The sequence below is a fragment of the Erpetoichthys calabaricus genome, chromosome 8 (assembly GCF_900747795.2).
Source record: "Erpetoichthys calabaricus chromosome 8, fErpCal1.3, whole genome shotgun sequence".
Taxonomy (NCBI): Eukaryota; Metazoa; Chordata; class Cladistia; order Polypteriformes; family Polypteridae; genus Erpetoichthys; species Erpetoichthys calabaricus.
Window position 1 is genome coordinate 57,343,346 of NC_041401.2, and position 239,079 is coordinate 57,582,424.

The following is a 239,079-nucleotide window of genomic DNA, read 5'->3' on the forward strand; positions in this document are numbered from 1 at the left end:
TATAAAAGATGGTTTTACCCTTACCTAGAAAGTGAGCAGGTGGCACAGGAGTTCACTGTTCTCTGCAACCTTGTCAGTATACCATTAGTGTCAAGTCCAACAAGAACCTCACTCTCATAAAAGGCCTCCTGTGTAACAGAGGTCTCCAGTCTGATCTTCACAAGCTTCAGTGTAGAGAAGCTTTGCTCATAGGCCACTTGTGTCGCAGACAAGGTCAGCAGGGACTTGTAGCCATAGCCCATAACATGGTAAGCAATCAACAGGTGGTAGCAATGCAGGAAGACATGACAGCACGTGGCACAGTTTTTGCAGGATGAACAATTTCTGCTCATCGTCTCCAGGGTTTAATCAGAATCTTGAGGGTAAATCACCTGATCCCAAGAGTTCCTTCACTCTTCTCACAGAATAAAAGTTTGTTTTTCTTTCCTTTTTTAATCTCACAAATGTCTATACATGCCAAAAACCATATTGTCACATGGATAGTCATGTTTAAACTTTAGTAATTAAAAAAATAGTAATAATAATAATTTTATTTAAATAATACATTTCAAGCACAAGCACTAAGTGCTCTAGAGATCATAAATGATTACAATAAAATCAGACCTCCATACAATCCCATGAATTTTAAAGGAATGAACCCAAAATAAATCTGATAAAGTGCAAACATATAGCAGCAATGTGCCCCCATACACAAAACAGATGAAAGTGATGTTTTAATGCAAAAGCTGTAAACATTGTTAGGGGTAGGCCATCTTCTAAAAGTGAGTTTTGGGGAGGCAATGAAAAGCTGCAGTGAGTGCGCCATTCGATATGGTCGCAACATTTAAGCTTGGCCTACTACTGCTTATGAAAATGTGTCTTCTTATAGACTTTGGTTTCTGAGCATCCATCTTGTAAATATTCACAGACATTCAGAATACACGGTGCTAAAACAGATTTAGTTGTATAATAATGCTTATTATAAAGAAAAAAAAAGACTTACTAGCAAGTGAAACTGTGTTTAAGGTATGCAAGAGTATAACTTGGAAATGGGATGTCTAGGTTGCAGCTAACAACTATGAAGAACTGAAAGTAGATGGGCAGGGCACCATCAGATCCATTTCCAGGTATATCATTAAATAAATAATTGCTGCATTACTACTCCAATTAACACTGTTTATTTCAAACTTTATAGCATGTTTAGGTGACTAACAGATCCTCAGATACCTCAAAATCCGAGCAGTATGTGTCGATGAATTTGTGGATTTTGTAAGACAGCAAATTCCTTAAGAGTTTCCAGTGCGAGATGACCCCTGAATTCTGTCTTTATCTGAATGGGCAGGTTGTGCTCTGCAACAAAAGGCACCAACTCCACCTCTGCTCTGGTCACTTTTTCTTTCTGGCTTTCTTGTTGCTGTGTTGTTAAAAAACATGAGCCTTCCCTGTGCTTTTCCTCCCTACATGATGTGCTCCCTGAAGAAATACAAAATAATTATGCATTTCACAAAATTGTACAGCAGTTTTTATTTATAATACAGTAGTGGATTAAAACTGATAAATAGCATATCACAGTTGTTGTCTTTTTCAGTTTCTATTAGTAATTACTTTAGCAAGAAAGAGAAATTAATTTCACTCATCTGAGAAATACATCTACAATTTTCTTATTCACACTCATGTATTTTATATAACTACTTACTTATATAATTCTAAAACCACACTCACCTCAACACATGCTTTGTAATTGCTTAAACCACTGCTTGTTTTCGAAAAATCACTGTTACAAACAATGCAACAAGCTAATGCAACATTATTTTTAACAGGTTTAAGGCAAAGGCTTTTGTGTACTCCAACGAAACATTAGTTGTATTTTTTCTTTTTAAGGGTGGTCTTTCATTTCATCATGATGTGTAAACACATACTGAAAAAGTCAAGAGCCACACTTCAGATGCGTGCATTGTGTAATGACAGAATTATCCATAAAGGGATTCACTCCTGGAATGTCCAGGAAGACTTGGGATCTCTGAATGCCTACACTTGACACCACCACAGACTGAAATAAGTCTCTAATTTTGCTACAATTTGCAGCTTTGATATGCAGGACTTTCCTCTTTTTTTCACTCTCGCAGCTCCTCCTGGCTGTTTTCTTTCCATCGCTATCAATTCATTAGTGTACTCTCCTTCTCTCTATGGTAATGTTCTGCGTTGTTTTCAGGTTGGGGAAATAAAAACACCGTGCAGGGCACAGACAGGCCAGGCCATCGGGAGAAAACTGCCTAAACCCATTGGCCAGGGTATGAGATCATTGGTGATCATGGGGAAAAATCCAGGCTTGGATCATCTCATGCAGCTAGGGAAAATGAAACACAGTAACTCCAACTGTGTGGTTTAAGACAACCCGGCAGTGTGACTGTGGAAGAGGAAAGATCATTGGAAGATGCATGGAAGTGACATAATTAGTTCAACAAAGATCATTGGTCTGGGATTTCAATTAATTTTAGGATAGCTGCTCCTTATTTGGAAGGTCCAACTCTTGGTGAGCCAGTATGGTGTACAGCCTACACAAAGAAGACAAAAGAACACTGCAGGTATCTCCATGGAAAGGTGATTGGAAAACTCAAGAGGATGAAGACAAGAAGATATCCAAAACACTGACTATCCCTTGGAGTCTAGTTTAATCAAGCATTAAGAGATGGAAAAAGCATGGCATGGCTGTAAATCTGTCTTGATCAAGCTGTCCACAAAAAGTGAGTGATCATACAAGAAGACAATTAGTGAGGGAGGCCACCAAGAGACCCATGAGAACTCTGAAGGAGTTACAACTATGGTGACTCACATTCAAGCTTCAACTATGAATACTACGGCTATACGAAGACTATGGACAATTTGTTATTAACATCGTGAAACTAAGGACTACTTGCCTGACCTACCAATATTTTAAAAAAGTCTTTGCGCTCAATAATATAAAAAAACCCTGAGGTTGTGGGTTTAAATCCTGCCACTGACACTGTGTAACCCTGAGCAAGTCACTTGTCCTGTGTATGCTCCAATTGGAAAACCAACTGTTTCATAAATGTTGTAAGCCAACTTAGATGAAGACGTCCATCAAATAAGTAAATGTAAAAAAAAAAAAAAAAAAAAAAAAAAAAAAAAAAAAAAAAAAAAATTTAGAAGTGGGAGTTAGGCATTTGTGTACCTGCAGTACTTACTAATGTGAACAAAAATGTCTTTGATAAATAGCCCAACTGTCTAATTTGATTCTGCATAGTAAAATGTGAATATTTCCATGGGAGAGAATGCTTTTTATAGGTGCAGCCTATACTGTAAAGGTGGTCACAGCTGCAGATCATTAACTAATCAATTTACTTGATTGGTGACACCTGTCTGTAACTGCCCTTTTCAACTGATATGGATATGGTAAGGCCTTACTTACTTTTCCAAAAGTCTTCTGCATGTTGGTTTATTTTTTTCTAGGATAAGAGATATCAAAGTAGAATCAGATATGTGTTAAGATTCCTTAGGTCCACCTTATTTTAGGTTTTAGGATTAGTTACTTTTTTTAATAGCAGAAGAGTCCTAGGGTGAGCCTATTCCCAGCTTCAGACTTATTATTACATAGACCTGAACTGAGTGTCCCAAATCCCAAGTCTAGCCCTTGTACTTTTACACTCACCAACACATCACAAAGACACAGCTGCAATCTGTAGCTCCACTTGTCACCTTTCTTAAATATCTATGACCCCAGGCAACAAGATACAGTACCAAAACAAGTAAGACAGAAGGTTTACACTTTTATTCATACATTACATAATAACGTAATGTTCGTAAATGTGGCCAAAACAGAAGAAGAGTAAAGAGTGTGACAAATCATATCAAATACATCCTGGATGCAGGAGTCAAACCATTCAAGAATGCCCAGATAACCAGGTAGCTCTTCATTGTAGTATGTAGACTGGTCTCAGATCTGGCATGACCTCTGGATGGACTGAATGACAGAGACACTGCACCTTTCGATAGGCTCTAAACTTAAGCTAACCTTGTATTTCCTCGATGTACCTCTTGAACCAATGGAACGATGTAGTATAGGGCCAACTCCATTAGTTCAGGCCTTCCGCCCTTTGACCAGTACAATTTAGACAAAACTTGTGTTCTCAAAAATGTCTACCAACCCACCACTCCAGGTGACATCAAACTTGGTTTTCGTCCTTGCATATCTGTAACATGCATGTAGAGGTTAGTTTACACTGGTTCTAATCTGGTATTCTTGGAGAACAACAACGTTTATCTATCTGACCTGCTATGTGGTCAGTAGAGAAAGGTACTCCAATTCCAATTACTTTTAAAACTGTCTGCTTATTCTAATCTAAGATTATATACTTAGTTAACAACAAAAGAAAGTATACAGGCTGTTACAAAGATACCTAAGCAACCAATTTAAACTTGTCCTTTAACGACATTTTATATTCAATTATCAAAAATGCTAGATATTACAAACACAAAACAAACATTTTGTGCAGTTTTAACTCACTTCATTTCCTTTTATTCTCGGGTACTTTTTAATCCCTATTATACATGCAAGCTATAGACGTGACAATGGGTGAAGTTACATTTTCATATTATTCTGTATATGTCAATATTTCTTTATAGATATTGTAGAGTGTTTTTTTTGTTTCATTCTTTTACGTTCAAATCATTTTGTATTACCTTTCTCAAAATACTCCATATGTACTTAAGTCCTATTCAAAACAGATACAAAATCTGGCAAATGCAATGTCCTGTGATTACAGCATAAGAGTTCTAAATTTAAATCACAGAACGGCATCCCAGAGATTATGTGAGTTTACCTAACACATCCCCAACAGCTACAGGCTAAGTAGACTGGTGCCTCTAAACTGTTTCCGCGTGGGTACTGACATATATAAGACCTATAATGAGCTGGTGCCCGGTCCAAAATGTGTTCTATCCTTGCCACTAATACTGCTGAGACAAGCTGTGGCTCCCATAACCTAGAAATGGATTAAGTGGGTCTTAGAATGCATGGATAAACAATAAAATGGTTTTCTAGTGAATAAAAACACTATTCACTACAAAATCGAACAAAATACTATATTTATTGTACAGCACATCTGCTTTCTCAAAACGTCACTAAAGGTAAGAAAATCTTCAGATATAATAAAGATGAATATTCATACAATCTTAAACCTTTTAATACCTGGGCAGATATATATTATTTTTTACATCAGTTACACAGAAATTTCATGTGTTTATACACAGATGTGGTGGGAATTGACAAGAAAATAATAGTATCTTCATACTGGGGTTACTATAGTTTCAAGGTAAGGTTGTTATGCTAACATGTTGCATGTTGATTATTATTTAATATTTTTGTACTTATGATTTGATTAGGATTTTCTGATGCCTTTATTGGAGGCAACAGCTGAGATACAATTGGATACAACTGAAGCGCAAGCAGGTTGTGTAAATCACTTTGGATAAAAGTGTCTGCACTGCAAATACTTGTAAATGTACATGTAGGCAGGTAACTTCCTCATGGTCACACATTGTCAATAGCAGGATTTGAACCCACAGCCTCAGGGTTGGAATTCCAAAGTCTGTTCACTACTCCAAACTGCCTGCATACAATATTAGCATATATAAGTAAGATTTCACTGTATTCTGTACATGTGACAATGATGTCCCCATAAACATAACATAAATTTGTCAAACCATCTTAATCCAATTCCAAGTCGAGAAGGGCCCTAGCGTATCCTGGCAAAACATAGTACAAGGAAGGAACCAGTCTAGTAGAAGGCACCAATTCATCGGAGGTCTCTTTCAGACACAAATCCACGCTCACACAGAGGCAGTAGCACTGACCACTCTGTCACCATTTTAATTTAAAAATACCTCTTCCTAATTTAAATGTAAAGATATAAAACATTTAAAAAAGAGAAGAATTGATTTTTGTTACTAAATGACAACAAAGAATCTTCAACTGACAGCACCATGCACATTTCCCAAATTTGACAGCACATTTCATAACAGCAGTGTTCATAAAGTGACTCTCTTGATTTTGGGTCTGTATTTACAAAAGAAAAAAGTTTTAAATTAGTTTATAGGACCTCTGCATTTACGACTAAGAGGAGATAGGATGTTATTTCAAGATTTGTAAATGTTATTAGCCTTACCTTTTGTTCTATGCTGTGTACATGCTTTTATATGACATCCCAGTCTTTGGCAGTTTTTATTCTGCTTAAGAAGTCATTAACCAGTTTTACTGCATTAACCCAAGGACTCTCACAAGATGGAGAAACAACAAGGTTTCCTCAATTTAATATTCACTCAGTGAAAAACCTAATAACATAGACAGGTTCATGACTTATTCAAAACTGTATTTCCTGGAAATATGTATAAATCTTAGCCTAACCTAATGTGTTGAATTGCTCAATAGGTTATGTAAGAAATTATAAAGGTGGCTGCACATTCCAGTTTCACTACATATAAATGGATAGATAGATAGATAGATAGATACTTTATTAATCCCAATGGGAAATTCACAAAGTTGTTCCGGTCTTTGACAAATGCTTATTATATATATTTAACAACCTGAAAATGCTGTCTACCGCCAATCATAAAAGCCACATTGGCAAAAAGTTATTTTTCTGTAACCTGAGGCCCTTGTCCAATTTCTACTTTTGAAGTTTTATATGGTCTTTAATTTTTCTTTTGGCAATGTCCTATTTTCCCCCTTTTTTCTGCTTTACTTCTTCTTTGTGGTAAGTACTTATACATCTATATTCCAACCTATGCTATACTTGAAATCAACACTAGGCAGGTGTCTAGACCTATTGTTCGGCAACACAGGAATAAGTTACTTCTCGGAGATGGCTAAGAAATAGAATGATGCAGACCCTCTCTTTTATTGTAGATCAGAATTAGTGGGAAAATTAAAATAATTATTCAATACTCCGTGGTAACCCCCCCCCTCCAAACTTTGATGTGTTACACTTTTGTGGTCACTGTCCATGTCACAGCACTGTTTCTCAATTTCAAGGCTCCTTGCCCCTTTGCTCTCCTCTGCAATTTTTTTTCTGACTCTGTCATGATCACAAGGTCATCAGCACATAAGAGATCCCAGAATTCATAACTTCTGATAACCCTATTATTATGGGCATGTAGGCTTATTTTGCTCAACTGGCAGAATTCTAACTCACCTCTTTTTAGTTAGTGGGTAACTGATGTTATATATTATCTAAAATTGGAAAAAAAAAATCAAATTCTCACTTAGAGGATCTGTACAAAACCTTTTAAAAACCTGGCAGGATCTGATCAATAAAATTTTAGAACAAGCATTTAAAATAGGGGTGTCCAACATCATTCCTGGTGGGCCGCAGGTTTTCATTCTAACCGTCTTCTTAATTAGTGAGAAGTTTTTGCTGCTGATTAACTTGTTTTGCCTTTGTTTTAATTGATGTGACTCAGGCCTCTTAGTTGTTTCTTTTTTCTTAATGAGCAGCCAAACAATAATGTGACACAAAACAAGCCGCCAAACGACCAGCTAACCTGAAAATAAAGAAAGGTGAAGGTCTCGGGCATGTTGGTCTACTCAGGTCACCAAAACATCTTGACAGAGGTCTTAGAAAAAACAGAAAATCTACAGTCTGCTGTGGCAGAATGAGAGCAGCAACAAGTCCTGATATTCAATAACAGCTTTAAGTAACAGCAAGAATTGGCTTCTCATTAAGAAACTGGTTGGAGTGAAATTGGCAGGAGTTTGACGTTACAACTTAGCTGGTCATTTGTTGGCTCGTTTCACATCTCATTTCTGTTTGGCTGCCATTTAATGAAGAAGCAAATCAACTCGGAGGACTGAATCCTTAAAAACAGAAGTATTAAAATGAAGGGCAAAGAGAGTTAATTAGCAGTGAAAACTGGTCACTGATTAGGAAAAGAGTTAGAATGAAAACCTGCAGCCACTGCGGCCCACCAGGACTGGAGTTGGACACCCCGATTTAAAACATTGAGGAAGCGGATTCTCTCCCCTCTTTTTTTAAAAAAATTCTATTTATTTTTATTAATTTATTTATCTACATATTTTTACTATTATTAAAGTTTTACTCTGCTGACCTAGCTCTCTTTCTCATGGGTGGGGGTTGATTTGTTTCTAACCTAGTTTTGTTAAACTTGACTTGCTTGTATGGAATGTTATTTGACTTTAATAAAATTAATAAAATGTCAAATGTTAATAAAATGTGACCTTATTAAGCAAAATTACCACAAAGATGAAGAAACAGCAAAGAGCTACATCATGATAAAGACCTGCTTGCACATTAAATATTTCTATGTCTCCATAAGCAGTTATCATTAATATCAATCCCTCATAGAGTACATAATTTCTACCACTCTTACCAGCATTCTGGAAAAGAAAAGAAAAATCTAATATGTCACTTCAGTTTAAGATAACAGCCTCCCAACTATTGACAAATGCTACAATAATTTTCTTTCCACTTGGAATACTTGGCTTGGTGTCCCATGAATTCACTCTTACAATCAAAAATTTAATGTAAAAAGCTAGGTGAATTTAATGAGCTAGAAACGCAGGTGTAACTTATTTTTAACCTAGACAGTAGGTTATTGCTTATCTAAAAAATGACAACAAAGCAAATTAACTGGCTTCAACATATGAGCTAGAATGTTTTTTTCTGGCATCACAGTATAACTATCATATAGGTCCAATAAAGATTTATTAAATGTCTATTTATTTGCACAATTTCTGAACCCACTTTTTCCAACACAGGGTCATAAGAAACAAAACCCTATCATGGCAGGAATCAACTCAGAACAGGACACTGGTCAACTGCAAGGATGATTTTTTAAATTAAACTACATGTGCAATGCTAAAAACTTATTTAACTTTTTATATTAAATCCAAAACTTATGGTACTCAGCCTTTCAATTTGAAAGGAATATTGTATAACTGATACAGGCATATTTTTGTACTGCTTGTATCACTTCAGGCATAGACCACTACTTTGAAAATATCTTTCAGACATTAAACACTACTAAAACGCAGGCCTGAAAAATTATGAACATTTACAAATAGATCAAAGATCAAAACTTCTGACCATGCTGTGTAAAAAAAAAAAAAGACTGGGTATTTATAAACACTTACTGAAATTATAAACACAAACTGAAACTAAAATTTGCTTTCATCAGCAAACAGTATACAACCCTGCTGAATCCTTACGTTAGGGGGAAGATAAAATAAATTATGATTCATTAATTTAAATGTAGACTGTAGAGTGTTTTTGTGACTCTTTCTGCTTAGATACATAAATTAATCTGTAAATGTGTTTTTGAAGATCTTCAATAGAATATGAAATCTGTAGAAAGGGGGATACAGACTGCTTAGTATATATTATATTATATATTGTATAATTTTCTGGTTTTCATTACACTTACTTTTACTGATATACGTGTGAATACTTACAAGACTATGATTTTGTTGTTACTGTTTAATACAATTATCTACATTCAAGTAACATTTGCCAAACATGTATTTTATACTTGACAGGAAGAACAGTATTTCGTTCAAATTAACTTCCATTTCTTTGTTTGTTTATTTATTGTTTGTTGTGGGTGAAAAACACAATGTAATGCTATTGGAAAAAAATGCTGCTGTACAAAGGAGCTTTGGATCTGATATAAGATTTCAAATATTATAAAAAGAAAACCAAAAAGAATGCTGCCCTTAGATATGCTCCAGTATGTCACAAAATAAAAATTAAGGGATAATGTTTTTAGCTGTTGTTTGAACAAACTGCTAGATCGCTTGCTAGAAATACAACATTAGGAACACATTCCCAAAATCTTTACAACTCAAATGAAAACCCATAATAAGCCAAATGGTGTGTTGTATTGGAGGGAACAAATGTAACTGGCAGAAACCAAGGCTACAAAGTCCAATTCTGTAGTGGCTGCTACTGAGAGCTTGCCCTTTCCAAATTATGAAATTCATAGTGTCTCTTGCTGGTTCTGAGCTTAAATTTGTTTAAGGAATTGTTCTGTTTCATCAATGCATTCTGAGCAGCCAGTTTTGATGGGAACAGAGCTAGTATTGTGTACGTGGAAGCCATGTCATTGGATGATTTTGAATGGTCAATGTTTGCATTATTGTCTCCACTTCCACAAAGATGTCGTTGAGGCTGATGATCTGGTATCCACTTCATCATTGCTCCGACTTTACAGAGTTCACTAAACAGCTTTTCTGCTTCTGTACGACTTATTCCTTCTGGCAAGTCAGTAACTTCTAATACTCTCCCAACTGCTAAAAAGAAGAGACAGAGAGAGAGAGAACATCATAATTTGAGAAAACAATATCTTCCAGACTTTGAAATGGTCTTTCTTTGGTCATCATACAAGGAGCTAAACTCAAAAAATTTATTTTGACTAAAAATATCAGCTGGGATGACATCACTAGTTTGCACAATATATTGTGTGAGAATAATTGCTTTGTTACAATTCCATGTTTCACTTGTACATACAAACAAACAAACCAAAAAAAAAAATATCAGTATATTTTGCAACGCAAAACATAAACACAAGCTTTTATTGTTAACACTTTTATCCCATTACAGAGTCAGTTCAAAAATTGCTTCATGCATGCTTTGTGTGCACTATGACGTGACTGATCAGGTGAGTAGTCAACTTGTAGTGTCACAATATTGTAAGAGGAGACAAAATGATGACATAATGAATTGCTTTTTAATAGTGTCCTATACAGACCCTAGAAAGGAACGGGTGCTTTGCATTCATTCACTGATTACACGGAATACATCCACGGGTGTGCTTTTAAGCATCCATCCATTTTCTAACTTGTTCTATATGTTGCATTGATCAAGGTGAGTAGTGGCTCTGTGGCTAAAGGACCTGGGCTGGTAACTTGAAGGTTGCCAATTTGAATCTGATCAGTCGTGTAAGATACTTTGAGAATACCTAAGCGAAGGGTGTTTTACAGGAGTTGTAAAGCTAAGAAGATTGATTTCAATGACAAAATTAAAGTTTGGACAATGTATAAATAAATAAATAAATAAACAGGAGGGACAGATTTGGAAAATTAAAGTTCCAGGATTTTTTGATATTTGAGAATTGAATCAATTTGACTCATCCATTGCTCTTTAGTTTGCTTTTAACCAGCTAATGATGCAAATATAAATCTTACAATAACAAATCTTAAAAACCTAACAGTGTGTTTCTCTGACAAATAGGGCTTTAAAAGCACATGCTTAAAAAAGCAGTTTTAAAGAATATGTTTAGAATATAATGAATTATCCATGTCTGGATTTGTATGTTAAGTAAACAATATTGTTCAGCTTCTGGAGAGAAAATGTCAAGAGAATAATACACATGAACACATGGCAAGATAAATTAGGTAGTGCATGTTGATATAATCCTTTATATAAACCCTATGTTGAAATCTCCCCAAGATTATCAAATTTCTCCCATCTGTTGATAAACTGGGGAATCCCCATGTCTATCGCACATTCAAATTCAAGCCCTGCATTTTATTTTGATATTTATAACTGCCAATACTAGCTTAATTAAATGGCAGATGGGTATACCAGTATTTTAAAGCTGCTGTTACTATTGTGGCAGTATGGTGTACTTTTTGGCAGACAGTGTGTTCTAGTGGTTAAGGCTTTGGACATCAATCCCTGAGCTTGTGGGTTCAAATCCTGCTAATGACACTTTGTGACCACAAGCGTGTCGCTTCACCTGCTTGAGCTTCAACTACAAAAAGAAAAGAAATGGAACCAGTTGTATCTTAAATGTTATATGACACCTTGGACAAAGGTGTCAGACTAATAAGTAATGCATTAGAATTTATACATTTTATAAAATATTACAGAAGGCGGCACAATATTGTTCACTTTAATAGTGGACATAGCTTTAATAAAAAGCTGTTGAATGGGATTACTGTTTCTGCCATGGTATTGAAAGATAACAAGTACAGTGGAACCTCAGTTCACGAACGTCTCGGTACACATACAAATCGGTTTACGACCAAAAAGTTCACCAAATTTTTGCCTCGGTTCACGACCACACACTCGGTATACGAACAAGCCAGTTTCCCTTTTGGTTTGTGCGCGCCGATGATTTCTGCACGTGTTGCATTGTTCTCAGTCAGACGTGCGTGCTTTACCTGTGAACTCTTTGTGCTCTACAGTATTTTGTGTGCTTTTGCAGTTAACCATGGCTTCTAAGCAAGTGAAGAGTGGTGAGAAGAAAGTTTTGCAGAAAATTGAAATCGAAGTAAAGAAAGAAATTATTGAAAAGTATGAGCGTGGCGTTCGTGTTACTGATCTTGCCGCTGAGTACAAGAAGTCAAAATCTACGATTTCGACTATTCTAAAGCAGAAAGAATCTATTAAACCAGCTGATGTTGCAAAAGGAGTTATAGCGTTAACCAGGCAGAGGCCTCAAGTGCTGGAAGAGGTGGAAAATATGTTGCTAGTGTGGCTGAACGAGAAGCAACTTGCAGGGGATAGCGTAAGCAAGGCGATGTTATGCGAGAAAGCCAGCAAGATTCATGGCGATTTGCTGCAAAACTATCCTTCTACGAGTGGCGAAAGTGAGGAATTTAAAGCAAGTATAGGATGGTTTGAAAAGTTCGCAAGAGAAGTGGCATTCATAGTGTGGTAAGGCATGGAGAGGCTGCTAGTTCCAACGCTGAAGCTGTGAAAGAATTCGTGAAAAATTTCACAAAATTAGTGGAGGATGAAGGCTACATCCCGCAACAAGTCTTCAACTGCAATGAGACCGGATTATTCTCTACCCAGTTCCTCCTCACTTCATGCCAGAACTCGACTCATGCAAGGTTAGTTTTTTTGGTGGTTTATGGTTAGTTTTTGTATTACGGATTTTTCAAATGTTCATTTTTCGGTTCGTAGCGTGAATTGTTGCAATGTTACTTTCCTCTTTTTTCAAATGTTCATTTTTTTCCCTGTGTTTAAAAAAGTTTACACAGCAATCGGGTTGTAATGCTATTAGCGTGAACTCCTGCAATGTTAATTTCTTGGTTGCTTATGGTTGGCTTTTAACACTAGAATTACCAGAGCCTACGAAAAAACTCGTAGATCTGGCCCACCTTAAATCGCTTCTTAAATCCGTTCACACCTCTCCGCCAGCGTCTTTTGTCCTCTAAATGTGCTGATAAAGACAAGCTGCCAGCAGCCGGCTATTCCATCCCCCCACCGACTTGGAACGTGCACGAACTTCTCCCAGCTCATGCCTTGATTGATTATGTGGGAGTGACTGAACTGGAGTTTTAGAGTGGAAATAATAGATCGTTATTTGGAACACACGCATTTCATGTGTGTTTTGTTTCTACAGTAATCTGTGTAAACACATTGTTAAAACAGAAACTTTTTCATATTTTAGTAATAAATGTTACAAAATGTAGGCATAAAGTATAGAATGTATAAAGCCTGAGTTCCAAAGATCAAAGAAACACTTTCACAAAAGGTTCAAAGATGATACAACAGTTTCTGTGGCGTAGTGCGCTAAGATTTGCTTCTCAGATCGCAGCAGCTTTGCTGTGTCTCACAGACCCGAGTTCGATTCCCCACTGGGGATAAAGTGTTACTTTTTTTTCCCTTTCTTAACCTCAAACGGACATAAAATTTATAAATTGGTATGCCCCTGATCTGACTCTAAGTAACAGCACAAGTACAGACGCAAACCAAGTGTAATCAAGAGTCCCCGGTGGGGGGATGGAATAGCTGGCTGCTGGCAGCATGTCTTTATCAGAACATTTAGAGGACAAAAGACGTTGGCGGAGAGGTGTGAACGGATTTAAGAAGCGATTTAAGGTGGGCCGGATCTACGAGTTTTTTCGTAGGCTCTGGTAATTCTAGTGTTAAATAAAGTTCGGATTTGTTCAAATGTTCCTTTTTTTTCCTTGTGCTTAATACTCAAAAAAAAAAAAAAAAAAAAAAAAACGTTTACAGTGATTGGGACATAAGGCTACAGTATAGCGCGAACTCTTGCAATGTTAGTTTTCTCTGTTGTTCAAGGTTTTCTCAGTGTTATTCAATGTTTTTACATTTAGTTTACTATTACGCTGTGCATTCTATGATTTAATTAACTATATTTGTGCTTAAAAACTAAAAAAAAAAAAAAAAAAATATATATATATACAGTGGAACCTCGGTTTACGACCATAATTCGTTCCACAACTCTGGTCGTAAACCGAGTTGGTCGTGAACCGAAGCAATTTCTTCCATAGGATTGTATGTAAATACAATTAATCCGTTCCAGACCGTAGAAACTGTATGTAAATATATACATTTTTTCAGTTTTTAAGCACAAATATAGTTAATTATACCATAGAATGCACAGCGTAATGGTAAACTAAATGTAAAAACATTGAATAACACTGAGAAAACCTTTAACAACAGAGAAAACTAACACTGCAATAGTTCGCGCTATAGTGCTAGGAACCGCTCTCGCTAAAAACACTTTTTTTAATGAGTTTTAAGCACAGGGGAAAAAAGGAACATTTGAAAAATCCGCAATTTAATAAACCACCAAGAAAAGTAACACTGCAACAATGCAGGCTACGAACCGATCACCGGAAACATAACTGAAAACAAAAACAAGCCTTCTCTAACTTATGCGTCCCTCAATCGCTCTGTGTGTGTGTGCGTGCGTCTCTCTTTTGCGAGCCTGGAGCGCTCCTGTGTGTGTGCGCGTCTCTCTCCTACCCCCCCCCCCCAGCCTGTGTGTGTGTGTGTGCGTGCGTCTCTCTTTTGCGAGCCTGGAGCACCTGTGTGTGTCTCTCTAGCAGCGCCTCTCTCTCTCCCCCGCCTGTGTGTGCGTGCGTCTCTCTTTTGCGAGCCTGGAGCGCCTGTGTGTATTGTCACGCTTGGGTCACAGATTTGCACAGGGACACAGGAGGTTGTAGAAAAAAAGGAACTTTATTCAAAGCACTGCAAACAAACATTTGTCTCTTTTCAACAATTTAAACGTGCTCCATGACAAGTCAGAGATGACAGCTCCGCCAGGAGCACAGATTGTCTGAGAGAGAAAGAAGGAGAAGCAAGCAACCAATTTAACAAACTGAAAGAAGCCCGTGCAGGCTTTTTAAGAAGGCGGAGCACCGCACGAGAGGCATATTACGCGACAGAGCCGGCAAGAAGGGAAAGGAGGAATGTGAAGGTAGTCTGTCCATGTTTCTTAGGGGTTTTCCCAGGGGCGTCTGTATTCTCTGGGGGTGCGATCAGCTTTGCAGCTCACAGTGTGTCTGTCTAGAGCGCTCCTGTGTGTGTGCGCACACGCCTCTCTCGCGCGTGTTCCTGTGTGTGTGTGTGTGTGTGTGTACAGCCCTCTGTCTCTTGCGCTGCCTCTCTGTGTGTGTGTGTGTGTGTGTGTGTGTGTGTGTGTGTGTGTGTGCGTGTGCTCTCTCTCGCTCGCTGCACAGGAAATGCACAGGGAGAGAATGAACATCAACAAACCGAAAGGGAACCTGGCTTGTTCGTAAACCGAGTGTTTGGTCGTGAACCGAGGCAAAAGTTTGGCGAACTTTTTGGTCGTAAACCGAGTTGTACGTATACCGAGACGTTCGTAAACCGAGGTTCCACTGTATATATATATATATATATATATATATACACACATACAGTTTGTATAGTCTGGAACAGATTAATTGTATTTACATACAATCCTATGGGGGGAAATTGCTTCGGTTCACGACCAAATCGGTTTACGACCAGAGTTTTGGAACGAATTACGGTCGTGAAGCGAGGTTCCACTGTATCATGAAATTGAACTGTTATTGGTATCAAATACTAAAATTCTGGAATCATATCCTAGATAATAAGTAATTATAAGGAAACTAAATCAATTGTGTTTTTTAACAATCATACATATTTTTGTTATGTCCTTGTACATTTTCATGGTAATTCCACTTATGTGCATGAGCCTACATCAGCAATAATGGCACCATTATAAAATTAGAAATACAAAGAAAAAAACCCACCTACACTTTAAAAAAAAAAATAAAAAAACACAACATCACAACATAGATTGAAGTATACATACTGTATAAAACACTAGTCATAATTCCGCTGCTAATGTTGTTAAGTAGCAAAAAAAAAAAAAAAAAAAAAAAACCTAAATGTTTCATACTGGATATTAGAAGACATCGACCATATTTAATGTCTTCTTTAGATATTACTGATTTACACCAATAATATATTATTAATTTAACTATAATTCTGAAATTAAGAGCTGTATGAATACTTTATAATCATGCCAATTATAATATAATTGTAAGACAAAAAAATAAAACTACATATGTGCTGGCTCATGACTGATAAACGCTGATATGTCTTTTTTATGCTACAATTGAGTGACTTTTATTACTTATACAGCATGAACCAGGTAATAACTCAATATTATTGGTATAATATCTGAAGTTAAAAAAAATATCTAAATGTCTTATATAGCTTACAAGAAACCAATCATGCACGCAAAGGATATGGCAAAGCTTTACCCTAGAAATCTTTACCTGCGTCACCCACACCAAGATCGGTAGATAGTGCTTTACGGGTTGGTTTCTTTCCTCTGCTTCCATGTCGGATTCCTGATTGACTCTTTAAAGATAAAAACAAAGTATTTTTAAAATAATTATTCATACCTTAAAAAGGGAGATGTGATCAGAGTTTATAAATATTGAATTCTTCTGAATTAAATATAATAAATGTAAAACTTATTCATCTATGAACATGAAATATCCCTTTGATAACTTGAAATTAAAGTAAAAAAATTCTGTCATAAAACCATGTCACAAAGAATAAAAGAGACAGACACAATGCATGTCTCACAACTTAAACTTTATTTATCTACAGTGGTGTGAAAAACTATTTGCCCCCTTCCTGATTTCTTATTCTTTTGCATGTTTGTCACACAAAATGTTTCTGATCATCAAACACATTTAACCATTAGTCAAATATAACACAAGTAAACACAAAATCCAGTTTGTAAATGGTGGTTTTTATTATTTAGGGAGAAAAAAAAATCCAAACCTACATGGCCCTGTGTGAAAAAGTAATTGCCCCCTGAACCTAATAACTGGTTGGGCCACCCTTAGCAGCAATAACTGCAATCAAGCGTGTGTGATAACTTGCAATGAGTCTGTTACAGCGCTCTGGAGGAATTTTGGCCCACTCATCTTTGCAAAATTGTTTTAATTCAGCTTTATTTATTTTCTAGCATGAACCGCCTTTTTAAGGTCATGCCATAGCATCTCAATTGGATTCAGGTCAGGACTTTGACTAGGCCACTCCAAAGTCTTCATTTTGTTTTTCTTCAGCCATTCAGAGGTGGATTTGCTGGTGTGTTTTGGGTCATTGTCCTGTTGCAGCACCCAAGATCCCTTCAGCTTGAGTTGACGAACAGATGGCCGGACATTCTCCTTCAGGATTTTTTGGTAGACAGTAGAATTCATGGTTCCATCTATCACAGCAAGCCTTCCAGGTCCTGAAGCAGCAAAACAACCCCAGACCATCACACTACCACCACCATATTTTACTGTTGGTATGATGTTCTTTTTCTGAAATGCTGTGTTCCTTTTACGCCAGATGTAACGGGACATTTGCCTTCCAAAAAGTTCAACTTTTGACTCATCAGTCCACAAGGTATTTTCCCAAAAGTCTTGGCAATCATTGAGATGTTTCTTAGCAAAATTGAGACGAGCCCTAATGTTCTTTTTGCTTAACAGTGGTTTGCGTCTTGGAAATCTGCCATGCAGGCCGTTTTTGCCCAGTCTCTTTCTTATGGTGGAGTCGTGAACACTGACCTTAATTGAGGCAAGTGAGGCCTGCAGTTCTTTAGACGTTGTCCTGGGGTCTTTTGTGACCTCTCGGATGAGTCGTCTCTGCGCTCTTGGGGTAATTTTGGTCGGCCGGCCACTCCTGGGAAGGTTCACCACTGTTCCATGTTTTTGCCATTTGTGGATAATGGCTCTCACTGTGGTTCGCTGGAGTCCCAAAGCTTTAGAAATGGCTTTATAACCTTTACCAGACTGATAGATCTCAGTTACTTCTGTTCTCATTTGTTCCTGAATTTCTTTGGATCTTGGCATGATGTCTAGCTTTTGAGGTGCTTTTGGTCTACTTCTCTGTGTCAGACAGCTCCTATTTAAGTGATTTCTTGATTGAAACAGGTGTGGCAGTAATCAGGCCTGGGGGGTGGCTACGGAAATTGAACTCAGGTGTGATACACCACAGTTAGGTTATTTTTTAACAAGGGGGCAATTACTTTTTCACACAGGGCCATGTAGGTTTGGATTTTTTTTCTCCCTAAATAATAAACACCATCATTTAAAAACTGCATTTTGTGTTTACTTGTGTTATATTTGACTAATGGTTAAATGTGTTTGATGATCAGAAACATTTTGTGTGACAAACATGCAAAAGAATAAGAAATCAGGAAGGGGGCAAATAGTTTTTCACACCACTGTATATTTAATAACTTATTGTACAAAGTATCTGTAAGAACCTAACCCATTATTTTTCATCACTTAAAATGTTAAATTGCCAACTTGTCACATTGTTTTTAAATGGTTTTCAAACCCTAGTATGCTCCTTTAAACATTTAATTGAAGCTAAAACCTCTTACAAGGCTGTAAATAGTAATAATTAGTAATAAATAGTATCAATTATGTGTTTTACACATCATTTTCTTTCCTTTAAATTTTATAAAAGCATTTTAACAATATTATAAAATTCTATAAATCCTTCCATCCATCATCCAACCCGCTATATCCTAACTATAGGGCCAAAGAGGTCTGCTGGAGCCAATCCCAGCCAACACAGGGTGCAAGGCAGTAAACTAACCCCGGGCAGGACGCCAGCCCACTGCACACACAAACACACACACCCACCCACCCACCAAGCACACACTAGGAACAATTTAGGATTGGCAATGCACCTAACCTGCATGTCTTTGGACAGTGGGAGGTAACTGGAGCACCCGGTGGAAACCTACGCAGACACGAGGAGAACATGCAAACTCCATGCAGGGAGGACCCGGGAAGCGAACCCAGGTCTCCTAACTGCGAGGAAGCAGCGCTACCACTGCGCCACCCACGAAATTATATAAATTATAAATAAATTGAAATAGAAATTATATTAAAACTCACAAATAAGCTTTCCAACAAACACCGATCTTAGTACTGAAAAATGTACTAATATTAAGGCTAATATTTCTTAACTTTCATATACTATATTTTTTTTCAACCATTGAATGCAAACAAAACAACAACACATATTAAAGATAGTAAGTACAGGATAGTACATCAGAATGTTAGTGAAAAATATTAAATGGGGTTTAAAATATAAATATTACATTTCAGGGTGTCTAAAAGCAAATGACACAAAATGGCAATCATCTAAATTTGCTTTTTATTCCTCCAGGAAAAAGACTTCTTTTGAATGATCTTCCCTTGTTTCACTAGGGATGTGCATTACGACAGAGAAAACAGCATAACTTTGATTAACTTTTTCACATGGATAGAAAATATCAATACCTGATGGTTTGGAACAATATGTGGTCCATGAAGCACTGGTGGACGGATTGTGTGATTATATTGTAAAGGCTGGTTTAGAAGTGGATATCTGGTATCACCTGAGAGGGGGAAAAAAAACATAGAAAACCTTTTTATGTATACATTTTAGAAAAGTTAAACTATAAAACTGGACCATAAAGTTTATCGCTCAGAATTTTTATTTAAATAGTGTTTTTAGATCTATTTCATACTATTACACAGGTACTAATGCCAAAAAAATTATATTAACATTATTAGTTTACAAAGGACTTAAATTCTACTTTTGAAATTGTTTAAATTAGGTAAAATTTGGTAAGGCTAAATTTCTGTTTAATCATTAACTTAGTGGCATACAATAACAATACATCCAGATAACACAATCCTAAATTTTGTATGTAATAACCCTAAATAACACATGGCCATACAGTGATCATAAAGAGGACTTTTCATTTTATAAACATTCATTACACTTCAGTAACACAATGACTTTTTTCTTACCAAACTAGGCTTTCATTACAAATTAATTAATAAATAATGCATTTTCTGTTAGATGATTAAATCAACAAGATTACATCAACTAAAGCATTGAAAAATAAATGAATTGTTTATAAGCCTGTACCTATTACGGTATACTTGAATTTAAGCATAGTTTATAGTGCTCTCAACCAAGTACTTGCCTTGTCCAGAAACAAAGGGTCTTGGAAACTGTGGCATAACGGAAATGGGGGAGACACCAGGACGGATACTTTTCATATTTACAAGCTGAGAAGGAGCAGGGGACTGAACAGGTGAACTGGCTGGACTTCCAAGCTGAGGATTGCTCTATACTCCATAAAACAAACAACCAAAAAACAAATTGGTATCTGATTTCAAAATAAACATACTAAAACAAATCATGTCTTGTTAGATAATACATCCTTTATTAAAATGAAAAGATTACATTTCTTGTTAAATAAAAAATGCAAAACCAGATATTAAAAACACTATGATTATACACAACACAGTGATTCATGCTCTTGTACAATATACACATAATACATAAAATTAATAAAAAAACAATTTACAGAAAAGATATTTTGCAAATTATATCAATTTTACATGTATTGCTTAGCATTATTAATTATTTTCAAATCAGTCATCTCAATTTCTTCATAAAAACTTTATATCATTAATAAAAAGAGACTGAATAGATAGATAGAGAATAACATTCTTTTCTCTTTTTCTAATAGTTTAGCAGCATCTATGTTGCATTAATTATTTAAAGTTGTCTATATAAACATAAATGATCAGAGCGTTTTTATTTTCAACATCTTCCCTTATCCTAAAGGCACACAGTATGTGCTGGTTGACTCCAATTTGGCCTAGTATGAGTAATTTTGGGTGTTCTGCTGTGTACTAGGACCCTGTGCATAACTATATTCTGCCTTGCACATTGTTCTGCCAAGAAAGGCACTGCTTTTCATTGACTGTTCTGCTTTCAACAATTTTAAACATTTGAAATCTCTAACCTGCTTTTCAAGTAATGTTACAGAAAAAGTACATTCTCTGCAGTTAAATGATTACTTGAACATAATGTTTATTTTGCATACATTTCAGTCAGGTTTTAGATCAAACCAGAAACTGCTTTGGTAAAAGTAGTTAATGACTTGCACATTAATGATGATGAAAACACATCTTTTTTATTCGTTTAGGCCAATATAAAAAAAAAACCTGTGTACAACTGACTATTATTAGCATTGTTACACTTGTTGCCTGTGTCCTTTAGAACAGAGTTTTAAATATTCTAAATCACATATAAAACTTCCCAGATGTAATATTAGATTCTCAAACGGATATTTGCTTATTGTTGTGAAAGCCAAGTATTAAAGAACTGGTAAGACACCCTTTTCCTTGTATGTACCGAAAATCTGATTTACTTTACAGATAGAGATACTCCAGACTAATACTACGGAATATTTAAGAAGAAGAAAAAAAAAAACACTTCTAAGAACACATTTTAAATTTGGATTTTCAGAATTCCTTTTTTAAGCAGGCTGTAATAGATTATACATGTTGCTATATCGTACACATAAAATTTCTACATTCTTTAGTAACATTCTCTGTTTTCTTTCTTGGTTTTCTGCAGTGCCAATGCCATCTGATTTTGATGTGGAAGGTAATGTGAATACTCTAATTGTTGATGAGACCCGCTGCATCTCATTTTCTTAGGACAGTGTGTATGCAACTGTGAAGTTCAATTAATATTCAATGAGTGACTTAGGTCAGCATTCAAAAAGCTTTGTATTCAAATAGCTTGCTTATGAAATAAGCAAAATTCTTTCATGTACCATTTATGCTTATTAATATTATGCTATAAGGCCTGCTTTTTCTTTTTTTATTATAAAATTTTCCTTTGGTTTTCAATAGTATGCTATGAGAATTTTTTTTTGAGTTCTGCCAAGAAAAATTCCTAGTATATGGTCCTTTGTGACCAAGATTTTATAACAGTTTTTTTATAACAGTTTTGGGGGTGCATGCATCTTCTTGTTAAAAACTGATTGGTTTCTTGTACCAAAACATTAGTATTTTAAACTTGCAAAAAGTGTTACAACACATACTTGCAACTGACGATCTACTCCACCCTATGACTTTTGAATTACTACTTTCCATAACCTTTTATACCCCAAACTTCTACACAAGCCAGCTATATCTGGAAAAGACAACAGTTAGGGTACTGACAACACCTCAGCTAACTGCTGCATTCATCTCAGTGAACATTTATTGCAGGTCCAGTGTCATTCAACATTTTAAACTCTATCTGGAAATGTAAAGGTTATTATATTTAAAATGCACTTTAATAAAGTTTTTTATATTACCATATATCAAAATTTTTAGAGTAATTTTTAATTTTTCATGTAAATTTTAGATTGCAAGATTACTTAAATCTGGCTCTTGCTGTGGTTGTGTGAACTTGCACTGATTTAGAATAGCATCCATAACTTCGCTGTATGAATGTACAATGACAGTAATGACTTTGAACTGAATTGAGGTCTCTTGAGAGAGCCTTATTTTAGATTTGTATGCTGCAAGATTCTTTCATAAAAGCTAAGGTTAGAACATTGTGACATGATTGTTCTGTGTTATCGTTGTAGTTATTTAGGCATTGACATGGTACCGTAATCACAGTGTAATTTCTGAGCATTGAACCCAGTCTATACATGGAGCAAAAATCCCCTGTTGGACACACAGTGCGCCATAACAATAATAAATTACTCTATAACATGCTTTGTAATATACCCAGTGTACTATAATTTGATATTAGAACTCCTGGAGGTTTATTTTCTCCAGTATCTTGTCAGCTGGAGTTTTTGTTTTTATTTCCCTTCTGACCATTGCAGAAGACCCTGTCATTTACCTCTATAACAATTAAAGGCATAAAAACTGGGTTAATAGTAATGTAATCCATGCTTAAGGACCGGTTTATTTTTATTACTTTTTTGTTTATTTGCAATGTGTAAATTTATTTGGTATTTATTTACTTTTTTTTCCTTTGTATTTTAATTTTATTTTTATATAAAATGTGCTATAACAATGATGCTGTTGTTACTGATTCAAAGAATATGTCCTGGCAGGAATGATAAAGTCTACCCAAACCTAAAAATGTCTATAATAAATGGCTTTACTTACAATTCTTAAAGTTTTCGTAGGGCAAAATCTAGTGATTACTTCTTATTTCACATATTAGGGGATATAGTTTACAAATTACTATAGTTTATAGTTTTGTTTAACTGCTAGGCATGCAGCAGTCTGCAGCTTCACACACTTAAATTAAACTTTGTATACCTGTGTTGTACTATCCATATTACAGATATCAGAAGATTTCTGCCCTCTTTGATGGTCAAGACTATAGTATTTGCTGGGTTTCCATTGAGGTGGAGAATGTGCCCTTGGCTGAGGATTAGGGGGTAAAGTTAGTTGCATCATCACCATACCACTACCATGAGGTGGTGCCACAGCTTTAAAAAAAAAAAAAAAAAAAAAAAAAGACATTAAATGTTAAATAAATATTTAATCATACATTAAAATAAAGCAATCAATATTTCAAGTGGATATTATCGACAAATATAAATTTTCTAGTTATCTGTCACAATACAATTATACTTCTACATAATTGAGCATAACAAGCAAACACATGACATGACGGAGAATATTTCAAATTAGGAGATATAAAATGAAACATTTCACAAATCCCAGCAGTGTTGAAGGAAAAAAATGCATTTCTGTGTATTTTTACTTCACTGAACTATACTACATATCGCATGTAAAAGTGAAAAATGCTCAATATTATTAAAATCACATATATTTACCTTTAGAAAACCCATGTTAAAAATTACAATTTCTTGAACAATACTTTAATATATACAGATGTGGAAAGTTAAACACAAATTTAGATTCATTACTTATTCAGACAAAGTGCAATTACTATAAATCAACAAGCATAAACGCTCCCAACAATAACAAATTAATTACAAAATACCTAAATAAAAATGCCAGCAAGTCTGAAAGCAACCTTACATAGCAATCACTTTTTAATAACTTAACCATGAAAAATTTCAAAGGCCTCTTAATTAAAGAAATGTAAGAATATATAAAGCTTTTTTGCAATCATTTTAATTTAACAGTATATCATTTATACTTATTTGGCTCTATAATTGGGTGACTCTTTTTCAGTTATTCTAAGATATTTTCTTTAAATTAAACATAAACTGAGCATATGTCATTAATTGTAAATTATGTTTTGGAAGAAAAAGCTGCATGTGGTGTATCAATGCAACAAAGATGACAAAGTAAAATTTAAATACAAGATCAAAGATAATAACAAAAGTTACAGAAACCTTTGGAACTCAATATCAAATATTATAGTTAATAGCAAACAATGTAAAATATGATGAACTGTGCAATGTAATTTGCAAGTGATACATCTTATTTAATAAATCATTTACTACATTCAAAGCTTGGGGTTGTTATTTTTTTACTGAAATCAGAAAAAGGTACAAAATTTTAAAAAACAAAAGAATATGGATACAAGAATATACTAAAAAATGTGTTATATTTAGGCTGTAAAATTGTTTCTCTTTCAAAGCGTAAAGGACAAGGCACATGTATTAAATAAAATGTACTTAGGTAGACATCTAAAGCTGTCTGTTATTTGGATAAACATTCAGTTCAAGCTGTGAACAGCAAATCATTATGAACTATAATGAAGTGCTGCAATATTTTTACAAAGTTACACTCTTGCTGCCTCACAATATTTATTTTATCTGTTTAAATTGTATATACAGACTCATCAGTCGCTTTATTAGGTACTTCTGTCTTCAAAAGTTATGATTCATAAATGTTCTGGAAACATGCTTACCATAGTCTATGCTAACCATACATACATCACGTAGCTTTGCAGAATTTTTTTGGTACACATTCATGCTGCATATATCCACTTTTGCTTCATCCAAAAGGTGGAAAACTGGGGACTAGGAAGGCCTTTGGAATAGGCTGTAGTAGCCTTCATATGCTGGTATCATCTTGAAATGATGCTCACTTTATTATATGGCATCAGTATAAACTTTATAATAATGAATGGCAAGTAAAAAAAAAAAAAATATAACATAAAATTTTACCTTATCAGAATAGTAAAAGCAAATGATTTAGTCTAATCAGAAGTAGGAAAAAACTATAAATTTAGCAGTTTATATACTCAATTTTTTGTATCATTTTATTGAATTTACTAAAATCAAATAACATTCCATATAAGCAAGTCAAATTTTACAAAACTAGGTTGGAATCAAATCAACCCCCACCCCATGAGAAAGAGAGCTAGGCCAACAGAGTAAAACTTTAATACAGTACAATCCCTCTTAACCGGCTGACGAATTAACAGGCCTGTTAAAATAAAACATTTTTTTTTTAATCCTCAGTTCTTCTTTACATTATATGTATGAACTTCCTTCTTTCCTGGAAGGAGAGACGGCTCCTTGTAGTGTAGCGGGTCCACAACTCAGGTTAACAGGGCCACTTTTTTAAATAATTGCCACTTAGCGAGGGAGCGTGGTGTGTGGTGATGCAGGTGAACCTCGCTTAAGTGCACAGATTAGGAGCCTTCCACATCCGTAATTGTTCCCGGGAGCTGCTGATTGCCACAGCTGATCCACGTCCCCATGATATATAGAAGCAGAAGGCGGCTAGTATGGGGGGAAAAAAAGAAAAGAAAGAGATGGAAGTTGCAGGAAAGAAGGCGGCAGGAAGCAGGGAGAGGATAGCCGGTGTGACAGCAAACAAACGAACGAGCAAGCAAGCAAGAGCAGGCTTGATGGAGCAAAGACAGGCAGCTGGGAGGTGAGCCCCTGCAGAGGAGTGTTTGGCCGACACTCGGTGGGGCTGAAGAAAGCGGTCGCTCCAGCTGAGCGATCACAGAGCTGGAGTGACCGGTATTGAAGATGACTGGCTGTCGAAAGGCAGCGGCAGTCGTGGAGGCTTTGTTGGGCTGGTTTAGCCCCAGTGTGAGCACCCTGGCTGCTGGGGAAAGAACCCAAGTCTCGGTCCAGATGAAGCCTGACACAGCCAGGGATCGAAGGGCAACTGGACCAGTGTGGAAGGCAGTTGCACCTGCAGGTAGGGCGACTCCCCAGTTGCAAAGCCCGATAGGAGAAGCAGGGGAGCCACCAGGTATAAAGAAGAAGGCACCGTGCTTTGGATTTTAAGAGACTGCTTCTAGCCAGTGTTTTAACCTCATTGTTTTTAAAAGATTTTTTTTTCTATTGGATTTTAACCTCCACCTTTCACCCGTTTTAATGGATTATTTATTGAAACTATAATGCACTGCACTTTTTTGTTTGAACACTGTTTTGATTTTTGAGTAATAAAAGCACTTTGGCACTATCCCCTGGCTTCATTAGAGAATTATCCTCATTTGTCAGCTCATCTCGGTGACATTACCGACGGTGTCAGGTTCAGGGTTCCCGGAAGGACGATGGGAGCGTGGAGCGAACCCGCATCATCACACTCCTACGCTCAGAGTAGTGCTGGGCGGTATACCGGTTCATACCGAAAACCGTTTTTTATTTTTTTTATGATATGGATTTTTCTTATACCGCAACACCGGTTTAAATTGCCTAAAGGAACTGGGTTTTTAGTACGTCAGATAGAGACAGCACGCGTGCAATAAAGAAAGCCCGCTCAGAAGAACATGCATTGAATTCTGTGTTCGTGTCTCCGACCACCAGATCACAAACCCAACATTTACACAATATTTAAGTTAAACCTGTGCGATACCCATTCATACATCCAGTTTTTTGGAGCCTCGTCACACCTGCCATAAAGGTCTCTACACTGAACGTACACCTGGGGACCCCTTACTGCCAGGAAGCAGCACTACCGCCTCACTACCGTGCTTGTTTAATACCTGCTTTAATGCATTTCATCATGAAAATGATATCAAGTATTTATCTTAGCATTCTAAATTTTTAGAGAGCAGGAATACCATGAAATGAATGGATTCTGTGCGGTGATTGCTGCCTCCTCTTAGTGCATAGGAAGTCAGTTTAAGAAGCAGTGTGATTAACAACTGGGTCGGGGAACACAACACAAAGCATTTAATGTGCTGCATTAACTTATGACGGGGTTTGAGAAAATTAAGTAAATTAAACATTGATTTTAGGATGAAGTTTAGTTTATGACATTCTACTTTAATTATGAAGTAAACTATGAAAATAAAGTGGAAATGTTGACTTTAATCTTGACATAAGCGTCAAAATTAAAGTGGAAATGTCGAGAATAAAGTCAGCATGTCGACTTTATTCTTGACACATACCGGTAGTTTGTTTTTTTTCTTCCCTCTTTACTGTATTTTTTTTTTCTTCACCGTGGCCCTAATGCACTTCCGTAGGGCTATACCACAAATAGCATTATACAGTAAATGCAAGTTGCAGTTATTTTATTTATGTATATAGCTTAGCTTGAAGCAAGGTCCATATTAATGCAGTTTGCCTAAATGATGGTACAGTTGGTAAGGATGTCATTACAAAGTTGTACTTGATTTATTTTATTTTATTTTAATTTGGTGAATACTGTGTAATGCACCTGGGCTTGAAGTCTTGAAGTAATAGTGCAGCTATCAGTAATAATACTATTATTTATTTTATTGTTATTATTTATTAGTTTAAATATTATGCAGTTTACTGATGGTAAAGTTGTTGAAAAAGTCACTTTAACGTGTCAGTGGACAGAGATGTTAACATTAACAAAGTGTAGTTGGTTCACAAAAAATATTTACTATTTATTACTTTTCTAAGACATGTTCAGTGCAATACAAGTTTTGACAAGCACCTCTGGATATTTTACTAAGTCTAAATGCCTCTTTGGATGGTTGAAAATATGTTGTCAAAATTATAGTTTAAGTTTTTGCAAAATTTGTTCAATAAAAAGGTTCTATATTTTGACTGCAACTGTCATGCAATGTGATTCCTTCTCTTCATTAGTGTCACCCCCTTGAAAACTATCACTTTATGGGGCCATGCAAACCTGTATTAATACTTGTGTGCACATTAAAATGTTTTTTTGTACAATGTACAATTCTCATAACAGTGGAATAGGTTATTCTTAGCCAGTCTACTGCAGTAATTGCAGTGGAAAATGTGGTTAACATTCACTCATGCATGGGGAAAAAAATACCATCCAATACCGTGAAACCGGGATAATTTAGAAAAATACCGTGATATAGAATTTTGGTCATACCGCCCACCCCTAGCTCAGAGTGATTTCCGTTTACATATTCCTTTATGAATTTTCCACTAATCAATTTGGCCAGCTTGCGACGAGTATAGCCAAGTTCTTTTATTCGTTCTAGGAGTAGGGTGGAGTGCCAAATCGTTGTTGAATGCACCCAGGCTACATTTAAGTAATAAGGCAAGTACAAGTAGAGGGGGTAATAAAACAACAATTTGGAGTTAAAAAGAGTATGTCGGAGTACGTGGAACGAATAAAAGAATGCAACTTTTGTATGACTGAAGCAAACATTCTAGGAATTTAAAATGGAGAAGTGGGGCAGAGTATTTTCTGATTTTTTTTACTGAACTGTTTCCCTTTACGATGAGTACAAAACGTAAATTAATTGTAGTTTCAATGGATACGCGTCTTAAGGCGCTAAAGCGGTTGGTTAACAGTGATTCCGTGGTGAAAAATTGTGGCGAACTTGGTGTTGGGAAAAGCACAGTAAACGACTGGCGAACAGAATATTTTTCTACATGAAAATAGGTATGTTTCAGATTAACCGGCAAAAATGGCAACCGGCCATGGGTCCAGTCCCGAGGTGGCCAGTTAAGAGGGATTGTACTGTAGTAGGAAAAATAAGTAAGTAAATAAATAATAATACAAAAAATAGAATAAAAAAGAGAAGAGAATCTGCTTCATCAATTTAAATGCTTATTCTAAAATGTTATTGATTAGATCCTGCCAGGTTTTAAAAACATTTTGTACAGAGGCTCTAGGTGACAATTTCATTTTTTCCCAATTTCAAATTAATATATAACATCAGTTACCCACTGACTTAAAGGAGGTGGGTTAGGATTCTTCCAGTTGAGCAAGATAAGTCTACGTGCCAATACAGAAGTAATGGCAATTTCAGTTTGTTTGCTGTTCTCCACTTTAAACACATCTGGAAGTACACCAAACACAGCTGTTAGTGGATTAGGAGGGATTGTGACTCCAAGGCTGTCTGAAAGGCATTTAAATATTTTGGTCCAAAATGATATTAATTTGGTGCACGCCCAAAATATATGTCCCAATGAGGCTGGAACTTGACTGGAACTTTTACAGGGTGGATCTTGCCCAGGAAACATTTTGGCCAATTTTAAATGAGACACATATGCCCGATAGATAATTTTATGCTCGGCGCATATGGAGCTAGAGTGAATTCTGTGCATTGCTACCTTACACTCCTTTTCTGAAATGCTGAGTGAGAGATCCTTTTCCTACAGCATTCTGGGATCTCTGAAAGTGAGGGACTTTAAAATGCTTTTATATATTACAGAAATGCTGTCCGAGTCCTCAAGACTGATCGATATTTTTTCCGGAATAGAGGTAGGTATTTAGCGGTTAGAGGTTTTGTTTAGCTAAGTTTCTAATTTGGAGGTAGTGAAAGAAATGTGTTGCTGGAAAGATACATTTGGAGTGTAATTGTTCATAGGATGCAAAGACGTTGTCTATGTACAGATCTCTAAGTGATTTAATCCCGAATACTTTCTAGACATTAAAAACTGCCTATGTAGGGTGCAAAAAGGTGGTTATTGTGCAGAGGTGCCACAGATAAAAACTTCTCTGTCTTAAGATTAGAAGATAAAAGTAAGTTAAGATAGGTTAAGATAAAAGTACTTCCTACACTGGTTCCATATTCTAAGTGAAAGAAGCACAACTGGGTTGTTAGTATATTGGTGATAATTTGTATTTATTGGGGTACAAAGCAAGGAATATAAAGAAGTACTGCAAGATTTTAATTTTATTGCAGACCAGGCTTGTGTGCATTCATCAATTTATGTCTATATCCAGGTCTTTATGGCCTGTATATTTGCCGCCCTGTAATAAAACTGAAAGTTAGGTAGTGCCATGTCTCCTTCTGCTTTAGGTCAACGTAGAGTCGCCCTTTGGATGCATGGATGTTCAGAATTCCAAATAAATGAGTTTATGACTGAATTTAATTTCTTAAAAAAAGACTTGTCAATATAGATCCTTTGAAATAGATAAATTAGCTTAGGAAGGATGATCATTTTAACAGTGTTGATTCTACCTGCTAATGTGAGATGGAGGGTGGACCATCTATTTACATCTTGTTTAATTTTTTTCCATGCAGTCAACAACATTTTGTTGAAATAAAGCTTTATATTTACTTGTGATATTAACCCCTATATATTTAAACTTATCTGCTAAGATAAATGGGATGGTGTCCAGTCTAGTATTATGTGCTAGAGAGTTCACTGAAAAAAACACACGTTTATTCAAATTAATTTTGAGTCCTGATATCTTTTGAAAATTTCTTAGTGCTTTTAGGACTGCTGGCACAGAATTTTCTGGGTCAGGTCTGTCTATTAAATAATGAGACTGTGTTTCTATCTCTTAAACAAAGCAGTGAGAACGGATTATGAAGATACTTTATTAATCCCAATGGGAAATTCACATACTCCAGCAGCAGCATACTGATAAAATAACAATATTAAATTAAAGAGTGATAAAAATGCAGGTGTAACAGACAATAACTTTTTATAATGTTAACGTTTACCCCCCAGGTGGAACTGAAGAGTCGCATAGTGTGGGGGAGGAACGATCTCCTCAGTCTGTCAGTGGAGCAGGATAGTGACAGCAGTCTGTCGCTGAAGCTGCTCCTCTGTCTGGAGATGATACTGTTTAGTGGATTCAGTGGATTCTCTATGATTGACAGGAGCCTGCTCATCGCCCATCGCTCTGCCACGGATGTCAAACTGTCCAGCTCCGTGCCTACAATAGAGCCTGCCTTCCTCACCAGTTTGTCCAGGCGTGAAGCATCCCTCTTTATGCTGCCTCCCCAGCTCACCACCACGTAGAAGAGGGTGCTCGCCACAACCGTCTGATAGAACATCTGCAGCATCTTATTGCAGATGTTGAAGGACGCCAGCCTTCTAAGGAAGTATAGTCGGCTCTGTCCTATCTTACACAGAGCATCAGTATTGGCAGTCCAGTCCAATTTATCATCCAGCTGCACTCCCCGGTATTTAAAGGTCTGCACCCTCTGCACACAGTCACCTCTGATGATCACTGGGTCCATGAGGGGCCTGGAACCTCCTAAAATCCACCACCAGCTCCTTGGTTTTGCTGGTGTTCAGTTGTAGGTGGTTTGAGTCGCACCATTTAACAAAGTCCTTGATTAGGTTCCTATACTCCTCCTCCTGCCCATTCCTGATGCAGCTCACGATAGCAGTGTCGTCAGCGAACTTTTGCACGTGGCAGGACTCCGAGTTGTATTGGAAGTTTGATGTACAGGTGCTGGTTATAAAATTAGAATATCATGACAAAGTTGATTTATTTCAGTAATTCCATTCAAAAAGTGAAACTTGTATATTAGATTCATTCATTACACACACAGACTGATGTATTTCAAATGTTTATTTCTTTTAATGTTGATGATTATAACTGACAACTAATGAAAGTCCCAAATTTAGTATCTCGGAAAATTAGAATATCCATTAAGACCAATGCAAAAAAAGGATTTTTAGAAATGTTGGCCAACTGGAAGGTATGAACATGAAAAGTATGAGCATGTACAGCACTCAGTATTTAGTTGGGGCTCCTTTGGCCTGGATTACTGCTGCAATGCGGCGTGGCATGGAGTCGATCAGTCTGTGGCACTGCTCAGGTGCTATGAGAGCCCATGTTGCTCTGATAATGGCCTTCAGCTCTTCTGAATTGTTGGGTCTGGCGTATTGAATCTTCCTCTTCGCAATACCCCATAGATTTTCTATGGGGTTAAGGTCAGGCGAGTTTCCTGGCCAATCAAGAACAGGGATACCATGGTCCTTAAACCAGGTACTGGTAGCTTTGGCACTGTGTGCAGGTGCCAGGTCCTGTTGGAAAATGAAATCTGCATCTCCATAAAGTTCGTCAGCAGCAGGAAGCATGAAGTGCTCTAAAACTTCCTGGTAGACGGCTGTGTTGACCTTGGACCTCAGAAAACACAATGGACCAACACCAGCAGATGACATGGCACCTCAAACCATCACTGACTGTGGAAACTTTACACTGGACCTCACGCAACATGGATTCTGTGCCTCGCCTCTCTCTTCCTCCAGACTCTGGGACCTTCATTTCCAAAGGAAATGCAAAATTTACTTTCATTAGAGAACATAACTTTGGACCACTCAGCAGCAGTCCAGTCCTTTTTGTCTTTAGCCCAGGCGAGACGCTGTCTCTTGTTCAAGAGTGGCTTGACACAAGAAATGCGACAGCTGAAACCCATGTCTTGCACACGTCTGTGTGTGGTGGTTCTTGAAGCACTGACTCCAGCTGCAGTCCACTCTTTGTGAATCTCCCCCACATTTTTGAATGGGTTTTGTTTCACAATCCTCTCCAGGGTGTGGTTATCCCTATTGCTTGTACACTTTTTTCTACCACATCTTGTCCTTCCCTTCGCCTCTCTATTAATGTGCTTGGACACAGAGCTCTGTGAACAGCCAGCCTCTTTAGCAATGACCTTTTGTGTCTTGCCCTCCTTGTGCAAGGTGTCAATGGTCGTCTTTAGGACAACTGTCAAGTCAGCAGTCTTCCCCATGATTGCGTAGTCTACAGAACTAGACTGAGAGACCATTTAAAGGCTTTTGCAGGTGTTTTGAGTTAATTAGCTGATTAGAGTGTGGCACCAGGTGTCTTCAATATTGAACCTTTTCACAATATTCTAATTTTCCGAAATACTGAATTTGGGACTTTCATCAGTTGTCAGTTATAATCATCAACATTAAAAGAAATAAACATTTGAAATACATCAGTCTGTGTGGAATGAATGAAACTAACATACCAAGTTTCACTTTTTGAATGGAATTACTGAAATAAATCAACTTTGTCATAATATTCTAATTTTATGACCAGCACCTGTATATAGGCTGAACAGGATAGGAGAAAGTACAGTCCCCTGCGGCGCTCCTGTGCTGCTGACCACAATGTCAGACCTGAAGTTCCCGAGACACACATACTGAGGTCTGTCTGTAAGATAGTCCACGATCTAAGCCACCAGGTATGAATCTACTCCCATCTCTGTCAGTTTGTCCCCAAGGAGCAGAGGTCCAGAGACATAATTCTTACTGCACCACTGCCTCTGTTCAAGTGGGAGAGGGATCGGTGTAGCATGTAGATGATGGCGTTCTCTGCTCCCACCTTCTCCTGGTATGCGAACTGCAGAGGGTTGAGGGCGCGGCGGACCTGTGGCCTCAGGTGGTGAAGCAGCAGCCGCTCCATGGTCTTCAACACATGTGACGTCAGGGCAACAGGCCTGAAGTCATTTAGCTCACTAGGACATGATACCTTTGGAACTGGGGTGATGTAAGATGTTTTCCAAAGCCTCGGGACTCTCCCCTGTTCCAGGCTCAGGTTGAAGATACGCTGTAGAGGACTCCCCAGCTCCAACGCACAGGCTTTCAGCAGTCGTGGTGATACTCCATCTGGATCCACTGCTTTGCTGGCACAAAGTCTCCTCAGCTCTCTGCTTACCTGGGCTGCTGTAATTGTGGGTGGGGGAAACTCTCTCCTATGCTGGAATCAGCAGAAGAATGGGTGGAATTGAGCAACGTGTCAATTTGAAATTTTTAGTAAAACTGACGATAACGAGTATCTTTTCAAATGCTTACTGAGGTTTACGGGGAAGACTGCATGTCTCGTGTGCGTGTGTTTTTCATAAATTGAAATCGATGCTTAAAGGAACACATTTTGAGTCAAAGGATGCATTAAAGAAGAAGAAAATGTCAGATGACTTGAAACAGTTGACAGAAACTGATCTGATCCACGGCTTTGACCAGTGGAAACCAAGACTGTATCGGTGCAGAATTGTGAATGGGGAGTATATTGAAGGGGACGAGCATTAGAATTGTTATATAAATAAAAATGAGTTATTGCGTCAGTCTCGTTATTTAATAGACAGACCTCGTTATACAGTACCATATCATCTGATGATATTTTCTGTTCAAGTTGTTCTCTGAAAAGCTACCTTATCTCCGATGCATTTAGAAAGGCTCAGTGCAACAACATAGAGCAATGGTAATAGGGGACATCCTTGTCGAGTACAACATTCTAGTTTGAAGTAATCCGAAATAAAGTTGTTAATACGAACTAAGGCTTCTGGACTAGTATAGAGTAATTTGATCCATGCACATATGTTTGGGTCGAACCCAGCTTTGTGCAATGTGGTGAATTGGTAGTCCCATTCAACCATGTGAAATGCGTTTTCAAAATCCAAAGATAGTTAAGATCTTTGGGGTATTAGATTTAATGGGTGAATATATTAAACAAACGTCAAAGATTAGAAGCTAAGTCTCTGTCTTTAACAAATCCAGTTTGGTCTTGTGATATTACAGAAAGAAGCACTTTCTCAATCCTTCTAGCTAGAACTTTGGAGAGTATCTTAACGTCATTATTCAGGAGTGAGATTGGTCTCTATGATGTACATTGTAGCAAGTCCTTATTTTTCTTAGGAAAGATGGAAATTAATGCTTGGCGAAAAGTCTGAGGTAGAATTTTGTTGTCATCAGCTTCTATAAACGTTGCTAATAATTGTGGAGCTAACTTATTTGAAAATATTTTATAAAATTCCACAGGGTAGCCATCAGGGCTGGCTGCTTTACTAATTTGATGTGAGTTTATAGTGTCATTATAATTCTGAGAATGTCAGAGGTTTATCCAGTTCCAGAGCACTAAGAGTATCTAGCTGTGGTATCTGTAATGAGTCAAGTACCTCATTAGATTGTGTATTGTCTTCTCTAGACTAAGCAGACTATAAAGACTTCTAGCATGCTCTAAATGTATGAGTTATATTTTTATAGTCTACAATTTCATCTCCGTCTATGCTGGTAATTGCTGCTATTGTATTGCAGACTTCCTGCTTGTGGATTTGTTGAGCTAAAATCTTATTGTCCTTCTCTTCATGTTCATAATAATGATGTCACGATTTAAAGATGAGCTGTTCGGTTTCTTTAGTAGTCAAGAGATTAAATTCTGATTGCAAAACCTGTCTTTTCCTATAAAGTGCCTTATTTAGTGACCTGGTTGATTCTAGATCTATTCTGGTAATTTCGCTGATTAACTCAGACGCCTTCCTTCTATCCAATTTATTTTTGTGAGAAAGGTATGAAATAACCTATCCTTTTAAATGCCTTCAGAGTTTCCCGGAGTATTCTTGCAGAGACCTCTGGGGATGCATTTGTCTCTAGAAAATAATCATTTGCCTGAATATGAATTCTGTACAGTGCTCATCAGCTAATGACAGGGGGTTAAGACGGCAGCTACAAGATGAGTGTGTAGGACATAGTAAGTTAAGCTCTATGATCAGAGGGGCATGGTCGGAGATACCAATAGCGTCAATGATGAACTTGTGAGAAGAAGGAATATGCTCTAAGGTTATGATTTAAAAACCTCCATGGGTCTGATAAGTTCTGATCCATTACAAACTGTATATTTTTTCAGTACTAGATGTTATTGCCGATGGAACGTAAGACCTATCTAGGTCTGGATTTTAAAATCCACCATTGTAATTTTATGACTGTTCACATTATGATGTAGACACAAACACATTTTGGATGAAATCGTTAGGTGCATAAATATTTATCAAAATCACTTTAGTATTAAATAAATTGCCCATCTCCATTACATATCACCCTTCAGGATCACATATTACATCTGATGCTACAAAAGGGATTTTTTGTGTACTAAAATTCCCACACCACTAGTTTTCTTTGTATAGTCAAAGTGAAAAATTTGGCCAATCCAATACATTTGCAACCAAAACAGGTCATTACTTATTATGTGAGCCTCCTGTACAAATACTATCTTGGCATTTAAACCTGTTAAGTTAGTGAACACTTTTTCTTTTTAATTCCTGATTGAGACCTTTGACATTCCAGCTCACAAAGTTCACTGGTCATAAAACATTGCTTTTAAACTATTGTTGACATTTTGTAGTCTTAGGTCAATTTAGCTTTGACCTAAATTTCATATTATTGCCAGTTGTTATGGCTGTGAAGCCTATTGTTATATTGACATTAATAGTTTTTGGGGTAGAAAGGATAAATAAAAAATAGCAATGTTCACTTTCTACTTCTCTTTTCCCCCACCAGCACCCCCCCACCAACCCATTTTGCCTCCCTGAGTGAAGCAGAGCACACTTCATGAAGTCCCAGTACTCTGAAATTTTGTTTGGACGGTTGACTGTTTGTCAAAACGGACAATCAAGTGTCTTGGTGTTGAGGCATTCATTCCACATATATGGTAGGCTGCTGAGATCTTGGTGTCCATTTAAAGTCCTCTCCAGTTATTTTAGAGAATAGTTCAGCTATGAATTTGACTGGGTTTGGACTTTCACATTTTCAAGGTAGACCTTCGATTCTGTTTTTGCTCCTTCTACATCTATCTTCCAAGGCAGCCACTTTCTCAGCAAGCACTTTGCATTCTGATTTTGTAGCTGTTGACTTTTCGTCAGTGGCGGATGTCGATTGTTCTATTATTTCAGTATGAGTTGTAAACATTTGCTTAACATCTTCAGGCTGAACAGTGAGTACTCTTAAGTTTACTCTCTAACTTACTCGTATTTTCCTGTATTTCTTCCATCAGTTTTTCCTAGAATATCTGTAAAGACTGTAATAAACTTATTACTTAAATGTTTCTCCAGGGCTCTTATATCTTGATGGTGTTTCTCAAGTACATTTCGGACTTCTCCAGACTCTCTAGGCAGATTTGCGAGACTGGTTGAGGTTGATGTGGCTGACACTTTGGGGGGTTTGGATATTAGCTGTAGTTAACAAGGGTGATGTAATGGCCATGCTCAGTTCCAATAATCTTCCTGAAATCAACAAATCCTCCATGCCAGCCTTGCTTGAAGTTTCATTCCCACTTTTGCTTTCAGTTGGAGGCAATGCTGCAGCGTTCGGTCCTAGTAGATCCAATTCCTTTGCCCATCTGTTCCAGGTCAGTTTCTGGTAGGCTGTACCGTGACCTTGAGGCTGATTTTGACTTTTCTTTGGTTGCTTTATCCTTTTCTTTCTGAACCCTTTCTTTGCTGCTCATGCTTATTTATACTCGCATATAATGTAAATACAAGATACCTCGGGATGATGGAAAAAAAAGGGTAAAATAACACCACTGCTATTTGAGCTCAGCTCTAGCCATCTATCTCAAGCAATGGACAAGATCATCATCCATTCATGTACACAACAGTGTTACATCAACAGCAAAGCTCTTTATTTTTTCATAGAGTGATCTGAATGGCTCTTTATCAACTCTGAATTTCTGCTCTTAGAACGTTTAACAGCACTGAATAAAGTTTAACTATTATGATAAAAGATATATAGAAAACATTTACTAAATGCAAAAAAGACTCAACAAACCTGTACATGGTAAACCCTGAAGCTGTGAACTGCATGGAGACGTAGTTCGAGGAAATTGCATCTGTTCTGATCCGTGTGGCTGTAGATATGTTACTGAAGTGCTGCATAAACAAGAAATATAGGGTTTAAAGCCCACAAATTTATCAAGGTAAGAAAAATATTTAAATAAAAACTAAGCCATAGCTTAACCTTGTAAACCAAGTGCATTCCAAACAAGCAAGTTCTAAATAGACAATATATTTTCACTGCTCACTGTGTAAGCTGTTCAAACTTTTTTTCTTAAATTAAACTTAAGGTTTTATTTACATTAAATTGACTACTAAAGTAGTTTAGAGCTGTTACAGACGGAGTATTGCTAATCCAAAACTCATAAATCTGAACATTTTTGAGCACCAACAAGACACCACCTATGGTGCCTCTAATTTTCTTTACTGCTGAACTGTTGTGGACAACATATAGTATGTGCACATTCCAAACGGAATATAAAACATATGGTTGATGACCAAGGGGGTTGTGTTTGTTCCCCATGAAGCACCATGAAGCTAGGACACACAATCAACGACTGGGATTGGGGAGCCCTGTGATGCAGCGAGCACCACAAAGCACCATCATTCATTGACTATTGTTGAGGGAGGGGAATTCCTTGTAAAATGCTGCAACATGGGACAGATGCTGAGTGGGATAGGTAAGTGTTGGTCGAAGTAAAACAATTAACACCTGCGCAACACTTCAAAGGTGCTATGGTAGAAAATTACACACCAGGGTCCTCATGCATAACACCGTACGTAGAATTCACACTAAAACATGGTGTATGGACAAAAGCGTAAATGTGCGTATGCACAAAAAAATTCAGATGCATGAATCTATGCGTACACCAACTTCCATGTTCTTCCACTACATAAATCCTGGTCAGTGTGAAAAATAACACATGTGCACGCGCCTGCCGCCACTCCCCAACTCCTCCCAATATTACGCCTATTTGAATATGCATATCAATATAAATAGCCCTTAAGCTCAGCGTTCTGTGAAAAGACAATGGCAAAAGCATGGGGAAAATAGAATTTCAGTGAATACCAAGTGGAGGCAAAGAAAAACATACAGTTTGTTGGTTTAAACAGTGATATAAACAGCAAAAGGAAGTTGATTGAGTTGCACAGTGCTGGAAAAAAAAGAAGTGGTCAGATATCAAAGTGTTGTAGCCCACTATCTGAGTGTCATATGGAAGGGTACAAAGAAAAGAAAAAAATAGGGATACAGTGGGGAAAAAAGCTCAAAATGTCAACTTTAATCTCGAAATTTCCACTTTAATCACGTAGTCTATTTTGTCATTAAAGTAGAACATCATAAACTTAATCTTACAGTTGTTTAATGTACAACTTTCCCAAATCCCATCGTAACTAAAGTAGCGTGTTAAATGCTTTGTTTTGTATGTGTTCTTCTATGTGCTCTGTGTGTGTGAATCACTACGTGCTTTTTAAATGGGCTTTGTCTTCCTCCGACTGGACACAGAATCCATTACATTCGAAATTACAGCTCTCTGAATAATTTAAATACTAAGATGTATACTTGATATTTTCATAATGATAGGAATTAAAGCATGTATTAAACATGGGGACACGGTGGCGTAGAGATAGTGATGAGCTGGTGCCCTGTCCAGAGATTGTTCCTGCCTCCTGCAAAATGCTTGCTGCGCCGTGCGCGACCTTCAATGAGATTATTTATTGCAGCAGTACTGTCTCTGTCAAACATACAAACCCCCGATTACTGTACTTACTTTTCTTTCTCCAAGTAACTAATCGCCCCCCAATCAGCTCTGTAATAGATGTCAAACCCTCTGTAAGCTTAGAAAGCTGAAACATCTTTGTAGTACGTTTTTAATTATTCCATGCATCTATCCATCTGGGGTTGCGCCAATCCCAGCAAGCATACAGCGCGAGGCAGGAACAATCCCTGAACGGGGGCGCCAGCTCATCGCTAGCGCTGCGACACTGTGTCCTCACGTTTAATTACTTACAATATACATTATTTAAATGATATTACAATATTATCTGTATAATGTAATAAACATACTTTGCTGCATTTCATCTTAAAAATGAAACCAAGAGCTCCAAGAAGATAGTGCTTAGAAATCTAAATAGACTTAGAAGCCAGTTGTCATCATATGTAAATATGTACTTTATAAAGTGGCTCAGGTTATGCAATATTATAACTGATGTGCAAGTTTACAGTAGGTTAATTGTACTTATAATTACAAACAGTTCTACTAGAAGCACTTGATGGATAGATCGAGTATGTTTAGAGCTCTTGGGATGAAACTGTTTCTGAACCGCAATGTCCCTACAGGAAATGCTCTGAAGAGTTTGCCGTAGGAGAGCAGTTCAATAGACTGCGTGCATGGCTGAGGCAGCGTGTGCTTGATGCTGTATACCGATAATCCTCTTTCTGATCAGCTGCTGTAGAGCTGTGATTCCACATTCAAATACAGTGGGACAAATACTCTGAGTGGTGCACTGAGAGTTACAACGCTAAAGCAGTGATGGTATTTGAAATAGTTTGGCCATCCCGTCCACCGTTATATATTTACGGGTTGATTACAATCAGGTGCCTTAAACAATATGCGGTTACTTTCAGTGTATCTGATAAAGCCGCGTCAGGGATGTGGATCTAAAAAAGAAAGGGAAACCACACGGGAACAGTAGCATTGCTTTGATGCTTGGTGCCACAAGTTTGCAAAACCGAGCAGAGAACTTGCATATGCCTAGGGTTGAGCTAGCGTGAAAATGTGCGTGGCTTTATGCCAAGTTTAGTTTTCATACATTGTGATGTGACCGTGGAAACAGGCGTACGCAACATTTTTGTGCGCATGCACTGTTAATACTTGAGGCCCCAGGTGTCTCATTTATAAAACTTTGCTTAGATTTGTGCATGAAAATATGCAACTAGCAAAAAAATACAATTAATAAAACCTGTTGTATGCACATTTCTATGCAATTTACCTTCATAAATCATAATCATCTTGTAAACATGTGTATGTGCCTCAAAAGATACCTTGTGCATCAATGGAATGTCACTGCTTTTGGTTGAACTGCATTTTTGCTAGGTGCCTTTATTTCAACATGATTGCAGTAAATTGCTCTGATTATATTTTGAAAACTAAACACACCTGCAAATAGCTTTTTTATGTGGGCAGTTTCTTTTATGTTGGCAAAAACATGTTAAGACCCTACACTCACACCATACTAAAACTAAATGTAGTGCCTTGTCAATTGGTTAATGGCTTCCAGAACAATAAGTATGAAGGAGCTGAGGCTTGGTTGAGATATTCTCGATATGTTGGCCAGTTTCCCGAGAAGTGAAAACAGATAGCCTATATGAACTAATGAAAAAGCAAAAATATTTTTCAGTGTATTAGCCCTCTTAAAAGGTAACTACAATATGGTCTGTGCATCATATTCATCACCTTTAAAGATTTAATATGTATGTCATGTCAATATACATTATAATAAGTGCTCAGTGACATGAATTACTATATGAGTAATTTATCTGGTTTGGCTACATTTCCGTACATGATCATGTGTTCCCAAGATGTCTCAATATGTATATGCAAATATTCTAAAATTTAAATAACTAATATACATAACTGTATTACATCAATACTTTTATTACTAGATTTGTTGGTGCTAAGTATTTTTAATCATATAGGTAATAAATGAGCCCTGCACAGCACAAACAGAAATGGATCACAAGAACACACATTTCTATTGTGTGTGAAGTGTTCAATGTGCAGCTCAGTATCTGTCATTATAGAAGCTGACCTAAACTCTTTATGCTCTTGACTTCACTATTTTTAAAATAACAGTAGATAAAAACACTACTGCTTATAAAACCAATTTTTTGCTGATTTATGTATTTTTTAGTTTTAGATACTAAATATCACTTAACAGCAGCACAGGGAAGTACCACATCTGAAATTTGTCAGGGAGATTTAAATTCAAATATAGTGTTATATTAAAAAAAAACAAAACAAACCTAATGTTATTTTGTTGTCCAGGTGGCATAACACTATAATAAACTGGTACTCCTGATGCAGGTATATGCCCTTGGTTTGTCTGATTTGAGAGTATTACTGACTGTTGATATGTTTGTTGTGGTATACCTTGAGACCCTTGAGGCACTGGTACCTGAAAAAGGCAAAAAATGGCACAATTAAATAATAGGTTTTAAAGTATCTACAAAAAATTGCTTTGATAATTAATACATTTTTCCATGCTTAATTTGAATTGTAAAAGACTGATAAAAAGCTGACTCCTTCAATTCACAAATCAAACATAAATGTAAAATTTGAACAAGTCTACCAGTTGTTAAACTATAACTAAACTGTTTAAAGCAGGACTTTAAATAACATAAAAAACTAAAAACAAATTTACATTTCAATCATTAAAATTCTCATCTGGACAAAACAGTTAAAGAAACTAAATGTATTTTATTTATTAATTTTAGAAGTTAGAATTTAAAAGAAAAAGTTTTGACGCACTCAATTAAATAGATATTCTCATTCACACACAAAATTCTATACTTTATTACCAACAGAAATGTGTAACTTGAAAACACTTGAATTTAAAAACTGTATGATGTCACAAAAGCATAGGTAACAATGTATTGTCATTTCAATGACAAAATCTAGCAAAGCATTTCTCCTGTCATGGATGCAAACTTTGGTATTTTTATCATAATATGAAAAGTTAGCATATTAACATTTTTTTTTAACAGAGTCTGTTATTAACAGCTCCAAGAAAAACAAAAAACTGCATTTTACAAAATTTCACAATGTAATAGTATTCTAAAGGCATATCTCAAAAAAGTAAAATGGAAAAAAAAATTAAAAAAAAAAAAAAAAAACTTTAAAAATCCTATCCTTTCCACATGACATTAATTAAACCCAACTTTAAGATATCATGTTTTGGTGTTTGGTGTTTTTGGGGGCAGCTGTGGAGTTTCTTTTAAATAAATTTGGTATATTGTGGAGCGACAAGGTAACTATTATTCTGCTTGAGACACTCTGACTGGACAAAGACATTATTATAAGCAGTCAGAGAGAAGGTAATCTCCCCATATACTGTGGATAGTTATTAGGAAAGTTAGAAACTTTAAAGAAAATAATGTATCATATGGTCAAACCTTCACCATGTTTTAGGCGAGGTTGGAAGAAATCTTTTTTTCTATAATAGCATATTTGTAGGTAAATAGATAGATGGCTCTTTTTTGACCCCCAGAGGAGAACCTTGCCATCTACAAAAAATAAATAAATAAATAATTTACAGTGGGGCAAAAAAGTATTTAGTCAGCCACCAATTGTGCAAGTTCTCCCACTTAAAAAGATGAGAGAGGCCTGTAATTTTCATCATAGGTATACCTCAACTATGAGAGACAAAATGAGAAAAAAAAAATCCAGAAAATCACATTGTCTGATTTTTGAAGAATTTATTTGCAAATTATGGTGTAAAAGAAGTATTTGGTCAATAACAAAAGTTCACCTCAATACTTTGTTATATACCCTTTGTTAGCAATGACAGAGGTCAAACGTTTTCTGTAAGTCTTCACAAGGTTTTCACACACTGTTGCTGGTATTTTGGCCCATTCCTTCATGCAGATCACCTCTAGAGCAGTGATGTTTTGGGGCTGTCGCTGGGAAACACATACTTTCAACTCTCTCCAAAGATTTTCTATGGGGTTGAGATCTGGACACTGGCTAGGCCACTCCAGGATCTTGAAATGCTTCTTACGAAGCCACTTCTTCGTTACCCGGGTGGTGTGTTTGGGACCATTGTCATGCTGAAAGACCCAGCCACGTTTCATCTTCAATGCCCTTGCTGATGGAAGGAGGATTTCACTCAACATCTGACGATACATGGCCCCATTCATTCTTTCCTTTACACGGATCAGTCATCCTGGTCCCTTTGCAGAAAAACAGCCCCAAAGCATGATGTTTCCACCCCCATGCTTTACAGTAAGTATGGTGTTCTTTGGATGCATCTCACGACGAGTAGAGTTTTTACCAAAAAGTTCTATTTTGGTTTCATCTGACCATATGACATTCTCCCAATCCTCTTCTGGATCATCCAAATGCTCTCTAGCAAACTTCAGACGGGCCTGCACATGTACTGGCTTAAGTAGGGTGACACGTCTAGCACTGCAGGATTTGAGTCCCTGGTGGCGTAGTGTGTTACTGATGGTAGCCTTTGTTACTTTGGTCCCAGCTCTCTGCAGGTCATTCACTAGGTCCCCCCTGTGTGGTTCTGGGATTTTTGCTCACCTTTCTTGTGTTCATTTTGACCCCATGGGGTGAGATCTTGCGTGGAGCCCCAGATCGAGGGAGATTATCAGTGGTCTTGTATGTCTTCCATTTTCTAATAATTGCTCCCACAGTTGATTTCTTCACACCAAGCTGCTTACCTATTGCAGATTCAGTCTTCCCAGCCTAGTGCAGGTCTACAATTTTGTTTCTGGTGTCCTTTGACAGCTCTTTGGTCTTGGCCATAGTGGAGCTTGGAGTGTGACTGTTTGAGGTTGTGGACAGGTGTCTTTTATATTGATAATGAGTTCAAACAGGTGCCATTAATACAGGTAACGAGTGGAGGACTGAGGAGCCTCTTACAGAAGAAGTTACAGGTCTGTGAGAGCCAGAAATCTTGCTTGTTTGTAGGTGACCAAATACTTATTTTCCACCATAATTTGCAAATAAATTCTTTAAAATCAGACAATGTGATTTTCTGGATTTTTTTTCTCATTTTGTCTCTCATAGTTGAGGTATACCTATGATGAAAATTACAGGCCTCTCTCATCTTTTTAAGTGGGAGAACTTGCATAATTGGTGGCTGACTAAATACTTTTTTGCCCCACTGTAAAAACAACAACTCCTCTTAAATACAATCCAGAATAACTTTAAAAAAAAAAAAAAAAAAAAAATTCTGAGTAGGTTAAAGGTATAAAGTATAAAGAGCATTAACACTAGAACTACCAGAGCCTACAAAAAAACTCGTAGATCCGGCCCACCTTAAATCCCATCACACCTCTCCGTCAGCGTCTTTTGTCCTGTAAATGTGCCGATAAAGACAAGCAAGCAAGCAGCCTGCTATTCCATCCCCCCACCGCCGCAAAACGTCCACAAAGTTCTCCCAGGACATGCCTTGATTATCTGGGAGTGAAGTGCTGGAGTTTTAGAGTGGAAATAATAGATCGTTATTTGGAACACATGCATTTCATGTGTGTTCCGTTTCTACAGTGATCTGTGTAAACATATTGTTAAAACAGAAACGTTATTCATATTTTAGTAGTAAATGACAAAATGTTGGCATAAACTATATAATGTGTGAGGCCTGAAGTCCAAATAAACACTTTCACAATAGTTTCAAGGATAAGACAACAGCTTCCATGGCGTAGCGGTAAGGTTTGCTGACTTGTAATCAAGAGTCCCCATTTCGATCCCGACTGCCTCCTGTATTTGCTGTTTTCAGTAGTAAGCTGCTCTTATTGTTAATATTATACAGTACACACATACATTTGGTTTGCGTCTGTCACACACGGTGTATATTTATAGTACTTGTAAAAGTTACCTTTTTTTTCCACTTTTATTCTCTCAGTCACTATCATGATACATACTACCACCCTAGGGATCTGACGCCGTTAGTTTTTATTTGAAATAACTGTAGATGTGAGTGGTGTTTTGAGGAAATGGAACTGGACATTCTCTGATCTGGAGGGATAAAAGCTGACACACAAACGCTGGTAAATCTGCCTTATTCGCATCTCACCGTCACTTGATTTTTTTTATTCAGTTTTATTGAGTGTTCCTGCTCACGCTGAATTAGTATGCACCTTATGGTCTATGATGTCAAAAAAAACAAAACAAGAGACATAGTATACAGTAGACCCCCACAAAGTCGTGGTTCAGGGTTTGCAGACTCAGTCGTTCGCGGATTTTTTCTTAGAACCTAACTATCAATTGTTAGCAGAAAGCACAAATATCCTCCACAATTTTTTATGGCATTTTTCGTGGCAATACTGTGCTGTAGAGAGAACAGGAAGCAACTGCAGAGGGAAACATGGTTTGGGATGGTGAAAGTAGCCAATCCGAGAGCGTTATTCATTTCTCCTTGCTGCTGTTTGACTGTTGCCATGTGACGCGTCTCCAGGTGAGTGGGTTTACCACCGCGGTTTGGGATGGTGAAAGTAGCCAATCCGAGAGCGTTATTAATTTCTCCTTGCTGCTGATTGATTGCTGCCATGTGACGCGTCTCCAGGTGAGTGGGTTTATCACCGTGGTTTGGGATGGTGAAAGTAGCCAATCCGAGAGCATTATTTATTTCTCCTTGCTGATGATTGACTGCTGCTTTGTGACGCGTCTCCAGCTGAGTGTCCTCATGTTTTCCATTTTGTTATTGTTTTGTTATTCTTAAACGCACACGATGTCGTTGAATCGCTCTGCATCTTCTAAGGCTTCTGGAACTGAGCCTAAGCGCTAGAAAAAGTTTAAAACACTACAGGAGAAGGTTGAACTACTGGATTTGCTCCGGGAATTAAAAAGTTATGCTGCAGTAGCGCGCCACTATGGCATTAATGAAAGCACCGTATGCTACATAAAGAAGAACGAAGCAGCTATCTGGAGTACCGTATCTTTAAGTTTCTGTGATAGTGCCAAAAAGGTAATGACCGTAAGGAATAAAAATATCATCAGGATGGAATCTGCCTTGGCACTGTGGATCACCGACTGCAGGAAGAACATTCCCTTGGACGGTAACATCATCTGTGAGAAAGCACGGAAATTATACCAGCAGTTCACTACAAGAGACAATGTAGCAACTTCCTATCACAATGTTCCTGAAACCTATAAAGAAAAGCCAGCACGAAACCCCACCAGAAGAAGACCCGTACAAAGATACGACTCCTCCTGAAGCGACTGAAGAAGAAGCGCCACCCGAGGAGTTTTAAATCCTTTGCAGTACTCTTCATCATCATCAATATCATTCATCATTGGTGAGTACTCGTACATTTTACTGTATTTTAATTAAATGAAATTATTATGTATTTAATTCTATACTTATAACAAAGAAAACTACAGCGCATACCAAAGAAAACGCGCTTGCATGAATTACAGTATGTATAGCGGTAACATCGGTATTTTACATTCTAGCACCGCGGGAGACATAACAGTACAGTACTGTACAGTATACGGGTTTACCTTTACATTCTGTTTTTAGGTAATGTATTAAGGTAATTTTTTAGGTAATGTATTAATGTATTAAGCTGAGTTTGCAACGAAATTAAAGTGCTTTGGGGGCATACTGTATTTAGGGTTGAAACTATAAAAATGGGCATTTAAAAGGCATTTTTTAACCACATCCAAAAGTTGCGGTTTTTCACAATTCGCAGGTGCTCTAGGAACGTAATCCCCGCGAATTTTGGGGGTGTACTGTATATGATATTTGGAATTATTCATTTTATGATCTGTATAGTACATTTCGGAAAACATTGTGGCACGGATGCAACATTATTCATATTAATCATATTCATTCGTGTAACATCTTGCGGTTGTAATCAGTGACTGCGTGGTTTTTTTCCCCCCGATCTTGCCAGTCTCCACGTTGCTGTATGGTGTTGTTTCTTTTGTACTCCAGGACATGCAGAGGCAAGAATAGTACAGAGAGGTCATTTCAGCACAATATGCAATCATCAAATTCAAATGTTAACAGTTCACACACACGCAAGGACCGTCCTCTTCCTAAATTTACGACATGTGTACCTGTTGCAATGTACACACTTCTCTCTATGCTGTGGTTTCTATTACACACCTGAAAGAAAGAGACAATATATATGTGACATTTTGAAGAAATCATTTTATGACCTGAATAGTACCAATCAGAAAACATCATCGCACTAATGCGATATTATTTGAAAACGAAGTGTCAGATCGGGTGTGAATTTATGCTGACTCTGTTACTTAGAGTCAGATCAGGAGGGGAGGGGTTGGGGGGGGGGGGGTGTGGGGGTACAGCATGATTGTGATTAAGAGAATAAAACTGAAAAAAACTAACTTATACAAGTACAATAAATTTATACCCAATGTCCCATACATTTGTCTCTTTCTTTTTTCTCTGTGCTGCATTGAAATCGTGCACCAGAAGGCGTGAGCTTATTCAGTGCTAGCAGGAACACGCGGGTGGCCGGTTGCTTGTGCTACAATAAGCTTGACCTGGCGGCGATCAACGCACATGTACTGTGCAAGGCATGTATGGGATCCACTGAGAAAAGAAGAGTGTTCATGGCTCACCTGGCAGAGGAACTTTGTTGTCACATCTTACTAGAAAAGGCGATGGAAAAAGAAAAGGAAGATGCAACATCGACAAGCTTCTGTTCCAAGACAGCGTCCTGTGGGATGAGTGTGTGTCCAATAACTGAGCCTGCCTTTTTAATCAATTTGTTGATTTGGTGGGCCTCCCTTGAAGTGATGTTACCTATCCAACACACCATAGTTTAGAATATTGCTTAGGCCATCACAGAGTTGTAGAACGGATGCCACTACCCACATTAAAGAAGTGTAGTCTCCTAAGGAAAAAACAGTCTGTTCTGCCCTTTCTTATATAGTTCCCCTTTGTTAGTCCGGCTGGTCATCGATACATATAAAAATACATAAAAACATATTTTAAAAATACAAAAAATCTAAAATAATTGCCTTCACACGGCCAAAGTCATCAAGTTACAGGAGGGTAAATCCACTGTTGCAGTCAGTGTTTCTTTGAAATTCTGTTGTCTATGGTCATGCCAGCAGTTAGTAGAAAATTGGAGTGTTTTTATGTCAGGAAAAGCAACGATTGGTTGGTAGAAGACAGAGTTGCAGAAGTGTATGGTAGTGGATGCACTGTATTATGATGAGGACAAAAAGGTTTTCGTTTTGAAATATCATTATGGTCTGGAAATATGAACAATTAACTGTTTATATTGTTTACTAATTAATGTTTCAATCCATTGTTAAGGATTGTATACAATCATATTTTTGCAATAGAAATTTGATTTGCTGCCTAAATACTGTTATAATATTTTGTAAGAAGCCCTTGGAAAAGGTTAAACTGTTTAAATATGTACATTTTTGTTGAAGGACTCTACAAAACAGTATACAAAAACAGTGTAAGGTATTGTGTAACAGGCACCCTGGATTTTTTTAATGAAATTTTTACATTACACGTTTACTTTCTGCTTTAGTATATCAGCAGAAGAGAACATGTTTCAGATTACAATTAATTTTTCAAAAAATTAACAGTTAAGAGACATTTTTGTGACATATTAAATAACAGACCTCTTTTCAGATAAAAACGTGATTACTCTGTAGGTATGTAGTCCTGTACATGATTGAACAAAGACAAGAAACAGGTGCTAATAATCAATGGCATAATGACTTGATGGAATCAAACTAATTAATTGAAAAGGAAATGTGTGTAAAAATTATTTAAACTGGTTGAAGGACAGTCAAATTAAAAGTTAAAGACTGTGACAGGTATTATGGTTTAACCTTCATATCATCATTTCTTATACCATGGCAAGAGTGAGCATACCAACAAGACATAAGGTGGTCATCCTGCACAAGCAAGCTCTCTTACAAACAGAAATTTCACAGCAAGCAGGAATTTAAACATGTGCTCTCCAAGCTCTCCTGAAAACGAACATGAAAAGGGAAACGTGGAGGACCAGAAACACAGTGGTGGCCATAGAACCAGAGTGCAGCAAATGAAAGATACATCAAATTGACATACCTGAAAAATCAGAAGAAATCCAGTGCTACTATCAGCCCTGAACTCACAGAAACCACTGGAACTCAAGTACACCTATACAGTATCTCACAAAAGTGAGTACACCCCTCACATTTTTGTAAATATTTTATTATATCTTTTCATGGGACAACACTGAAGATATGACACTTTGATACAATGTAAAGTAGTCAGTGTACAGCTTGTATAACAGTGTAAATTTGCTGTCCCCTCAAAATAACTCAACAGCCATTAATTTCTAAACCGCTGGCAACAAAAGTGAGTACACCCTTAAGTGAAAAATATCTAAATTGTGCCCAATTAGCCATTTTCCCTCCCCGGTGTCATGTGACTCGTTGGTGTTACAAGGTCTCAGGTGTGTTAAATTTGGTGTTATTGCTGTCACACTCTCTCATACTGGTCACTGGAAGTTCAACATGGCACCTCATGGCAAAGAACTCTCTGAGGATCTGAAAAAAAGAATTGTTGCTCTACATAAAGATGGCCTAGGCTATAAGAAGATTGCCAACACCCTGAAACTGAGCTGCAGCACGGTGGCCAAGACCATACAGTGATTTAACAGGACAGGTTCCACTCAGAACAGGCCTCGCCATGGTTGAACAAAGAAGTTGAATGCACGTGCTTAGTGTCATATCCAGAGGTTGTCTTTTGAAAGTAGATGTACGAGTGCTGCCAGCATTACTGCAGAGGTTGAAAGGGTGGGAAGTCAGCTGCACACAGCATCAAATTGGTCTGCATGGCTGTCGCCCCAGAAGGAAGCCTCTTCAAAAGATGATGCACAAGAAAGCCCGCAAACAGTTTGCTGAAGACAAGCAGACTAAGGACATGGATTACTGGAACCATGTCCTGTGCTCTCATGAGACCAAGATAAACTTATTTGGTTCAGATGGTGTCAAGCGTGTGTGGCAGCAACCAGGTGAGGAGTTCAAAGACAAGTATGTCTTGCCTACAGTCAAGCATGGTGGTGGGAGTGTCATGGTTTGGGGCTGCATGAGTGCTGCCGGCACTGGGGAGCTACAGTTCATTGTGGGAACCATGAATGCGAACATGCACTGTGACATACTAAAGCAGAGCATGATCCCCTCCCTTCAGAAACTGGGCCGCAGGGCAGTATTCCAACATGATAGCGACCCCAAAGACACCTCCAAGACAACCACTGCCTTGCTAAAGAAACTGAGGGTAAAGGTGCTGGACTGGCCAAGCATGTCTCCAGACCTAAACCCTATTGAGCATCTGTGGGGCATCCTCAAATGGAAGGTGAAGGAGCGCAAGGTCTCTAACATCCACCAGCTTTGTGATGTCATCATGAAGGAGTGGAAGAGGATTCCAGTGGCAACCTGTGAACCTCTAGTGAACTCCATGCCCAAGAGAGTTAAGGCAGTGCTGGAAAATAATGGTGGCCACACAAAATATTGACTTTGGGCACAATTTGGACATTTTTCACTTAGGGGTGTACTCACTTTTGTTACCAGCGGTTTAGACATTAATGGCTGTGTGTTGAGTTAGTTTGAGGGGACAGCAAATTTACACTGTTATACAAGCTGTACACCGAGTACTTTACATTATGTCAAAGTGTCATATCTTCAGTGTTGTCCCATGAAAAGATACAGTATAATAAAATATTTACAAATATGTGAGGGGTGTACTCACTTTTGTGAGATACTGTATACAGTAAAGAGATGTCTGGCCAAATGTAACCTTCATAGAAGAGTTGTTGCTAAAAACCCATTTGTCTGAAATGGAAACAGAGTGACTCAAGGTTGGATGCTGCACTGTTGTAGATGGAGTTAGTGTAAATGCTGAGATGTACAAGCAGACTGTTATCTATCATGCAAAACGTCTGACTGGTTCCATCTTCATTTTTCAGCAAGACAAGGACTCCAAATACAAGCCCAAGTTCATACAGAATTATTTTCAGCAAAAAGAAGAACAAGCAGTTCTGCAACAAATAGTGTAGCCTCCACAGAGCATTGATCTTGACACCATCAAGGCTATCTGAGATTACATAGACAGCCAAAGAGAGGGAGAAAGAAAGACAGAGGTTGGAAGCATGTACTGATACAGTATGTTGCCACACACAACACACGACAAAGCACTTCAGGATCCCAAATTAGAACCTGAGCTTCTGTGGAAAGCTCTCGAAGATGCTTGGAACAAAGTGCCAACTAACTTTCTTATACAACTGCAAGACAGTATACCTGATGCAGAATTATTGAAGCATTAAAGGCAAATGGCAGTTACACCAAAGATTAATTTAATTTAGGTTTTTATTATTTACTGCTCTTAGAGCAAATTTTCTGATATTTTGAAACTTTTCACTTAGAAAACATCTTCATTTTACAGAATTATTGACACTTTTGCAAAATACAGTTTAATCGAGGACTGGAGATACCCACTATCCATGTAAAGATAAGATTACCAGTTTGACTATTTTCCAACAGCATATCATCTTACTTTATGTCAGTTTTCTTCACTGCACCCAGTCAGGCTCTCTGCTTACAGCATCCACTGACAAAAACAACTTTTCTCCCCATACAGGCTTTGTTCAACTGACTGTAAGCAATGAACATTAAAAAGAAATCAAGCCAAGTGTGGCTCTTCATTTTAGTTTTAAACAGTTGTAGACCCTTTTTCACCAAGGGTGGGAAATGGATGTTTTATTGCTTATTAACAGAATAATACTCTTTAAAATAACTGAATTCTGACAAGACAAGGTTCCCAGCTGGTTACACCCACACAGACACAGGGAAAATATGCTAAACCACATAGACATCAACTGATAGCAGGAATGAAAACCTAGGATGCTAGGTCCAAGAGGCAGTAATGGTAACCACTACATCACTGTACCACCCCATATAAAAAACAGTCGATGGTAAAATGTTAAAGCTATAAAAACTAAACACACACATAAAGAATGAAAACAAAAAAGGAAAAACACAGTACATTTTTAGAAAAAAGTGTGCCAAACAACAATCTCTGTTGATGGATATGGTACTGTACTTTGAAATTTTTATTCTAATTTTACAATTGCAGCGATCAATACTGAGTAATCAACTGAAGAATCTTCAGTCTGATAAACTATTCAGTATTAATGTGTAGCCACTGTACTATACAGTCATATTTGCATACCCTTTTCCACTCATCATCAAAAATAGCAGGTACATCAGTTGATATGGATTTAGGGCTGTGATATTAGGTTTGAATATTCTAATTAAAAATAAGTAAATATATGAGTATATCTGAACTTAGGTTAATGATTCAGGACATTAAAGTATAAAGAAGTGCATACAAACTTATATGTATTTATGGTAATGGCTACAGTAGCAGCCAAAACAAGCCCCCCCAAAAAAACCCAAACAAAAAAATCCTCAAATCCTTGTAGTACTCAAGTAACTGTTATTTAAATATAAGAGCTATCAAAATCTTGAGCATGTGCACTGCCATCTGTTTTTCAGTCTAGTTATGAAAGCTGGGTGCACAAGTCCTTAGAGCAGTGAGCCATACAAGCAGCTACATTATTTTTAATATTTTTACATTTTTAATTTTACTTGCAGTGCATCTTCAAATCATGAAGTGCTGATGACAATATTTGCAACACTCTGTCCTGTGGTGACATGTCTTGCTGTTGCACAGCCAGCTGTGAAGAACTGGAAGCAGTGTTGGGGTGGAATCTTGGGGAAACACTTTCTGTGTATGTAGAATGAGTTGAGCAACAGGGGTGAGGGATAGTGCTTTCATTCCAAACAGGCAGAGGCAGAGTAGTTTAAGATGAGAAGGAATATGGGTTAGTAGACTTGTTTATCGGCAGTGGCAGGGTACTATTTAAATTGTGGCATTCAGAATAAAAAGCAAGTCAACACCTGTGGACACACCTGGAAAAGTAGGAGCCTCTTAGTATCAAGTCAGGGTCCATCTAGTTTTCTTTACAGATGCAGCAATATGTTAATAATGGTGGTCTGAATATTTCTAATTACACCACATTGTTTTAGGCATTAAGTTTCAGGCCAGTAGCCGAGTAAGATAGCACTGAAGAATGCTCTTTAAATTAGGGGTGTTTAAAGCATTGTAATAAAAGGAAAATCAGAATTATGATAGTTATTTCCCATTTGCATTAATTAGGTGTTAGCATTAAACAATAGTTAGGGTTATCGGGTATATGAGTGAATTGGACAGTATCAGATGCAAAACAATACTTTTAACAGCATCAATGAAGTTCAGAGTAGAAATAGAAAAAAAAAAACTATGCTGTGAAGGGGTCTGGGACTAAGTTTTACTAATGAAGAAAACAATTCAAAATTACAAAAAGTCCGATTGTGAAAATGTGAAAAAAAAGGGCAAAAACAGATTTGTAAAATACTGCAGCTTTGCAGAGCACATTTGGAGTAACACAATGTCACAATTAGTGTGGGTAAAACAAACAACTGTTCTTTGACAATCAAATGTCGGTATTTTCCTTTGAAAAAAAATTGAACAAAAGAAAATCAGAACTCTGAGAACTCTTATTAACACAATGTTAGAAACAACAGAAATTACCAGATCTGCAGGTAATGTTGGGATGGACAGAAAAAGTCATCCTGACTCAAACGAATCATTTCAGCACGATGCACTGTTAAATGTTTTGGAATTCAATAAGTAATACTTAAAATTTTTCATTTTCATTTTAGGCTTAGAATGAAAATAATTATCCTTAATTGCAAAAAATATTTTTCATAATTATTCATTATATGGAAATGTTTTCCATTTCTTTCTGCATTTTACTTAAAGCACAGCTGTACAAATCACCCTTTACAGGACTTCTAAATCTGATAATCATACTCTACACAGCATCATTTTTGCAATTGTAAGTGTCATTTATTAATTCTATTTTTGTTCCCCACCAAGCACTGAAACTTCTGACTAAGACCCCTGCCTTTTCATTGCTCAATGTCTACCTAAATAAAGGTTCCACTAATTCCTCAATTTGATCATGTCAGTTTGCCCTCAATATTGTTAACCAGAATGGAGTCATAGTTAAGGAGCACAAGGTGGAGGCAGCACTTGAGATAAAATGGATACTAGATTTAGGGGTTATTGAAAAAAGACCACAGCCCCTGGTCTAGGCCTATTGTTTTGGTTCCCAAGCCAAATCCATACTAACCCCTACTCTCTCTTCTGTTTCTTTTCCCAGTTTTTTGTGGTGGCGACCTGCGCCACCACCACCTAATCAAAGCATCATAATGTTCCTACATTGATGGATTAAAAGCCGGAAGTCTGCATGACCATTATCATCAAATCCTTCCAGTGGGAACCCTAAATGCAAAGAGGACTGTTTCATTTATGTTAGGTAGAATGCCCAGAGGGGGCTGGGTGGTCTCATGGTCTGGAACCCCTACAGATTTTATTTTTTTCTCTCCAGCCGCCTGGGTTTTTTTTTGTTTTTTCTGTCCCACCCTGGCCATCGGACCTTACTCTTACTCTATGTTAATTAGTGTTGTCTTATTTTAATTCTTTTATCTTTCTTTTCTTCATCATGTAAAGCACTTTGAGCTACATTATTTGTATGAAAATGTGCTATATAAATAAAATTGTTGTTGGCGTTTGGGCCATGACTTCTGTTGGCTCAACCAGGTCTCCTGTTTCAATGCCTATCCCATGCCAGGGGTGGATGAGCTCCTGGAGCACCTGGATAGTGCTTAATTCCTGTCCACCCTAGACATGATGAAAGGCTATTAGCAAATCATTCGGACTGACTCAGCTATGGAAAATAATGTGTTTAGCACTTCTAGTGGACACCGGAAGAACTGCATCCTGCCCTGGTAAATACTACGTAGAATACTAAGGCCTCACAATACCTATAGTTCTGCCTACATCAATGATGTAGTCATCTATTCCAGCACCAGGATGAAACATGTAGAACATGTCCTGGTCATACTCGACACCATTTGCAATGCTGGTCTGAGGATAAACCCCAAAAAATGCTATTTTGTGCTGAATGAGGTCAAGTATTTGGGATTCGTGGTGGCCAGGGGATGACTCAAACTGCAGTGTTCTAAAGTTGCAACTATTCAGGACTGGTCTTGGCCACAAAAGCTGCAAACCAAAAAGCAAGTGCAGGCCCTCCTTGGTCTTGCTAGGCACTATGAGAGGTTTATGCCCCAATTCTCAAACAGGGACGTGCCTTTGACAGACCTCACACGAAAATGAGCATCTAATATAGTGACATGGAGTTCCCAGATTGAAGTGGTATTCTGTAACTTTAAAAACAGCCCTAATGTCAGCTCCCACACTTACTGCACCTGACCTTGCCCTGCGTTTCCTTGTCTAGTCTGGCACCTCGGACACCCGGATGTTGAGTTGTTTTAAGTCGAGTTGTTGACAGAGCCAAACATCCTCTCATGTACCTCTGCTGGAAATTGCTGGACCAGGAGATGAGGTATGCAGCGAGGCACTTCCATTAAATGGTCAAAGATCCAGCTCAGGTGCTACCTTTTGGGGCTGGAGTTTGTTCTGGTGACTGACCACACCCTACCTTCAGTGGCTGTGTTCCCAAAAAGACTGCACCTCCTGGGTTACCTGCAGGTTTCTGAACCTACAGCTGTACATATATGTTGTACATCATATATGGGGAGCACACCACACCAATGCTGACTGCCTTGCTAGTACAAGACTTCTCGGCTGGGCCCACCTGCCCCTCTGGGGCTGAGCTAAAGGAGGAACTTTGTCACATATATTGTGTATGTGCCTGGGGATCATCCACCTGGCTCAGCTGAGGTAAAGTACCACTCTGGGACAAGAGGGGGTGCTAACACTGTTTCCTCTCATCCACCCACAGCTCTGAGAAGACACCCAATTAGGACATCTACCACCACCATGTCCCAGAGCAGACCTTGCACATTCTGGTTAGTTGCTCCAAAAGGAGGAATCTCATATCAGACTTGAACTGTATCAAGGATGGAGTTCCTGTGCAATCCCACTGTAAAAACTTTTTTTCTCCAAGAGTTGGAAATCCTTTTGGGCTACCGCAGCTGATATTTGAGGTGTGCCACCATATACCTAATTTCTTTGCATTTATTCAGTAAAAGAGGTCACCCGGTTTATATACCAGTGTTACTTGTGGATTCTAGTGCTCCGCTGAACGATTAGACTACTTATAAACATTTAGAAAAAAAAAAAAAAACAGAGACCACCTCATAAAAGTTTTCATTTTTGCTGGACCTTTGCACCTTCTAACTTTAATATCCCCAAAACACAACTTGATATCAACGAGTTTTTTTTAAAAAAGATTGCATAATGAAACAATGCCTTTCAGGTGTTTATCCATCCATCCATTTTCCAACCCGTTGAATCCGAACACAGGGTCACGGGGGTCTGCTGGAGCCAATCCCAGCCAACACAGGGCACAAGGCAGGGAACCAATCCTGGGCAGGGTGCCAACCCACCACAGGAAACACACAAACACACCCACACACCAAGCACACACTAGGGCCAATTTAGAATCGCCAATCCACCTAACCGGCATGTCTTTGGACTGTGGGAGGAAAACCGGAGCGCCCGGAGGAAACCCACGCAGACACGGGGGAGAACATGCAAACTCCACGCAGGGCGGACCCGGGAAGCGAACCCGGGTCCCCAGATCTCCCAACTGCGAGGCAGCAGCGCTACCCACTGCGCCACCGTGCCGCCCTCAGGTGTTTATGCTGAACACAATAAATTAGTAATTTAAAATATGATAAATGTGTTGAAGAACGACGACATTTTTACATTTGCTACACACTAAATAATGCAAGTAAGAAATGACTGTTTTGTAATCAGATCTGTCCCTGAGTTAGAAGGGGGGTGGACACTTTTTGGGAAACCACCAGGGGTGCTACTCAGGGAGGAGGACAACATATGTATTGCTCAACTCTAGTTTCTCTCTCAGAGACCGAGTTGAACGTTATGACTGTGGTGCCTTCTACAGGCTCTATAACATTTGAATATAATTAATTATTGAGACAATTATTATTAGTGTTCATAGGAATTACTTCTACTTCTCTAAATCTTACACCTTATATTACAGTAACATGTTGCAAGGCCTCAATAAGCTCAGAAGAACTACATGCTAAATAATACAGGGTGGCTTATTTTAAAATCTACATATATATATATATATATATATATATATATATATATATATATATATATACACAGTGGTGTGAAAAACTATTTGCCCCATTCCTGATTTCTTATTCTTTTGCATGTTTGTCACACAAAATGTTTCTGATCATCAAACACATTTAACCATTAGTCAAATATAACACAAGTAAACACAAAATGCAGTTTGTAAATGGTAGTTTTTATTATTTAGGGAGAAAAAAAAATCCAAACCTACATGGCCCTGTGTGAAAAAGTAATTGCCCCCTGAACCTAATAACTGGTTGGGCCACCCTTAGCAGCAATAACTGCAATCAAGCGTTTGCGATAACTTGCAATGAGTCTTTTACAGTGCTCTGGAGGAATTTTGGCCCACTCATCTTTGCAAAATTGTTGTAATTCAGCTTTATTTGAGGGTTTTCTAGCAAGAACCGCCTTTTTAAGGTCATGCCATAGCATCTCAATTGGATTCAGGTCAGGACTTTGACTAGGCCACTCCAAAGTCTTCATTTTGTTTTTCTTCAGCCATTCAGAGGTGGATTTGCTGGTGTGTTTTGGGTCATTGTCCTGTTGCAGCACCCAAGATCGCTTCAGCTTGAGTTGACGAACAGATGGCCGGACATTCTCCTTCAGGATTTTTTGGTAGACAGTAGAATTCATGGTTCCATCTATCACAGCAAGCCTTCCAGTTCCTGAAGCAGCAAAACAACCCCAGACCATCACACTACCACCACCATATTTTACTGTTGGTATGATGTTCTTTTTCTGAAATGCTGTGTTCCTTTTACGCCAGATGTAACGGGACATTTGCCTTCCAAAAAGTTCAACTTTTGTCTCATCAGTCCACAAGGTATTTTCCCAAAAGTCTTGGCAATCATTGAGATGTTTCTTAGCAAAATTGAGACGAGCCCTAATGTTCTTTGTGCTTAACAGTGGTTTGCATCTTGGAAATCTGCCATGCAGGCCGTTTTTGCCCAGTCTCTTTCTTATGGTGGAGTCGTGAACACTGACTTAATTGAGGCAAGTGAGGCCTGCAGTTCTTTAGACGTTGTCCTGGGGTCTTTTGTGACCTCTCGGATGAGTCGTCTCTGCGCTCTTGGGGTAATTTTGGTCGGCCGGCCACTCCTGGGAAGGTTCACCACTGTTCCATGTTTTTGCCATTTGTGGATAATGGCTCTCACTGTGGTTCGCTGGAGTCCCAAAGCTTTAGAAATGGCTTTATAACCTTTACCAGACTGATAGATCTCAGTTACTTCTGTTCTCATTTGTTCCTGAATTTCTTTGGATCTTGGCATGATGTCTAGCTTTTGAGGTGCTTTTGGTCTACTTCTCTGTGTCAGGCAGCTCCTATTTAAGTGATTTCTTGATTGAAACAGGTGTGGCAGTAATCAGGCCTGGGGGTGGCTACGGAAAGTGAACTCAGGTGTGATACACCACAGTTAGGTTATTTTTTAACAAGGGGGGCAATTACTTTTTCACACAGGGCCATGTAGGTTTGGATTTTTTTTCTCCCTAAATAATAAAAACCATCATTTAAAAACTGCATTTTGTGTTTACTTGTGTTATATTTGACTAATGGTTAAATGTGTTTGATGATCAGAAACATTTTGTGTGACAAACATGCAAAAGAATAAGAAATCAGGAAGGGGGCAAATAGTTTTTCACACCACTGTGTATATATATATATATATATATATATATATATATATATATGTATGTATGTTTGGCATCATTCTTTTCAGAATTTATTGAACTTTAATGTGAGGTTAGATTTTCAGATTCTTATTCCAATTTTAAATTTTAAACTAAAAAATATCAAGAACTCACTTCCCGCAAGATGAGACATTGTGCCAACAGATTTAACTACGCCCTGGGCCGGAAATAAAAGACAAAGAGTAGATGACAAAGACAGCTGCTGTACAGGCTTTTAAATATTCGAAGCGCATCGCAAGATGCAGATCATGAAATGACGCACCTTCCAAACGATCGACGAATAGCTGCCATTGATTGTCAGGCAGTATGCGAAGTGGCTCCACCTTGGGACTTCTTTTTTAAAGGCTGTACCCGTTTCTTCGAAATTACGCACCCATGTTGTAATCGCATGAGCAGACGGGACATGATCATGACATGGACACACCACTCTACTAGTCCATTATAAATAATTGCAAGGGGTCCTAAACAAGGTCACATTGGTCCCAAACAATTGCAAACGCCCCAGGGTTGCAAACACCTAGTTCCAAAATTTCCCGGTTCCCTGAGCAACCCTGTATTTAAAAAAAAAAAAAAAAATTACATATCTTTCTTCTGCGATGAGCAGGTCATAAGTGTCAGATATGCTTTTATTTATCATATGTAAGTAACATATATTTTATCTTTCATCTGGGTGAGGTTGTGGAAAACTGGTAGTGTAATATAAAACAGTAAAAACTGATATTTTAAGAGTCTTGTTACTTTTAATTACTAGGGGGCTTTGCCCCCTGCTCGATTCGCTCGCCAACCCCCTCGGCCTGCACTACACACCAACCACTTCGTGTCTCTGTCGCTCACTAATGTGGATTTCACTTTCACCAAACAACAAATCTTTCAATTCTCACAGATACGCCTCTTCACTGGGAAAAAACACTACTTTTCCCTGATACAACACGAATTAGATGATCTACAAGTTTCTGATTTAAAGTTTAAATCTGAACAATATCTACATACTTCTGTCATATCACCTATGTCCATATCTCTTTACACTGTTCCGTTATTTCACCCAGGAATAATTTCAATTTGTTAGCGCCAATGCGAGACTTTAGAATTTTAGTACTTTCATAATCTCTAACCTGCTCTGCATGTGTATTGTACCAACATTTTTGAACCTCTTTACAATGTTCTACTTTGTCTTCTACTCTTTGTCTTTTATTTCCGACCCCGCTTGGAGCTGAAAGCGCAGGAACTGTGTCTGACAATAGCATTCACACGAATGAGAAGTGATTGGACCATGAGCATGGTTGTAAATGTTTGAGAGAGATAATTTCAGGTCCCGCGAGAGATAATTTCTCGTCTCTCAGAGAAAGTCTTGTCCCAAAATTTCCTGTAAAATTGCCTGAAGAAGGGGCCTGAGTTGCCACGAAAGCTTGCATACTGTAATCTTTTTAGTTAGCCAATAAAAGGTGTCATTTTGCTTGGCTTTTCTCTACATTCATAATGGCTAACACGGTACAACACCCTTTTCCTCAGACATTTTTCATTTTTGTCATTCTCCCGGTTATTCCATGATAAGGGAAACTCTGAATTATGCTGATTGTATGGTTTTATTTTTCAGATTGCATTTTTTAGACACGGCAACTTCTCCTATTAGAAGTTTTATATATTTTCACAATATACACATCTGTTTTGTGAAGTACAAAGAACAATGCCTCACTTTTACTTAGACATGTAAAACAAGTGTGTTGACTATGGAATGTTGAGGCTATGGTTACTTATTGGAAAGTAGTACATGTGCAAAAAAAAATACTGAAAAAGAAACTTTTTTCACTATTTTCAGAACAGCAAAAGTATAGCTAGTAGTTGTGGACATTAATAACTTTTGAAATGTGTTATGTTTAAGGTGACTGGAAGCTTATGCCAATACATATAACAATAAAAGTAATTTTCAAAGAGTAATTTTTCATTAAAAAAACTACTGTGCTTTAAATTATGTGCACAACAAAATTCAAACCAATTATTTTGGATGTATCTTTTTTCTTTTGCTCCAAGTTATGTAAATGCACTGCATAAAACTGTAATAATAATTCTTTGCATTTATAAAGCGCTTTTCTCACTACTCAAAGCGCTCAGCAATTGCAGGTTAAGGGCCTTGCTCAAGGGCCCAACAGAGCAGTGTCCCTATTGGTATTTACGGGATTCGAACCGGCATCCTTCCGATTGCCAGTGCAGATCCCTAGCCTCAAGAGCCACCACTCTGCCTATGCTTAACTACTAGAACAATGTCAAATGAGAAAAGAATTGGACTTTTTAGTAAATGTAAAAAGTGTTATGTACGGAGGAGATGGGGAAAAATAAAACTAATTGATGCCAAATTGTCATCCCAGCTGTAAAACATGAAGGAGGAAGTACCTTGGTGTATTGCTGTTTAATAGCGTCTGGGATTAAATACTGTAACTTAAAAGCAACAGAAGGGACACTGAATATGAAGTTTTATCAGGAAATTACACAGCAGGGCATCCGTATGTGATCTTAAGTTCAAAAGACTTTGGGTCATGAAGCATGACAATAACCCCATATACAATGACAGAGTGGCATACATAGAAGGAATTCCACATTTTAGAAAGATGTCAGAGTTTTGACTTAAATCCAACTGGAATGCCTAGGCTTGATCTGAGGCAAGCTGATCACGCAAGACATACCAGAAATAAAGAAAGGGAATTGAAATGCATCTGCATAATGTCTCAATGTGACTATGACAGCCAAATCAGAACTTTGCTTTCTTTTTCATTTTCTTGCTTTATAGCCGTTCTGGTGTGTGTTCATACTGAAGTCTGTGTGTGTGTGTGTATTTATTTATTTACATATTTACTTACAGTACTTATTTACCTATTTATGTATTTATTTATTTAAAGAGCTACTGTAAAAAAAAAGCCAAATTTCTACCTGGGGACAAATAAAGTTCTATCCATCTGAAATGAAACAGCTTTACAACAGAGAGTTTTAAAATTTTTCTTTGTGCCGAGTGCCTTTAACCGGGTTGCTTGGACAGACCTGTGGACCCTTAGAACCATACCTTTAATCATAATTTAAGGCATGTATTAACTTTTACATTTCACTTTTTTGGACTGGTTGTCATTATTATTATAAATTCGATTGATTACTTATTTATAATATGATTTAGCATTCTGCCCATTAAACAAAAATTGGAAATTTATCAATATTTATTTGTGTTTCTACTTTTGGTATTCAGTATTTGATGCTGATATTAAAATATCTTTTAATACTGTTATTTGGTGGCTGTACTTTATGACAAAATAATACATTGATCTTCATTTTGTATGAGATTTTCAATGCATTATTTGGCTGACATTTTAAAATTACTGGTCCTGGTAGCCTAATCTCTATATTATAAAAAAAAAAAAAAAAAAAATCTTGCAACAAGATGTGATTTTCTGAAGAGAGACTGAGAGACACTTCCCGCGACACGGTCAAGTCACGTCATATTGACATTCATTGGAAGCATGTTCCCATGAGACGGTGACCTAGGCAAGGAAAGTAATAATCAGCCCGGAACAAGTGGAATTGAAAACCTTGCAGGGCCCAAACGGGGTCAGAAATAAAAGACGAAGAGTAAAAGACACAGTAAAACTACATAAAGACAATCAAAAATGTTGGTGCCATACACATGCAGCGCAGGTTACAGATTATGAAAGCAGTGGAATTCAAAAGGCTCAAAAAAAACCTTGGTGTGATACACATGCAGAGCAAGTTCAAAAATATGACTGTACTAAAATTTGAAAGTTTCAAAAAAAAAAAAAGAGTAGAGATCGCATTTGTGCAAACAAATGAAACAGCAAAAAGAGATTGAATATATGGACATAGGTGATACAGTATGTCTGAAGTATGTAGATATTGTAAGGCTTTAAAGTTTAAGTCAGAGACTTGTAGATCGTCTAACTCGTGTTTGCCATCAGGGAAAAGTACCGCTGAATGAAGAGGCATTTCCGCAAGAATTCAAAGATTTGTTGTTTGGTGAAAGTGAAATCCACAAACACTATAGGCAAAATATATGCGTCTACAATAATCTTTTTGCGTTAAAATCATTCAATGCACAAAACGTTGATTTACACAACAATGGACCATACACTATGAGAATCTGTGTTCCCGCAACAATTATAGCTAGGACAAGTTTAATTTCGAAAAAACACAATTTGGTCAGGTGTATCTTTATGATCACGGAGAAGCAATGCAACATAGAGTCGAAAAAGAGTTAAACGATCCGACTTAATAGAAATTCTACAGCCAATAATGGATACAAATCCACACGTCCAAAAGTATCGCACTTTACCCGAAATTTATCAGCAAAACACAGACAAAGAAATTTTCTTGGATTTCTATATGAATCCGAAAGATCACAGTCGCATTTATAATAAACCCGCATGTGATGAAATGTCAACAATAATAATTTCGAAAGACAGAGATATCAAAGACAGAGTAGATATTCGTGTATATCCAAAGGCTAAGTATGATTCGTCATTTATATCAAATGCATTGCCACATGCCAACCCTTTACTCTTTCCTTTGCTTTTCCCAGATGACGAAACAGGATGGTCGTACAATATGAAACAAACACAATCAGAAAAACGAATAACACCCATACAATATTTCGGGTCAAAATTAGCGATACATTCCCATATATTTAATCCACTTCTGTCATCTCAACGTCTATCGCAACATTACATTATTAATGTGTATGTAAAAGTCACAGCTAATCGTCTCTTCTTTATTAAATCGAATCAAGCTAAACTTAGAGCGGAACATATGCAACGTCTCATTGATTATATTCAAAATTCAAATATCAATAGTTCAGACAAATTCAAAATAGGTAAAGCAGTAATATTACCATTATCATATCAAAGTAGTCCAAGAGCACTGTAACAGTTATATCATGATGCAATGGCAATATCCAGAACTATCGGTCGGCCAGATTTCTTACAATGACGTGCAATCCACAATGGCCAGAAATTCGCAGCTTCTTGACAACAATGCCACCGGCTACATCGGCTCTCAATATTCCCACTTTCATAAGTAGATTGTTTTATCAGAAAGTCTCATTTTTATTGAATAAACTCGAAACGGTATTTGGGCAAAAAGGAGATCTTGATATGCCAATCATATTAAAACATTCGCAGTTTCCCGTGAGAGTAGCTTTTGCAATGACAATTAACAAATCACAAGGACAAACATTCGAAAAAGTTGGTTTATTTATAAGAGACAAAGAAAGGATATTCACTCATGGCCAGTTATACGTTGCATTATCACACTGTAAGACCAAACAAGGAATCAAAATTCAATGCGATCTTGAAGAAAAGTTAATTTCAAATATTGTTTTTACTGAAGTTTTAAAGTAAAAATTGAACATAATGCATATGTAAAAATTTCCATGGAAAAAAAAACACTTTAAATTGTATTTCCACCGGACCAACCCGGGGGTTGGTGAGCGAAGCAAGCAGGGGGCGGGGCTCCCTAGTACTGTATATTATGAAATGCTATGTCTCTGCCTTGCTCCCACTTGCATCTGACCTTCTAAGGCAGTGATTCCCAACCACTGTGTCGCGGCACATTAGTGTGCCGTGAGAGATCATTAAGTGTACCGTGGAAAATTATCCAATTTCACTTAATTGGTCTGAAAATTATTATTTATTTACTGCAAATAATTTGTCTTCGTTTGTCTATGCGACAGTGACAGGCAAAACAATTAAATACTCTTCCACTAGGTGGCAGCAGATGGCTAATTAATCTGTGTATCTACCTGTTGCCATTCAAACAGCAGAATTAGTTATGCTTCGGCTGTGACAGCAATGATAGCGATGGATAAATATCTGAAAAGAAAAAGTACACAATCCGAACTGGGTCCTGGAGAAAATTGTGACACAGATGAAGGCCCTAGTATGAGTAGTGATCAGAAATACAATGAAAGTTATCTTTCCTTTGGATTTACTTTTACCGGGGAACCAACCGAGCCGATTCCGTTATGCTTGGTATGTGGGGAAAAGCTGTCCAACAGTGCCATGGTTCCTAGCAAACTTAAACGCCATCTCCAAACAAAACACCCATCACTTCAAAACAAGAACACAGACTATTTTATTCAACTTTGTGAACAGACTAAGAAACAGGCAGCTTTAGTGAGGAAAACCACAAAGACGAATGAGAGAGCTCTCAAAGCTGGCTACCAAGTTGCTGAACTCATCGCCAAATCAAAACAGGCACACACGGTGGCAGAGACATTAATACTACCTGCCAGCAAAATCATTGTAAATGAGATTCTTGGCCCTGGCGCTCTTAAAGAAATAGCCCAAGTCCCTCTCTCAAATAATACAAATGCCAGACGTATTGATGACATGTCTGCAGACATTGAAAGGATCATTTTGGAAAAGTTGCACGGCAGTGGAAAATTTGCATTGCAACATGATGAATCTATGGATATCAGTGGACATGCACAACTTTTGGCAAATGTGCGCTTTGTAGATGGAGACACCATCAGAGAAAACTTCCTGTTTTGCAAGGAATTGCCAGAAAGAACAACAGGAGAGGAAATTTTTTGAGTTGTATCGAAATATCTTGAACAAGGAGGACTTAAGTGGGAAAACTGCGTAAGTGTTTGCACTGATGGAGCAGCCGCCATGTTCGGGTGCACCAAAGGATTTGTAAGCAGAGTGAAAGAGCAACATCCAGATGTTATTGCGACGCATTGTTTTCTGCACCATGAGGCACTAGTTGCCAAGACATTAACAGCAGACCTAGCTCCTGCATTGGACGATGTTGTGCGCATGATAAACTTTGCGAAGACAAGACCTGTAAAAAGTCGCATGTTTGCATCATTGTGTAAGGAATGGGAAATGGTAGCGAAGCATAAAGTGCTATTGCTGCATACGGCGGTCCAGTGGTTGTCCCGTGGCAAAGTTTTAGCCCGTGTGTATGAGCTGCGGGAGGAACTAAAAGTGTTTTTGACAAATGAGTGGTGTGATCACGCTAAGTTGCTTTCAAGTAATGAGTGGTGTGCAAGACTAGCATGCCTGGTGGATATATTTCAACATTTCAATGACCTGAACACATGGATCAAAATCAAGTCAAAGTCAAAGTGAACTTTATTGTCATCTCAACCATATACAAGTATACAGATAGACGAAATCGTGAAGCTCAGGGTCCACAGTGTAACAACATGAAGTGCAAATAATAAATTAAAAATAGAATTAAAATTTAAATTTAAAATTAAAACACAAACAAGACAAGACATTGTGCAAAGACAAGACAAAGAAGTAGCAGCAATATTGATGTGTAAGATATGTAATATAAAATAATAGATATAGATAATACAGAAATTATCAGTGTATGATAATAGTTGTTTAAGACATGTATAAACAATGACAGGTCACAATGTTTCACAGCAGAAGGATAACAAGAGTGTCAAAATACTTAAAGGTCAGTATAAGATTTTCAGTTCTTTTCTACATGCACACTCGTCTTTGCAGGAAAGTGGCTCACATGTATAAAAGTTCCGTTTTCAGAGGTGGTTGAAGCAGTGTGGAAGGTCCCAGGGGGCAGCCTGGTGTTAAGGAGTCTAACAGCTTCGGGGTAAAAACTTTCCTGCAGCCTGGCAGATCTGGCTTTGATGCTGCAGTATCTTCTCTTGGATGGCAGAAGTGTGAAAAGTCCATGTGAGGGGTGTAAGGGGTCCTGCAGAATGCTGCAGGCCTTGCGGACACTGCGTTTGTAAAATATGTCCTGTAGTGAAGGGAGAGGCACCCCAATAATGTTCTCTGCCGTCTTCACTATCCTTTGCAGGTGCTTGCGGTCGGATATGTTGCAGTTGCCATACCAGACAGTGATGCAGCTGGTCAGAACACTCTCAATGGTGCCTCTGTAGAACATGGTGAGGATTGAAGAGGGAAGACTTGCTCGCTTCAGTCGCCTCAGGAAGTGTAGTCTATGCTGGGCTTTCTTGATTAGTGATGAGGTGTTATGTGTCCACGTAAGTTCCTCAGTTATGTGCACACCGAGGAACTTGGTACCCCTAACAGTCTCCACATCTAAACCATTGATGCTGAGTGGGATGTGGGCAGGATGTGATTTTCTGAAGTCCACGATTATCTCTTTTGTCTTGTCGACATTGAGAGATAAGATTGTTGTCTACACAACATGCAGATGCAAGGCCGAAATGAAAACCTGCTCACAAGAGCAGATAAAATAAATGGATTTCCTTCAAAGGTGCAGCTCTGGCAACATCATGTGGAAAGTGCCAACCTTGACATGTTCCCACACATCCAGAAATAGCAAGGTATCAACATTGCTGCACTGTGTGAGACAATAGGCAAGCATCTGAAAACTCTTGAACAGAAGTTGTCATTTTATTTCCCTTCAGTTTCCACTGATTGCCTTGACTGGGTTAGGAACCCATATAGCTCAACCGCAGTTGGAAAGGACATGACTTTGCAGGAGCAGGAGGAAATAACTGTACTGAGAGAAAATCGTGGTTTAAAGCTGAGCTTTACTGATCTACCTCTGGACAGTTTTTGGCTGACTGTTGCCAAGGAGTTCCCCATTCTGGCAAGCAGAGCTATTTCAGCCCTTCTCCCATTTTCCACAACCTACCTATGCGAGCTTGGCTTTTCAAGCATGACTGCTATAAAAACTAAAAAAAAAAGAGAGACTCAGAGCTGTTGAAGAAGATCTTTGTGTGTGTCTTTCTTCAATTCCTGTGTGTATATCAGCGTCATGTTTAACTAAACAGGCCCAGGTTTCACACTGAGTAAGTAAATTGTGAGTAAATTGAAACTAGAAGATCATTATATTTCATTACATATACTTTTTGTGACATTTTTGTTTTTGGTGGTGCGCCGTGGGATTTTTCTAATGTAAAATATGTGCTGTGGCTCAAAAAAGGTTGGGAAACACTGTTCTAAGGCTCCTTCCAAGTTTCCAATAATGTTTATCTTGCTGTAACCCCTGCCTGCACGTTCATACTGCCAGCTCTGCCTCACACCATTTACTTGGAGTCAGAGGTAACACAATGTGCACTATTTTTCCCCAGTGCTGTGAGCTAGGCCGATCTTAGCCAGAATCATTTGTAAGATCACTGTAACAATGGACCAAGGCCAAAGGATTTAAGCAGAAGAACAGGTCTGCAGAGGTAGGTTCTGTTTTTAGGTGCTTAACCATCTCTCAATCTTTCTTACTCATTCATAGTAACTCATTCTCTCTCACACACACACACACACACACACAATGTATGGCTTCTCAGGAATGTTCCATTCATTCTGACAGCATCTCTCTCTCCCCGGTCCACATAGACCAACCAAAGTATACATGCCAAAAATGAATATAGCGGTAGTATTCATCTTTATATACATGTTCCTTTGTATTCACTTGTCAAATTACAATAGATCTCTCTCCCCAGTCCACATGGACCAACCAAAGTATACATGCCAAAAAATGAATATAGTGGCAGTATTCATCTTTATATACATGTTCCTTTGTATTCACTTGTCAAATTACAATAGACAGTTATTGTTATTTATGCCTATCTAATAATGAATAAATGAAATACACAAAACAAATGCAGCACTCAAGCGCTGCTGCTTGTCAATGTATTTCTTTAAGAAAAACATAAAAATCTGGAGAGTGATCAGAGACCTTCTCTGCTCTAGATGTCTGCTTTTGTTCCTGGAATGAAACACAGGTTTCCCTTGTATGTTTAAAAGAGCTACACTAGGTATATTGGTTTCCCTTGTATGTTTAAAATAGCTACACTAGGTATATTCATGGGATGGTTAACCCTGCAATTTCCTAAAATGCATATGTGTAAGTGGATAAAGTGATGCACTTATACATAAAAATAAATTAAATTGCATACTTTATAACTTCTTTTCCCCTTTTTTAATAAAAATGTATGTTACAAAGAATGTCTATGTACAATACAGAAAGAAGAGGAACATACCTGGTAAGATGGCATTGAAGGATAGTGTACCATCATGCTTTGCATTTGACTTCCAATATTGCTGTGCTGATTGTTGACCATGTTTTGATTCTGTGTTTGCTGCATTCCTACAACATTTGGATAACTCTGTTGTTGATTAGGCATCACTGCCTGGAATGCTGGAAAGAAAGGATGACACTCATATATGGTATGTTCAATATAAACTACTGAATTTAAAGTTTATGTCTCATTAAAACATACCTTATCTGTTACAATTCTAAGGTAACTTACTGTCTTATATTTGTTTTTTTACAGGGGACAGACAGCTATTTGAAAATATTCAATAAATAGGAAAATAAAATAATTCCCTTGTATACCATAAGAAAGGGTACTATTTAAATTTCATATTAAATACTTGTCTAAGTTTCTTGCATTCACACCATATAGCTAATATTACATTTTGTGCACTCTTGATTTATGCAGTATGGAATACAGCAGTCAGTTTGTTTGTGTGTGTGGATAAAATAAAAAAATCCTAAAACTTTACTTGATACTTAAGATACTATATTTAAAACTCTAACAAAAGTTAAGTCAGGACTAAGCAAACAGTATATGTCAAAAAGACACAAAAAAGACAGTAAAATACAGAAAGAATATTGAACACTGGTAATTAAACACATTCAACTTAAAGCTCGAATTAATTGTAAAAGTCTTACTCATAGTTCTACCACAGATTAGTGACAGTAGTAAAATACCAACAACAGAAAATTAATACAAACACAGTGAACACAGCATTATACATTAAAGCAATATTAGAAAACATACGAAAGAAACATTCACATATTTATCAATACAAATGGCTGCTGAATATAACCTGTGGATAATAACTGTCCCTGAAATTTATACTGTAAGTGTTAGTGGTATAGTATTTATTACAGGAACAATAGAGGGAGAAAAATTACCATGGAGAATGGCGTAGGGAATTTATAAATATTATTTACTTTATTCTAAGGCAGTGTGTTATACAGTGATCCCTCGCTATATCGCGCTTCGCCTTTCGCGGCTTCACTCTATCGCGGATTTTATTGTAAGCATATTTAAATATATATCGCGGATTTTTTGCTGGTTCGCGGATTTCTGCGGACAATGGGTCTTTTAATTTCTGGTACATGCTTCCTCAGTTGGTTTGCCCAGTTGACTTCATACAAGGGACGCTATTGGCAGATGGCCGAGAAGCTAGATTGCTTACTTTTCTCTTTCTCTTGCGCTGACTTTCTCTGATCCTGAAGTATGGGGATTGAGCAGGGGGGCTGTTCGCACACCTAGACGATACGGACGCTCGTCTAAAAATGCTGAAAGATTATCTTCACGTTGCTATCTTTTGTGCAGCTGCTTCCTGAAACGACATGCTGCACAAAAGCTCGAAGGGCACGTATTGATTTTTGACTGAAAAACAAACTCTGTCTCTCTCTATCTCTCTCTCTCTCTCCCACTGCTCCTGACGGAGGGGGTGTGAGCTGCTGCCTTCAACAGCTTTGTGCCGCGGTGCTTCGCATACTTAAGCCAAACAGCCCTATTGATTTGTTTGCTAGAGATTGTTTTCTCTATCTATGTGACATTCTGTGCTCCTGACACACACTCCTTTGAAAAGGAAGATATGTTTGCATTCTTTTAATTGTGAGACGGAACTGTCATCTCTGTCTTGTCATGGAGCACAGTTTAAACTTTTGAAAAAGAGACAAATGTTTGTTTGCAGTGTTTGAATAACGTTCCTGTCTCTCTACAACCTCCTGTGTTTCTGCGCAAATCTGTGACCCAAGCATGACAATATAAAAATAACCATATAAACATATGGTTTCTACTTCGCGGATTTTCTTATTTCGCGGGTGGCTCTGGAACGCAACCCCCGCGATGGAGGAGGGATTACTGTACATATGTCCTGATGAGAACGGAACTGTATGATAGTAATATTCTGGCTAATTTCACCATCCTCTGCAGTGCTTTATGAATTTGAGCCGTGCAGGTGCCATGATAAGATGTAAAGCAGTAAGTGAGGACATTCTTATTCAGATATGATGTAGAACCTTTAAACATGTCTCAGTTTACAAAATCAAAAAGAATATGTTCGGAAAACAATGAAAACAGGTACTGTTTGGAATGGATTTAAATGACAAATGCCAAGTTCCATATAGCAAGAAACATCACTGGATAAATAGGCATGCCAAAAGAAGCAAGAGTTTTACAACAATTATAAGGTTTCTGAATGTTTAGGTTCCAAATCCTGACATGGCAATATCACTGCAGACAAGAACTCTGAAGTGGTTAATTTCATTCACTAAAACGCAGTACACACCTCTCTGCAATTATATCTAAAAAGTCAAAACTAAGTGTGCCACCAATTATCTGGCCAACTGTCAAACTTCTCTTCTCTGCAAAGTTTTGTTGACCATTTCATCTTCTGGTACAAACTTAAATTGTACAGATCTCATCAAGAAGAAGCACAGAAGGATGAAGCATGCAGTACTACACTTGCACAAAGGGCTCTTGCTCTCCTGACAAATTGCATTCTCTGTCTCAAGAGCAGGGCAGCACAGTGGCAGTGGTAGCACTGCTGTCGCACAGTAAGGACACCTGGATTTGTGTCCTGGGTACCCCCTGCGTGGAGTCTGCATGTTCTCCCTGTGTTTGCTTAGGTTTCCTCCCACAGTCTAAAGACATGCAGGTTAGGTGGTCTGGTATTTCCAAAATTGGCCTTAGTAGTGGTTGAGGTGTGTGTGGATGTTTTTTTGACTGACTGACTGTCACAAGAGCCACTGTGTATCTGAGAGACCAAGTATTTTTGTCACCCTTAAGGCATTGAATTAAATCTCAAACTGTTGCTTTGAAGGTGGAAAGTTCTTTATGTGGATTTTTCAAGCAATTTGGACTATTCAGTACTCACTGAGTGAAACCCCCAGGAGACCTGGTTCAGATTGTGCTTTCTAGTATTGAAGGTCAATGAGTAATTTTATAATCATGTCATCTGATCTGAGGTCTTACATGCTAGACACTAGAGAAGAAGTTAACTAATCATTACCTAGGGAGAGCAGGCATAGAAACCCAAACTTGGGCATGAAAAACAAACACATAATTTACAGAAGCGTTCAAAACCCTTTTCTAGAGTCTGAATGGACCCTGTTTAAAAACTCAGTAGCTGTGGCCGAAAAGCAGTTGGTTGCACTGTCAATTTAAACATTCATTCTATTACCAAAGCATACTTTTTATCAGTGACGAAGATAAATATGACTCCTTTGTATTCAGAACACATTCTATTATCTTGATTTTCATCTTTAGTTTTCTAGTCTCAAAGGAATACCTCTGAAGTCTACAAAAAAACGAAGGTGATCTGTGAACTAAGCAGAGGGATGGCAAATACAGAACTATTGTTTTTTAACCTCTGAGGGACCCAGACACAAGGATGTATGTAGTTAGTTCTACCAGATACTTAAACCACTATCTCCAAGTGAGTATTACGCATTCCCTTTAGTTAAAGAGTTCCTCAAAGTAATCATTTTAATCACTTGCCCTTTTTCTATGCCGGTCAAAAAGTAGCCAATGAAATGTAAAGTTTCAAGGCCATTTCAAGCGCTTTAAAAGGTTTTCAAGAACCAGTCATTATTTATGGTTTGTCCAAATTTCTCCCATTAATAGCTCTTTAAAATCTTTACTACAGCACCTGCCTCCTTCTTTTCCTCTAGGTATCTCTCTCAGTCTAGTCCAGAGAAAATCCTGCAAAAAACTACAGCAAAGGACTCTTAATTTAATAGCTTCCTACAACATGAAAAAACAAAAGATACACATTTTTTTTCTATTTTCACATTCTTCTCATGTATCTCTTTATACACTAGATAGATAGATAGATAGATAGATAGATACTTTATTAATCCCAATGGGAAATTCACATTCTTCAGCAGCAGCATACTGATACAATAAATAATATTAAATTAAAGAATGATAATAATACAGGTGAAAAAAAAAACAGACAATAACTTTGTATAATGTTAAATGTTAACGTTTACCCCCCCTGGTGGAATTAAAGAGTCGCATAGTTTGGGGGAGGAACGATCTCCTCAGTCTGTCAGTGGAGCAGGACAGTGACAGCAGTCTGTCGCTGAAGCTGCTCTTCTGTCTGGAGATGACATTATTTAGTGGATGCAGTGGATTCTCCATAATTGATAGGAGCCTGCTGAGCGCCCTTCGCTCTGCCACAGATGTTAAACTGTCCAGCTCCATGCCAACAATAGAGCCTGCCTTCCTCACCAGTTTGTCCAGGCGTGAGGCGTCTTTCCTCTTAATGCTGCCTCCCCAGCACACCACTGCGTAGAAGAGGGCGCTCGCCACAACTGTTTGATAGAACATCTGCAGCATCTTATTGCAGATGTTGAAGGAAGCCAGCCTTCTAAGGAAGTATAACCGGCTTTGTGCTTTCTTGCACAGCGCATCAGTATTGGCAGTCCAGTCTAATTTATCATCCAGCTGCACTCCCAGATATTTATAGGTCTGCACCATCTGCACACAGTCACCTTTGATGATCACTGGGTCTATGAGGGGTCTGGGCCTCCTAAAATCCACCACCAGCTCCTTGGTTTTGCTGGTGTTCAGGTGTAGGTGGTTTGAGTCGGACCATTTAACAAAGTCATTGATTAGGTCCCTATACTCCTCCTCCAGCCCATTCCTGATACAGCCCACGATAGCAGTGTCATCAGCGAACTTTTGCACATGGCAGGACTCCGAGTTGTATTGGAAGTCCGATGTATATAGGCTGAACAGGACCGGAGAAAGTACAGTCCCTTGTGGCGCTCCTGTGTTGCTGACCACAATGTCAGACGTGCAGTTCCCAAGACGCACATACTGAGGTCTGTCTTTAAGATAGTCCACGATCCATGCCACTAGGTATGAATCTAATCCCATCTCTGTCAGCTTGTCCCTAAGGAGCAGAGGTTGGATTGTGTTGAAGGCGCTAGAGAAGTCTAGAAACATAATTCTTACAGCACCACTGCCTCTGTCCAAATGGGAGAGGGATCGGTGTAGCATATAGATGATGGCATCTTCCGCTCCCACCTTCTCCTGATATGCAAACTGCAGAGGGTCAAGGGCGTGTTGAACCTGTGGCCTCAGGTGGTGAAGCAGCAGCCTCTCCATGGTCTTCATCACATGTGATGTCAGAGCAACAGGCCGAAAGTCATTCAGCTCACTAGGACGTGATACCTTTGGGACTGGGGTGATACAAGATGTTTTCCAAAGCCTCGGGACTCTCCCCTGTTCCAGGCTCAGGTTGAAGATGCGCTGTAGAGGACCCCCCAGCTCCGATGCACAGACCTTCAGCAGTCGTGGCGATACTCCATCTGGACCCGCTGCTTTGCTGGCACGAAGTCTCCTCAGCTCTCTGCTCACTTGCGCTGTTGTTATTATGGGTGGGGATGTTTTTCCTATGCTGGTATCAGCAGAAGGATGTGTGGAGGGTGCAGTACTCCGAGGTGAGAGTGAGAGTGGGTTAGGGTGGTCAAACCTGTTAAAAAAGTTGTTCATTTGGTTTGCTCTCTTCACGTCTCTCTCAATGGTGGTACCCCGCTTCGAGCTGCAGCCAGTGATGATCTTCATCCCATCCCACACTTCCTTCATGCTGTTATTCTGCAACTTCTGCTCCAGCTTTCTCCTGTACTGCTCCTTCGCCGCCCTGAGTTGGACTCGGAGTTCCTTCTGCACGCGCTTGAGCTCATGCTGATCACCGTCTTTAAAAGCCCTTTTCTTCTGATTCAAAAGGCCCTTGATGTCACTTGTAATCCATGGCTTGTTGTTAGCATAGCAGCGTACTGTTCTTACTGGAACTACAATGTCCATACAGAAGTTGATGTAGTCAGTAGTGCAGTCAACAACTTCCTCAATGTTCTCATTATGAGATCCCTGCAGGATATCCCAGTCTGTAGTTCCAAAAAGTTCTCTCAGAGTATTCTCAGCCTCCGGGGTCCACTTCCTGAATGATCGTGTGGTTGTAGGTAGGACTCTAACTTTTGGTTTATAGTGAGGCTGAAGCTGAACCAGGTTATGATCTCCTTTCCCAAGCGCAGGCAGTGGGGTGGCACTGTATGCGTCTTTAACGTTTGCATACAGTAAATCAATAGTCTTATTTCCCCGGGTGTTACAGTCCACATACTGGGAAAATGCAGGCAATGTTTTGTCCAGCGTCACATGGTTAAAGTCTCCAGCGATTAGCACAAGCGCCTCAGGGTGCTGCGTTTGTAACTTAGCAACAGCGGAATGGATGATGTCACTCGCTGACTCCACGTCTGCCCGAGGAGGAATATACACGATGACAACAATGACATGTCCAAACTCTCTGGGCAAATAGTAGGGACGTAAACTTACGGCCAACAGTTCGATATCCCTGCAGCAAGTGGAGATTTTGATGTTAACATGTCCAGAGTGACACCACCGTGTATTAACATAGAGAGCGAGTCCTCCTCCTTTGTGCTTACCACAGGCACTTGCATCTCTGTCCGCTCTAACTGTGCTAAACCCGGATAGCTCCACGTTGACATCTGGAATGGTGTTATTTAGCCACGTTTCGCAGAAACACAACAAACTGCATTCTCTGTAGGTCCTTACATTTTTCACCAGCGCAGCCAGTTCGTCGATCTTATTTGAGATTGAGTTTACATTCCCCAGAATCACAGAAGGCACCGAAGGCTTGAAACGCCACTTTCTCGCAAGCCGCTTCATTTTTAGCTTAGTGCCGGCTCTGCTGCCACGATACCGCCTTCTTACCTCGTCAGGTAAATATGGAACCACACCAGCACTGGCATTTGTTCTCAGCGCCCGAAGTTGAGTACTTGAATAGGCGAGTCTCGGCGTGTTAAAATCCATGCCCACGTTGTAAAAGTAAGTGTGTCCAGGGAACGAATCAACATAAAATAAAGTGGTAGGAGTGATCAATAAATAAAAATAGAAAAATAAAAGTAGAAAAGTACACATACATATACAGTCATACACGGAGCTGCTGAAAAGGCTGCCACTCACGGCGGCGCCGGATGCAATAGTTATGCATAGATGATGAAGCTAATGCCATTTGAAATATTTGGAACTATTCCTCAGGCTTTCTACACTGAAGAAAATGAAGGAATGCTTTTTTAAAGTTTTTCTATCATCATTTAAATGTTAGTTTTTATCTTTTAAAAGAGCTAAAGTGAAGTGGTCCAAAAAATGCAAGAAAACATTTATACAGCCATTTGAAACTCACCCACATAGTCTAGTATTAACAGTGTATGAAACCTAAGCAAGCAGAACAAAGTCCCAGTAACGTTAGGTCTTTGACACAGAAAAATATTACCTGCTTACACTTACTGTATGCATGACCATATACAGCAAACTATGAAAAACAAATTCAGATAACAGTAGTCATCATGTTTTATTTATCAAAAGACAAGACCCTGATTAAAACTGCTTACAACACTCTGGGCAAGAGAAGCCACCCCCTTCTAGAATTATTTTTCTGAAGTTAAACTGCATTTACTTAATACCAAATGCTGGAAAAAATCAAAATGGATCTGAAACAAGCAGTGCTTTATGCAACTACCACTTATTTGTGGTTGAGTAGAACTACTGATACATGTCTAAACATAACAGTTCACTATATCAATGAAGAACTAGGGGGCTCTGCCTCCTGCTCGCTTCGCTCGCCAACCCCCAGGTTTGGTCCTGTGGAAATACAATTTAAAGTGTTTTTTTTTTTCATGGGAATTGTCACATATGAATTATGTTCACTTTTCATTTTAAAACTTCAGTAAAAACAATATTTGGAATGAGCTTTTCTTCAAGATCGCATTAAATTTTGATTTCTTGTTTGGTCTTACACCGTGATCATGCAACGTATAACTGGCCATGACTGAATATTGTTTCTTTGTCTCTTATAAATAAACCAACTTTTTAAAATGTTTGTCCTTGAGATTTGTTAATTGTTATAGCAAAAGCTATTCTCACGGGAAACTGTAAACAGTAAACATTTTAATATGAATGGCATATCAAGATCTCCTTTTAGCCCAAACACCATTTTGAGTTCATTCAATAAAAATAAGACTTTCTGATAAAACAATCTGTGGATTTCTGGCCATTGAAGATTGAACATCATTTTAAGAAATAAATCTGGCCGACCGATATATCATGATGCAATGGCAATATCCAGAACTAACTGTTGCAATGCTCTTGGACTACCTTGATATGATGATGGTAATATTACTGCTTTACCTATTTTGAATTTGTCTGAACTATTGATATTTGAATTTTGAACTTATCAATTAGACCTTCCGTTCTAAGTCTAACTTGATTCGATTTAATAAAGAAGAGACAATTAGCTGCGACTTTTACATACGCACTTATAATGTAATGTTGCGGTAGACGTGGGTTAAATACATGGGACTGTATCGATAATTTTGACCCGAAATATCGTGTGGGTGTTATTCATTTTTTCGAATGCGTTTGTTTCATATTGTATGACCATCCTTTTTCGCCATCTGGGAAAACCAAAGGAAAGAGTAAAGGGTCGGCATGTGGCGATGTATTTGACATAAATGACGAATCATGCTTTACCTTTGGTTATACATGAATATCTATTCTGTCTTTGATATCTCTGTCTTTCGAAATTATTATCGCTGACAATTCGTCACATGTGGGTTTATTGTAAGTGCGACTGTGATCTTTCAGATTCATATAGAAATCCAAGAAAATTTCCTTGTCCGTGTTTTGCTGATAATTTTGGGTAAAGTGCGATACTTTTGGACATATGGATTTGAATCCATTATTGTCTGTAGAATTTCTATTACGTCGGATCGTTTAACTCTTTCGATTCTATGTTGCATCGCTTCTCCGTGATCATAAAGATACACCTGACCAAATTGTGTATTTTTCTAAATTAAACTTGTCGTAGCTGAAATTGTTGCGGGAACACAGATTCTTATAGCATATGGTCCATTATTGTGTAAATCAAACATTTTGTGCATTGAATGATGCTAACGCGAAAAGGTTATTGTAGGCACATATATTTTGCCTTTAGTGTTTGTGGATTTCACTTTCACCAAACAACAAATCTTTGAATTCATGCGGAAACGCCTCTTCATTGGGAAGCAGCGGCACTTTTCCCTGATGGCAACACAAATCAGACGACCTACAAGTCTCTGACTTAAACTTTAAAGCCTTACAATATCTACATACTTCCGACACATCACATATGTCCATATATTCGATCTCTTTTTGCTGTTCCGTTATTTCACCTAGTAATAATTTCCATTTGTTTGCGCGAATGCGATCTTTAATCTCTTTTTTTGACACTTTCAAATTTTGGTACTGTCATATTCTTTAACTTGCTCTGCATGTGTATCGCGCCAAGGGTTTTTTTGAGACTTTCGAATTCCACTGCTTTCATAATCTGTAACCTGCTCTGCATGTGTATGGTGTCAACGTTTTTGAACGTTCTTTAAGAAGTTCTACTGTGTGTTTTACTCTTTGTCTTTTATTTCTGACCCCGTTTGGACCTGCAAGGTTTTCGATTCCACTTGTTCTGGGCTGATTATTACTTTCCTTGTGTAGGTCACCATCTCATGGGAACATGCTTTCAATGGATGTCAGTATCACGTGACTTGACCGTGTCGCGGGAAGTGAAAGTGTCTCTGCCTCTCTGAAGTGTCTCTCCGTCTTTCTTCAGAAGATCACGTCTTGTCGCAAGATTTTCTTTTATAATAGATAGATATACACTGAAAAGATGTTTGCAATGCCGCTTCTTTAAATAAGTGCACCTTCCTTTACAATACTTTCCACAAGCATGGAGTCTGGTAGCATCATATAACAATGTGTTAAATGCTTCTTGAGCTTGCTGTATATTGTTATATTTAATGCTTTTACATATCAGAAGTATCTGGTTGTGATTACAACAACTTCTTAATCTTCTGTTATGGTAATTTAATATTTTATTATTTGCTTTGATTTTGCATACAAATATGACGTTTGTTTTCTTAATACAGCAGAACCCCAATTTAACAATTCCATGTTTATAATTTTTCTACATTTTATATTTTGAATGGTGAATTATATTCATGTTACACAAATTTTACAAATAAGCTTTATCTTTATTGTAACCTAAACATAAAAAACATGATTAAAAAACATTATTATACACTAAACATTTAAATTGCGAATTAATCCAGAATTTATTAATTTCATATTAACCATTTTTAAGTGGCTCCCTGCAAAATGGAGGTTCTACTGTACTGTATGTAAACAGAATATGCACCTTCCCAAGACAAGATGCGTATTTCTTTGTTCTGTTAATTGACATAATTACAATTGTAATACAAAAGGCAAATATTGTCAGCTAATTAATTTTATCATAATTGAGCACCCCTATAATACACAATAAATGAAATACCACCACAACAATTGAAAAAAAAAAACATTCAGACTATCCCTGCTGAAGCACTAGCTTATAAGAAGGGGAAAAAGAATAATTAATCAAATTAGAGACGTCATAAAAAACAATACTGCAGTACCAATTTGATACCAAAGTTCCAAAAATGCAATGGTACTAACTTTTACACAAGAAAGTTGGTATTGTGCTCATGAATGACTGCAACGCTGCAAAAAATGCATTTGCAAAAACTAGACAAAAAAAAACTTGGGAATTAAACTAAAAACTAAATGGGAATTGTGTTGCTTTTATTTAGCAAAGAAATCTGCTAATGGGTGTGACGGATGGCCGGGGCCCATGCCTGGCCGGGACGGCCCTGCAGCATACGTTCCAGGGGAGCAAGCATGGGAAACACAGTATCTCCCCCTGGACGCCAGATGGCAGCCTCCCTGGGTTGCAGCGGTGCCTCAGACTCCTGCAGGGCTTCATGGGAGCTGGAGTTTGGTGCAGCCCTGTTGGGTTCCGCAGGCGCTAGTTTCGCCACACCCGGAAGTGCAGCCGGATGTCGGCAATCAAGCACCTGGAGACTTCAGGGTGCCTAATAAAGGAAGCCAGCAACCACCACTCATTGGCCAGAGTCGGGTGGGTGAGGACGAAGCTTAGTGGAGGAGTGGTGGTGCTGGAAGAGAGAAGTGTGTGGTGAGTTTTGAAGTGCTTATTTGTACACTTGGGACTGTGTTGTGCCTGTGGGGATTACGGGGAAGACATACCCCACAGGTGAAGAACAATAAAAGTTTGTTGGTTTTTATACGTGCCTCCGTGTCCATCTGTGTCGGGCAGGCGCCTATATAGTGCCATAGTTACATTAAGTAAGTAGAATTTACTTGACAAGATTTCTTAAAGTGCTAAATAATTGTAAATAAAAGATTTTTTGTTAAGTCAATAATTATTACAATAAGGAAACAAGATATAATGAAAATACTTCACTTGCTTAGGTTTCATTTTTTGGAGTGAAGTAGACAAATTACTTTGGAAGGCACAATAATACATCAGAAAAATATGATTAAAAACTACATACTGTATAAAAATGTCTCACAATGGCAATGCTATAGCACAGAATAAACATATCTAAAAGAAAAACAGCAGAAGTAATGTATGGAAATGCTTTGTGTTTGTGTACTAGAATTTCAGTGTGCAAGTGCAGGAATCACTTGTTATTTTTAAAAAATAAGAAAAGGAAAACACACACAGGCTCACATTAGGGCTGGGCGTTTAATCGAAAAGTAATCGAAATCGACATTCAGAACCTATTATTGATCAAATTTTTCCAGGCCGATTATTTCGATTACTTTCCCTTTAAAAACACTACCGCGTGTGGAGTCACGTGACCCAAGTTACGTTATTCCGCCGACATGTCGAGCATGGAGAGCTTAAACACTGACACAACTGAGCAACAAGAGCAGCTTGTACCAAAGAAAAACGCAGTCTCCGCCGTCATTTGGACACATTTTGGCTTCAGTAAGGATGACATCGAACAAAATGAAGTCAGATGTAGACACTGTAGAAAAACAGTTTCGACGCCCAAAGGTAACACCACCAATTTGTTTCAACACTTGAAGCACAATCACGTTACTGAATATGAACAGTGCATGGCTCAAAAAAAACAAAAAGAGACTGACAAGCACCCAGCAACAAGTGCCTCCACAAAGCAGATGTCGATAACACAAGCGTTCACAAATGCCACACAGTATGAGAAGAGTTCAAGATGATGGAAAGAAATAACTGATGCTATTTGTTATTACATCGCAAAGGATATGACTCCCTTGGCTACAGTGGAGCAAAGCAGGTTTAAACACCTCGTTAAAACTCTCGACAGAAGATACACTGTGCCATCGCGATCACATTTTTCTAAAACTGCACTGCCAGACATGTACAAGACATGTTGTAAAAATGTAGCTGCGGAACTGAAAAATGTTCAACACTTTGCAGCCACATCTGATCTCTGGTCAAGTAGGACGATGGACCCATTCTTAAGCCTTACTTTGCACTACATTGACGACGACTGGAAGCTGTGCCAGAGATGCCTTTAGACGGCATATTTTCCAGCCGATCACACGGCAGATATGATTGCGCAAGGTCTGAAAGATATGCTTTCTGAATGGGACCTCGTGGAAGAAAAACTTTCAGCCATTACGACAGACAACGGTGCTAATGTTGTCAAAGCTGCTGCGCTTAATGGATGGTTACGGCAGCAGTGTTTTGGACACCGACTACACCTTGCAATTGGTAAGTACATGTCAGCTTAATTAAATATAATAGCATTGGGATGTTATCAAATTGGGCATATCTGGCGTTTACTATATTCTGGCTACGCTAAATTTGTTCATAAAGCACCTTTATAAATGTTACAATATGCTTGATATTACAGTGTTACAATGTTAAGTTCACATTACAATGTAACAGAACACTACATCATTAAAGTAAAAATCATTGTGTTGTAAAAATGTGTTGTTAATCTGATATTATTTAAGAAATATAAGAGGCTCATTAATTTTGGTACTGTTAAAGCTTCAGGTATAAATAAAATATTATCAATAATAATAAAAAAATTATTAATTTTGTGGGTTTCAGAAAATGGATTGAAAGATCAACGTGTGCCACGTGCAGTGAGGGTGTGCAAAAACATAGTCAGTGCTTTTTCCTATAGCTGGAAAAAAAAGAAGGCATTAATGAAGGTGCAACAAGAACTGAACCTACCACAACACAAGCTAAAAAGAAGCATGCGTTACCAGATGAGGATCGATGCAAATGATGATTGCAAGAGTCCTCGAACAAAGGAAAGCTATTACACAGGTCCTTTCTGAAGACAAAAAATCCAGGCACCTTGTTCCATCGTGGGCTGACCTGGATGTCTTAGAGGCTGTCAGCAAGGCTCTTTCCCCCTTGATGGAGTTCACAGACGCCCTATCAGGGGAAGAGTATGTGACCATTTCATTTGTAAAGCCTGTACTGCACATCCTCAATTCACGAGTGCTTGCTGAGGAGGAAGATGATGTGGAGCTGACTAAAACTATCAAAACCAGCATCCTCAGGTACCTTAAGGAGAAGTACTCAGATCCTATCACAGAAGAGCTACTGGACACAGCCAGTTTTGTTGATCCCAGATTTAAAGCTACCTACATTTCTGCTCACAATGTCCCCACCATTCAGGAGAAAGTGAAAACAGAGATGGAGAAGATGTCAGAAGCTGAAGACTGCAGCGAAAGTCAGATTACAGAGACTGCAGAACCAACAACTTCATCAGCAGTAGCAAAAAAGCAAAAGAGGTCATTAGGAAGCTTTTTTAAAGGGAGTGAGGCAACACCTTCAGCAAGTTCAGCTACACCCACTCTGTTACTTCAGCAATCGCTAGAAGCAGAGATGAGCAGCTATTTGGTGTCCCCCATGCTGGATAGTGAGGCAAATCCACTGGACTGGTGGAGGAAGCATCATGTACACTTTCCCACTCTAAGTAAAGTGGCAAAAAAGTATCTCTGCATACCAGCTACTAGCTCCCCATCAGAGCGGGTTTTCAGTTCGTGCGGAAACATTGTTACATGCCTCAGGTCCTGCCTGAAACCTGAAAAGGTTAACATGCTCGTGTTTCTTAGTAAGAACTTAGAGTAAATTCATGTTCATATAGTGACATGACAAGATCGCTAAGATCACCTCATGCAACAGTGTTTAGAGAGTTCTATTTTCATTACAACAATCTGTTGTTTACATTGATACATTGCACATTAAAATATTTGTTTACAGAAGATGCAAGAAATGCACTGTTTAAAATATTATTTACAGGATATATAAGAGTTATTTTATTTAGAAGAGATACTGCTTATTTTCTACTTTTAATAAGAAAAACATTGAAAATAATTTATTTTGTTTCCAAAAGTGCAAGTTATTTATTTTTACTTTTTTTTTATAAGAACAAAGTGACTGTTCGTTTTAGGCAATGTGTGCTTTAATTTCAGTTGTTCAACATTGATGTTCAATAAATAATCACAGATAGTAGATAGTGTGTTTCCTTCGATTATTTTAAAATCAAGTAATGCACTCTTCATTCAAAAATCTCTCACTTGTAATATGTGAGCATATTTACTGTACAAAACTTGTCAGTGAACTATGAGGGAAAAAAAAAAAAAAAAAAAAAAAAAAAATCGTTCTTTAATCGTAATCGAGTTAAAATGTTCAATTAATCGAGATTTTGATTTTAGGCCAAATTGCCCAGCCCTAGCTCACATTGTTGTCACTTCATTAACTTGTGTTGTCACAAATTTGTATGAAATGAAAAAATTAGATTAATTTCTTTTAATAGTGTCCTACACTGTCCCAATAAATGAATGAAGGCTTCATATTCAACCTCTGACTGTAATGAGGACTTCCACAAATGTCCATAAGTTCAAGCAATTGTCAAGTTGAAGGACTGGGACCTCATACGCAACCAGTTATGCATATAGAGGGAGGACTGGTAGCAACAACAGTTGCAACAAGTAAACATCACTCAAACGAAGTGGCTATTTGGCTTGTCTACAGCAGTGTTGATACAAGTTACTCGATTTGTTAATACCAAAATAAAATTTATTTAGTGTTACAATTCTTTGAAGGTCAAGGAACATCCATCCATCCATTCTCTTCCGCTTATCCGAGGTCGGGTCGCGGGGGCAGCAGCTTGAGCAGAGATGCCCAGACTTCCCTCTCCCCGGCCACTTCTTCTAGCTCTTCCGGGAGAATCCCGAGGCGTTCCCAGGCCAGCCGGGAGACATAGTCCCTCCAGCATGTCCTGGGTCTTCCCCGGGGTCTCCTTCCGGTTGGACGTGCCCGGATGCCCGAGCCACCTCATCTGACTCCTCTCGATGCGGAGGAGCAGCGGCTCTACTCTGAGCCCCTCCCGGATGACTGAGCTTCTCACCCTATCTTTAAGGGAGAGCCCAGACACCCTGCGGAGGAAACTCATTTCAGCCGCTTGTATTCGCGATCTCGTTCTTTCGGTCACTACCCATAGCTCATGACCATAGGTGAGGGTAGGAACATAGATCGACCGATAAATTGAGAGCTTTGCCTTATGGCTCAGCTCCTTTTTCACCATGACAGACCGATGCAGAGCCCGCATCACTGCGGACGCCGCACCGATCTGCCTGTCGATCTCACGCTCCATTCTTCCCTCACTCGTGAACAAGAACCCGAGATACTTGAACTCCTTCACTTGAGGCAGGATCTCGCTCCCAACCCTGAGAGGGCACTCCACCCTTCTCCGGCTGAGGACCATGGTCTCGGATTTGGAGGTGCTGATTCCCATCCCAGCCGCTTCACACTCAGCTGCGAACCGATCCAGAGAGAGCTGAAGATCACGGCCTGATGAAGCAAACAGGACAACATCATCTGCAAAAAGCAGTGACCCAATCCTGAGTCCACCAAACCGGACCCCCTCAACACCCTGGCTGCGCCTAGAAATTCTGTCCATAAAAGTTATGAACAGAATCGGTGACAAAGGGCAGCCCTGGCGGAGTCCAACTCTCACTGGAAACGGGTTCGACTTACTGCCGGCAATGCGGACCAAGCTCTGACACCGGTTGTACAGGGACCGAACCGCCCTTATCAGGGGGTCTGGTACTCCATACTCCCGGAGCACCCCCCACAGGATCCCCCGAGGAACACGGTCGAACGCCTTTTCCAAGTCCACAAAACACATGTAGACTGGTTGGGCGAACTCCCATGCACCCTCCAGGACTCTGCTAAGGGTGTAGAGCTGGTCCACTGTTCCGCGACCAGGACGAAAACCACACTGTTCCTCCTGAATCCGAGGTTTGACTATCCGACGGTCCCTCCTCTCCAGAACCCCCGAATAGACTTTTCCAGGGAGGCTGAGGAGTGTGATCCCTCTGTAGTTGGAACACACCCTCCGGTCCCCCTTCTTAAAGAGGGGGACCACCACCCCGGTCTGCCAATCCAGAGGCACTGTCCCTGATGTCCATACAATGTTGCAGAGACGTGTCAACCAAGACAGCCCTACAACATCCAGAGCCTTGAGGAACTCCGGGCGTATCTCATCCACCCCCGGGGCCCTGCCACCAAGGAGTTTTTTGACCACCTCGGTGACCTCAGTCCCAGAGATGGGAAAGCCCACCTCCGAGTCCCCAGGCTCTGCTTCCTCATTGGAAGGCATGTTATTGGGATTGAGGAGGTCTTCGAAGTACTCCCCCCACCGACTCACAACGTCCCAAGTCGAGGTCAGCAGCGCACCATCACCACCATATACAGTGTTGACACTGCACTGCTTCCCCTCCTGAGACGCCGGACGGTGAACCAGAATCTCCTCGAAGCCGTCCGAAAGTCGTTCTCCATGGCCTCCCCAAACTCCTCCCATGCCCGAGTTTTTGCCTCAGCAACCACCGAAGCTGCATTCCACTTGGCCTGCCGGTACCTATTAGCTGCCTCCAGAGTTCCACAGGACAAAAGGGACCGGTAGGACTCCTTCTTCAGCTTGACAGCATCCCTCACCGCCGGTGTCCACCAATGGGTTCGGGGATTGCCGCCACGACAGGCACCGACCACCTTACGGCCACAGCTCCGGTCAGCCGCCTCAACAATAGAGGCACGGAACATGGCCCATTCGGACTCAATGTCCCCCACCTCCCTCGGGACATGGTCGAAGTTCTGCTGGAGGTGGGAGTTGAAGCTACTTCTGACAGGGGGCTCTGCAAGACGTTCCCAGCAGACATGCACAAAACGTTTGGGCCTACCAGGCCTGACCGGCATCCTCCCCCACCATCGAAGCCAACTCACCACCAGGTGGTGATCAGTTGATAGCTCCGCCCCTCTCTTCACCCGAGTGTCCAAGACATGTGGCCGCAAGTCCGACGACACGACCACAAAGTCGATCATCGAACTGAGGCCTAGGGTGTCCTGGTGCCAAGTGCACATATGAACACCCCTATGCTTGAACATGGTGTTTGTTATGGACAATCCGTGATGAGCACAGAAGTCCAATAACAAAACACCACTCGGGTTCTGATCGGGGGGGCCATTCCTCCCAATCACGCCCTTCCAGGTCTCACTGTCATTGCCCACGTGAGCATTGAAGTCCCCAGCAGTACGAGGGAGTCCCCAGAAGGTATGCCCTCTAGCACACCCTCTAGGGACTCCAAAAAGGGTGGGTACTCTGAACTGCTGTTCGGTGCATACGCACAAACAACAGTTAGGACCCGTCCCCCCACCCGAAGGCGGAGGGAGGCTACCCTCTCGTCTACCGGGGTAAACCCCAATGTACAGGCTCCAAGTCGGGGGGCAATAAGTATACCCACACCCGCTCGGCACCTCTCACCGGGGGCAACTCCAGAGTGGTAGAGAGTCCAGCCCCTCTCAAGGAGATTGGTTCCAGAGTCCAAGCTGTGCGTTGAGGTGAGCCCGACTATATCTAGCCGGAACCTCTCAACCTCACGCACAAGCTCAGGCTCCTTCCCCTTCAGAGAGGTGACATTCCACGTCCCAAGAGCCAGCTTCTGTAGCCAAGGATCGGACCGCCAAGGTCCCCGCCTTCGGCCACCACCCAACTCACACTGCACCCGACCTCCTTGGCCCCTCCCATAGGTGGTGAGCCCATGGGAAGGGGGACCCACGTTGCCTCTTCGGGCTGTGCCCGGCCGAGCCCCATGGGTGCAAGCCCGGCCACCAGGCGCTCGCCAATGAGCCCCACCTCCAGGCCTGGCTCCAGAGGGGGGCCCCGGTGACCCGCGTCCGGGCGAGGGAAAACGCCGTCCAAATTTTTTATTTGTCATAGGAGGTCTGTTGAACCGCACTTTGTCTCATCCCTCACCTAGGACCAGTTTGCCTTGGGTGGCCCTACCAGGGGCATAAAGCCCCGGACAACAGAGCTCCTAGGATCATTGGGACACGCAAACCCCTCTACCACGATAAGGTGGCGGTTCGAGGAGGGGTGGTGGTGACACATAATTGCCAAAAAACACAGTTTGTAGGCCAAAAACAAACAGTTCATTGGTATATATGAATCTGCAAACACTGCATTTGTCTCATTTGTTTGGCTTTTGAAGGCAAGCTACCTTTCATTATTATAATCCGTAACTAAAACACACATCATATTGCACTTTGAAGAATGTAATGCTACCTTACAGTTATATATTTATTTAAATACAGGTAATAACTGCCAAAATAATTTTGTAATTCTGAATTTGTACACAGGCATAAGCAATTACAAAATTTGATCACCCACATAAGAAACCTTGAAAACACCAAAACAAAGGTGGTTTAACGGGAGTTCTGAAATAAAAGGATCCACATAAAAATGAAAAGTTTGATTTCAACAACTTTAAAGTTGGTGCAAATGTTTTTAAAAAAAAAAAGTGAGACAGAGTGTCAGAGTTTGTTTTAATTAAAATATCCTTAATTATATACACATTACAAATATAATAATGTTTTAATTTTTATACTTATTATTTATTTTAAGCAGTATTTTCCAGTTACTGGACAGGAAATATCAAAATTAATTTAGAAGGCACATGTTAAGATAAGTGAAGTAGTTTATGATGAACCATTCTTTATAAACCCAATGCTGAAATTGCTGAAGTCTTGTCTTGCGGGATGTGAAAGTATCTCTCTGAAAAAGTCACGTTTCGTCCCAGGCTAAAAAGTGTCATCTCATCCCAGGATTTTTTTTATTATAAATAGAGAGATTTGATATGTTATTTTTGTTGCTTCTGAAAAAGTCACGTTTCGTCCTTGGCTAAAAAGTGTCGTCTCATCCCAGGATTTTTTTTATTATAAATAGAGAGATTTGATATGTTATTTTTGTTGCTGCCCTAGGAATTGCCTACACCTTTTTGTTGCCATAATGAAACACATGACTGGTCAATAATTAGCCAAGTGGTAAGATGAATTGAACATGAGCAAAAGAATTTAATACTGTACAACAAAACAGTACAAAAATGACTACAAAGACACTCAAGTGTGTAAAGCTACTAACAAGACCATTGTTTTGTAACTCCAGGAGCAAACACTGTGTAACAGAATTCTTACGAGACATACTGAAGACTTATTTATATATATAAAAAAAAACAAAAAAAAAACGGTTTAGCACATTGTTTAGTGCTGCTATTTTGCTCAACATTTCTCAGTCCAAGTCTTAAGTCTCTCCACATTTCTCACCAAAAGTATTGTTATTTATATTTTGCAAGTTCCTCGTATGTTTGTGTGTTTGTTTCTTAGTATTCTAGCTTTCACTTCAGCCATTCTACCAAAACACCTATGATGTCTTAAATTTTTCTAAATGTTTACAGCTGTCTATTCATGAGTGACTGCATATACAATGAAGTGGTTCTTTGTTGAGATTGGTCTCTCATCTTTGTCCAAAGCAAACAATATCTTTTATGTCAGATGGTCTTAACTTAATACACTCAGAAAAGTTAATTTAAATATAAATATTTTGCAGTAGCATTACTAGAATTCCATCCTGGGCAGGCATTTGGTTATGCTAATACTTAAAGAAGTCAGGCACAATTCTAAACCTCTGCAATGAAGAACACATGTAACATGAAAAAATTCTAGTAAAACACTCAATTTATTACACAAGCAGTACCAAGTATTTAGTACCAAGTATTTATGTCTCATTGTAAAATTACCTTGCACTGCAGTGACTTTTCTCCAGAAGAGAATTCTATAGTATCGGCCCTAAAATTGATAGAAAGAACTAAAGCAGTGGCAACTCAAAGTGTTATGGACTAAATCTAACAATAAAACATTTGACAGTCATCTATTGACGTAATTCTGTATTACAGTTCCCAAACTTATTTTGTGAAAAGCATTTATGTGAAAAAATACGAAAAGTTCAAATTTCTTTTCAGTTAGTGATCCATAATAATCTGTTAGCCATGAAGATATTTCTTATAAAATTCTGTAGCGTAGCCATCATGGCCTGCTGCTTTCCCGCCTTGAAGTGACTTTATAGCATCTAGTAATTCTGATAGCGCCAGAGGTTTATCCAGTTCCTCCGCACTAAAAGTATCTGTGGTAGCTGTAATGTATTCAGAAATGCATTAGATTGTGTGTTGTCTTCTTTAAACTCAGTAGAATATAAGGATTTATAGTAGTCTCTAAATGTGTGCCTTATATTTTTATGGTCAATGATTTCGTCTCATTTCGTGTTGGTGATTACTGGGATTGCATTGCAAACTTCTTGCTTGTGGATTTGTTGAGCTAAAAGCTTATTAGCTTTCTCTCCGTGTTCATAGTAATTATGTCTGGATTTATAAATTAGTTGTTCAGTTTCTTTAGTTGTCAAGAGGTTGAGTTCTGAATGCAGAGCCAGCCTTTTCCTATGTAGAGCCTCGCTTGGAAGCCTGGCATGTTCTTCATCTATTCTAGTAATTTTGCTTTTTAGTTCTGATACTTTCTTGGTTTCTAATTTATTCCTGTGGGAAAGATGTGAAATAATCTGTCCTCTTAAGAAGGCCTTTAGAGTTTCCCCAGAGTATTCCTGCAGAAATCTCTGAGGATGTATTTGTCTCTAGGAAGAAACTGATTTGTTTGGATATAAATTCTGTATAGTTCTCGCCTGCTAATAGAAGCGGGTTAAGACGCCATCTACGAGGTGAGTGTGTGGGGCATAGTGACTTTATTTCCAAGATCAGAGGTGCATGGTTGGAAATAACAATAGCATCGTACTTGCAAGATTTAATCGTAGGCAAGAAATTATCTATAAAGAAATAATCTATTCTTAAATAGCAATGATATACTGGTGAGTAGAAAGAATATGTTCTAGAGTTTTGGTTTAGAAACCTCCAGGGGTCTGATAAGTTGTGGTCAGTTACAAACTGTAATTAATTAACACAATTCTTGACATCCCTACAGACAAGTTAATTAACAAAAAACAACATTTACTAATCTGTTTTTTTTTTTTTTTTACAAAAATTTACAAAAAAACAAAAAAAATATGTCACTGGATGTATGGGAGTAAGCTTAAAGGACATCATCATTAATCAAAATAAGAAGGGATTACATTACAAATTAAATTACGTCACTCTCTTGTTCTGTTTGGAAATTTAGGATACACAGAATGGAGTCAGGATACTCAAAAATGTCAAGGAGGAGTTCTCACATGATTCTATTCAGTTCAGGAAATGTATTTTTATAATCCTGTACAAATCTCCACGCTGTAGAGAGATCCACATTAAGAACCAATTTTTATTTTAGCAATATTGCTCTTTCTTTAAGAATATCACTGTGCTAGTTCACTCTGATCTGTGGTGTGCTGGCAAACTTCTGAAGTGGATTTAGGAAAATGAGCTTAAGAGTCTGAATCTGGCAGGCAACATGATGCAGCTATCATCAGATGCATATTTATTTTAGAAAATCAAATTTTCACTTCAACAGTGGCCCTAAGAAGGATTTTAAACTAGACCTTTTCAGAGACTGATTCAGAATAGCAGTGTAGCTAACAGAATTACTGTGTGCAACAACAGAGAAAACAACACAGTTAAGAAGTTGCATGTTTATAGCAATTCTGCTTTTAATGGAATTTGAATTCAAACAAACTGGAAAACTTTCCTCTCAGAAGGCATAACGGCACATCTCTTTTAAAGCCTCAAGCAGAGTCACCACAAATCTCTCAAGCAGTACACAGTTCTATAGATCCATCCATCCATTGCCCAACCCGCTATATCCTAACTACAGGGTCACGGGGGTCTGCTAGAGTCAATCTCAGCCAACACAGGGCGCAAGGCAGGGAACAAACCCTGGGCAGGGCCCCAGCCCACTGCAGAGTTCTATAGATTGCAGAATCAAATTGGCTAGTTTTATAGAACACAGTAAAAACATATGTTCCAATTTTTTTATGCCTTTTAATCTGTGGAAAAAGAGTAGAGTGCAAGCTGGTGGTTACAGCAGTGCACATAAGGTATGTTCTTATATTTTTTTTTTAGCAGAGCCTCCACAGAACCCTTCATTGAACTCATTACAGAAGCATCGTCATCATAACGGTGTGACACTATATATTATATTCCCAGCATTGTATCCAGACTTTGTTTACAAAGGTATTCAGCATCAGGATTACTATGATGAAGCAAACCAATCAGATATACCTCTGCAACAGACTTGCAGACAAATCAGATCATGACTGACAATCAAACTTTCCACTTTACAACAATCACTGGGACCATCACTTTTAAGAAGACTCCTGAGTGAGTGTGCATACGCATACTTGCCTCTGATTTAGGACTAGTTTTGAGGAGTACTGATAATTTAATTTTGAATGTCATTCACTGTGTATTTTGCATTGTCAGGACATGTTTTTATGATATACACAAAATTTGGGTCTTTTTGAATGGCGTACTCAGAAAGCTTCAGCAACTCAGTTTCATCTCTTTCTCCCTGACCATAATGCCCATGGAAAACAATTTTGTTTATTGGCAGAAACAGAATGACCTTACCAATGCTTTTCACATAATGTATGTTTTTTTCTGCTTGGCACTGAGAAGACTTGTGATAGTACTGCCAATAGCCTGACTGTGATGATATTCTTGTCAAGCAGACAGCCTGCACAGTAGAGACACTGGTCACATCCTTCTTGAAACCACTGTCTTGATGAAAGGCACACTTCCAATTTATGAAAGCACACTTGGTGAATATGCTGTATCCCTATTGCCGCCACCATCACTAATCCTAAAACAAAACTTACATTAGTTAAAACTGGTACCAGCTCATACTAGAACTCCAAAAACAAAACTTACATTAGTTAAAACCGGTACCAGCTCATACTAGAACTCCACCTACTCTGGCCAAACACACATTTAGAGCAACTTCTGAAAACAGGATGGAATAGTGCTATAATTAGTCAGGACCCAGTCTCTGACTGTGGAAATGCTAGCTAGTCTGTTAGAGGCAGGTGGCATGGTTGTAGCTGATGGACCTGGTTCAATTTCAGGGGTCTCTAACACTGAGGCAGGACAAAGCACAATCTCACCTGAAGTGGTGGCTTTGTTAAAACCAGCAGCAGTAAGCTCTATGGTTGCGTCAGACCAGTTTTGAATATGCCAGCAGTGCATGCTTAAAATAAACAGGAATGGAAAAATGATAAAAAAAAAAAACACACAAGAAAAGCTGCACCTGGCAGTGTGTATACCATACCTAAACAACTACTGTATGTAAACTACCTTTACTGCAAACTAGCAAGCAAGCTAGCAGCTGAGCATGCAGCACTGTTCAATACTTGTGTTAATTCAGCTGTTACTGTAAACTAGCCAATTTAAGAATAATGAGCAGACATCTAAGTTAGAGAAAGAAGGTAAATAATTATTTATAAATTCCTCTTTATTTTTTCATAGACTAGGGGGCTTCGCTAGCCAACCCCCGTGTTTGGTTTTCCAGATACACACATAAGATTTTTTTTTCTTTGAATTGTTACTATTTCATTAGTTTCACTTTTATTTCAGAACTTCTGCAAAAACAATATTTGTAATCTTGCAAGTCCCAATATGCTGAATCTTTTTAATGAGGTCAGGATAGGTTTCTCTGTTTGGAATTTCAGCATAGACAAAACGATCTACATCATCAGCAGTTAATAATTTTTTTTTTTTTTTACAAAGTAAAAAAGTAAGTAGAATTCTGCATTGGACTCCTGTCTGTAAAGTCGTGCTATTTTCCTCTCACAGTTCCAAAAGTACATGGGGTTACCAAGGTGATACCCCAGCTTTTGTCTAGGTTTTTGTACAAGGGCTAGACAGAATGTTTTTGACTCCTTGGGTAAATGTAGTTTTTAAAATAAGCAGACAGATAAATATATATACATGAACAAAGTAACCAATAAATGCATGTGCGGTAAACTCCGTTTTTGAAATTCTCAAGATTCTTTGTCACATGCATAGTTATACAGGACAACAAGCAGTGAAATGCATTCTGATCCGCTTAACAAAAACTGTGCAAAGTTAGAAGAATATCAGTTAGATTAACAAAAAGTCATAGATTGAAAGGTAACAGTATAGTAGAACATAATAAATAAGTACAATTATGTGAATAAAGTAGAATTAAGTGTTAAGGTGCAATAGTGTAGTAATTATTGTGCAAAACCAAAGTTAGACTGGTGCATAGTTAAATGAGGCAGTTTGTTTGTTTGCGTTACTGCGATCTTTACTTTCTTTTTTTATATTTTCTAATTTTCCTACTTTCATATCTTTTAACTTTCTCCACATGTGTATAGCGCTGTTTTTTTTTTTTTTTTTTGAGCCTTTCTAATTTCCCTGGTTTCATAGTCTCTAACCTGCTCTGCATGTGTTTAGCGTCAACGTTTGTAAATATCTTTATGAAGTTCTTTCTTTTACTCATTGTCTTTTAATTCTGAGCTGGATTGGACGTGCTTTTTTTCAATTCCACTTGTTCCGGGCTGATAATTACTTCCCTTATTTTCTGAATTTGCACCTCGATTATTCTTTTTTGCTCTTTTTTCTGTGCAACGCATTTGAGTCTCTTTTTTCCGCGCTGCTTTCTTCTTCGCTTAGATGTCGACATTTAATTTATAATGTACCTTATACGCTTTACATGCGCTGAAAGCCCTGGATCTGTGTGTGCTCAAATCCTTCACAAGACTGAATGTTTTGCTGCCTATTGTCCTATTTGATAGATTGTAAGTAGGGCGTGTCTTTGGTCTAGCGGGTAGATTGTAAGTAGGGTGTGTCTTTGGTCTCGCAGGTTTTTAAAATGTCTTACGAGAAGATCACGTATCGTAGACTTGCTTTTTGCTTTCCAGGACAGGATTTCTTTTTATAATAGATAGACAAGAATTATTTAAAAACAAAGGTAAAAACACAAGATAAGATAAAACTTTTTTACTGATTTTTCATTGGATGGACATTGCTCACCGCCCCCCACTGTAGCCACAACACTAATATTTAGAAGATCTGAGAAAACAAAGAAAAAGTCTATAAAGGTACATGTATAAATTCATCTAACCCTGTATGTACAGTTTCTGCATTAAGTTTTATTTCTGTGTGTTGCTGTTATTTTTATATTTTACTTATGCATCTATAAATGTATACATGCTATGATCTTTTAAATACAAGTGACCCAAAGAATAAGCTGTATATATTACATTATCAATTTACTTGTAATAAAAATGAAATGGGGCACTTGTCGACATTGTTATCCTAAGAATATCAGAGTTTACAGAAAAATGCCACTGATTATTTTTCTTAGACCGATAGAACATTAAAATGCACAACAGATACTACTATAAACTGTTATTTTGTAATTTTTAATTCTTATTTTGCTAGATCAAATTTTACAAATTGCCTTCAAAAATAAAACTCCATGGTATTTCCTCTACAAACAAAGCATTACATGTTTTAACTATAGAATATATAAGTTTTGTGCTTCCCTTAAAAATAAACAACAGATACTAATCCTCAGTCATCTTGTACTGATTCAGAAGAGACGACAGTTGTTAAAAATAAGATGTAAATTACAAATCTAAAAATTAAGTTTAAAAATATTTAACAAACACTGAATATGACTTCTTGTCGCCCTAGTAACAAGTGAAAAGACACCAAAAAAAGCACTGCAATAAAGGTATGTTTTTTTAAGCAACACGTTCAGTGTCAAGGTTATAGGATAAAATTTTCTCTAGTGATTGTTATCGAAAATTTTCAGAAGCAATGCCTTGGGATTGCAGCACTGCTCTGAACATTTTTCAATTTCTCCCTGAATTTGTGAAGGCAGCTGCAATCAATTTTATAAGATGGGAAAAAGAACTGGGACAAAAGAAATTGATGGCTGAGATTGTTCCCTGCAGGGCTACATGAACAGATCTATTTTTAGAACTATTCTCTCACCCTCAGCTTACAGCCAGGCGTGAAGTGAATATAATATTAAGAACAAACTATTCTGGCTGACTGAGCAAGAAGAAACAAAAAAGCAAAAAAAGCAAACTGAAAGAAAATGTTTAGACGCATCAATTTCTCTAAAGCATAAGTAAGCAAAAATGTAATTATTAAGTTTTATTAAAATTACAGGCATACAATTAAATAAAAATCTGGTAAACACTGCTTTTTCAACAACTTTAAAATACTGAAAAAAAACAAACAAAAACATATAATTAATAACAACAACAATTTTACCATTTCAGTCAAACTCATTCCAAGTTTTAACAGTGCAAGAAAAAGGAAAGAACAGGTACTTAATAGTACTTATTTATAATCATCATGTAGATTATTTGGGGGGAAAAAAAATCACATGTTGGATACTTTGTAGTGAATGCATAGAGATCAAACATCCATCTATAATCCAGTTACAGTTTATTAGACATTAATGAAATTTTGAAGCTGTAGAAGTTATAGGATGTCAAATATATAATTGTCAAGGGGAACTTACAAAATGTACATATTTCAAAAGAACACTGAGATATTCTGTCTTTTTTCAGATTTTATATACTTTGTTTAAATCTATATTTCAATTTTAGGTAACAAATATTTTATATAGAAACATTTAATTACTAATAAAACCAGCTCTGATACTTAAAATTTAATTTTGCCCCTCAATGTCAAACTGTACTTTACAGTAATGCACATTCAATGACAAAAGCACATCACTTTTTGACTGTCTTTAAACACAGTATAACTTGATAATATGTCTGCAGTACCTTACTGGGTGTTAATTGTTTTGAGAACTGAGATCCACATTTTACGTTACTTACGGTAATAAATGTAGATTTGTAGAGCCTGTGACTACCACATACAACTGAAAACCAGGTAGCTAGTGCTAGTGGAGCACCTGCTAATATCACCTGCCATTTTGACAGTTCTCACTGAGAGCACAGTCAAAATCAGGAGTACAGATTTGTAAGCAAAAAAGATTTCTGAATGTAACAATAAGATGTGATGCAGTGATAAGATATGTGAGTACAAATGCTTTTTTCAGTATTATAATGATATTTGTGCAGGTGAATTTGTAATTTATTAATGGAAGTAACAGAATTGCAAATAACTTACAGCTCCCTCAACTCCTACCAATCTATATAATGCAAAACACATTTTTACCAGCAAGAATTATTTTACTTTTTTATATTCATTTAACTCATTGTGTAATGTATGTACATTGCAATCTTACACACTACAGAAACTTTTTCTTGCCATTGTAAAACAACAACAAAAAAAAAAAAAAAAAACACAAAAAACATGCATTCTGCTTTCTGACTTAAACCTGTGCAAATCAATTCAACAGATAAAATCTCAGAAGTAAATATATAGGAGTGCTAATTTGTAATACCACATTCTAAAACTAATGAAATGAACATTTGACATATTCAATGTTTTGTTCTTTCCTTTTGCCTTAGCTAGATTAGTATAAGGGAAATAGCATCTCTTAGTTGGAATTTGCTGATTCAATTGCATGAATAACAAAACAGAAAAAAAACAAGAAAAACTCATGTTGTTTATTGCCTTCCATTCAACTGAATGTTTTACTCAAAATATTGTCATCTTTGGATATTCTTCCTCTCTAAAATACATATAAACAAAAAGTAATAAGAGGTAATTCAAGGATATTATAGCTAGGAATGTTTGGTCAATCACCAATATATTAAAAGTATTAAATCCAAAACAAAGCAACATGATTAAAATTAAATGTAATTACATATTGGAGGGTTTAATTCTAAAAATCTCCAAGTTTTTTGCTACAATGTTTCAGGTCAGCATAGAGGCTTGCCATGATGTATATAAATTAGTAAAAAATCTTATTAATTTATGTTGTCTAAATAACCTGTAAAGGTTGTAGGTAAAGTTGTTATATTGAAAATTACAAACAGAATTATCAATAACATGTACATAGCAACCACTTTAAACATGAGAAAACACTACAGTCCATGTAAAAGGCTATCTTTGGCTGAATTAATGCTTCCTTGTGTCTTGTGAGTTACAATGCAAATTCTGACTTTCATCTCCCCAAAAAAGAATGCAGTTTAATGAAGTGACTTTATATACAGTATCGCTTCATATTTCACTTGTGCATATTTTAATACATAGTTCCCAGAATACCGGCAGTTTAAAAGACTTCATTAAGCATTTAGCACTGGATAAGCTAATAACATCAGCTTCTAAAATAATGACCTTTACCACTTACACATTAGTTCTACCTTTATCATCCTTTATTATCTTTCAGAATAGTTGTGACATTAACTACTTGAAACATAAATGTCAAATATGCTTCTAATATAAATATGCATGTACAAATTAAGATAAAACTATTTCACAGTAGTTGCTGATTTAAAAATATTCCCTAAAAACTAAAGCATAAATTCATCTATTTCATTTAATTTGTAATAGCCGCATTTTTCGGGTCAAGTTACTAAAGACTACGCTTCTCAAAGAATTTCTTCTCAGTATTAAGTAATTAACTTTGCTGTCCAACATTCAGTATTTATATGCCATTCTTTTACCCACATTTTTATTCTCTTTCATTATGTTCTTAAATTTTTATACCAAGTTCTACAGTTATTTCCTCATTCCACAGCTTTCCCAATTTGGATCCACATTAAATGTTACAGGATTTTGGGGAGCTGGACCAATTATAGAAACAACTGGATACAGGGTCAACCAAATTATATAGCCTCTTAGTTACTAGGAACAAGTCTGACATGGCCTGTAGTATACACAATGTTAATATAACTTTTCAGTGTATTTTTTATCAATATACAGTATTTAAGATTAATACAATATAAAAGACAAATGAAATTATCAGGAAAACAGATCTGCCAATTGACTTTTACAAGATGTGGCAGGTGACTTTCATGCTCATTTCTCAATGATACAAGTCCAGCTTGAAAAAGGAAACATAAAAAAAAACCAAATTGCTTCAATAGCTTTTTTGAAAGAATGATTTTAGACAACCATTCATAGAACAAGCTTTTTGGTCAATAGTCACATTACAAATCACGTAAAGCAAAAAACTAACAGTTTATGACCTAAATAACCTTATTTCTAATTGTCAAGTAGAAGAAAATGTGTCATGGTTTGAAGCTGATTTTCTGACCCTAGAATTGAGTCACTGGCCTTAATTAAAGAAGCTATATAGTCACACCAAATAATTAGGTAAAGAAAATCATGCAAAGATGAAGATGGGTCCTTCAGCAGGACAACCATTCTACAAATCACCAAGAAAAAGGTTAAGGAGAAAATATTTTGTATTCTGGAATGCACAATCAAAATCTTATTTTACCACAATTCATGTAACAAAGTTTCTTGACGTTTACTGGTATTTGCTTTGCTGAAACAAAGGTATGCAAAAGGTCCCCAACCATTAATGTCACAGTGTTTTTCTTTAAGACAAAATATGTTGGTGAATTAAAGTATTCACTTTCTTTTGCAGTGCAGTTAGTGACTTTCTATTAAATAAGCACTTTTTAAAATAATAAAACTATATAATTTGTGAAAGTGTTAGTTGTTTGGTTTTTCAATGACATAGTACTATGTATTAATTACACATATTAAGAATATGCATTTGCTTTGTCTATAAAATGTAAACTCTGTAATTTACATTAATATCACATTCTATTCGGTTTTCATTTTATTCTACCAACAAGATGTCAATAATACATCCTGTGATGCACATTTCATTGTCAATCATTATTTTTCTGGGCACATCATACTGTTTACTTTCTGACATGTATTATATTTTATCATGTACTTAAATTATTTCTTAATACAGGTTTGTCATATTACTTGAATACTTTTTCATTTGTTTAAGTTCATACATTCATGTGCTCTGTGAAATGTGCTCAAAAAAAATCATATTATATATATATATATATATATATATATATATATATATATATATATATATATATATATATATATATATATATATAATATATATATAAAATTAAAATTTAATTATATATGGCAGGGCACAGTGGTGGAATCAATAGTCATGTGGCAAAGTTTTAATGACCCGGGTGTGACTACTTTAATCTTGGCCATTATTAGTGACCTTTTACAAGTTATCCTACAATATCATATCTGCACAAGGATTCTGTAAGCAAATGCTTCTCTAACACCCAAATGACGTTCTTTTTTTTAAATGGCAAATTTCAATTGGTTTGTTATAAGTGTGAGTGAAAATGTGTAAAAGTATGAAAAAAAACAAATAATCAGATGAAACAAGCAAATTTGGAAAAATGGAGTACATTTACTAGATATCATACAAATGCATCCAATCTGACACACACACATCTCATATTACAAAAACAGAAAATAATAATTAAATAATAGTGAAGAAACTGATTCAATTCAAATAATGGAAGGGAATGCAGTAGCTGAAAAAGAGACCGGTTCACTGTGAGAATCATAGCCCTCTCAAACAGTGCTCCGGCCCCGGGTCCAGCCACTCAGGTAGTTATTGTAGTAGGAAGATCTCAGCTTTCAACACTGAATAATATTTTCTTAACAGACATATCGGCATGAAAAAAAACACTTGGTAAAAGGTAGACAAACACACAGAATCAAGACAAATACTGGCAAAAAACTGGTTAGCCCTCATGAGACTTTTATTTTAGCAATCCTTTAAGAATCATTTTAACATATGTTTACCAGGCTAAGTGATTAAAAAAACATTTCTCACGTGGTATGCTTAAAAATAGATAATCAGACATGTGTCTTTTCTTCTAATAGGTACTGCAGTTTAAGAGTTTTACATGTTTTCTTATGGAGACATTTGCTGATTGGAAGAAGTCAACCCACTTGCTGCAAATTGTGTCAACAGTGCTTCTTTATCAGTAACATTCTTCACTTTGGTCTCCAAAAAGACACTATCTTTCTTGTAACATACTTTTTCCATTATTAGTAAAATATATAAACTAGAAAGGTGCAGTCTACAGTTTCACTAAATTGTTTATGCCTCACAGACTATAATAAATATTAAAAAAAACACTTGAGGAAAGCAGATATAAAAAGGATCTGTTCAAAATATTTTACATTTCCAGATATTTTTGATAACATATTTTGTCAATCATTATTGTGAGAAATATTTGACAAGAGATTTTAAAATTTATAGACCATGTTTAAGCTACAAATACTGTATCTAACTACTATCAGACCATAAATATAACATAACCTAAGAAAATAAAATTTGGAAAAAATAATTATTAACAAGCAGTTTAAAATTTAGTATGAAAAAATGTACCTTCACATAATGTAGTGTTTTTAACTATTAATATGCAAGCTTTACTTCAACACATACACCATTCGGAAAAGAGCAAACTTTGTTAACTTACCTGCCTGCTGTGTGGTGTGTAGTACAGGCTGGTTTTGCTGTGTGTTGTAGTGGACTGGTGTAACTGGGCGATACTGCTGGTTGGAGTGCGAATACTGATTAGGCGTACAGTAACAAGTAGGCATCTGAAACATAAGGATATCTGGTAAAAACAACAGTATAAAAGCTTGTACTAAAATCATAAAGATAATGCAATGAAAACAGTATTGTTTTACAAAATGTAGTCACTATAGTTTGATGATGACACAATGAAGAAAAAAACAATGGGCGAAATTTAATCATAGTAAACTGCTTTATTATACTACATGTAGAATAATCTTGGAAAAACATAATAAAAATTTATTTTAAAAACCAAACAATGGTCAAAAAGCAGGAATAATGCAATGATCCACTAAATGTTTTCCAAAACAATATTTGATGATGACAAAATGATGAAAAAACAATGGGCTAAATTTAATCTTAGTAAACTGCTTTATTATACCACATGTAGAAAAATCCTGAAAAAAATAAATATTTATTTTAAAAAATAAACAGTGGTCAAAAAGCAGGAATAATACTAAGATCCACTAAATATTTTCCAAATATTTCCGATATATAAAATAATGATTAAATACACTTAAAATACAAAAACGATATAACAAAACATCTCATCTCTAAAACACCAAATTAACTTGAACAGTGAAACACTAAAATAGAAATTACACTATTTATGACAAACATGTATGACTTTTGTTGAAATTCTAGAATTATGTTCACAATGTACATCAGCATATTGCATTTCAGTAGTATTTTTCCCAAATTTTTCCATTGACGTCGCTTTCATCCCTTTATCACTCATTAATAAGGTATCTCAGAGCTCTTTTACTACGAAGCCCTTAATTCATACTGCATGTCAGAATGAAAACCAAGCTATAAACTCCAAGAAACTCTCTTTAGACCTTCCCAATCAAATATTGGTGAGGCATAGATCAGGGCAAGGGTATTAAACCATAAGTAAAGCTTTGAGTGTTCCCAGGAAAACAGTGGCATCAATAAATGGAAAAAGTTTGACTCACCAGGACTCTTACTAGAGCTGGTTGTTCAGCCAAACTGAGTAATTGGGTGAGACTGGCCTTGGTCAGTTGGGTGACCCAAGATATGGGAGGTATTTTCTGCAAAAATTAAAATGAAAACTAAAAAATGAAAATGCAATCTCTATTTTGCAATTTCATTTTCAACGACTGCACGCAAAAAGGTACAAAGCCCCGGTCATTGACAACTAAAAAAGATGAAAATAGCTTTTCACTTTTCATTTTTGTTTGGTTCAGACTGAAAATGAAATTGCAAATGGGGTTATTTCATTTTAATTTTTGCAGCATTGTTGCACACAGACTTTGAAAACGAAATTACAAGTGGGGTTATTTAATTTTCATTTTAACTTTTGCAGCATTTTTACATGGAGACTTTGAAAATTAAATTGCAAAAGAGAGATTGCATTTTCATTTTCTTTTTAAAAAAAAATACCTCCCATAACTAAGAATCCACTAACAGAGTTTTAGAAGTCCTCTGCTTAGATGGGAGAACCTGTCAGAAGGACGGACGACCATCTGAGCAGGACTAACTGTGTGTTTAGTTTAAAGTGGCTAGACAGAACAACTGCTGAGATAAAGGCATAAGAAGGCATTTAAATGATTCTGAGAGCATGAGGAAAAAGATTCCCTGGTCTGCTGAAGCAAAAATTGAACTCCAAGCACTACATCAGGCGAAGACCAGGCACTGCCAATAACCTGCCTAATACAATCCCTACAGTGAAGCATGGTTGTGGTAGTAACATGCTATGGGGGTGCTTCTCAATGTCAGGGACATGGAGACTAGTCAGAGTTGAAGTATGAATGCAGTCAAACACAAAGGGGTTCTTGAAGAAAATCTTCTCCAGAGTGCATATGACCTTAAACTGGGTTGATAGTTCACCTTTCAGCATGATAATAACTTGAAGCACAAAAACAATAGTAAATTTTATTTATACTGCACTTTTTCCATGCTCAAAGTGCTTAAGTATAAAGCCAAGACAATGCTGGAGGAGCTTTGGGAAAAGTCTCTGAATGTCCATGAGTTGTCTAGCCAAAGCCCACACTTACACCTCATAGACCATGTATAGAGGGACTTGAATATGGCCGTTTACAGAAGCTACCCATCCAATTTAACGGAGCGTGGAAAAATCTGCCAAGAAGATAAACTGCCCAACTCCAGGTGTACAGAGCTTGTAGAGACCTACCCAGAAGACTCAAAGTTGTAACTGCTGCCAAAAGGCCTACTACAAAGTACTTAACGAAGGGTCTGAATACTTGTATGAGTAAGAGATTTCAGTTTTGGTTTTAACAAATCTGCAGAATTTTCTGAAAGCATGTTTACACTTTGTAATTATGAGTTTATGAGTATAGATTCATGGACAAATTTTTCCATTTAAAATTAAATCTACAACACAATAAACAATGTAGAAAGTGAAGGAGGCAAAATCTGTCTGAATCCATTACATGTTTATAATAATTAGAATCTAGTCCAGTATTAAAAGAGAGAGAGAGAGAGAGAAGAAGGGAGATGAGAAAATTAGTGCTCTGCCAAAAACATTTAGCATTCTTCCATTCTGGGTGCTGGTGGGAAAAAAAAAAGATAAAAACCCTCAAAAGTATTCATTCAAACAGCTGCACTGTACATAATGGGATCCTCAGTATAGGAGAACCATATTGTTGATATTCTCATCCTTTTTTCCTGCACAGTGTGCATCTATCCCAAACACAAAACACGTGCACGTAGGGCTGTTTTTAATATCTAGGGAAGACTATTTGCCTAAATATGTAAAATTTACATATTCTAATGTATATGCAGGTTTTTCTCCTATACCAAAAAGATCTGTATGTTAGACTAACTGATGAGTCTAAACTTGCCCCTGATTGAGATGTAAATTATCTGATGTGCTCCCATCAAGGATTTGCTTCTGCCTTGTGTTCTATGGTGCTGGGCTAGACTCTTAGCCTGCTGTGATCCTAAAATAGGATTAAGCAGGCACAGTAAATGGATGGCTGGAAAAAAAGACAACAAACATCATATAATTTTGTTTTGATGTGGTCATGACTAAGCAGTGGCAAAAAAGAAAAACAAACTAGTCCCTTTCATACTAACCACACAACCCAAACCCTTAACACTAACCCTACCCCATACCCCCACCAAAAATAGGTCTCTAATGACTGTGTACTTGGCCATTATTTCCAAGGCCTGAAAAATGTGACTTTGTTAGAAGCTGGGAGTTTGGGGGAGTGTGAGTAAGGCTAGGTAAATATAAACTTTCATTTTTAACAACCACTGTGCTGACAATTTCAAATAAAATAAACCATTTCGAAAACTAACCTTCTGATTTATGAAAATACTGGAAATAGCAATGAATATATACATTACCTGCTGCATATATCCTTGCTGCTGAACAACTTGCTGATTCACAGGAGGGCCAGTTGAACAGTATGTTGGAGCAGGAACAGGTTGTCCCGGTTGAGCTACAATGTATCCTGCTTGCTGAGGAGGCTGAAGAACTACTGATGAGGGGAACATGGCAGTGTGTCCATCAGAAGCATCACTGGAAGGCTGCCTGGCAATGCTCAATTGACTGAATTGCACACCAAGGTTATCTTGCTGGTTATTAGAAAGAAATCAACTTTAAAATGATGGCTCAAAATTCAAATCTATTAATAAAAATCAATCTTAAGAGTAATTCTACAATGAAAATCTTATTTCCTTTATTCTGATCTTATTAAATAAGTATGTCTCTTGATTTTGCAACTTTTAAAATACTTAATCATACACTTTTTGACAAATCTCAGATGCATTTGATGTTTTACTTATTAGCAGACTATTCTTAACTTTTAAAGAGTAACTTTAATCTAGGATTCTCTAAGGTATTGGATACGTAAACTAAAACAGTAAATCATATTAAAAAATGAGTAATTGGTTTAAATTACTAAAAAATGTTTCATTCCACAATGAGGCATGTTTCTTTGAACAACGATTTTACAGAAATCAACAATCAATGTAGTTGATTCTTTTATGTAAAGCTATTGTTCAAAATAAAATTTGTTATAATTAACTAGGTTTAGCAGAAAAAAAATAAAAATTGTATATAATTAGTGCTAGTCAAAAATAATAAAACTTGATTAAATATATAAAAATAAAGTTTTACTGACCCAAACCAAACATAAACATGTGTACATTACATATATATTTTCAATAATGAAATAAATACAGACTGCTAATATTTAAAACAGGTTATTAGAAGGTTTCTACCAAAGTAATATCAAGAATCATAGGTGAACAAAAATAAGAAACTAAACCATCTTTACTAATATAAATATGGAGTAAAAATGATGTTTAATCTGAACTACCACTAATAATGAGCAAAAATACACACAGAAAGATTGAAATAAAGTGTCATGATTATTTAAAGACAACATTAGTTCAGGTTACATTTGACATCTTGAAAAATATGTTTTTTTCTACAGTTTTTAACCTGAAGCTGCTTAATAAGAACAGACAAAAAATAAGGCAATATCGTGCAGTACAATAATGAAGAGTTTTATCACAGTAATTGTAGCATAGCCAGAAAGATAAAAGAAGATGTGATACCACAGTGTATTGCTGGTTAGAAGAGACTGTCAGGAGCGGAGGTGGGTAAGAAATTGCAGAATACTGGACAGGCTGAGTAGAAGACTGGAGTGGCTGAATTGGCTAAAGAAGCAAGTTTACATGTGTGTTAACAGTTGATTAAAAAAAAAGTTAGAAGGCAAAACAATAAATGTTAATGTTGAAGAGAAAATCTTGAAAATACCTAACTAAAGAATATATTTTATGAAATAATTCAATTTGTTTGTAAATATGATCAGGCTAAATATATGCGTATAATGAGAAAGACATTATACAATCAATGTATTTTTAAGATGTTATAATATTATGACTGTAATCAGGCTTATAAATTACGAAATTCTGAACGGAATACTGTATATATTATAATCCCACAAATCCAAAAAGCTGAAAACCTTTGAATACACAGAAATTAATTTCTCTTGAAAATATCAGAATTGAATGGTTAACAATGTATAAAAAAATTCTTCCCAAATTCTTATTCATAGAATTGATTTCACTGAATATCCAAGTATAATTAATCTATGTTTAAATAATTTGAGTTTTAATGTGTGATTTACTACACAGGTGTTCCCAGAATTGACAAAACACATAACTGACCTTTAAGTGAACTGTGACATTTTAACATAAAAATATGACAGCATTTTGTGCCAGTGAGAAGTTAAAAACTGTATGAATGGAGCATCATTTTAAACTACAAAGTTATCTAACACCTTGCCTGAAGAAGGGTCCTGAGCTGCCTCAAAAGCTTGCATATTGTAATCTTTTTAGTTAGCCAATAACTATCATGCAGTAGCATTGCATCCATCATGGCTAACATGGTACAACACCCAACTACTATAGCAGGCACACAAACTGAGATTTTAAGAAGTTCAAGAGATTTATGCAACTCTTTGTAGACTACTCTGAATTTATTCTTTTCATCCCCTTTAGCCAAGGGCTTTGCAGTCTTGCTGTTATTTATGCAGAACGCCCAATCCATCAGAGAGTACCAACAGTACCTAATTATGTAGACAAATAATACTGGAGCAATGAACATCCAAAACTTAAGAAATCCTTTAGAATCCTTTTCTAGCTTTATGCATTTCTAAAACTCATCTTTTACAATTCTCTGATGTTTCTTTTGATTAGGGCAAGGTTTACATTAACAGATCTTTCTTGAGAAGAGAAGACTATCAGTAACTAAAGTGTGTTGTCTTTTTTACAGTGCAGAATACCTACAAACACTTCCAATCGCATGTCATTAATTGGAACACCTAACTCCAGTTAGCTTCTGGAGAAATCACTAGTTTAAAAAACACATACTTTTTACACCAAGATGTGAATATTTTAACAATATGTTCAACATTTATAAGAAGTACAGCTTTTTCAATTATTGTAACCAAGTTGAAGATTAAACAGCATTGTTAAAGTCAAGACGGAGGTAAAGAATTTAGGGGTAACTGTTGACTGTAACCTGAATTTTAAAATCGCATATTAATCAGATCACTAGGACAGCATTTTTTCACATAAGAAACATAGCAAAAGTTATATCACTGAAAGATGCTGTGAAATTAGTTCACGTTTTTGTTTTCAGCCGACTAGATTACTGTAACGCACTCCTCTCAGGACTACCCAAAAAAGACATAAATCGTTTGGAACTCGTGCAGAATGCAGCTGCTAGAATCCTAACTAGGAAAAGAAAATCCGAGCACATTTCTCCAGTTTTGATGTCACTACACTGGTTACCTGTGTCATTCAGAATTGACTTTAAAATACTGCTTATGGTTTACAAAGCCTTAAATAATCTCGCTCCATCTTATATATCGGAATGTCTGACACCTTATATTCCAAATCGCAACCTTAGATCCTCAAATGAATGTCTGCTTAGAATTCCAAGAGCTAAACTTAAAAGAAGTGGTGAGGCAGCCTTCTGCTGTTATGCACCTAAAATCTGGAATAGCCTGCCAATAGGAATTCGCCAGGCTAATACAGTGGAGCACTTTAAAAAACTGCTAAAAACTCATTGATTTAACATGGCCTTCTCATAACTTCATTTTAGTCCTGATGCTCTGTATATTCAATTAATTATCATAACTATTCATGGTGGCTGTAAAATCCGTACTAACCCCTACTCTCTCTTCTGTTTCTTTTCCCGGTTTTCTGTGGTGGCGACCTGCGCCACCACCACCTAATCAAAGCACCATTATGTTCCTACATTGATGGATTAAAAGCCAGAAGTCTACATGATTGTCATCATCAAGTCCTTCCATGAGAACCCTAAATACAAAGAGGACTGTTCATTTATGTTAGGTAGAATGCCCAGAGGGAGCTGGGTGGTCTCATGGTCTGGAACCCCTGCAGATTTTATTTTTTCTCTCCAGCCGTCTGGAGTTTCTTTTTTTGTTTTTTCTGTCCTCCCTGGCCATCGGACCTTACTCTTATTCTATGTTAATTAGTGCTGTCTTATTTTAATTCTTACTTTGTCTTTTTTTCTCTCTTTTTCATCATGTAAAACACTTTCAGCTATATTATTTGTATGAAAATATACTATATAAATAAATGTTGTTGTTGTTATGAGTAATTAATGAAAAATTCTAAGTAGTTCCAAAGGGTTAAAAAATATATGAGCAACTGTGTGGTGTGTTAAAACAGTAAATAATTTTAATGGGTTCAAACAGTGTAACAGTGATACCTTGACTTACGAGTGTCCCAACTAACGAGTTTTTTGAGATACGAGCAGTCTCTTGGCCGATTTTTTGCTTTGAGTTGAGAGCTACAATTTGGGTTACGAGCCAGCTTCAGATACCCCACCCCACCGCTAGTACATGCAGCTCGCCACAGTGAACGCCCCAACATCCCGTGACTCATTCGTTCACTTTAAGCAGTTAGCTTGCAGTGGAAACTTCAGTGTTGTGCTCGCAGTTATTTTGCAAAGCTTTGTTTTTCCAACTATGGGTCCGAAGAAAGTGAGTGCGAAGGACAGTGCAGAGAAGAAGCAGCGGATGATGTCCATTGAATTAAAGAAAGAAATTATAGAAAAACATGAGCAAGGTGTGCATGTAGTCGATTTGGCGAAGCAGTACGAGAGTAGCACTTCTACAATCTGCACCATACTGAAGCAGAAGGAGCCGATAAAGGCTATAACGCCAGCCAAGGGCGTTAAAATCATTTCTAAGCAGCGGACATCTATCCATGAAAATATGGAGAAGCTGCTGATTGTGTGGTTGACGGAGAAGCAGCTCGCAGGAGATACCTTGATGGAGGCTATAATCTGCGAGAAGGCACGAGTGATTTACGCTGATTTGCAGCAGCAGACTCCAGGCACTTCGAAAGACGAGGCATCAGGTGAGCTGTTTAAAGCCAGTCGGGGCTGGTTCGAGAATTTTAAAAAGAGGACCGGCATTCACTCTGCTGTCAGGCATGGTGAGGCAGAGAGTGCAGATATAAAGGCAGCTGAGGATTACCTCAAAACTTTTGCAGGAATTATAGCGGCCGAAGGATACATCCCCCAGCAAGTCTTCAATTGTGATGAGACAGGACTCTTCTGGAAGAAGATGCCAAGGAGGACTTATATAATAGCAGAGGAGAAGAGGATGCCTGGTCACAAACCCATGAAGGACAGGCTAACCCTCGCACTGTGCGCCAATGCAAGCGGCGACTGCAAGATTAAGCCACTGCTCGTTTATCATTCAGAAAACCCCAGAGCCTTTAAGTCACAAAAGATTATGAAAGAAAGACTGCAGGCTATGTGGAGGGCAAACCCAAGGGCGTGGGTCACCAGGCAGTTCTTTGTGGAGTGGGTGAATTTGGTCTTTGGTCCTGACGTTAAAAAATATCTCCAGGAAAATAACCTACCTCTGCAAGCCCTTCTTGTCCTAGACAATGCGCCTGCTCACCCACCTAACCTTGAAGATGACATCCTCGAAGAGTTCAGGTTTATAAAGGTTCTCTACCTTCCACCCAACACCACCCCTATCGTGCAGCCCATGGACCATCAGGTGATTTCTAATTTTAAAAAGCTCTTCACCAAGCACCTGTTCTGCCGCTGCTTTGAGGTGATGGAGAGTACAAACCTCACCCTTCGAGAGTTCTTGAAGGACCACTATAACATTGTGATATGCCTCAGAATTATCGATTTGGCCTGGCAGGCTGTTACAAAGAGGACATTGACCTCTGCGTGGAAGAAGCTGTGGCCTGAGATTGTGTCTGAAACGGAATTTGAAAGACTTGAATCCGAAGAGGCAGTGGTGGAGGAGATTGTATCCCTCAGCAAGACCATGGGCATGCACATGGATGAAGGTGACATCAATGAGCTCATTGAGGAGCTCTCTGAGGAACTGACAACGGAGGAGATAAAAGAGCTACAGACGCAGCAGCACACGGAGGTTTTGCAAGAAATAAGTGACGCGGAGGAAGTTCTCTACAAGTGAGATAAAGGAAATGTTGGGAATGTGGAAGAAACTTTCAGACTTTATTCAAAAGAAACACCCAGAAAAAGTTTCAACTGGGCGTGCGACTGTGCTATTTAAAGACACTTGCATGACGCATTTTTGAAACATTCTGAAAGGGAGGATGAAACAGACCTTATTGGACAGGTATTTTTCGAAAACCCCTGCAGATGAAAGTGAGGAAGGTGCGGCGAAAAGGGCAAAAATCAGTGAATAACATTCAGTTCAGCCTTTCTCCACCACCTCCGTCAGCATCTTCAACTCGTCTGATCTCCAAGGTAAATGCTGTACATTATACATTGTACTGTACTGTACTTAATAAAACCAGTTTATTGCAGTACATTTTATTGTATTGTGTTTTTATACAATATTCGTTATTTATAAGTACATTTTTCTTATTTAAAAACATGTAACAAAAAAATTGTACTGTTATTTGGGGGTCCGGAACGGATTAATGACATTTCAGTTCATTCAATGGGGAAAACTGTTTTGAGATATGAGTATTTTACTTACAAGCTCGGTCACGGAACGAATTAAACTCGCATCTCAAGGTATCGCTGTTTCTGTCCACCCTGGCCATCGGACCTTACTCCTTTTTTTAGTTTTGTATGAAAATGTGCTATATAAATAAATGTTGTTGTTGTTGATTCTAAAATATATTACTAGCAATGGCAAAAAAAAAACCTATATGGAAAGAGAGAGAACTTTTACAGTAAGAAAACCACAAAGTAATTTACTTATACAATAAAACTGAGATAAGCTACATGTTCACAAAGGTAAAATTTAAGAGCTTCTCAACATCTGACAGTGAGTCAAGCAGCAGAACACAAAATTTAATAGTAGGTTGAATTTAATTAAGGCAACAGAGTTGGCACTAAAAGAGGCCCAACAAACAATGGATGCTGCTTTATATGAACATGGCTATAAATATATAAAGGCACTACAACTTTAAAATATGGGTAATACAGAAAGATCTACACCCCAAAATGTCACAGTAGTCTCTTCTTTTTAAAAAAGCCATTAAATTATACTGTATACGGTTCTGCATGTTTCATATACAGATTTTTTTTCAATATTTATTTTAAATTATAGGTCATTTAGGCTCAGTCAAGAAAATTAAAATCAAACACTGAAAAGTCCAAGATTAAACTGGAGAATTATTTTATGTTATATCTCTTTATTATAAAAGAAAATCTTGAAACGAGACGAGACTATTGCCAAGAGATTTTTTCAAGTTGGTAGGGGGGTCCTGCCCCCCTCTCAACCATTTCTGGTTAACTGCCCACGCCCACAGTCCTCTCACTCATGTGAATGCTTATAAATTTTTACGTTTTCCTCACTTTAAGTTCCCAATAAAAGATGACTTATTATGTCCAAATCTTATTGAAGAATTTCATCCCAAAGAAATGAGTACATGGGCAATCCTAGCATCAAGAAACGATGAAGTCAAACAAATTAATGCGAAAATTGTTGATTGGTTACACGGCAAATTGGTTAAATGCATATTAATAGACTATGCTAAAACAGCTGGTGGTGATGGTGCAGAAGATGAAAACATCAACTTACAATATCCCATTTGAATATCTACAACCGTTAACACTGTTCGATCTTCCACGGGCCGAATTACTGTTGAAAGAAGGATGTATCGTAATGTTATTGCATAATTCATGTATGAGTGATGTGTTATGCAATAGGACAAGATTAGTTATATTCAAAATTGGTCGAACAATTCTAACGTAAAATTTTAACAGGTGACAAGAAAGGTAATGTAGTACAACTTTCGCGGATAACATAGACAATATAGGAGGAGATATGCCATTCATATTAAAATGTTTACAGTTTCCCATTAGAATAGCTTTTGCAATGACAAATAACAAATCACAGGGACAAACAGTCCCAGTCGGTTCATTTATTAGAGAGAAAGAAACGATATTCACTCATGGACAGTTATACGTTGCGTTGTCACGATGTACGTCCAAACACAAAATCAAAATTCAATGCGATATTGATGAAAAGTTAATTCAAAATATTGTTTTTACTCAAGTTTTATAGTAAAAGTGTAAGTTTAAAAAGTATTTTTGCTTTAACACAAAACAATTTTCTTTCAGTTTATTACATTTTACTACTTTTTTTACTATGGTTAATTACCCACTGTAATGTAAAATAGCTAGTTCTATTATGTACATGTAATAATTCCCATGAAAATAACAATCTGTTTAAGTTGTACATTCGCTTCCCCATACATTCGCGGCAGAGCCACAAAGTGGCTAGCGCATATTGCCTGCCTGGGGGTTGGCGAGCAAAGCGAGCAGGGGGCAGAGCCCCCTAGTGATACGACAAATGTGTCAATTTTGCAGTATGACTAGAAAATAGGTGCAAATAGGCTAATCCTGCTTCTTGTCTAATCTTACTTTTTTCTCAGTTTTGTATCTCCATAAGTATTTCCTTCACAAATACAATTGGCACCACAGCATAATAATAATGTTGCAGGCGCTCACTGGACTTACACTTGGGTAATCAAACAACATAAATATAAACAAAGCACCGTCCCTCTGAATTCTGCTTTTTATTTGAATTGAAAATTAAACCGTGTAAATTACAGTCATTTGTTCACTGGAATACATATTAAATTAACTGATGATAGTTTTCAGCCAAATATGGAAACTTTATTTAGTACTGAGACACTAAACAAATTGGAAAGAAATCGGAAGAAGCAGTAATTGTGTACAGCACAAACCGTGACAGAAAATAAAAACTACAGTAAGATTAAATAAAACAGGAACAAAATAGCATAGCCATTATATAAGATATATCTTGCTTGTGGCTACAAATAACATTCACTTATGTGACTGTACAATTAATACCTCCTTCAGTGTTACTGCTTGTAATGAAAATGCATTTGGAAGCAGGCTGTCATTCTGTTTCCGGTCCTTGATATTAGTGAAAAAGTGGATTTAAGAAATACTAAATACAACACATTTAAATATACTGTATCATGTTTAAGCATTTTGTCAAATATATATTAGACCATTTCTGACTGAAGATAGCTGTTGCAAAAGAACCAATCATGTCATCTATACAATTCTTAGATGTATCCGAGTTAAACTCTCATCAAACTAACCTGTGAAAGAATATGATTAGAGGGTTGTTGTTGTTGTAGAGGAGGTGGAGGGGGCTGCTGCATAGGGGTCCTTACAGACTGTTGTGCAATGGCAGGGTTGTACACAACTTCAGTGCCATCAGGGTTAAAAAATGGCTGACCTGAAAAGATGGAGGTAAAAAAATTCTCAATACTAATTTATTTGTTATTTTTTCTTGCTTAGATTTTAACTACTACTTAATTATACCATTATTACATTACATGTATTGATGTATTTTATTTCCAAGGGTATTATTCAAAAAACATTAAAAGACAAAAGTCCTTTTCACCTGTTTTTGAATACTGTTTAGGTGGGACACACTATGCAAATGGTATTAAAACAGTTTAAATAAAGAATGGAATACTTACATAGGAACATGTCTTGTTAAAAACATAAAAACACTGAAAAAATATGCAAGGGTTTTATTTGCATGATTCAGGTTTCTGGATGGATGGATGGGTGGATGGATAGATAGATAAAATGTCAAACCAACATTAAAATGAGAATAAGAAAAAAAACCCATCCTGAATTCTATCATTCTGAATCTATGCCACATTTCAAAAGTGAATTGAACCTTCAATAAGTATAATTTGTCAAACTTGAGCAATTTAGATTTGAATTAAATTTGAAACAGGTATCCTAATATTAAATATGGTACAAAAAATGTAAATGAGAAACACAAAACAAACTCCTTGTTTTCTTTTTCATTCAATTTTATAACCTCTTAGTGTCAGTTAATACTACATTATAATTTTCACTCATAGTACAATTTTATTCTATATTAAACATTTGTCAGGTTTACACCTTACATTATTAATATTTTGCTTGCTTTCACAAACTGCCAGATATTATATTCAATTATTAAAATAGCTGACTTTTAAACCTGGACTGGTGCGAGTGAGTGCAGATGCCTGTATGAATGTGCTCATTGATATGTGTTCCTTCCACGTTAGTTCTTGCCTAGTCCCATATTCTGATAGGACAGGTGCTATCTCCTAATGACCCTGTAATGGAAATAGTGTGTTTATCAAATGGGTAACTGGCTCTTTTCTTTCTCAGTAGAAAACAAGTGCCTGAAAATCATGGACAAATAAAGAAGTGGATGTACATTAAGGGAGAAAAGAGGGATTTTAATTATTTTTCTTTTTAATAACAGATTATGTGATGGAAGCTTGAGAAAAATTACATGAATATGTTTAAAGTAAATATTCTATTGCCTTTTAATAAACAACTGGATGAGATACTCAGATGAATTAAATACAACAATCTTCCAAATGAATTTAAAGCAGCAGGGTTCTTCTTTGTAGATCCTAATTTCAAATGTTAATGTTTTAAAGCAAGACACTCTAAGGCAAGAGTGTAAAGATATTAACAAACAACTCTTACTGATTAAAGATGAAGATAATATTCATTTCTTGCACTACCACTGTATTTTTTTTTTTAACTAAAGTTTAAAAATAACATTGCATTAGTTAGATAAAAACCTCATCCTTTTGACACATAATTTAACATTTTTCAGGGCCAGTGTTGATCCCAGACCATTATTTCTATCTGTTGCTCTTAAGGTAATGTGTATATAAAAACAATTCACAAGAAAACAAACCTTAACCAACTAAAAGCATGCTTCTTTTCTTACGAACTGATTGTTAATACGACTTTTCTCAGATCACCTCAGTACTTTCTTTAACTCAGGTTTTGAAATGTAGGAAGTAATAAAATGCTGATGTGTGACTTCCAATATGGGTGTGCTATCTGGAAGTGACAAACCTGTCTGGTTGCACTCTATTGATCTGCTTCTTGTTTCCTGTCTTGAACAGCAATAGTAAAAGACGCTGCTTCGTTCTGCCTCCTGTGAGTATGAAAGAAAATGGCTAAAAAAATATGATGGACTTGTCCCTGCAGGAACTAGGTCTTTTTTCTTCTTTATGCTGTTGACATTCAAAAAAGTCCTTTGGAAACATATTGTTAAAATTTGACACACTGTTAAATTGCACAGTAAATCAATGAGATACATTTAGGTCACTCCCAAATATGAGGACTTTGGAGAAAATAATACACATTTAAAAAAATCCAAGCAACAGTTATAAAAATGGTGTAGAGTATCGACACAGGCCCTGTTTGCATTAAAAATAAGTCCATATCTTAAAAAATTGTCACCATTAATATTACTACATACAAAAATATTTACTTATGTATAATAAACAAATGCATTTTCTTCAAAATAAACAAGAAGTATAAGTAAACTGAAAAACATGAGCAAATAAAGAATGACTATAATAAAATAAGCAAATAATAGCCTCATTCAACAGGGTATAACCAATTGAGAAAAATGTTTAAGATAAATAAATACTTTAAAATACGTAATTGAATAAATATTACATCTTGTTTTTATTAGAAAATGATTTAAAAACTTTTCATAATCACTGATGTCTGTATTTTAAACATATTGACACCCAAAAATATCTATTCTGACATAACCCTCTGTTGGAAATGTAAAAACACAAAATCACCTATAAACATCACACAAACATAAAACACATTTAATAAATATATATATCACAACTATAAAATAAGGTATGATCAGTGGATACCAACCTGTATGTGGGTTGATCAGAACACTGCCAGGTGGTATCCCTGTAGCTTCCAACGGAAGCAAATAGTAGCTAGTGCTAGTTGTTGAGGACACTTGTCCATTCATGCCACCATCAAAGGAAACAGAATTACTAGTGCTGACAGGAGGATAGACAGCAGGAGCACCATGGGTAGGCTGGCTTAAAGCTGTAACAGGAAGTGGCTGCTGGGTGCGAGAGAGCGAACCCGTAGACGACCCTACACTACTAGAAGACTCAGAACCTGGGAAAGGAGTAACGAGAAGGTCTTTACCTACAGACACAAAAACCATGTTTATTTTCTATGCACAACAAGACATGCTTGTTTTAAATGCATACTCCTCCTTACATCTTTAACAGCATGTAAGGTAACTCCATTTATTTTCACTTAACACAATAAAGATCAATGCTTATTGGACATAAAAAAATTTAAAGTGTCCCTTGAGCGTCTCATTATTAGTAAGGGTATAAAGTTAAAACATTTTATGGAAGATGTTCAAATAAATATACATTCCAGAAAAGCATGAAGAGGTGACTAGAAAGTTAAAATTACACTGTAAAAATGAAGATATCAGTTTACAAATCTATGTAAATTTAATATCCAATAAACAGCCTTTTATTGTACAGGACCACATGCATATCTAACTTGAGAGATGTATTAAAAAAAAAAATACAAAATAGAAACAGACTAAAACAGTAACACAATATACATATACCCATTCTCTCTCTCTCTGTATGTATATACAGTCATATGAAAAAGTTTGGGAACCCCTCTTAATTGTTTGGATTTTTATTTATCATTGGCTGAGCTTTCAAAGTACCAACTTCCTTTTAATATATGACATGCCTTATGGAAACAGTAGTAGTTCAGCAGTGACATTAAATTTATTGGATTAACAGAAAATATGCAATATGCATCACAACAAAATTAAATAGGTGCATAAATTTGGGCACCCCAACAGAGATATTACATCAATACTTAACTGAGCCTCCTTTTGCAAATATAACAGCCTCTAGATGCCTCCTATATAGCCTTTGATGAGTGTCTGGATTCTGGATGGAGGTATTTTTGACCATTCTTCCATACATATTCTCTCCAGTTCAGTTAAATTTGATGGCTGCTGAGCATAAACAGCCTGCTTCAAATTATCCCATAGATTTTCAATGATATTCAAGTCAGGGGACTGTGACAGCCATTCCAGAACATTGTACTGCTCCCTCTGCATAAATGCCTTTGTAGATTTCGAACTGTGTTTTGGGTCATTGTCTTGTTGGAATATCCAACCGCTGTGTAACTTCAACTTTGTGACTGATGCTTGAACATTGTCCTGAAGAATTTGTTGATATTGGGTTGAATTCAACTGACCCTCGACTTTAACAAGGGCCCTAGTCCCTGAACTAGCCACACAGCCCCATAGCATGATGGAACCTCCACCAAATTTGACAGTAGGTAGCAGGTGTTTTTCTTGGAATGCGGTGTTCTTCTTCTGCCATGCAAAGCGCTTTTTGTTATGACCAAATAACTCAATTTTTGTCTCACCAGTCCAAAGCACTTTGTTCCAAAATGAATCTGGCTTGTCTAAATGAGCATTTGCATACAACAAGCGACTCTGTTTGTGGCGTGAGTGCAGAAAGGGCTTCTTTCTCATCACTCTGCCATACAGATGTTCTTTATGCAAATTGCGTAGAATTGTAGAACGATGTACAGATACACCAAGATGCAACAAGATGTTCTTGCAGGTCTTTGGAGGTGATCTGTGGGTTGTCTGTAACCATTCTCACAATCCTACGCATATACTGCTCCTGTATTTTTCTTGGCCTGCCAGACATGGGTTTAACAGCAACTGTGCCTGTGGCCTTCCATTTCCTGATTGCATTCCTTACAGTTGAAACTGACAGTTTAAACCTCTGAGATACAGTTAGGTCCATAAATATTTGGACAGAGACAACTTTTTTCTAATTTTGGTTCTATACATTACCACAATGAATTTTAAATGAAACAACTTAGATGCAGTTGAAGTGCAGACTTTCGGCTTTAATTCAGTGGGGTGAACAAAATGACTGCATAAAAATGTGAGGCAACTAAAGCATTTTTTTAACACAATCCCTTCATTTCATGCTGTCACTCTTCACAGGAGAGTCAAAGGGAAGCACAACTTGCAATTGACCAACTTAAATACCTTTTCTCATGATTGGACACACCTGTCTATGAAGTTCAAGGTTTAACGAGCTAATCCAACCAATTTGGTGTTGCAAGTAATCAGTATTGAGCAGTTACATGTATTCAAATCAGCAAAATTACAAGGGTACCCAAATTTTTGCACAGCCAGTTTTTCACATTTGATTTAATTTCATATAACTAAATACTGCTTCACTAAAAATCTTTGTTCGGAAAACACCCCAGTACTCAGATGTTCCTAGGAAATGAAAGACATACCCACTGTTATCTTTTTGTTGAAAGTAGAGTAAATTATTTTGCAAGCTTAGAGGGGTTCCCAAACTTTTCCTATGACTGTGTATACATATATATATATGAGGTACATTAAAAACGTTTCTGCACTTTTTTAACACTATTAAGAATTTTAAAAACAAATTACATCACTTTCTACATAGTCACCTTCCTTTGCGATGCAATTTTCGTACCAACTTTTTAATGCCCAATTACCACTCCAACCGCCTTCACCGTTTCCAAAGAAAAACTGAATGTGCAGAAACATTTTGAATATCCCTTGTATATATTATATATAGTGTGTATACACACACATAATCTCATATATAATGTACACAAACACACTGTCTGTATGCACATTGTGTCTGACACTGTGGAAACATTTTATCATACACCCGAAGATGTTCTGAAGACATCCCTAAATCCTCAATCCGTGCTCTCTTTTTTCCCCAGTCATACTTTAAACACCCAAGGAAGGAAAAACAAAAAACAAAAAAAGGACAATATGCACAAACCAGAAAGTATTGAACAACCCAGGAAAAGATATTTTGTATAAGGCAGATTGTCATGAAGTATCAAGTTATAAATAATATATATATATACATATATATATACATACACACACACACACACAGTATAAACACATACACACACCAGAGCACTGGGGTATTATATTTCTGGTTAGTATAAATGTGTCCTATCAGGCTGAAACTTCTTCCAGTACCTTGATGCCTAAGTTCTAAGTTTAAAGGGTTTTCAAAAGGTAGGATACACACATATATTTATATAGCTATAAATATAAGCGTAAATACTCCCCATAAACATAACATAAAAAAACTGAAACAGTGTCCCATACAAGCAATAAAAAATGTCAGATATTCATGGTAGCTAAGTCATTGACCACTTGGGAACAGGGCTTAACAAACTGGCCTAAACTGTGTAAAATAACATAAAAATATGCTTTAAAAAGGGATAAAAAAATCAAACTGAAAACAAAATGTCACCACAAAGAAATGATGAAAAAACAGCCATCTACTGCAGCACATTATTGTAATGATAGTCATATTAACCCAAAATGATATGGGTACATTAAAACCTTTTAGAAAGTTTAGATATTCAAATCAATGACCATTGTTTATTTTAATTACATTTGTGCCCATATTATTTAAGGACAATATAAAAAAATGAAGGACTAGTTTCAGTCCATGTACTATTTTTAATTAAAAAAAATAACAAAGACCAACAAAATTAGAATTTATATACAATAATTTTCTAAAATTATGTCATGAAATGACAATGATAATTTGCTTCATTCATTAAGAAAATATTAACATTAAATGACCACTTTAATGTTATAGTTCATCAGAATGCAACTACTATTTCAAACGTCTGAGGAACAAGTAAAGGGATGAACTTATTTGTTCACTTTTAAAAAAAACAGGTGCAAAGCCGTAAGTCTCCCTTGTAGTGTGCCTTGGACATTCATGAGGAAAACAATTTTGGAGAAAAAGGGTATCTTAAACACTAAAAGCACCACTGAAAACACCAATGGGAGTTGTGTTTTTAAATTCTTAATTATTTAATTAATATGTGTGTCATGTCCTTGTCCTTCCTTGACTTCTTCTAAATGCTACACTGCAAATCATAGGATTTTGTTTCACTAACTGGCATCTTACAAACAAGTTCCAGATTCAATTGGTCCTTTCAGTTTCAGCATGTACAGTCTCAAATATGTGTCAGCATTTTCATGTAGTGCAAGCAAAGAAAGCTGACTGTTTATTTTCATACTAGCCGACGCTCGCCATAGCATACGGCGGTGTAAGAATAGGAACGGAAAACGGTGAGAAAGGAATTCAGAAATCAAGTAGAAATAAATACTTCTTGAAAGACGCAGTGTGCATGTAGAATTTCTGGCCAAGTAGGATTACATGTGAAAGTGATTAATAAATCAGGCTTTCTGAATTTACATACTATGGCCATGGCATCCTGATAGTTTTGTTGCATGTATCTTGGACTTCCTGGAAATGTGGATGGTAATATGATCATTTTGCCTACACGTACGTTGTTATTTTCAGCGATTTCTTGCAGTGCATCTGTATTCAAACATTGTCTTGTTCCACACGCAGATCTTGTTGATGTAATCTAAGATAGTTGAGACACGCGCCCTCTGTTTTAACATACACATCTACGACGTACTGTTGGAATAGTTTGCCGCTGGACTGCAAAATACTAAATGTCTTCCTCATTGCTAATCTGTACGCGTAAAACTGGCATTGAGTAAGCCTTATTTGCTTGGCGGTTCTTTTATCGGGAACATGTTGTAAATCTTTGTCCCAGCCAATGTCTCTGTAAGGGAATAAAAGTGGGTAAACCATAGGATCGCAATTTATATTGAGCGTGGAAATCTGTTTACAGGAGTTGCGTATGGGATAGATGCAAATGTCCCTTTTGGCAGGTGTTTTGCCATCTTCTCCAACGAAAATCGCTGCAGTGTCGGGGCATTGTATCGTCGTAAATCCTGCCCAGGGTTTTCCTTGAAAACCATTCGTACAGATGCTGTTGGATTGGACTGAGCGGGGTTGATGGTTCTGAGCATGGAATCTAGCTGGAGAAGTACATTTTCACTGCATGCAGAGTTTGCTTTATTTTGTAAGCGTACTTCAGTAGCTTGCAGTGTGTCAAAAACATACAACTGTCCATATCCTGGAGAGGTAGAAGTGGTAGCGTATAGTGAAGAGATTTGGTGATAAATTTGCCTGTGTATTTTAAAACAGTATGGTCCGTGGCCAGGAGGTTGAGTTATCTATGCACCCATGGAAGCAAACGCTAGAGGAGAGTTGTATTCTCAAATGTGTTCACGATAATTTTTAGCTTCTGATGTTTGCTGTGTAAGAAGCTGTTGTAAAGACACGGGTGGCTCCCGCAAAGGTGGTAAAGCTACTTTACCGTTGTGGCAGCACCTCGAGTACTTGTTGGATGTATTACGCTCAGCAGGCCAGTATAGTGCATGACATGGAAGACAACGAATAGGAATCGAGAAATGCTGTGTTGGCTGCGTGTGGGCTAGACCGGTTTTGAAGTGGAAGCAGGACGAACCAGAAAAGAAATACACAGTGCATCCGGAAAGTATTCACAGCACATCACTTTTTCCACATTTTGTTATGTTACAGCCTTATTCCAAAATGGATTCATTTTTTTTCCTCAGAATTCTACACAGAACGCCCCATAATAACAATGTGAAAAAAAGTTTACTTGAGGTTTTTGCAAATTTATTAAAAATAAAAAAACTGAGAAATCACATGTACATAAGTATTCACAGCCCTTACTCAATACTATGTCGATGCACCTTTGGCAGCAATTACAGCCTCAAGTCTTTTTGAATATGATGCCACAAAGCGCCACATTGCTGCAGTAATCCAGGCCAGTTTCGCCCATTCCTCTTTGCAAAACCTCTCAAGCTCCATCAGGATGGATGGGAAGCGTCGGTGCACAGCCATTTTAAGATCTCTCAAGAGATGTTCAATCGGATTCAAGTCTGGGCTCTGGCTGGATATTCACAGAGTTGTCCTGAAGCCACTCCTTTGATATCCTGGCTGTGTGCTTAGGGTCGTTGTCCTGCTGAAAGATGAACTGTCACCCCAGTCTGAGGTCAAGAGCACTCTGGAGCAGGCTTTCATCCAGAATGTATCTATACATTGCTGCAGTCATCTTTCCCTTTATCCTGACTAGTCTCCCAGTCCCTGCCGCTGAAAAACATCCCCACAGCATGATGATGCTGCCACCACCATGTTTCACTGTAGGGATGGTATTGTCCTGGTGATAAGCGGTGCCTGGTTTCCTCCAAACGTGATGCCTGGCATTCACACCAAAGAGTTCAATCTTTGTCTCATCAGACCAGAGAATTTTCTTTCTCATGGTCTGAGAGTCCTTCAGGTGCCTTTTGGCAAATTCCAGGCGGGCTGCCATGTGCCTTTTACTAAGGAGTGGCTTCTGTCTGGCCACTCTGCCATACAGGCCTAATTGGTGGATTGCTGCAGAGATGGTTGTCCTTCTGGAAGGTTCTCCTCTCTCCACAGAGGACCTCTGGAATTCTGACAGATTGACCATTGGGTTCTTGGTCACCGCCCTGACTAAGGCCCTTCTCCTCCGATCGCTCAGTTTAGATGGCCGGCCAGCTCTAGGAAGACTCCTGGTGGTTTCCAACTTCTTCCACTTACGGATGATGGAGGTCACTGTGCTCATTGGGATCTTCAAAGCAGCAGAAATTTTTCTGTAACCTTCTCCAGATTTGTGCCTCGAGACAATCCTGTGTCGGAGGTCTACAGACAATTCCATTGACTTCATGCTTGGTTTGTGCTCTGACATGAACTGTCAACTGTGGGACCTTATATAGACAGGTGTGTGCCTTTCCAAATCATGTCTAATCAACTGAATTTACCACAGGTGGAATCCAATTAAGCTGCAGAAACATCTCAAGGATGATCAGCGGAAACAGGATGCACATGTGCTCAATTTTGAGCTTCATGGTAAAGGCTGTGAATACTTATGTACTGTACATGTGCTTTCTCAATTTTTCTATTTTTAATAAATTTGCAAAAATCTCAAGTAAACTTTTTTCACGTTGTCATTATGGGGTGTTGTGTGTAGAATTCTGAGGAAAAAAATGAATTTAATCCATTTTGGAATAAGGCTATAACATAACACAATGTGGAAAAAGTAATGCACTGTGAATACTTTCCGGATGCATTGTATACATGTGCTAGTCATAAAATTAGAATATCATGACAAAGTTGATTTATTTCAGTAATTCCATTCAAAAAGTGAAACTTGTATATTAGATTCATTCATTACACACAGACTGATGTATTTCAAATGTTTATTTCTTTTAATGTTGATGATTATAACTGACAACCAATGAAAGTCCCAAATTCAGTATCTCGGAAAATTAGAATATTGTGAAAAGGTTCAATATTGGTGCCACACTCTAATCAGCTAATTAACTCAAAACACCTGCAAAAGCCTTTAAATGGTCTCTCAGTCTAGTTCTGTAGGCTACACAATCATGGGGAAGACTGCTGACTTGACAGTTGTCCAAAAGACGACAATTGACACCGTGCACAAGGAGGGCAAGACAGAAAAGGTCATTGCTAAAGAGGCTGGCTGTTCACAGAGCTCTGTGTCCAAGCACATTAATAGAGAGGCGAAGGGAAGGACAAGATGTGGTAGAAAAAAGTGTACAAGCAATAGGGATAACCGCACCCTGGAGAGGATTGTGAAACAAAACCCATTCAAAAATGTGGGGGAGATTCACAAAGAGTGGACTGCAGCTGGAGTCAGTGCTTCAAGAACCACCACGCACAGACGTATGCAAGACATGGGTTTCAGCTATCGCATTCCTTGTGTCAAGCCACTCTTGAACAAGAGACAGTGTCTCGCCTGGGCTAAAGACAAAAAGGACTGGACTGCTGCTGAGTGGTCCAAAGTTATGTTCTCTGATGAAAGTAAATTTTGCATTTCCTTTGGAAATGAAGGTCCCAGAGTCTGGAGGAAGAGAGGAAAGGCACAGAATCCACGTTGCGTGAGGTCCAGTGTTAAGTTTCCACAGTCAGTGATGGTTTGGGGTGCCATGTCATCTGCTGGTGTTGGTCCATTGTGTTTTCTGAGGTCCAAGGTCAACGCAGCCGTCTACCAGGAAGTTTTAGAGCACTTCATGCTTCCTGCTGCTGACGAACTTTATGGAGATGCAGATTTCATTTTCCAACAGGAACTGGCACCTGCACACAGTGCCAAAGCTACCAGTACCTGGTTTAAGGACCATGGTATCCCTGTTCTTGATTGGCCAGCAAACTCGCCTGACCTTAACCCCATAGAAAATCTATGGGGTACTGTGAAGAGGAAGATGCAATACGCCAGACCCAACAATTCAGAAAGAGCTGAAGGCCACTATCAGAGCAACATGGGCTCTCATAACACCTGAGCCGTGCCACAGACTGATCGACTCCATGCCGCGCCACATTGCTGCAGTAATCCAGGCCAAAGGAGCCCCAACTAAATAGTGAGTGCTGTACATGCTCATACTTTTCATGTTCATACCTTCCAGTTGGCCAACATTTCTAAAAATCCTTTTTCTGCATTGGTCTTAATGGATATTCTAATTTTCCGAGATACTGAATTTGGGACTTTCATTAGTTGTCAGTTATAATCATCAACATTAAAAGAAATAAACATTTGAAATACATCAGTCTGTGTGTAATGAATGAATCTAATATACAAATTTCACTTTTTGAAATTAATTACTGAAATAAATCAACTTTGTCATGATATTCTAATTTTATGACCAGCACCTGTATAAGAGATTTGCAAACACTGTCATGTCTTCAGTATTTCTGGAAACATGAACTAGCCCCATCCATGCACTATGCCGTTTAATTTAAGGCTTAGTATGTCTACAGTCTGCCATCTCATGTCTTCTCCTTTCTCCATGTTAATTTGAGGCTGGTTGTGAACTTCATGTACTGAGTTTCGCTGTTATATCACACACTTGGCAAACTTTTGGCAGAAACTGTGTCATGTGTTACAAGTAAGGACAGCATATAAGCATGGATTAAAAGTTATTCCCAATGAATGATTGATGCGGTCTTACTCAGTGCAAGTTAAGCAAACCCAGCAGGTTTGTGATAAAATTCTGGATAGCTGCTGGTATAAATAGCAAACATGGACTAAACATTATTCCCTGCTTGGCGGGAAATACTTGATTAACTGGGAAAGGCAGTCTGTGATTGTGGTGACACAAATCATTTAAACTTCCACAGGCAAAGGGAGAAATGTCACAGGCAATGATATTTTTACATTTTACATGGCAAATAAGCTACTTGTCCTAAAAAACAACCTCAGTAACAAATTCTAAACAAAATGAGACTGGAGCTGTCAGTCCACTGTGACAAGCAACACAAGAGGCTGTGATATAGATAGCCACTGATAAAGTGCAGATTCAGTGCCAGGTGAGTGGAAGCACATGCAATAAAGCAAAACTGAATGACGCATCATCATTTTTGGCACAGGACAGACTGCAGAAATTACTGTTATCTAGAAATAACTGCTGATGTAGAGAATTTTTATAATCAATTCATTATGCCACTGTTATTTTATATACATATTGCATGCAATATTCAAGTATAGATATGACTGTAATAAATTATTTACACAGAAAAATACTAGATTTTTTTCAGTTTATTATTTTAAATTTCCAGCTGACTGAAATGTGTTATTTTGCTTTTTACAATTAAACACACAAGCAGTTTATGTAGGGGGCAGAACAAGTTTAGAAAGCCACTCATATCACAGCATCTCTTTAGGTCCCCTTTGAACCTGCAGAATGATGCACTGCCAGCTGGGATGATGCACAGACTCAACAAAACAAAACTGTAAAGTGTGACCACAAAGATGCCAAGAATCTGTGCTAACTGCTTATGCAGACTGTTTTACTATTTGGATGTGCAATCAGTTGTAAAGAGGTGTGAGATTGTTTGTAAATTTTTAATGTATTTATACAATAAATAAATAAATAAAACAAATAAATAAAAAGTATATTTCATTTGTTATTTTATGTTCCCAGCCAATTAAAGGTGTTGTTTAGTTTTTCAATAATAAATACTGAAGCATATTTCCACCAAGCAGTGGCATAACCCTGGAAAGTTTTTTTTTCTTTTTTTACTTAAACATATGTCAACATTTAAAGTGAAAATATACTAAAACAATATATGCGGTGTAAAAATAATTTATTTTACATTAACTCAAAATGTATAAGGTTGTTTTGAGGGTAGGGCAGTAGAAATGTGCCATTATGATACCGAGCTGATAGGCCATTTTTCAGAACAAAATGATTTAGATTCTACTTGGTGGCCTCAGCAGTTATAGTACTGAAAAAATGTGCTGTGGTACTAGTATTAAAAAGCACATAGAATATGTACATTTATTCTTTCAGCACACAATCTCCTTGATTTGTGTGTTAATATATCTATTAGAAAGTTCTATTATTTTCTTTTCTTAAATACAGACATTTTCTAAGAAATTATGCCTGTGTTGGTCAATTGTTTTGATAAAAGTCTGGAAAAAATCTAAAACTGTGGGTCTTTCAGTGACACAAAATTTTTAACTTTATCCAACTGAAATAAATCAGTTTCTCCAAACTGGTCCTTCATTTTCAAGAATATACTATTAATTTTTCATAGATGCAAGACAACTTGCCTGTCATTGAGAGCCTGCCTGTGCTTTTACTGCTTCCAGAGCTGTCCCCTCTTGTCAGCACAGAAATGCCACTGAAGCTGCTGGCTTTTGTCATAGCTGGTTTTAAGTTACGGTTGGAGCTGTCAGAGTCTGTGCTGCTCCAGGGTCGAGGATCAGAATACTTTAGCTCGTTCTCTGTACTGCTCTGTCGACTACTAGCTGAACGTGCTGATGCATCCTTGTTCACCCTAAAATTAATTTAAATCAATAACAAAACACAGTATTTACAACTTTTAACAATTACACTTGTAGGAAGGATACAGAGGTACAACACAATTTCATGCACAGTAAGATAAAAAAAAAAAATGCAGCACCTAAATATTTGTCGTCTTTGTTGTGTACTATTAGAAGCATCCTCTTCCTTGATTCTGTTGTTTTTGTTTATTGAAAAAAACAATATTTAAATATTTGTAATAGTAAAGAATCACAAAAATTAAAAACAGCATAAATCATAATTAAAACTTATATTTACCTTTTATCTGGCAGATAATTTTCCTGAATATACAGAGCCTGCAAATAAAAGAATTTTTTTGTCCCACTATGCAAAAATTAGATGAGAAAAAAATTGAATCTATAAAAACACACTAGAAAAAGCATATCATTTTGGACTGTTTTAAAATACAAAACAACTAAGAAATATATATAACATCTTCATTAAACCAATTAGGTTTACTATCATGTACCAAAGTTAATTTATTGATAGCATTTTTCCTAAATAAATTCATAGAATCCCTGAAGCCTATTAAAAAACTCTAAATCCTATGCCACCTTAAATTCCTTCGCACCTCTCCATTAGTGTCTTATGTTTTATAAATGTGGTGATCAGCACAAGCAGCAAGCTATTCCATCCCTCCCACCACTGCAGCTCAACTTGGGCAAAAAGTTCTACCAGCTCAAGTCTTGTTTTTCTGGGTGCGAGGTGCCTAGAGTTGTATAAGGTAAATAGTATATTGCTATTTAGAACACATGCATTTCATGTGTGTTCCATGTTTACAATGATCTATGTAAATGTAGAATGACAGGAAATGTGAGAAATACAAGAAATATTGAATACATAGCTAAATCAGAAACTTTTTTCATAGCATAGTACTAACAACAAAATTTTGACATGAAGTGTATATATAATGTGTGAAGAATGAAGTCTAAATATCAAATATACACTTTCACAAAAGGTACACATATAACAAAACAAGTGTGCCTTTACTCAAGTATGTAACCAAACAGAAAAAAAAAAAAAAAATCGGGTTAGGGTACGACACTGACATGACTGCTTGGGTGATGCAGTAGTAAGAATGGCTCACTTATAATCAAGAGGTTGCGGGTTTGATTTCGGGCGCTTCCCAGAATTACCGCTTCGAGTAGTGAGCTCCTTTTATTGTTACTATTATACAATAAAAACATGAATTTGACTTCAGTCTGTAACAGCCGATGTAAATTTATGGTACTTGTAAAGGGTAGCATTTCTTTTTTTTTTAATTCAGTTTTATTCTCTCAGTCACATTCACACTCCCCCCCCCCAATTTGACACTGCTGTTTTCAAATAAAGATGTGCTATAACAGAGGTGATCTCAGATGAGGATGAGGGCTCTACATCGGAGAAAGAAACAGCAGGGCATGCCGAGCTTCCCAAGGTATCATGCAAACTTCTGCTTGGGCTTAGGTTTTGTGATGTTTTTCATTTAATTTTTCATTTAAAGACCATTTATATACAGTAATCCATCGCTATATCGCATTTCGACTTTCGCGGCTTCACTCTATCGCGGATTTTATATGTAAGCATATTTAAATATATATCGCGGATTTTTTGCTGGTTTGCGGATTTCTGCGGACAATGGGTCTTTTAATTTCTGGTACATGCCTCCTCAGTTGGTTTGCCCAGTTGATTTCATACAAGGGAGGCTATTGGCGGCGGCACGGTGGCGCAGTGGGTAGCGCTGCTGCCTCGCAGTTGGGAGACCTGGGGACCTGGGTTCGCTTCCCGGGTCCTCCCTGCGTGGAGTTTGCATGTTCTCCCCGTGTCTGTGTGGGTTTCCTCCGGGCGCTCCGGTTTCCTCCCACAGTCCAAAGACATGCAGGTTAGGTGGATTGGCGATTCTAAATTGGCCCTAGTGTGTGCTTGGTGTGTGGGTGTGTTTGTGTGTGTCCTGCGGTGGGTTGGCACCCTGCCCGGGATTGGTTCCCTGCCTTGTGCCCTGTGTTGGCTGGGATTGGCTCTAGCAGACCCCAGTGACCCTGTGTTCGGATTCAGCGGGTTGGATAATGGATGGATGGATGGAGGCTATTGGCAGATGGCCGAGTAGCTACCCAACCAGAGCGCGTATTACGTATTAAATAAAACTCCTCAAATATATTGTGAGCACGGGGGCTGTTCGCACCCCTAGAGGATACGGCCGCTCCTCAATATACGCTGAAAAATTACCTTCACATTGCTCTCTTTCTTGCTGGGTTTACATATGGCTGATTTGTCAAGCGATATGCTTCCAGCACGGTGCTTCGCATATTTAAAAGATCAGACAGCATGTATTGATTTTTGATTGTTTGCTTTCTTGCTCTGACATTCTCTGATCCTGACGGAGGGGGTGTGAGCAGGGGGGCTGTTCGCACCCCTAGACGATACGGACGCTCGTCTAAAAATGCTGAAAGATTACCTTCACGTTGCTCCATTCTGTGCAGATACTTTATCAAGCGACACGCTTCCTGCACGGTGCTTCACATACTTAAAAGCTCGCTGTTTGTTTTTCTCTTTCTCTCTCTCTGACATTCTCTGCTCCTAACGGAGGGGGTGTGAGCAGAGGGGCTGTTCGCACACCGACCTAGAGGATACGGATGCTCCTCTAAAAAATGCTGAAAGACTACCTTTACATTGTACCGGCGGTGCTTCGCATACTTAAAAGCCAAACAGCCCTATTGATTTTTGTTTGCTTTTTTCTCTCTCTCTCTCTCTGACATTCTCTGCTCCTGATGCGCACTCCTTTGAAGAGGAAGATATGTCTGCATTCTTTTAATTGTGAGATGGAACTGTCATCTCTGTCTTGTCATGGAGCACAGTTTAAACTTTTGAAAAAGAGACAAATGTTTGTTTGCAGTGTTTGAATAAATTTCCTGTCTCTCTACAACCGCCTGTGTTTCTTTGCAAATCTGTGACCCAAGCATGACAATATAAAAATAACCATATAAACACATGGTTTCTACTTCGCGGATTTTCACCTTTCGCGGGGGGTTCTGGAACGTAACCCCCGCGATCGAGGAGGGATTACTGTATTACCTATATATAAAAGCCACATTGAATGTGATTTACCTATATTTATTTACTTAAACAATACAAATTTATTTTTGTATTGCCCAAAAATCACACAAGAAGTGTCGCAATGGGCTTTAACAGGCCCTGTCCCTTGACAGCCCACTAGCCTTGACTTTCTAAGAAGACAAGAAAAAATCCCCCCAAAAAAAAACCCTTGTAGGAAAAAATGGAAGAAACCTTGGGGAAGGCAGTTCAAAGAGAGACTCCTTTCCAGGTAGGTTGGGTGTGCAGTGGGTGTCAAAAGAAGGGGGTCAATATAATACAATACAGAGTACAGAACACAAGTAAACCTCAATTGAGTATAAAAATAAAAATATTACAAGTATGGAGCAGAATTTAACAGTAGATGATATTAAGTAATATGATTTGGATTTGTTTAGAGTCCTGGATGTTCTACATTTCTTGTATTTCCTGTCATCCTACATTTACATAGATTGTTGTAGACATTGAACACACATGAAATGTGTATGTTCCGAATAATGATATACAGTGCATCCGGAAAGTATTCACAGCGCATCACTTTTTCCACATTTTGTTACGTTACAGCCTTATTCCAAAATGGATTAAATTCATTTTTTTCCACAGAATTCTACACACAACACCCCATAATGACAACGTGAAAAAAGTTTACTTGAGATTTTTGCAAATTTATTAAAAATAAAAAAATTGAGAAAGCACATGTACATAAGTATTCACAGCCTTTGCCATGAAGCTCAAAATTGAGCTCAGGTGCATCCTGTTTCCCCTGATCATCCTTGAGATGTTTCTGCAGCTTAATTGGAGTCCACCTGTGGTATATTCAGTTGATTGGACATGATTTGGAAAGGCACACACCTGTCTATATAAGGTCCCACAGTTGACAGTTCATGTCAGAGCACAAACCAAGCATGAAGTCAAAGGAATTGTCTGTAGACCTCTGAGACAGGATTGTCTCGAGGCACAAATCTGGGGAAGGTTACAGAAAGAATTCTGCTGCTTTGAAGGTCCCAATGAGCACAGTGGCCTCCATCATCCGTAAGTGGAAGAAGTTTGAAACCATCAGGTCTCTTCCTAGAGCTGGCCGGCCATCTAAACTGAGCGATCGGGGGAGAAGGGCCTAAGTCAGGGCGGTGACCAAGTACCCAATGGTCCTCTGTGGAGAAAGGCGAACCTTCCAGAAGGACAACCATTTCTGCAGCAATCCACCAATCAGGCCTGTATGGTAGAGTGGCCAGATGGAAGCCACTCCTTAGTAAAAGGCACATGGCAGCCCGCCTGGAGTTTGCCAAAAGGCACCTGAAGGACTCTCAGACCATGAGAAAGAAAATTCTCTGGTTTGATGAGACAAAGATTGAACTCTTTGGTGTGAATGCCAGGCGTCACATTTGGAGGAAACCAGGCACTGCTCATCACCAGGCCAATACTATCCCTACAGTGAAGCATGGTGGTGGCAGCATCATGCTGTGGGGATGTTTTTCAGCGGCAGGAACTGGGAGACTAGTCAGGATAAAGGGAAAGATGACTGCAGCAATATACAGAGACATCCTGGATGAAAACCTGCTCCAGAGCGCTCTTGACCTCAGACTGGGGCGACGGTTCATCTTTCAGCAGGACAATGATCCTAAGCACACAGCCAAGATATCAAAGGAGTGGCTTCAGGACAACTCTGTGAATGTCCTTGAGTGGCCCAGCCAGAGCCCAGACTTGAATCCGATTGAACATTTCTGGAGAGATCTTAAAATGGATGCACACCGACACTTACCATCCAACCTGATGGAGCTTGAGAGGTGCTGCAAAGAGGAATGGGTGAAACTGGCCAAGGGTGTGCCAAGCTTGTGGCATCATATTCAAAAAGACTTGAGGCTGTAATTGCTGCCAAAGGTGCATCAACAAAGTATTGAGCAAAGGCTGTGAATACTTATGTACATGTGATTTCTCAGTTTTTTTATTTTTAATAAATTTACAAAAACCTCAAGTAAACTTTTGTTCACATTGTCATTATGGGGTGTTGTGTGTAGAATTCTGAGGAAAAAAAATAATTTAATCCATTTTGGAATAAGGCTGTAACATAACAAAATGTGGAAAAAGTGATGCACTGTGAATACTTTCCGGATGCACTGTATTATTTACACTATACAACTCCAGGCACTTCACACCCAGATAAACAAGACTTGAGCTGGAGAACTTTTTGCCCGAGCTGACCTTTGGCGGTGGGGGGATGGGATAGCAGGCTGCTTGCCCCTTGTGCTGGTCGACACATTTACAAAACAAAAGACTCTAATGGAGAGCTGTGAAGGAATTTAAGGTGGCCCGGGATTACGATTTGTTTCAGAGGCTTCAGGGATTCTAGTGTTAATGAGAGTGTCAACAACAATTTTAAATAAATGTACAATTTTCATAACCCATTACAAGCTTGTAATGAGGATGATGATGATGTAGCCGAAATAACTCTAATATACAGAATACTGATGACTGTAACATTTTGTTGTTTATATTGTAGTAGGAGGGCATATAGTGTTAGTACAAATACTATTCTATTAAAATTATCTAATTCTGTTTGGCAAACCTTTGCCTAAATATAGGCACCCACAACAGTAATATACACGACCATACCAACTGTCCCCAAGTAAAGTAGTTTCCAGAATTATTTCTATTTTTTCTCTCTGAAAGTAACACAGAGTGGTATAAGGCCTGGCTTCACCCTAACCCTTGAAACCTAGGTGAACTTGAGAGGCGTAATCTTGGGAGTGGTGGAGAGCCACTAAGTAAAAGTAAGTATCTTTAGGGTGGTGTTTGTTGAAAATATGTTATCCTGATAGACTTATCCATGGCATATTGGTCTAAGGTGATGGACAGAAAGGTGATTACCAAAAAAAAAAAGGCTCACATGATCAATTAGCTAAAATGAGAGGATGATTAGTGAAGAGCTTAGAAATACAGAAGTAATACAGGGAACTATATATAAAACACGGAACTCTTTTGAGTTAACACTAGAAGCGCTATGAACAAGGTAAGCAGGTGTCATATTTTAAAATTTTTTAACTATTTCATTTAAGTGAATATCATGTTCCTGTCCTTTTTGACTTTTAGCAAAATAGCTGCAATACAAATGCCTATGCTGCTGTAAATTCACACTCAAAAAATGGGAGTAAGGATACCTTTCATTGTTTTTTATATAACTCAAAAGATCTCCTATTACCACTACAAGTAATGCCATTTCAGAGCAGGCACCCAGCTGTAAAACTGCTGTCTCTCCTCTGAAATGTACTTGACCACATTTGCAAATCCTATTTTACCTCGACATATTCTCCCCTGTTGCTGTTATCGATAATACTGAATTCTGTTGCCCACTTTGAACCGCTGCCTGTCTTCTACAGACAACTAAAAAATAATCAGCGGAAATATATAACACTTATAATCAGTTTGTTTCACTATTCGTGATAAAGGGACAAATTTAAATAAGCTGCCTGCACTCCAGGTATTTATATTAGGTAAAATAATAGCTATATACACATTTAAATTGCATCACAATGTTTTCACACAAAATGGAATACAAAGTACACAGCCAGCATCCATCTGAGATGGGAAAAGAAGAATACATGAGATGGCACACTGCAAATAGAGCAAGCCTTGAGTAAAGAGCAAGCTGTTAGGAAGTGGCTCTCTCACAGTGTTTTCAAAAACACCATGGACTAGGTAGTGTTTGCAAAAGTGAGATAAACAGTCATCTTTCTTTGCTTATACTTCATGAAGGTCCTAACAAACATCAGAGAGAAAAAAAATTGATTACAACTATTTTGACATCTTCATCACATTAAGCACAAGCAGACATTGTTGGGTTTACTATGCCTGTGAAAACATAAGCAAGCCACTAGGGAATCCATTCCCGGACGGGTTTCATCCATTCCCGGGAATTTGGGAATCCCGCGCTCCCGGGGATGACACAGTGCACGGGCATCTCACATGTGAATGAGACATAAGACTAACCTTAACTCCAAGCAGTTCATGCAGTCATATAAGTACATGTATCTAGTTGGTTGCGGTAATAAGAGCGTAGAAAGCACAACGTGTCCAACGTATGGTCGTCCAGGCGAGAGAACACCTTCGTGCAGAGTACGCCAGCCGCTGAGAAAGCACGCTCTGCCTCCACTGAAGTAGGCGGCACAGTCATCAGATATTGATACACTTGTTCTAAACAATGCCCGTGCTTGCCGTTGCTCTGAAACCAAGCCATTTCAGCTTTTATTGATGCATCCAGTTTCTTGTCATCATTCTGTGATGGCAAGTTTCTTGGCACAGATAATGCGGATGCAACAGACTGACGCATTGCAATTTCAAGTTGCTGTTCAAAGCTGTCAACAGCACAGACGTCAATGAACTCTGCCCCGTCCCGGCATTCGTGAGCTGCAGAGTGCAGACACCTCCAAGTTCACTGTGCTCACTCTTAGTGGGAGTCGGGAGACTGACTGCTGATGGTCTGTTGTTGAATGAATTAATGAGCAACACACTATACTGTGGGCCAAAAAAACGTGCCACTTAATTATTTTCAACTAGAACTCTGTTATTTCTTGATCGATTTTTACACGCTATTTATGCGAGCTTGGCCATTCCCATTTTCCCGGGAATTTCCCGGGAATTACAGCAGTTTCATTCCCAGGAATGAAAAATGTCTGGGAATCCAGATTGGATTCCCTACAAGCCCCGTTTCAATGCTGTGCTCTTTTACTTGTGGTTTGATTTATCTACAATTTGCCATCTTGTGTGTTCTCCTTTTCCCATGTCAAACGGATACTGGTTGTGGACTTCATATAGTATGGTGACAGCTTTGCTACTATATCAGACATCTGGCATACTTTGTGCAGCATGGCATCATGTATTGTATAGGAAGAGCAGAATATAACAGTTACTGTATTCCTGATGAAATGTTAATGTCCATCCACTTGGTGCAAGTCAAGGAAACCCAACAATGCTGGCATTACATTTTGAAAAGATGCTAATATAAACAACATATACTAAACATTACTCCCTATTTGGAGACAAAACCTACTAAATTATCAGAGAACAACAGTGTGCAACTAATTCAAGCAGATAAACTACTTTGATATTTGGTACTATTGATATGCATTTTTAGAAATGTCACTGCTAGCAATTTGTTCACATCACTTTCCCTGGCAAAAAAGCATTTTGATAAAATGTTCAGCTTACTCTGTACTATGAATAGGAGTTGCCTCCCTCTGTGAAAGGAAAAATGATAAATGGTCAAGACAAAGGCACTGAGAAAGTGCAGATGCAGTGTTAGGTGGGACATAAAGAAACAACAAAAACTGCGCAAAGTGTCACTTTCCATGCCAAATAAGCTGTACAAAATACAAGCCTGCTTCATATTGAACTATAAAGAAAATGCGCATAGAACTGCCACACCACTGTGAAAGGTAACTTAAGACACTGTCAAGGAGGCAGAGATAAATAAAGTGTAGTGGCCCTGCCAGGTGGAAAGACGCACATGCAATAAAATAAAAATCGAATAGAATGCTACTGTTTTATGTGTGGAAGCGTCTCACAGGCTCTAAGATGCATATAAAGTGCAGATGTGAACAGTTTTATAAGCCCATCATGTACTGTAGTTTGCAGTTTACATACATATTGCATGAAATATGTAAGTATGGGTGTAATCTCTTTAAACTATGTATGAAGAAAAATATTAGTTAATATTTTATGTATTACTTTATGTTTCCTAGTAATTTAAAAGTGTCCAGAAATAGCATGACTTTGGACAGCCAATCATATCAAAGCATCCTTTCATGTTCCTCTCGCTCCTGGCAGAACAACAAAGGTAAGATGCACACGCAACAAAAGATAAGAAAACTGTGTCAAAGTGTCATCATGTTGCATGCAGGAGATGCTAATGAAATATGCCAAGAATTTGTCCTAAATCGTAATGCTATTTTGTAATGCCACTTGCCATGAACATATCCATAGAAATGTGAGTATGGTTGTAAATCTGTAAACTATTTCTACAAAACAAACAAAAGTTTACATTTAATATCTTATTTTATGTGTGTAGCTGATTGAATTATATTGTTTTATTTTTCCCTTGTATATTCTAATATAAATACTGAAGCTATTTTCTTCCAAGTAATATAGATTTTTTTTTTAAATGAAAACCTATGCTAACATTTAAAGTGAAAATACATACAAAAAAGAAATTGTGTGCAAATAAATTACTTTTACATTCACTCAATATATATTAGGTTGTCTATGGTTATTGGGAACAGGGTAGTAGAGGTGTGCTATGAGCATGACGAGGTGATAGACCATTAGTGTAAACAAAAGTATTCAGATGCCACAGTATTGAAAAAGTCTGTACTGATTTTAGTGTCAAGTACAAGGTAGCAAACAAATATAAGCCCTCTCCCACAGTTAGCATTTCCAATAGAATATGCTTTTTTTTCTACCATTTAATGGTGAGATTTTTATTAAGCTCCAAACCAGAAGTCTGTTCATTAAGTTGTGACTGTTGGTCTTACTTGAGTTAAAACACTTGTTTGTATGCAACATCTATTACAATGAAAGGAAAGATTTACACATATACTGCTATTATCAGCAGTCTTAAAATATTAGTCTCAAGCATTTGAAATAAAGAGAATTAAATGTGATTATTCTTTACTTAATTTCAAATGAAAAAAATGGTATTACTTTATTTTTATTAGAGGAAAAATTTAGCAATGTGAATAAACTTGGAAAAAAAGAATAAAAATATGTATAAACTAAAAAACTGCAGTTGGGGTTTTGAACATTTTTAAAACTTACATCTTGTGCAAATATTCTTTCCCTAACTCTCTGATATTCTTCCTCTCTTTCTTCTATTGATTTGCTTCTTCTATCCTCTTTTAAACGAATACGCATCTGAAAGTAGAAAACCTTCATCAGCATTAACTTGGTTAGTTTATAGTACAAGTAAACACAAAATAAATGAAATACTATTTTAAGCAAATTTACCTGGCCATCATCTTTGTCCATGCTGGAGTTATCACGTTTAAGAATGTACCGTTTTTGGAAATCATCACTTTTGTCATCTTTAAAATGCTCACAAAATTTCTGATCAGGTCTAATGTAAATAAGACAATAGTAAAATGTTAACAAGTTCATCATTAAGATAATTTTTAAAAATCAATTTCATTTGAATTTTTTCCCCCTTTTCCTAAGGAATGCAATGACTGTATAAGAGCTGAAATTGCCTCGAGTTAAGAGGACTCAACTGACATGGTCATTAAAATGTTTATCAGGATTTGTTCCAGTTGTAATTATGCAACTGAACATGATCTTAAAAATACATTTGTTTAAAATGCAGCAGTTTTTTTCCTGCTTACATGAAAAAAAAAATCATGAAATAAGCTGAAATTCATCATGATGCAAGTTTATGGTGAACAGACAAAAAAATGTAAAAATGTTGAACAACACAGAGCTGAAGAAACAAAAAAAAGTATTGGAAAAATTCAAATGTAAATATTCAAACAATCTGTCCACAGTCACATGTAATGAACAATAATTTATTACATTTTTACTTGTCTCAAAAATGTCCTTGTAGAAAAATATTTTGTTAACTGTTATAATTCATATGACAGTCTTTTAGTCTTTCATTTTGAAAAACTACACTAAATGCTTGCCACATGAGTATTGGAAATTCAATATACTTGTTGAATATTACTAATAATCATATACAAGAAATAATAATAAAATGCCTTTAAAGTAATTAATACTTACACACTATTGTCAATACCCAGTATTATTAATCTGTTCTTAAAATGCTTACATTCATTTATACCTAATATTATTAATCAGTTCTTAAAATACTTGCATCCATTTACATACAACTAGAAAGCAATGCGTAAAATAAAAGAATTCAACTCGCTTGCTTTAAAACAGAAAGTTAAAAACAATTTTAAACTCAGCTTGCAAAATACAGACTCCACAATTTTGGAACAAATTAGCTGATAAGTAAATAAAATCTACTAACATTCTTGTATTGCTTGTTTTGTTAATAATTACAGCTTTTCCAGTCTGGTCAACATTATGATCCAAGCCGAAATATGCAGCTACTCTGTGTAGCAGCATTCTATGATAAGATGTCATTGGGGGAAATTTTCTTCGTTGAGATCTGAAAAATAAAAGAAAATGTATTTAAAGTGACATCAACAAGGAATTTCTCTTAGTACTCTGAATTTCTCTCCTATCAAAGATATGCTTAACAGGTAACTTGGCAATTCTAAACTGGCCAAGCATGAGTAAGCATGAATTTGTAGTTGTACTTTTCTTGTCTGGATTTGTGTCTTACCTGCACACAAACACATAGAAACATATTCCAGTTTGTTATGAAATACAAAAGCACACAATGAAAGGATTTATATATATATATTAGTGTACTCACTCATTATTAGTAATAAAATCCAAGATATCTTGTTCAAGCTTTAGCAACATCATTCTGTCCCTGGGCAACAAGAAGCATTCAATAACAACAATAAATTTAAGTTATTAAATATGTTTCAATTCTAAGATATATTTAATTATAAAAATATATTAACATATATTGAATCTGAATAATTAACCACTTGCATGTTTAAAAATTAAATACATTTAAATGTTTATATCAAAGAAAGCATCCTGAATACACTAGCCAATTATAATGTTGTGAATAGTGAAGTTAGATGTTTTTTTTCACATTTCTTAAATAATTTTCCTCAAGCTAGCCGTTGGCTCACTTTTTTTACATCATCTTCACTTAATATATAATTAATAACAAATTAGACAAAACACATTGTTACAGTTAGTGTTGAAATAACATGTACATATTATCATACCTGGGATTGTTTTTTAAAGTGTTAACTAAAAACTCATGTAGGTCTATTCCAGTTGAATCAGTGTATTCTTGACTTGAATCTTGAAGTAAAAAGAATTGAAATACAATAATTATGCCTCATATTTAGATGATATGCTTCAGCAAAAGGTGAAAAGTATTACACACCTCTTGACAACATTTTGCGGGGTATTTTATCTGGTTTATCCATCTTATCAGTGTTGTTTTCTGTCTCATCTTCATCTTTAATAGGTGATTCTTCTCTATCAAATGATTGCATGAACTGTATCTGTATTTTATCCTATAGATCAGAGAAAAGGAAATAGTTCATTTCTAAACACATTTCAGTATCTTCAGTGGCTAAAACACTTTATTCATTTGGAAAAAAAAATATTGTTTCAGTGTAGACGTTCTTTTGACTTGCTAGAGCATGTTCTCATTCATTAAAAGAAAAAAAAGTAATCAATATGTAGTGAGTGATTTGCTGTCATGTGCTATGGTAGCACATTGTTTTTGGCATTATTAGAATACATTAGGTTTAATTTCAAATATCACTTTTTAGTAAAAAAGTAATTTTGGCTTACTATGTTTTTTAGCCAACCAAAGAGCAAATAGCACCACACTTAGTTAATAATATAAGACAAATGAAAAAAGAAGATATATAAGATACAGTGTACTTTTCAGCACAATTCAAATTACATGACTACAATCATATCATGGAAGAGCTTTGAGATGTTCAAACTGTATCCTGACAGTGTTGCTTTATGATGGACAATTTGGAAAGTGGAATGTATGAAAAAAATATAAACTTGAGGGTCAAAACAGACCAGGAGGAAGTAGTGTATCACATTTGCCATCATTCATTACTACATAATCATTCAACTTTCACTCTTCTTGAAACAAAACATTAATTTACTTTAATGTCTCATTACTATCAATTCAGAAAAAAGCCACATTAAATTATTTAAATTGCAGTTGATTATTAGTGGTAAAAATATTCCTAAACAACCTTCATTCAACATATTCATCAACATAAAATAGATTTGTTCAAAAATCTTAAAGATGTTTTTATGCACATATAAATATTAGGCAAAATTGCTTGTGTGTGAGGCTAAAAAGTTATAGTGCTAGTAAGAGAAAAGTATAATAACATGAAAGAAAGCCTGCTTCAGTCTATAATTTTCTATATTCTTGAATGACATTTTAATATACAGACTATGAATGATTTTTCTAGTTCTGATCCGATACAGCTTACTAATACATTATTTAAGAAAGATGATAGACTTCAAAAAATATCTTAGGGAAAAAAAAACTAACAAAAAAAACAGCAGTAAAACCTGTTTCAACTGTACAAATTTTGTTGCAGAGTTGGAGCATCTCTCAGCAATAATTGTGTCCTCAAGTGTTTGGGTATATGTAAAAAACAAGTATTAACTAATCAAAGTTTTTTTTATTTAGGGGCAACATACTAAAATCTGTATTTTAGCTAGGGTTCTGTATTAATACATTTGTTAGGTGAAACATTTGAGCAAATATACACTTACATTTTTCTGTAAATATTCTACTAACCTGCTGCATTTAATATAAGAATATTTTGCTTTATTTACATTTTAAAAAGTGCCTTCTACATGCACAGAACATCATGAAGAACATGGATGGAATCACCTAGCTGACACAAATAAAGTATATTAAACATAAACAAGAAAATATGTAGAACTGGAAAATTTGGTTGAAATGATTACAAAACATCAGAATCTACTAAAGTTATTGAGTAACCTGCCTCTACATCATCTAGATGATATTCTCACATTTGAAGTTTATGCTGTTTGCAGAAATCCTGTCATGATGTACAGCAGATAAGGCCAAAGATGACCCTCTAAAATACTGAAAGAATCTCTTTCAGTATTTTAGTAATAAAACATCAGTCAGAGAGGAGGAGAAGTGTATCTGGAATAGTACAGAGATTTTAAAAATACTGACAGTGAAATAGCAGATGCTCTAAACGTCTTTACAAGTGAGAAAGTGGAAAATCTCCAACTGTTAACTGGGACTACACTAAGGAAGTTCTGAATGATTTGGAAATTGAAGAGGGAGAAGTACTGCACAAATGAAATAAGCTGAAATCAAACAAAACATCAGGACCAGATAATATTTATGCACAAATGCTTAAAGAGGTTAGTGAGTACATATACAAAACTTTGAAACATATTTTTAGGAAGTCACTATGCAATGGAGGAATTTCGGAAAGACTAGAAAATGGAAATTGCTATCCTACTATATAAAAAAGTGCTGGAGCAGATCCAAGTACTATAGGTCAGTAAACTTAATGTGCACCACAGGTAAATTAACCAAAGGATTTATTACTGAAAAGACTGAGCAACACATGGCAAAAACGGGAGTTTTGCTGAACAGTAAACATGAGTTCCAATGAGGGAGGCTCATGTATGAGGAAGAAACAAAAGGATACATTTATCTTGACTTTCAGAAAGCATTTGTTAAGGTACCTCATGAGATAATAATACCTGAACTATTCCGAAGCAACATTTGCACTTATTTGTGTTTTTTGTATGTCATACCCTCATACACCTTTATTGCAAGAGAATCCCTTATCTACGATGGAGCATTCAATCAGAAGAAAATAGGAAACTGGCTTTAAATTAAACGTCGTTGAAGTAGCAAAAGAAATTGATAACTGTGCTGCTGCAACGATTTTATGTCACGCTTTAAATTGGGCTTATTTTAAAATCTACATATATATGTTTGATATCATGCTTTTCAGAATTTATCAAACTTTAACATGATGTTGTTAGATTTTCATATTCTTCTTCCGTTTTTAAATTATAAACTAAAAAATATCAAGAACTCACGTCCCACAAGATGAGACTTTGTGACAAGAGATTTAAGCACGCCTGGGGCCGGAAATAAAAGACAAAGAGTAGGACAGCTGCTATACAGGCTTTTAAATGTTTGAAGCACCGGTAGCAAGCCAGCAGCTGATCGAGCAAAGGTTAAAAAAAAAAAAAACTGTTTCCCATTGTATCACCGTTTAAGTGGGTGTTTTGGAGGAGTGACCGTGTCTCCTTGGGGATGCGTTCAGCCCCCCTCTTCACAATGCGAGTGGCAGAGACGGAAATTGGCTGGTCTGTAGCACAGGACAGGGGGGTTGGCGAGCAAAGCGAGCAGCTGGGACACCTCCGTAGGGAAGGACCGGGGGAAGGAGTTGAATGGGGCAATACTTCCCTTGGGACGACAGAGGGCAGCCCTCCTGGCTTGCTACACTGCCACGGAGCAGGGAAGCTCAACCCTGCTGTGGCCCATGGACACCGCCAGGGGGCATGTGGAGAACGGCTGAGCCCTCCTGTACAGGGCTGCTGTCACACCCAGAAGTGCAGTCCGAAGGTGATCATGGAACAGCTGGAGCACTTCCGAGTTCTCTATAAAAGAAGACAGCTGCCACAACTCAGGCGGCCAGAGTCGGGAGGAAAGAAGACTAAGCTTGCTGGGAGAGGAGTGGAGGCAGCTAGGAAACAAGAAGAAGGGAGCGAGTATTGTGGTGATTGGTGCATTGTGCTGTGCCAAGAAAAATAAAGGTGTGCTGTGTGGCAAAGTCGTGGTGTCTGTCTGTGGTCTGGGCTGATCTGTTACAATGTATATATACTAGCAAAATACCCGCGCTTCGCAGCAGAGAAGTAGTGTGTTAAAAAAGTTATGAAAAAGAAAAGGAAACATTTTAAAGATAACATAACATGATTGTCAATGCAATTTTCATAGGCTTATTTTAGTACTGAAAGTGAATTTGATGATTGTTAAGAGTTTAATTTATGATTGTAAATGTTGTGTATGAGAAACGCACATTTTTAGGATGTAAGGATCTCTTTATAAACAACGTTTGCAGTTCTGCCCTTGGGCTGTAAAATGACCAAGCTGTCTGCTGAGATTACTCTTGAACATACAACGTACAGTTGGCCATGTGAAAAGCAATCTTGTGTCAAGTCAATGCTGACCTTTTTTAGCATGAAATGTCCCTCGACAATGTGGTTAGCACCAAATGACGTAATTTGAAATGCGGTGTTGTATTTGCAGATGTTGTTCGATAGATAGATAGATAGATAGATAGATAGATAGATAGATAGATAGATAGATAGATAGATAGATAGATAGATAGATAGATAGATAGATAGATAGATAGATAGATAGATAGATAGATAGATAGATAGATAGATAGATAGATAGATAGATAGATAGATAGATAGATAGATAGATAGATAGATAGATAGATAGATAGATAGATAGATAGATAGATAGATAGATAGATAGATAGATAGATAGATAGATAGATAGATAGATAGATAGATAGATAGATAGATAGATAGATAGATAGATAGATAGATAGATAGATAGATAGATAGATAGATAGATAGATAGATAGATAGATAGATAGATAGATAGATAGATAGATAGATAGATAGATAGATAGATAGATAGATAGATAGATAGATAGATAGATAGATAGATAGATAGATAGATAGATAGATAGATAGATAGATAGATAGATAGATAGATAGATAGATAGATAGATAGATAGATAGATAGATAGATAGATACTTTATTAATCCCAATGGGAAATTCACATTCTTCAGCAGCAGCATACTGATACAATTGTTCACAGCTTAAAAGCACATGATAAAGGTGTGGAATGTTACGTAAAGTACTGTGGCAGACTTTGCCACCACTGCAGTACGAACAGGGAGATTCGCCTTTCCATTTGCGAGCTTCACAATATTCACAGACAACATCCATTGAAACGATCTGTACGGTTTTGTCATTTTCATAATCTATGTGTGGATCGTAGGCAAATCCACCATCTGCTTTGTTGAGAGAAACCTTTTGTTTTTCCTCCTAATGACCTGTTTGTCATTATCCGGATGTCCAAAGGTGTAGAATATTTCCCCATTTCTATACACTTGAAAGCGACAATGAAACAATTTCGCGGCAGCTATTAGTTCACTTGCAGAACCATAGGTTGAGAGCTTAAGTATTTCCCTGCTATAATGGTCCTGTGTAGTATAATTGTCACCTGTACTGTCATCAGTCCATACCTTGAACCTCTCCCAGTCATTCAGTACATAAGACACAATGTCTCTGCAGATATCAAGGCTGAGACTGATACAGTATGGCCATGCAATAAGTTAGAGAGAGAATGGAAGAAGCAGGCGCAAGCTTGGGGCATGGAAACCACTGGGTACGGGTCGGTGAAATTGTGATCGACGGTGATCACCGGAACAGACATGTTATTCAGGGTAAACTTGCACCCATTAAGAAAAAGTATAATGGAAGGCAAGAAGCAGGGAATAAAAAGCAGAAGTCAGCACCAGGAAGATGTACGTGAGCAAGTAAGGAAGCCCAACGACAGCCTTGAAGCGGTGGAGTAAAATAAAAGGCAACAGTCACGAGGAGGGAGACGTGAGGAAGTAAGGAAACCCAACAATATCAGCCTTGAAGCGGTGGAATAAACGAAAAGGCAGGAGTCACCAGCAGGAAGATGTGAAGGAAGGCGAACAATAAAAGGCTTGAAGCGGTGGAGTTAAGAAGAAGGGAGCAGTGAGCAGGACTAACAGCTGAGGAAAGTAAGGAAGCAAGTGAGGAGGCACATGAGAGCATGATGTTGTTAATATATATAGGCAGGGAGCCAACTACATGGTAGGTGCGCGGACAGTGGCCATGCGGAAAAAGGAAGGGGGACCAGGGGCGACACTGGTGCGTCTCTGCCATGAAATAAATTATCTGTTAATGGAACTAAGGAATGAAACCGCCAAAAGGAGAGGTCAGTTCCAAAAGTTCCTTATGGCATAATGGCGAGAACAGCCAAAAAGAAGACGTTATTTTCGAAAGTTCGTTATAGGGCACGGCGTGAAATGAAACATACTTAACTTTTGTAAATACACTGTAAAGGATGAGCATGGGAAATTTGGGCTTCCTACGTATATTGGAAGTCGCAGAAATAGAGAGGAGGGGTTTCTCCTATCTATATATACAGTTTAGGGGGTACACCCGTTTCCCCCCCTTGGGTGTTGCAATAGGACATGAAACATACCTAACTTTTGTAAGTACACTGCAAAGAATGAGCACGCAAAATTTCAGCTTCCCACCTACAGTCATTTGAAAAAGTTTGGGAACCCCTCTCAGCCTGCATTATAATTTACTCTACTTTCAACAAAAAAAGATAACAGTGGTATGTCTTTCATTTCCTAGGAACATCTGAGTACTGGGGTGTTTTCTGAACAAAGATTTTTAGTGAAGCAATATTTACTTGTATGAAATTAAATCAAATGTGAAAAACTGGCTATGCAAAAATTTGGGTACCCTTGTAATTTTGCTGATTTGAATGCATGTAACTGCTCAATACTGACTACTTGCAACACCAAATTGGTTGGATTAACTAGTTAAGCCTTGAACTTCAGACAGGTGTGTCCCATCATGAGAAAAGGTATTTAAGGTGATCATTTGCAAGTTGTGCTTCCCTTTGACTCTCCTCTGAAGAGTGACAGCATGGGATCCTCAAAGCAACTCTCAAAAGATCTGAAAACAAAGATTGTTCTGTATCATGGTTTAGGGGAAGGCTACAAAAAGCTATCTCAGAGGTTTAAACTGTCAGTTTCAACTGTAAGGAATGGAATCAGGAAATAGAAGGCCACAGGCACAGTTGCTGTTAAACCCAGGTCTGGCAGGCCAAGGAAAATACAGGAACGGCATATGCGTAGGATTGTGAGAATGGTTACAGACAACCCACTGATCACCTCCAATGACCTGCAAGAACATCTTGCTGCAGATGGTGTATCTGTACATCGTTCTACAATTCTGCGCAATTTGCACAAAGAACATCTGTATGGCAGGGTGACGAGAAAGAAGCCCTTTCTGTACTCACGCAACAAACAGAGTCGCTTGTATGTAAATGCTCTTTCAGACAAGCCAGATTAATTTTGGAACAAAGTGCTTTGGACTGATGAGACAAAAATTGAGTTATTTGGTTAGAACAAAAAGCGCTTTGCATGGCGGAAGAACACCACCACATTCCAAGAAAAACACCTGCTACCTACTGTCAAATTTGGTGGAGGTTCCATCATGCTGTGGGGCTAGTTCAGGGACTGGGGCCCTTGTTAAAGTCGAGGGTCAGATGAATTCAACCAAATATCAACAAATTCTTCAGGACAAGGTTCAAGCATCAGTCACAAAGTTGAAGTTAAGCAGCGGTTGGATATTCCAACAAGACAATGACCCAAAACACAGTTCGAAATCTACAAGGCATTCATGGAGAGGGAGAAGTACAATGTTCTGGAATGGCCATCACAGTCCCCTGACTTGAATATCATCGAAAATCTATGGGATGATTTGAAGCAGGCTGATCATGCTCGGCAGCCATCAAATTTAACTGAACTGGAGAGAATTTGTATGGAAGAATGGTCAAAAATACCTCCATCCAGAATCCAGACACTCATCAAAGGCTATATAGAAGGCGTCTAGAGGCTGTTATATTTGCAAAAGCAGGCTCAACTAAGTATTGATGTAATATCTCTGTTGGGGTACCCAAATTTATGCACCTGTCTAATTTTGTTATGATGCATATTGCATATTTTCTGTTAATCCAATAAACTTAATGTCACTGCTGAAATACTAAGGTTTCCATAAGGCATGTCATATATTAAAAGGAAGTTGCTACTTTGAAAGCTCAGCCAATGATAAACAAAAATCCAAAGAATTAAGAGGGGTTCCCAAACTTTTTCATATGACTGTATATGGAAAGTGAGGGAATTAATGATGAGTCAGTGAGGGCTTTGCCTTTTATATGTATATGCATATACAGATATATATGTGCACACACACACTCTGATATACAGGGGTAGGCAAAAGTAAATTTACACTTGTGAGTACATGAAAGTTTATTCTTGTATTATTATTTATTTATTTATTATTCTTCTTGTATTATTATTTATATATTAATTATTGTGTTCTGATCTTACCATTACGATTTAATAGATATTCATGTAGCTAAACTGCTCCCTTTATCAATATAATGACTTGGAGACTGGCTTGACAAGAGGTGTACAAATCTCCAGTTTATTAACAAAGAGCAGGTGTGTAACTACAAAGTAAAGAAACATAGTATTCAGCACACAAATAATAAAAAACTTTACATAACGGTAAAATTATACATATATAAATATACCGGCTATGCTACCAAAGGCTTAAACTAGAAGGATGAACTTCGCTACACATATATGTGGCAGATACAATACTTATTTTGGGAATGCCCCACTGTAAGGCAGCTCAGGGAGGACAAATATCATGAAGCAAACATATTTGAACATGACAAAAATTTACAAAAATTGAAATGATTAATACTTAAACATTTTGCCCATCTTTACAAACGTGTCAGTTGTATTTATTTGTATTATTTGTCTTCTTCTTAAAGCTATTGAGTTAATAAAGCTATACACTTAATGATTCCTTGACTTATCTGTTATTTGCCATTGTTTATTTGTTCTGTGCCAGTTTTAATATTGTCTAAGCAGTACTTCAGGGGGTGTAGTAACAGTCTGTTCCAACTCTGCTTTTTTAAAATAATTAATAGAAGTTAGGACACCTGTGGAAATTGATTGCTTCAACTTGCAAGGCAATTTTGATAACATCAATAATGGAAAATGAGAGGACGGACTGCTGTTGGACTTAAGCCAGGAGAGCTACAGTAGAAACTTTGGGGGAAGACAGCAAATGCCCAACATTGCAATAAGCGAAGAAGGTACAGACCTTATGTGCCTTCGATTATCATGGGAAATGTAAGATTGCTGGTGAATTGAAATGGATGAGCTCTTAGTGCCGATCAGGAGCCAAGGTGAATACAAACACAGCAGTCTCATGTGCTTCACTGAGAGGTGGCTTAGAACAGAAACTTTGGACTCTAAGGTTGTGCTAGATGGGCTTAATATCATGTGGGTGAAGAGAAGCAGGTCCAAAGGTGGCAAGAAAAAATAAGGTGTGCTTGCCGTTTTTGTGAATGAAAAATGGCGCCAATCTGGCCACATTACTATTAAAGCACAAATATACGACCCAAATATTGAGCTGCTCAATTGTGGGCTTAGGACCTTATTAAATGCCAAGAGAGTTTTCATATGTCATTGTGCCAGCAGTTACAACCCCCCTTGGCAGACTTAGCAATCGCAGACACAGTATATTCTGTAATTAACAAACTTAACTACTGATCATCCAAGTGCTTTCATTACAATTTCTGGGGACTTTAACCATGTTTCACTTTTCGCCACTCTCACTAATTTTTACCAGTTTGTGGTATGTAAAACTATAGAAAAAGGGACCCTGGACTTGTTGTATCCCATTGTTAAGGAGATATACACTTAGTTGCTTTTCCACCTTAATTTAATACAGCTCACTCTTGCATATAAACCCATTGTGTAGCCGCTGCCACCACCAGGACTGTGCAGGAATGGACAGTGGAGGCTAAAAAAGGCTCTGAAGGATGCCTTTGAAAACACTGGCCAGAACATTAAGGGACTCGGCAACTGTATCACAGACTACATCAAGTTCTATATGGATAACATAGCCCTGAAAAAAAAGCACAATGCATGAAAAAACTTATTAGGAAAGCCTGCACTATCACAGGACGAACCCTGGATATACTGGAAACTGTTGTATAAAAGTGGATGGTGGCAAAACAGAATGCCATCACAAAAAATCTCCTCCAGCAGGTGCCACAAGCTCATTTTACCACTAGGGGTCCACTGGGGGGCCTAATCTGCCTAGTGCTGTCAGGCATTATAATACTTAATCCCAGGGCCCTCACTAAGTTTATTTTGAAATACCATTTTGAAATATCTGAACAGTATACATTAATTTATTTATTTTGATATATTGCTTGTTTGACTGGCTCTATTATTTGTTCTGTGACCTTATTTTTATGTTTCTGCTGCTGTATGTACATGAATTTCCCCTTGGGATTAATAAAGTTTATCTAATTAATTTACTTTAATTGCTGCAGAACATCTGTAAATTGTAACGTATTAGATGTTCCCTGGAGAAGGAACATTTGTAATATTCTGCAATTTCCTTGTTTGTTCAGTTTATGCTAACTTAAACTTTACATTTAAACTTCTGGTAGTTTACTGCTTACCTTTCACCATTTTAGGTCATTCAGTGCATTTCAACTGAGGTGTTGTAAAACATTTGACTGGACTTGTATATCTGTCAATAAGTTTCACTATGAGGTACTTTTGACTTTCATGGAGAACCTAAAAGTTCAATTTTACAGTAAAGGATTTACTGAGGTTTTATGAATTCATAGGCTTATGGTATTGTTGTTAAACGATAATGTTTTTTCAAGCATCTCATGCTCAACTACGATCTACAAATTATTTATTTAATAACCTGTCCTTTTAAACATGGATCTGCCTTTCTGGCTAAAATAAATTTAAACAAAATTCACCCAATATCACACAGTGGAGCTATGTGAAGTGATTTATGAAGTTGTGGGGTGTTACAAGCAAATTATTTTCTCAATAATTGGCCAACAACATAACAGTCATCAATCCCTTTTAGTGGCTTCTAGCTATGCTTCCTTATGATTTTTTTTTTTATCGTGGGTATAATGTACTGATTAATCCAGAACAGTTTACGTTTGCTTAGATGTGAAGCGTGGCTGATTCCATTTATTCCACTGGATGAGTGTGATTACCCCTTTAGTTATGTCAGCCAGTGGTCTAGCAGTCAAGAAAAGTAGCACCAATTCATAGCAGAGCTGACTGCACAGAGCAGTGCACATTTGAACATAAAAAAGATGCATCTACTCATTAGGGATAACAAGTTCAGTTCATTTATAACAAAAGGAGCTATCCAACCAAAAATACAACTGATCTTTTCTTGAATGTATATGCATTATAGCTGTTGGACTGTCACAGCACTTTGCGTCTCTGTAGACAGAGTTAGTTATTTATATGCATATATTAACATCAAAAACTGAAATAATGTAAGCATTCAGACATCACTTGCTGGGGGTCATTTTTGTACCTGTGGACATAACTCTTAAGTACCTTCTCTGCTCTGGAAAAAAGTGTACACAATTGTGGCCCACTATAAAGGATTGAGCAAATGACTGCCAAGTGTAAAAGACATTATGTATAACAGTGTTTCTCTACCTACGGTATTGAGACCTAATTTTTCCTCTGTAATTGTATCTATGACCCACCCCTTGCTGAAATGGGCCTGAACAACAGAGTAAGGAGAAATATCGCACAGCGATGTGAACTGCTTAGGCAACCAGACATGATGTGCTTGTGACCCACTAATGCACCCAACGACGGCAACCCAAGACGACCAAGTGGTTGAGAAACACTGATGTATGACACCACTGTATTATAAAAACTCAACATTATAATCAGTCAGAGCTGCTTTTGCAATAAGGATGCAGCAGAAAGCTGTTCTTGTAACCAAGAACAAAGCAACATGATAAACTAGATTGCAACAACTCCACAAACAACTGTAACACTAGCAGTCTGGACTGAACATACTTCTGTTCTTTAGCGGAGACAATTTTGACAGGCATGTGTTCATGAGGGCCATAGTTTAAGTCTAAGAAGGGAAGCAGTAATCGCACGCTCCAAGGGCCAATCCAATTTTATTTAACGTAATTTTCAATATGATACAAATGCCTTAATGTTAAATGCCTGAAGTATTTACTTCCCCTTGAGTCACCATAATTTTCTGCATGACAAAAGATTTGTATACATATTCATCCATTCAGTATTTTTAATGTGAACACTTTTGCTGTAATAATACATTTCCACAGTCAAAATAAACCATTTTCTGTAAATATTTAACTGAAGACGAAAAACTTAAAAGTTAAGTGTTCGCATACAGTACATATTTAGTGTTTGCATATGTATTTAAACCTATGTGCTTTGGAAGCTCCAGGTTTACACAAATGACAAATTAATCATAAACAACACCAAGGTGACAGTCATTTGACCATAATTAAACATAATCGGGTACTATATATCCTTTAGAGGTAATACTGTATAACCAGAGATATATAAAGTGTAACTTTATAATTAAAGATTGGAAATTTACATATGGAAAACATATTGCATTAGGGCACCACAGTCAACTAATACAGGAAAGGCAAACACAAAAACTTTTAAATAAAATTTCAGCATAGGGGTACCTGTAGGGTACTACCTTTTAGTTCAACTGTTACATTAGAACAATATAGATGAGAACAGGCCATTCAGCCCAACAAAGCTTGCCAGTTTTATCTACTTATTTCTTCCAAAAAAAAAAAAAAATCCCCATCAAGTTGAGTTCTTAAATTCCCTGAAGTCTTAATGTCTACACACTACTTGGTAGCTTATTCCAAGTGTCTAGCATTCTTAGTGTAAAGAAAACTTTCCTAATGTTTGTGAGAAATTTACCCTTAATAAATTTCCAACTGTGTCCCCGTGTTTTTGATGAACTTATTGTAAAATAACTGTCTCAATCCACTGTACTAATTCCCTTAATAATTTTAAATACTTCAATCATGTCACCTCTTAATCTTCTTTTGCTTAAACTGTATAGGCTCAGCTCTTTTAACCTTTCCTCATACTTGAACCCCTGTGACCCTGGAATCAGCCTAGTTGCTCTTCTCTGGACCTTTTCTAGTGCTCCTATGTCCTTTTTGTAGCCTGGAGACCAAAACTGCAAACAGCACTCCAGATGAGGCCTCACCAATGCATTATAAAGCTTAAGCATAACCTCCTACTCCACACATCGCGCTATATAACTTAACATTCTGTGTTACAGGCAGTGTCTGAGAGCTATCATATGACAAAGACTCTTTTATCTTGTTTTAACTGATCTTTAAAATTGCTTTCAGCATTTAATATTCACCTTACTAATGCTTTTGTGATCAGGTAGTTCATTTAATTCACTTTTACTATTAATTAATTTCACCATTATTTTTTTATTGTTGCTATATAAATGATACATCACAACTATTTTGGTTTTGTCACCATGTCACATTAATCTATTTTAAAACAGATCATTTTATTATATAGCACATATTTACAATGGGTTACAAGAATATAAGAAATTAATATTTCACATATAATTATTAGCTACAAACAGTATTTAGTAATCACAGTTTTAAAAAAAAAAATGGCATTTTTCTCTGTATTTTGGTTCTCTACTAGTATTTCATCATATGCACTGAGACTTCCATTGTACATAACTTTAAAAAGCTTCAGGCACAAAATGTATTGTAACAGGCAGGCATCTTAACTGCATATTGAAATTAGCAGAAATGCAGAGAACTGCTTCATCTATTGGAAAAAACAGTTTTATTGATAGTACATTATAATTACGAAATATGTAGTGCAGCCGTGGCACAAAAAACATAAAAAAGAAACCGCACATCACTAAATTACTAGGTGGTAATAATAATAATAATAATAATAATACAATAACAACAATGCCCATTCCAATAAGTCTACATACTTGTTGCCTTAAGACTTAAATTCACATTTATCCTTGGAATTAACAAAGTTAATCTAATCTTCTCATTATTTACTTGTATATTACAAAAACTGTATACATTTCTGAATGTAAGATGGTTAGTGAAATTAAAATAGTTCTTGTAGCCACGCAGCAAAAACCTAAGAGGTAAAAAAACAAAAAAAAAAAATCTTCTTGATTAAAAAGTTTTACCTGGCATTCTTGATGCAGTTCTGCAACTGGGGGAGGTGAAGATTCTTCACACACAGCCAAGCTCCGAACTAGCTTTAATTTTGTATTAGACTGAAGAAAAGTATTAACTGTTAATTAAATAGCTTCAGAAGACTTCATTTACAAATTAGATAGAGAAGAAGAAGAAAAACAATATAGAAACAGGCAAAAATGGTATACCATTCCTGTAGCCAAAAAAACAAAACAAAACAAACTACAATAATAAAAATAACAAACAATTCATTCAACCACTTGTTTACTTACCCACCTTAGTTCATATTAAGGGTGGGGGGAATTAAAGCCTATTTTTATCTTGGAGCTGACATACCAACACTCCCTCACAAAGAACGGATTTAGAGTTGCCCATTATCTTGATAAAGATGTTTCTGGGAAAAAAACTAACTTTATAATGTCCAAATTATACAATATATAGACAATTGGTGGGCCAGGATTCACATCCAGACACACCAATGTGTGTATTTAAAAAAAAAACAAAACAAAAAAAAAAAACTTCTACCTCTAAAGCTAATAATAGCAATGCAACATTTTCAGGGATTGAAGAAAAAAAGCATATTAACACAAGAAAATGTTTCAAAGAGTTACAAATTTCAAACTAACAATCTAATTTATTCTCTGTTTTCATTATAATGATACAATAATTAAGTCTTGAATGTATGAAGGAGAAATCTAAATTGGATATATCTAAAATGAAGCTATCACACTTAAATGAAAAAAGAAAACCAACACAACTGTTTTCTACAACACAACAACAAATGAACATCTCAAACCAAGACACTGGTGGCAAGCTGGTTTAAACCAAAAAGGAAAAGCCAAAAACAAAGGAAAGCCAACATATCAATAAAAATGACAGAACAAAAGCAGGCAACTATGAAGTTTGATTCCAGCATTTTCCTTAATTAGTCAATGACCTCAAGCACAAAATGTTTTAGTCATGCTGTTCCATATGCTACTGTACCTTTGACCTTTTTCCTGATTGTCCAAGAGTATGCATTTGTCGCTGTATGGCAAGTAACAAAAGAAAATGTCATAAGACAAATTAAAGGCATGGATGCCTACATGCAAGAAAATGTATGTATTTCAAGAAATTTGTCTAATTAAATGTGTATTTAAAAAGAAATATAACTTTGGATTATTATCTTTACCTTAATGCTATAGTGACATTTACTAATGTTGAAGCATTTCACTAAATTTTTATGTTTGTAGATTATATGTAAGATTAAAAAATTATTAAGCATAAAGTTGCATTTACCAGCTATAAGCACTTCATGTCACCTTCAGAGGATTTTAGTAAAGCTTCAGTACACACAAAAAGAAAACATACATCCTAGATACTTCAACTGTTATCTGTATTAAAAACAATTCTGAGGTCAAAGTTGTACAAACTTCATTATTTAGCTAGATAAAGCCTGAAATATAAGCATTTTAAGGCCTTATTAAAAAAAAGCAAAAAGCTAAAACTAATAAAAATGCACTATTTCCAAAACCCAAGATAATTTATTTCTATGTTAAGAAACAGGATGGCCATCCTCACTGATCTCATCATATTGCAAATTGCCAATTTAAAATTGGAAATTATTCATGGCTGCCCTCTTTTTAATATTTAATGTCATAATGCCAACTTGCAATGCATCTTATATTTCTAAGTATAGATGCTATACAATATTAGTTTATGTTAGTATTCTCATAATCAAGAAGCAAAACCAGATACCAAGTAATCTTTTTTAACTTCAAATATAAGAAAATGCTAGCACAGTAAAGGCCCGGGAAAGGAAATTTCAAGTCAATGCACAGAAAATAAGAAGAAAACAATGCTATCTTAAAACAATTTTCATTTTTCCAATATCTTAGTTAATATTGGAAGAATGTCAAACCAACCCCATGGTCTTTTACAAGATAAAATAAGGAAAGATTTGAAACTCTCAGTATCTCTCTATTTATAACAAAAGATTAACATTTACAAGGATTACTGTAGAAGTAAAAACAACCATATATATTTCTAACACTTCTCAGTCTAGAAAAAAAAGGATTTTTACTATTGTATTTTGCAACAAGGTACCCTATGAGAAATCAAACCTGTTTGGTTTTCAAATGAGGTTAACAAACTGTTTCTTTAAAAGAACCATGCAGAAGTGCAGCATGCTGCTCAATAAGTGACAAACAGTTTAAAAACAACGTCAATGCAATGAATGGCCTATAGAAAGCAGTAGAGTTAGTGGATTATTAACTGCAGCTATGCTACAAAGAGGCAATGATGATATGAAAGCAGTGGAACAAATATTGTTTTGTAAGCAATATGAAAAGTATGTGAAGAGATGCAGAAAAGATAACGAATTGCATTTTTTTATGTATTCACAAATTTAATTTACTTGCTGAACAACACAACTTGATAGCCATTCGAAATGTATATTTTTTTTACAGAATGGCATATTTACTAACTTGTCAAAACATTTCTTGAAGCTTAAACCAAAAGTCATTAAACTCCTGGATTTACCTAGAATTTTCCAAAAACATGGAAGTGCCTAGCATCATAAGCAGTACTTCCATCTTTTCATTTCAGTTATGCATTCATAGTTCACTTTGAGAAAATAGCTGAGAAGGACGGAGTTACTTTTGTGAAGGAGGAAATTCCTGTTGCTGACTTTATTGTACAAGTTCAGAGTGCATATGAACATAACTACATAGAATCTAGCAGTGTCAAACCATGAAAAAAGCACTTTAAAGACAGGTACACAGACATTAACAATTTGCCCCAATCAATGTCTTTCTTATTAATTGCCTGTACTCAACAGAATAAATGAAAGGAAGGGGACAAATAAATAAATCTATGTACTCTTCAGCTTTAAATAGGCAGTGTGGTGTAGTAGTTAAGGCTTTGGATTTCCAACTATGACGTTGTGGGTTCAAACTTTACTACTGATACTGCGTGACCATGACCAAGTCACTTGATCTGCCTGTGCTCCAATTGGAACACCAGAAAAAATGTAACCAATTGAATCATAAATGTTGTAAGCTGCCTTGGATAAATTCATTAACCAAATAAGTAAATATAAATGCAAACAGAAGAAGACACTGTAAAGAACAGCTGTCAAAACAAGGCAAGAAGAGAGTTCTACCAGCAAAAGAATATTTAACTGTATGGAACAGTGGCAAAAAGCTTTGGTTGGAAAGGGGATTTTGTGGAGAAGAAAAAAAAAGTATGCAGATTTGACTGATGTCTACTGATTACCTGTTAATAAACTTTATTGAACTGTAAATTTAATATTATCATGGCCCTCATATTAACCATTATTTGTTTGCTTGTGGTGAACATGTCAGTTTTGTTTGGGACTACATTTCTTTTCATTCCCAAGTTTGCGGATCTTTACCAATCTTTAAATGAATGTTGTATGAATATGCTTCTTTTCTTATTATTTTGTATTATTGGGAAACATATGTTTGTATATATGTTTTTCAGTTGAACATATTCCCTGTTTTGTTTTATGTTTCTGGTTTGTTCTATTTATTGGAGTGATACTTATTAGACAGGTATTATATTTTCATTATACGTAGTATGAAACATATACTTTCTCCATGTGTTATGGTCATGTATCCTCCTTCCATAGACTTGTCCCCTGCTATTGGTGCTTTCTCATTGCTTATTCCAGAAAATTTATTTATATGGTTTTTTTTTTTTCTTTTAGTAGAGGACTATTCTTTACTGATATGTAAAAAAAACATTTTGGAACAACTGGATTATGTATTGTCACAGATGTACGAGATGGTGTACTGTATGTCTGAAAGGGACATTATTTTAATGCAATGCATAAAATTTGTAAGGTATTATTTTGATGTTATGTAGTCTCATGCGGTAGCCACAGTCCCGTTTTGTACCCACCACTGCATGGAGTCTTTGAAGTCTTTCCATTTCTTGATGGAAGTGAACAGCAAGTTTAAACCATATTTTAATCCATTTGATGACTATGTTTTTCCAGTACCAATGAATGCGATATCCCAGTGGTATTAAGATGAAAAGTGGTCTGGATACCTGCTCGTTTACTTTAGATAATGTAGTACAATATGTCCAGGATCTCTACATATCTGATTAAAGTTTCCAACTTTCAACAGATGATTTATGCACGACTGTATCTGAGACATAAAATTCCATCACCATTTTCAGTAAAAATGTTAAGGGCATTTTACACAAATCTTTTGTCTGAATAACTGAAAATATACTGGATATAATAACTTAATGATGCTGTATCAAATCAAATGCTTGCTTGGAGTATCCAGTGTTTCAGAGATTCCTGTTGTTTTGAGCCTAAAGGGTTCACCATGAGTCATCGAGGCACTACTGAAGATATACTTAATGCCAGATTGGCAGGATAGTTCTATATTTCATAACATTTTGTCATTTGATATGAAGCTTACTCATTTCAGAAGTAAGGATGATACAGAAAAACACTGAATTCTGATGAAGTTAGCCTAAAGCCCTTAGTTGAAGTTCTTCAGGTGTAACAGTGCACAAGCAGGTGCTACTGATTGTAGCTACATGTGACTGATCTCAGAAACACTTTATTTTGAATTTTCAACATTTAATGCTCTTGTATCTGTGCGTACAAAAAATCTCAAGAGACTGGGATGACCGGTAGGGCCATCCACTGTACAGGCTTGTGGTGTAGTGTTTTTCATTGTCCCTAATAAGCATGTGTTTCAGAGTAGTATTGGTTGTAGTTATTCATTCATCACCTCTATTTTTTTTAAAGCTATGTTTTTTTTTTTTTACCAATGGTGAAGAGGGTGGCTATCCAAATGCCATTTACTGCTTTTTACAAAAGCCTTTTTTTGTTTTAGTTAGAGTCATATTTCCAGAGCACTTATTGCTATTTCTACTAATGGTCCAAGCGCAGTCTTGCATTTTCCACCAATAATGCTGTGACAGTTATGAGTGAAGTGTCTTTTCATTTAATAGGAAAAAGTGTTTGAGATAAAGTATTGACTCCATTTTAAAATTGGGGAGGACGCTAAATTATATGTGAACCATCTGGGATTTTTCCACCAACCTATAAAGTCTTAATCTTAATACAGCCATTTTCCAATTCTTGCAACAATAGTTTTCTTGATCCCATTAAGGATTTCCCTTGCTGGTCATGTTAGCACTGATAATGTGTGTCACAATCATCTGAAGGTAAAAGTCAAGTAGCAGATAATTAGTTTTCAATAATCCAGGAACTGATGCTTGCAATAATATTGTCCACGTCACTAATAATAAGTGCAACTTGATTTTTCATGCCTGGTCTTGCCTTATCTTATGGTGCCATTGCCTCCTGAACAACGACTTTTAGATGTTTTTAAAAAAAAAAAAAAAATCCAGAACTGGGTTTGCTGCAAGTGTCAGAATACCCATCGCCAAGAAAAGTGCAGGTCAGGCAGTGATGGCAGGACTTGAAGATAAGCAGTTTCCTATGCAAGGTGAAAGGAAAAAGAGAATGATGTTTCCGATCAGCAGCTGAAGATTTTTCAGAAAAGGCAATGAGATGACATGGGAGGCATAGACAGCAGAGGACCATATCAAGGTAGGAAGATGCAGGACCATACCAAACAAGAAACGTTTAAAGATACACTGGTGTTTCAAGTCTCCTGTGAGCAATTCGAGAGCCAGGAAGTGCCACAGATATTAAATTCAGGCAAAATTGGTAAGAAATGTCAGGTTTATTTTTTTAATAATAAACATTAACATGTTAAAACTATAAAATAAAAAAGAAAAAAAATATAAATTAAAGCTATAATGGAAAGATAATAAATATCAAACTTAATAATAATAATAAAAAGGGCTACTCTGATTGACTACCAAATACATCAAATTATCTTTCTTGAAATCTTGCCAGTCGGCTGGGATCTCAAGGTATTTTAGGGATTCTAAAAAGTATTTAGATTCTGTAGATATAACGTGTATTTTAACAATGGCTATCACTCAGGCGTGCTACTGGAGATGGTTTTTCATTTACAATAGTTTAATTAAAATAATCAACTGGTGTTTCTACTGACAAATATGTTTTAAACAAGAAATTTTCTGAATGTTTATGTATCTCCTGTATAACCACACTACAGTACAAGTATAAAGCATAGTAAGGTAAGTTATGCTTTAGGGCTGGTGCAATGTTTCCAAAAAAGTTCAACTTTAAGCCCACAGTAGCCAAAAGGTTCTAGAAAACACTGGACAAATTAAAAAAAAATGAATTATTGAATAATGAAGCTAAACTGAAGTTCTAAATAATCACCTTGGTTTAAAAAAAAAAAAACACAAGATTTTTTCTCTTTACACAATGATAATTTTAACATTCTTTAAATTCAGATGTGTATTTTGTTGTAGTTAACAGTTTATACAAGCACATAAGCAATTTAATTAAAGTCTGAGCATGCAACATTAACTTAAAAGATATCAGTTTTGGAACTTGCAACCTACTCTGTATTTTCCTATTAAGACTAACTTAGATAAACATACCACTTTTACATTTACTGCCATAGTAAATAAGCAATGCTTTAAGTACAGTAGAAAAGTGGTATAGGTATCTGCATTAAAAAATCTTCTAAAATCAATTGAAACATACAGTATGTACTTATTGTGCCATGAAATACTTACAAAATGGTACATTATTGGTAGTGTCAATAAAGGTTTCTGCAGTAAATATAGAAATTGATTATATTTACCTGAGATTCATTTTTGTTGTCACTGTTCCCTTCGACTCTCTCTGACTCCATTTGTTCTTGGCTTTCTGATTTTCTCAAAATACTCGACGGTATTGTATCATACTCTTCAGCCTCTGAACCTTTCATTGTAATGGTGTTTTCCTTTACAGTAACTGAATTAGACATCCTCATTAGCAAAGTTTTTGTAGCTTCTACCGAAAGTGCAACACCTGTAATATACACAAATGATAGGCTGTTACGGTTTCTTGCACTAAAGAATATAAAAGCGGCAGGTAAACTAGACACTTGGGTCAGTGCTTACAAACATAATTTGTGAGAGCCTGTTCCACCATACTGTTTTCAAGTGTCCATTTCCAAGCTTTGAGAGCCATCAAATAAAATAAAACACAACATAATCACACATCTTGAGTCACTAGTTACTAAAACTTACTTAACATGATTAGCTCCTAAATAAGGAAAACATGTAGGTACAAGGCTGCTGAGAAAAAAAAATATGCATATAAAGGACAAAGTTTAGTAGGAATAAATTGCACCGCAAGTCCTTAACCTGTACTTCGAAGCATTGGAATGAAAAAAAGGCTTGGGAAACTATTTCTTTTAACACGAATGATTCTCTCTAATCAGCATCTTGCACAAGTTATTATTAAAAATAAAAAATATACGGGTTAACTGTACCAACATGTGTAGTTTGCTCCTGTGACAACAACCCATGTTCTTTTTGAAAAGATTTTCATTTGGAATAACTTAAATTTTAAATCAACACTAACTCTAATGAACACACAGTGGTTCTGTACATATCAAAGAAAAATGTAGAAAGTATATATTAGTATTAATCTTTAATTGTTACTGTACCTTTTGTAATTTCCAGTTATAGGCCTGTAGTAGAGTATTTGTGAATTGGGAAAACCTACAGTCCCTTTCAGTGCTGTCAAACACAAAATCAGTTGTGTTGTGCTTACTGGAAGCCCCAAAGAAGAGTCCCATGTCCCTTTCACCAGTGCTGGTTCCAGATCCAAACAAAGCTGCCCCCAAACAAGCAGATCATTCCCCTCCAAAACCTGCAGCATAGAAAAAAGAAAATATGTAAAATAATTTCTTCTAGCCAATAATGCATTTAATCTTTTAACTGCACATATTTTTAAATATATATATTTCTTGTTATCTTTGTTTTTTCATCAATTTGGATACTAGAATGCAAAATTGTTTGTCTCAATATTTCCACTCTTCAATGATGTAAAATTTCTAACATTAGTCTACTTAATGTATAATTTCTCTACCTTCTCTAGCTCACTTCCCCTTATTAAAACAAAATACTACTCAAATACCATAGGCCAACCACATGTGGAAAACGTTAGGATAAAATACCCAGTGATCACTGACCAGTTTCCTGAATTCCCATTGCTAGCTGGCAGTTCCTTTGAGTGAAACTGCTGGAGGTTGCAATAAACCCACAAATCAATCAAAAGCAATAACTGGTATTTCAACATACCCAAGGGTGTCTTCTTTTAAATAACTTTCATCGCGTCTGCTCTCTTTCATTATTAAATTGTGCAATTTGCACATGTATATGCTGAGGTGAGCAGTGCGTTACACCCCAGTAAATCTGCTTTTGTAAAAGATACCACTAACGTCAAACCACATACACTGAAAGGTTCATTACCACTGGATAGCTATGGTTCAGGTAATTCCAATGATATACAGTATTATTGTCTAAGATTGGTCATTCATGTTAAATGTCACAGCTGTGAGTAAAAAGCAGCAAATATATTGTATGTGTGATAGCTCATCTTTATGCACTGTTACACAAAAAGCTTAAGTCAGATTCCGAACTCAGTTTTGACTATTGAGAACGAAGTACCTGCTGAAGGACACAATGCTATTCTTGATTTGTAAGTATTTCCCATAATATAAGTTGTGTTGTGGTGTAGTTTTATAATTCAGTTGTCATGGGATGAGTACTGCTATATTTTACTTCTGCATCTTGAAGTTTAATGTGACCCCCCCCCCCCCAAATCAAATATCACTATATCATGATGCTTGCGTCCCTGTGTTGCAAGTACAAGGAAAAAACTGCTTCAGCTAGTGAATTGTTCATGGTGTAATCCCCTCAATTGTGCTTGCTGCAATCCAGCAACGCAGCCCCTACTACTACTGGCAAAAACAGCATGATTATAAATGGGAAATACAATAAAGAGTGGCTAATGGTGGGGGCTGAATTAGTGGTGCGCAATATCCATCCATCCATTTTCCAACCCGCTGAATCCGAACACAGGGTCACGGGGGTCTGCTGGAGCCAATCCCAGCCAACACAGGGCACAAGGCAGGAACCAATCCCGGGCAGGGTGCCAACCCACCGCAGGGTGCGCAATATGGATTGTTTATTATAGTATCTTAATTGTTGTTTTTTGTTTTAACTATGTGCAAACTGAAATTATCGAATATGTCACTCTCTTTGCAAAAAACCATCAAAAACATGCCTTGAGAGTCAATGCACTCACTGTTTCATGTAACCTAACAGGATAGACCACTGCACATGTGTGCATGGTCAGCGCACCACAAGTGAAGCTAGCGTAGCTGCCTAAAACTGAGTGAGCAAACAGCACCAGGGGATAAACATCCTCATAATCGACGTTGCTAAGATTTAATTTCTATACATGCATCATCCTCAATCACGTGGAGGAGGTTTGGGTCTGAAAAAACTGATCTTGCTTAAAAGACGGCAATCTGCAAAACTACAGTGCATCCGGAAAGTATTCACAGCGCATCACTTTTTATACATTTTGTTATGTTACAGCCTTATTCCAAAATGGATTAAATTAATTTTTTTCCACAGAATTCTACACACAACACCCCATAATGACAATGTAAAAAAAAGTTTACTTGAGATTTTTGCAAATTTATTAAAAATAAAATAATTGAGAAAGCACATGTACATAAGTATTCACAGCCTTTGCCATGAAGCTCAGAATTGAGCCAGGTGCATCCTGTTTCCCCTGATCATCCTTGAGATGTTTCTGCAGCTTAATTGGAGTCCACCTGTGGTAAATTCAGTTGAATGGACATGATTTGGAAAGGCACACACCTGTCTATATAAGGTCCCACAGTTGACAGTTCATGTCAGAGCACAAACCGAGCATGAAGTCAAAGGAATTGTCTGTAGACCTCCGAGACAGGATTGTCTCGAGGCACAAATCTGGGGAAGGTTACAGAAAAATTTCTGCTGCTTTGAAGGTCCCAATAAGCACAGTGGCCTCCATCATCCGTAAGTGGAAGAAGTTCGAAACCAACAGGACTCTTCCTAGAGCTGGCCGGCCATCTAAACTGAGCGATCGGGGGAGAAGGGCCTTAGTCAGGGAGGTGACCAAGAACCCGATGGTCACTCTGTCATAGCTCCAGAGGTCCTCTGTGGAGAGAGGAGAAACTTCCAGAAGGACAACCGCCTCTGCAGCAATCCACCAATCAGGCCTGTATGGTAGAGTGGCTAGACGGAAGCCACTCCTTAGTAAAAGGCACATGGCAGCCCGTCTGGAGTTTGCCAAAAGGCACGTGAAGGACTCTCAGACCATGAGAAAGAAAAGTCTCTGGTCTGATGAGACAAAGATTGAACTCTTTGGTGTGAATACCAGGTGTCACGTTTGGAGGAAACCAGGCACTGCTCATCACCAGGCCAATACCATTCCTGCAGTGAAGCATGGTGGTGGCAGCATCATGCTGTGGGGATGTTTTTCAGCAGCAGGAACTGGGAGACTAGTCAGGATAAAGGGAAAGATGACTGCAGCAATATACAGAGACATTCTGGATGAAAACCTGCTCCAGAGTGCTCTTGACCTCAGACTGGGGCGACGGTTCATCTTTCAGCAGGACAATGACCCTAAGCACACAGCCAAGATATCAAAGGAGTGGCTTCAGGACAACTCTGTGAATGTCCTTGAGTGGCCCAGCCAGAGCCCAGACTTGAATCCAATTGAACATCTCTGGAGAGATCTTAAAATGGCTGTGCACCGACGCTTCCCATCCAACCTGATGGAGCTTGAGAGGTGCTGCAAAGAGTAATGGGCGAAACTGGCCAAGGATAGGTGTGCCAAGCTTGTGGCATCATATTCAAAAAGACTTGAGGCTGTAATTGCTGCCAAAGGTGCATCGGCAAAGTATTGAGCAAAGGCTGTGAATACTTATGTACATGTGATTTCTCAGTTTTTTTATTTTTAATAAATCTGCAAAAACCTCAAGTAAACTTTTTTCACGTTGTCATTATGGGGTGTTGTGTGTAGAATTCTGAGGAAAAAAATTAATTTAATCCATTTTGGAAAAAGGCTGTAACATAACAAAATGTGGAAAAAGTGATGCGCTGTGAATACTTTCCGGATGCACTGTATGTTAGAAATCATTTACCGTTAATGACCGGGCGACATCTTACTTGTTTCACCATCTGCGAAGTGAAATTGATCATCTAGTACAGAGACCCGTGGTGTCAGGCAAAAAAAACAAACAAAAAAAAACTGTTCGAACAAATTAAGTAATTCGTTCAAAAAGATTATTTTTTCATTTTCGTATGAAGCATATGCCTGTTGGGCGCATTTTATTTCGCAAGTTGTCTTGGTTGGGGTTCTTCGATTCCAAGGCACATTTTTTTTCTTTTTTTATTTAAAACACTCGTACAGATCTCCGCCTACTCGTCCCGCTGTGATGACACACGGGGAGAGAGGAAAAAAAAAAAAAAAAAATAGCAGATATATATAAAAAAAAAAAATCAGACATTCAGAGCAAGCGAGTCTCTGCACACTGCCATTGAAAAAGAGATCAAGACCTACTTGATTATATTTGAGGTGGACAGTGATATAAATCTACTTGAGTGGTGGAAAATTGGGGAAACGTGCAAAAAAGTACATAAAAAGTGCCTCAAGCAGCCCTTCTTAGAGGGCTTTCATTACTGGAGGAAATGTTGAAACATGTAACAGTGCTACTCTGATGCTAGATGCTGTGGACAGGCTGATTCTTCTATCACACAACTTGACGTTTCTTCAGTAGAATTTTACTGTTGTTTTATTTTTCCTAATAGCTTTGTGCAGTATTGGACAGACCTTGAAGTTAGTAATTTGTTTAAATTTGTTTAAAAATGTTATAGGTTTGGGATTTCTTGCATTTTTGTTGACAGAACTTGTTTACAAATGCTATAGTTTTTATTCCTGTACAGAGTTGGACAGAACTTTAGATTTTTGGATTTTTACTATTTGAACTCTGGACTTGTACTATTTACACAATAGTACAGTATGTTAGATTTCTGTTCTTGCTTATATGCTGCACAATTCACCTTTCAGCAGAGCAGTTTGTAATGTTCATACCCTTGTGAACCGCCGGAGGCGGACAGCTCCCCAAACACCCAACATGACAGACACAGACAGCAACACACACGTTTATTTAGATAGGGAAATGCTTCCCAAATCGTTTTCCTCAGCAGCACAATATAAAAGCACAATATAGCACTTTTCTGTCTTTTGTCTTTCTGTCTCCACTCTCCCACAGGCAAGCTTCGTCCCTCTTCCTCCTGACTCTGGCCCTCTCTGCAAGGCAGCTGGCTCCTTTTAAAGCTGAACCTGGGAGCACTCCAGGTAGCTGGTTAGTGAGATCTGGAATTACTTCCAGGTGTGGCAGAAACACAAAGTAGGGCTCTGCAGGTCCCACATCTCCCACTAGCAGCATCCACAGGACCCAACAGGGCTCTGCCGGCATATAGTAATTCCCATTCAGAGCCTTTTGGAACCCGAGGCGCTGCTGCCAAGTAGCAGTTTGGGGGAGGAATCCCTGCTGGGTAAAAATGCCGGCCATCCCTCACACTCTGTATTTCAATTGTGATTAGTATTTTATTCCCTTTGGATTCATATCTCATTTATATTAAGGGTAAGTGTCTATTTAAAATACTCTCATTATAATAGCTTTGTTGGTCTTGGTGCAATATTTTGTGTAAATTCTGTAGGCCACTCTGAAATGCTTTACTCATACTTGCACTGTTTGATCTCAGTAATACTTTGGTAAGTTTAATGTTTTTGTGTTATTTTACTTCAGTTTTAAGTTGTGATGGACAGCCAGGGATCGTGCCCTGTTGGGAAGCCTGGGACAGCAGGGGACCAAGAAAAGGACAAGCCATTCCCCAGGACAGGAAAGGACAGCCACCCTGGGTTACACTGGGGCACCACCAGGGGGCTGCTGGGATAATTCTGGTCTGCACTACTTCCACCTCAATCTGAAGTGCTACCAGAAGAATAGCCGGATTTAAAACGCAGCACTTCTGCCAGGACATAACTGAGGAACACCTGGAGTACTTCTGGGTGTGGTATAAAAGGGGCCGCCTCATTCCACTCTGGGAGTCAGAGTTGGGAGGAAGAGGACGGAGCTTGCAGGAGAGGAGTGGAGGCGGTGAAGAAAAGGAAAGAAAAGAAAGATAAAAGATAAGGACTGAGTTAGTGAGGAAATTTGTCTTTGCATTGTGTGTTACAGGAAAAGTAAAATAAACCGTGTGTATTTGGGGACATTGAGTCCGTGTGATGATGCGGGTTCCGCTCCATGCAACCGTCTTGCTTCTGGGAGCTCTAAACCCGACACCGTCGGTAATGTCACCAATGAGCTGGACAGTGAAGCACAACAATGAAACAAAAGGGATGGTGCAAAAGTGCAAAGGGCTTTTATTTTAAAAATCAACAAAACAGTGTTCAAATAAATAGTGCAGTGCTTCAAAAGTCTTCAAATAAATAATCCAATAAAAACAAGTGAACTCTTGTAGATTAAAAACACAACAGAAAAAAATCCTTTAAAAACCGAGGTTAAAAGAATGGCTCGAAGCAGTCTTTTAAAAACAAAGCCCGGTGCCTTCTTTCTACTGGTGACTCCCCTACTTTTCCCATCCAGGCAATGCGCCAGGGGAGTTACCCTACATGGAGCTGACCTTCTTAACTGTACTGGTCTGGTGGCCTGTCCGATCCCTGGCTCCGGTTCTGCTCACCCAGACTGAGACTTGGGCTCCCCAGCAACCAGAACACTCACACTGGGGCTTCCATTTCCCAAGTCTCTGACTCCCACTGAGGCACGCCAACCTTCTCCCGATCACTCCTGCTCCAAACAAGCGCTCAGCAGGAGCAACCACTACCATCGGCCATGAGTTGCTGGCCAAACACCCCACTTGGGCTCACCTCTCCCAGCTGCCTGCAATCAGCGCGAGCCTGCGCTCGCTCGCTCGTTCCCTCTCACCGGCTTTCTCCATCCTGCTTCCTTCTTCTCCATTAATCTCCCGTTCTTTTTTTTTTCCCTCCTAGTCGCCTCGCTCTTGTATTATTTATCACGGGGATGTGGATCAGGTGTGGCAATTAGCAGTAGCTCCCGGCATCAATTATGGATGCGGACGACTCCTCACCTGTGCACTTAAGCGAGGACCACCCGCATTATGAACTCACCCAGGAACTGCTCCTGGCACACTACCACGCCCCCTCTCTAAGCCGCGAGTGCAGCGACTATTAATTTAAAAAGTGGCCTTTTTGACTTGACCTGTGGACCCGCTACACCACAGTCCATCTGTCTGTGTCCAGGGGTCAAACTCCACAAAGTAAATAAATAAAACCTGTTTTCCTTAACTGTTCTTTTCATTAATTAGTAAGCTACAATTAATATGCTAGATTAATAAGACTTTTACAAACACGTTTTTAAAGCATGCAAAGTATCATCTAATTATCGTCACCAAAGTCCCAGAAAATATCGAGATATAATTATTTGCCAATATTGCACACCCCTAGGTTGAAGTGAGCACTTGGTGAAGCTGACACAATCAGAAGCAGAATAAAAAAGTCTTGCACAGCAGCATCAATAATTTTAGTTCTGGGGGGGAAGAGTTTAGAAACTTATATAGTGAATAAGTCTCATGTGTTCGCAACCTAGAGACAGCCAGTTACAAACCAAAAGTGACCAGGGCCCTAAGCCCAGGACTGCCAGCAAAGGCATTGTTCCCATCCCTGTAACCCAGCACTGGAAGAAGCAGGTATGAAAATGTATGTATGTACTTACTTTAATCCAGATGTGAAATGCAAGAAAAATGCAACAATTAATCAATCAATAAATAAACAAACAAACAAATTAATACACACTAAACCTTTGTGGGGCAACTGCAACAAAATGCAGGAGAAGATGTGTGAATTGCAGCACAAAAGCCCCAACCTACTGTACAAAATGTAATGTTTCTATAAGTCTAGTGGTAAACAGAAATTGTTTTAAGAACAGGTATGAAAAATAATTTTGAAAGAAAAGGTTTGGATGCGTGTACAGTTATATGCACATAGTTAGTACTACTAGGGTGCTGTACTTTGTTAGTCATTATGGATGTAATGAGTCAAGCAAAATGACACCTTTTATTGGCTACTATAAAGATTACAATATGCAAGCTTTTGAGGCAACTCAGGCCACTTCTTCAGGAAAGATGAATTTTAGCCTGGAGAGGTTCTATTAATCTAAAATGTCTCACTTAAAGGTTTACCAATGGGAATTCCAGTCTCTGCCTTACTGTACATCTTGCCTGAAGAAGGGGCCTGAGTTGCCTCGAAAGCTTGCATATTGTAATCTTTTTAGTTAGCCAATAAAAGGTGTAATTTTTGATTGACTTCTCATTATGCACAGTAACAAATTGTTTACTTATTGTTTCAGAGTGATTTATAGTGTGTGCGAGTTTGTGTGCATATATTTTTTTTCTAAAATACTGTATAAAAACTTGTATAAATGCAATTGAAATACTTGCTTTGAAAGACTATTTAGGTGTAAGTGACTAAACATTTCCAAAAAGGAACATAATGCTTCCAAAAAGGTGGACACCTTGCATCAGACAGTTTAACTTTGCAATGGTATGGGATATGAAAACTGAACTTGGTACAATGATAGCTGACAGACTGGGGCACAAAAGAAAATTGATTTCGGGATTGTGCATCATAAAATGTTTTGGTTATAGAGTATCTCACAAAGTGAGTACACCCCTCACATTTTTGTAAATATTTTATTATATCTTTTCATGGGACAACACTGAAGATATGACACTTTGATACAATGTAAAGTAGTCAGTGTACAGCTTGTATAACAGTGTAAATTTGCTGTCCCTCAAAATAACTCAACACACAGCCATTAATGTCTAAACCGCTGGCAACAAAAGTGACTACTTTACATTGCATCAAAGTGTCACATCTTCAGTGTTGCCCCATGAAAAGATATAAAATATTTACAAAAATGTGAGGGGTGTACTCACTTTTGTGAGATACTGTATACTGTAAAATCCAGTTTCTGAGACAGAAATCCTTAAAGCTGCACATTTTTTGTTTTATTTAGTTGAAATTGGTGTAAACAAATCATTTAAATACTTTTATAAATTTTTAGTGCTGTACTCACTAGTGTTCAGCTATTTGCAGTTCCTTTATTACCTAAGCAGAATAACAGACATTTATTCTTGGGTATGTAATTTAGGCACAATAATGCCAAAAACCCCTTAGGGCATTAAGAGATTAAACAAATTCAAATTCAAATACGTCTTATCTTTGTAATATCCATCTAAATACACATACCCCCATAATGGTGCATTAAAAATGCTTTAGATGCACTTTTAAAAGTTTGTCAAGTGTTGCTGTACAGGTTTCTTACATAAAGAAGCATTAGATACTGGATTTCCTAAGCAATTTAGCAGGCATGTCAAACTCACTACCATTGGTGGGCTGCTTCGACTGCCATATGTGCGTCAGCGGGCCGCACTGTAACAAATACTATTATACTATTATACAAAGTTACTGTAGCTTTCTTTCCAATACTGAAAACTTTAAAACATGTAACACTTAAAGTTTAAAGAAAAGCAATTTATTTCCATACAGTCTCCATACAACAATGTAGAATTAGAGTCTTTGCCTCTTAGCTAGGTCCTTATTATATTCCTTATATTATATTCATTGCTTATATAGGAGCCTTACAGTGTGAGATTTATTTCTTTTGTCCCGACACTTGGCATCTCTTGTTAGTAACCAGTTCGTCAATATCAGGCTTGAAATCTTGTGCAGCTGCAACTTTTATGAGGGATGAAAGGTGCTCGACGGTAAGTCTTGAGTGATGTGGGGTTTTGGTAGCTTTCATTAACGAAAACAATTGCTCACAAAGGTAAGTGCTTCTGAACATTGACAGTACTCTCGATGCCAACTTACGGATCTGCACATAGCCTGGCACACCAACTTCGTTGTATTTTGCCTTCAGAATAGAATCTGACTGCACTTCAGTCAATTCCATTTGGATATTCTCAGGCGCATTCTCAACGTTGTAAGAGAACAGCGCAATGCCCTGTTTGTGGAACTGAAATCACTGCTCAGTAATTCAAGTTGGAAAACAAATCCTTCAAAAATCAAATTTTACTTTACTAAGTTTACTTCAAAGTTTATATTGTAAAATAAGCCGATATGCAAAAAGCCACCTGACCTACAATAATTTTACAAACTCAAAATCACAAAAATATGTTAATAAACAACTCACCAAATTCTCGCGTCCACTTCAGATCTTCAGCTGTAGTCTGCACTAACTGTTCGTTACAATACTAGCACAAAATTACATGAAACTAGAGCAAAAAAACGTGAAAATATGCGGGCTAGTACTACTTGTGATGGTCAGTTCTGTCCAGTGGCCAGTCTCAGCAGCCCAGTCAGTAGTGTAGCCTTAGCAGGGGCGGCTCTAGGCTCGTGGCGGCCCTGGGCAGAGAAAGAATCGGTGGCCCCTTCGCCTGGCAATGTCAATACGGTATCTTATCCACATCCATTGCGGACACTGCATAGCCGTCTCGTGCTCATGACACGCTTCTATATACGCGTGTCCATAACTTGAAAACCAAGTGGCGGCCCATGATATTTTCATTATGGCAGAACGTTATAATACTACATATAGCTTACTGCTCCGACTCTAGCGACATTTGTAAATACAGAGTATTAATTAACAAGAAACACAATGTTTTTCGGCCACATTGCCGTCAGCTGTGTCGTTATTTTCTCTTTCTGTTTTATATTCAATATATATTGGCGTGGCGGCCCCTGGGATTTGGCGGCACTGTGCAGGTACACAGTTTGCACATGCCTAAGGCCACCCCTGCTGCCCACTGCTGCAGCCTAGCACTTCAGTTGTGACGCTGCAGCTCATTAACTTTGGTCAAGGCTCGTGGCTATACTAGCAGATGACGTTTCTGGTACCGTGATGCGATGGGAAAACATGCTTTTGTCAGAAGGCGTAAGTAAGAAAAGTCAATAAGTAACAGCGGAGATGCAGAACGATTCAATCAGAAACGATAGTAATCATTTTGTACAAGTTCAGTGCTATCTAGGATCTGTCATGCGGACCGCACAGATTTCTGTTGCGGGCCGCGTGTTTGACATGCCTGCTATACAGTGTAGTCACATCATATGTACACTTGACTTTTACTTGTTAACACCCCCTCACCCCAACAAAATGACAATTACTCATATGAACAGTGTGGCATACTTGAGTTGTTCTTTCACTTCACTGAATCTGTGATTTTGATTAAATCTTTTGAAATAACAGAAGCAACACCATAATTTTTGGTGATGATGATAGATATTAATTGTGCTATGTTGTCATAAATTACAAAACAGAAATAAATGAAGAGTATGTTGCAACTGTGTGAATAAACCTTTATACTGTACATCAACGTTTGAGCTTTTTACACTGTAAAATGTTACAAATTGAATTAAATATTATAATAATAATAATTCATTACATTTATATAGCGCTTTTCTCAATACTCAAAGCGCTATCCACACAGGGAGGAACCGGGAAGGGAACCCACAATCTTCCACAGTCTCCTTACTGCAAAGCAGAAGCACTACCACTGCGCCACCTGTGAGGACAAATATGAAACTTGCTGAACTCTCCAGTTTTTTGTTTAATTTGTAATCTCTATTGGATAGATTAGGATTTTGAAAATGGGTGCATTTTGTAGCTGGATTGAAGTGCTTGCATCACTGATAACAAATGTCTGTGCAAACATTAATCTGTATAGGCAATTGTGTATAGTAATTAAAAAATGACTAAAATATTTTAAAATCAAAAAGTACATTTAGTTCAGCTTTATGTATCAAGTTTGTCTTTTTAATACAGTTTTTATATTAAACTCCTTATAACACTACAGTTTTGTTAATATTCTATATACACCTTTATCTTCTTTATACTACCATTATTTGAGAATGGATGCACAGCTGGACTGGTGATGCTTGCATAACAAACTTGTATGCAAACATAAATCTGTATAAGCAATAATGTGTATTGTACTAGAATATTATAATATTAAAATACTTAGAAATCAAAAAGTACATTGAGTTAAACTTTATATATGAAGTTTGTTTTTTAATAATTTGTACACTGTACTTATACAACTACAGTTTTTTTATCTTCTGTATATCTTAATCTCCAACATACTATCTTTATTGGTAATAAACTATGAAAAAAATACTTAAATTTGTATATGTCAAGAATCCTAATATATGATATATTACTAATATTGAAATGAATTATTTTTCATTTTGTAGAAAACTTTGTGAGTGTGATTTGTGAAAGGTGCTACATAATCTACAGACTGAATCACCAATTATCCCCAAAAGAATTGAAATTTCAACAAAATCATTACCATTTTAAATTGCATAGAAAGGGAACATTTCAAATGTTCAAGAAGTTAAAATGCGGCAACAGAGCAAACAAAAAATACAGTATTAAAATGTTATCATTTTCAGTCAAAGTTAAGTCCCACTTACTCACTAACACAACACAAACTATGCCACAAAGAAAATTATATATAGTGATGCAAACCCAAAATTAAGCAGTGCTTTAATTGGGGAGGGAAAAAAAAGTTTTCTAAGTTCAATCAATCATAGACTCTTTTTACGTAAAAATGGCTTTTTAAACTTTAGATAGACCTGCAAAAAGATAATAACTGAATGTTTACTAATTTATCTAAAAAGAAAGTGCACAAATTATGAGCACAAAACAACAACAAACCTAAGCTAGCACACTAAGTAATTCAGGTTTCTTACAAATCAATCAGGCAACATTAAAAAAAAAATACACAAACAGTGCCTTTGCTGCTTCTTCAATATTTACAGGTATGTCGTTCAAATGCTAAAATGGAACTTAATGAAATGAAATGTCACACACACATGCACGATAATAAAACAGATATAAATAATGTACTAGATTTGAAAGCACCAAAGGGTTACTCTCAGTTGATCAATTTCAAATGGTAGGACTTATTATTTCAAAATCTGTGATGAGTAACTTGCTGCATTTTTGCCTTCATTATCATTCACTCCTCAGTAAAGAAACTGCAGGAGCATTCTTGTTTTACTAGGTTGCGCAATCAGCAAATGAGACATACAATTAATAAAATCACTTCTGCTAGTCCCATGTGCACATAAGAAACTAAAGGTTCCATAGCTAGCAGAAAGAAAAACACAAATAGAAACTTTTAGAACTCTGGGGCACTACTAAATTGGTCATTTAAACAGTAAGGTGTCAATGTGTGTTTGAGCATGAGCATTCTATTTACTATAAACCACATATGAACAAGCATGTATGTAAGTAAAAAGTGGAAACATATGAAAAGTAATCAAGAATGCAAATATAGAAAATGTATAAATGTAGAAGAAAAAAAAACAATAATCACAGTGTCTTGAAAAAGTATTTGCCCCACTGCTGATTTCCCCTGTTTTTCTTATTTACAACATTTGTTTCTGATCTCCAAACAAATTTAGTATAATGCAAAAGAAAACCTGAGCAACCTCAAAGCACAATTTTAAAATAATCATTTGATTTATTGAAGGAAAACAATCACTGACACTTGCCTCCCCTAAAAAAATGTAATACTTGCTTATGCCACCTTTAGCAGCAACAACTGCAATCAAACACTTCCAATAGCAGGAGATCAGTCTTTGGCATCACTGTGGAGAAATTTTGGCAGAATCTTGTCCTCGAAATTATGTTAATTCAGCCATATAATTAATTTATTAAAGTAACACTTGCTCATGACCACTTAGCAAGATTTCTGGATATACTATATTCAATTTCATTTCTAGTACAAACAGGTTCTAAATGTTTTTTTAACTCGCTTGCATACTTAAATAACCTAGTACAATATTATCAGTTTTTAAATTTGGTATAGCTGTGTAAAAAAAAAAATCTGATATGTCCAGGACATGACCTTCCCAATATAAACCTGTGATTTTAGTAGGAGTAATTTTACTCAAAATTAATAAGATCAGAGTATTTTAAAATGCCAATAACTGAACCAAGAGTCATTTAGATCATCTAATTTGCTTTAAGTTATTGTGTCCACAAACTATCATCACACAGATATATACAAATATACATCTACTGTGTATGCAGGTATTTTTCTTTTTTAATATTGTTTTTCAATATTTCCAAGGCATTAACAATTAAAAGCAAAGGTTTTCATAAATCATGAAAAACTTGCAGAATGGTTTAAGAGTTTAAGAGTTATTTAAATATCCACACAATGTTAGTTTAATGTTGCTTTCTCTTCCTGCAATAAAAACAATGAAAATGGCCTGTACTGCTTTATAAAAAGAAAAAAAGGAATATGGAGATTTTGTTTTGTAATTGTGTTATATGGCCTGTAAAAGTGGTTGCTGCACATGTAATTGATTTTTAATAATGCATCTTATAAGCAGATCTACCAAACATAATTTATGCAATACTGTGTAGTTAAAAATACTTTCCTCATTCAAATGTTAACCTAAATCAGTTTAAAAATATAGCATTTATTTTATAAACGTGTACATTATATGGATCATTATTTCAGATACATATCATGTGTATTATTTTTTAAATATAATTGACAATTTATCCTCATTAATGACACCCTACAATGCCATACAAAGAAACTTAACAAAACAGGTCCGAATTTTTTTACTACATCAAAACAAGTTATTTTTGTTTAGGAGTTGTATCGGACATCTCTGTATTGCATCCTTGTGCACTACAGCAATTCCAGCACTTGTATGCCAATAAACCTACAATTTCTTGATTTCAAATCTAAATTAGGGCTGAAATGTTGTTTGTTTTCTGCTTGGTGTTAGCTATTATCATACTATTCCTTCAGAAATAATATATATATAGGTTGGGATTTTGTCAACTGTGTCTTTTACCAGCTGGAGCTAAGAATGCCCCAGAAAAGCAGTTTGGCTAGGTATCACTGCTGAAAAAAAGATATGAAGTATGAGCAAAGACAAACATAACTTACTGCACCACAACTGCCCCCTGTAACTGCTAAGGCATCCTTAATTTTTCTAACATTAAGCCATGCTTACCTTTATGGAAACAAACATTTGCCGTTGTGTCTTAATTATGCCAATAAGGGAAAAAAGGAGAGTAGAGATGTCTTTGCTCAATAATGTTAAGCTTTCTATACTTTATTATATTTTAACTATAATTCTGCTATTATCTACTGAAACCTTATAACAAATGACAATTCAAACCACAGGTCTCAAATTCATATCCTGGAGAGCCGGTGTATCTGTAGGTTTCCATACCACACACAAAAAAACATTTGTATGATGTTCTTAGAAAAAGAAAGCTAAACAATATTAAAAATGTCTGATGTGTCCAAGTGGATGCATTGTCAAACTATAATGCAGGGGTCTCAAACTCTGTTTCTGCAGGGAAACATTGGCCTCAAATTTTCACTGCAACAATTTTTACTATTAAAGTTTTGCAATTGACGAAAGATTATTTTATTTAATTCTATAACTTCGTAGTGCAAAGTATGATCATTTGGCAGTAGTAAGTGGCAGCTAACTGAGAAAGGGACTGGAAGATAATCTTGCAGCCACTGCAGCACTCCAGCAAGTGAGTTTGAAATTCTGATATAAATAATACTTCACATAAATGGAAGCAGAAGAGTATAAAACATGGAAAACACGCACATAGTCGGCCCTGACAAAATGTGAACTGGCATGAAATTGTAATCTTTTTAACAGGTTTTTAAGCTAAGCCCTTAGATTTAAACAATTCTACCTTTTGTCACTTTGTCAAGTAGCACAAATAAACATACTTGGTTTAAAGTAGAGCACTGGTTAGCTCCATTACCTTGCAGGTCCAGAGTTCTGAGTTTGGATCCCAGTCTGGAAGGACCATCTGTGTGTACTCTGTATCTCGACCTAGAGTCTGCATTTCTTTTTCGCTATGTACTCTGGTTTTCCTCACGCTTAAAAGATGTGTAGCTTAACTGGGAATACTAAATTGGCCCAAAATGACACATAGCTTAACTGGGAACATTAATTTGGCCCATTTGAATGTGGATGTGTGTTTGAGAGCAAACCAGAAATGGACTGATGCCCCATTTCCACCTTGCACCTAGTGTTGTTGGGACAGACATTAATTAAATACAATCTTGCATTGCATAGGCAAGTTAAAAAACTGGGAGGATGCATCTATATTGTAATTTATTTTTATAATGAAACAAATATATAAAATACAAATTAAATGCTTGCACCTGTAATACATTGTATTTCTGCTGTCAAATATGCTATTACCGTTACTTGAGGCAGTGTAGGCATATAGAAACAATGCTTCTCTTGTGACTCTCTTATATTCAGTATTAACTCTGCACAAGCTGCTTTACTATTACAAAAAAAGTCTTGGAATTATTTATGCATATACTGTAATCAATAGTTCAGTGCATAAATTTAAAATTTTCTTTTGCAGACACATCATTTTAAACCAAAAACCGAAAAAAAAAATATCAAGAATGCTGTTCACCTACGTATTCAATCCTTGTGTTAGTAACACAGGTGAAAAACAATTTCTTAACATAGGCAAAATTGGCTTACAATTGGCCTCCACTGGCAATTCATTCAAATAACTGCTGCATTTTCTGGATAAATACCTCACAGTTATGAATCATTATTCAGGCTGTGAATCTGAAGAACAGATGTGAAAATTAGCCCTAAAGAAGATTCCAAATAAGTCAGAAATGAAATAATACAATTGCATAAACTAGGAAAAGTATTGGAATGTCTTAGTAGATAGTCTGATTCAATTTTCAGGTAGTGGAATATGCAATATGACAATGCTGTCTAGAAATGGTCATTCCTCAAAACACTTTGTGAGAACAAGTAGATGACTTGAAGAGAAAACACACAGAGGCCAGCAATAACTTTGAATGAGTTGCAGAGTTCAGAAAGTTGAGGAAAGGTGCAATTGTTAAAATATCAAAAGGTCTACACACATTTTCTGGTCAGCTGAGACCTCTATTTTTTGGCCAGAATTCAATTTGACTATGTATGTTTAAAGGGGATGCGACATTGGTCACACCTCACCAAAAAACAAAAACACCTACATGGCTGTATGGTGGGGACAGTATTATGCTGTGTGTTTGCTTTTCATAAGGATAGACTGGGAAAAAGGTAAAAATGGTGGAAGAATTCACTGAGGAAAAAACAAACCAACAATGCAAGAGAATCTGTTTCAGTCTGAGAAAATAACTTAATCTTGGGCAGTAGAACAGTGATCCCTAACCACAGCAACAGTCACCCTGCAGTGTGTCAAAGAGTGCAATTGTGTCAACAATGGCCCAATCAATGCCTTGATCTCAATCTGATTGAGAATCTGTGGCACTATTTGAAAACTGCAGTACACAAGAATCATCTGGTTAACCTGAACAACGTGGAATAAATCTGTCTGGAAGGTCCAGAAATCCCTTTTGCACAGAATGCAAATCTGGTACATACTTCTTTCTGTTAAAGTTGTCCAAGAAAATACTTGAGTAGGAATTGAATAATTATGCAAACAGCATAATTCTTTAACCTTAAAATGTCATTAAAAATTATATATATGTGCATACACATAACCACCATATATTCCTTTATACGATCACAGTAAAAAGGTTAAAGCCTTATTATAATTTTTTTTAAACGTAATAAATGAGGTTGACTCTTGCTTCTGTTGTGATGCCATAGTGAAAGACTCCTAACTACACTGAGTCAGTCATTGCTGAACAAAAAAATAATTGTTTTCTTCCGCCCTGATTCCAATCATAACCTTAATGTAAAACAATTTTCAAGCCCGCTAACGCTAATTTTGGTAATTGTACAGCACATTAATTTGTTCTAATAGACACATAAACTTCAAAATAAATGTTTTGCTTTTCACTGAAGGAAAGCTAGTATTTATAAATAAATAATACATTCTTAACTATTTTAAATTGTTCATAAACTCAGATACAACACACACTGTTATTGCCTTTTCCCATAATAAACAATTGCTTAGAGATTTATACCATATGTGCAAACAATATTATTTGACCCCTATATAATTTGAATCACCCATTAAGCCTGTTAACTGCACACCACATTTTAAATTTGACCTTTAACCTGCCAGGTCAGGGTCAAGCTGCTGTGATTTTGTATGGCTACACAGCAGACAAAAGACTTATCCTCGGAGCAGAAGAAAATTCCAAAACTAGGGAACTAGTTAACAAAATATTGTTATAACATTCACTGTATGTGTACATATAGAGACATTAATGTTTGTTATTTTAAAGTTTTCACTTTGTGGAAGTGCTGCTAAGTTTAACTAGGTCAGTTTGCGTAGTACTAAAAGAATGTACTTCTAATATCAAGGAAACACTTATTATGAATACTATATGAAGGTGCAATTTTGACAGCTGATGGATTACAATAATACAGATAATAGTTTTTTTTACACTGAAAACAGAATGAAAAACAGAAATACATCATTCACATCCAAGCAAACCTTAAAAATTAGGAAAAATAAGTATTTTTTTAAAATGCAAACTTAAATGTTACGAGTACAGCTGCAGTTATAACAAAGGAAAACACTCCTTCTATGAACTATTTTGCCAAAGACATTTCTGAGCTGACAGGCAAAGATGAAAGTAAAAAGCACTTGAATAAAAGAACCTCCACAGTATATTAATCATATGCATTTGCGGGTTGGGGAAGAAATCCAAGAGACACAGTAATAAAATATTCATGAACCAAATACAATTATAGAAGCAAACTGTCCAAAACATATTTTACTAGCCAAACATAAATAAGACATTTTGCTTACGCTGAACAGTGGTAAAGAAATACTGCCATTTACTCAGTTAAACAACTGTCCAGTAAACAGGTATGCACGGAGAATATTACTGTATTCTGTTTTTAGAACTGATGCTTTAAATAATACATAAAAAATAATTACACAAATATGCTCCTGGAGAATTCAGTCCATAGTAAAAACAATAATTAAATGAAAACAGATGCCAAAACATCTCGAAAAATGACTACAACAAAACACAAAAACACACAAAATATGCATAATTCTCAAACAGAAAAGTCTAATTTCTTTGGACAGTTTTTAAAGTTAGCCTGCCTGAGCGCATACAATGAAAAGAAGAGAGATTTAATGAATACAATGTTCCATGCAAATATCAGATGTGTCATTTTAAATTTTCTAAGTGTTCTTAGTCAACTTAACAGAACACTTTTGATAGTGTAACCTGTCAGGACTGTGAAGCTGCTGCATCAGCATATTTCCTATGCTTTGAGAAAAACTGCACAGCACTTGCAGCAATGTTGGCAGTACAGGTGAAATTGTAAGCGTTTCATTCCTTCATAATATGTCAACGTTAACCACAATATTTCCAAAATAAATTATATATTTTTTCCAAATTATATAATGCATTTATGGAATATAATAAGTGTAGATAATCCAGCATAACGTCCGCCCTTAATAATATGATGCACACTGTGCCAACTCATTTTGCAAGATATTTGTAAGGATATGTTATGTTACTGTGGACTGATACAAAAGAAATTAAATACATAACCCAGTCTTCCGAACATTCTAATTTATATAGATGAGAATACTATTACTTTAAAAATGAATACTGCATATTTAACAACATATAAACGGATGTCAGATTTATATTTAAACATTTTGGACATAAGCTGAAAGTCAAGTTTAAAAAATGCTCCAGGTTTATTTTTTTTTCTGTGACAAAAAGTTAATAGGTGCTTTCTGATAGCAGTTTGATACACCAAAGATTTTGAACAATTTATAACATTTTGGCTTACCATTATATTACCGGTACTGAGTCCATTACCTAATACAGTTTAAATAACACAATACATTGTAATAAATCAATAGAATGTCTAGTAGGATTTAAACACAAAATTTGCAACTGAAAATAAAAAGTCAGATCTAAAAATATGTTTTTTAAATTACAGACAATAACTAAAATCCGAGACCAAATGGAAATAGTGTTCATATACAAAAATGAAATACATATGCTAGTCTTAAACAATGAAAGTTTCACAATAAGATGAACGTGATAAAACAGAAAGATTATGACACGAATCTGCATTAATATAACCCTCAATCTGTTGTTTTAAAAATGAAACAGAAAAAAAAGAAAACAGAATTACCTAATAATGTATACGTTTTACAAATAAACAGTCAAAGTATAGTTTAGTGAACAACCTCTTCTATCCCATCACTTCAATATTAAATGCATCTTAGAGTTTCAGGATTGAAAATTAACAATCCATAGTCATAGCACAGACAAACACTATAATATTTAATTTTAAAGACATGTTCTTTTTTCAATTTGAAATAGGTAACAATTTCAGATTACTTATTACAGCAATACATACAATTGTAAATGAAATAGTAAAAATATATACAAGATAAAAGAATACAAAATAAGCAACAATACTAAAACAGAAAACAAATGACTTGTGTTGCATCTTTTTAAAAATCAAATAACAGCTTTAAAATATCACTAATAATTTTAACTACAGCCAAATTTTGTTCATTTAAACAGTATTCACATCATAAACATGTTTTTATTTTTCAGCATAAATGAGTAACATACCTGTACCATAGTAGCTTGCATATTTACCATCTCTCGTCACTAAAGGTTTAGTTTCCATAGTATCAGCAGCAGCATTTGTTCCTTTGCTAAGTTGCTAGCCTACTCAACGTCTGGCCTTAGCACCAATATTTCACTTGTCTGAATCTACCTGCTAAAGCAGATCATTAAGGCACTTGCTGTAGCCTCGGAGACAACGCAAAATCAACAGCTGTATGGTGTGATGTCAGTGGCAGCTCAGCCACTCATAGCTCATAAGGAATACAACGCATCATGTGCTAAATTGAGCTCTTCATTAGCAATTCAGCACACAGTGATGCAAAAACCTTGTGAAGCTGAGAATGCATTAGGAAATGCATACCAGAGCTGTATTCCTATTCTTTTCCAGTATGAGATTCAATTTTTCATATGGATTAAAAAACAAGGGACAAAAGCATTGAATCTAACAAAGGGTATGCTGCATGGAGAAAATAACATTTTTTTTTTTTAAGAAATGAGAGGTTTTCTAAAATCAGTTTCATTCAAAGTATATGAGGGGCTTGCATCACCGCAATTATATCTTTATGAAATACCTCTATCAAAAATGCTGATGCATCTATGTCACATTATTGCCAATGTGCTTAAAAATGCAAATCCTTATTTTCAAGAGATGGCACATATATGCTTCAGTCCACTGCATTAGGATTATGTTTCCAGCTATACTATAATATATACACATATATAAAATATATATGGGTGTGGTAATGTACTGTATATACAGCTGTTCTCTGCAGTGCTTTTAGCATTTATTTTAGATTACCATGAAAATTACAACAAGCTAAAAGAATGTTTAATTGAGTATATACTTTCAGTTTTAATTCAGACTTTATATTACTTATTTAATATAACTGTCTCCTCAATCAATATACTATTAAACATTTAAAAATCTAAATGTAGACTATGTCTAAAATCATGCGAAATATTAAATGTTATTCCTATATAAATTTTTATATATTTTTTCATATGTCTCAATAATCCTTTTTATAATTTTGGACTGAATTATAACATGGACTACTCATGTCAAGTTTCTAGTTTCAGTGTATAAAGACACATATACTGTGTTTACGCACGTGCACACACACACACACACACACACACACACACACCCCTATGTATATATAAAATATAATATAAAATGGCTAAATGTGTGAGCGTGTTACAGTAAGGAAAACAACATTAGGTGAGAACAGTGTAGAAGTCAGCCATTAGCAAATCAGCTGAGCAGACTGCCAGTGACACACAGATCTCCTTTCACACAGTTATTTACACTTTTTAAATTATTAAAGTGTGTGTATCACAAAGTATGTGACCTGAATCCAAATATAAAATGTGTGATTTCCCTCCCTCCATCTTTTTTGTTGCTAAAAGAACTAAATTTAATCAGAAAGTGTTTAAAGAGGATAGCTTTGTAGCTCAAACCATTATAATTATTGATGTAAAAACAAATGCAGTATTACAATACATTCGTAAACAGAACATGAAGACTATTTCAACAAAATAAAACTGTAATTTCTATAACAAGAGGTAAACTACCCAATTATTTGCTTTATACATTAATTTGAGGGTTTTACCCAGAATTTACCACAAATTTACATATGAAAGCATAAATATCAAAATAGTAACTGATACATTAAAAAAATGGTATTACAATATACAAAACAATTTTTTCTTATTGTACATAATTATAAAATTTCTAATTTAGGAAGAAAAAAAACAATTTAAAAGGTGCATACAAATATAAACTGTAACGCTGAGGTGGAAATTCTTAATGGCTCAGAATATAATAGAAAAAGTAAGAATTAGTATGTAATTGTGTGCACTGTTATGGACTGGCTTCATTTGTACAGCCATGTGTCTTCCCATTCACATATATCTTAATTTTCCAGATTAAAAGAAAGTTGAACATTTTTACTAAATAAACTAAATAGATACTACCAACATGATAACTTGGTGTTCAATTATTATGTGACTGTTCAAGGATGCTGGTTATAAAAAAAAGCAACATATAATTGCAACCATCAATTTATATAGCCAAGAGACCAAAGAAAGGAAATGACTAGTGGATAAAAAGTGGCACCAGGCAAAATTACCAGGTTCTTACTGACAAAACCACTGTCAATCACAGACATGCTTTATTATATACATGAATTAAACTTGCCTTCTAATAAAATAAATTGATAAATACAAACACCTCCAAGTACAGGATTTCTTATACTCTAAGACCTAGTCAACACAAGCACTGTCAGAACAAGAACCATCGCCAGCCGCTGATATTCGATTATAAAAGAATGGTCCTTTGTAAACTAGGTTTCATGATATTCCAGAACCGCCATGCTGCAGTACTGTTGTATTTTGCAGATCACTTTCACTATCAGTGTTTTTAATTATTAATTTGGGCAGATTTTTATACTGCTCTGCTTTTTTGGTTAACAAATGTACTAGCAACACATTCTAAAGCCTTCCCCAGCACCCTAGAAAGTTCTTTTTTTTTTTTTTTTTTTTAAATTGGGAAACAATAATACCATCACCAAAAATAAAAGTATGAATCATAAGAGTTACATACATTAAGTGCCTAATTTATATACTACCTCAAAATATCAGAGAAATTGGTTTTAGAACTTTGTTGTCCTTTGAGTATATGAGCATCAAAACAAAGCATTTGTAATTTGAAGCTACATGTCAGTAACTGATGCGGGTGTTCATTAATTTTCCAGATATTTGACTTATTTGTCATTTTGCAAAAGTTTGTTAAGTTCTGAGAGGATATTACTGGTGTCAGTCATAGGAACAATGTCTGTTGAGTGAAATATTGTGAGACAAGGGGTTGATATACAATAATTAACGCCTCTCTCTCTCTCTCATCAGACAAAAAAAAGAAATATAAAATACCTCCAGTACATCCGGGTTCCCAAGATGGCGACCGCTTGTCACGCCCTCCTCTGACTCCCAAAGACAACGTCACTTCCGGTGCCCTCGTCATAACATCATTTCCGGTTCCACCCCGATGACATCGCTTCCGACTCCACATCACTTCCAGCTTCCAGAGATGACGTAACTTCCGTCTGACAGCCATGACGTCATCTCCTGCCAACTCACACTTCTGTCCTCCATTTTTTTTCCTGTATATAAATGCTATTCTTTCCTATGTACTTTGTCAATTGCTATATAGTATTTTGATCCCAATTTCTGGTCTTTTTTTCTTCATTGTCCTTTGGACATTACAGTGGGGCAAAAAAGTATTTAGTCAGCCACCAATTGTGCAAGTTCTCCCACTTAAAAAGATGAGAGAGGCCTGTAATTTTCATCATAGGTATACCTCAACTATGAGAGACAAAATGAGAAAAAAAAATCCAGAAAATCACATTGTCTGATTTTTAAAGAATTTATTTGTAAATTATGGTGGAAAAAAAGCACTTGGTCACCTACAAACAAGCAAGATTCTTCTGTAAGAGGCTCCTCTGTCCTCCACTCATTACCTGTATTAATGACACCTGTTTGAACTCGTTATCAATATAAAAGACACCTGTCCACAACCTCAAACAGTCACACTCCAATCTCCACTATGGCCAAGACCAAAGAGCTGTCAAAGGACACCAGAAAAAAAATTGTAGACCTGCACCAGGCTGGGAAGACTGAATCTGCAATAGGTAAACAGCTTGGTGTGAAGAAATCAACTGTGGGAGCAATTATTAGAAAATGTAAGACATACAAGACCACTGATAATCTCCCTTGATCTGGGGCTCCACACAAGATCTCACCCCGTGGGGTCAAAATGATCCCAGAGCCACACAGGGGGACCTAGTGAATGACCTGCAGAGAGCTGGGACCAAAGTAACAAAGGCTACCATCAGTAAAACACTACGCCGCCAGGGACTCAAATCCTGCAGTGCCATACGTGTACCCCTGCTTAAGCCAGTACATGTGCAGGCCTGTCTGAAGTTTGCTAGAGAGCATTTGGATGATCCAGAAGAGGACTGGGAGAATGTCATATGGTCAGATGAAACCAAAATAGAACTTTTTGGTAAAAAATCTACTCGTCGTGTTTGGAGGAGAAAGAATGCTGAGTTGCATCCAAAGAACACCATACCTACTGCAAAGCATGGGGGTGGAAACATCATGCTTTGGGACTGTTTTTCTGCAAAGGGACCAGGACGACTGATCCGTGTAAAGGAAAGAATGAATGGGGCCATGTATCGTCAGATTTTGAGTGAAAACCTCCTTCCATAAGCAAGGGCATTGAGGATGAAACGTGGCTGGGTCTTTCAGCATGACAATGATCCCAAACACATCGCCCGGGTAACGAAGGAGTGGCTTCGTAAGAAGCATTTCAAGGTCCTGGAGTGGCCTAGCCAGTCTCCAGATCTCAACCCCATAGAAAATCTTTGGAGGGAGTTGAAAGTCCGTGTTGCCCAGCGACAGCCCCAAAACATCACTGCTCTAGAGGAGATCTGCATGAAGGAATGGGCCAAAATACCAGCAACAGTGTGTGAAAACCTTGTGAAGACTTACAGAAAACGTTTGACCTCTGTCATTGCCAACAAAGTGTATATAACAAAGTATTGAGATGAACTTTTGTTATTGATCAAATACTTTTTTTCCACCATAATTTGCAAATAAATTCTTCAAAAATCAGACAATGTGATTTTCTGGATTTTTTTTTCTCATTTTGTCTCTCATAGTTGAGGTATACCTATGATGAAAATTACAGGCCCCTCTCATCTTTTAAGTGGGAGAACTTGCACAATTGGTGGCTGACTAAATACTTTTTTGCCCCACGGTACATGGGAATTTCATCACAATTAGCATAGCCGGCAGGATATTTTCGCTCATAAAAGATGACTGCAAGACTTTAACACGGTCCTGACTACCATCATGGCAGAACTACGCATCCTAAAGGTGCAGATGGGAGAAACACGCACCCAGCTGGCCGAGTCAGAGGGAGGGGTTGCAGCAATGGTGCGGACAGAGGCAGCTTGCTCTCTTCCCCCTCAGCTGACATATTTAACTAAGGGGGATGATGTCGAAACCTATTTCTTAATTTTTGAACGTACCGCTAAACGGAATGCATGGCCGAGGTCGGAATGGGCATACCTCCTGGCACAATACTTGAAGGGCACGACTCAGAGGGCCTATTATGATTTAACTGCGGAGCAGGTGGCCAATTACGACACCCTCAGGGCGGAGGTCTTCAAGCGCTATGGCATATCTCTGGCCCAGCAGGCAAGGGAATGGAGGGAGTAGCGGTTTCTATCCAGAAAGGCAATATGGGCTCAGGCTTTTGAAGTCTGGGGTAAAGTCGGGCACTGGCTGAGGCCAGATATTCACCCTGCCCAGAAAATGGCAGAGATCGTAGCCTGTAAGACATTCGTTGATACCTTCCCAGAGAATCTTGCCCAGCAGGTCCGGAAATAAAATTATGAGAGCATGGACGCCCTTATTGCGGTGATGGAACGTCATTGGGCTGCCTGTAAATCAGAGTGGTCGGAACAGTCTCCTCGCCAAGCACAACAGGTACGGGGCGCAGTCCCTGAGCCCACCCAGCATCCTGCTGAGCCTCCTGTCCAACCCAAAGAAAGACTGCACAACCTTCCCCGCTATTTCAAGTGTGGGGAGGTTGGACACTTATCCACAAGCTGCAATCTGCCTGGCGAACCCATGTATTGCACCATAATCAAGGGAGAAAGGTATTGTGCTGTGGTAAACCCTTTGTCTCTGCCCGCTACTGTTACAGTGGTCATAAATGGTTATAGAGTAGTGGCTATGTTTGATTCCGGGAGCAATATCTCCATTGTTGCTCACTGTTATGTTTTGCAGCGACAATGGCTCAAGGTTAAGACCAGTCTGAAATGTATTCATGGGGAGATCCGGTATTATAAGACCGCCTCCTGTGTAATATCAGTAGAAAACTCTATGAAGAGTTTAGTAATGGTGGTTTTGCTGGATCCTCCCTTTTCAGTTACAGTAATCCCTCATCCATCGCGGGGGTTGCGTTCCAGAGCCACCCGCGAAATAAGAAAATCCGCGAAGTAGAAACCATATGTTTATATGGTTATTTTTATATTGTCATGCTTGGGTCACAGATTTGCGCAGAAACACAGGAGGTTGTAGAGAGAGAGAGGGACGTTATTCAAACACTGCAAACAAACATTTGTCTCTTTTTCAAAAGTTTAAACTGTGCTCCATGACAAGACAGAGATGACAGTTCCGTCTCACAATTAAAAGAATGCAAACATACCTTCCTCTTCAAAGGAGTGCGCGTCAGGAGCAGAGCATGTCACAGAGATAGAGAAAAGCAAACAAATCAATAGGGCTGTTTGGCTTTTAAGTATGCGAAGCACCGCGGCACAAAGCTGTTGAAGGCGGCAGCTCACACCCCCTCCGTCAGGAGCAGAGAAAGAGAGAGAGAGAGAGAGATATAGAGAGAGACAGAGTTTGTTTTTCAATCAAAAATCAATACGTGCCCTTCGAGCTTTTAAGTATGCGAAGCACCGTGCAGCATGTCATTTCAGGAAGCAGCTGCACAAAAGATAGCAACGTGAAGATAATCTTTCAGCATTTTTAGACGAGCGTCCGTATCGTCTAGGTGTGCGAACAGCCCCCCTGCTCAATCCCCCTACGTCAGGATCAGAGAAAGTCAGCGCAAGAGAGAGAGAAAAGTAAGCTGGGTAGCTTCTCAGCCATCTGCCAATAGTGTCCCTTGTATGAAATCAACTGGGCAAACCAACTGAGGAAGCATGTACCAGAAATTAAAAGACCCATTGTCCGCAGAAATCCGCGAACCAGCAAAAAATCCGCGATATATATTTAAATATGCTTACATATAAAATCCACGATGGAGTGAAGCCACGAAAGGCGAAGCGCGATATAGCGAGGGATTACTGTATACTGGGACGGGATGGTCTAATATAAAAAGCAGTGTAAACTCTACTGTTCCTAAGAAATATCTGAGCTTAGTGATGGATAAGAATAACTCCAACTGCCTCCATGCCGTGTCCGACAGTATCTAGGACCCATTCGTCCACCCAATGTGACAGAGTGGAAAGACCATCGAGCTCTACAGAAGCCAGATCGGCAACCAAGGGAGCTGTACAGTCTGAAACTCCGCCCATTGAGGTCGAAAGGGATCCAATTCAAACATTAGCCTCTCAATTTAAAAATATGCCGTCCTCCTTTAAAAGGGAGCAATGGAATGACGATTCTTTAAAATTCACTAGGAATGCAGTTGTTTCAGGTAATGGACAACAGTCTGTAGATCCTGTACCACGAATGCCCTACTTTGTTATTATCAATGAACTCTTGTATTGAGTGGCAGAGGATGAGGGTGAGGTGGAGTCATTGGTCTTAGTTCCGTGTACTTATCGGCGGCAAGTATGCAAACTGGCACATGTCCATCTCCTAGGTGCCCATCTAGGGACCGAAAAAACTCTTGAGCGAATTAAGTTTCGATTTTATTGGCCTGGGGTAAATGAGGAGGTCCAACATTTCTGTGCTTCCTGTCCAGAATGTCAGTTACATCAGATTCCTAGAAGGGACCATGCTCCTTTTATCCCTTTACCCCTTATCGATATTCCCTTTGAACAAGTCAGTATAGACCTCATAGGACCTTTAGAACCCTCTGCAAGAGGCCACAAATATATTTTGGTTTTAGTGGATTATGCCACCCGATTTCCGGAGGCTGTTCCCTTGTGCTCAGCGACATCAAATATCATTGCACAGGAATTAGTTGGGATATTCCCTAGTGTTTTATTCCTAAAGAGGTGTTAACAGACCAAGGAACTCCTGTCATGTCGGAAATGTTGAGGGAATTAGCCAAGTTACTGCAGATTAAATATCTTACAACATCGGTTTACCATCTGCAAACAGACGGCTTGGTGGAAGAATTTAATCAAACCTTGACAAAGATGTTATGTAAGCAAGGATGGGAGGAATTGGGATCAGTTGCTCCCCCCGTGTTTTTTGCCTATCAGGAGGGGCCACAGGCCTCTACAGGGTTTCTCCTTTTGAACTATTGTATGGAATACAACCCCGCGGTTTATTGGATAAAAGAAGGCCTCCTCTAATAATTTAGAGTATATTGCACAATTATGTGATAGATTGGTTAAAATCAGACCCTTATTAAAAGAACACTTAGAATGTGCTCAAGCAGCCCAGTCGCAATATTACAACAGAAAGACCACTCTCTAGGAATTCCTCCCAGGGGTTTGTGTAATGGTGTTCGTGCCATCATCCCATTGGCACATTGGCAAGGCCCATATGAAATTAAGAAGAGAAAAGGACTTGTCGATTATTTAGTTAAACAACCTAATCGTCGGCCAAGTTAGCGAGTTTATCATGTTAATTTGCTGAAACCGTGGAAGGACAGGGGAGTTGATTCCTCCCCTGGTCAGCCTCACTCCCTTTTCATAAAACATCAAACCCTTAATTTCGGAACAGATTTGACTTGGAGACAGAATCAGGAACTGGTGAACACCCCGTTATGTACCTTAGCCGGAAACTGCTAGACCGGGAGACCAGGCATGCTGCAGTGGAGCGGGAAGCCTTAGTGATTAAATGGGCTGTAACCCAACTGAGGTACTACCTTTAAGGACGGGAGTTCACCCTGGTGACGAATCATGCTGCTCTGCAGTGGATGGTCGTTCATCGGGAGTCCAACCCCCGTGTTACTAGGTGGTTTTTAGACCTTCAACCAAATCGGTTTTAAGTCGTTTATCGTAGGGGTTCTTTGCAGGCCAACGCGGATGCTCTCTCCCATGTTTACGACCTCTCGGTGCAGGCTGCCTGACCCAATGGGCCTGGGCTGAGGGGGGGTCATGTCAAATAAGTTTGCTTAGGAGGCAATCAACAAGCCCGGAGGTGAGTGAAATATCGCGAGACAAGGGGCTGATACACGGTAATAACACCTCTCTCATCAGACAAAAAGAAGAAATATAAAATACCTCCAGTACTTCCGGGTTCCCAAGATGGCGACCGATCATCACGTCATCCTCTGACTCCCAAAGACAATGTCACTTCCAGTGCCCTTGTCGGGAAGTCACTTCCGTTGCCCTCATCCTAACATCACTTCCGGTTCCACCCCGATGACTTCGCTTCCGACTCCACATCACTTCTGGCTTCCAAAGATAACGTCACTTCCGTCTGACAGCCATTACGTCATCTCCTGCCAACTCACTTCCGTCCGCCATTTTTTTCCTGTATATAAACGCTATTTTCTCCTATGTACTTTGTCAATTGCTATACAGTATTTTGATCCCAATTTCTGGTCTTTTTTTTCTTCATTGTCCTTTGGAGATTACATGGGGATGGTCCACAACTCTTTTTTATTGTGTTGGAGTCTTATATTTCATCATAGTATATACTGTATAAGGGAGCCTAGAGGCAAAAATGTACCATTTATTTTTATCTTATTCAACATTTCATATTACTTTGCTCCTTAAACAAACAGAGCAATTAGCTGACAAACTGTGGATACCCAATAAGATATTTTTATGTGTTTTGATGTTTCGATGATGGCAAACTTTTATAAAATAATCATGTAAACAGTTTAATTCCTGAGAACCACAAAACGGGCTACTTCTACTTGTTTCCTAAAATCCACAAAGAAGAGAACCCAGGAAGGCCTATAATCTCAGGAATTGGCTCCTTTACAGAAAATGTTTCAAATTGGGTGGAGCACATCCTTAAACCCCTTACCTGGAATACAACCAGCTACATTTGGGACACCACTGACTTCTTAAAAAAACTGTCTGGTATAGGCCCCTTACCTGAGGGAATCTTTACTGGCCACAATGGATGTTGAGGCACTTTACACAAACATCCTCCATGATGATGGCATATTGGCATGTGAAACGTACCTCAAACAACATGACTTAGGCCTCATTTATACTTCACGTTCAGAACGCATATGCGCCCGCATCATGGCCACCACGTGTTCTGAGCGTTCATTTGATGTGTCCTCTGAGCAGGTCCTCAGAAATTAACTCGACGCGTGTGCGAGTTGCAGTACCAGCAAAAAGTCGGGGGGTGCAGTGAGCTAAAAGTTGGAATATGACGTCAGAGTCTCTGTTTAATATCTACATATGACAGAAAGCCGCTTTGCGGATCCTACGAGATCGGTGTGTGCGCTTCCATATTTGATAAATGGATCAATGTGGTGGAGCAAAATGCCGACATACAGATGTATTCATGGTGCTTTTATATTCAAGTGTCGCATATTCCCGATCGTAATGACACGATACGTTTTAAAATTCTCACATACTGTCTTCTGTGCCATCTTTTTTTCTAGGGCTTCCTCTGCTTCTGACAGCAGCGAATCGCCAGCAATAGATCGCCACACTGAGCACATTAAATGTATGATAGTCCAACTCTCTGCACATTTGGAATCTTAAGATTTATACTTGATATCACTTTCATGATGAAAAGCATTAAAGTATGTAAATGACATTTACAGATAAATCGGTAATTTCGTTTAAATAATGAATACTGTTAATAATTACACACATGGGATGACAGTGGTGGAGCGTTAGCGCTGCTGTCTTGCGGGGAGTCACGTCGCTGATATTCCCTGCCTGGAGTTAAACACGTTTTTCTGCTGGGTTTCCTCAGTGTGCTCCAGTTTCCTTCCAAAGATATGCAGATTCGGGGATTTGGTGCCGCTAAAATGACGCTAGTGTATGTGTGTGCTTGTATTCACCTTGCGATGAGCCGAGGCATTGTCCAGGGATTGTTTCTCACTCGTGCCCAATGCTTGCTGGAATGGACACAACCCTGGATTTAATCAATAAACATCCTTTTCAGAGATATTGCGGTAAGGTGTCATCAGAATTTAATGGGTGTTCCAGGCAATTCACAACACAGAGAAGCCGAACATGTTCTCACCGTGATAATATCTCACACTGCCAACTGGCGGATTCCTCCAGATTTACGTAAAGTACGCGCGCAAGTATAAACACTTCAACACTTGCATAGCAGGAGCGTCCGCTGCAGCATGCGTCGTGTGAAGTATAACTCCGGCTTTACCCACAGAGTCAGTTATACAAATGATAAAATTCACTCTGACACATAATTTATTCCCTTTTGGACAAAATTTCTACTTGCAACAAATGGGGACTGCAATGGGCTGTCGGTTTGCACCTCGCTATGCAAATCTATTTATGGCAAAATTGGAGGAAGAATTTTTGTCAATGTGTGTCTTAAAATCAATGTTGTATCTCCGTTACATAGATGACACCTTCATAATCTGGACTGCCAGTGAGAAGGACCTCCTCCATTTTCATAATGAATATAATTCTTTTCACCCCAACATAAAGCTGAAGCTGAATTACTCAAAAACAGAACTCAACTTCTTTGACACCACCATTCAACTGAAAGACAACACCCTTGTAACTTCTGTTTTTCACAAACCAACAGACAGACGGACCTAGCTGAGAAGTGATAACTTCTACCCCAAGCATATAAGGCGCTCAATTATTTTCAGCCAAGCAATACGACACAATCGTATTTGCTCAGACCTGACAGACCGGGATTAACAACTGCAGGAGCTTAGACAAGATTTCATCAGACAAGGTTATACCCCCAAAACAACAGAATCTCAAATAAGAAGAGCTAATGCCATACCCAAAGACAGCCTTTTGGAATATAAAAACAAAGACAACAAGAACCGCATCCCCCTTGTTGTCACCTATAACCCACATCTTGAAGCACTTCGACGAATTATAAAAGAACTTCAGCCAATGCTAAACAATGACCAAACACTGAAAAATGGATTTCCTGAACCTCCCCTCCTGGCATACAGACAACCACCAAACTTGCAGCAACTAATTGACCAAACACTGAAAAATTGTATTTCATGAACCTCTCCTCCTGGCATATAGACAACCACCAAACTTGCAGCAACTAATTGTTCGAAGTTCCCTAAGTGAACCAACAGAAAATGACACATCTCCCTGCCTAAAGAAAAGATGTAAAACGTGTGATCACATTTATAATACAGACCGTGTAATAACTGTACACCACACTGCCGACTAGAACATCACATAAAGGGATCATTTTCCTCTAGATCATCTAATGTGGTCTACCTAATTCTCTGCATGAAATGTCCTGACACTGCACTCTATGTGGGAGAAACTGGACAAACACTCAGCCAGAGAATGAATTTATACAGGTTCCACATTAAACGTGGCAACGCAGATGTTCCTGTAGTGGCACACTTCAACAGCCATGGACACTGTGAGAGGGACTTTAAAGTTACAGTGGTTATGAGCAACATCAGAATACAGCAAAAGAGAAAGGAATGGGAAGTCAAACTCATGCTGAAATTTAATACATTACAACATGGTTTGAATAGAGACAAGGGTTTTATGGCCAGGTATGAGGATTGTTTGCATCACTGACCCAGACAACCTGTCCACAGACCCACATTGTATGGAAAAACTCATCAGAACAACAGACACTCATCAAAAAACTTTGTTGGACAGTTATCATATCCAAAGGTCTTGACCATACATTGTTGTTCTCTCTTGTTCAATGAATCTTAGCCTGAAGAGGTCTATTAATTTTTTATATTTAAGATCACTTAAAGATTGATCAATGTTGTTACTTGTCCTAGCTTGCATATTGTAATCTTTTTAGCTAGCCAATACAAGGTGTCATTTTGCTTGACTTCTCACTACCTTCATAATGGCTAAAAAGGTACAACACCCTAGTACTGTAAAATAATCAGACAATGCTAGCTTGGACAAACTTTCAAACAAAACTTTTTTGTTTTAGCGTGGACTAAGGCTAAATTTAAGCAGTCTTTAGTTTATTAAAATGCCTTTCATTATGATTGTGTTCCCATAGTATGGTGTAAAGCAATTAAAACTCCAAGACAAAATGAGTACTGCAAATTAAGTAGTGTACTTTCCAGAAAAAAAATGTCAAAAATGACGTCTAGAAGATGTCCAGTCAAAACAAACACTGTTGCTGATCAAAACAGTGTGGTTTTTTTAGCCAGGGAAATTCTCTTTCTAGTCTCCAACTCCTCCTTGTAACTATCAGTATGTTTGGCAGTAATGTACACTATATTGTTCAAACATATGATGAATGTAAAGAAAAGGAAACTTTATAATATTATTTATGCTCTTGCTCACTCACACACAAAAACAGATGAGTGATCTGGACTAATGGGTGAACTTTCTGTAGAACTGACAACTTTATAAAGGCCCAAAGGGGCCCTATCCTTAACTTTACTTAGTAGATGTAAGGATTTTTGAACAACAAATTGAGGCTTATGCACATTATTTCACATAATGTCCAACAGGACTCAGGAGACCAGTGAAAGTGGCCTAAGCATCTCACCCATTTTTGAGACTAAACGTTTGGTGGTATAAATCAAAAAAGAAAGCAGCATGTATATATATATTATATATAGATATAGATAGATAGATAGATAGATAGATAGATAGATAGATAGATAGATAGATAGATCTCTCTATTATAAAAAAGAAATCCTGTCCTGGAAAGCAAAAGCAATACGATAATACGTGATCTTCTCGGAAGACATTTAAAAGACCCGCGAGACAAAAGAGACTTGCCATGGATCGTCTCGCGGGGACCGTAAACATGAGACTTGGTGCCAAGAGATTGTCCCAGGGCTGTAGCAAATAGGACAGCGGCTGTACAGGCTTTAAAAAGATCGAAGGGCAGCGCAACAGCAGCTCCAAGCCAGCCCCAAGGACAACGCAAGCACGTTTAGAACTATCCAAAGCATTATTAAAAACCGGAAGGATAGTGGGGACCCATCGTCTTCGAGGAAGAAATGTGGCCGGAAAAAAATCCTGAATGATCGTGATCGGCGATCACTTAAACGTTTGGTGAAATCAAATCGAAGAAAAACAACAGCAGAACTCAGGTCTATGTTTAATAGTGAAAGTAAGAGCATTTCCACACGCACAATGCGAAGGGAACTCAAGGGATTGGGACTGAACAGCTGTGTAGCCGTAAGAAAACCACTAATCAGTGAGGCAAACCGGAAAAAAAGACTTCAATTTGCTAGGGAGCATAAAGATTGGACTAGGGAGCAATGAACGAAGGTCATGTGGTCTGATGAGTCCAGATTTACCCTGTTGCAGAGTGATGGGCGCATCAGGGTAAGAAGAGAGGCGGTGACCTTTTTTTTTGGCCAGGCAGTGTGTATATATATATATATATATATATATATATATATATATATATATATATATATATATATACTAGCAAAATACCCGCGCTTCGCAGCGGAGAAGTAGTGTGTTGAAGAGGTTATGAAAAAAAAAAAAAGGAAACATTTTAAAAATAACGTAACATGATTGTCAATGTAATTGTGTTGTCATTGTTATGAGTGTTGCTGCCTTTTATATATATAATATACACACACAGACACACATAAACATATATATACATATACATATATATATACATATCTATATATACACATATCTACATATACATACGTATATACACATCCACATAAACATATATATATAAATATACAAATTTACATATCTACATATCTACATATATATATATATATATATATATATATATATATATATATATATATAGACATACATATATACATACATACATTCACATATATATATATATATATATATATATATATATATATATACTGTATATAAACATATGTACTTATTGGCTCCTGTATTTAGGATATAGCAGGTTGGATAATGGACGGATGGACATCTGTATGCATAGCCGTATTTGCCCGTTTTCGTTTTTTTTCTTTGTTCAGTAATATTTCAGTAAACCCGGAGCTTGTCAGTTCAAATCCTGGTACTGACACCACTGTGTGACCGTGAGGAAGTCACTTCACCTGCCTGTGCTGCAAAAAACAAAAGTAATGTAACAAATTGTACCTCAGATGTTGTAAGTTGGTGGAATAAAGGCATAAGTAAAATAGATAAATATGTATTATACACATAGGAACTATTCATTTATTTTCAGTTAAGTCATCTGCAGCAAACTTTTATAAATGAGGGTTTCTCATTTTTAGATAGTGCAAACTGTTTCTTCTTCATTGACGTTTTCTCTTGGAGAGCTTTTTTCATTTCATTGAAAATGAAAGCAGCAGCTGCCAAAATATGTAGCTTTCTTATTAATTTTTCAACATTGTGTAAAATAAATGTATAAAGTAACATAAAAGGTTTAAATACTGGTTATTCTTTTACACTAAAATATTACTAAAGAGATACAAAAAAAGTAAAATGGATATGTTCTTTTTCTTTAAGGAGATTAAATATTACTGAAGAAAAAAAAAAATTAAACAGCCAAATGGGGCTATGCATACGAACTTAAAAGGTTTAAATAAAACAGAAATATATATTTTATTTTTACTTGCTTAACTTGTGGAGGGTGTATCCTGTAGCAAAGCCGTAACTTTTTTCGTGAAAGCCCGTTTCAGTCAATAAGTGTTAAAAACAGGTGTAAAGATACTGACAATAAGCTACGCAAACCCAGGAAGACATGGAATCGTTTAAATCAAGTATCATTACATCTTCCTTTCTTAAAGAGAAGTAAGGCAGTACTTATAAGCTTACATATTTATATATAGACATACATATATATATACATATATATCTGAAGCCGTGCAAGCACACTCTTGAGAATGCAAGGTATAGTTGTACAGAAGAAAAGCAATCTTGCCTCAAATGAATGGCAACCTTTTGTAGGTCTATGAACTTAATTTAAACTTTAGGTTTACACGGTGCTTTCTTTCTGAAGTACCTGCACTCATGAATATGTCTGTATGTGTCAGTCAGTCAAATAAACGCGCTTCGCACCGGCGAAGTACCGCTTTTAAATTTTTATTAAGAAGAAAATAAAACGTTTTTAAATTGAGGGAAAATATACTAATAACAGTTTGTTAAGGATCTGTTTTTTTGTGAAGCTGCCTTTACTCGAGTGATCACTTCGACCTGACTTGGTGGCCAAGTATAAGCGTTACCTCGTAGGTAACCACCCATACAATCAGATTGTGAATCAGACTACGAATGCCGTGAATGTAATTACACACTCACTGCACTTGCTTACGGTAATCGAACCTCGGACGTCAGCGCTAGAGGGGCTTAGCAGCGGTGAAGTATTGCTTTTAAATTTTAATTAAGAACAAAAGAAAACCTCAGAGCTTCGATTCCCGAAAAGGAGTGAAGTGAGTGTCCGGTTACCTACCAGGTAAAGCTTATGGTTGGACAGCAAGTGACGTAACATCAGCCACGGTGCCTTCAGTTGTGAGAAGCAGATCATAGAATGATTGAAAATAGTTTTGCATTTACCTTTTTAGTAAAAGGCGAGCTTTTAAGCCTGAGAAATCACCCCGTAAATGCACATGTTTAATTGCACATGTGTTAATATGTATGGTTACACAGTATTAAAAGACAGTGAAGAACGTGATTTACCTTTGTTCCCGCGTTTGATAAAAGGCGAGCTTTTAAGCCTGAGAAATCACCCCATAAATGCACACGTTTAATTGCACGTGTTAATATGTATGCTTACACAATATTAAAAGACACTCAAAAATTAACGTCATTTACCATCAGCCACGGTGCCTTCAGTTGTGAGAAGCAGATCATAGAATGATTGAAAATAGTTTTGCATTTACCTTTTTAGTAAAAGGCGAGCTTTTAAGCCTGAGAAATCACCCCGTAAATGCACACGTTTAATTGCACATGTGTTAATATGCATGCTTACACAGTATTAAAAGACAGTCAAAAATTAACGTCATTTACCTTCGTTCCCACGTTTGACTCGTGCTGTAAATCTCTTCCTTGTTTTTAGTTCACGTGATTACGTAGGAGGCGTGATGACGCGATACGTGACTCCGCCTCCTCCATTAGAGTATATGGACAAAAAATATGTTCCAGTTATGACCATTACGCGTAGAATTTCGAAATGAAACCTGCCTAACTTTTGTAAGTAAGCTGTAAGGAATGAGCCTGCCAAATTTCAGCCTTCCACCTACACGGGAAGTTCGAGAATTAGTGATGAGTCAGTCAGTCAGTCAGTCAGTCAGTCAGTGAGGGCATTGCCTTTTATTAATATGTATAGATATATATATAAAATAATACACAGTGGGACAAAAAAGTATTTAGTCAGCCACCAATTGTGCAAGTTCTCACACTTAAAAAGATGAGAGGGGCCTGTAATTTTCATCATAGGTATACCTCAACTATGAGAGACAAAATGCTAAAAAAAAAAATCCAGAAAAATCACATTGTCTGATTTTAAAGAATTTATTTGCAAATTATGGTGGAAAATAAGTATTTGGTCACCTAAAAACAAGCAAGATTTCTGGCTCTCACAGACCTGTAACTTCTTCTGTAAGAGGCTCCTCTGTCCTCCACTCTTTACCTGTATTAATGGCACCTGTTTGAACTCGTTATCAATATTAAAGACACCTGTCCACAACCTCAAACAGTCACACTCCAAACTCCACTATGGCCAAGACCAAAGAGCTGTCAAAGGACACCAGAAACAAAATCGTAGACCTGCACCAGGCTGGGAAGACTGAATCTGCAATAGGTAAGCAATAACAGTAAGACGGGATTCTAAGAATCCAAAATGTAGTCCCCCGGCACCCAGGTCACCAATTCGGACCCAGAACAGGTTCTCAGCGCTCTGCAGCGCACCTGTGGCAACTGAGAATAAGAAAGTGCTCATAATTGGTGATTCCATAGTGCGGAATGTTAGAATTCCAAACTGTGTTAAACCAGCAGTTAATGTTAAGTGCCTTGCAGGGGCCAGTATTTCTGGCATAGAGGCTGCATTGGACCGTGTCGCCGACGATGAAGTATCTACCTTATTGCTGCATGTCGGCACTAATGATATTTATTCACAGCAATCTAAGGTATTAAAGAGGAACTTCATCTCTCTATGCATCAAAGCCAAAAGAAAATGTTGGAATTTAGTTGTATCTGGCCCCTTACCAAGATTACATAGAGGGGATGTGATTTATAGCAGATTGCATTCCCTTCACTACTGGCTAGAAACCTGCTGTGCAAACAAAAGCATAGCGTTTGTGAACAACTGGGATGATTTTGGGAAAGGCCTGGATTTTTCAGAAGAGATGGTCTTCATCCTAACTGGAGGGGATCTTATGTATTATCCCAAAATATGGCAGCAAAACTGCCTGGTTGACTGATTAGCGCACCATCCAGGCCGCAGTCATGTGATCTTAAATCACAGGCTGTTGTTTATCCCACCTGTTACTTTCCTGAAGCTGTTACCCATAATCCTTGTCATGGGGCATCCAGTAAATTTAGTCTTGATACAAACCTTAAATTAATTGATAACCAAAAAATAAGGTGTATAATTAGACCAAGGGATAAAACCAGACCCTCCACCAGGGGCATCTGTAATAAAAATTTACTTCAAATTAAAATAAAAAATATATCAGCAGTTCAGAAAGAACCATGCAGTTTTAAATGCTGCTTATTGAACATTCGCTCTCTTGGCACTAAAGCTGTTTTGGTAAATGATAAATGATAAATGATTAAGTACAAAATCTGATCCGTGTCTACTCACTGAAACCTGGCTTAGTAAATTTGACACTGTCCCCCTAGCTGAGGCGTCACCAGATGGTTACTCGTTCCTTCATAAGTCTAGAGATTTTGGTCGAGGAGGAGGCCTTGGAATAATTCATTGTAACAAAATGCAAATCGCTTCTAAAAATGTAGGCAACTTTACATCCTTTGAGGCATTCATTTTAAATATTAAAACAGATTCCAGCACAATTATAGTGCTAGTCTAAAGAACACCAGGGCCATATTCATTGTTCATGACTGAATTTACCAACCTTCTATCTGATTTAGCTATAAATTATGATCACATAGTACTGATGGGGGATTTTAATGTACACATTGATGTGAAAACTGATACTTTTAGCAAATGTTTTACTTATTTGTTAAATTCAGTAGGATTTTGTCAGATTGTCAAAGGTCCAACCCATAATCAAAACCATACATTAGATTTAATTATAACTTACAAAGTTGAAATTCAAAATTTAAATATCACTCCATTAAATGAAGTTATTTCTGATCACTACTTAATTACATTTGATTTAGTCCTGCCCTTGTCAACACACTCCCAGATTAATACAAAGACAGTGCAACATCTGGATTGTAATTCTGCTTCAAAATTTATAGATACTTTGAGTAAGTCGAGTGTAACTGCGGAAAACCATTCAGATTAGTTAACATCAAATGTAAACGTGGAAAACAATTTAGATCAGCTAACATCACATTATAATGTGACATTGAGAGATGCTCTGGACACAGTGGCTCCCCTTAAAACAAAAGTGATCAAAGCACATAGAAGCTCTCCCTGGTTTAATGAAAACACTCGAGCTCTTAAATTAGAATGTCGAAAACTGGAGCGCAGATGGAGAACAACAAAGCTACATGTCTTTCAAATTGCATGGACAGAGTGTTAACAAATATAAAAAAGCCCTCTTTAAAGCTCGCTCAGAATACTATTCTACATTAATAGATAACAATAATAAAAATCCTCGGGTACTGTTTAGAACAGTGGCTAAATTAACAAACGGAAATTCAGATCAACAGTGCAAAATACCAACAGATATTATCAGTACAGACTTTATAAACTTCTTCAAAGAGAAAATTAAAAATATAAGATCCCAGATCTCTGCATCACACTACAAACCAAATACTGGCTTAGCAGACCCTGTCTCACATTGCACTCAGCACTTTAGTAATTTTAATCCTGTAACTGAGCAGGAAGTCTTAACTTTAATTTCTAAAATGAAGCCCACTACTTGTTCCCTGGATCCAGTGCCAACAAAACTAATAAGTGCAATGAATGTTCTTGCAGCGCCTATTCTAAACATTATCAGTAGTTCATTATTGCATGGCACAGTACCTGATACACTAAAAGTGTCAGTCATTAAACCATTACTTAAAAAGTCAGACCTAGACCCACACATACTAAATAATTATCGGCCTATTTCAAATCTACCGTTTCTCTCTAAAATACTAGAAAAAGTAGTCGCCAATCAGCTTCAGTCACACCTTACGCATTACAATTTATTTGAGAAATTCCAGTCTAGTTTTTGCAATGGTCATAGTACAGAAACGGCACTAACGCGGGTTGTAAATGACATTGATATCCTCCGATGAAGGAAACTCCACTGCAATTATGTTGTTGGAATTAAGTGCATCATTTGACACCATCGACCATTTTATTTTACTACACATGCTAGAAAATGATGTTGGGCTTACAGGCACCGTGCTCGCCTGATTTAGTTCTTATTTATCAAATTGATTCCAATATGTACAGAAATGTGCTGACAGTACTCCATCATTATACACAGAAGTTCAATATGGTGTCCCGCAGGGCTCAGTACTGGGACCTCTACTGTTTTCACTTTACATGCTTCCACTGGGATCTATCATTAGGAAACAATGTTAATTTTCACTCGTATGCAGATGACACCCAGTTATACCTTTCATCAGTTTCTCCGATGTTGTCTTTAATTAGTTGTGTTAGCGAATTAAAGGAGTGGATGAATGAGAACTACTTGTCTTTAAATACAGATAAAACAGAGATGTTAATTGTTGGAGGGAATGACGCTGATCATAACAATATTTTGTCATCTTTTAACTCAGTTGGAATCCCAATTAATTTTACTGAATCAGCCCGCAATCTAGGAGTTATCTTTGACTCTAGCATGTTATTTAAAACGCATATTACAAAGTTGTCCAAAACATGTTTCTTCCATCTTAAAAATGTTAGGAAATTAAGGCGCTTTCTAAATAAACAGGAATGTGAGAAATTAATTCATGCATTTATCTCTAGTAGGATTGACTACTGCAATGCGGTGTTCACTGGATGTTCAAACTGTTCTTTATACAGCCTCCAGTTAATACAAAATGCGGCTGCAAGAATTATTACAAGAACAAGATAATACGAACACATAACTCCAGTTCTTAAATCCTTACGCTGGCTCCCGGTTAAGTTTAGGGCAGATTTCAAAATCCTTCTTTTAACATATAAAGCATTAAATGGACGAGGTCCAGCTTACTTGTCTGAACTTATCATGACTTACAAACCAGAGCGCACATTAAGATCTCAAGATGCTGGTCTGCTTATGATTCCAAGGATTAATAAAATAACAGTGGGAGGTCGAGCTTTTAGTTACAGGGCCCCTAAACTGTGGAATGGTCTGCCTGCTACTATAAGAGATGCCCCTTCGGTCTCAGCTTTTAAATCCCGGCTGAAGACTCACTACTTCAGTTTAGCATATCCTGACTAGAGCTGCTGATTAACTGTACATACTGCATCTCTGTTGTTAGTCATTAGCACTAAAACATAAGTAACATGATAGTTAGAATTGGATACTAACCCTCACCTATTCGGTTTCTCTTCTCGGTACTCAAATGTGGCACTTGGTGCCATGGCCCACCTGCCAAGTTGTTTTGCCTGCCTAAGGTAAAGTCATCCCTGATGGAGGATCGCAGGAATCGTGAGAAAGAGGGGTCCATTCATCGGATTGGCTGGCCCAACACTGTTTCAGCCGTGGAATGGCCAAATGGGGGAGGCAGCTTGATGGATGAGGTCTCCAGGAGTCTAAAATTATCTAAATCTTATTATGTGATATCATCTACTGTTAAAAATTTTTTTTAGAAGTACGGTGCAGAATTTATTTTTTATTGAGGATTTGTTCTGTTCTGTGTATTATATTGTATTGTATTGACCCCCTTCTTTTGACACCCACTGCACGCCCAACCAACCTGGAAAGGGGTCTCTCTTTGAACTAGCGTTCCCAAGGTTTCTTCCATTTTTTCCCTACTAGGTTTTCTTTTTGGGAGTTTTTCCTTGTCTTCTTAGAGAGTCAAGGCTGGGGGGCTGTCAAGAGGCAGGGCCTGTTAAAGCCCATTGCGGCACTTCCTGTGTGATTTTGGGCTATACAAAAATAAACTGTATTGTATTGTATTGAATTGTAAGCAGCTTGGTGTGAAGAAATCAACTGTGGGAGCAATTATTAGAAAATGGAAGACATACAAGACCACTGATAATCTCCCTCGATCTGGGGCTCCACACAAGATCTCACCACGTGGGGTCAAAATGATCACAAGAACGGTGAGCAAAAATCCCAGAACCACACGGGGGGAACCTAGTGAATGACCAAAGTAACAAAGGCTACCATCAGTAACACACTACGCCGCCAGGGACTCAAATCCTGCAGTGCCAGATGTGTCCCCCTGCTTAAGCCAGTACATGTGCAGGCCCGTCTGAAGATTGCTAGAGAGCATTTGGATGATCCAGAAGAGGACTGGGAGAATGTCATATGGTCAGATGAAACCAAAATAGAACTTTTTGGTAAAAACTCTACTCGTCATGTTTGGAGGAGACAGAATGCTGAGTTGCATCCAAAGAACACCATACCTACTGTAAAGAATGGGGGTGGAAACATCATGCTTTGGGGCTGTTTTTCTGCAAAGGGACCAGGACGACCGATCCGTGTAAAGGAAAGAATGAATGGGGCCATGTATCGTCAGATTTTGAGTGAAAACCTCCTTCCATCAGCAAAGGCACTGAAGATGAAACATGGCTGGGTCTTTCAGCATGACAATGATCCCAAACACACTGCCCGAGTAACGAAGGAGTGGCTTCGTAAGAAGCATTTCAAGTTCCTGGAGTGGCCTAGCCAATTCTACGCGTAATGGTCATAACTGGAACCTCTTTTTTGTCCATATACTGTAATCGAAGGAGACGGAGTTGCGTGTCGTGTCATCACGCCTCCCACGTAATCACGTGAACTGACTGTGAACTCAGTACGTAGAAAAGAAGGAGGGCTGAAGAAAACATTCATTACACAATTGACAAGGCAGCGAAACAATAAGAAGCGAGTGAGTGACGCATACAAGCATCTTCATAAGACACGAGGTATAAAAAAGCACGGTGTAAACCATAAGTTTAAATTAAGTTTATAGAAACGCTCCCGCTGCCGTTTGCAATGCCATATTCGCGAGATACAAGTTTAATGAGAAGACACGAGGTATAAACAAGACTTTGGATCACTTTGTAACAGAGTTAAAATTGCTGTAGCAAGAAACTTTTAACTGCCGGGTCTTAGCTAACATTAAATAAACCCGTGGACATTGCAACATCACACAAGAGAGCGGCTCACGTGAAGTGACTGAACGCAGCAGGAGTGATCACTTCGATGAATCAAACCTGTTCAAAAAACACATTACACAATTGATAAGGTAGGAAAAGAATATGAAACAAAGCACAGTATAAACCGTAACTTTAAATTAAGTTTATAGAAACGCTCCCACTGCCGTTTGCAATACCATATTCGCCCCTGCGAAGTGTGGGGATTTTGCTATATATATTAAACTATTTCAGTTGCGAGAAGCAGATCATAGAATGGTTGAAAGAGGGCACCGTGGCAAAAGTTAGCCGACTTGCTGACCAACCACAAGCGTTACCTGGTAGGTAACCACCCATACAATCAGATTGTGAATCAGACTACGAATGCCTGCAATGTAATTACCCCGATCTACATGCTGTCAAATGAACGAACCACACGCCGTGGCACAACGTTAGGGGCTTCGCCTCTAGCGCTGATGTCCGAGGTTCGATTCCTGTAAGGGAGTGCAGTGAGTGTGTACGCCTGATGAGCCCACAATTACGGCGAAACACGTGTCGCGTACTATGCATCTTCAAAGCACGGTGTAAACCGTAAGTTTAAATTGAGTTTATAGAAACGCTCCCGCTGCCGTTTGCAATACCATATTCATGAGATACAAGTTTAATGAGAAGACACGAGGTATAAACGAGACTTTGGGTGACTTTGTAACAGAGTTAAAATTGCTGGAGCGAGAAACTTTTAACTGCCTGGTCATGTCGCGTGTTCTCGGGTAGGTACACCAAAAAATGTATACATTTATGCATGTAATGGGCAAACAAAAAATGTACTATACCCGAAAGCACTGCAGTAGTACTCAATGTATCTTTAATTCTTAAATGTTAATGTTTTACTGTTTAATAATTTATACGCTTCTTATATGTTGTTCAAATTCTTTTATCAAAATACCAGTAACAGCGCACTGCACGATAACGTGGAGTGAATACACTTGACATGAGCATTCATGTTATTTATCCTCTTTCTCTGTACGTTTACCATTCGTTTGCTCAGAGGTTGATGCGCTTGCTGCTTAATGAGCAGCTCTTCACCCTAGCGTCCCGCTGCTTCTCTTCTTTCGTCTGCATCTTTTCCCGTTAAAACTGATTAAGTTAGTTTTTGTGTTGCGATAACTTAGTATGTTTTCTTTTCATTTTTCAGTAAACTGGCACTTAAGTCTTCAATCTGCCTCAAGAATGAATAGCGAAGGAGGTAGGGAATGAAAACGGCACCCTTACGCATCCGCCACGGCCGCACTGGTGCGCGCAGCTGTGAGTTGATTCTACAATAAAATAAAATAAAGATAAAAAGAGTAATAAAATCATCACCCCGTAAGCGAATAGTAGACGTGACGTAATATATGTGTACCAAATTTCAAGTCAATAGGTGAAACGGTTTGCGAGCTACAGGTGATTTAAAATTCTGGACAGACAAACGAATAGCCACGGTAGCATATTATAGAAGAAGATTTTACTGTTTAATAATTTATATTTATATGCAATGTGCTTCTTATATATTACTTCATATTCTCATATGATAATGATGTTAATGTTGTTTATATTGATTTCTATGTTATTGTAAGTGCTCTTTATTTGTGGAAAAATAAATTTGGCAATTAACAAACTTATTTTATACATACTACATTTTATTTTTTTCTCTTGCACTCAGTGAGCGAATCCACTGGGTAATCAGCTTTATATATATATATGTAGATATGTATATACTGTATATGTGTATATATATATATATATATATATATATATATATATATATATATATGTGTGTATATATATGTAGATATGTATGTATATTGTGAAGGTTTGCCGGCTTTCTACTCCGGCCCTCACCCCCAGGCCGCCAGGAGGAGCTCTCCCAGCAGCGTGGACGTGCCCAGAGTTCCAGCAGGGCCTCATGGACTATGCAGTTTTTATACACAGCCCTGCTGGATACCTTGGGGGCCACCGGGAGTCGCAGTAGGGGGGCTCGTGGACTCTTCTGTGCCCTATAACCCAGGAGTACGTCACAGTCACGTGACAGGAAGGAGCGACGTGCTCCCGGGTTGAAGAAAAGGACTGTTTACCCTGACCCGGTAGGAAAAAGGAACTGTGGACTGTTGGACAGGAACACCTCCGGGACAGGGAGTATAATAGGACGATGGGAAATCCCAGACGTTGAGCTGAGCTGGGTGGAAGGGTGGCAACGCGTCTGGGAGTGGAGGATTGGTTATTGTTTATTGGGATTATTATTATTGATTTATTATTGAGTATTGTGGAGAGGAGGGTGCTTTGTGCACTTTATTATTATAATAAATATTTATATTTGGACTTTTACCTGGTGTCTGACATCTAGTCTGAGGGTTCAAGGGGTCACGGAGACCCTAATCTTTCACAATATATATATGTGTATATATATATATGTAGATATGTATATATATATGTAGATATGTATATATATGTGTCTGTGTATATATATATGTGTGCATGTATGTATGTATGTGTGTATATATATGTGCGTGTAGGTATGTATGTGTGTGTATATATGTATGTGTATATGTATGTATATATGTATATGTGTGTGTGTATGTATGTATGTGTGTACATATATATACATATCTACATATACACACATCTACATATACACTTTATATATATATATATATATATATATATATATATATATATATATATATATATATATATATATATATATATATGACAGCAACACTCATAACAATGACAACACAATTACATTGACAATCATGTTACGGTATTTTTAAAGTGTTTCCTTTTCTTTTTCATAACCTCTTTAACACACTACTTCTCCGCTGCGAAGCGCGGGTATTTTGCTAATATATATATATATATATATATATATATATATATATATCTATATATTTAAAGAGAGAGAGAGAGAGATAATCACTACACATGGTTTGGCTCATTCATGTACTGTATGTTAGTATAATTTACAGTTGCAGTATATTCTGTGCATATGTTAAACAAGATATCCATCTGATTTTGACTGACTAAATTACATTTACATTTAGTCAACTAAACGATTTACTCAATTTCAACTAAAATTTAATTCGTTTTTGTTGACTAAAACTAAAACTAACAATAGTTAAAAACTAAAATGCAAATTTAGTCAGAAGACAAAACCTAATACTAAATCAAAATCTACTGTCAAAATTAACACTGCAATCTATAGCAGTTTTTATCTGTAAAGATATGAGACCCTGCACCATTGTTAAAAACGAATGTTTTTGACAAATGATACTACGGTATGCTATACCAAACAGAAAGCAAATGCAATGCAAAACATCTCCATGTCTCTAGGGTTAGTGGAGAGTAGCCCTAACTTGGCCACAGATTCCTATGTTACAATCACATGTCTCTTTATTAAAAACGATTCTGCAGCTGTAAAGGATGTGTTGCGGACAAGGGTGATCCATGACAGTCACACCAGGAGCAATCTCACTGCTTATATGCAGAGCTTTTGAGATGACTGGCTCTTGTTCCAAAAACCTTTCTAGCATTTCCAATGCACTGTTCAAACGCGTGACCGTATCAATCACAACTTTGTGTGTTGGCAAGTCCGATAAATTTTGCTTCTCTTTAAGCATGTGGCTAGTTGTACTGCTATGGTGGAAAATGTTTGCAACATGTCTTGCCTGGTAAACCAAGCAGGCAATTCCTGGAATTTTAAGAGCAGCCTGCGATACCAAAGCGAGTGTGTGTGCAAAGCAGCCCATGTGCCATACACCGTACCGCACAGATCATATTAGTGGCATCGTCAATCACAATAGCCGGTTCTTTTTCTTTTATGTTCCATTCATCCTGTGCCACTGTCAACAAGCATTGGCATTAGATCCTCATTTTAGAATGGTTCCTGTGAGGAAACATTTGAGACTTGTTAACATGACTGCTACAAGTGACCAATTGTAGATATGTATAACTTGTAGAATTATACAAAGACATAAGTCCTCCTGCTGTATATTTAATTTCGACTAATATAAGACTAGTTAAAATGTTCAATAGGGGAATAAATTTGGATAACAGTTTAGTTGAAGTGTCTACATGGAGATTCATAACACAAATAGGTTATTGAATAACATACTGATTATTAAAGAAGCAATATTTGATTACTTTATAATAATATTATTCACATGATGATATAGATGTTTTATAAAGCAGATGCCATTAAATTGTATTAAAACAAGGAGCACCCCATAATAAGTTTGGACTCTGATGTGGCAATACATATGTTAGTTAAATTATGGAGAATTTCGATTGAGTGCAGTGCTCTGGAGAAGTTTAAAAAGAGCAATGATATTTTGTTCCACCTCTTCCAAATACTGATGTTAACTGTTCTTTAGTAATCAGGTATTTTTTAAATGTCATTCCATGCTTATGCATATGTTATGAAGTCGTTATGTAGACACCCATCAAATAAAGTGTTACTAAAATTTGTCACATTTGTTCTCTGTTTGGTTAAGTAATCTGTATATATGTTACGGCCAAAACCCGAAGTTCAGCCAGTTCCCGAATTGATCGGCCATTTCGCACTTTGGCTGTGAGGTGTGGCCAAAGTCCGAAGTACTAGAAATGACCAGCATATATGCTACTTTGGCCAGCCATTTCGCGAAGTGGCGAGAACTCCCTGGCCAAAATCCGATGTGCTGATGTAGGACTGTCCGCTCAAGGTGCGAAGATGCTTAAAAATTTTCAGATGCAGAATCAGAAGTGAGTTTTCCATTCTGCACGAGAAACTGCTCAAGGCGGGTCTTGTTCAGCAAAGCGGACGCCACTTGAGACGGCCTTACCCTCGCCCAAACACTAACCTTAAGGTCAATAAAATAGGTCCCTGATGTTAAGTCACTATTTTACTGCTAAAATGACAACAGAAATGTGAAATCTACTTATATACCTGATCTTAATTATTGTGAAACAACCAAGTGGCGTCCGCTTTCTGAACATGAGCCGCCAAGGCTACACTCAACGCAATTGCACTACTAAGTGCACAACAAATCGCTGCTCTTGCCTTTTTCCTTTCGACTTTGGCCGATCGCCCCATGCCATTTTGCAGACTGGCTGGCCAAATCCCGAAATCGAGGAAAAGATCAGACATTGGCCGGTCAATTTTCAGCGACATTGGCCATTTCCCGATTTGTCTGGACATTTCCCGCTTTGGCCAATTTCGGGTTTTGGCCGTAACATATATATATAAAAAAACAGCAATTCAAATATATTAGTGCACACTAATTCAGTCAACTTAAGAGAGATATCAAATTGAAATTTAATCTAATCATAACATTAGTGCCGAAACCTAGCCCGAATCTTCACTATACAAAATTTAAAACTTAATAACTGAAAAGGAAATAAACCTACTGTATATTGCACATACCAGTAAAAAGAGACAGAATCTTTCAGGATCTTTGTAAATGTGTACTGTATAGACTATACAGTAAAACAATTGAAATAAGATTGACAGAAAATATTAAAAACAGCTATATTCTTCCTAGTTCCTTTGGATCCCCATTTAACCAAAACAAGCAAGCCTAAATGAAAGTTAATGTTGCCTTTCAAGAAAAAAAACAGAAAATGTGGGCCTACATTGACTGAATACTTCCTCAGCAGAAGGTAGCAACCCAAGCCCTACATGTGGTATAATGGATCTACGACTCAGAAAAAGGTAGCCAATTTTTAAATAAATAAATAGTTGAATGGCCGCTTGACATATGGAGAATATGTAGGCAACAACCAGTACTTGCCAGGTATTCCTGTCGCTCCTTTAATGCTGCTATAGGCCTCTTGGTAGCATCCTTGACCAGTTTTTTCCTCGTCTTCTCATTAATCTCGGAGAGATGTTCAGATCTTAATAGAGTCAGTGTTGAGCCATATTTTTCCAGTTGTTGATGACTGTCTTCACTGTGCTCTCTGGGATGTTTAATGCAATGGATACATTTTTTGTAACCCTGTCCTGACTGATAACTTTCAAAGATGAGATTCTGTTCATGTTTTAAAAGCTCTTTGTACCATGACTTTTATAGTATGTTGGAACTAACAGGATATCAAACAATTTCTTCAGGAACAGCCAAACTTTATTTGTACTCAATCAGAGCCACTTTAACTGATGTCAGGTGTATACTAACTACTACTTGAGATGAAACTTCTTGTGATTAATAATTGAGGATGTTCAGAATCAACCAAAGGATGTGCACACAAATGCAACCAGGTTTTTGTATGATTTTTTTGTTTTCCTTTCTTCACTGAACAGATCCTGATTTGTTTTCACCTTCTTTGTAAAGATTGCAATTTTGTAATAATGCTGGAAAACATTCTGACAGGATTTATCTTGGTTTCATTTTTATTACATAAAATCTGTGAATTTGGCAGTGGTGTGCAGACTTTTTATATCCACCGTATATATAGCAGTTAATGATTATTTTCAGAACTTTTTTTTATAACTTTGATTGAAACTACATGCATTCTTTAGTCATCCAAAAGAAAAAAAGCTTAAATTTTTCCTTACTGATAAGACTAAAAAGTCTTAACCAACACTCAAATATTAAGTTAGACTACCGTAAAGACACTGAAGGATTTTCTTTTTTTCTAAACCACTACTTCAGAACTAAAGAGATTACTAATAAAGCATTGATCTTTACAATGGGCAAAACACTATGCACAAAAATGTGGTACTGTAAGCTCTGCAAGAGCATGCCATCTTATTTTGAAATGTTAGGGCGAAATGTTTGTTTTGGATGCAGGTACAATGAATAAGTGGATTGGATAAGGTCGTAAAATTACTGGAATTAAAATGTAATCCTATTGTAGTTGGCATGACTGCCATCCATATTACTAACCGAGAATGGTAAACCGGATATGGACGCAGGAGACAGTGCGCAGGCGCCACACAAAGCCCCCCTCCCCAGAGTGAAACGGGAGAGACTACGAACGTGCGCAAGCGCCACACAAAGCCCCCCCGCCCCAGAGCGAAATGGGAGAGACTACGAACCGTCTGACATGCCGCAAACCAGGCAGGCACGGCTCCAAAAAGAAACTGCTCGACTGACCGAGCTACAAAGTGAAACGGGAAACACCACGGAGTCCGCAGTGGTCCACAATGCACCGCATAATAGTACGGAAGAAGCTCCGTATTAACAATGGGGGGCCCCAGAGTGACACGGGCGGACGCTCCGTATTAAACGTACGTCTTCCTCACACGTCCAAACTATATAGCATAGCTGGATCACATTACAGTCATGCATTATTGACAGTACAGTAAAGATCACAGTATCGCAAACAAATGGAAATTAGTACTTGAAAAAGGGAGAATATAATCACCACGGACCAGGTGTCATTGAAACAAAAGCAGGATAAAGCGAGGTCAGAAATAAAAGAAAGAGTAGAAAACAAAGTAAAACGTCATAAAGAGGTTAAAGAACGGGGCCAAACACATGGAGAGCAGGTTACAGATGATGAAAACTGGAATGCAACAGCTTCAAAAAAACCTAGGCACGAAACACATGCACAGCGAGATACAGAATATAAAAGCAGAAAACACGACAGTTAAACGTCCACACCACACAGCGGAGGCGGACCTGGAAGGTGCAAGCGCCTACATCGCGCGTCGGAAGGCGCGGGACAGTACGAAAGGCAAAGGCGCCTACACAGCATGGTAAAACCCGACATAATACGGAAGGCGCAGGCGTCGCCGCCATACTGTGAGTGGCACTACTGCGTAGTGAAGGCGCAGGCGTCACCGCCATATTGTGCGTGGCACTACTGCGGAGTGAAGTTAGGAATAATGTGCTGCTTGGGATCGTACAAAACGCCGAACGCGACCCACCGTCTGAAACTGCGGAGGCAAAGCAGGCACGGGTTCAAACCGAATGAGCTTGACTGACGGATATACGCCTACAACGCGCATCTCAAACCGCAGAAGCAGGGCAAGCACGTGTTCAAAACAACGCGCGTCTGAAACTACGGCTGCCCAGCTGGCACGGGTTCAAAACACCGGGGGTAGGCAAGCGAAGCGAGCAGGGGGTGGAGCCCCCTTGTTTTTATTTAATCAATGAAGTAATACACATGATGTTTCTGAAGAAGGCATTTAACTTATCTTGACCAAAAGCAAAATATATAAATCTTACACTTTCAGCAACATAAAGTCACTTAAAGTTAAAATAAAAAAAAAAAGTCAGAAAGCAAGACGATTTTGCACATTTACAGAAAAAAAACTGTTACTTAGCAACAGCTTGATCCATAAAGATAAAACATCATTTGAATCATCTACAGTGCAGAGAGAGAGAGAGAATAAACTGTAAATCAATAGTGAAAACATATTCGGTATTTTTTATATCCTAAACAGTAAGTAAACCATACTGTGCTTCATTGTTGAAGTTACAGTTATAGGTCTTACAATCAATTGACCTTTATGTTAAAATAAACATTTTAAATTCAAAATCACCCTTTTGTATAACATCTGGAATTTAATTCCACTAAATGTGTTCTTTCTGGATTTGCTGCCAATACTCAAATATCAGTATACTCCCCATTGTCCTAAATAAAAGTTTCAATTCAATTAATACTGCAGACATCAGACAGCAACTGAACATTAAAAGCAGTGTTTCAGGCAAAAATGGGAATGAAAAGCTTTCAGATGTCTACAAATATATATACACACACAATAAGAATACAGTACTGCAAGTTTGCAAAGCATGTCTGTAAACAAAGCTGGACCAGGCACCAATAATATAATATATTATTATATAAAAAATACTAGCCATCCCCAGCGGCTTTGCCCACCTATTAATGAAACAGGACAGTGAAGAGGGCCCCGCCCAGCTCTCTACTCCTGACATCACCATTCCTCCTCCCCTCGGCCGGCAGCCTCTGTCTTGGATTAGCACGAATATATCACTCTTGGAAGCGAACTATGATTCTTAGCGCAATGACAGAAGTCACAAAATCAATTGGAATGTTCACGCAAATTATAGGAAAAAAAAAGATCTAAATCCGTTAAGCAGTTCTCTCATTTGCTAACTAAGCGAAGTTAAGTTTATATGCCCTGAGGCACACGTGTGAGTGAGGAGGGCCCTGCCCTCTTCCCTGCAGCTCGATAACTATTTCTCGGATTTGCGCTAATAAATCGGTATCACAAGCGAACTATGATACTTCGCGCAATGAAAAAGTTGCAAAATCAACAGAATATTCAAGCAAATTATAGAAAAAACCTGAACTAAACCTGTTAAGTAGTTCCATTGTGAAAAGCGGACCGACATACAAACAGGTCTAAGAAATTTCAGGCTTGGACCATGAACTTTTTAAAACTGTTTCTTAGCGAGCACCTATGGGCCAAGGGTAACCTACATTCCAAATTTCAAGTCCCAAGTCCTCATGGTTCAGGAGATTTCGTGATGAGTGACTCAGTGGTATTTGGCTTTTATATTATATTATTATATATCTTTATATATAATCTTCATTTGGATCTTGATCTTTGTTTGTCCGCGAATTCACTAGCTTGTGTGGTGTTCCTGCTGTGTTCAGTACAGGGCAGTAGTGATGGAGGAGGAGAGGAAGTGAGGGGGAGGATCGTTGGATGAGGTTGGAGTGTGGTGATTAAAGAGGATTGAACTAAAGGAGACTACGTGCTGTTTGTACTGGCTGAATAAATAACACCTTGGTTGTTACTTTTGTTTACAAACGCTGTCGATAGCACTCTTTGTGTTTAGATCTGGCGTCGACACCCGCTTCGTTTGTCGAGACTGTGGTTTTTTGTGTTTCTATCGACCGTCGTTGGCAGCACTTCATCCAAATCGAATGTTCACCCACTTCTTGGAGTCGGCAGTCAGAGTATATAAGTCAGGCACACTTCTGTGATTTTCCATCAGTCGGTGCTTGGAGTTCAAGAAAGAAGCATTGGTTTTCCTTACTCTTTGGATTGCCACAAAGCAACCTGCGAGATTGGAGAAAGGTTGAGAAGAGATCGTGAGAGGAAACAACAGCGTCATGAAAACGAGACGGACTGTGAACGGAGAGAAGCAGTAATGCTCCTCCACCACCCCATAATTACTATTCGGACAGTGATTCCGAGTAGGCCGTTCCTATCGAATCAATGTCCAAGGGTTTTGTTTTATAATTTTGTTTCCCTTATAAAAAATCATAATGCTGTGCGACGAAGGGCACAGTTCACGACTGGCAGCCGCGTTTAAACAGGGAGCCCTTCACAGACAACTTTAACACGCGCAACGTAGTTGGGCGCACATGGCTAGTGTATATATATATCCATCCATCCATTATCCAACCCACTGAATCCGAACACAGGGTCACGGGGTATATATATATAATATAATATGCTACCGTGGCTGTCCTTTGTCTGTCCAGAATTTTAAATCACCTGTAGCTTGCACACCGTTTGACCTATTGTCCTGAAATTTGGTACTCATATACTACGTGACCCCTACTGTCCGCTTTGGGGATGATGATTTTTTATTACTCTTCTTATTTTTATTTTATTGTAGAATTAACTCTTGGCAGAAGACAGCATTGCGGCGCATGCGTACGGGCGCCGTTCTTATCCCTACCACCTTCGCCGTCACTTCCCCTACCTTTCCATATCTCAAATCATTCTTGAGGCAGATACCTAGAGGGCATCGTCCGTACCACCTTCGCCATCACTTCCTCTACCTCTTCATATATTAAAATCACTCTTGAGGGAAACTGAAGACTTAAGTGTCAGCTTAAGTGAAAAATTAAGAAAAACGTACTAAGTAATTGCAACACAAAAACTGACTTAATCAGTTTTAACGTGAAAAGATGCTGACGGAAGAAGGGAAGAAGCAGGCCGCTAGGGTGGAGAAAAGAAGAGCTGCTCAGGAAGCAGCAAGAGCATCAACCTCTGAGCAAACGAATGCTAAACGTACAGAGAAAGAGTATGAAAACTATAAGTCATGCAGTGAGCCATTACTGATATTATATACATTACTGTATATATATATATATATATATATATATATATATTGTAGAAGGGAACAGCCCGGACACAGACAGGCAGACACGTTGCAGTCCATCACCACACGTTTATTTACACTATTATTATACACAAGTCACTAAGTGCACCGCCACCAACAAACCCCAACAGTCTCCCAAAGTCCTGGCTTCTCCTCCAAGCCATCTCTTCACTACACACACACTCAGGGCCTCTCCTTGCCGCCTCCTCTGACCTCGTCCACCTCCTCACCCGACTCCAGCCTTGATTGCAGGGCGGCGGCTCGTTATATAGGCGGCTGATTGAGGGCCGCACCCGGCCACAATATATATATATATATATATATATATATATATATATATATATATATATATATATATATATAGTGAGATACACCCGGACACCATCAGACAGAGACCACGTCTTTATAAAAGCACACACGTTTATTGTTCTATAAACACAGTCCCGCACAGCACATAGTGCTCCCAGCACCAATCACCCCTAATATAGACCTTTCCCTCACTGTCCGTGGACCGCCTTTTCTCTCTCCACAGGAGCTTCGTCCTGTTCCCACTCCTGACTCTAGCTCCCCGATTGTAGGGAGGCGGCCCCTTTTATTTCCACCCGGAAGTGCTCCACGTGCCTGATGACGTCCTTCTGGCAGCACCTCCTGGTGTGGCGGAAGTGCTGCTCTTGCACCCAGAAGCACTCCGGGCGTCCCTGGAAGGATCTTCCTTCATCTTCCCGGGTGTGGCGGAAGCGAATGTTTCCCGGGCCGCCCCCTGGCGGGGCCACGGGCCCCAATGGACTTGAGCCTCCTCTCCCGTGGTCTCCTCAAGATCCAGGGAGGTTGCACACTCATGGCCCGGGGGACGTATAAGCCACCTCCCGGTCCTTCCAGGCATCCTGGCTGGGTCTGTCCCCCAGCCTCCTGTGACAATATATTATATTATATATCTACATCCATCCATTGTCTAACCTGCTATATCCTAACACAGGGTCACATGGGGTCTGCTGGAGCCAATCCCAGCCAGCACAGTGCACAAGGCAGGAATAAATCCCAAAAAGTTATACCCGGAAGCACTTCCAGTGATCCGACGCTGTAGTTCAGAAGTACTTCCAGGTAAGGTGAGAGACTAACAAAGTAGTTCTCCCCAGTTGCCGCAGCACCCCCTGGTGGCACTAATGGAACCCAAAACAGCTGATCTCCAGTTCCCATAATGCCCTGTGGGAATCCGTGGCACTGCCGCAACCCAGGGGGGCTCCCACCTAGCACCCTGGGGTAGACAAATCCCTGTGCAAGCAGCCTTCTCCTGTCCTTCCATGATGTGTGTCCCAGCCAGGTAAGGTTCCGCTACATACATAAAAGCACGGATGTCCTTTTCAAAATCACTCCAAGAAAGAAAGACCTTTACCTTAGCTAAAGGTCTAGGGGGAAAAAAATGTCAAATTTGAATAAGCTGACAAAAATCACTTCAAAGTTCTAAAGATTTATTTTGTGTGGTGAGTGATTCAAGAACATCATCAGGAACACTCGAAATTTCTGGGCGTCCAAATATCACAGTCTTGGTTTTACTATCATTAAGTTTAAGAACGTTAAATGGCATATAGGTTTTAATATCATTTAAACATGCAATAGAGACTATATTGTCTTCTTATGCTTTGATTTCAGTGTTAGATAGATTTGAGTGTCATTGGCATAGCAAATAAATGAAAAGCCATAGTTACTGACAATTGAGCCTAAAGGTTGCATATATATCAAAAATAGAATTGGCCCAAGAATGGAACCCTGAGAAACCCCACAAGTATGAGGGGCTAGAGAGGATGAAAACTCTCCAAGGTGAACAGAAAAACTCCTATTGCTTAAATAGGATACAAACCTTTTAAGGGGATTACCTTGGATGCCTACATATTGTTTAAGGCAGGATAGAAGAATCACATGAGCCACAGTATCAAAAGCTGAGGCAAGATCTAGTAGGACAAGAATAGCAGAACTTCCAGCGAAACTGAAGTTTGAATAATCTTGTTTTTAAAGGTCGAGTTTTCACAAAGTTAATCATTTTCACTGCTTCATTTAAAATACATTTTAAAGATAAAGGGATGTTTTGTGCTACCACCTTATATCTATAAAGAACACAGGGAGTCCTCTTACAGGTATTTGCAATGTTTTTAATTCATGTCACTGCCCCTTTCACAGGTCATACCTTGACTATGCACCATCGCCACACGTATCCACACATTGCTCCCAGATTATTCCACATGTCTACATACAATTATTGATACATTTAAATAACATTTCTCCTGTTGTATTGGCTTGTAATCCTGCTCCACATCATTGGCAAAATTATGAATTCCATTATTTGAAATAGAAACTTTTTCAATTTATTGATGGCATTTCTCATAGAAATACACTGGGTAACATCCTTGATGCACAGTTTTATGAGAGTTTCAGAAAGGCTATACAGCGAAGGGTATATGGTAGCTGACTTTGTGTGAAGGCAATATTGTTCACTTGTTGTCTGGCAACATAATCAACAGGAAATGTTTAGATTTGTCAACAGAGCAAGGTTTTTTATAAATATATTACATATATTGTGGAATATGGCCGGCCGTTCATCCCGGCCAATACCCCCAAGCCGCCAGGTGGAGCCCTGCCTGCAACATAGAGGTGCCCCGAGTTCCAGCAGGGCATCATGAACAGTGGAGTTTTTCATCACAGCCCTGCTGGATACCATGGGAACCTCCAGGGGACGCTACAGGAAGGCTCAGAGACTTTTGTTTCACCTATAACCCGAAAGTGCGTATTAGTCACGGCAACAGAGCGAATGACTCACTTCCGGGTTGAAGAAAAGGAGTTTTTATCTGACCCGGAAGTGTTAATCACATGGACAGAGAGAAACACTTCCGGGTCAAGGACTATAAAAGGCCTATGGGAAATCCCAGATGGCGAGCTGAGGTGGGTGGAAGGGTGGCAAAGCGTCTGTGAGTGGAGGATTGATTAGTGATTGATTGTTTATTTATATGAGTTTTGTGGAGTGTAGGGTGCTTTGTGCACTGTTTATTGATAAAATAAAGTCATATTGGACTTTTACCTGGTGTCTGGCGTCTCGAACAAGGGTTCAAGGGAGCGATAGCGCCCTCTGTTAGAATATATATATATATATATATAATTACAGTATAAATTATTTCAAAATATCTCAATTTCTGGTGGTGAATCCAAGTAATAAATACATTTAATTTTATACATTACTTATGTTTGAGTATTAACAAACGTCACTCTCTTACATAAAAAATTCATCTGCGTCACCAGTTGTACTAGCTATTTTTTGTCAGTACCTGCTTTACTGGTTTCCTTCTCATTAAAAATGTGAACTGTTCGAGTAAATTTTTTTTAAAGCTCCTTCTCACGTTACCATGATTGTCTCACCGGTTTCATGATGTTTCATCCCTTGGTTGATTAAAATTAAATGAAAAACAATTCTTGCTAGCTGTCAACTAAGTAGGTTCTAATGTCAAAGTTTTATTTTGGTTTAAACTACTTTCTGCCTTCAACTTTGCCTCTTGTGTTGCTCTCGTGTTTTGTCTGCCTGATCTTTTTGCCTCTTTCGGTACGGACTCATTGGCTCTCTTTTAAACATTTCCAAGCTCATGTAATAAATTTCTCTTTCTCACAATAATTCTTGGACATGGAGTTTTATAACAACTTATTTTTTATTATTATTATTAATTTAGTTGATTAAAATTTACCATACGAAATGAAACGCCACAGTAGAACTATTCACAGTTAACATATAATATTAGGCCAACAGAAGCATCTAAACCAGGCTCGATCTGAAAGTATACACACATAGATTATGCCATGATATATATCATAACTGTGACAATTTTAAATTATATTGTGATACAAATTCTTGGCCATAACACCCACCTCTACCATCTAATATTTTTCTAGTCTTCTTATTCAGTTCAGGGTGAGAAGTGGTAAATGCCTATACCAGCCGCAAAGGGTGCAAAGTAAAAACCATTCCTGAACAGGCTGCCAGCTCATTTCAAGGAACACACATGCATATGTAATTAGAGGCCAATTTACAATTAATAGTTCATTTAATTGTTATGTTAATACAAGTCTTTAAGAAGTGGGATGGAAACTAACACACAGACATGGGAAGAATGTACAGAATATGTTCTTTTTGTTATGTATTATTGTCTCATTTCTACTCTTTTAAAAGTACGATTAAAAAAAATCCCCACAACAGCCTGTGCTGGGATTAAATTAAAACCCTGGGTTCTGGTGTCATTAGTAACAAAGCTTACTAGTGCGTTACCACACAGACTCCAAGAAAGGTGTTGACAAACAACTCCCCAATTTAAGCTACAGGGATTAAATTTCTTGTCACACTCAAAGAGTGTTGTGGATACTTTGCAGATCATTGTGGTTTTACCTGTCTGAGCTTGTTTGACTACATTATAATGACTGTGTGATTAAGGAGCTTAAGACTGTTTTTATAATGTGCTTGGATTGCTACTTCACAGTTTGACAAATTTAAAACCTTTACTTTTAGCCTACTGTACAGTACACTTGCTGCTAGCATCAGGCAACATGAATCCCACACCCAAAAAGACAAGTAGAAAAACATGCAGCACTGACACACCTAGCATGGTGGCTGTTTATTCACTAGTGAAAAGGCATCTTGTCTTGGAGTACTGTCATCAATAAAGTGAAAACACTTGGAATTTAGTTAAAGAAAAAGGCTGTTTCCTTCAAAAAAAATCTACAGAACACTAACTGTTTGATTTATAGCAAGGCATAATAGTAATTAATCAGCACCTTAATTTCAGGGAAATAATAGGTTTAAGTGTACAGGTACTTTTTTTTTTCATTTTTCAATATTGGGTAATCTCTCCTAAAAAAGGAGTTTAATTCATTTTTGGATAATCTAGAAACTCAACCTGTTTCTACAAACAACTCTAACCAAAAAAAATTACCTTGAATGATTTCTGATTTGGATGACAATAATGTTAAGCATACTCAGTGAGTAAATTATTGCATTACTTAGTTGAAGATAACATCGTCATGCAGTTCTCTGTTCCTCATTCTGGTAGGGAGAGGTCCCCTGCAATTTAAACAAGAGGAAGACCACCTTTATAAAATAACATTCATAGCATTTTAACACAATTTACCCAGTACAGGATAAGTGTTAACACTGAAAATGTTGTCAAACCCTCAAACACACAATTTTGAAACAGTTAATGTCAGATGTCTGCACTAGTCTGCACTTGGAGGGTCAATAACAGCAAACAAGCATTTGGCCTATAAAACAAGTTTGGGAAGGTAAGGATAAAGTCATGCAGCTTTTTGTAGAACATTTAATACTTAAATTTGATGCAAACAGGCCACAAGTAATAAAAAAGGGAAACATATTATTTTATCTGCAAATCTTAATGCAGTTCTAATTCCAAAAAGATCCATGTTAGATTAATTATCAGATTTAAAATGGCCATGAGGGTTGGTGTGTACGCTCCACTCAACCAATGACTGGTATCATGTTTGCGACTAGTTTCCACCATGTAAAAAAATACTGTTGTAGACTGGCTCTTGCTCCTTGCTTTCCTTAGGTGGATAAGCAACCACTCAAACTGAAGCACATTTCCCCCACCTTGAAATGTGGCTATGGCCACCAGAACACTATTCTCACCACCACGAAGCTCTAGTTCATTAAGTATATCATTCAACTATTCAAATTCATACAAAATATACACAACATCAAAAAGTTACTAATTATGTAACTCCAGTAGCATGTACTTTGCCGATTTATAACATGTAATCTAAAAAGATCTGTCTGGTTTGGTCTGAGGCAAAATGAAACAGTGGTTGGAAATTTGGTCTGGCAAACTCAAGGGCTCTGTGCCTTTATTTTTCAAGAATCTCAGAGTAGAAAAATGGTCCTAACTGGCTCAAAAATCTCTGAGAACTTCAAATTTAGTGCTAGCCTTATGTGTATGAGTAAAAGCAGTTTATCAGTGTTCCTAATTTAGGAAACAACTTCTAACTTCTTTAGGATTTAGGAGAGATTGTGAGCTGTCCTGACTCACTAGGAGCTGTAAGAAGATATGAATATCTTCGTAGAGTTCAGGCAGAGGTTGACAGGCATTTCCCAAGAAATGCAGAATGTTTTGAAAATACTAAAAAACAATCAATTTGTAAAAAGATATTGATTTGATAGAGAAGAAATAGTATTGCGATTTCCCCACCACTGCATGTGAGGTAATGTTTATGCAAGATACGCTCATGCAAATTGGCAAGCACATAAACATCATTGCCCCAACTGCTGATGAGAACATATATGAGAATCACAAGTAATATCACAGGATCAACACATAGATGCAAACTGTATTGTAGCAGCTAGCATACTTTATGGGTGATCGACAGTGAAATGTCACAAAGGTACAGTAAGCTTTGCACTCCATAAACCCCTTGAACATTCACATTATAGATTACGAGCCTAGAAAGATTCAAGAAGGCAGGCTAACACTCCTGGGACATTAGATAAATTGAGCCATGCAGAGCATAAGAAGGTATCACATGAAGAGATGCATGGCACAGCAGTACACTGAAGAGGAAAAGTGGCTTACAGCCATGCTTACTTAAGTATAACAGTTACTTTATGAGGTGCTTCTCAATGGTTATTGCAGAAGGGAAGGTGATTGTTCTGAAAATACGGCTGTGGATCATTCACCCTTTATGCACGAAAGGATTTTTGGCATTATTTCACCTAAATCTTATACTCAAAAACAAACCGCTATTATTCTGTTTATGTAATACAACTGCAGCAATTGGCTTAAGAGTAGTGAGTACAACAGTCCAATTTTTTTTTTTTTTTTTTTTACATTATATTGATTTTATTAAAATCAAATAACATTCCATACAAGCAAGTCAAGTTTAACAAAACTAGGTTCAAAACAAATCAAACCCCACTCCACCCATGAGAAAGAGAGCTAGGCTGGCAGAGTAAAACTTTAATAAAAGTAAAAATATGTAAATAACTAACTAAATAAAAAAAAATAATAAAAAAGAGGGGAGAGAATCCGCTTCCTCAATTTAAATGCTTATTCTAAAATGTTCTTCATTAGATCCTGCCAAGTTTTGAAAAACTTTTGTACAGATACTCTAAGTGAGAATTTTATTTTTTCCAATTTCAAATAATATATAATATCAGTTACCCACTGACTTAAAAGAGGTGGGTTAGGATTCTTCCAGTTGAGCAAGGTAAGTCTACGTGCCATTAATGAAGTAAATGCAATTACAGTTTGTTTGCCCTTCTCCACTAACAGTAGAATTACCGAAGCCTATGAAAAAAACTCATAATCCCAGCCCACCTTAAATCCCTTCGCACCTCTCTGTCAGCGTCTTTTGTGTTATGTGTCGATCAGCACAAGCAGCCTGCTATCCCATCCCCCCACCGCTGCAGGTCAAGTCGCAAAGAAGATTCTCAGTGCTCAGGTGGTTTATCTGGAAGTGAGGTGCCTAGAATTGTAAAGGGTATATAATATATCGTCATTTGGAATACATGCATTTCATGAATGTTTTGTGTCTACAACGATCTATGTAAACACATCTCTAAAACAAACGTTTTTTACGTTTTAGCAATAATTGACAAAATGTAGAGATGAAGTGTATAATGTGTTAAGACTGAAGTCCAAACATCAAATATCAAATAAATACAAACTGAAGCTTCTGGACTGGTACACAGTAGTTTGATCCATGCACAAATGTTCCGGCCAAAGTCAAATTTCTCCAAAATGGGCACTCCAGATTTTTTTAAAGCACTCCAGATTTTTTTTAAAGAAAGTATTTTTGGTTAAAAATCTTTGTTTACACCAATATCAACTGAATAAAACACCCACAAAATGAGCTTTAGGGATCTGTTTCCAGAAAACTGGATATTACAGTATAGAACCAAGACAATTTATGATACACAACCCTGGAACCAGTTTTCTTTGGTTTCCCAGTCTGTCAGCCAACGTTTTACCAGGTTTAGAAGTCATATCACATAGCACTGCAAAGTTTATAATGTTTGGCACAAGGTGTCCACCTTTTTGGAATCATTTAGTCTTTTGCACCAAGCAATTTCTCAAAACATTGTTTTTAGAAAAAAAAAAAAAAAAAAAAAAAAAAAAAAGATATATACATACACATTATACAGTGCATCCGTAAAGTATTCACAGCGCATCACTTTTTCCACATTTTGTTATGTTACAGCCTTATTCCAAAATGGATTAAATTCATTTTTTTCCTCAGAATTCTACACACAACACCCCATAATGACAATGTGAAAAAAGTTTGAGGTTTTTGCAAATTTATTAAAAATAAAAAAACTGAGAAATCACATGTACATAAGTATTCACAGCCTTTGCTCAATACTTTGTCGATGCACCTTGGGTAGCAATTACAGCCTCAAGACTTTTTGAATATGATGCCACAAGCTTGGCACATCTATCCTTGGCCAGTTTCGCCCATTCCTCTTTGCAGCACCTCTCAACCTCCATCAGGTTGGATGGAAGTGTCAGTGCACAGCAATTTTAAGATCTCTCCAGAGATGTTCAATCGATTTAAGTCTGGGCTCTGGCTGGGCCACTCAAGGACATTCACAGAGTTGTCCTGAAGCCCACTCCTTTGATATCTTGGCTGTGTGCTTAGGGTCGTTGTCCTGCTGAAAGATGAACCGTCACCCCAGTCTGAGGTCAAGAGCGTTCTAGAGCAGGTTTTCATCCAGGATGTCTCTGTACATTGCTGCAGTCATCTTTCCCTTTATCCTGACTAGTCTCCCAGTCCCTGCCGCTGAACAAACATCCCCACAGCATGATGCTGCCCACCACCATACTTCACTGTAGGGATGGTATTGGCCTGGTGATGAGTGGGTGCCTGGTTTCCTCCAAATGTGATGCCTGGCATTCACACCAAAGTGTTCAATCTTTGTCTCATCAGACCAGAGAATTTTCTTTCTCATGGTCTGAGAGTCCTTCAAGTGCCTTTTGGCAAACTCCAGGCGGGCTTGCCATGTGCCTTTTACTAAGGAGTGGCTTCCGTCTGGCCACTCTAACCATACAGAACTGATTGGTGGATTGCTGTAGAGATGGTTGTCCTTCTGGAAGGCTCTCTTCTTTCCACAGAGGACCTCTGGAGCTCTGACAGAGTGACCAATCGGGTTCTTGGTCACCTCCCTGACTAAGGCCCTTCTCCCCCGATCACTCAGTTTAGATGGTCGGCCAGCTCTAGGAAGAGTCCTGTAACATAACAAAATGTGGAAAAAGTGATGCGCTGTGAATACTTTCCGGATGCACTGTATAACTTAATTCCTGCTTGTCTTTTTACTACACCTAATTGGCTATAGATATAGAAGGGAAGGTGGGGATAAATTATATACAATAATACCTTATAAACAGTGGTAAGTTTGTGAGATTAGGCTTTCTGACAAAGGCTACATATTAATAATATAACAGGGGAAAGTAGAGCAATATATTACTCTACCAACACAAAACAACAACACTTCAAAGTTATACTAAGCAGTACTAAAAAAATCAAGCATAGTATCGAGTCCTTCAGTAAATTTGTCTTTTTCCACAGAGTCAAAACAGCGACTCAGAGTCTTCAAATTCCTTATCACTAGCATTCTGCAGTTTTTATGGGACTTTCTCAAACACATTTTCTTGTTTTGATGAAGACATTTCTTTAGTACAAACATCTAGTCTTATTGCAGATCAACCAAACAATCTGCATGCATTCTCACAGAGCTTGTGTGTAACAATGTATGTAAATGAGTAAAGATGAGCTGTTGCATTAGCAACATATTTTCTGTTTTTTATTCATGGCTGTGACATACAGTACACGTGACCAATCACAGACAACTACACATTACTGAACAAGATCTGAAACTCAGCTATCCAATAGGGCTCTTTCACTGGGCATAGTGCAACACAGGTGAGATCTCTGATAGAAGAATATTCATTAAGCTGTGACATATTGCATGGAAATGTAATATTTATTTAAAAGAAGGCACTTTTATTTTGTTTGAGTAGTGGGTTTAACTGCAACATACACAAATATGGCGGTACCTCAGGCATAAATGGTTAACACTAGAATTACCAAAGCCAACAAAAAAACTCGTAAATTCGGCCCACCTTAAATCCCTTTGCACCTCTCCGTCAGCGTCTTTTGTCTTGTTAATGTGTCGATCAAGACAAGCAGCAAGCAGCCTACTATTCCATCCCCCCACTGCTGCAGAACGGGCACAAAGTTCTCCCAGTTCCTGCCTTGATTGATTATCTGGGAGTGAAGTGCTGGAGTTTTAGAATGGAAATAATATATTGTTATTTGGAACACATGCATTTCATGTGTGTTCCGTTTCTACAATAATCTGTGTAAACACATCGTTAAAACAGAAACATTTTTCATATTTTAGTAATACATGATAAAATGTAGACGTAAACTATATAATGTGTAAAACCTTAAGTCCAAAGATCAAATAAACACTTTCACAAAAGGTTCAACGATGGTGCAACAGCTTCTGTGGCGTAGTGGCAAGAATTGCTGACTTGTAATCAAGAGTCTCCGGTTCCATCCTGACTGTCTCATATATTTACCATTTTGAGTAGTGAGCTGCTCTTATTGTTGATATTATACAATAAAAACATACATATGATTTGTGTTTGTAACAGCCAGTGTAAATTGATTGTACAATCAAGGTTTTTTTTTGGGGAATTTTTCCTTGTCTTCTTAGAGAGTCAAGGCTGGGGGGCTGTCAAGAGGCAGGGCCTGTTAAAGCCCATTGTGGCACTTCTTGTGTGATTTTTGGGCTATACAAAAATAAACTGTATTGTATAGTACTTGTAAAAGTTAGCATTTTTTTTTTCACTTTTATTCTCTCAGTCACGATTACGATACATAGTATGCCCCCCCCACCAAAGGATTCTGACGCTGTTAGTTTTTATTTGAAACTGGGAATAATTGTAGGTGTGAGTGGTGTTTTGAGACAATGGAACTGGAAATTCTCTTATCTAGATGGATAAAAGCTGACACAAAAAACGCTGGTGAATCTGCCTTCTTCGTATCTCATTGTCACTTGAGTGTCAGATCGGGTGTAAATTTATCTCCCTCCCCTCCTGATGTGACCCTAAATAACAGCGGCAGCATAAATTTACACCCGATCTGACAGTGTTCGTTTTCAAATAACATTGCATTAGTGTGATGATGTTTTCCGATTGGTACTATTCAAGTCATAAAAGTGATTTCTTTAAAATGTCACATATATTTGTCTCTTTCTTTTTTTTCCCCCAGTGCTGCGTTGACAGCGCGCACCAGAAGGCGTGAGCTTATTCAGGGCGAGCAGAAGCACGTAGGCAGTCGGTTGCTTATGCTATAACAAGCTTGACCTGGTGGCGTTCAATGTAAATGTACTGTGCAAGGCATGTAAAGGGTCCACTGAAAAAAGAAGAGTGTTCATGGCTCACCTTACAGCGGAACCTTTTTCCTCTGCATGTCCTGGAGTACAAAAGAAACACCACCATGCACCAAAATGTGGAGATGGGAAAGATCGATAAAAAAAACAACATGCAGTCACTGATTACAACCGCAAGATGGTATGCGAATGAATATGAATAATGTTACATCAGTGCCACAATATTTTCCGAAATGTACTATACAGGTCATAAAATGAATAATTCCAAATATCATACATGCCTGTGTCTCTGTTTTTTGTCAGTGTGGGTTTGACATCATGGACCATGAGGTGCATACTAATTGAATGTAAGCAGGAACACTCAATAAAAAAAATCAAGTGACAATGAGATACGAATAAGGCAGATTCACCAGCGTTTTTGTGTCAGCTTTTATCCATCCAGATTAGAGAATTTCCAGTTCTATTGTCTCAAAACACCACTCACACCTAGTTATTCCCAGTTTCAAATAAAACAAACAGTGTCAGATCCCTGGGGGGGGATGGGGTGGAACGTAGTATGTATCATAATCTGAGAGAATAAAAGTGAAAAAAAATGCATGTGTTCCAAATAACGATACATTATTTCCATTCTAAAACTCCAGCACTTCACTCCCAGATAATCAATCAAGGCAGGAACTGGGAGAACTTTGTGCCCGTTCTGTGGTGGTGGGGGGATGGAATAGTAGGCTGCTTGCTGCTTGTCTTGATCGACACATTAACAAGACAAAAGACGCTGACGGAGAGGTGCAAAGGGATTTAAGGTGGGCCGGATTTACGAGTTTATTTGTTGGCTTTGGTAATTCTAGTGTTAAGCAAGCTACCATAGTAGGATACCTCATAAATACTTCTCAAGAGTTGGTCCCATCCACTGCGAGAGAGTGACATCTATGGCGATGCTCCCCTGGCAGCTGTGTAATTTAGCTTTTTTAAATTATCTGAGATATCTTGTATTTAGTTAACCCGAGAGGATTTGATTACAAGTATATTAAAAGCATGAACAGGAGACCAAATGATCAGAAAAATAGGGTGGAGAAGGTGGAAACGAGCTGTGTGATCTGAACACATTGATTTCTGCACTTGAGGTAAAAATTAATGATGCAAAGGAGAGAATGAGAATAGACAACAAAACAGACAAACTGCTTCAGGATATATAAGACAAGGAGTATGTCTAAGCAGTAACTTTGATGTAAATCTTAAAAAAAAAAAATCTACAAAGAATTGATGAAAAAAATAGAGGAAATATGAGCAAAATTGAGAATAAAATAAATGTACTTGGTGCTCACCTAGAAGCAAATGTTTATGACTCGTATTGAAGAAGCTGAACAACTGACATCTGTTGCCGACAAAAAAAGCAACTACTGTAGAATACGAATGCAAACTGCTCTGTGATAAATTAATTGTGTTTGAAGATAGATATAGAAGAAAGAACATCAGAACTGAAGGTCTCTCTCAAAACCATGAAAGACCAAACCCAGTAAAATTCACAGCTGAACTATTTTCTAAAATAACTGTAAAGGACTTTAAATCTGACACTAAGATCTTAGCATCTTATATATGGATTGAATATTCCAACACTGAGAAGTCTGATTGTCTGATTTGACAAACTACGGATTAAAGAAAACTTAATGGTGATTCTCCAACAGAAAGTAAAGATTATTTTTGAAAATAAATGCATTCATGTTTTCCCAGATCTTTCTCCTTGAAGAGCTGCCAAATGAGCTGCATTTTATAGCTTTTAAGAGTGCTTGCGCAAAGCTAAAATCGGGTACAGCCTTTTGTTTCAAGATAAATTAAAAGTGATTGTTTATGGCCAGTTCTGCATCTTTAGTTCTTCTGAAGAAGCAGAAAAAGAGCTAAAATATGAACATAAAGCATATTGTGACCTGGCAATGCAAAGAAAATTCTGCTTGCAACTTGGTAATGTAACAACCTATAATGTAACATTTGCTATAACTATACAATATGTTTCCTTTTTCGACAATTTTTTCAGTTACTATATTCAAATTTATTCTATTAAATATGTATATATTGGTAACCACGAAGTAACTAGTAATTTAAGTTGTTATTAAACTTAAAAATTCCCCCTAAAGGGGTCCGTTTAACATTATACCCTAGGTTTACTGTGTCTGGACTGTACTATTATAAGATATCTCAATTTTAATCCTTACCACACCAATGCCTGTGTGTTGGGATTTAGAGGAGGAATGTAGGGATTTGTTTTGTTTTGGATGTGCCCTGTCTTGTCACATGTCAGGGGACTAGGACTCTGTGAAGTGTGGTCTAGCCTCACTTGGGGAGGCAAGATGTGGGAGGGCCTGGAGAGTTGAGTATTGAAGAGAGAGAGCAAGTTACTTCTTACTTACCATTGTTGAAGTGAAAAAGATAAGTGCCAACATAATAACAGACTCCTTAGCCATAATACCTGGCAATAATATGAAATCAAGGTTAAAGCTTACTTATGAAAAAACACAATACCTTTTCCTTAAGATTAAAAATAATGTCCTCAAAAGTTAAGAAGCAGTGTCTCTCTGACCAAACAGGGACCAAATGCTGGAATGTCAAAAGTATCAATCACAATCTAAAGAGAAAAAAGTATTCTCTCACCTAACAGGCCTAAATGCCAAGATATTATTTTTACATTAATAAGCAAGGACCAGTTTCGATTGTAAAAAAGACTGGATTGACCAAATATTTCACTCCAGCTATACAAAGAAAACTAGAGGTGTTGGAAAATTAATACATAAAACAATCTCATTTGTATCATCAGATGTCATATCTGATCCTGAAGAGCGATATGTCATGGTGATGGGTAATTCATTAAAATCTAAAGTAATTTTGATAAATATCTATGCACCTAATGTGGACGATAGGGATTTAATTCAAAATGCATTTGCTTCTATTCCCAACATGAACACTCATAAAATTATAATGGCTGTAAACTTTTAATTGTGTTTTAAATCCAGACCTGGATAGGTCTTCAACTACAATACGGTGGTGACAACATCTAATAACACACAACCACAAAGTTTTTAATGGATCATAACTTATCAGACCCATGGGAATTCCTAAATCCAAACTCAAGAGAATATTCCTTCTTCTAACCAGTACATCATTGTTACTCAATAATTACTTATCAAAAATAATTTGTGTCTTGCAAGTATGACACTATTGTTATTTCAAATCACGCCCCTCTGATCTTTGAAACTGAGGCATTATGCCCACAATCATTTCGTAGCTGCCGTCTTAACTCCCTGTTATTAGCAGATGACAACTTTACAGAATTCAGCTACAAACCAATGGATTATTTTCTAGAGACAAATGTATCATCAGAGGTGCCTGTATTAATACTCTGGGAAACTCTGAAGACTTTTTTTAAGAGGACAGATTATTTCATATCTTGCCCATAAAAATAAACCGGACCAAGAAGGTGTCAGAGTTAATCAGCGAAATTACCAGAATAGATCAAGAATATACCAGGTCTCCAAATGAGGCACTTTATAGGCAAAGACAGGTTCTTCAATCAGAATTTAACCTCTTGACAACAAAAGAAACAGAACAGCTCATCATTAAATTGCAACAACAATACTATGAACACAAAGAGAAGGGTAATAAGATCATAGCTCAACAAATCCAGAAGCACAAAGTTCGCAATGCAAGAACAGAAATTACCAACACAGATGGAAATAAAAATCACTGATCATAAAAATATAACCTACACATTTAGAGAGTAATATAATTCCTTATATTCTGTTCACTTTAAAGAAGACAGGACACAATCTAATGAGTTTTTGATGCTTTACAAATACCACAGCTAGATACTATTAGTGTAGAGGAACTGGACAAATCTGACACTCTCAGAATTACTGGATGCTATAAATTCACTCCAAAGTGGGAAAGCAGCAGGGCCTGATGGTTACCCAGTGGAATTTCATAAAAAACATTTCAAAGTTAACTTCATTATTATTAACAATGTTTGTAGAAGCTGAAGACAACAAAATTCTACCTCAAACATTTTGCCAATCATTAATTACCGTCATTCCAAAGAAAAATTTGGACTTATTACAATGTACATCATATAGACCCATTTCACTTCTGAATAATGATAACATACTCTCCAATGTTTTAGCCAAAACAATTGAGAAAGTGCTTCCTTACTATATATAATATTACAAGACCAAACAGGATTTATTAAAGGCAGACAATTAGCATCTAATCTTCTATATCTGTTTGATGTGATACATTCACCTATAATATCTAACATATCAGACATTTTACTCTCATTGGATGCACAAAAAGCATTTGACTAGTCCAGAAGCCTCTGTCTGTATTAACAACATTACCTCAAATTACTTCCATACGTTGGAACCTCGGGTCACGAACGTCTCGGACCAAGTAAAAATTGGGTTACGACCAAAAAGTTTGCCAAACTTTTGCATCTGTTCACGACCACACACTTGGGTGACGAACAAGCCAGTTTCCCTTCCGGTTCGTATGCGCCGATGATTTCCGCACGTGTTCAGTCTCTCTCTGTGCATTACCTATGCAGCAAGCAAGCGAGACAGCCCAAGCAGAAGAAGTAAACCTTACAGAAGAAGTAAGTAAACATTTAGTTTACTATTACACTGTGCAGTCTATGGTATAATGAACTATTTTTGTGCTTAAAAATCTTTAAAAAAATATATATTTACATACAGCTCGTACAGTCCGGAACGGATTAATTGAATTTACATACAATCCTATGGGGGGAAATTACTTTGGGTTACGACCAAATCGCGTTGCGACCAGAGTTTTGGAACGAATTACGGTTGTGACCGGAGGTTCCACTGTATTATTTGACAAGGATGCCTCCTTTCAACACTGCTTTTTGCAACTGCCACTGAGCCACTGGTCATTCATTTTCAAAATTCATTAGAGACAAAGGTATAGATTATCAGAGAGGGTCTTGAAACAGAAAATATCACTATATGCAGAAGATATGGTACTGTATACAGTATATCAGACCCACAAATTTCCTTAAAAATCTGAACAAAAGTGTGCTTTCTCCAGTGAACTCTCTAAAACACAATACTAGACTGGACATCTATCTGCTCATTTTATCAAATAGTTTAAATATATAGGGGTAAAAATCACAAGTAAATATAAAGATAATTTTTCAACAAAATTTTGCTATCAGCATGGAAAAACAAATCTAACAAGATGCGAACAGATGGTTTACCCTTGATCTCATATCAGCAGGTAAAATCAATATTGTCAACTTGCACATTCTTCCCTATATACATTAACATATCGCTCTTTAAGAAATTACAGTAGACTCAATTATAACCTTGTTCATTTGGATTTTGAGACATCCACACATTCAAAAGGCCTACAAAAGATCTAAAGCAGAACATGACATGGTACTACCTAACTTTCAATTTTATTACTGGGTGGCAAATACACAAGCTGTAAAGACCTGGACATTGATACATATTGATGATTATATACAAGCCTGGTCTGCAACAGAAATAAAATATTGTTGTACTTCTTTATATGCTTTGCTTTGTGCCCCAGTAAATACAAATTATTGGCAATATACCAATAATCACATGGTTCACCAATCACTCAGAAAAGTGAATAAATGGTTGGATGCACTTCAAGTCAGACAAGCATTTTACCTGTTGTGCCCCTAAACGATAACCACCTTTTTCTAACCTCTCAAACCCACACAGTATTTAATCTTTAAAAACATCTGGGACTAAAACAATCAGAAAATTTATATATATGTCTTTGCATCTTATGAACAATTATGTCGTCCCATGTTCAGCCATAGACAACGATTTTTGTGCGTGTCAATGTCTTAAACAGACTTGACAACAAGGAGAGTCAGGTCTCTGTTGTGAAACATTACAGTGTTCATCCTAGCCAGATTTCTTGGATTTACAAGAATAAGGAATCAATATTGCAAGACTGGCAGAACAACGGCAATCCTGAGAGAAAATGAAAAAGAATAGGCAAGACTGAAGATGTACAGGTACAGTACATGTATATCTGAACAGTTAATGTGTATATATGTATCTACTATATTCTTCGCCGTAGTCTATTTTAATGAATTTTTTATTGCGTTTGTCTAGGCTAGTAGGTGGGTCACTGAATGGTCAACATTCAGGACTGACATGTTGCACTCCTATTAAGCGCACGCTCTGCTAAAGCGCACCAGGAGATATCATCCGGAGGCCGTGCACTTAAACTGAGATGCTTGATAAACACAGGCCCTGGTTTCAAATCCCAATGCAGTCACACTTTATTTAGAGTTGGTAAAATTTCCACTTGTCCGTACAAGATTTTAGTATTTTGGTTTACACCTAGATTACAAACACATGCATGTTAGGTTAACTGGGGGCTCTAAATTGGCCTTGTGGGAGAGTATGACTATGCTTATTATGCCAAGGCTTGAGAAGACATTCAGCATTGTCGTTCTACTCAATCCAAGGTATGCCCAATTAATAGGCTACGTGATGCATTTCAGTTAAAAGAAGAATATGTGGATGAGTCACTGTTTGCTTCTTCTAGGTCACATACTATATTTTTATTGGGAAAACTAAATGGTATGTGCCACGATGACTTACTTAAAATTCTAAGAGAAAAGCCAAGCAAAATGACACCTTTTACTGGCTAACTAAAAAGATTACAATATGCAAGCTTTTGGGGCAACTCAGGACCCTTCTTCAGGCAAGATGTAACATGTATCTTACATGTATAATATCATTACATCTTGCCTGAAGAAGGGGCCTGAGTTGCCCCGAAAGCTTGCATATTGTAATCTTTTTAGTTAGCCAATAAAAGGTGTCATTTTGCTTGGCTTTTCTCTGCATTCATAATGGCTAACACGGTACAACACCCTAGTACTTAAAATTCTAAAAAAATGAACTTCACTATTTAAACTACATTATGTATTTTTCACATATATTATTCATTTGGAAATGTTTTGTTACCTTCTGAGGTTTTCGTACTTAAAGTGCTTAAGACACAATAAACACCCAGTTGTCACTTTGTGTTTTAATCAATGAAATGAAACACTCAAGGGTCACTTAGTATACATACTAATCTTGGTTAGTCATATTATAAGTAAATGTGTTTTTTTTTTTTGTTTTTTTTATAGACATGAAGCGTGTGTTCTTTGCAAAACACCGTATCTGATGCATCTGTTTTCTCACAGAACGTGACAGAAGACATTCTGTGCTGTGCTTCATCATTGTTTCATAATGGGAGTGCATTATTGGCATAGAGCATGGGTGTCAAACTCTGGTCCTTGAGGGCAACAGTGGATGAAGGTTTTCATTCTAACAATCTTCTTAATTAGTGACTGGATTTTGATGCTAATTTAAATCCTTTTCTTTTAGGTTTTAATTAACTTGACTCAGACTTCTTAGTTGTTTCTTTTTCCTTAATTGGGCCTCAGTAAGGTTGATTTCTCAGGTCACCAAAACATCACGACGGTGTTCTTAGAAAAAAGAAAAAAAAAAAAAAAAAACAGAAAATCAACAGTTTTGGAAATGTCTGCTTTGGCAGAATGAGAGCAGCAACAAGCCATGGAATGAAATAACGGACGTAATTAACAGCAAGAATTGGCTTCTCATTAAGAAACTGGTTGGAGTGAATTTGGTTGGAGTTTGATGCCCCCGATTTAGCTGGTCATCCATTGGCTCGTTTCACATCTCATTTCTGTTTGGTTTTCATTTAATGAAGAATTCAAAAGGACTGAATCCTTAAAAACAGGGCTATTAAAACGAAGGGAAAAGGAGTTAATTAGCAGTGAAAACTGCTCGCTGATTAGGAAAAGGGTTAGAATGAAAACCTGCAGCCACTGTGGCCCACCAGGACCGGAGTTTGACACCCCTGGTATAGAGTTTTGCTATTTGCCGTAACACTGCAAACAAGCATTGAACATACTGTAAAAACTTACATGTTGGTTTTATTGGTATATGTGTCTGCATCAATAATTGACAACTCTGCATTCAAATTGTTGTTACTGGAGCAATGCTATTTTTGCTTTAGTCTAAGAAAGGTCACATATTTCTATCCCAATTCATTATTTCTCTTTTCCATATACTGCTCAAAAAATTAAGGGAACGCTTAATCATCACAGTCTAACACCAAGTCAATTAAGCTTCAGGGATATAAATCTGTCCAGTTAGGAAGCATAAGTGCTTGTGAATCCACTTCACTTGTTTTGGTGCAAATGAAAATGACAACAGGTGCACTAAAGAGCAAATTCAAGACAACCTCTAAAAAGGGAATGGTTTTACAGGTGGTGGCCACAGACAGTTGATCTCTCATCCTTTCTGACCGATTCTTCTCTACTTTTGCACTATGCTAGTGTCCTGGGGCCTCATGTATAATGCAGGGTGTAGAACTCACACTAAAACATGGTGTACGGACAAAACTGGAAATGTGTGTTGTGACGCTGCAGCCTCACCGTGACGCTGATCTATTTATAGCACAGATAGCTATGAGGCAAGACTTTCAGTAAGTTTTACATATGAAATACAATGTGCAAAGTACTAGCGGGTTTGCAATGAGAAAAAAAAGGGGAACGTTTTTTTTCTAATTTTTGTAAGATATTTGGTCTTACCATCTGGTTGTTAAGGTTTTTGTTTCAGAGGTTTCGTCGTAGGTTTCGAGCGCAAGACTCGCGTGTAACATATCATTTTTACCGACTGGTGTTTTAAAGGGGGTGCAGATGCTAAACGTAGTCACAAGTGCCTGAGAAGGTCCAACGATAGCTGTAAGAGAAGTCCAAATAGTATTAGTAGCGTACGTGTACCGTAATGTTTAAATTTGTATGTTAATAACCTCGAGGTTAGGTATAAATGTTTTTGTTGTTTTGTTGTTTATTGTTTTATTAGGTATATGTGGTTGTCGGATATTTTGATTTGTATTTGGATGGTACGATTTCCCCGGAAGGTCTTAAATGGTATCTCCCTATGATCAGGTAAGCCGGTCCTGCTAATGGAAAAGGCTTTATAAGTACAGTTGTGGCTGCAATGAGGGGGATCGTGTGGAGAGAATTAAGAGGTGCCGGAGCACTGAGCTGTTGGTTGCTGTAAAGGAGTGTGGTAGTCTCCTGAGGGACCAAAAACGACTCCTGAGATTATTTTTTTTTTTGAGGAGTTGTACTGGGAACCTGGACTGACACAGAGTCCAATTTTGTATTATTTTAAGGCTGCTGATGCCCTTGCATGGACTGAAATTGAATATATATATATTAAGGTAAGAGCCTTTGTGTTTTACAATTTTTATTTTTTTTTTGTCCTATTTTTTTTTTCTTCTTCTTTTCTTTTCCCCTTCTTCATGATTTGATTTTGCTGTGTCACTGGATTATTTATACATTTTTGCATCCTTTTTTTTTTTTTTCTCTCCATCAAAATTAAAATTACCTTTGGTTTTGAACATCTGCCTCTCTCGTGTCTCTCTTATTACCCCCTCAGTCCTGGTCGGTTCCAAACTACTAGCAGGCCATCTGTTTTATTAGACGGCCTGTGAAATGTGTACACAAGAAAAAAATCCAAATGCATAAAACTGTGCGTACGCCAAGTTTCATACACTTTCCCTTTATAAATCCCAATGAAGGTGAAATTTAATGCATGTGCCCATGCCTACAGCCATACCCAGACTCCTCCCAGAATTTTGCATATTCTAATATGAAATCAATACAGTGGTACTTCGGTATACGTCCGCTTTGGAATAAGTCCAACTTGGTATATGTCCTGTTTCGACGCGAAAAATTTTGCTTGGTATACGACCTTTGTTTGGAATATGACTCGAGTGGTAGAACACAGCGTGCTACCCTTGTTTACCTCTCTCGAGACAAAGCCAAGACTGCCAATGGTATAGTGGGTCTGCGGATTCAAGAAAAAGGGCCAGGTTTTAAATCCGTATAGCAGTGTTCTTCTCCGTGGCTACGAATGCACGACCGCGGGGCGTTAATGAGGTAGTTGGAGCAAGTCGCACGTGTGGGTGCGATCGTTCTCAATTGCTTCACTGGCTTCCTGCAGCATGTGATTAAGGTGCTGCGCCCACTGAGGCACAGGAGGATGTATATATACGGGTCGGCACCAGGAAAAGGGGGGGAATAGATGGATCGAGGAAAAGAGGTCAAAGGACAGGAAAGAGCAGTCTTAGCAGGCACTCGACTCTTCTCAGCAAGGTAAAGTGAGGTAAAATTTTCATTTATTTCATTTAATTGCTTTTGTATTTATGTATTTTAGTATTAAGCAGTGTTTAAATTATTTTATACAACCCCATCAATGTATAATATGCCAATAACAATAGGATGTTTTTCATGGGAACGGATTAATCATTTTCCCTTTATTTCTTATGGGAAAAATTCGTTTGGTGTAAGTCCTGTTTGTTATAAGTCCAAGGATTGGGAACAGATTAAGGACATATACCGAGGTACCACTGTATAAGCATTACCTTCCGTTCTGTGTTTTGTTAAAATACAATAGTAAAAGCAAATGGAAAAAAGAAGTTCAACAAATGCAGAGGCAAGGAATAATGTACTATTTGTTGAATTAAGCAGTGGTATAAGCAAGAAAAGTAAGTTATAGAATGATACAGCGTGGTGGAGACAGTAGAAAGGTCAAGATCAGAAAGTCTCACAGTTCCCGAAATAAAGAAAACAAGAAGAGGTCAGATATCAAAGTTGATGTGAAAAGGCAAGTTGTAGCCCACCATCTGCTTATTCTATTTCAAACAATATTACAAAAGCTGACTCCTGTGCTGATGACGCGACTCCATGCGATAATGGTGCTGCTGTGCTGAGCACATCTCTGGGCACTGGCTGTGCACACACCTCTGCTTTGGAAATCGCCGAGCCACCATCTGGGTGTGTACTTGACAGACACTGTTCTGGAGTCACAAAATGCAATAATGGATGCGGAAAGAGATGTGACCAATGAACAAAAGGAATATAAGGGCTGTACTATGTGAAATTGACCAAAAATTAAATGAACTGGTGAAAAAATAAATGCTGCATCCGATTACCTGCTTTTACATTCTGCTAATTACATTCAAACAAAGTTGTAATGCTGTCCAATTCGGCTGATCATTTAGTGGGTCAGGTTCATCATACTGCTTATCTTCAGGTACAAGATAGCCACAATTGTGTGCCACATTATGAAGCATGCTACGTGCTTGCACAATGCGACACACTTTCTATGCACTATATAGCAGTACATTAATAGAGTGGAAATGCTTTCTATTTACACAAGCAAATTCATTCTCTGAGGGCGCCTTTATAGTGTAGCGTCAGCGCCGAACGACACAACAGATTGATTCTCTGCTCTGAACATGGGTCTTTGAAGTGACTTGCTATCTTTAAAAGGACTTCTTGCCTTTTGCCGCACTAGTTGGAAAAAGCACCTGCGACTGTGCATAGCTGCTGTTTTTGTAGGCTCTCCTGATATAGATGATGTAATGCTAGCTCATTCGTTTAGTGATTCATCCCTGGCTGATGTAACTTATCCAGCGCCGTTGGAATAGCAATGTGTGTGCAGTTGATCGCTCTGATTACATTGGGAAAACCGGACGTTGCTGCGAATTGTGGTTTGATGTTTCCCAGTTCAACCATAGTGGAAGGAAATCTTATATATCTAGATGACAAGCGGATAATACCATCTCATACAGCTGGCATGGCGCTACTCAGTGATGTTTGTAAAATACTCGATCAGTCAGGAATTTTACTTTGAAAAGCTCCTGTGGCTAAAAACCCTACAGTAGAAAGAACTTGCAAAGGAGCAGGTAGAGCACAATTCCTCAAAGTCTGCCCTTGTAAAGCCGGTGCCAGTTCAGCACATAGCTCTAAGAGGATAGCTCTTGGAAACTGAAACTGACTTAGAAGCCAGTCATCATCATCTCTAAATACACGCTGTCTTCTAATTTTTTCATTTGCAATGTCTTCTAACAATGCTAAAGCAGCTAAGGTAGTTGGAATAGTTTGGCCATTCCGTGCACCATTATATTGCTACAGAATGATTAGAATCAAGTGAATTAAATTTGTAAATGATGCAATTAATTTCGGTATACAGTGGAACCTCGGTTTGCGAGCACAATTCGTTCTGGAAACATGCTCGTAGTCCAAAGCACTCGTGTATCAAAGTGAATTTCCCCATAAGAAATAATGGAAACTCAGATGATTTGTTCCACAACCCAAAACCATTCATATAAAAATGATTAATACAAAATATAAAGTAAAAATACATAAAACAAATTAACCTGCACTTTACCTTTGAAAAGAATCATGGCTGGTGTGAGTGAGTTTCTAAACTCATGTGGGATTGCACCCAACGGGACGACACATGGAAGAGCGTCCCAAAGCAATTGCAGTTTCCAGCGCTGTAGCAGTTCGCCGTAAAAGCGAATCCGAAAAGATCGCGAACATGCTATAAGCGCCTGCCGGCGATGGGTGATACAAGGAACAAGGAACATTATAAATGCGCAGAGCCCTGCCTGACTGCTGTGTCTGTGTATAGGAGAGTGGCAGATCCCGCTACAATAAATAACCGCACTGTTGCTGTTTCAAGCTGAATAAAGCTGGTGTTGCTAAAGTACTGAGACTCAGCTTCGTGTTTTAGGGTGCAAGACGGGGACTCACACGTCACAGCACACACGTGCGCGAGCGCGCACACACACACACACACACACACACACACACACACAAGCGTGCGCGTGCACACACACACATACACACACACACACACGTGCGCACACACACACACAGTCACAATGCTAATGCTGCAGTAAACAGTATACGCCCGTACGGATGTTGACTATATGAGTGAGGCACGCCAACTCAGACGGAGAATAGGAGACGATTGCCCACAATCCCGCAGCGAGAGAGAGAGAAGAACCATCAGTTCAGTTGTGATCACATGACGCTGAGCAGACAAAGCGTATACATACTACTCGTACTGCAAGACCTCGCTCGTTTATTAAGTCAAAATTTATTAAAAATTTTTGCTCGTCTTGCAAAACACTCGTAAACCAAGTTACTCGCAAACCGAGGTTTCACTGTATTTGATTAGGCAATCGTCATGGATGCGAATATGAAAAAGAAAAGGTAAACGACACAGAAACAGTAGCACTGTTATGACACTGGGTGCTGCCAGTTTGCAAAACCGAGCAGAATCATTCATATGCAAGATGAGGGGCT

At 37.6% G+C, this 239,079-nt stretch overlaps 1 protein-coding gene across 1 annotated transcript; it reads right to left on the reverse strand.

Annotated features, from left to right (window-relative positions):
- Positions 1 to 3,754: 3,754 nt before the first annotated feature.
- Positions 3,755 to 180,353, reverse strand: LOC114655504 (R3H domain-containing protein 1). The gene is made up of 27 exons (XM_051930563.1): positions 180,189 to 180,353; positions 160,091 to 160,296; positions 159,239 to 159,447; positions 153,507 to 153,548; positions 152,513 to 152,602; positions 138,935 to 139,055; positions 138,771 to 138,849; positions 138,341 to 138,400; positions 137,930 to 138,070; positions 136,912 to 137,020; positions 136,723 to 136,818; positions 127,105 to 127,142; positions 126,947 to 127,000; positions 126,594 to 126,820; positions 115,884 to 116,141; positions 113,270 to 113,409; positions 105,704 to 105,805; positions 104,486 to 104,716; positions 101,055 to 101,178; positions 69,343 to 69,500; positions 41,752 to 41,903; positions 37,723 to 37,823; positions 23,408 to 23,580; positions 20,263 to 20,407; positions 19,568 to 19,665; positions 16,547 to 16,631; positions 3,755 to 10,303 (listed from the first exon to the last, which is right to left on the reverse strand). Exons 3-27 carry the CDS (start codon positions 159,407 to 159,409, stop codon positions 9,957 to 9,959), a joined length of 3,342 nt encoding a protein of 1,113 aa, XP_051786523.1. The 5' UTR covers positions 159,410 to 159,447; positions 160,091 to 160,296; positions 180,189 to 180,353; the 3' UTR covers positions 3,755 to 9,956.
- Positions 180,354 to 239,079: the final 58,726 nt, after the last annotated feature.

Bases quoted from the DNA above. Each gene is read 5' to 3' on its own strand.
- LOC114655504 (XM_051930563.1), bottom strand. From the start codon at position 159,409: ATGAGGATGTCTAATTCAGTTACTGTAAAGGAAAACACCATTACAATG. The intron at 138,850-138,934 runs GTGTGTAATACT...TTTTACTTCAAG, and splicing joins CCGCAAAATGTTGTCAAGAG to ATTCAAGTCAAGAATACACT. The intron at 138,071-138,340 runs GTGAGTACACTA...TTTATTTTTCAG, and splicing joins GATTTTATTACTAATAATGA to ATCTCAACGAAGAAAATTTC.